This window comes from Dendrobates tinctorius, unplaced genomic scaffold, assembly GCF_039654945.1.
Source record: "Dendrobates tinctorius isolate UK_male_01 unplaced genomic scaffold, ASM3965494v1 ptg000202l, whole genome shotgun sequence".
Classification (NCBI taxonomy): Eukaryota; Metazoa; Chordata; class Amphibia; order Anura; family Dendrobatidae; genus Dendrobates; species Dendrobates tinctorius.
In genome coordinates, this window is record NW_027361869.1 from 3,061,049 (window position 1) to 3,322,500 (window position 261,452).

Consider the following 261,452-nt stretch of genomic DNA (forward strand, 5'->3'; position numbering starts at 1 on the left):
TCACCGTTCTTGTGATCATTCTGACCCCACGGGGTGGGATTTTGCGTGGAGCACCAGATCGAGGGAGATTATCAGTGGTCTTGTATGTCTTCCATTTTCTATTTATTGCTCCCACAGTTGATTTCTTCACTCCAAGCTGGTTGGCTATTGCAGATTCAGTCTTCCCAGCCTGGTGCAGGGCTACAATTTTGTTTCTGGTGTCCTTTGACAGCTCTTTGGTCTTCACCATAGTGGAGTTTGGAGTCAGACTGTTTGAGGGTGTGCACAGGTGTCTTTTTATACTGATAACAAGTTTAAACAGGTGCCATTACTACAGGTAATGAGTGGAGGAAAGAGGAGACTCTTAAAGAAGAAGTTACAGGTCTGTGAGAGCCAGAAATCTTGATTGCTTGTTTCTGACCAAATACTTATTTTCCACCATAATATGCAAATAAAATGAAAAAAAACCAGACAATGTGATTTTCTGGATTTTTTTTTCTCAGTTTGTCTCCCATAGTTGAGGTCTACCTATGATGTAAATTACAGACGCCTCTCATCTTTTTAAGTGGTGGAACTTGCACTATTGCTGACTGACCAAATACTTTTTTGCCCCACTGTAAGTGCCACCACCTCATCCCTGCAGAGCTGTATGATCAGTGCCAGCATCTCATCCCTGCAGAGCTGTGTGATTAGTGCCACTACCTCATCCCTGCAGAGCTGTATGATCAGTGCCACCACCTCATCCTTGCAGAGCTGTATGATCAGTGCCATCGCCTCATCCCTGCAGAGCTGTATGATCAGTACCACCATCTCATCCCTGCAGAGCCGTATAATCATTTCCACCACCTCATCCCTCCAGAGCTGTATGAAAAGAATATGCCTAGGTCTATGAAGATGCCGAAGTAAACAACTCTAGCCTGCCTTCTTTTCTGGGTCGTTGGCTCTTGAAAATTGACAGAGCAGACTAATGTCTTGTCTGCACCACTGGTCTAAACTGTGCGCTCTATTTGGCTGCAGAGGAGAGAGGAAATGAGGCTGATCAGATCTAGTCAGATGGAAAACAGTTTGTAAAGTACAGAGAGAGCTCGCACATCTTCTTTGTATTTGGCCATGAAGGGACTGCAGTGGTGGCCGGTAACCCAGGCAATATTTGTGCTATAAAAATCCCTTCGTTGTGGAGAATGCAAAAATTTTTAATAGGGAGTAGAGTTGAGCGAATTTGTTCGGATTCGGTCGCCGAATCTGAATTTGCCATATTCGTGCCAAATGTATGTTTGTTGATCGGTTCCGAACATATTCAGTAATTTCTACTCCCATTGACTGTAATGACGTTCGGCTGTGTTGGACAAATATTGCAAAAATTTTCTTCAAAAATAATATTCGTTGTCGATCATATTCTAAACCGAATATGAACAAATTCGGTCAACTTTAAGGCTATGTGCCCACGTTGTAGAAATGCTGCGGAATTGTCGGCATATCCTCAACTCCCCGCAGCGGGTAAAACGCATGCGGAATTCGCTTGCATTTTCCCGCAAAAGACAAGTGTTTTTAGCTTGCAGAATGCTAGCGCTTTTCCAAATGATTTGAAGCATCGCTTGGAAAAGTGATTGACAGGTTGGTCACACTTGTCAAGAATAGTGCTTGACAAGTGTGACCAACTTTTTACTATTGATGCTGCCTATGCAGCATCAATAGTAAAAGATAGAATGTAAAAAATAATAATAAAAAAACAAAAAAATATACGGATATACTCACCTCCTGTCGGCTCCTGATCTCCTCAGCGGCGGTCCCGGTCCTCAATGGCTCTGCCGGCAAGTTGCGTTCCCAGGTATGCTTTGCGAGAATTACCTTTGTGACGTTGCGGTCGCGTGACCGCTACGTCATCAGAGGTCATAGGGCCTTATAGGGAGTAAATTTCAAAGTTGTTTTTTACAAGAAGTTTGCAATTTTTCCCCATTTATGAACTTGTAACAACATATTGAAAAACAATGAATTGGAAATAAGCAGTTCATAAATTATGCAACCTGGCATCTCAGTATAAGAATATAAATGGAGTTTATTACAGATCAGTAAATATGACTGACCTGTGCTTTAACCCCCGATAACCAATAAGTGCCTGGTGCCACTTAAGACAAACAGAATTCCAGTAGCTCCAACAAGTGCACATCCAGTTGTACAAGGTAACAGGTACAATGCCCCCTACACACTCACAGGACTACATAGATCACAGTCTATGGATTTCCACGTGATCCAGACATATGATGCTAGACCTGTGGCACAACATTATACCCCAAGTGTTCATTATACAGGCCGGATTCTGAACACAGCCAAGTCATTATCACACCGGTGTCCCCAGACTGGCCTTCCGTTCCTCTTCAAACTTCTCTCTAGAGAAGATGCGTTTTCTCTGGAGATCCAGTAGAGGCTCCGTTATTTGTTTTCCTTCCTTCTGCAGTTGGGCCAACAATATGGCTCTCAAGAGAGGTGGGTACAGCACATGGGTCAAGGCCTCCGGCTCGGGCACAGGGGTAAAGGTTTTAAAGTCGTCCTCTTCATGCCGAGGTACAACACGCCAGTCATGGTACATAACTTTGTTTATCTCAGTCTCCACAGACTCTTGTTTACCTGGTTAGAAGAAAGAACAGGGAAGAAAGTGCAAGGGAGAATATGATCAGAATTGCCACACAGCTATACTTATACCCAATAATCGAAGAAGCGTTTCTACTAGTGATGCGCAAACATGCTCGAATAAAGTGTTATCTGATCATGTTCAGGGGCTGAGTGTCTTCGGTGTACTTGAAAAATATGTTCAAGTCCCTGCAGCTGCATGTCTCATGGCTGTTAGCCGCAATACATACAGGGATTGCTGTTATGATTGGGTCACCGAGGAGGAGAGCAGGCCAAGGCTAAGCCACAGAAAACCAGAGAGGTTGGTAAGGCCGGTTTCACACTAGCGCATTTTCAGCGCGCGCACGGCCGGGGGTAGCTCCGCCCCCGATCCGGCTCTCTGCCCGGCGTGCCCGCCCCTTCCTTGTAGCGCCGCCTCCTAGCGGACGGCGGCACCTGCGATCGGTGCACCCTATCTTTAGCATAGGGTGCGCCGATCGTGCGCAGGCCGTGCGCTAGTTGCGCTTTGACCTGCGCTGCGCACTTTTGACGGTGCGCCGTGCGCGCCAAAATCAAACTTTTCGGATTTTGGCGCGCACGGCGCACCGTCAAAAGTGCGCAGCGCAGGTCAAAGCGCAACTAGCGCACGGCCTGCGCACGATCGGCGCACCCTATGCTAAAGATAGGGTGCGCCGATCGCAGGCGCCGCCGTCCGCTAGGAGGCGGCGCTACAGGCAAGGGGCGGGCACGCCGGGCAGAGAGCCGGCTCGGGGGCGGAGCTACCCCCGGCCGTGCGCGCGTTGAAAATGCGCTAGTGTGAAACCGGCCTAACTAAGGCCCGTTTCACACTTCCGTTTTTGTGTCCGCCAAACGGATCCGTTTCCGTTTTTTTGACGGAAACGGATGCAAACGGATCCGTTTTTAAAAAACGGATCCTTTTTTTTACGGATCCGCGGTAACCGCTAATGGAAGTCTATGGGACAAAAAAAACGGATCCTGCAAAAAATGGCGGATCCGTTTTTTAACGGAAAACAACGGATTTTGACGGATTTGAAAAAACGGAAGTGTGAAACAGGCCTAAGCGGATTGCAGACCCCTGATCCTGTCCACAAAACTAGCAGTAGCCGTGGAGCATACCTACGATGATCCTAGACGCCTCGGCACAGCCGGACAACTAAATAAGCCTAAAGCAAGAAAAGGGAAATCTAAACTGCCCCAGAGCAGACCCCAAAGGAATAGATAGCCCCCAAACATATATTGTCGGTGAGACAAGATGAAAACACAAACGCAGGCAGGAAAATAGACTGAGCAAACGATGGGGCCCACACTGACTAGACAGGAAAGTAAAGACACTGTCTGCAATCACGAAAAAAACCCTGCAAAAAGTCCAACACGTCTGATGCACAAAAACACTGAAGTCGCACGACTTCGCCCCCTTCTATATCAGCACTCTGGTATATTCTGAAAGCAGAGCAAAAAGAGACCAATCTAACAGAGGACAAAAAAACTGGCACAAGCAGTAACATATGGGCGGTGATTCAGCACAGCACCAGCCGGAGCTGGCTGACCCGCACAAAGCAGAGATAGACAAAACCAGATCAAATGCAAACAGAATCGCAAATGAACCACTTAGCTGAACATGCAGGGATAGAGCTGGAGACATCAGACCGCAGGAGGCACAGGAAGAAAATTACCAGCAATGATAGAGGTAGTCAGCTGTCTTAAATACCAATCAGAAACACCCAGATCTGCAATCGTCATCCTCATTATCAGGTGGCAAGCCTCTGTCAATGAGATCAGCTCCATTGCCTCCAGAGGGAGCCCAGAAAGAGAACTCGCAACCCCTCTGTCAATCAGACCAGCTCCACTACCTTCAGTAATAACCAGAGGGAAGCCAGAAAGCGAATTCACAAGAGATTGCCTCGAAAACGAGCACGCCGAATACACTCGGGTTAGTACGCAAGCATGCACAGATAACACCTTATTTGAGCATGGTCACTAGTTTCTAAACTTAATATGTTTTTGGGTAATAGCCGAATTCAGAAAAGGTTCATTGTGAATCATTGCTGGGATGGAGAGATGCATTATGTAAACACTTACCTCTAAATGTTAAGTAACCCCAAGCCTGACCAAAGTCCATATTCTATAAGAGAAGAAAATGAGATTTATATGCACCCATATATAAAGTCGCCTTAACATATAAGGTCCGTTATCGCACAGTAAGGTATAACTAAACTTTTATGAGTTTTTTAGAATTCCTCACACTCTGTAGTTTGGGGGGGTGCAAGCCCTGTGTTTCCCACTGATTGCCAACATCGCAGGTCAGAAGTGCTCAGTTATATACAGGCACAACAGAAAATCTACAAACACTACAAACAAAAACAAAGCTGTGCGTGCTAACGCAGGAGCTGACAAATGTCTGGTGTGCCAACTACTTCTGCAGAGTGGTTTCAAGGGATGCTGCTTTAGGAAGCAGCCAAGTGTTTCTAATCCTGAACGATACCTTTAGGTTTAGCCGTGGTGTGGCCAAAATCTTGGTGCACTGTTCCATACCTGTTAGCCGTGTATACAGCCGCTGACACTAAGTTTTAAGTGCAGACAGTGTTCATTCTGGGCAAGTGAACACTGCCAATCAATAAAGAGGGGTGGAATGGTGCACAGAACGTTGGGCCATACCAAGGGTGCCCTGAGCACATTGAGATGCCTAAGGGTACGTGCACACGGTGCAAATTCTGCTGCGGAACCGCAGCGTTTCTGCAGCTACGGGTCCACAGCAGATTCTGCTGCGTTGTACAGTACCTTTATTTCCTATGGAAATAAAAACGCAGTGCACATGCTGCGGAATTTTCCGCGCGGTTTACAATCCGCAGCATGTCAATTCTTTAGTGCAGAAACGCTGCAGTTTCACACCTCACCCATTATGAGGTGTAAAACCGCAGGCAAAACCGCAGGATTTATCTGTGGTTTTCACTACAAAATCCGTAGCGGCAAAAAACTTCCTGTGCACATAGCCTAATAATCATAGTTAATTTTTTGGATAATAACAGTTGAAAGTTAAACAGCAAACATGTTTTCTATAGAAACTGGGACCCCTTATAAGACTTACATAACTGAGTTTGGGGTTAAAAGACTTCCTTCAAAGGGGCCTGCATAAACCCAAAAACATATAGCTCCCCGTAGTGGCTTCAGCAGACAGATTTTCATTATACGGTGGGTCATTTAAAAAAAAAATAAAAACTTACATATACAATCTCACGCTGCTTCCTAGTCAATGCTTCAATAAAAGTACATACAGATGTCCTATGCTGCCAAATACTAGCTGTAGCAGAATATATTATATATATATACTTTTAGCTCAATATTTAAGAATTGGTAAAGACTGCTTGAACTATTCAGTTGTGGAGAAGTAAGCAATGTGTAAATCTGCAACAAAAAATTGTGCAACACATTGACAGAGAACCCAATGCCAGTGTTAGGTCACTAATGACAAAGTGGGTGATTTTTGCGGCAGACATCATAAAATCCCACTTTATTAGCCACAGCAGAAGATGAGCACCAAATTCCCATATTCAGGAGCTGCGGTTGACAAGTTTCTTCTATACTATAAACAGGAGGAAAGCTGCGAATCAGCAACGGCAGATGGCGCTGGCAGCTCATGGATATTAATAATCCAGGAGTATGCTTACATAATGGAGAGCACTACATTATGTTATGTGCAAATGCAAGCTCTGGTATAAAAAAAAAAATAATGCACCCCTGTCGAAGTGAATGAACCACTTCTCCAAGTCAGCACATAATACCTTTACCTTATAAATAAGTTATGCCAAACCTGCTGTGCATTTTCCTTAGAAGGCGAAAGCTGTGAGGATGGAATAAAAGTAGAAGATGAATTAAAGCCAATCACCGAAACCAGTGACACGATCCAACCATCAGAACTAGTGATCAATTTATCTAAAAAGGTATTGACTGACTCACAATTGTCACTTCTGAATAAGGGTCCCTCTTTCTGTATGAATACACATGTCGACTGGTTTGACTTTAAAGTTGACTTGAATAGGTTTTTTAGAGCAATTAAGTTGAAGGAATGGTTTCATAATAAGAGTAAATATATGATAAGTCAGTAGGCTGAATTATGTATAGCAAAAATGGGTTTGAAAAAGAAAAGTCTATTTGTACCTCCAAATAGCTCTGCAGCAATAGAAACATTTGTTGAGGCAGTTACACGAGATATTGAATCACTGCGGTCAAAAAAAATGGAGTGTTTCACTAGACCAAATTTGAGAACAGAGGAAGTTAAAGCAATGAATGAATTAATCCATGATGAAACAATTATTATAAAAAGGGCAGATAAGGGCGGAGCCCTGGTGATCATGGATAAAGAAAATTATGTGGCTGAAATAATGAGACAGATAAGTGATCAAGATGTATACAGGAAATTATCTCAGGATCCTAAGTTCCAGATCATTAGAAATATTGGGAATATTGTGAAACCTGCTTTAGAGCAAGGATTGATTGACAAAGAAACATTTGATTTTCTGTTACATATTACTCCAACGACACCTGTACTTTATACTCTGCCGAAAGTGCACAAGTCCATGCGAGACCCTCCAGGGCGCCCCATTGTGGCAGGGACTGATTCAGTGCTCAGTCACATTGGGGTGTTCCTGGACAAGATTTTGAATCCATTAGCACAAAGAGCCACTTCTTATGTTAAAGATACTACTGATTTTCTTTTGAAGATCAAGGAGTTAAAAGTGGGAGAAAGTGATTGGCTAGTATCATTTGATGTAACATCTCTGTATACATCTATTGTCCATAAAGAAGGTCTGGAGGCAGTAAAAGAAGCCTTATCCATAACCAATTTTACTAATCAAGCCATAGTGATGATAATGTCCCTGTTGGAATTGGTATGAACAAAAAATTATTTTAAGTTTGGTGATGAGTATTATGAACAAATAAGAGGTACAGCTATGGGGGCAAATATGGCCCCCTTATATGCAAACCTCATGATGGCCGCCCTGGAGCAGAGGTTCATCTATGTGTCGCCCCATTTCCCCAAAGTAGGGGGATGGTGGCGATACATTGATTATTGATGATATTTTTCTCTACATCAACACTAGCTGGTGCTGTGATGTTAACATACTGGGAAAAGGTTGCTCTCCAGATCTAGAGTACCTTGCACTCAATTGTAGACCTTTTTACTCTCCAAGAGAGTTTTCACCTATGGTTCTGGTTACAGTATATATTCCCCCTCAAGCATCTGTTAAAGCTGCAATTGGTGAATTAGAATGGGAGAAAGGATCTCCAGAAGCATTTGTGATCGTAATGGGGGACTTTAACAAAGGAAAACTCAACCTGGATCTCCCCAAATTTACTCAACATATAAACTGCTTCACGAGAGAGAACAATACGCTTGATCACTGCTATACTGTCTTAAAAGGGGCCTACAGGGCAGTGAGGAGAGCAGCAGTGGTCTTTTCAGATCATTGTCTAATTCATTTAATTCCAGCCTACAGGCAGAGGTTGAAAACATCCAAACCTACAGTTTATACAAAGAAGACATGGTCTGAGGAGGCAAAATTGTAACTACAAGCATGCTTTGAATGCACGGACTGGGAGGTATTCCAGGAAACATGCTCGGGTCTGGATGAATGGGTTGATGCAGTGTCCTCATATATCCGTTTTTGTGAAGACACATTTATTCCATCCAAATCTGTCCACTTTCGGGGAAACAACAAGCCGTGGTTTACAAATAAAGTCAGGTTGATCCGTAAGAGAAAAGAGGAGGCTTATAAAGCAGGCGATATTACTGAATTCAAGAAACTTAGGAACTCGCTATCTAAAGAGATCAAGTTAGCCAAACACGAGTATGCAAAGATTCTGGAGGAAAGGTTCTCATCAAAAGATACTAGATCTGCATGGAAAGGATTAAGAGAGGTCACCAATTATAAAAGCCACCCCACTATAGTGAACCCCAGCAGAAGTCTGGCAGCAGAGTTAAATGAATTCTACTACAGATTTGAGGCAAGCTCTACACACAGTGGCTATTCATCTCTAAGCTCCTCAGTCTGTTCATATAAAGATCATTCATTGTGCAACACCCAAGTAGTGATCTCTGAGGCAGGGGTGATACGCATCCTGAAGGGACTTAAGGTCAAAAAGGCACCTGGCCCTGATGGTGTATCTCCAATGTGTCTGAAAGTATGTGCTACCCAGCTTGCCCCTATACTGATAAATATATACAATGTGTCACTGAAAGAGTGCGTTGTACCTCAGTGTTGGAAAAATTCCACAATTATCCCTGTCCCCAAGAAAGTGGGATCCTCTGAGTTGAACGACTATAGACCAGTAGCACTCACATCTGTAGCTATGAAAGTCTTCGAAAGAATTATGATGTCCCACCTGATAAAATTCACGCAGAAGCTATGGGACCCGCTTCAGTTTGCCTATAAGGAGAATCGTTCGGCAAACGACACTGTCAATCTGGCACTGAAGTACATTTTGGATCATACAGATGAACTGCACTCATATGTCCGGATTCTTTTCATGGACTTTAGCTCAGCGTTCAATACCATTGATCCAAATTTACTTCATAAGAAAATGGTAGCTCTTGGAGTCCCTCTCAACTTATGCTTGTGGATTTATAACTTCCTGACAGCCAGGATACAGAGTGTAAAAGTTGGACCATTCACTTCGGACACCTTGGTCACAAACATCGGGGCACCTCAGGGTGTATTTTGTCCCCGTTACTGTTTTCTCTCTATACGAATGATTGCATCTCTTCAGCAGACTCAGTAAAAATCTTGAAATTTGCCGATGATATGACACTGATTGGTCTCATCAGGGGAAATGCTGAAGACTTGTATCGGAGTGAGGTGGAAAGAATATGTGACTGGTGTAAAGCCAATAATCTTGTACTCAACACTAAAAAAACTGCTGAGATGGTTGTGGATTTTAGGAAAGATCAACATGAGATACTTCCAATCTACATCCATGACGAAGTGGTTCTTAGGCCTCTTTTACACATCAGGTTTTCGCCGTCAGGCGCGATCCGGCGCTTTTGACAGAAACCGGATCCGGCGAAATGCAATGCCGGATCCGGTTTCCCCCCCATTGACTTGCATTTGCGCCGGATGGCCATGCGTTTCATCCGGTTTTCGCCGGATCCGGCAATGTGTCGCAATGTGTCGCGATCCGGCGTCTGGAAAAAACGTCTACTGTAACGTTTTTTGTTTCCGGCGAAAAAGCCGGACACGTCGGATCCGGCGCGTCCGGCTTTTTCACACAATGAAAGCCTATGAGCGCCGCAATGCGCCGGATCCGGCGAAAGCCTGATCCGGCGGCCGGATCCGGTTTTTTGGTCTGAGCATGCTCAGTAGCTCTGCCCACAAGACATATATAAAAGCAAGACAGTGGGACCCACAGCCACACCCAACATGCCACCCAAGACAGCAACCAGGCGCAGGAGAAGTCAGGAGACATCTGCAGCAGCACCATCAGCACCACCCCAATTGGAGCAGCATGCTGAACAACGGGAGGGGAGTCCAGCAGCAGATGAGAGACGGTAATTATCAAATCACCCATTCCTCCAAACTAGGGCTATTGAATATCAAGATATTCATTGGCCCTTTGTTTCTCTTTATTCAACAGCCGCCCAATAGATGCAGCAGCAGCAGCAGCAGCAGCAATGGCAGCAGCTGGAACACCACCCACAGGCATGGAGTGTGGCCACCAGGAAGACAGCACATCATCTTCTGGGAGCCCTCCCTCGCATCGTCAGCATTTGACGGTAAGTTTTTATTTCCAAAATCCATCTTCTCTGTAATATATGTCTATTCATGGCCTTTTATTTCAAAACAGGAATCACAAGATGAAGAGGAGCTCCCAGAAGAAGAAGGAAGGGGTGGACAGACACCTGGAGTGGGCTCACAATTGGTAAGTTTTTTGCATCAAACGCAGAAACACAACATCACACTACACACAATACATAGAAAACAATGTTCTGCAGACCACACACAGCAAACAAATGCCTACATCCAAAGACATAACTTTTTTTGTTTTCTTCTCTAGTCTTCCCAATCTGGTGCTTGGCCAAGAGGTGCTCGCAGTGCCTCCCAGGGTCGTCGGCGACAGCAACGCGGCGGTCACCAGCGTGTAAGTATAAATATTTTTGCTTTGTTTTTTTGCACTTTTTATTTCATTTCTTTTGTGGAGGCTAATTATGTTATTTTTGTCTTTTTCTTTAACAGCCTTCACAGCGTGCTCCCGACTCTGACGTTGAGGATGGAGGGATTGATGTGGACCGCCTCATCGATCTCGTCAGAGAAAGGGAGCCGCTCTGGAAAATGGCTGACCGCCGCCACGCTGACCTGATCGTTACCCGACGACTCTGGGAGGAAATCTGTTCGCTCCTTGTGGGCCGCTGGGAGGACCTCGATGTTCGGGCCCAGATTACAGAGCGTAAGTATATACAGTACCGGTTGCTTGATTTAAACCAGTGTTTCCCGAACTCCAGTCCTCGTGGTCCCGACGGATCATATGTTCAGGATTTCTATTTACTATGGAAATCCTGAAAACATGACCCCTGGGGACCATGAGGACTGGAGTTTGGGAAACACTGATGTTGTATACTAACCACTCCTTTCTCGTTTCAGGGAACAGAATTGTGAATCGGTGGCGGTCTGTGAGAGATCGTTTCAAGGAGTTCAATAAAGAGATGCGGGCCCCGAGTGGATCTGGAGGACGCAGGAGCAAGTACAAGTACGCAGAAGCCCTGTCGTTCCTCCGGGAAACAATGGTCACCAGAAGGTAAATATTACACACCACATGTGAAAAAAAATGTTAGATGTAAATTTTTTTTTCAGCCAGGGCCATACCATGTCAGTATTTTAATTGTTTTTTTTTTCTCTTTATTCCACAGCACGGTGAGCAGCACTCGGGAGCCGGCACGATTGGACCCTTCTGAGGCGATCCCTGAGACCGGCACCGAGGGACACTTCGACCGCCCCGGTACATCTGCACCTTCCCAGCCTTCCCACACATTCGACCCATCTGTCCCATCCACCAGCACAGGAGCATCGTGGCCGCCTACATTACATGAAGCTGCTGGTGAGGAGATCGCTTTCCCTTTACCCCACCCTTCTGCCCCTGCCGCCTCTAGTACACCTGCGGGTACTGGGCGGCAGCGGCAGAGGGGTCAGGAAAAGACTTATGCGCCAGAGTTCTTGCATCTGAATGCATCTTTCCAGAACTGTCTAAAAGTCTTGTCAGAGCAAATCTCCGCAGGCTTTCAGCAGATCAACTCCAGCATTCTGGAGGTGAAGACACTTCTGCAAACCATGCATTCAGAAGCAAGATCTTCGCCAAACCACACCTTTTTCAGGTCTGTTGTGGAGCGCATGGAAACGCTCTCTCCTGCCCAGCAGATGCATGTAATGCATTCATGCCACGCTGCTCTCCAGCAAGTTACCTCCCAACCTCCTCCTCCTACCACAGTAGTTCCTCCACCTGCACCCCCTCCAGCCACTTTCCATCCTCCCCCTCCTATTACATCTACACCCCCTCCAGCCACTTTCCATCCTCCCCCTCCTATTACATCTACACCCCCTCCAGCCACTTTCCATCCTCCCCCTCCTATTACATCTACACCCCCTCCAGCCACTTTCCATCCTCCCCCTCCTATTACATACCATCCACCTCCAGCCACTTTCCATCCTCCCCCTCCTATTACATACCATCCACCTCCCCAGCACCAGCCACCTCCCCAGCACCAGCCACCTCCCCAGCACCAGCCACCTCCCCAGCACCAGCAACCTCCCCAGCACCAGCAACCTCCCCAGCACCAGCAACCTCACCAGTACCAGCAACCTCCACAGTACCTGCAAACTCCCCAGTACCAGCAACCTCCCCAGTACCAGACATCTCCCCACTTCCAGCAACCTGCCCCGTACCAGACATCTCCCCACTTCCAGCAACCTGCCCCGTACCAGACATCTCCCCACTTCCAGCAACCTGCCCCGTACCAGACATCTCCCCACTTCCAGCAACCTGCCCCGTACCAAACTCCTTCCCCATACAACTTGCCATCAACATCATCTGCTCCTACAGTCCCTGCCCAACCCTCCACCACCCACCACCTCTTCTGCTTCCCACATGTCCACCCATTCAGTAGTTTTTTCCACACCTTCACCTCTAACTGTTCCTTCCCCACAACGATCCCAGTCCTCTCTCCACACTCCCAGTGTCGAAGTGTCCCGCAGCCCCTACAGCAGTATTTCCACCACACACTACACAGAATTATAATGTGTGTATTTAAATAAAAATGACCAGTTTTATGGTTTCAGTTTTATAGTTTCAAATTTTTATTAAACATGTTTATTAAAATTTTAAAAAAGTTTACTAAAAAAAACATTTTTCAATAAAAGTTAAATTATTTTACACTGGTTGTCTGTCATTTCTTTCTGCGGCGAAAAAGGTTAAATACAGGGTATTTAAAAGGTGAAATGGTATTCAAAACTAGGTATATAACTGTGGGTAAATTTTAGCTTTTTGCCACAGTTGTGTTCCTGGTTGTGTTTGAAGCAAAGTATTTCACCTAAAAAGTTGTGTTTATTGTTGGTGATTTCCGAACAATGTACACAACTTTTGTTAAAAGGTGAAATACTTTGCATAAAACACAACCAGGTACACAACTGTGGCCTAAAGCTAAAAATAGAGACCATGACAAGATAGCCAACTTTGGTTGGCAAAGGTATATACTGTTGGTACAGAAGGTACACAAGTAAGGCACAAATCTTTCACACTCTGTCATCCTGCCAGTGTACTCTGCCTTGAGGTGACATAAAGTATAGTGCAAAATTGTCCCTCATTACTGAAACCGTCACAGAACTTCTAGTGGTAATGTCATGGTAATCTTGCAAGGTGGTTTCTTCAGAGGTGTCCTCAATGGAAATGGGTTCCTTGCATATAACAAAATTGTGGAGTACCACGCACGCTTTGATCACCTCGTCCACAGTTTCTGTCTCGAGGTTGATCGCAGTCAATAGGACCCACCATTTGGCTGTCAGAATACCAAAGGTACATTCAACCATTCTTCTTGCTCTTGTGAGGCGGTAATTAAAAATGCGTTTTGGTCTTGTCAATCCTCTGCTAGAGTACGGTTTCAAAAGGTGTTCTGACAGCTGGAAGGCTTCATCCCCTACACAGACAAATGGCATAGGTGGACCAGATGTTTGCGGCAGCGGTCTAGGTGGTGGGAACTGGAAGGTGTTTCCATACAGTTTACGCCCCATGGCAGACAGTTTGAAAACTTGAGAGTCATTGGAGCGGCCATAGGCCCCAATATCAACCGCAATAAATTTGTATTCTGCGTCAGCGATGGCCATGAGGACAATTGAAAAATATTTCTTGTAATTGAAATATTCCGATCCAGATCCAGCTGGCTTTACAATGCGGATATGTTTCCCGTCCACAGCGCCCAAGCAGTTTGGAAACTGACATATCTGTTGAAACTTGTCAGCAATTTCAATCCACCTCTCTGTTGTGGGCTCTGGTAAAAACTCTTCAGCTAAGGAGTCCCACAGTGCACGGCATGTGTACTTCACAATTCCAGATATGGTGGAAATCCCGAGTCTGTACTGGAAATGCAGTGACGAAAGGGATTCTCCAGTTGCAAGAAATCTGTGGGGAATTAACAAACAATAAATTAGTTTTAAATCACAGCTTTACATACCAAAACTGACCTAACACTTGGAGATACAAATTACCACCAACAAGATTGCAGTGAAAGTGTGCTCTGATGCGATCATATCCAATAAATGTGGCTTACCTTAAAGTCACCATCAGACGCTCTGCGGGTGAAACGGAGAAGCGGCAATAGGTGTCCGCTTTTCTTATGAGGTGTGCAATGCGCTCCACCAAGTAATCAAAATTCTCCATTTTCATCCTAACATATCCAAAAAATGTATCCGGGTTTCGTCGAAGGTCCATGCATAGTGTAGAATAGACCCCACGCGTCATTCTCTTGGCTGTGATGGGGTGGATCCACAAACGTCGTCTACGATGCCTGATGCGCTGCTGTCTCGCTCTCTCCTTCTCCAGAACAATCACCCTCAAACGATTTGCCTCCGCTGTAAAATCCGCCAAATTCTTCAAAATATTTCCAATGACAACATCCATCTTCGCCAGTAAACTTGCTCTTCTCTCCAACCTGCACTTTCTCCTCTACAACCTGTCAAAGAAGGGCTGTAGGAACACGCTATATATAGTTTTCCAGTAGCCAATCCCGTTCGGAAGGCCACAAGGGTCAATTTTAAAAACCGGATCCGGCGTAATCCGTCGAAAAACGGATAGAAAAACGGATGAACCGGATGAGACGGATCCGGTTTTGTCTGTCAAGAAAAAGACGGATCCGGCAGAAAACCGGATCTGTCACATCCGGTTTTACTAAACATTTGCCGGATCCGGCGTTCCGGCACGACGCCGGATCGCGCCTGACGCCGAAAACCTGATGTGTGAAAGTAGCCTTAGGGTCACAGAGACCAAATTCCTTGGTGTTATCATCTCTCATGATCTTAAATGGGGGAAAAACGTGGATGCTGTTATAAGAAAAGCACAACAGAGGATGTTCTTCCTGCGTCAGCTGAAAAGATATGGTTTGTCTAAGAATCTGCTGATCTTATTCTTTAATGCTGTCATCAGATCTGTGATTTGTTCCTCTCTGATAGTCTGGTATGGGGGAGCCACTGCACATGACAAACTCTGCTTACAAAGGACTTTCAGAACAGCAGAGAGAATTATAGGCTCCCCCCTGCCTAAAATCCAGGATCTTTATGATAAGAGTATTCGATCCCACGCATTGAAAATTTCATCCGATCCCTCTCACCCGGGACACTCCTCATTCCAACTACTCCCTTCAGGACGTCGCTTCAGAGTCCCCAAATGCAGCACCAACCGCCATATGAACAGCTTCTATCCACTCTCTGTTCAGCAATTAAATCGTCATGTGTAGACTATATACTGTATCTGTCTTGTTAGATGTTACTTGTTGTATCTGTTGTTATATATTATGTTGCCTCTTTGCCACAAAGAATTCCTTGTATATATGTAATATGTACTTGGCGATAATAAATTTGATTGATTGATTGATTTTTCTGATTTGGACTGGATCACGTGAAGAGCTTCAGGAGTTTTTTGACTATTTGAACTCTATTAATGATACCATAAAATTTACAATGGAATGCTCCACAGTAGAGTTGAACTTTTTGGATGTATTGATAAGGAAGGATGGAGAGAGGTTGGATACTGAACTTTTTTGTAAGAAGACCGATCTTAACAACTTCCTCCATTATTCCAGTCATCACCCACAGAGAATGCTGGACACAATTCCATATAGTCAATATCTACGTGCCAAAAGAATAGTTAGTAAAGATGAAAAACTAATGGAGACAATCGATAATATGAGCAAAAAATTCATACAGAGGGGGTACCCCAAAAGTATATTAGCTAAACAGAAAAGGAGACTGGATGAGGTGGAATGGAGGGATTTGTTTGAGGAGAAAAAAAGGGATAATAAAAGTAGAATTCCTTTTGTAAGTAATTTCTGTGAGGAAAGTCCACAAATATCTAAGATCATAATGAACCATTGGCCGATTCTGAGTAAGGGATGTCCACAAATAGAAGTTTTTTAAAAAAAAACAATTTTTGCATATAAAAAGAGTAGGAGTCTGGGTGACAGATTGATGAAAGCAGACATTGGGTCCTTTAAGCAAACTAAGCAGCTGACCTTAACAAATACTCAGCGGAAGGGTTGTTTCCCCTGCTTATCATGTGTGAACTGCTCATTAATGCTTAAAGGCTCTACATTTCAAAATCCTCGTACTGGACAAATATTAAACATCAGATATTTTTTAACGTGTAATACCGATTACGTAATATACATGTTACAATGTCCATGTCCACTTTATTATATTGGAGAAACAACATGTGATTTAAAAACACGGATAAATCAACATAGATGTGATATACGGAAAAAACGTAAAGATCTACCTGTCCCTAAGCACTTTAATGAACAAGGACATACAGAGAAAGATTTGAGATTTAGAATTATAGATTATGTACCGGTACATAGACGAGGGGGGAACCGTACGGAAGTTTTAAAAAAATTAGAAATGAGATGGATATATGAGCTGGGGACATTAAAACCAGCAGGATTAAAATGTTGATTTTAAGGTACATATGTTTTGAGAAACTCCTTTTGACTATAACCTTCCATGTAGCCTGACTTCTGTGTGTTGTATGTGCTACTGATGTTTTTATATATATGGATATGTTTATAACTATATCCTTTTTATTTTCTCTCCAGATATATGATGCTGTGACGAGAGTGACTACAAGATTATGAAGGGTACTTAATAAGAGGCATTAAGATAAGATGTATATTTTTCATTTTTCTATAGAATGAGTTTTTATGGTGATTTCACTGCAGTATAATGCCTGGTAGGTGTGTAATAGAGTGAATGGGAACTGCATAAAGAGTGACCTCTGGTGGTGAAGGGTATTCAGGATTGGTTAATGCTGTAAAGAGAGACTGTGTGATGTTGTCATCTCTTGCTAAAATAGCAACACAGCCACATTGTCACCCTGACGGGTGCCTCTAAGGTTTGTCACCATTCCAGGTGTAAAAACCGCAACCCCAGGCACCAATATATGCATTTTAGCATAAGGGCTGTAATTCCCTGAAGCAAAATGGCAGTTCTGAACAGTATGTCTAGTGAGTATGCTCAGGCACCCTGCAATGATCGGCCATGCAGTGATGAGTCACTTGTTGGAGCTGGGCGGTAATGAACAACACTGACCACAGCTAGTAGCCAGCATTGACAGAGAGCTGCAAAGATATAAGTAAAGTATACTAACTTTTTTTTCTCTATATAAGCCTTAGTACCCTCATAGGTTGTGTCATGATCAGTTTTATAGGCAAGTTGAGTCTTTTTAAAGCACTGTATATGCACTGTTGCACTTTGTATTCTAGATCTTTGGTCTTATGCACATGTTTAATGGAGCACTTGTAAACGTTACTATGACAATGGCTATTTTGAATATGTAAAACGGATTAATCATTGGAATTTATACACGTGTTACTACTATTTAAGTCTGTATTGACTATGAGCACATTGCTTGACAAAGACGGGTCACCGTTGAAACGTTGCCATCTGAGGATCAGTAAAGTATCCACTTTTTTCACATTTAATTTGAGTTCTGCCTATTTTTTTCCATATGTGTGTGTATGTATATATATATATATATATATATATATATATATATATATGTGTATATATATTTTGCTTTTAGCTCAATATTTAAGAATTGGTAAAGACTGCTTGAACTATTCAGTTGTGGAGAAGTAAGCAATGTGTAAATCTGCAACAAAAAATTGTGCAACGCATTGACAGAGAACCCAATGCCAGTGTTAGGTCACTAATGACAAAGTGGGTGATTTTTGCGGCAGATATCATAAAATCCCACTTTATTAGCCACAGCAGAAGATGAGCACCAAATTCCCATATTCAGGAGCTGCGGTTGATTGACAAGTTTCTTCTATACTATAAACAGGAGGAAAGTTGCGAATCAGCAACGGCAGATGGCGCTGGCAGCTTATGGATATTAATAATCCAGGAGTATGCTTACATAATGGAGAGCACTACATTATGTTATGTGCAAATGCAGGCTCTGGTATAAAAAAAAAAAAATAATGCACCCCTGTCGAAGTGAATGAACCACTTCTCCAAGTCGGCACATAATATCTTTACCTTATAAATAAGTTATGCCAAACCTGCTGTGCATTTTCCTTAGAAGGCGAAAGCTGTGAGGATGGAATAGAAGTTATGCCCACTGGCTGGTATATCAATTCTGCCTGATTTATTAAAGGGAATCTGTCACCGGAAATTTGCGGGCTATGTAAATGCCTTGTGTCCGGTCCAATGCTTCTTCTTCTTTTCTCCACCCCATCCGTGGCCGCCGTCCGCAATATTTTCTGGAATTAGAGTAGTTCTCCATATTTAGCGTGTGAGCAAAGCAATCTTGCCTCTCGCACGAGCAGTATGCTTTGCCCAACTGTGGGCAAAGCCGAAAATCATTACTGTGCATGCGCAGGTACACTATGTCCGGAAGTATTTTGCTGTGTTTCGGGACATAGTGCACCGGCACATGCGCAGTAATGATTTTCAGCTTTGCCCGCAGTTGGGCCACGGATGGGGTGGAGAAAAGAAACACCACCCATCGGACCGGACACAGGGCATTTACATACCCCGCAAATTTCCGGTGACAGATTCCCTTTAAAGCAACACTCCAGTGATTTTCTTCTTTTAATTTTATAGCTGGAATGGTGTCTCAAATCTAAGCTCCCTGCTTCTAGTATTATACTTACCACTCACCATTATTCATATGTTCTCGGTGCTGCTCCGGTTGCCTTCTACAGGCTGTGACCTGCCAGATCGCTCCAGGTATTGCTGGAGGATATGGAAGTCACTACTCAATGAATTATTAGTGGCACAACTTCTGCATTCAAATTACAAATGCTGGAGTGTTACTTACAATCGCACGGTGATACAATGCCAGACACTGCTCAAGAACTAAACAAAAGCTGATTCTAGTGGAAAATACTAATATATTCCTGTTCTGTTTCTTTATAAAAATGTCAAATCAGAATAGCTTCAGGAAGAAAACAACCTCACAGTTGTAGTATTCGAATCAGTGGTGTGGGCAGGGTAATACACAGCTCAGCATTCTGAGCTCTGCTGGATGGTCAGCAGGGAAAATTGTGATTCTATCATTACTACTGCACCCAGTAAAGCTCATGACACATCATATTATACAGCAAAAACCTGCTGAAAGATTGCTTTAAAGGGGCATTTTCACACGACAGGAGATCATTTCTAGATCGGTGAGGTTCTGACCGCTGGGTCCTCGACTTCTGGAACAGGAGACTTTTGGCCCAGTTACAATGGAGTGGAGCTGCGCGTGCTCAACCACTGCCTGTTTATTCCCTATGAGACTGCTGGGGAAAGCCAATTACACAGGGCTTTGACAGCCCCAGAAACAATGAATGGAGTGGGTGTGAGGAGGGGGTGGTCAGACCCCACTAATCTAAAAATGTTTTCACCTAACCTGTGGATAAGTACCCTAATAATTTCTTTGCTCTGGAATGCCTCTTTAAAGGATATTTCAGCCTTAAATATAGAAATTCCAGAAGCCTAAATGATCACTGCAGGGCGGGCCATTTATATGGATACACCAAAATAAAATGGGAATGGTTAGTTATATGAACTTCCTGTTTGTGGCACATTAATATATGGGAGGGGGGAAACTTTTCAAGATGGGTGGTGACCATTTTGAAGTCGGCCCACCCAGGTATATCCACATAAATGGCCCACCCTGTACAAGAGACACCAAAGGAAGAGAGTTCAGTCTTGCCCGCATCTGCTAAACACAAACTTTATGGAAAGCAGTGTCTAGCAGGCAGGGGGCTACGGTGGTCTGTCTGTCTCCTGCAGATCTAACATTAATCCCATGGATAGAAAATAAATCTTAGAGCCTGAAATACCCCAATGAACCCCATCGTCCTCACCTCTGCTGTGTAATCCACTTTGACCTTAGTTACGGTCCAGTAACAGGGCTCACTATATTCCTCCAGCCACGATTTCCTCGTCACCATTCGTCCCACTCCAAACGCCCGCATCCCAGAGAGCAGAGTGAAAAGTCTCTTCTCGCTCTTTACATCTTCCCAGGCGAGAACAGGCAGACGTTTTCCACTGAAGGGTCGGGTCATGGTCTGAAAAAAAGAAATGGTGAGATTCAGGAGGCGATCAGAAACTTGGAATAGAGACGCAACGCTCTGGGATTATGGTAATAATAATTCACAAGTCTCACCGCCATGAATGGAATACGTTGTGTCACATTAAAGCAGCAACACTAGTGCATTCAGCAGCTGGATAAATTGTGACATATTACTTATTAACGGGGGGGGAATCGCATGCGACTTATTTTCTGCACGGACGGCAGAACACGCACTAACCTCATAATCCAAAGCATAGCGCTGGGAGTCCTGCGGCCGGTTCTTCAGCTCCCTGTAAGCCCGGATCTTTCGGGCCATCTCGGCAATGAGCCTTAACTTCTTTTTCTTGGCCATGATCCCGCACTGCAGAAATGCAAACACGCGAGGGTGACCCCCAGAATCTCCGGCAAATGTCGCGGAGTGATGACGTCAGAGCGCTGGGAACAGAGTCACGTGATCCGAGCGACGCGCATTCCTACAAAGAATCTTTTTTTTTTTCAACGAACTTTATTTACAATGAGTTAACTTATAGCAGCAGATACGTTTCGAATTTATCATTGGCGTCTGAATTGAGTTTATACTAAGCCGTTTCCGGAATATAAAAGAATAACAATGATTTTATTTGTCGTAATAGGAAAAAAAAACGATCTGCCCGAAAGAAAAATGGACGCTGACAGCCCCTCCATGTGACGTTTCCTGTCTGGTCACGTGACCGTGTGTTTAGGGGACGAGAATGAAGTTGTCTTTATGAAGGAGACATTTTGACGGAGCCAGGTTTTGGCAGAGGGGCTAATCTAGAATCTACACTCTGCCAGTGCCTTGCACATTGGGGGGGACATCGTTAGGGTGATGGGGGTTGTCCAAGAAGAGAAAGTGCAGAATCTGTCTGGTGCTTGATTGCAGGTGTCAGGTAAGTAGCTGCTGATAAATGTGTAGTTTTTCTCTACCATAAACTGCCAAACACCAGTCCACTGTGTGTCTGATATTACAGTTCTATTTCATTGGAATGGATTCTCAGGAGATCCAATACCAGGCACAACCTGTGGCAAGGGTGGCGCTGTTCAATAAAAAGAAAAAAAAACAGCTTTATTTTCCTAATTATGAACAGTCTACTTCAAATGGTCATAAAAGGATGTCACTGATCACATGGTTTCCACAACTTAATCCTTTCTTAGAGAACATTTATCATGCTAGCCAACTTTTAGGGGCGGACTTGACCACCTTAGACTGCCTTCACATGCCCTCATTGTCCGGACTGACCGTGGATGGGATTGTGTGAAACTGGTTACATTTAGTTGACCATTATTTTTCTGGGGTCTGATTCGCCATTTCTTATTTATTTTAAATCACTTTTTTTTTTGTTTGTCTTGTATTTTTTTTATGTTTGAGCCATAATCTTGAAAATGATGGAAACATAGTTAAAAAATGCTGTTTATTTCTGTCTTTAGCCCGTTTAGCAATTTTTTAGCCCAAACAATTGTGTGTTCTGCTAAATGTCGGTGCCGGCGGCGGGAAGTACTTACCTGGCCGTCTATTATTTGTAGTGTCCGTTGTGGGGTACGACACATCTGCCTTTTATTTCATTCAATAGGAGGTGGATGTGCAGTAACAAGCCCCGGACACTACAAGTAGACGGTCAAGATCCGCAAGTAAGTAACACCGGACGGCAGCCGCCACCACCGATTACAGCTTATCGGACCCTGATGCCCTATCCTAAGAATAGGGCATCAGTGTAAAAGTAGTGGACAACTTCTTTAAATCTGCTAAATACCTTGTCAGAGATAGAGAGGATTTGGACACTTGCGCCACCTATAGAAAGTAACAATCCCACAAGTCAATATCGACCACATAACTTAGGATAAAAGCCAAACCAGATACTCTATTTGCAGACACGTGTTTCGGGGCGTTTGCTCTTCCTAAGTGCAAAGCAAGAGATTTGATTTGGTTGTGCGAGATGCCTTAAAATCATTTTGGGAAGGGGAACTGAAGTACATGTGTGCAAAAATATTCGGTAAATCGGCCAAAAATATCTGGAAACCCCAAACCATGCCCACAATTATAAACAACAATAAAAAAAAAAAAATCAGGCACAAATTAAAAGGAGGAAATCCTCAAATGAAAACCGTGCTAAAAATGTACAAATAAAATAATGAATTGGGCCTTATGCTCACAAATAAACACAAAAATGTCAACAGTCCCAGACTAAATATGGACGTCTGAATATGTCGGCACTAAAGGATGATACTAATAATATTCTGCATCTTTAATGTATATTTTATGTCTGTTCTCTGCGTTGTCCTTTTATATCCTCTTTTTCTTATTCTGATAGGAAGACTATCTTCTAGCCATCCTGGATCTGTGACAACAGACCCCCCTAATTTAAGGAAGATGATACAATTAATGGAGAAATAGTAAATCTGATGTCTCATATCCGCATTTTGTGATGGGAACTGAACAAGACAAAGGATTTATTTCAAGATCCCCAATCAAAATAATAAAAAGGGCTAAAACCTGGGAGATATCCGACTCCGAGACGGAGGAAGAGTCTGCTAATGTTGAGACGGATGATGAACAGACTGCAGAATTGCCAAGAAAGGAAAGTCTTCATGAAGAACTTGAAGCCTCTGAGATATCTCAGAATAGACTGGAGGATCTAGATCTGAATACTAAAGTTCAACTTTCCACTGAGGTCCCTATATCTACGTTACCTGTGCCCTTATCTGATTCCACAACTCCCAGTCCAACTAAAAGAACCAGGAGGAGAAAAAACCCTGATGAACTGGAAGCTCACAGGTTACGGACAGACAAACAAAGGAAGGAAAAAGAGTCCAAAAGGCAGGAGAAAGAGAAGATCCGGAATCAGGAGAAGGATGAGAAGGTGAAACGAAAAGAATCTGCACTAGCGCTGAAGCTCCTGAGACCAGATCAGTGTGGGAAATACATGATGGTCCAGCTGGATGCCGGTAGGATGTTTTGTGACATTACGATCAATGGATGAGAACTACTGTAGACATAAACTGGAAGTTTCTATAGGTCACTATCAGAATGAGTTCTAGGTGGGGTCTTTAATGGTTCTTTTGATTTCTCTTTTTATGGGGTTCTTTAAAACAGAGACAGAGGTTTCACCACCACCAAATTCAAGAAAAGGCGTTCTCCCTCCACATTGGAGCCAGACAAAATAGAAATATTGCATAAGTATTAGAATTGAGAGAATCGACCAAGACAGGGTATTAAACTTGGGATTTATTCAGTTTGGAAAGACAAAGGCTTAAAGGGAACCTGTCACCCCCCCCCCAGGGCATTTTTAAGTAAAAGAGCCACCTTTAGCAGCACTAAGGCTAGTTTCACACTTACGTTGCTTGGAGCTGCGTTGGGCTGCGCACGGCCGCCGCTAACCTCCGCCCACAGCCACGCCTCCGGTCAGCTCCACCTATGGGCGCATGCGTCTTTTTGACGGTGCGCCGACCTGCGCCAAACTCACCGTGTTGCATTACTTTCTAGCATGTCTGTTTACTGCACTATGCATCTAGTTGGTATATACTCACTCCTGAATGCTATCTATGTGTTTTCAACTCTGCAAGCTTATATCTGGTAACCAGCTTTTCCAATCTCTGCTCTGAATCCACTCCTGTGTCTCCATTCAATGTCAGCAAGCAGTTAATCCTGAATGCTATCTATGTGTTTTCAACTATGCAAGCTTATATCTGGTAACCAGCTTTTCCAATCTCTGCTCTGAATCCACTCCTGTGTCTCCATTCAATGTCAGCAAGCAGTTAATCCTGAATGCTATCTATGTGTTTTCAACTCTGCAAGCTTATATCTGGTATATAGTTTTTTCAACTTACTCTGCTTGTCCCCTTATGTTGTGAGGTCAAGAAACTTTTCAAAGTGCTTTATGATCCATGTAGTGCTGGACATGTGTTTATTTGACCACAACATTTTATTGGGTCCTGGTGTCTCAATTTAGTGTGATTAACGAGCAGAGAGAGCCTAAAAAAAAAAACAAAAAAAAAACTTGGCCTTAACCTCCTATATATTCAGACCTAGCTAGGGGGAGCATTTATGCAGGGGTGGCATTTCTGCACATGTAATCGAAGTACATATATCAAAGTACTTCTGGCAGTTATAACATGGCAGTTAAACAGGACAGGAGACAGGTAAGACATTTATATACATCTACTCCCTGTACATTTGGAATACAACAAATATATACCATATGCATTTGTGTAATTTTTATCCTGGCCGCTGCATTCACACACATCCACCGCCCTGGCATTAACTCTCCACACTCCATCCATATTGGCCCCTCGCTTCTTTCCTCTCCTATGTATAGCACTCATGTTCTTTTCACATTGTTAAATTGCACAGATCCAGCCAGTCCCACCATTCAACACCAGAGACGCTCTCACAAATCACTTAACCATCTGCTCACTCTTTCTATCCTCCTTCTCCTAGTTGCAGGAGACATTGCTCCCAACCCTGGTCCCCCATGTTATAGAAAGTCAAACCCCCCCACTGCTACACTCAGAAACCCCTCTAATCTTATTAATATTCCCTGCATGCCATCTGTCTCTCTTAATTGTGCACTTTGGAATTCTCGCTCAGTGTGTAACAAACTCTCCTTCATTCATGACTTCTTCCTTTCTAATTCTCTTAACCTCCTGGCTCTTACTGAAACCTGGATCCAGCAGTCAGATACTACCGCTGCTGCTGCTCTTTCATACGGGGGGCTACACTTCTCTCATACCCCAAGATCAGACAATAGAGCTGGTGGAGGCGTTGGTCTGCTCCTATCACCAAAATGTACCTTTCAGGTTATCCCTCAAGTACCCTCACTTGTCTTCCCTTCTTTTGAGGTCCATGCCGTCAGACTCTACACCCCCTTCTCCATGCGAGTGGCGGTGGTGTATCGTCCTCCCGGCCCCTCCCATCAGTTCCTGGATCATTTTGCCACTTGGCTTCCACATTTTCTCTCCTGTGACATCCCTACCCTCATCATGGGAGATTTCAACATCCCCATTGCTCTTCCCCTCTCCCCATCTGCTACTCACCTTTTATCTCTAACCTCCTCATTTGGCCTTTCGCAGCTTACTAATTCTCCAACGCATGAAGACGGAAACTCCCTCGACTTGGTCTTCTCTCGGCTTTGTGCAGTGGATGATTTTGCAAACTCCCCTCTCCCGCTCTCTGACCACAATCTTCTTTCATTCTCTATAAAGAACTGCCAGGCTGCTCAGGTCACCCCCACTGTCCAGACTTATAGAAACATACAGGCCATTAACACCCAGAAACTTATGAAGAACTTGCAGTCTTCATTGGCCCCTATCTCCTCCCTCTCATGTCCTGATTCTGCATTGAAGCATTACAATGAAACACTTCAAACTGCCCTGGATGAATTTGCACCCCCTATAAATAGAACACCACAACGCAGACGGCGACAACCCTGGCACACGGTGCAAACACGTTTCCTGCAGCGGTGCTCCAGGTGCGCCGAACGTCTGTGGAGAAAATTCAATCTACACGAAGATTTCATCCATTTTAAGTTTATGCTTAGAACATACAACACTGCCCTTCACCTCTCCAAACAAACCTATTTCAACACCCTCATCATCTCACTGTCCAATAACCCGAAACGTCTCTTTGACACTTTTCATTCTCTACTCAACCCAAGAGTACAGGACCCAACCACGGAGCTCCGAGCTGACGATCTGGCCAATTACTTCAAAGAAAAAATTGACCAGATCCGACAGGAAATTATCTCCAAATCCCCTCATACCATGCACTGTCCTCCCTCCCCCACTGCATCTAACTCACTCTCTGATTTTGAACCAGTCACAGAAGAAGAAGTAAGCAGGCTCCTTGCATCTTCTCACCCAACTACTTGCACCAGTGACCCATTTCCGTCACATCTCCTCCAGTCCCTTTCCCCTGCTGTCACCCCTCACCTAACTAAAATATTTAACCTCTCTCTCTCTTCTGGTATTTTTCCCTCCTCATTTAAGCATGCCATCATACATCCACTACTTAAAAAACCATCCCTCGACCAAAACTGTGCCGCTAACTATAGACCTGTCTCTAATCTTCCCTTCATCTCTAAACTCCTGGAACGCCTGGTCCACTCCCGTCTTATCCGCTATCTCTCAGAAAACTCTGTTCTTGACCCTCTCCAATCCGGTTTCCGCTCTTTACACTCCACTGAAACTGCCCTCACTAAAGTCTCTAATGATCTGCTAACAGCTAAATCAAATGGTCATTACTCCATGCTAATTCTCTTGGATCTCTCTGCAGCATTCGACACTGTGGATCATCAGCTCCTCCTCACTATGCTCCATTCCATTGGCCTCAAGGACACCGTTCTCTCCTGGTTCTCCTCCTATCTCTCCGACCGCTCCTTTACTGTTTCTTTTGCCGGTTCCTCCTCCTCTCACCTTCCCCTTACTGTTGGGGTTCCTCAAGGATCGGTTCTAGGCCCCCTCCTCTTCTCCTTGTACACTGCCCCTATTGGTCAAACAATCAGTAGATTTGGTTTCCAGTACCATCTCTATGCTGATGACACCCAATTATACGCTTCTTCTCCTGACATCACGCCAGCCTTTCTAGAAAACACTGGCGATTGTCTAAACGCTGTGTCTAATATCATGTCCTCACTATATCTGAAACTGAACCTGTCAAAGACTGAACTCCTTGTGTTTCCTCCCGCTACTAATGTACCTACACCCGACATTGCCATTTCCGTCTGTGGTTCCACTATTACTCCCCAGCAACATGCCCGCTGTCTTGGGGTCATACTTGATTCTGAGCTTTCCTTTGCCCCCCACATTCGATCACTGGCTCGCTCTTGTCATCTGCACCTCAAAAACATTTCTAGAATTCGACCTTTTCTTACTTTTGACGCTGCAAAAACTCTTACTGTTTCTCTTATTCATTCTCGTCTCGACTATTGTAACTCTCTTCTAATCGGTCTCCCTCTTACAAAACTCTCCCCTCTCCAATCTGTCTTGAATGCTGCAGCCAGGATCATATTCCTCACCAATCGTTACACCGATGCCTCTACCTTGTGCCAGTCATTACACTGGCTACCTATCCACTCCAGAATTCAGTATAAACTTATTACCCTCACCCACAAAGCCCTCCATGGCTCAGCACCACCCTACATCTCCTCCCTTGTTTCAGTATACCACCCTACCCGCGCCCTCCGTTCTGCTGATGACCTGAGGTTGGTATCCTCAATAGTCAGAACCTCCCACTCCCGTCTCCAAGACTTTACACGTGCCGCGCCAATTCTTTGGAATGCACTTCCCAGGTCAATACGATTAGTCCCCAATCCCCACAATTTTAAGCGTGCCCTGAAAACGCATTTATTCAGACTGGCCTATCGCCTCAACACATTAACCTAACCTATCCCTGTGTGGCAGAGCCAAAAGTTTTACCATAACCAGGTTCCCAGCATCATGTTCCCACATGCTTTATGCATCCATTAGCCCTCTGTGTCCGTACTGTCACACACCTAACATTATGGCTGGTCCATACAATCAGGGCAACTGTTACCACCCACCTTTCGTGTCTCCCCTTTTTTCCTCATAGACTGTAAGCTTGCGAGCAGGGCCCTCACTCCTCTTGGTATTTGTTATAATCTACTGTATGTGATTATTGTTATGCTGTAATGTCTATTGTCTGTACAAATCCCCTCTGAAATGTAAAGTGCTGCGGAATATGTCGGCGCTATAAAAATAAAATTTATTATTATTATTATTATTCTGCCATTTAGAGACTTAGGATTGTGTTACTGTATGTCGTATCCTATGTAGGTATTTTTCATGCTCTTACATTTTTGCACTATGCATTTTTTAGCATGCTTTTTTTGCATTTTGCACTATGCATCCATTTAGTATATACTGTACACACTAATGCCACTTAGGGATTAAGGCTTTTGCTGGATTTTTATGTAATGGGGTTTTGAATAGAATTTCTGTCATTTATCTTGGAGATACATATTTGTTCAGGTAATTCTTTCCTGGAAGCTCTTATGCTTTGAGCGCCATTAATTATTTTGGTTTACCATTATTATATACTTGATAAATTGACCAAATGAATCACAGATATATACTTTTTTCTGGACCCTATTGTACCCGGTCGATTGGCCTTCTTCTTTTGCATTTATTGCTCCCATATGTATAACATTGTACTGCAATTTTAAATTGTTCATAATAAAAATTCATTGATTTTATGGCACATGGTTTCCAACCCCCTTTTTTGTATGATTTATGTATAATTGGAAATGCCGGTTTTCCTAGGCAAATATAATATTGTGATGCTCTGCATTCTGTGAAGGTGGCTCTTTTGTTTCTGATCCCTAGTAACACCGAAATATTGACTTTTATAACCAGGTCCCCATACCTGTAATGCGTCCCATAGGTATGTTGTGTCCCCCTGTATCATCCGCCTCCCAGCCGTCCATCATGCCCCTGTCTTGCATCTGGGCGCCACCTCCCATCCGTCCATCATGCACCTGTGCGCCGCCACCTCCTCCTGTGTAGTATGCCGGCGCCTGCGCTGTGACAACAGTTCTCGGGCTTGCGAAATGCGTGCTGCCCGTGAACCGGCATCAGGCTATCGCGCCTGCATGTTGCGGAGGCCCCAGATCCCGTCCCGCAGTGTGTTATCAGGCGATAGCCCGATGTCGGTTCTCAGGCAGCGCGCACTGCGCATGCCCGAGAGCTGTTGTCACAGTGCAGGCGCCGGCATACTACACAGGAGGAGGCGGCGCACAGGGGCATGATGGACGGATGGGAGGTGGTGCCCAGTCGCAAGACGGGCATGATGGACGGATGGGAGGCGGTGCCCAGTCGCAAGACGGGCATGATGGACGGATGGGAGGCGGTGCCCACACGCAAGACGGGCATAATGGACGAATGGGAGGCGGCACCCAGACGCATGATTGGGGCATGATGGACGGCTGGGAGGTTGCGCCCAGACACAACAGAGGCATGATGGACGGCTGGGAGGCGGCTGATACAGGGGGACGCGACATACCTATGGGAGCATTAAGGTATTGGGACCTAGTTATAAAAGTTAATATTTTGTCGTTACTAGGGGTCAGAAACAGAAGAGCCACCTTCACAGAGGGCAGCCTTAGTGCTACTGAAGGTGGCTCTTTTACTTAAAACCGCCCTGGGGGGTGACAGGTTCCCTTTAAGGGCGATCTTATTACAATGTATAAACATAATGAGGGGACAGTAAAGAGATATTTGTAATGATCTTTATAAACTTATGCCTGTGACAGTGGTAAAGGGGCATCCTCTACATCTAGCGGTAAGATGGTTCATTCATAATAACAGACCAGGAAATGTGTAGTTTTTCACCTGTAGTTCAGCTATGCTAGGAATGACAGTTCTCCCACAGCTGTACAGACATATTGTCCCTTCACCATGCTTTATACTTGGTCTCTGCTTTTTCTGGTCGACCCTAATTTATGGCATAAGGCCACCAGGGAGCCAATTTATGGCAAGTCTCTCTCCATTCCAACAAGGACAATTTATGCTCTTTTTGTTACTTATTTGTTATCTACAGAAAAAAAATGAACCGAATATGTCTCAATGGGAGAAATCCTGTTTAACTCTATGGTATCTTATTGCATTTTCTGCAGGTCTCCTACAGGATGTTGGATGTGAAGATCTATTGGAATCCTTAAGCACAGCCGGTTATAATTACGCTATAGAGCCGCACTCTGCTCCCTGTAGTGTCACTTGGCGGAGAGAGATGCCCGGAGACTGGACGTGTGTAGTAAGATGGGATTTATAACATTTGCACATTTACGAAAATGAATCTATGGAAACTTCAGGACCGCTATTAGGGCATTACTACCCTTACTGTTGTATGGTGCCCAGTGAGCAGAAGCATAGAGACTGTGTTATGAGTGGCAGAAGACACTAAATAAAAAATAAATAAAGTGCCTTCGCCACTCGGGGTCCACAGTGCGGTGGATGGAATAACCGCTGCTAAAAGAGGCAGAGCACTAAGGCGGTAATGTGCACAGGGTTTTAGCTGCACCCAGTGCACTGAAGCAGACTCTGTTATATGCACAGAGCTGCAAACAAAAGCATAAATAACACTGAGTCTGCACAGGGTCACAGACTTCCAGCGATGCAGATACGGTATTAAAGGTCACAGAAGTAGCCTTAAACACCAGGACTACTCCTTCTAGACCTACCGTAAAAATAGGATGCGGAACGTCACAACTGCGAACGCCCGACAGGCTGCAACCGCAGCGCGGCGTGAACTGAGTCGCAGAGAAAGCACCGCTCTGCTGCAAGCGCAATGCAGGACGCTAGCTGCTGGCAAAGATGAAGCTTGAGCGAGCTGGCGCTAATACTGGCTGATGCCCAAACACTCACACAGACGTATTATCAGAGGGAAGGGGTTCTTAATAAGTCAGTCACCAGTCCAAGCATCCATCACCATACATACAGCAGCCGTATGAAAATGCTAGCGCATGGCGGAACGACCATGCGCACTTTTTATAGCGTACGGGACCTGCCGGAAATCTCCAGGTCTCCAAAAGGAGCCAATAGGATCCGGAGCAGGTCCTGAGCACCGGACTCCTGAACTCCAATGGGAGCTCGTCCCGTGAGCATGCTCAGAAGATGGCACAAAGGACTTAACCTCTGAAGATAAATGTGAGAATCTGGATCCTGCATAGGCATGGTAGAAACCAGATTCCTAACAGACTGGGTCTGTGCCCCCCCTTCTTTGCTTCTGCTCTCCGGGTTCCAGGCAGTGGCCTAATGACCGCGGTGCACAGACGATGACCCATCGGGCCCCCGGCCCATGCACGGACAGCAATGCAAGCTGTCTGACAATCATGTACACATGGTACACTTTGGATAAAGAAGTGGTATCAATTCATAGAATCATAGAATGGTCGAGTTGGAAGGGACCTCCTGTTAGGAGTCAGATTTCTGCCTCTCCCTTGCTGAAATCTAGATCCTCACATACTGCAGTCTCCTGCGCCATTCCTGCTGTAAAGGAGATTGCAGAGGAGATTGCCCTGCGGCAACTCTCTCCAGAGGCTAAGTCCTTTGTTCCCTCATCTGAGCATGCTCATGGGACGAACTCCCATTGGAGTTCGGGAGTCAGGTGCTCAGGTCCTGTGTCGAATCCCATTGGCTCTTCCTGGAGCCTTGGAGATTTCCGGAAGGTCCCGTTCGCTATAAAAAGCATGCATGGCTGTTCCGCCATGAGCTAGTATAGTTATAATGCTGCTGCTGTATGTTTGTTGATGGATGCATGGACTGGTGAATGACTCATTGGAAACCCCTACCCTGTGATACTACGTTTGTGAGAGTGGTTGAGTTAGTGCCAGTATCAGCGCCAACGCACTATGCTCCTATATTACAGCAGCTAAGCGTCAGCATTGCACCTGCTAATTAGCGGTGTCTTCTCAGCGGCTCTGTCCTCGCCGCGCTGCAGTAGAAGCTCTGTTGGCGTTCGCGGTTGCGAACGCTCTGCACCCGATTCCTCCGGTAGGTCTAGACGGAGTAAGTACCGCCATATAGTGCTACTCCTGTCACGTATACCGCGGGTGTAGTGCTGACGTTCTGTGCTCTTAACAGACTCAGCGTTTTTGTATTTTGGTGTTTTGTGTTCTTTGACTCTGTGAGTTTAACAGAGTCTGTGCTGTGCACATTACCGCCTGATACCTCTGTCATCACCTAGCTGCGGCTTTTCCATCCTCCGCACGGTGGACTCCGAGTGGCAAAGGCACTTTATTTATATTTTTTATTTAGTGCCTTCCGCCACTCCTAACATTACACTAGCGCCAGGGCCTGGCTAGTGATGGAAGATCAGCAGCAACTTATGCAGTGCATACGGCAGCTGGAGAACTGGCTGGTTACTCTTGAGAAGGCTCTCACCGCTGCACAAGCTACTGATGCTGCTGTACAGGCTCTAACTGATGCGGTAGGCCGTATGTCCGTGTCCACCCTTGCACCGACAGTCACCCGCCTCCCGTTACCCGATAAGTTCTCCGGGGATGGCGCCTCCTGTAGGGGTTTCATCAGCCAGTGCTCAATCCACCTGGAGCTGCTGGCTGCGCAATTCCCCACAGAACGGGCCAAGGTGGCATTTGTTATATCCCTACTGCTGGGCAAAGCTCTGGAATGGGCTACGCCTTTATGGGGGTGCGGTGATCCTGAGATACGGACCGCAGGGCACCTGTTAATGGCCATCAAGCAGGTTTTCCTCTGCCCACGGGTCACGCATGACACGTATCTGCAGTTATTCGCACTGACTCATGGGTCGCTCTCGGTTAGCCAGTATGCCGTCCGTTTTCGGACACTGGCGTCCGAGCTGGAGTGGTCCGACAAGGCCCCTATCCCCGTTTTTTGACGTGGACTAGCGGAGCATGTCAAGGATGCTCTCTCCACTAGAGAGATCCCCCCCAGCCTGGAGGAGCTAATTTCTGTCTCCTCGCGTATCGACCTCGGTTTTTCGGAGCGCGGTATGGAGCGTGCTCACTCCAAGCGGAGAGCTAGCTCGGCTCCCAAATTTTTTGAACCTCTTGAGTTGCCTGAGCCAGAGGTTCTACCCCCAGAGCCCATGGAGGTGTCTCGCACCGGTTTTGATACAGGTCCGACCCAAGAGCCCTTTTGCAGTTGTTACCATGTGTGTGCTGCTTCTCAGGAAGCCAGCTCCCCGCAATGCTAGGAATCTGAACTGGTCGTCGAGATCTTTGTCCCTCCTCGTCTTAGGACTCAGGTTCTCGCCTAGGCACACGCGTCCAATGCGCACAACCATCGGGGCTATATGCAAACCACGAAGCTATTGGCCGGTGCGTATTGGTGGCCCCACAGGGCTCAGGCCATCAAAATATTTATTCAGGCATGCACCTCATGTGCTCAGGATAGCCTTCCTAGGCAGAGGGTGGCGACGGCCGCCGATTCACGGCGACGCTCTGTTGCATCGGCCGCTCCCGCCATTTCCCAGGTGTCTCTTCTGAAACCTGGTGACCTTGCCTCCACTGATGCCGTCCAGGTGTCCCGGTTTACCGTCTCACCTACCAGGACACCAAGCTCGCCTTCGGACGAGTTTGTGCCCTATGCCACCACAGGGCACAGCTTGATGGTCCGGAGGGCTCAGGGAGGAGGGGGCCCTAGGATGGGGGGGTAATGTTTGGAGTCAGATTTCTGCCTCTCCCTTGCTGAAATCTAGATCCTCACATGCTGCAGTCTCCTGCGCCTTTCCTGCTGTAAAGGAGATTGCAGAGGAGATTGCCCTGAGGCAACTCTCTCCAGAGGCTAAGTCCTTTGTTCCCTCATCTGAGCATGCTCATGGGACGAACTCCCATTGGAGTTCGGGAGTCAGGTGCTCAGGTCCTGTGTCGAATCCCATTGGCTCTTCCTGGAGCCTTGGAGATTTCCGGAAGGTACCGTTCGCTATAAAAAGCGTGCATGGCCGTTCTGCCATGAGCTAGTATAGTTATAATGCTGCTGTATGTTTGTTGATGGATGCATGGACTGGTGAATGACTCATTGGAAACCCCTACCCTTTGATACTACGTTTGTGAGAGTGGTTGAGTTAGTGCCAGTATACAGCGCCAGAGCGCTATGCCCCTATACTACAGCAGCTAAGCGTCAGCATTGCGCCTGCTAATTAGCGGTGTCTTCTCAGCGGCTCTGTCCTCGCCGCGCTGCAGTAGCAGCTCTGTTGGCGTTCCTGGTTGCGAACGCTCTGCACCCAATTCCTCCGGTAGGTCTAGACGGAGTAAGTACCGCCATATAGTGCTACTCCTGTGACCGTATACCGCGGGTATAGCACTGACGTTCTGTGCTCTTAACAGACTCAGCGTTTTTGTATTTTGGTGTTTTGTGTTCTTTGACTCTGTGAGTTTAACAGAGTCTGTGCTGTGCACTTTGGGTGCAGTTAAACCCTGTGCACATTACCGCCTGATACCTCTGTTATCACCTAGCTGCGGCTTTTCCATCCTCCGCACGGTGGACCCCGAGTGGCGAAGGCACTTTATTTATATTTTTTATTTAGTGCCTTCTGCCACTCCTAACACCTCCTGGCCCATCTGGTCCAACCCCCTGCTCAAAGCAGGATTCTCTAAATCATCCCAGACAGATGTATGTCCAGCCTCTGTTTGAAGACTTCTATTGAAGGAGAACTCACTACCTCTCGTGGCAGCCTGTTCCACTCATTGATCACTCTAACTGTCAAGAAGTTTTTTCTAATATCTAATCTGTGTCTCCTCCCATTCAGTTTCATCCCATTGCTTCCAGTCTTTCCTTGTGCAAATGAGAATAAAGATGATCCTTCTACACTGTGACAGCCCTTGAGATATTTGTAGACAGCTATTAAGTCTCCTCTCAGTCTTCTCTTCTGCAAGCTAAACATTCCCAAATCCTGCAACCTTTCCTCATAAGACAGGGTTTGCAGACCAGTCACCATTCTGGTCACTCTTCTCTGAACTTGCTCCAGTTTGTTGATGTCTTTTTTAAAATGTGGTGCCCAAAACTGGACACAATATTCCAGGTGAGGTCTGACCAAAGAGGAGTAGAGGGCAATAATGAATTCACGTGATCTAGACTGTATGCTTCTGTTAATACATCCTAGAATTGTATTTGCCTTTTTTGCTGCTGCATCACACTGTTGACTCATGTTCAGCCTGTGATCTTTTAGTATACCCAAGTCTTTTTCACATGTGCTGTTGCTCAGCCCTATTCCTCCCATTCTGTATATGCATTTTTCCTTTTTATTGACCAGATGTTGTACTTTGCATTTTTCCCTGTTAAAAACCATTCTGTTAGTTGCTGCCCACTTCTCCATTTTATTTATATCTTTTTGAATCCTCTCTCTCTTCTCTAGTATTAGCTATCCCTCCTAGCTTTGTGTCAATCAGTTTACCCTCAATTCCTTCATCTAAATCATTGATAAAGATGTTGAACAATACAGGGCCCAGGACAGAGCCCTGTGGTACCTCACTTGAGACATTCTTCCAACTGGAAGTGCAGCCATTTACGACCACCCTTTGGGTCCTATCACTAAGCCAGTTATGAATTCACCTAACAGTTGCCTTGTCCATTCCAACTTAGTCATTTTGTCAATAAGGATTGTGTGAGATGCTTTGGTGAAGTCAAGATACACTATAGCTACAGCATTTCCCTGATCCACCCAGTCAGTGATTTTGTCATAGAAGGAAATTTTCAAAGTTAGTCTGACATGAGTTATTATTATTACAAACCCATGCTGACTCTGGTTAATCACTTCATTTTTATCCAGGTACTTACGTAAATGTTGTTTAGTAATTTGTTCAAAGATCTTTCCTGGTAAAGATGTCACACTCACCGGCCTATAATTCCCTGGGTCCACGTTCTTCCCTTTTTTCAAGATGGGAACAACATTTGCTCTTCTCCAGTCTTCTGGGACTTCTCCTGTTCTCCAAGAATTTTCAAAGATTATGGAGAGTGGTTCAAAAATTTCTTCTGCTATCTCCTTCAGTACTCTGGGGTGTAATTCATCTGGACCTGGAGACTTGAATTCATTTAGGTTAGCTAAGTGTTTCCTCACTATCTTTCGGTTTATAGATATCCTGCATTCTTCTATTCCCTTAATATTACACTGAAGCACAGTTGATGTTACATTTCCTTTCTAAGAGAAAACAGATGCAAAACAGGAATTTAAAAGTTCGGCCTTCTCAACATCCTGTCTTACCAGTTCATCATTTTCATCCTGTAAAAATCCTATAGCATCTATGACTTTTCTTTTACTTTTGACATATCCCCAAAATCCTTTATTATTGCTTTTGACATCTCTTGCAAGCCTTAATTCATTGTCAGCTTTATTAATCTGATTTGTGCCCTGCAGGTTCTGCAGACAGCATTATATTCTTCTTTAGATATGCCTCCATCTTTCCATTTGATAAACATTTCTTTCTTCATTTTTAGCATGTGCTTAAATTCTGTGTTCATCCATCCTGGTTTCCTTAAATGCTTCCCATTCTTGCCTCTTTTCGGAATTGTTAATGATTGTGCTTTGAGAATCTAATTTTTCAAGATTCAAGGACATTTTTGTCCTTCATGATATCCAGCCATTGGATCCCTCTGATTCTCTTTCTGAATCCCTTAAAATCTGCCTTTCTGAAATCTAACCTTGATGTCTGAGTCTTCACAGGTCTTCCTCCTCTGGTTATCCAAAATTCTAAAATAGCATGGTCACTACCTCCTAGGGTCCCAGCCACTTTTACCTCCTAAACCATTTCCTCCCTGTTTATAAGGATTAGATCCAAGGTAGCAGTTCCTCTTGTTTTCTCCCCTACCTTTTGGAAGATAAAGTTGTCAGCAAGAGAGGATAAGAATTTCCTTGACCTGTTAGTTTTGCCTGAGAGAAATTCCCAACAAATGTCTGGATAGTTGAAATCTCCCATGACCACTATGTCATATTTTTTGGAGAACTCGGCCATTTGGTGCATAAAGAGTTCATCCATTCTTCAGCTTAGGCGGCCTGTAGTAAATGCCTACAATGGTGTCCTTTCCATTGGTCTGTCCTTGTATTCTTACAGGAGCAATAAATCAAGGACAATTTTTGTCAAAAATTGACACAGAAAAATCTCACCAAAAAAGAATATAAATATACAGCAATAGGTGGAATTAAAACATAACTTTTAATCTGTTGAATAAAAAGCCTAATATGTGTGTGTCACCCAATTGAAAAAACACATAAAATGCCGATTTAATTAGTGAAGGGTCCCTAAAAAGAAGGGAAAACCCACCTCGGCACACTATTGAGGATGTAAATTATCACCTAAATAATCATTAGAATAGGTAATAGTATATCTCCAGGATACAGCAATTGATAAATCACAATTGAACATATATATGCCATAACCTAGATTGCACATATATAACAAAAATGGAAGCCACAAGGTAACGGCTACACATATTAACAAGAATGTGAGAAATAAACAAGGAACAATCTCACCGCCAAAATGAAGCAGAGCCGGGAGTCTTCAGAGATCCTGTATGTATGCAAGGGTCCCTGGTAAATAACAATGGTAAGACAATAACCTGTCAGTCCCTATGGAGCTAACAGTCATCTATCCCCCAAACTCCCGCTCTGACAAGGGCAGTCCACAGCTAACCCTATATTGCACATGCCCTGCACTTTCCCTAAACAGGTGTACCAACGCGTTTCATTCAAGCAAATTCCTCAGGGCACTAGCTTGTCATAAAGTGCCATAGTGCTATAGCTAGAGAGACATAAATCCTTCTACTCTCAATGCTGCCTACAAGGATTTATGTCTCTCTAGCTATAGCACTTTATGTTTCAGTGATTCCAATGACGTCATATTTCTTTTCCTGTGTTAGTAGTTCCAGTTCTCCTTGTTTGTTGCCCATGCTTTGTGCATTAGTATAGAAACATTTTAGTTTGTGATTGGTTTCTCTTTCTCCAATATTTTTATTATTTAGATTTTTTTTGTCTTTGTTCTTTCCTCCCACTTCTAATAGCAGAGTTCTCAATAGCATTTGTCAGGTGTATGGCTTTTTCTGGCCTTTTGCTTCCCTTCCCACATTGTTCTAGTTTAAAGCTCTCCTTACAAGTGTAGCAAGGCGACTTCCAAATACCTGCTTTCCAGTCTTCGTAAGGTGCACCCCATCTCTAGCGAGTAGTCCATCGTATAGGTAATTCACTCCATGATCCAGAAATCCAAATCCTTGCTGATGGCACCATCAACGAAGCCAGTTGTTCACCTGCAGAATCTTATTCCGCCTCCTTGTTCCATGGCCATCCAAGAGATAATTCTGCTCTAAGAACTCTTCACCTTCCTTAATGATGTTCAACGTAGCTGACCTCTCTTCGAGATTTTGCAACTTTTCCTCCAACAGGGACACAAGCTTGCATTTGTGGCATGTGAAGTTTGGCTTTTCCACTGGTAAGTCTGTGAACATGTAGCAAGAAATGCAGCTCACCAAATGGCTCCTGGCCTCTTCCATGTTCTTATTGTTAAATAGATTCCAAAGCGGTGAAAAATGTGCCAAAATTAACCGGCGCGCGATTTACCGATGTCCTCCTTTCAGCTGCAGCAGACAAAATCCAGTGTTCTTTGGGCTCGCAGAGACTCTTTGCTTATCCCAGAAGGCACTGGGAATATACAAATTCTCTCCTCAGGACTCTTACCCTGGTTTCTTACATATATTTCATATAATAGTAGATTTTATTATGTTATATAGACAATAAATACTGTTTGTAAAAAAAACTCAGTCTTTAAATCGTGGAACTTCAAAACATGGTGTGGCGGGATTTGTTCCTTTTATGTGATCTTACTTGGTCATTATGTGGTGGTAATATATGGTCCGGCCATGGTATGACTGAATAGTACCACATACAAGGGATAAATCCAGTATCTAGTGGTTGTAATATGTGATCTTTTCATGGTGTTACGGTATTTGTCCCTTGTATGTGGTGTTAGTTGTCTTTTGTAAAAAATTTGTGACACATTCTCTTAAAGAAAATTAAATACAAATATTCCTAAAATAGTATTGGATATTTTAACAAATGTTTAATGGGGTAAGGTAGAGTAGGGTCCGGTCAAAGAGTCGTGGCGGCAGCTGAAAAAATCTCTTGGCCAAAAGGTGACGACTATGTATGTGATCTGATGTTGGATGGAAACTGTTAAAGGGAATCTGTCATCCTTTTTTTGGCCTATAAGATGCCGGCACCGACATCAGGGGCTTAGCTACAGCATTCTATAATGCTGTAGCTAAGCCCCCGATGTAACCTGAAAGATAAGAAAAAAGAGTTTATATACTCACCCCAGCGTCCGGTCCGGTCCGATGGGTGTCGCGGTTCGGTCTGGCGCCTCCCATCTTCATACGATGCTGTCCTCTTCTTCCCTTCCTGTCGTGGCTCCGGCGCAGGCGCACTGCTCTGCCCTATTGAGGGCAGAGCAGAGTCCTGCAGTGCGCAGGCGCTGGGAGAGGTCCGGCGCCTGCCACTGCAGTATTCTGCTCTGCCCTCAACAGGGCAGAGCAGTGCGCCTGCGCCAGAGCCACGACAGGAAGGGAAGAAGAGGACAGCATCGTATGAAGATGGGAGGCGCCCGACTGCAACACCCATCGGACCAAGAACGGACCGCCCCTGGGTGAGTATAATCTAACTCATTTATCTTCTCTTTCAGGTTACACCGGAGGCTTATCTACAGCATTACAGAATGCTGTAGCTAAGCCCCTGATGTCGGTGCCGGCAGCTTATAGGCCAAAAAAAGGATGACAGGTTCCCTTTAATGTGTGATTGGCGAGGAAATGTTGCAGAAGGTGAGGGCAGTGAGACTGTGGAGGGTTCGAGGGGTGGAGGAAGAGGCTGCAGTGGAGCATTTGCTGAGCTTTTAAGGGGGCCTGGAAATGTTGCCAGTATGTGGCCCTGACGTTCCTGGTGGCAGCCTTGGGAAACTTTATAGATATTTGAAAACTAGCTCCAAAGAAAGGTGGAAAAGTGGACCGAGCAACCAATAGAAGTCCTCATTTTTGGGCATTTTCTTCTTTTTTTTTGTTGCATTATTTTTTCACTTGTGGTCTGGGTCCATATTGGTGCTGCTCTCATTTTCTGCCTCTCGTGTTATTTTGCAGGAGGGTCTAGAGCTTTGCATAGGAGAAGAACATGAAATGCTGATACTTGTGGAGCCCAAAGACTTTCTCTTAAATGTTCGTTGCTGCAATCAGGTAACGAGGATGAGCGAGAAGTGTGTGAAAAGGAGTCCATGATCCACTACTATTTTCAAGTTCTCGGTTTGCAGATAGGGAATGGTAAAATTCTCCTGCAGATCTATCTTGTAACCGTGGTGCTCAAATTCAGATTTTGTTAAAATTATATGAAGTCTATGCAATCATCTGTAATCTGCATATATTATCAACATTTCTCATGTCCTAGTGCGCTACAATGTATCAGCGCAGGTGAAATGTATCAGGATTGAGTTAAGGCTAAATTTTCATTCGTTCATTCTCAATTTATGAGCAAAATCTGTATTCAGTCACAACACATTTCCTATTAATGAGATGAGATGATAGTTGGTGCTTTTAAAATTCTATGTAGAGAGTAGCTAGAGGCAAACAGACATTCTTCTGCAAATTATCCACAGAAGTTTATGAGCACCAACTGTTACCTCCTATCTTAGTAATGGGAAATCTGTATTCACTAAAGACACACTGTACCGAGCGTGAAAGATCAGATCAGGAGGCAAAATAAGCCAATTTCTCAATAAGCTATATTACAAAGTTTCTTATTTACATGTGCACCATTCATTTATTAGAAAAAAAAAACAATAATTATTCATGAATAAAAATTACATTAAAGTTGCAAATCATTAATTATGCAAAAATCATAGGTGTGGTCTGGAACTGTTAGAGTAAAGAATGAAATAATTTACAGAAGTAACCTGCTGAATTTCCCGCAGATCCAGCACCGCCACTCCGGTGCACCTATAGTGAGGATATCCTGTCTGTCAAGTGATGTCACGTGAATGATAGATGCGACATGAATGATCACTGTATGGTCTGACAGAGACCACCACAGTGGTGGCGCTAGAAAAGAGGGATATATATAAACATTTTATAAATGTTTGTCTTCTTGTTTTTTGTTTTTTTTTTTAACCCCAGTGTAAATGCCGCTTATCTCTTGAATTTGACTTTATTTTTCTTTTATTCCTGCTCCTCTCCGTTCCTGAGATGTGACCCTTTTTCCCCCCTGTATGTAATTCTAATCTTTGTATCCAAGTGGGCGTGGTCAACAATTTACTGTGGGAGTTTTCTTAAGAACCACGCCCAGCTGGTCTTTCTGTATGATTACATTATTGCTCTGTACACCGCAGGCTCCAATAACCTCCAGTAATGAAGAGACCCCGGGTTCTGTGTTTGGATTTGCCAAGAAGTATCCTGATAAGAAGATCACATTGGTCATTTTGGGACTTCGAGACTATTGTAGGCAAGTATTGTTATTTTCATAGGTCCTTTGTTAGAACTGTAATTCATTTAATGGGGTTATGCGGGACTTTAGCGATTGATGACAGATCTGTAGGGTAGGTCATCAGTATGAGGGCAACGGGGGTCTGACACCTGGCACTCTCGCTCACCAGCTGTGTTAGCTGTGGCCCGATGTAAATGGTGCACAAAGCAGAACAGCACAGCTGAGTATATCGTCAGAGGCTTCCTCGGTACTACAGCTCAGCCCCTATTCACTTCAATAAGAGTTGAGCTGCAGTATCTGAGAGTGGCCACTACAGAGTCTGTTCACTGTTTTAAAGAGATCCTGTGTAAAGGTACGGCCATAATGGCCCCGATGTACTGATTTAATGGATACCTGTAGTGAAAAAATCTGTAACCCTGGTACTTGTTTAATTCACCTTAGAAGTTTTGGTGCAATAGCCTCTTCATGCATAGGGGCAGGACTATGGCTAGTGTCTTCAGCTCTGCTGTAGCACCTCAACATTTGTATTGGCCTCCTTCTTTAAAGTTTGTGCTAGCGTCTCTCTTGCCATGGGCGGCATTTGTGCACATTCATGTTCCAACATTCTCTAGCAAAATGGCGCCGGAGGCAGAGCTTGCTCAGGTTAACCTTTGGCAGTCTCCAGCAAAAAGGCACTGGTGGCTGTGTATGCACAGATTGAGATCTCAGGTCAGTGACAAGCTGAGATCTCGATCTGTGCATGCGCTGCCGGTGGCGCCATTTTGCTGGAGACCGTATGGACATGAATGTGTGCAAGCACCACCAGTGCCAATTGCAGCGCCAGCGCAGAATGAAAAGTAGGAGGCTCATACAAATTCGGAGGGGCCACGGCAGCTCCAAAGACCCTACGTAGTCCCTCCCCGATGCACAAACAGGTTATTGCACTAAGGGTATGTGCACACTGCGGATTTTGATGCGTTTACGCAGCATTTTTGGACGCGCGGAATTACCTCAAATCCGCAGTGCAAAGTGCACACAATGTTAACAAATGGGAAATGCAAAAACGCTGTGCACATGCTGTGGAAAATTCCATGCGGAATCGCAATAGTTTATTTTACACAGCATGTCAATTCTTTTTGCAGTTTTCTCCGCAGCGTCTTACCCTGCATTTTCTGCCAAGAGAAGCGGATTCTCTGCAGAAAATGCCACAGGCTAATCCGCAACGTGTGCACACACCCTAAAACTCCTAAGATAAATTAAACAAGAACCAGGCCGCATATTTTTTAATTACAGGCATCCATTAAATCAGTATAATGGGGCCATTATGGCCTTACCTTTACTTCAACAGGTTAAATCATCATCACAGGCTGTCTTTAAATCCAGCTGAAGCTGGAAATAACTGAATAGTGATGGTGCCGGTTGTCGCACCCCCACCGGCCTGATATCGATGACCTCTCAAAAGGATACACCATCAATTTCACAGTCCGGGAAAACCCCTTTAAGTTGTCGTATCACAGCCAAGAAGAAAAATATCATTGTGATGTTGATAATTTTGGGGGAAGGTCTCTAAATAAAACCGCGTACAGTGAGTGTCTAGACTCTTCCATTAGATGTTTATTCACACTCGTAGATGTCAAAGGTTGTCTCACAAAATGGAGAGACATTCGCTGGAGGTGAAAACAAGGCCTGACGTGGAAGATGGTTGGGTAACCTGGAGACAAATAGATGAGGTGAGGTAACTGGTTGTTTTCTATATTTCAGTATAAGTAATATAATATTTAGTCAACCCTATCTTTGAAGTTATAGTGACACAGGATGAGTAGGAGACCTTAGGCCTCATTTATCAAAATAGTAAAGACTAGCCATTTCCCCTAGCAACCAATCACAGTGCTGCTTTCTTTTCCAAAGCAGTTTAAAAAATGAAAGCCGAGTTCAGATTGGTGGCTATGGGCAACACTGACAGTTTTAATTCACGAGGGCTATTAGGTTCAGCTTTTGGGGTCTTTATTATGCTCAATTAAGGACCACAGGTTCTCTAGAAATACGGCAGAAGTGAATCAATGGCGTCAGTGACCGCTCAGCTCTCTGGGTTCAGTGCTTGAGGGACTTGCAGTTCAGCGCTGCTTCTCAAATTTTCTGAGTATTACTTATAGGGACTTCTTAAGAGGTGACATATACTAGGCTGTATGAAGGCTAATTTTATAATGTATTTGTATTATTCTTGTTGCGCTCTGTGGGAGGTCAGGCCCTTGTGTATCTACAGCTGTATTACAACATGGAGGTGTTAAGCCTAGACACTTGGAAGCAGCTCGGGCAGCATGTATGTGCCGTGACGAAGAGCGTGGCTCAGCGCCCATTTCGGTGAGTGTTAAGATATACATACCTATTATATATATATATATATATATATATATATATATATATATATATATACACACACATACAGTGGGTACGGAAGTATTCAGACCCCTTTAAATTTTTCTCTTTGTTTCATTGCAGCCATTTGGTAAATTCAAAAAAAGTTCATTTTTCTCTTATTAATGTACACTACGCCCCATCTTGACTGAAAAAACAGAAATGTAGAAATTGTTGCGAATTTATTAAAAAAGAAAAACAAATATCACATGGTCATAAGTATTCAGACCCTTTGCTCAGACACTCATATTTAAGTCATATGCTGTCCATTTTCTTGTGTTCCTCCTTGAGATGGTTCTACTCCTTCATTGGAGTCCAGCTGTGTTTAATTAAACTGATAGGCCTTGATTTGTAAAGGCGCACACCTGTCTATATAAGACCTCACAGTGCATGTCAGACCAAATGAGAATCATGAGGTCAAAAGGAACTGTCCAAGGAGCTCAGAGACAGAATTGTGGCAAGGCGCAGATCTGGCCAAGGTTACAAAAGAATTTCTGCAGTACTCAAGGTTCCTAAGAGCACATTGGTTTCCATCATCCTTAAATGGAAGAAGTTTTGGACCACCAGAAGTCTTCCTAGACCTGGCCGTCCAGCCAAACTGAGCAATCGTGGGAGAAGAGCCTTGGTGAGAGAGGTAAAGAAAAACCCCAAGATCACTGTGGCTGAGCTCCATAGATGCAGTAGGGAGATGGGATAAAGCTCCACAAAGTCATCTATCACTGCAGCCCTCCACCAGTCGGGCCTTTATGGCAGAGTGGCCCAACAGAAGCCTCTCCTCAGTGCAAGACATATGAAAGGCCGCATAGTTTGCTAAAAAACACATGAAGGACTCCCAGACTATGAGAAATAAGATTCTCTGATGAGATGAAGGGAGAACTTATTTTTGGTGATCATTATAAGTGGTATGTGTGGAGAAAACCAGGCACTGCTCATCACCTGCCCAATACAATCCCAACAGTGAAATATGGTGGTGGCATCATGGGGGTGTTTTTCAGCTGCAGGGACAGGTTGACTGGTTGCAATTGAAGGAAATGTGAATGCAAACAAGTACAGAGATATCCTGGATGAAATCCTCTTCCAGAGTGCTCTGGACCTCAGACTTGGCCAGAAGTTCACCTTCCAACAAGACAATGACCCTAAGCACACAGCTAAAATAACAAAGAAGTGGCTTCAGAACAACTCTGTGACCATTCTTGACTGGCCCAGCCAAAGCCCTGACCTAAACCCAATTGAGCATCTCTGGAGAGACCTGAAAATGGCTGTCCACCAACGTCCACCATCCAACCTGACGGAACTGGAGAGGATCTGCAAGGAAGAATGGCAGAGGATCCCCAAATCCAGGGGTGAAAAACTTGTGGCATCATTCCCAAGAAGACTCATGGCTGTACTAGCTCAAAAGGTGCGTCTACTCAATACTGAGCAAAGGGGCTGAAGACTTATGACCGTGTGATATTTCAACTTTTATTTTTTTAATACATTTGCAAAAATTTCTACATTTGTTTTTTTTCAGGCAAGATGGGGTGCAGTGTACATTAATGAGGAAAAAAAAATGAACTTTTTTTAAATTTACCAAATGGAATGGCTGCAATGAAACAGAGTGAAAAATGTAAAGGGGTATGAATACTTTCCGTGACAAATTTGCTGTAGTGGGATTTCTTATGGATTGTTTAGTCCCTCTTCAATCTGTTTGACACCTTTCTTTTGTATGTGGATTCTTATGTTAAAAAAAGGATATAAGTTTTAATCTATATACCATTGTGTGGTACCAAATTTCTTTTTTACATTTTGGTTGCCATAAAAGTGATGTAACTATTTTAAAATGGCCATTAATGAGTCCTGACCTTATTCCCATTGGAAATCTTTGGGCTGATCTGAAATCTGCCATTGGGAAAAAGAACCCTGCAAACATTCAAGAGCTTGAACAATCTGCAAAGGAAGAGTGGGAGAAAATACCAGCTGAGAAGTGCAAGAAGCTTATAGATGGCTACAAGAAATGTTTGGAGGTTGTCATCAATGCCAAAGGGTGTGCAACCAAGTATTAATTAGGGGCGCCTTTATTACTACACATGCAATTAATTCTGTTCCTTCTTTGTTTTTCAACTTACATGTTGCAAATTCAATGTTTTATTACTTTGGCGCACTAATTAAAAAATCCTGAGGATATAACTTTTGTACATTTACATTTATTTCTGAATATATTGTAGTCTATAAAAATATGAAGGAGTGCCAATAACCGTGACCAGCATAAAATCTTAAATCTCTCATTTTTAAAAGAAAAAAAATCGTATTCCATATCCCTGCCTCCATAAAAGAAACAAATATCTTATTTATCCTGTACAGTAAAAGCCTTAAAGGGAAAAAAAAAATGTCAGATGTATGCCAAAATGTTACTACTAAGAACTGCAGCTCATAATGCCAAAAACTTACACAGTTCGACAGAAAAATAAAAATGTGTGCCTTGGACAAGGGTGACCTAAACCAAATATTTTTTCACAAAATTCATAATTTCTTTTAGTCAAAGCTATACAAATAATAATTGTACTCACCCACAAAAATACTTAATAGTGTTCACATTGGGGGGTACCCTGCTCTTACATCACATAATTTATTTGTCCGTAGGAAACATTGGGAAGCTCAGTCGTACTCATTCTGCACCTCGGTGGGCAGCTGGCGTGGGTGGGGTCCTCGAGGATCACTCACAGGTTTACCCCTGGTTTGGAGTAGGCAAATTCAACAGTTAAACAGAGTTAGTCCGGCAATGGCTGCAGCCATAACCGAAGCTTATCCTTCCCCGCAGCTCCTCATGCAGGTTAGTTGTAGCATGCAAAGTAGCTCTCTACAATATGTACTACAACTCCCATAATGTATTGGTTTCCACGATCGCTTTATCGTCTCTCTCTGTCCCTCTCCAGGCTTACGCCGCGTGCAATACTGAGCGGGAAAAACTCACTCTCCTCTCTGATCTACGGGTACCACGTAAGGCGGGTGACACAGAGGAGGGTGATGACCCAGATGATGATCCTAGCAACACACAAGGTGATGAACCAGCTCGGAGGAGAGAAAGACGAATCGGTCCAGATTTATCACGACGGATCTGGCTTTTCATGACTGCGTCTAGTCCGGAACTAGTGTTGGATCTGAATTCATAGCATGTGTCTGTAGCAGCTGCTGTCATTAGTTCCTAACAGACCTGACCAGTAAGAACTAGGAAATTCTTTTTCTAGGCTGGATTTAAATTAAACATAAACCGTCTGTAATAATGAAATTACCTTGTGTCGGCTGGTCAAGTGTATAAGAATATATTAGTACTGCAGTGACAGGGGAACTTGCCATTACGGCATATTAATACTTGTGTCTTCCTTATTTCTTGAAGGGTTTGTACACTTTTGCAATTTTTTTTATTGCTCAATATATAATAAAATCAAATTTAAACCATTACCATTTTGAGTGTACAGCTCCTGTTCTCTTATGTGTTATATATAAGTATATACTACGAAGAAGTCCTATTTGTAATCTGGTACTACAGTTATGATTGCAGTTCTACATAGGAGCTGTTCACACTGAATGGTAGCAGTTTTTAAATGTATAAAAATATATATATCTATATTTTAGATTAACTAATCAGTTAATCTATAAATAAAAGAAATACAAAACTGCTACCGTTTAGTGTATACAGGTCCTCCATGGAACTACAATCATAGACCATCAAGTATAAACATGACTGTAGTATCAGATTATACATAGGATATGTTTGTGGTCTAAAAGTTGTAGACATATATTTTCTCCTATTTTGGAGTATGCAAATATATTCATTTCTTCCACGACTGCCATTTTGGCTATTCCGTTCCTATTAAGACCTGTGTGTGTAACAAGCTTAAAAATCATTTCACCTGACAAATAAGCGGTTTTAATTTGAGACAAGTCATGTCACTGGTCTATGATCATAGGGCTGTATACACTACACAATGGGATATTTGTAATTCAGATTATTAGTTTCAAAAGTGTAAATGCCAAAAAGGAGATTTTTGTGTACTCACCGTAAAATCTCTTTCTCTTAGCCTTTAATTGGGGGACACAGAACCGTGGGTGTTATGCTGCTGTCCACTAGGAGGCGACACTATGCATAATCTGAAAAAGATTAACTTTGGCTCCTCCTCTGCAGTATACACCCCTGGACGGCGTCAGCCTTCTCCAGTTTTGTGCAAAAGCATTAGGAGGAATATACCAGAAACATAACCATGCCTGTAAAAAAGGCTACTATAAACAGGCTCAAACAACAATATGAGAACCCAACCGTAACAACGGCCCGCAAGGGCAACAGGGTGGGAGCTGTGTCCCCCAATTAAAGGCTAAGAGAAAGAGATTTTACGGTGAGTACACAAAAATCTCCTTTACTCTGTCGCCTTATTGGGGGACACAGAACCGTGGGACGTCCTAAGGCAGTCCCTGGGTGGGAAGCAGTGGACGAATATTGTGCTGACAGTCCCCTAGACTTGGGGTACTGCCGCCTGCAGGACCCATCTACCCTGGCTCGCATCCGCTGAGGACTGGGTATGCACTCTGTAGTGTTTTGTAAATGTGTGCAGGCTAGTCCAAGTGGCTGCCTTACACACTTGATGTGCTGAGGCTTGATGCCGAATGGCCCAAGAGGCCCCTACCGCCCGCGTAGAGTGTGCCGTGATACCGGCCGGAAGGGGAGAATTGTTGAGGCGGTAAGCCTCTTGAATGGTGGACTTGATCCACCTAGCAAGGGTGGCTTTGGAAGCCGGTAGGCCCTTGCGAACGCCTTCTGGAAGAAGGAAAAGTGAATCAGACTTCCGGAAGGGAGCAGTCCTAGACACGTAAATACGCAATGCCCTGACAAGGTCAAGCGTATGCAGAGCCTTCTCTACCCTATGAACGGGAGCCGGTAGTGATATTTCCTCATTGAGGTGGAAGCTGTACACGACCTTCGGAAGGAAGGATGGTACTGTACGGAGAACCACCTTGTCCTGATGAAAAACCAGGAAGGGTTGTCTGCAGCAAAGAGCTGAAAGTTCAGACACCCTGCGTAGCGAGGTGATTGCCACCAGGAAAACCACTTTCTGTGATAGAAAGCGGAGTGAGACCATCCTAAGGGGTTCAAAAGGAGGTGACTGTAGTGCTGTCAAGACCAGGTTGAGGTCCCACGTCTCCAACGGACGTTTGTAGGGGGGAACCAATCGGGAAACCCCTTGGAGAAAAGTCTTCACTTGCGGCTTGTTAGCAATACGCCTCTGAAAGAGCACTGAAAGCGCTGACACCTGGCTCTTCAGCGAGCCCAGGGATAGCCCGGCGTCCAGGCCTGCCTGAAGGAACCCGAGGACCTTTGGAAGAGAATAGGAAAGTGGAATCTGTCCACGAGAGTCGCACCATGTGAAGAAAACCTTCCAGGTACGATAGTAAATCCTGGCTGAAGTTGGCTTTCGAGCCCTGATCATGGTTTTAACAACGTCCGGTGAAAAACCTGCTTGGGTCAAAACCCAGGTCTCAATGGCCACGCCGTCAAATTGAGAGCCCCTGAGTTCTGGTGGAAGAACGGGCCTTGTGACAGGAGGTCGGGACGTGTGGGGAGACGCCAGGGAGCGTCTGCTGTGAGTTGCACGACGTCGGCGTACCATGTACGCCTGGGCCAGTCTGGAGCGATCAGAATGGTGGGAACACCCTCTTGTTTGATCTTCCTCAGGACTCTGGAGATCAGGGGGAGGGGTGGAAAAATGTACAGAAGCTGGAACTGGGTCCAGTCCTGAACCAGGGCATCTGCTCCGAGCGACTGCGAATCGCGCGTCCTGGCCATGAAATTGGGAACCTTGGCATTGAGATGGGATGCCATCAGATCCACGTCCGGGGTCCCCCAACAATGACAGATCTGACCGAAGACTTCGGGATGGAGAGACCATTCCCCCGAGTCCATTCCTTGTCGGCTGAGATAGTCGGCTTCCCAGTTGTCCACACCCGGAATGTGGACCGCGGAGAGTACCGACCTTGCAGCCTCCGCCCATTGTAGGATACGCGTTACTTCGGTCATCGCCTGGATGCTGCGGGTGCCGCCTTGATGGTTCACGTATGCCACTGCCGTGGCATTGTCCGACTGTACTCTGATATGAGAGTCTGCCAGCAAGTGATGGAAGGCTTTCAACGCCAGGAAGATGGCCCGAATTTCCAGGATGTTGATGGGCATGGTCGATTCCCTTGGTGACCACCTGCCTTGCGCTCTGTGATGTAGGTGCACCGTGCCCCAACCCATAAGGCTTGCGTCGGTGGTCAAAACCTTCCATTGACCGGAGAGAAAGGATTTTCCCCTTGCAAGCGAGGTTGGCTTGAGCCACCAGTGCAGGGACCTCCTGGTGTTTTCCGATAACCGGAATTCCCTGTCGAGGGAGAACGGATTCCTGTCCCAGGACTTGAGGATGGCCAGTTGAAGGGGTCTGAGGTGAAACTGGGCAAATGGTACCGCCTCCATTGCTGCTGCCATCCTGCCAAGTACTCTCATGGCATACCGGAGAGATCTGGGGGACTTGCGGAGGAGTGTGTGAACTCCCAGACGGAGAGCCAGTGCCTTGTCCCTGGGGAGGATCACCAAACCCTTGGAGGTGTCGAATAGCATCCCCAGGAAGGTCAGAGACTGACTCGGGGTAGTCGAGGACTTCCGTAAATTGACTAACCATCCCAGGCGCGTCAGAGTGTCGATCGTGATCGAGACGTTGACCTCGCAGTCCTTGAGGGTGGGGGCCTTGATGAGAAGGTCGTCCAGGTATGGAACGACTACTATGCCTCTGGAGTGCAGAACATCCAAGGTAGCTGCCATGACCTTTGTAAATGTTCTGGGAGCCGTGGCCAGACCGAACGGGAGGGCCACAAACTGGTAATGGTCTTGGTTGATTGCGAATCTGAGAAACCTCTGATGGGCGGGAGCAATCGGTATATGCAGGTATGCGTCCTGTATGTCTATGGAGGCAAGATATTCTCCTTTTTCCATAGACGCAACGATTGACCGGAGGGATTCCATGCGGAAGTGACGAACTCGAACGTACTTGTTGAGTTGCTTGAGGTCTAGTATGGGTCGGACGCTGCCTCCCTTCTTGGGCACCACGAACAGGTTGGAGTAGAACCCTCAGAAGCGCTCTTCTGCTGGGACTGGCACTATGAGGGAAGAAACCGCTTGACGGAAGGCCTGAGCTTTGAGCGGGGATTTTGGAGGGACAGAGGGAAAAAACCTGTGCGGTGGGCTGGTAGTAAACTCGATTTTGTATCCTGAAGACACTATTTCCTTGACCCACTTGTCTTCTGTAATAGGCAGCCAGACCTGCTGAAAGAGTAGCAGTCGTCCGCCTACAAGTGGGGTGTCTTCCAGAGGGCATGAGTCAGGATGAGGGAAAAGTCTGAGGTTTTCCTCCTTTAGGTTTTGCCTGGCTTGCCTTTGATTGCCAGTTCCTGTCCGGCCTCTGTGCCGCACGTGTGTTGTCCCTGCGGGGGGAACGATTACGGTTTTGTGCTGGGCGTGAGACGGACCAGCCCGAAGAATTCCGAAAGGATCAGAAACGAGATTGATTACGCCTTTTAAACGTGCGTTTTGGTCTTAGTTGAGGGAGGGAAGTACTTTTGCCCCCGGTAGCATTGGATATCATTGCATCCAGCTTTTCACCGAAAAGACGGCCACTGAAGCACGGGAGATTTGTTAGGGACTTTTTTGAGGCCGCATCCGCTTTCCATTCTCTTAGCCAGAGAATACGCCGGATTGTAATGGCGTTTGATGCTATTCCCGCTATTCCTCTTGCAGAGTCCAACGCTGCATGGACCATGTAATCTGCCACCACTGCAATTTGCACCGCCTGGTCCGCCAGCTGAGGATTTGAAGCTTGAAGGCCCTTTTGCAATAGATCAGCCCAAGCCATGATGGCCTTGGCTGCCCAAACTGAAGCAAATGCGGGAGCCAAAGAGGCACCTGCCGCTTCAAAGATTGAACGAGCCATGCGTTCGACTTGTCTGTCTGCTGTGTCCTTGAGGGTTGAACTGTCCGGCAGCGAGAGAAGCGTTTGTGCTGCCAGCCTAGAGACTGGAGGGTCCACTTCAGGCGAATCTGTCCAATCCTTGGTGTCTTTCTGTGAGGGGTATTTTGCTTCCAAATACTTGCGATTGGCGAATTTTTTCTCAGGCTGCGAAAAATGCTTAGAAAGGATTTTTTGAAATTCCGGGTGATTAGGGAAGAACTTCGATGGTTTCTGAACACTTTCAAAGGAAATCTTGTGTTCTGGTGCTTCCTGGGTTGGATCTGAAATGTCCAGCACCCGAAGGATGGAAGAGACGATATCCTCAACTATCGCAGTATTGCTAGGGGGACAAGGGAGCAAAGCGTTCTCTGTTTCGTTATCTGAATTGGAGTCACATATGCCCTCTGAGTCCTGCGCATCGCTAAGGAGCTCCCTAGCGGGCGAACTAGAGCGGAGGTTTCCCGTGGTCTGGGATCGTTGTGGAGATCCGCATTGTCCTTCTCTATCAGGGGACGGCCTCGGTGACCTGAGGCCACTGTGTCTTTCCCTGGAGGGGGAAGACCTATTGCTATGTGAGGACGCAGCTGAACGCGACCTGTGGGTCCGCTTACGCCTCGAACTGTCGGAAGCGCCCTGATCATGAGACCGGACGTCCCTTTGCTGGGTAACGTTCATAGCCGAGACATGACCCTGCAGAGCCTGCAGTAATGTGGAGGTCAGGTTATCTATAGACTGTGTCATAGACTGCGACACCTGAGTCGCCCATTCCGGCGCAGTAGCGGTCGCAGAAGCATTGGTAGGGACTTCTTGGGGTTCTGATCCTGTTTTTTGGGTACAGTCCCGGCAGTGCGGGTACATGCTGCCGCTGGGGAGAGTGGCCTTGCAGGCTGTGCAGACTGCATAAAAGCAGTCTTGCCTGGTTCTTTTCCTTGAGCCCGACATAGTACCTAGGCTGATTAGTGGAGGCCCTACAGGGGTATCTACGCAGAGGAAAGGAGGAGAGCGCTATATGGTATAGCAATTCACAGCTGAGTACCAAGGACCCAGCTGTGATCTTACCCCACCGGTGCTCCCCCTTAGGTCCAGCGCTAATAAATCCCATGTCCTGTGCCCCCCGGAGACTGCTGTGCTGCATTCTGCCAGGTGCAGCAAGATGGCCACCGGATTCTGAGGTGGAGAGGGAAGGGGGCGGAGAGCTGGAAAAGGGCGCGCTGGGCCATGTAAAAGCGCGCCCCTCCTGCCTCGATCCGCCCCTTCTATGACACTGCAGTGTCATTTTCGTCATCCGGGGGGGGGGGGGAATGGGGCGGCGACTTCGGCTAGGCCGAAGCCACGGCCTAAATTTGAGGTCTCCTGCCCAGCAGGGCTCCAGGACGGCGCGGTCATCCGCGGGGGGGTCGGATTTAAACCAGACCCCCCCCAGAATGAAAGGAGGGCTGGCGGTGGGGCCATATATGTGACTGGGGCCCTGTGGAGGGTCCCTTGTGGCGCCAGTGCTGCAGAGACCGGGGCGCAGGGAGCCCGGTCTCTGAAAAGTGCCGGCCTCGCTGCACCTCCCCCGGTCCCAAAAGGAGCCCACAGGTGGACTGGGGTCCCTGGTGCCTGGTACAGGCCCTACCTGCGGTGTCTCAACCTAATACCCCCAGAGGGGGATTAGGGAGGGTGCTGCTGTCACCGTCAGGGGGCTTCGTCGCCTCGACCTCGACCCAGAGCCGGACGGAACTGAGGAAGGAGGGGGGTCTCGACCTCGAACCAGTACCCGAGGGACTGGTGAGGGAGCGACATGGGGAATAGCCACCTCGACCTCAACCGGGTACCCCTAATAGGGGACCAAGGAGGGAGCCATGCCGGGAGTCTCGCTGGAGACCCTCTTTTCTTCATCTGTAGTCCTTTGGAAAAAAAAAAAAATCCAGGAAAAAGACGGAGTGTAAAAAAAAAAAACTTAGGTGTGCCTCCTGCGACACTAAGCAAAAACTGGAGAAGGCTGACGCCGTCCAGGGGTGTATACTGCAGAGGAGGAGCCAAAGTTAATCTTTTTCAGATTATGCATAGTGTCGCCTCCTAGTGGACAGCAGCATAACACCCACGGTTCTGTGTCCCCCAATAAGGCGACAGAGTAAGTACTGTATATACTCGAGTATAAGTCGACCCAAGGATAAGCCGAGGCACCTAATTTTGCCACGGAAAATTGGGTAAGCTTATTGTCGCGAGTATAAGCCGGGTATGCATTGTCCCCTCATCCCTGTCCTGGTAAGCATGGTTCCCCGGTCCCAGTCCTGCAATGCATGGCTCCTTATCCCCTCACCCACCAGCGTGCCCTCGAAGCATCTAGGTGATCCCGGCATCTTCGCAGCATCTCCAAGGTTCCTGCGCAATCACGTGGCGCCGCTCATTAAGTTAATGAATATGCACTCCACGCCTATGGGAGTGGAGACGTGCATATTGATTACCTTAATGAACGCGCTGGAAGCCAGAACCATGGAGATGCTGTGAAGACGCCGGGACTACCGAGATGCTTCGAGGGAACGCTGGTGGGTGAGTAGGATGTCTTCTGAAAGCCGGCGGCTGTCACTGTGCGCTGCTATAAGAGAAATGAATATTCATTTCTCTTTAGCAGCGGGCAGTGACAGCCGCCGACTCCGACCTCTGTGACCCTCTGCTCCGCCGCTCCCCCTCCCCTGCCGGCTTTCTTGTCAATTGACTCGTATATAAGATGAGGGGGGCGTTTTCAGCACAAAAAAACGTGGTGAAAAACTCTGCTTATACACGAGTATATACGTAATAAAAAAACACATCTTGTGCAGGGACTAAAGTTGTGGAGTTCTGAACTCAGTTAAATTGAGCACAATTTGAATATATGGGAGTACGTCATTTTTTGGGTACAGATGTAAGGACAGGAAAAGAATGGGGCAGGTAAGGTTTCCACATGCCTGATCCTCTGTTCACATGGGAGATGAGCACAAGGGTCTGAAACAAGCTTATTACCATTTCCCCATTGGGTACACATGGCCCTTCAGGTGAGCCAAGCATGCACGTCAATGAAGGTGGGCCAAGAGGAAGGTTTGTCTGCCAGTAGTCACCTCAAGTGTTCGAGATTGGATCCAGTCATGGGAAGGCAGAACATTTTTTCATTGGGAAAGGCTGTGGTCTAGTCCTGCCTTCGGTGCAGACAATATCACAAGGCAACAAAACGGCTAGGTTAAAAATATAAAGTAATCCAAGCTGTATTCCATTGATATATCGGTGTTAAACAGGAAGCCTACATGATTCTAGCAGTAACATATTAAGCAGACTACACCACAACCCAAACCCTTCCAACTCAGTGTCCTAATGGAGCAGGAAAAAATAAAAGCAGCTGCAAATATGATGTTGGTAGGAAGGGGACAAACAGTACAATGAACAGTTACTCTGATAACAGTATATGGATGTGGTCTCTACAGATCCTGGATGGATATTGTTCATACAGAAACCCATTAATGTCACCATGATGTTAACCAACAGTTTGATGAGCCTTGAGGGGGGTTCTGCAGGCCCCAGGTAACTTTTACTTAGCCCTAAGTATTACAAGTCATTGAAATGTCTATAGAACTGTTAAATGCTAGTTTCTAAGAGTCACTCAGGTCCAAGCAGTAGCCATTCAACGATCACTGGGTCTGATTCATTATACAGTCTGTAGTAGCAAAAAAAACCCCAGTTAACAGATCCTATTAAAGTGCTGGTAGAAAATAGACCGCTTCATTTTTAAGGATACGAATATTACAGGAGGGTTCCATGATTAGAATAAGAGGGCCAGCGCCACTCTGGTATTGCAGCATTCACTTTATTAGTTATACACTGCAATAAAAGACACAGGTAAGAGTGGCGCTGTTCCTGTGTTGGAGAGCATTTTATCCCCCCCTCCCTCACCTTTGATTCTTGACAAACCAATTAAATGGCATGTCTTATGTGTTGGTCGGATGTTACAAATTTTGCCCCACCTAAGGCAGAAAGACAGCCATACCAAACCGAAAACTAAGCTTCAGCTGTCTCAATCTAGCACCATCATTCTGATATTTCAAGGTCACCAAATGTCAAGATCAGAGCACGGCTCCAGTTTCCATTTATCCCTTTAAGATCTATGATCAGCTTGGAGGTCATTGCATTTTTATATTCAGTCCTTGGAAAAGTTCACAGTGGGATGTTACGGCAGACAGTGGGCACCATGGTGGCACCTCTTACTGCTAAACCCTGCGGCACCGTTTCCGTTGACAGTCTTCCGGTCCTAGTGGGCAGCTGCTATCCGAGTCGCTCCCGCAGGAGGCGGTGGCTGCAGTGTCACTTTTGCGCTGTCTGGAGGGGCTGACTCCCATCTGTAAGACCCAGCCCAGCTTGTTACTCAGAACTTGTTTGAGACCTGGAGGGAGAGGTAAAGCCTCCAGAGAGTCCAAACAGTCAGGAAGCAGCTGGCGCAATCGGGCACAACACAGGTATTGGAGAGAGGTGCGGCAGGAGCACGAGCGGATTACTTTCATGCTGCTCTTTGCGGCTGTAGAACAGACCATGGGGAATAACTTCTTGTTCCGTAACTGAGTGGCTGCAACACCTGGAAAGTAAGAAGAACATGTAAGGCAACCCAACTCTGTTCTGCCGAATAATTTGTGACCAACCCAATATGTTCAATCTCCTACCGATACACTTCCTGTTCTTGTAGAACGTCAGCACTCCATGCCAGGTATCCAGGTGCACTCCAATAATTGACCCTTGGCCAAAGCGCGTGGAGAAGCTGCTTTTGTCACCTTTGTGATGAAGCAAACCTAGAAAACGAAGAAGATAGATTACTATAGATTAGTAGTATACACAAAGTCACACACAAGGGATCCGAGGCCACCAGACTAAAGGATCAATACGACTCAGAGTAAAGATTAATATATATTTTTATATTAATTGGGAGTATGTCCTAGAGAGACATACAGTGAAGGAGTGTCACTAATGACATTCCATTGACAGATTACTAGATACAGCCAAGTGTTGGACTAGGCTGCAAAGGGCCCACCAGTAACATTGATGTTGGCGGGAGCACTTTTTACCTGCATAAAAATATTACACTACTCTCGATCACAAATTTATCTATATCTCTATATAATAATAAACTGGGTAGTTTGGTTAATGAATGAGATGCTGCTTTATTTTTCTGTACAGAGTAAATCAAGCGAATTATGCTAAGTGTTACCCATACGGTGGGGTTGGGAGCCCACCGGGGCATTCCCCTATTACCCTATTGGCCAGTCCGAGCCTGGATACAACAGAAGCCATTAATCTCATATTATAACCCCACTTACCTGTGTATGAGAGACCCCAACTCTCAGCATCCTTCCCAAGCAGACTACAGAAGGAGTGCCGATACTTATCCAGGTTCACGTCTGACGTTCCAATGCCAACCATCTAAGAAATGAAAAACATTGTCCATTTTACTCTCTGGGACATCTGTGGGTATACATACAGCTAGAATATATATTTATATATATTTTCAAAAAAGCCGAAGATAAAGCAAAAAAAGTGTGAAAAATAAAAATAAAATATTAAAAATAATTATGGACAAAATATGGTTTTACACCACAATACACATAAGCATATAAAGATACGATGTAAATAAAACCAGGATAATAATAATTATATGAAAATATATATCTTTATTAAAGCAAAAAGTTTTTTGAATATTAGTAAAAACAGATACAATAAATACCAAAGTTAGCCATAAGGTGGCGCTGCGGATAGACCTCTGGCGCTGCTGAACATTGCACTTTGTAGATATAAGCCTAGCTATTTGCGTTTTTGCACATTTCTTTGTGTGTTGTATATTTTTACTTGCACATGGCCCTTTTTTATTTTTTACCTCTATTTAATTATATTTTATAGCATTTGTACTGGTTTCACTTTCACATGCTGTTCACTAGTTTCAGTCACATGTGCTAGATATCTATCCGCAGCGCCACCTGAAGGCTAACTTTGGTATTTATTGTATCTGTTTTTAATAATATCCAAAAAAAACTTTTTGCTTTAATCTAATATATAAAGCTCAAGTGTGTGTGTGTGTGTGTGTGTGTATGTCCGGGATAGGCATCCGCACCGTCGCAGCTACAGCCACAAAATTTGGCACAGTCACACGTCTGGACCCCGAGAGCGTCCTAAGCTATGTTGTGAGGCGAAATTTTAACCCCGCGCGTTCCAATTCACCAAACAATTTTGCCCCTGTCTACATACTGGGGGGAAAAGTGTGTGCGCGTCAAGCCCCGCCCCTCATTATGATATCACAATGGTTGCCATGGCGACGCTGATGTCATCATAGGCTGCAAGCCCCGCCACTCATTATGATGTCATAATGGTTGACTATGGGATGGAGGATATGTATGATGGGTATATGGGCACGGGACTATGGGATGGAGGATATGTATGATGGGTATATGGGCACGGGACTATGGGATGGAGGAGATGTATGATGGGTATATGGGCACGGGACTATGGGATGGAGGATATGTATGATAGGTATATGGGCACGGGACTATGGGATGGAGGAGATGTATGATGGGTATATGGGCACGGGACTATGGGATGGAGGATATGTATGATGGGTATATGGGCATGGGACTATGAGATGAAGGATGTGTGATGGGTATATGGGCACGGGACTATGGGATGGCGAATATGTATGATGGGTATATGGGCATGGGACTATGAGATGAAGGATGTGTGATGGGTATATGGGCACGGGACTATGGGATGGAGGATATGTATGATGGGTATATGGGCATGGGACTATGAGATGAAGGATGTGTGATGGGTATATGGGCACCGGACTATGGGATGGAGGATATGTATGATGGGTATATGGGCACGGGACTATGGGATGGAGGAGATGTATGATGGGTATATGGGCACGGGACTATGGGATGGAGGATATGTATGATAGGTATATGGGCACGGGACTATGGGATGGAGGAGATGTATGATGGGTATATGGGCACGGGACTATGGGATGGAGGATATGTATGATGGGTATATGGGCATGGGACTATGAGATGAAGGATGTGTGATGGGTATATGGGCACGGGACTATGGGATGGCGAATATGTATGATGGGTATATGGGCATGGGACTATGAGATGGAGAATATGTATGATGGGTATATGGGCATGGGACTATGGGATGGAGGATATGTATGATGGGTATATGGGCACGGGACTATGGGATGGAGGATATGTATGATGGGTATATGGGCACGGGACTATGGGATGGAGGATGTGTGATGGGTATATGGGCACTGGACTATGGGATGGAGGATGTGTGATGGGTATATGGGCACCGGACTATGGGATGGAGGATATGTATGATGGGTATATGGGCACGGGACTATGGGATGGAGGATGTGTGATGGGTATATGGGCACTGGACTATGGGATGGAGGATGTGTGATGGGTATATGGGCACCGGACTATGGGATGGAGGATGTGTGATGGGTATATGGGCACTGGACTATGGGATGGAGGATGTGTGATGGGTATATGGGCACTGGACTATGGGATGGAGGATGTGTGATGGGTATATGGGCACTGGACTATGGGATGGAGGATGTGTGATGGGTATATGGGCACCGGACTATGGGATGGAGGATATGTATGATGGGTATATGGGCACCGGACTATGGGATGGAGGATGTGTGATGGGTATATGGGCACCGGACTATGGGATGGAGGATGTGTGATGGGTATATGGGCACCGGACTATGGGATCGTGGATATGTATGATGGGTATATGGGCACTCGACTATGGGATGGCGAATATGTATGATGGGTATATGGGCATGGGACTATGAGATGGAGAATATGTATGATGGGTATATGGGCATGGGACTATGGGATGGAGGATGTGTGATGGGTATATGGGCACTGGACTATGGGATGGAGGATGTGTGATGGGTATATGGGCACCGGACTATGGGATGGAGGATGTGTGATGGGTATATGGGCACGGGACTATGGGATGGAGGATATGTATGATGGGTATATGGGCACGGGACTATGGGATGGAGGATGTGTGATGGGTATATGGGCACTGGACTATGGGATGGAGGATGTGTGATGGGTATATGGGCACTGGACTATGGGATGGAGGATGTATGATGGGTATATGGGCACTCGACTATGGGATGGCGAATATGTATGATGGGCATGGGACTATGAGATGGAGAATATGTATGATGGGTATATGGGCATGGGACTATGGGATGGAGGATGTGTGATGGGTATATGGGCACTGGACTATGGGATGGAGGATGTGTGATGGGTATATGGGCACCGGACTATGGGATGGAGGATGTGTGATGGGTATATGGGCACGGGACTATGGGATGGAGGATATGTATGATGGGTATATGGGCACGGGACTATGGGATGGAGGATGTGTGATGGGTATATGGGCACTGGACTATGGGATGGAGGATGTGTGATGGGTATATGGGCACCGGACTATGGGATGGAGGATATGTATGATGGGTATATGGGCACGGGACTATGGGATGGAGGATGTGTGATGGGTATATGGGCACTGGACTATGGGATGGAGGATGTGTGATGGGTATATGGGCACCGGACTATGGGATGGAGGATATGTATGATGGGTATATGGGCACCGGACTATGGGATGGAGGATGTGTGATGGGTATATGGGCACCGGACTATGGGATGGAGGATGTGTGATGGGTATATGGGCACCGGACTATGGGATCGTGGATATGTATGATGGGTATATGGGCACTGGACTATGGGATGGAGGATATGTATGATGGGTATATGGGCACGGGACTATGGGATGGAGGATATGTATGATGGGTATATGGGCACGGGACTATGGGATGGAGGATGTGTGATGGGTATATGGGCACGGGACTATGGGATGGAGGATGTGTGACGGGTATATGGGCACCGGACTATGGGATGGAGGATATGTATGATGGGTATATGGGCACCGGACTATGGGATGGAGGATATGTATGATGGGTATATGGGCACCGGACTATGGGATGGAGGATATGTATGATGGGTATATGGGCACTGGACTATGGGATGGAGGATATGTATGATAGGTATATAGGCACGGGACTATGGGATGGAGGATATGTATGATGGGTATATGGGCACGGGACTATGGGATGGAGGATGTGTGACGGGTATATGGGCACGGGACTATGGGATGGAGGATGTGTGACGGGTATATGGGCACCGGACTATGGGATGGAGGATATGTATGATGGGTATATGGGCACCGGACTATGGGATGGAGGATATGTATGATGGGTATATGGGCACCGGACTATGGGATGGAGGATATGTATGATGGGTATATGGGCACGGGACTATGGGATGGAGGATATGTATGATGGGTATATGGGCACTGGACTATGGGATGGAGGATATGTATGATAGGTATATGGGCACGGGACTATGGGATGGAGGATATGTATGATAGGTATATGGGCACGGGACTATGGGATGGAGGATATGTATGATGGGTATATGGGCACCGGACTATGGGATGGAGGATATGTATGATGGGTATATGGGCACGGGACTATGGGATGGAGGATATGTATGATGGGTATATGGGCACCGGACTATGGGATGGAGGATATGTATGATGGGTATATGGGCAGGGGACTATGGGATGGAGGATATGTATGATGGGTATATGGGCACTGGACTATGGGATGGAGGATATGTATGATAGGTATATGGGCACGGGACTATGGGATGGAGGATATGTATGATGGGTATATGGGCACGGGACTATGGGATGGAGGATGTGTGATGGGTATATGGGCACGGGACTATGGGATGGAGGATGTGTGACGGGTATATGGGCACCGGACTATGGGATGGAGGATATGTATGATGGGTATATGGGCACCGGACTATGGGATGGAGGATATGTATGATGGGTATATGGGCACCGGACTATGGGATGGAGGATATGTATGATGGGTATATGGGCACGGGACTATGGGATGGAGGATATGTATGATGGGTATATGGGCACTGGACTATGGGATGGAGGATATGTATGATAGGTATATGGGCACGGGACTATGGGATGGAGGATATGTATGATGGGTATATGGGCACCGGACTATGGGATGGAGGATATGTATGATGGGTATATGGGCACGGGACTATGGGATGGAGGATATGTATGATGGGTATATGGGCACGGGACTATGGGATGGAGGATATGTATGATGGGTATATGGGCACGGGACTATGGGATGGAGGATGTGTGATGGGTATATGGGCACGGGACTATGAGATGGAGGATATGTATGATGGGTATATGGGCACCGGACTATGGGATGGAGGATATGTATGATGGGTATATGGGCACTGGACTATGGGATGGAGGATATGTATGATAGGTATATGGGCACGGGACTATGGGATGGAGGATATGTATGATGGGTATATGGGCACGGGACTATGGGATGGAGGATATGTATGATGGGTATATGGGCACCGGACTATGGGATGGAGGATATGTATGATGGGTATATGGGCACCGGACTATGGGATGGAGGATATGTATGATGGGTATATGGGCACGGGACTATGGGATGGCGGATATGTATGATGGGTATATGGGCACTGGACTATGGGATGGAGGATAAGTATGACGGATATATGGGCACGGGACTATGGGATGGCGGATATGTATGATGGGTATATGGGCATGGGACTATGAGATGAAGGATGTGTGATGGGTATATGGGCACTGGACTATGGGATGGAGGATATGTATGACGGATATATGGGCACGGGACTATGGGATGGAGGATATGTATGATAGGTATATGGGCATTGGACTATGAGATGAAGGATGTGTGAAACGGAGAGTGGTGGTCATGGGGGATTCCCTGTTGAGAGGAACTGAGGCCGCTATCTGCAGACCGGATATAACTTCAAGAGAAATGTGTTGTCTTCCAGGTGCAAAAATTAAAGATGTGTCTGACAGGATATCAGGACTCTTCAGACCTACAGATGACTACCCATTCCTGCTACTACATGTGGGGACAAATGACACCGCAAGAAACGACCTGGAAACCATCTGCAGAGACTTTGAAGACTTAGGCAAGAAAGTGAAAGAACTGGGAGCGCAGGTGGTCTTCTCTTCCATCCTCCCAGTGGATGGCCATGGAACAAGGAGGTGCAATAAGATTCTGCAGGTGAACAACTGGCTACGTCGATGGTGCCGTCAGCAACGATTTGGATTTCTGGATCACGGAGTGAACTACTTATACGATGGACTACTTGCTAGAGATGGGGTGCACCTTACGAAGACTGGTAAGCATGTATTTGGAAGTCGCCTTGCTACACTTGTAAGGAGAGCTTTAAACTAGAACAACATGGGAAGGGAAGCAAAAGACCAGAAAAAGCCATACACCTGACAAATGCTATTGAGAACTCTGCTATTAGAAGTGGAAAGGAAGAACAAAGACGAAAGAATCTAATTAATAAAAATATTGGAGAAAGAGAAACCAATCACAAACTAAAATGTTTCTATACTAATGCACAAAGCATGGGCAACAAACAAGGAGAATTGGAACTACTAACACAGGAAAAGAAATATGATGTCATTGGAATCACTGAAACTTGGTGGGACAATACACATGATTGGAATACAAGACTAGAAGGATACAACTTATTTGCAAGAAACAGACTTGATAAACGAGGAGGGGGTGTCGCATTGTATGTTAGAAACGCGTATATCTGCACAGAGATTGAAGCTTCAGAGACTGGGAGTTCTGTGGAAACTGTTTGGGTAAGAATACAAGGACAGAACAATGGAAAGGACACCATTGTAGGCATTTACTACAGGCCGCCTGTGCAAGCTGAAGCTATGGATGAACTCTTTATGCATCAAATGGCCAAGTTCTCCAAAAAATATGACATAGTTGTCATGGGAGATTTCAACTATCCAGACATTTGTTGGGAATCTCTCTCAGGCAAAACTAACAGGTCAAGGAAATTCTTATCCTCTCTTGCTGACAACTTTATCTTCCAAAAGGTAAGGGAGAAAACAAGGGGAACTGCTACCTTGGATCTAATCCTTATAAACAGGGAGGAAATGGTTGAGGAGGTAAAAGTGGCTGGGACCCTAGGAGGTAGCGACCATGCTATTTTAGAATTTTGGATAACTAGAGGCGGAAGACCTGTGAAGACTCAGACGTCAAGGTTAGATTTCAGAAAGGCAGATTTTAAGGGATTCAGAAAGAGAATTGGAGGGATCCAATGGCTGGATATCCTTAAAGACAAAAATGTCCAGGAAGGATGGGAAATCTTGAAAAATGAAATTCTCAAAGCACAGTTGTTAACAATTCCGAAAAGAGGGAAGAATAGGAAGCAGTTAAGGAAACCAGGATGGATGAACACAGAACTTAAGCACATGCTAAAAAGGAAGAAAAAAATGTTTATAAAATGGAAAGAGGGAGGCATATCTAAAGAAGAATATAATGCTGTCTGCAGAACCTGCAGGGCACAAATCAGATTAGCTAAAGCTGAAAATGAATTGAGGCTTGCAAGAGATGTCAAAAGCAATAATAAAGGATTTTGGGGATATGTCAAAAGTAAAAGAAAAGTCAAAGATGCTATAGGATTTTTACAGGATGAAAATGATGAAATGGTAAGACAGGATGTTGAGAAGGCTGAACTTTTAAATTCCTATTTTGCATCTGTTTTCTCTCAGAAAGGAAATGTAACATCAACTGTTATTCACTGTCCTATTAAGGGAATAGAAGAATCCAGGATATCTATAAACAGAAAGATAGTGAGGAAACACTTAGCTAGCCTAAATGAATTCAAGTCTCCAGGTCCAGATGAATTACACCCCAGAGTACTGAAGGAGATAGCAGAAGAAATTTTTGAACCCCTCTCTATAATCTTTGAAAATTCTTGGAGAACAGGAGAAGTGCCAGAAGACTGGAGAAGAGCAAATGTTGTTCCTATCTTCAAAAAAGGGAAGAAGGTGGACCCAGGCAACTATAGGCCGGTGAGTCTGACTTCTATACCAGGAAAGATCTTTGAACAAATTATTAAACAACATGTATGTCAATACCTGGATAAGAATGAAGTGATTAAACAGAGTCAGCATGGGTTTGTAACTAATAAGTCATGTCAGACTAACTTAATTTCCTTCTATGACGGTATCACTGATTGGGTGGATCAAGGAAATGCTGTAGATATAGTATATCTTGACTTCAGCAAAGCATTTGACCAAGTCTCTCATACAATCCTTATTGAAAAAATAATTAAGTATGGAATGGACAAGGCAACTGTTAGGTGGATTCATAACTGGCTTAGTGATCGGACCCAAAGAGTGGTCGTAAATGGCTGCACATCCAGTTGGAAGAATGTCTCAAGTGGGGTACCACAGGGCTCTGTCCTGGGCCCTGTATTGTTCAACATCTTTATCAACGATTTAGATGAAGGAATTGAGGGTAAACTGATTAAATTTGCTGATGACACAAAGCTAGGAGGGATAGCTAATACTAGAGAAGAGAGAGAGAGGATTCAAAAAGATATAAATAAACTGGAGAAGTGGGCAGCAACTAACAGAATGGTTTTTAACAGGGAGAAATGCAAAGTACTACATCTGGGCAATAAAAATGGAAAAAGCATATATAGAATGGGAGGAATAGGGCTAAGTGACAGCACATGTGAAAAAGACTTGGGTATACTAATAGATCACAGACTGAATATGAGTCAACAGTGTGATGCAGCAGCAAAAAAGGCAAATGCAATTCTAGGATGTATTAACAGAAGCATACAGTCTAGATCACGTGAAGTCATTATTTCCCTCTACTCCTCTTTGGTCAGACCTCATCTGGAATATTGTGTCCAGTTTTGGGCACCACATTTTAAAAAAGATATCAACAAACTGGAGCAAGTTCAGAAAAGAGCGACCAGAATGGTGACCGGTCTGCAAACCCTGTCTTATGAGGAAAGGTTGCAGGATTTGGGAATGTTTAGTTTGCAAAAGAGAAGACTGAGAGGAGACTTAATAGCTGTCTACAAATATCTAAAGGGCTGTCACATTGTAGAAGGATCAACTTTATTCTCATTTGCACAAGGAAAGACTAGAAGCAATGGGATGAAACTGAATGGGAGGAGACACAGATTAGATATTAGAAAAAACTTTTTGACAGTTAGAGTGATCAATGAGTGGAACAGGCTGCCACGAGAAGTGATGAGTTCTCCTTCAATGGAAGTCTTCAAACAGAGGCTGGACAGACATCTGACTGGGATGATTTAGCGAATCCTGCTTTGAGCAGGGGGTTGGACCAGATGGCCCAGGAGGTCCCTTCCAACTCTACGATTCTATGATTCTATGATGGGTATATGGGCATGGGACTATGGGATGGAGGAGATGTATGATGGGTATATGGGCACGGGACTATGGGATGGAGGAGATGTATAATGGGTATATGGGCACGGGCCTATGGGATCGTGGATATGTATGATGGGTATATGGGCACGGGACTATGGGATGGAGGATATGTATGATGGGTATATGGGCATTGGACTATGAGATGAAGGATGTGTGATGGGTATATGGGCACGGGACTATGGGATGGAGGATATGTATGATGGGTATATGGGCACGGGACTATGGGATGGAGGAGATGTATGATGGGTATATGGGCACGGGACTATGGGATGGAGGAGATGTATGATGGGTATATGGGCACGGGCCTATGGGATCGTGGATATGTATGATGGGTATATGGGCACGGGACTATGGGATGGAGGATAATTATAATTTGCTATAACTAACCACAGTTAGTTACTATGCCCGGGCAGCGCCGGGCTCTTCAGCTAGTAAAGATATACAGTGGGGAAAAAAAGTATTTAGTCAGTCAGCAATAGTGCAAGTTCCACCACTTAAAAAGATGAGAGGCGTCTGTAATTTACATCATAGGAAGACCTCAACTATGGGAGACAAACTGAGAAAAAAAAATCCAGAAAATCACATTGTCTGTTTTTTTTTTTTCATTTTATTTGCATATTATGGTGGAAAATAAGTATTTGGTCAGAAACAAAATTTCATCTCAATACTTTGTGATATATCCTTTGTTGGCAATGACAGAGGTCAAACGTTTTCTGTAAGTCTTCACAAGGTTGCCACACACTGTTGTTGGTATGTTGGCCCATTCCTCCATGCAGATCTCCTCTAGAGCAGTGATGTTTTTGGCTTTTCGCTTGGCAACACGGACTTTCAACTCCCTCCAAAGGTTTTCTATAGGGTTGAGATCTGGAGACTGGCTAGGCCACTCCAGGACCTTGAAATGCTTCTTACGAAGCCACTCCTTCGTTGCCCTGGCGGTGTGCTTTGGATCATTGTCATGTTGAAAGACCCAGCCACGTTTCATCTTCAATGCCCTTGCTGATGGAAGGAGGTTTGCACTCAAAATCTCACGATACATGGCCCCATTCATTCTTTCATGTACCCGGATCAGTCGTCCTGGCCCCTTTGCAGAGAAACAGCCCCAAAGCATGATGTTTCCACCACCATGCTTTACAGTAGGTATGGTGTTTGATGGATGCAACTCAGTATTCTTTTTCCTCCAAACACGACAAGTTGTGTTTCTACCAAACAGTTCCAGTTTGGTTTCATCAGACCATAGGACATTCTCCCAAAACTCCTCTGGATCATCCAAATGCTCTCTAGCAAACTTCAGATGGGCCCGGACATGTACAGGCTTAAGCAGTGGGACACGTCTGGCACTGCAGGATCTGAGTCCATGGTGGCGTAGTGTGTTACTTATGGTAGGCCTTGTTACATTGGTCCCAGCTCTCTGCAGTTCATTCACTAGGTCCCCCCGCGTGGTTCTGGGATTTTTGCTCACCGTTCTTGTGATCATTCTGACCCCACGGGGTGGGATTTTGCGTGGAGCACCAGATCGAGGGAGATTATCAGTGGTCTTGTATGTCTTCCATTTTCTAATTATTGCTCCCACAGTTGATTTCTTCACTCCAAGCTGGTTGGCTATTGCAGATTCAGTCTTCCCAGCCTGGTGCAGGGCTACAATTTTGTTTCTGGTGTCCTTTGACAGCTCTTTGGTCTTCACCATAGTGGAGTTTGGAGTCAGACTGTTTGAGGGTGTGCACAGGTGTCTTTTTATACTGATAACAAGTTTAAACAGGTGCCATTACTACAGGTAATGAGTGGAGGAAAGAGGAGACTCTTAAAGAAGAAGTTACAGGTCTGTGAGAGCCAGAAATCTTGATTGCTTGTTTCTGACCAAATACTTATTTTCCACCATAATATGCAAATAAAATGAAAAAAAAAACAGACAATGTGATTTTCTGGATTTTTTTTTCTCAGTTTGTCTCCCATAGTTGAGGTCTACCTATGATGTAAATTACAGACGCCTCTCATCTTTTTAAGTGGTGGAACTTGCACTATTGCTGACTGACTAAATACTTTTTTTCCCCACTGTATATTTACATATAATTATTATCCTGGTTTTATTCACATCGTATCTTTATATGCTTATATATATTTTCAAAGAAAATGCCAGACCAAATATCTTTAGAATGAGAGTTTCCCAGCTATTCGCTTTCTTCTAATACGAAGGTAAAACGCTTGGTCTGTATCGGGAGCTGTGACGTAAACTGCGATGATCCTAAAAATCCCTATTCACCAAAAGGAGGTCAAAAGTGTGTGTGTGTGTTTTGGCCTTCGTCTAGCTGGCAAGTGTTTGCATACTGTTTTTTACTGTATCGGCAAATACAAAAAGTCTGTGCTTTCCTATACAGAGTGCTATCACAAAGAGACGTATACTATGTTGCAGACAGGGTGTTTTTTTGTGTTGTTTTTTACAATTGGTACTTATATGGGTGTAAACCATGGCATTTACCTTTATTGTGGCCACTCTCTGGCACATAGCTTCTGTGTGCGTTTGTCCAACAGCGGCCACAGATATTATCATAGTTGACAAGCAAAATACAATTCCATTTTAAGATGTTTAAACAGTTAGCAAACCAAAAAGTTTATGAATCATTATAAATTTCTTTATGTATAAAAAAAAAGTCACAAGGGACCTAATCTGTATAGGATCCTTTAGACTTAGTTTATTAAAATACTTTTTTATTGACCTGAATAAGCTCACAAATTATATAATTGCTCAGAATTTTGCATGGAAGAAACTAGCAGCATTGTACGTTGCAAGTCAATTAAGTTTTACAAAACCCAATTCACATACAGCATATTATGTACTAGGTATGTTCAGTAAGTTTGTTTGTAACTTGCACTTGTATGTAAATTGGAACAATTTACATACAAATGCAGTAACAAAAAACAAACAAACTGAATACTCACCTTATGGGTGAGCTCCAGCCGCCCTGCTGCCAGCCATTCAGTCTTCTACTATCTGCTGAGGTCTGGATGTGGCTGTAAGTCCTGGCCTATAGGGATGTAGCACACAACAGCGGAAAGAAGAGCTCCGGATGGCGGGCAGTGAGGCGGCTAGATAGGTGAGAAGTTATTTTATTTTCAACCAATATTCATCTCTCCAGCCGCCTCGCTGTCCACCATCTGGTTCACACCTTTCTGCAGTTGCCCACTGCATCGCCAGCCTTGGATTTTTCTCCAGACCTTGGAGGTCACTGCACATCAGAAAGTCGAGGCGCATGTCACAACCTTACAATACACAGCGACCTCTGAGGCCTGAATGTAGCTGAAAATCCATAGTGAAGAGGGCGGAGATGCGGCGCGTGATGGCAGAAGGAAGAGGACTGACCAACGACTGGAGAGGTCAGCAATAGTTTACGTTCACTACTAGGAGGCATACACAAGTTGGATGCTAGTAAAGCTGGAGTCACACATAGCGACTCACCAGCGATCCCGACAACGATATCAACGTGTCAGGATCGCTGGTGAGTCGCTATGTGATCGTTGGTGAGCTGTCACACAGACAGCTTCACCAGCGATCAGCACAGCGACGCCGAGCGCGCGGCGTCGCTGTGCTCGTTAGTTACCAGCGGCTGATGCAGGGAGCTGGTAACTAATGTACACATCGGGTATCCAAGGGATGCACGTCCCTTGGATACCCGATGTGTACGTTAGTTACCAGCAGATCGCTGGTCTCCCGCCTGTCACACGCAGCGATGCGTGCTGGCCAGTGGGAGACCAGCGACCAAAGAAAAGTCCAGGGCTTTGCTACAGCGATCCCGGCAGGGAGGCCGGTCGCTGATCGCTGTCACACACGGCGATCTCGCAGGTGAGATCGCTGTTGTGACACAAAACTTGTGACTCAGCAGCGATCTCGCTAGCGAGATCGCTATGTGTGACGGGGCCTTAAGTCAGAGACTGCCTTTACAATATAGGGGCCGATTACCAGCATGCCCTGTGTATGGTGTATTTCTGATAGGGTGAACACTTCAGGTAACACACATTTTAGTAATTCTTTAGTAACATACCATGTCTGTGCCATATACAGGGGAGGTCATCTTAATCTCCCAGAAGTGCTGACCGTCACCGAGCACCTTGTTGCCTCGGATCGCAGCCGTGCCACAGCTGTACTCCATGTGGAAGCTGACTTTCCGGTTGTCGCAACTCAGCACCGTGGCAGTGGATTTACTGCAGTCGTCCCACACCCAGTCAAAATCTGCAACAGAAAGGAGAGAAAAGAAAAGTGAGAACTGGGTCTGTAGGTTTCATTACCGAGCTGTGGACTTTCCCACATCTTACAGTCATCTTCCTCTCCGCACTGGCAGCTCTTTATCTGGTGGAACGTGTGCAGGCTGGAACAGTAGGCATCATTCTGGCTGTCGCAGCTACAGTAGGATTCACCCGTCACGGGCACAGCGCTGGGTATGGAGGGAGGCATGTGGAGGAGCTCGATCTCAGAGTCGCTGTTACTGTGCTGTGAATTAAATGGAAATCACACAAATCACTGAAAAGTTTGGAAACTTTTTAACATACAAGGTTTGATTTCTTACCATTTTTTTCCCCAAAATCTTTGTTTGCTGCCAGTTAATGGAAACATTCATATTTACATCCAAAGGGCGACAAGTGCTAACACATTATAGCAAACCAGTAAGACAGGAGACTGGTGCTACTGGTGGACTGAAGGGGTTTCCAGGAGTGCAGTGGGAGGGTGGAAGATTATAATGCTTACTAGCCTGCTGCTCTCCTTACTGCTGAGTCAGCTCATTGTCCAGTGGGTGGTCACTGTGGTTTTCCCTATCAGGTCTTGGCTTTTTTAACCCCTTAGTGACCAGACCAATTTTTTTTTTTTTTTTTAAATCTGGCCACTGTCATTTTATGCGGTAATAACTCTTAGAATTCTTCAACATATCCCATTAATTTTGAGACTGTTTTTTCGTGAGGCATCATATTTTATGTTAATGCTAAATTTAGGTTGCTATATTTTGCACCGATTTACAAAAATATCAGAAATTTGACCAAAAAAAAAAAAAATGTTAAAACAAAATTTGCAATTTTTCAAACTTTGAATGATTATCCCTTTAATCCAGTTAGTCATACCACCCAAAAACTTTAATACATGACATTTCCCTCATGTCTTCTTTACATCTGCACCGTTTGTAAAATGTTGTTTAATTTGGTTAGAATTTTAGAAGGTTTAAAAAACGGAGCAGCAATTCATCATTTTTTCAAGGAAATTTACAAAACTTATTTTTTTTTTTAGGGACTTGTTCAGTTTTGCAGCGACTTAGGGGGTCCTATATATTGGAACCCCCCAAAAGTAATACCATTTTAAAAACTGCACCCCTCAACGTATTCAAAATTGCTTTTGGGTAGTTCATTAAGCCTTCAGGTGCTTTTCAGGATTTAATGCAAAGTGACATAACAGGAATGAAAAAGTTTTATGTTTCCCACCTAAATGTCACTAACTTCCGAACAGGCCGCTGTAGTCGGCAGACTCTAAGGCCGCTATTTGGCCATGAAATGCCAGGGCAAACATCAGGACCACACGATCAAGATCTCAAGGTGCCGATGGTGATGAGCAGGGAGCCCCACACTGTTAACCATCTAGATACCACAGTCACCATTGACAGCAGCACTTAAGGGGTTAAACGACCAAAGTCAATGACAACACTGACTGTGGCTGATGCAGCAAGTTGTCAGCTGCTGGATTGTCACCCATCGGGGGATGCTAGTCTCTTATATCACTGTTCAGTAAGAAGACGTATTGGTGGTCACTAAGGGGTTAAAACCTCCACAGTGGCCATTGGAAGCAGGTTATACCTGTATCCTTGGATTCTTTTTTGCTAGGGAATTAGCATTAGTGGAGGCAGAAGTAACCTGTCCTCAGCATCTACTGTACCTACGCCACAGCAATGGATAGGCCATCAATATCAAGTCGAAAGGGGTCTGTGACTCTTGGTACTCCCAGAGATCAGAAGTTGGCGAGTGCAGCGCCTCCTTTGCAGTGGCCTGGTTCTGCATGTCGGTCCTAATTCAAGTGATTAGTACTGAGCTTCCATACCAGGCACGGCCACTCCGTACTGTGCAGTGCCATGCTTGGTAAATGAAAGATGTAGCACTCGTCTAAATAGGCTGATTGTTGGGAAAGCAAGGAGTCCGACTCCTGCCGAGCAGACAGACGAATTCCAAGGACGCGTCATCAATATCAAAGTCCCAGAAAGGTGAGCCGAATATTGCCTGGACTGTATACAACCACGGTAGACAAACTGTATTAGGACGGTGCACACTCTGCAGGAGCTGGATGTAGACAAGAATGTTTTTAATTTTTAGATGTACGAAAGTTTCAATCCAGCAGTTCTGGGGGTTAAAAATAAAATCTTTATTTAAAACATTATTTAAAAATGTAAAAAAAAAAAAAGGGAAAAGGAGAGACGATAATATAACTACATAAACAGGTGACGTGTTTCGAACTCATTAAGAAACCACGTGGTTAAGTTTAAGATGAAAAACCCATGTGGTTTGAAACGTGTCTGCAATTTTACTTTTTATCTTCCCCCCCCCCCATTTTTAGTTCCTTTTACTATCATTATTTTTAAATAATGTCATTTAATTTATTTATTATTTATTTTTAACACCGAGACTGCTGGATTGAAACTTTGTTCATATAGATGAGTGAATAAGGCAAAATTCAAATTCGCTTGTTTGCGCGTTTTTCCCCAGGAAATTCAACATGCGGAGAAGTTATACTCCATTATTGTAATGTCCTCTATTACATCTCCCCAGACCCTAGAACATAATAAACGGAATATGTATTAAAAAAAAAAAAAAATCCTCAGAAAGCCGCTCATCTCACCAGCCTCTCGCCCCCCAGCTGGTCCTAGCCTGTCTTCGAATCGCAGATGGCTGTGCTGAAATCACCGGATCTCGCTCACTAGACCCGGGAGGGTTCTGTGCATGTCAACGGAAATCTGAAGCCGCGACGAGGATCAGATGGGTGGCGGTGAGAATCGGAGGGGCTGGTGAGGAGAGTATAAGGATTTTTTTTCCCCTTTTACATTTTGATCTCCGTTCAGAAAAATGGCGACCAGCATCTGTCATCTTACTAAATCTGTACAGTAGTAAATAGCAAGAAATCTGTATTTTTGGTGAATGTAGATTGGTGTAAAATTCTAATACCGCTCCTCATCCGTACATCCCTCTGACTTTTAACTATTGGATCCGTAACCAGTGAAGTCATAGGTGAGCTGATAATTTTCGGTAATTTTGTCTTTTTGTTTTTATGCGTCATGTTTTTAATTTCCCGACAGCAAAGAGTTTAACGATGGCGAGAAAGTTGACATGAATAATAAAATCGGGAGGGTTAACCCCGATAAAAGAAAACTTAGAATCTGCACTGTGGTCAGGTGGAAAACACTTATCAATGCTTTTTGGTGGAATCCCCTCCATCAAATAAAAAGGCAACAGCAGGAATTATACACAAAGCCGGTTCAGATGAAGCCAATGGTACAATGAAGAAAACTCAGAACATGGAGAAAACAGAAATACAGGCGAGTGGATTACTTGGCCATCAGAATCATAGCCCCAGGCTTCATCTCCTGCTGGCAGAGCGGGGGCTCGCGTGTCCTGGTCTCTGCGGACCCCACTTAATACAAAGTGCCAGGCACGGCTGCTGCGTGGGCGACGAGCCATATTACGCATTGAGGACTGCAAGAAAAAAAAAAATACATATGTAAATGTAGCAAAGTGACCTGCTGATAGAATTGTACAAAACCATCACTTTCAGCCCAATCCACTACTGTATTCTGTAGCTAAGGAGCAACTGACAGAATATTAGAGTTTTCCCGTCTGATAAAATGATTGTAAATCACCATTATATAATATCACTTTATGATGGGTCCATGTCTGACTTATGAGACCCCCAGCAATCCTGACAATGAAAGGTTTCCTGCTTTCCTGTAGAGCCGCATCTTCTTTTAATCCATTCCCGTTACGGTCAATTTTTCCTTTTTGCCCTTTTGTTTTTTACTAACCCTCTTCCAAGAGTCATAACCTTTTTTTTGTTGTTCTCTGCCCACATCGCCATGTTAGGGCTCCTATGTTGTGGGATGAGTTGTAGTTTTGAAGGTCCTCACTCAACTTAACCATATAATGTACTGAAAAACAAAATGTCTGTGAAATGGTAAAAAATAACAATAAAACAGCAATTCAGCTTTTAATTTTTGTTTTATGGAGTTTGTTGTGCTTTAAAAATGATCACTTTCTAGGTCATGATTACAGTGATGCCAAACTTTCAGCTTGTTTTTATTATCAAATTTATCAAAATTATTATTATTTATCAAAGCAGGGATTTTTTTTTATATAAATTTGTACGGTAAGTAAAATATTGGTTTGTATCGCCGTCTTGAGACGTGTCAATTATTTCTTTTTGGACTGATGAAGCAGTGTGAGCGCCTGGTACCAATTAAAACTGCATCTCTGCAGACAAAAAAACAATTAAAACTACAGGTAGTTTGGTACCAATATTTTGATCGCTTTTCATTCTAATTTTTTTGAGGGAATAACCATGATTGATAAAAAAAATGTCGGATTTTCTATTTATTTTTTCACTTTATGACTTTTACCATTGGGTTTAAATTAAGCTTATTTTTCGATACAGCTCAGGGGAAAGAGAGGTGGTTTGAATTTTTATGTACTTTTTTTAGATTTTTAAAGACACTTTTTTAATTTATTCATTGTTTTGGTCTTTTAAGGCGACTAGGGCCTGGGATCCTTTGAATGCTAGTCCTGTATACTGCAATACCACAGTAATTCAGTATATAGGTAAAATGAAGCTCTTATGAAGCCAATTCAGCAGTTATTAGACCTGCATTTGCCATGGCAATCTATCGGCCCCCATAAAATTACAGGGTTAACTGGCAACTGAAATGGAATGACACCGCAATCAAGACCCTAAAACGTCACTGGCAGTGAGTGTCATGGCATTTTTTTTATTCTTATTTATTTTTCTTACTTATATAGCACCAAGAACATGCAATTGTCTTGCAGATGTTGTTCTTGGTGGATTTTGAATCCAGGACCCCAGCGCTGCAAAGCAACTGTGCTAACCACTGAGCCAGGGAAAATAACTCCGATTGTGGCATGTTGGGCACGTCAGAAAAAAAGTTACGGCTCCTCTGCACAGCGGCACCTTTGCCATCCAGGCTGTGCAGCAGCCCCATTCTCTTGCTTAGGACTGGACAACAAAAGGCGGGTGCATCAGTGATCAGAGGTTAGCATTAAAAGAGCTGCGTCCCAGTCAGTCCTCGGATTGTCAGGGGTCCCAGAGAACAGACCCCCCCCCCCCACTGATTATAAAGAGACAAGAAAAAACAGCTGTGCCACTCAGGGAAACACAGAGCCATCTAGTGGCCAAGCAAAACCTTGCAGATATTCACCCGCTGGAACCTGTTGATATTTTTGTACCCCACCATTTAGATGACGGGTGCACCACCTTTATCTGGTCACACTGACTCGATCCCAATAGCAAATTTACTTATGAGACATTGATGGATGTCCTACATATAATAGATGCAGATCTCACCCCTATCTGGAGAATGGGGGTCTCAGTTTGCCCCCCAATCAGCAGATCGTGTATACATTTGGCTCCGTCCATTGAAGTCGACGGGTGCTGTGGATGCAGCCGAGCATTTCACGACTCCCATAACCTACAATAGGAAGCGACAAGTGTAGCCGGAGGGCGATTAACCTAATTCAGGGGTGCCAGCACTCTACGGGGGGCGCAGAGATGGCATCTGCTCTGAGAAGCCCCCTCATCTGGAGCAAAGGAGCTAGGATCCTTTACACCTCAGATAAGCGGCAGCATCGGCGCCCCTCATCTCAGGGAGGAATACAGGATCGGAGCTCGGGGAGCGTCCTACTGGATTCTTGTTTTCCACCATAGAAGATAAGGGAAAAAAAAGCCGCTGTGTTTTAGGACTACGACCCCCTCAGAGAAGCTGTGTAACATGTCAGATGTGCCTGGGTGATGAACCAGCGCTGTGCCACAGACAGAAAACCCATATCCCTATGACAACACTCCCTGACCCCTATGACAACCCTTTCTACCTATGCTCAAACAGCTGTGTCCAAATGGCCTCCTCCCCTCTGCTCTGCCTGCATCGCCCCTTCCTATCACACCCCCCCAAGGACGCCCCCTGAGCCCATGACGCTGAGTAACTAGCGAGCAGCGCCGCCCCAGCTCACCCTCACACCTACCTGCCCTCCTGCCCGGAGCCAAAGCCGCACAGACGTCAACAATAACCCCTGAACTCCTTCGGCCCCATCGACGATCAGCAACACCGCTGATTGGGCAGCCTAACAAGTCAATCACTCAATAGTTACCAACTATTGGCTGCCGGCTCTGCCAAACAAGCTGAATAGGCGGGACAAGGTCGCCGGTTCTTGATACCGATTGGATGTCTTCTTTAAGCCCTTTTACAGCACAAGACCGCCTCCTGTCTAGCGTTTACTGTATCTAAAGCATGTGACTATAATCGTAAATCTGATTGGTTCAAGTAGTTTACACCAATAGAATGCTGCATTCTTCAACTCGTTAGTGGAACCAGCCAATGGCGTGGTAATAGAATTGTGTACTTGATGCTGATTGGAGGGCGCTGATGCCCGTCTACTTGTATCCGGAAGTGAGTGTCCAGCATGGATCCCGCACCCGGTGAGCTCCTCTCGGTCTTGGGTCGCTTCTCGTCCTCATGTTATTGTGGCTTCTGCATGCAGTAGGTGGTCTCTGGGGTCAGATTCTGTCTACATAAGGGGCACTCTGCCCATACATTGTAGAATCCCCGGTGACTGCGAGTTACTGATCTGTCCCTTTAAGCTGCTGTAATACTGTTCCATTGTATTTAATTATTTTAAAGGAACAGCGCCACTCTTAGCGTTATAATGAGTCCACATGCATTTAAAGGGGCTTTCCGCTTTTAGAAAAGTGCACCCAAAGTGATTCCAGCAACCCTTCCAGAGAATCCTCACCCTCCCATCAGGATCTAACCTATTGTGGCAAAGCACCGCTGCAGCCAATCACTGAGCTCAGTGGCTCCATCTACACTGGAATCCTCCCACTGAGAGCTGCTGAGCTGTTGTGACAGGAGCCAGCACCTGTCACCTGGAGCAGCAGCGGAGCCTTGCCGGTGGACCTGGGGAAGGTGAACAGGCGTATGTTTTTGTTTTTAATACAAGATGCAACAAATTATTAGTGAAATGGAACAACCCCTTTAAGGACATAGCTAATTTTTTTTTTCCAAGAGACTTAAAAAGGGTGGGTGAAATTATGAAAGAGTTCAATTCCTCCATTATGTTTTACATTTTTTTTTTTTTTATGGTGTGAAAATTCTGTTTATTTTTGGATAGAAAAAAAAGAGGGTGATTCAGATTTTTACGTATTTTGTAGTTATTTTTTTTTCTAACTTTGCAAGTCAGTTGTATGACTCAGGCCTTAGCAAAATAGCAATTCTATAGGGCCAGTCGTAATTTAATCAAATTCCTGGACCCGTCAATGTGTCATTGAAGGGATTTTAAGTTTTAGGCCACGTTCGGTATTTGGTCAGTATTTTACATCAGTATTTGTAAGCCAAAATCAGGAGTGGAACTCAGAGGAGAAATATAATAGAAACTCGTCACCACTTCTGTATTTATCACCCACTCCTGATTTTGGAATTCAAATGCTGATGTAAAATACTGACCAAATACTGAGCGTGTGAACGGGGCGTATCTGCAATTATTTATTATCATTATATATGTATATAATATTTTTTTTTAAAATATATATTTATTTTTATTTTTTTTTCTTTGAGTAAAATTAGGTTTTAATATTCAACTTTGGGGGATTAATATCTTAAATCTCTAATATACTTGTTTACATATGTCTCCTTACAGATGGCAGTAATCTTGCAGGTGTGCAGCATATTATCCTGGTATTGTCAGGAAAAGGAGGTGTTGGCAAAAGTACCATCTCCACTCAGATTGCATTGGCATTGCGTCAAGCTGGGAAGAAGGCGAGTGTCGCATAGTAACGTCTGCAGTTTTGTATACATGGCTGTTACCAGATTCAGTACGGCTTTGACCCACGTCTGGTTGCAATGAGTACTCTTGTGTATCATTATTTTATCACCACCATAGTCTTTTTGATGGGACTGCCAGGCAGGCAATACCTAGAAACCAGCTTGTTTTATATCTCTCATATATCACAAGCAGATTGGTGGCAGACTGTCCTGGCCTGGCCGCGGGATCAGTGACCTGAAATTACACAACTATAGAAATCTGTGATGTTGTCACTTCAGGCCATTAAACCTGCAGTTGGATCAGGACACTTGGCTGAAATATGGGGTCAAGAATGAAACTGGCCCAAGGCAGAATTTTCACTAAAGTGAGATTAAGGAAGGATCGAACATATATTTAGCTACAGCACCTCTTTAAAAAGGTGAGATAATCTGGGCAATCAGATTGTATCTGACTCTTTTGAGCATGGCAGATGAGTAGCTAAGGCTTTTGGTCCGGGGCGGGGGGGGGGACTTCTGAGTGGCCCCTAACCAGGTAACCCTGATTACAACTATGGTGGCGCTTCCGAATAGTTGATGCAGGACGATTTGAGCAGATGACTGCGCTATTACTGAAAATCTCTATTTAAAGACCAACACTGATATCGCCATACAGTTACCATATAGCGGTGGATACCAGTCCTGCTGAACATATAAGAGATTACATTACAGTTACATGTAGTAACTCTCAGCTGACGTTCTTTCTGATGGAGTCGCTCACTTTTCACGTCTTTTCCATCTGGCCCAGAGCGACATGACAACTTCTCTGGCCAGGACTCATCTGCAAAGATCACAACAAAGAGATATTTGACTTTTCACATTTCAGACGCCGCCGTCGTCGTCTATCCCAAACCTTCACAAACTGTTTTTCCTGCTGCACCTATGGTGTGATACTGTGTGCCCTCTAGAAGGTAAAACAAACCTTAAGAATCTATTAATGTCTTGTGCAAATAACAAGAATGGCACCAAATATTTAGTAATGGTTCGAGTCTCTCTCTTTTAAAGCTCCCCGTTACATAGAATGATGCTCTGCTGGAAACTATACTGACCACTTAATAGCCCTCAAACTGTTTGTAAAGTGTGGGAGCCATCAAAGACCCCACATTAGCTCTCACACTGCATGATGGTCCACTCACTGTAATCCCCACATTGTATGATGACCCCCTAAATAGCCTCTATATAGTATAATGCACTCCCATAGTGTTCCATACAGTGTAATGCTCTCCCCATAGGCCCCACCATACAGTGTAGTGCTCTCCCCATAGGCCCCACCATACAGTGTAATGCTCTCCCCATAGGCCTGCAATACAGTATAATGCACTCCCCATAGGCACCCATACAGTATAATGCAGTCATCATACACCTCCATACGGTATGATGCTCTCCCCATAGGCCCCCATACAGTGTAGTGCTTTCCCCATATGCCTGTAACACAGTTTAATGCACTCATCATAGGCCTACATACAGTATGATGTTCTCCCCATAGGCTCCCTATACATGTATAATGCACTCCCCATAGGCCTCCATACAGTGTAATGCGCTACTCATAAGCCTCTATTTTCCTTCTATGATGGAATCACTGACTGGGTGGGTCAGGGAAATGCGGTACATATAGTATATCTCAACTTCAGCAAAGCACTTCATAAAGTATGTTATACTATACTTATTGATAAAATGATCAAGTATGGGATTGACAAGGCTATGGTTAGGTGGATTCATAACTGTTTCAAGGTCGTACTCAAAGAGTGGTAATGGCTGCACGTCCAATTGGAAGAGTGTTTCAAGTGGGGTACCACAAGGCTCTGTCCTGGCCCCAGTGTTGTTCCACATTTGTATAATTGATCTAGATAAAGGAACTGAAGATAAACTAATCAAATTTGCAGACCATGCAAAGCCAGGAGGGATAGCCAACACTAGAGAAAACAGAAAAGGATTCAGAAGGATCTAGATAAGCTTGAACAATGGGCAGCAACTAATTCAATGGTATTTAACAAGGACAAATGTAGGATTCTACGTCTGGGCAAGAAAAACAGACTGCCACAAGAGGTGGTGAGTTCTCCTTATATGGAAGTGTTCAAACAGAGACTGGACATACGTCGGAGATAGTTTAGTGAAACCTGTATTGAGCAGGGGATTAAACACAATGACACTGGAGGTCCCTTACGATGCTATTTTACAATAAAATACACTCCACATAGGCTTCCATATAGTATACTGCACTCCCCATAGGCCTCTATACAGTATAATGCACTCCCTCCTTTTTCCTCTGCTGCTCATGTCTCTGCAGCAAGCTCTCTGAGCACCCAAACAAATCAGCACAGAGGGTGCCATGTAGTGACTTCTGATATGTTAGACGCAGAGGAGGAATGATGGGAGAGGGAATGTCAGCTGAAGCTTGTGCTGGCAACGTGCCTCCCCTGACTCACGGGTCCGATAGTGTCCGTGTGGCAATGCAGAGAGGTCATGTCTCACTGCTCTGCCGGAGGGTTTAACTGTATCCACACGCTGTGTGCACCAATACAGTTAAAAGTAGCGTACTTACGAGTGTGCCCCTCAGAGAGTGATGCCCGGAGCAACAGCACCCTCTGCCTCCTTTGGTAGCTATATGCTACCGGTGCTTAGACATTACTATGAATGGTTGAATCTCACCAGATCTTTCGCAGTCTCATGTGTAAATGAAAAAATGGAGTACGTCCTTACACTGTGATATCTTATGGCTGATGTATTGGTTTATTTGTAGGTTGGCTTACTGGATGTAGATCTGTGTGGGCCCAGTATACCTCGCATGCTGAATGCTCATGGTCAGGACGTCCATCAATGTGACAGTGGCTGGGTACCGGTGTACGTGGACCAGGAGAAGAGTGTATCACTCATGTCTATTGGTTTTCTGCTGGAGCGCCCTGACGATGCTGTAGTGTGGAGGGGACCTAAGAAGAACGGTATGGAGGTTCCTATACTTCCTCATTGTAGATAATTACGCTAGATTTCACTGTGTAGATAAATCCGCTTTCTCTTTAGTATAAGCAGCAGGAGATCTGACATTCATAGACATAAGACTGCTCACATGGGACAGGTGCACCCGGGACAGAAAGGCCACAGATTTTACCTACATGTTTGTGCATGGAAAATTTGTAGGTGGATAGAGATTATCTGCCTGGAAATGGACCCTGCTTTTCCATTTCTGTTACAGATTTTCTCCACTGGCAATACTGGGAGAAATTTATGTTAAATCCACAGCAAAATTCACATAATTAGCACCATATAGGGACTTACCCATATAGTATTCTTGTGACTTACTCATATTAGTCACCTGTTAAAGGGAGTCTCACCCCATTTTTGGACTATCAGCTGCCGGCACCGCCATCATGGGCTTGTCTACATCATTCTGTAATGCTGTAGATAAGCCCCCTATGAAACCTGAAAGATAAGAAAAACGAGTTATATTATACTCGCCCGGGGGCGGTCCGGGTCTGGAGGGTGTCACGGTCCGGCACCTACCATCTTCTAGCGGCGACGTCCACTTCTTTGCTTCTCGTCGTGGATCCCGCGCAGGTGCACTGCTCTGCCCTGAATTGGCGGAACTGGGGCAGGGTGGAGCGCGTCGGGGTGTGTGACGCAACAGCTCGTCTAATTGATAACGAGCACTGGCACTCCATATGTCAAAAATCTCACGCCAGTCCCTGACTGGAGTGATATTTCTGCTAAAGCACACCACTTGTCAGGCACTCCAGATTCATTAAGAATAATGTCTTATCCCAGCACACGTCCCCATCGAGACCAACGTGAACAACGCCCAACTTGGCTGAATCAGGCCCTCGGTGTGTACATACCCTATGCAAATTGTTTATCTTTTTTTTTTTTTTTCCCCCTGGCCAAAATGCCTCCATAATTGACATGTTGTTTTATTTCCATTTTGGGTCAAAACAAGAGAAACAGCACTGTCGGCACTAAAGTTGTGTTTTTTCACAGAAATTTTGAATGAGCTTTTTATTAGAGTCCTTGAAGGGTATTTGTACTACAGATTTGAGTGTAATCTGCTTGAAAATCCACTTGGGAACAAAAAAATGTACACGGAACGATCTGTTACCGACCGCTCTGTGCTCCTCAGAAGCGAGGTCTCCCTGTATTAACAGTCAAGTAAATGATTGCCGACTGGCAAAAATGTTGCCGATTGCTGGTGGTTTAACAGCGCACACGGTCGCATGTGAATGCTTCCTTATATTTTGGAACACACCACTTGATAATGTCATTTATATTCAAAGCATATGTAGAAATCTTTGCTTAGGGCTGTGCCAGATGTTTTAAGATGTTCCGAAATCTAATCTAGATGTCTACAATAGCCAATTCTGTCCTAATCTGCACCATATGCTGCATGTCTTGCATCTCATAGCTATCTCACAATGATATCAAGGATGATTGTCTCTATTCATCATCTAGCACTGATAAAACAGTTTGTGTGTGACGTGGCCTGGGGGGATTTGGATTTTCTTATTGTCGACACTCCACCGGGAACCTCCGATGAACACATCTCCACTGTGGACGCACTAAGGCCTTTCAACCCAATGGGAGCTATTTTAGTTACCACTCCTCAGGTACTTCTTTTCTTTATGATCTGAGCTAGCATCTTTTTCTACCATAGTGCGAACAAAAAAAAAAAGCATTCTATGCAGAGAAAAGCTGTGCATCTATGAACAATCAGCAGTGGCTGATGGGCTGCAGCACTCTCGTGATCTAAATTATCAGCGGTCGCAGGAGGCGAGAAATCCTATTGTCCAACTAACTCAAGTTACGACATGCAGTAAATGTGGCCGGGGTCTGGTCAAGTGTGTGAGGTCACTCCTCTACTTCCCTTCTGGGTGTTTGCAACAGGATAAGAGGATGAAGTTTAGGATCACAGAGCGGAGCCATTTTGTTGGTGACTGCAAAGTGATACGGACAAGTACAATGGAAGGATGGCAGCACCAATTCTGTTAGTTGGTGCTGCTCCCTGTATCATAAGCTGGGGTTAGATACGTGGAGTGTATCACTTGCTGCAATTAGATACAGGGCTAAGTGAAGTTTATCATATGATGGAATTACATATTGAACTCGTCTGAGTGTATCACATTGGATGGGATTAGATACGCAATATGTAGTGTGGGGTGTCACTCTGTCCACTATATTACTACTCCCATTGATATATAGTGAGTGGGGTCACACATTACACCACTGCTCCCATAGAAGTGGACAGAGCGGGGGTAACACATTTCTAAGTGAGCAATCCGTGTAATGTGTGACCCCGCTCCATCCACTACATTACTTCTCCCATAGACGTGGATAGAGCAGGGTCACACAATAATTGCCACAATTGAGCCCTACCCCCAAAAAAAAAAATATGTTTAGTGGGTTCACGGAATAGCATATCTCTATAACTTTCATGCTCTTACAAAGTATTTTTTGACCTATTGAACCCGCCAGATTCCCCATATAGTCCAATAAGCCCTACTTAGTGCATCATTCAGTATAATGGCCCCACTTTGATGAATAGATAGACATCATGTAGACATATAATTTCACAAGCCCGGTACATATAATAAACTTGCACCCTTTAGTGCCTTTCATGTGGCCCACCTCTTCCTCTTCCTAAGTACCCTGGTGCAGTGGTAGTTGGATTGATGACAGCTGTGAATTGTCAAAAATCACAGCTGGCATCCAGCCTTGGGGTTAGTAATGGAAAGGTGTCTATCAGACACCCCCTTTACTAACCCAGTAATGGAAAAAAGCACAGACAGAAAAATAAATTTTATTTGACAAAAACACTTCCCCTGGTTTACCAATTTATTTTTCAATGAAATAACCCATGCAGGTCCGCCGTAGTCCATATATTGAAACCTGAAAAATATAGAAAGAAATAAAGACAAGACACTGTCCCTCGTTCACCAATTTGATTAGAAAACAAGAAGTTCCCATTGCAGGTCCAAAATAGTCCATGGCGTACCGACCATGATCCCCGAATCCAACGTCCAAAGGCTTTGGAGCCATGTTCTGAGAAGGTAGCTCTGTAGACTGTAGCAGCAGGCACTGTGGGTCCTGCTGTGCTCCGCGAGACCCAGCGGCTCTGAACAGAGGTGACGTCAGTAACTACAGCGCTCCTCAGAGTCGCTGAGTCACGCTGCCCTCTGAATAGTGGCTCCACAGTATAATGGCCTCATATAGTTCCCCACAGTATAATGGCCTCATATAGTACACCACAGCATATAGTTCCCCACAGTGTAATGGCCCCATATAGTGGATCCTGGTGTATGGTTTCCCCATCCTGGTATATGTTCCCCATATATTCAATGCATAGAAACAAAACAAACGCTTCTACACACCTTCCCTGTGTTCCCACCCACAGCACCTTCCTATCAGTGTGTTCTGAGCAGCGTAAAGACTTCCCTGCTGTGCCCTGAACAGGACACTGGTGAACGGTAATCGCAATCTGTAGTGTAATACTGATGACAGGCTGTGATGGCCTCAACCCAGACGTCCTATCCCCAGCAGCTCCAGTCATCGCACACACTGAGCAGTGTCGCCAACGACAGGTGAAAAGTGGAGCCGGCGTCATATACTGCGGGTTACACCAAGATGGCCGTGATCTCCTCTCACACCTGTAGACAGCACAGCGGCTGTGCCCGAATCACAGCAGGAGAAGCAGTCTCAATACAAGAGATGTGGTCGGACGGCCCATGGGCTGTCGTATTGGAGGTGTGTTACGCTCAGACACTTACACACACCCAAATGCAAATGGCAGCCCCCAGTGGTTGAAGTAAAAATTGATAAATAAAAACTGTTAAAGTGATACGTTTAATGTTGTATTAAAAAATAATTGATTTCTATAATTATTAATTATGAACACAAAATTAAAAATTGTGGCACCTTCCCCTTAAAATCTGACTTTCCACCTATAGAAGGCACTATAGTAAGTTTTCTCTGTTTCTGGCGGACATATAATTTGCCCGTATTAGAAGAAGATATCACAATTAATTGAAGATCTCATACAGTTAGGTCCATATATATTTGGACAGAGACAACATTTTTCTAATTTTGGTTCTAGACATTACCACAATGAATTTTAAACAAAACAATTCGATGCAGTTGAAGTTCAGACTTTCAGCTTTCATTTGAGGGTATCCACATTAAAATTGGATGAAGGGTTTAGGAGTTTCAGCTCCTTAACATGTGCCACCCTGTTTTTAAAGGGACCAAAAGTAATTGGACAATTGACTCCAAGGCTATTTCATGGACAGGTGTGGGCAATCCCTTCGTTATGTCATTCTCAATTAAGCAGATAAAAGGCCTGGAGTTGATTTGAGGTGTGGTGCTTGCATTTGGAAGGTTTGCAGTGAAGGAAACAGTCGGTCAAAGGAGCTCTCCATGCAGGTGAAACAAGCCATCCTTAAGCTGCAAAAACAGAAAAAACCCATCCAAGAAATTGCTACAACATTAGGAGTGGCAAAATCTACAGTTTGGTACATCCTGAGAAAGAAAGAAAGCACTGGTGAACTCATCAATGTAAAAAGACCTGGGCGCCCACGGAAGACAACAGTGGTGGATGATCGCAGAATAATATCCATGGTGAAGAGAAACCCCTTCACAACAGCCAACCAAGTGAACAACACTCTCCAGGAGGTAGGCGTATCAATATCCAAATCTACCATAAAGAGAAGACTGCATGAAAGTAAATACAGAGGGTTCACTGCACGGTGCAAGCCACTCATAAGCATCAAGAATAAAAAGGCTAGGCTGGACTTTGCTAAAAAACATCTAAAAAAGCCAGCACAGTTCTGGAAGAACATTCTGTGGACAGATGAAACCAAGATCAACCTCTGCCAGAATGATGGAAAGAGAAAAGTATGGCGAAGGCGTGGTACAGCTCATGATCCAAAGCATACCACATCATCTGTAAAACACGGCGGAGGCAGTGTGATGGCTTGGGCATGCTTGGCTGCCAGTGGCACTGGGTCACTAGTGTTTATTGATGATGTGACACAGGACAGAAGCAGCCGAATGAATTTTGAGGTGTTCAGAGCCATACTGTGTGCTCAGATCCAGCCAAATGCAGCCAAACTGATTGGTCGTCGTTTCATACTACAGATGGACCCAAAACATAACGCCAAAGCCACCCAGGAGTTTATTAAAGCAAAGAAGTGGAATATTCTTGAATGGCCAAGTCAGTCTCCTGATCTCAACCCAATTGAGCATGAATTTCACTTGTTAAAGACTCAACTTCAGACAGAAAGGCCCACAAACAAACAGCAACTGAAAACCACCACAGTGAAGGCCTGGCAGAGCATCAAAAAGGAGGAAACAAAGCGTCTGGTGATGTCCATGAGTTCAAGACTTCAGGCAGTCATTGCCAACAAAGGGTTTTCAACCAAGTACTAGAAATGAACATTTTATTTACAATTATTTAATCTGTCCAATTACTTTTGGTCCCTTTAAAAAAAGGTTGGCACATGTTAAGGAGCTGAAACTCCTAAACCCTTCATCCAATTTTAATGCAGATACCCTCAAATGAAAGCTGAAAGTCTGAACTTCACCTGCATCTGAATTGTTTTGTTTAAAATTCATTGTGGTAATGTCTAGAACCAAAATTAGAAAAATGTTGTCTCTGTCCAAATATATATGGACCTAACTGTAAGTATTGATCTGTTTCCACGAAAGTGCCTGCCACCATACCTCCTTCCAACCTTCCAGAGTTTTACACAGATTCCTAATTATCCTTTGACTTCTCCATTCTGTATTTGATATTCTCTGTGTTGGGATTTTCTCTTGACATCTGTGTTATTTCAGGCAGTATCTATTGGAGATGTGAGACGTGAATTGACATTTTGCAAAAAGATGGCACTTCCGGTGGTTGGGATAGTGGAGAACATGAGTGGATTCATTTGTCCCCACTGTACGGTGAGCTGAAGAGCGGGTATATGTAGATAAATGTACCTGGCTGCCCCTCTGTATGGCTGATGTGGTGGCCACTAGAGATGGGCGAACCCAAGCACTAAAGTTCTGCGTCTGTACCGAACACCTACTGTTCGGGGACGGATAACGAACATGGACTTCACCAGGAATTCTGTGTTATTGTTGGGGTTTGGCTGCCCGAACATTGGGTGTATGTGTGTTTTTCTCACGCTGCTAGCGGGGATCTCACCAAGGTCACTGCAGTTCAGCCCTTCTGGGAACACCGCTTCAGTGACCAAAATCCATGGCCCCTTACCAGCCTGAGAAAACCAGCCCCCAGCTGTCTGCTTTAGCAAAGTTGGTTGTCAAAAATGGGGGACCCCACACTGTTTTGTTAAATTATTTATTTAAATAATTAATTAAAAAACAGCGTGGGGACCCCTCTATTCTTGATAACCAGCTTTGTTGAAGCTCACAGCTGAGGGTTGCAGCCCCCAGCTGTGAGTTTTGCCTGGATGATTAGCAAAAATACAGGTGAACCCATGTCATTTTTTTAAATTATTTATTTACAGCGCAGGATGAATGAAAGAATACTTCCATCCGCCGCTCCTGCTCTCACTTATTAGCGGCTGCAGGTGTCAGAGGATGGGAGCTGTAGTCCCATCAGCGGACACCGGTGACCGGAGGTAAACTGTATACCTCCAATCACAGCTGAGGGCTCACGCTGTATTTTGACAGCGTGGGAACCGCGGCTCTCTGACCGGCGGGGATGATTTCACCGCTGATCAGAAGCAGTGTTTGCTGCACTGTTATGCACATGACAGCATGGCAAACACTGGATGCTCGGGCCCCCCATTCAAGTGAATGTGGTCCGGGTACTGTTCTGGTACCCAAACCCGAACTTTTTGTAGCTTTTCGGCCGGACCCGAACATCCAGGTGTCCGCCCATCTCTAGCGGCCACCACATTGGGCAGATGGGTTGGGGACTCCTGTTCTTAGCATAGTTACTGATGTTCTGACATTTCTGCCATATTCTGTAATTATGTTATAACTATTAGAGCTTTGAGTAACTGGTCTTATACAAGGTGTGTCTGTGTCACCCTAGGAATGTACCAATGTTTTTTCCAAAGGAGGCGGTGAGGAGTTAGCAAGACACGCCGGAGTGCCATTTCTGGGTAAATAAAAAATCCCTGAAAATTACTAGTTTATATTTCATTCTTTTGTGCAGATATGTAGGAAATCTCCGCGTAACCTGGGGATATATGGGGGGAAAATACACTATACACACACAGTGCTGTGCAAACGTTTTAAGCAGGTACGGAAAAAGTTCTAGACGGTAAGAAGCTTTCACAAATAGAAGTGTTAATAGTTTATTTTTATCAATTAACAAAATGCAAAGGGAATGAACATAAGAGAAATCTAAATCTCGGCAGTATTTGGTGACCACTTCTTGTTCTCATCAATCCTTCCACGTACCTGTACTTACAATTCATTTTTGAAGGAACTCAGCAGGGATATATATACGTGCACACACTGAGGCGCAAAAATGTATGGCAGGAGTGTATATATAATGTGTGGGTCTGTCTGTCTAGCTAGCTAGAAAAAAAATCACGCCGCACTCCAGTTCAAGGAAAAATCGTTTCGACTTCCGCATTACGCAGGAATTATTGCACCCAAAATCTGCTCAAGTTTGTGTTGCCATCTGTCTTTTCTATCTATCTATCATAAATATTTTGTCATGTACTTAGAGGGAATCTGTTTATCAAAATTACGACAAGCAGTCCACTGTGTTGCTCACTCTACAAATAATCTGTTTCTAATAATACATCTTCTCTCCTTCCAGGTTGTGTCCCGCTTGATCCCATTCTGACCCAAAGTCTAGAAGAGGGGAAAGACTTTATGCAGGAGTTCCCCAAGAGTGCAGCATATGCCTCCATCACAAGCATTGCTCAGCAGATCCTGGCCAGTGTTACACAGGGGTCCTGACCATGAAGATTTCTGAGATCTGAGGACTTGTCATATATATTTTCATACCTAAAGGGAACCTGTCACCAGGAGTAAGGCTGTTAATCTGCAGGTTGACAAGGTTATGATGCTGCCCGGTGCCTGCACGCAGCCAAATGCATCGAGGAGAAAATTCTCTTTATTCTCCCCTCCAGCCTTCAGTCATGGGGGGGTTGTGGCGCTGGTTCAGTCATCGAGCATACAGAGCAGTGGCTGTACCCATGAAACCAGCCCTGACTGACCCTGGCTCTACATTGCGGCCGGCTGTCAGTCAGTGCCGGGGGGGGCGGTTACAGCGGCCGCTATGTATACTCAGCGGCAGTGGTGGCGCTGGTTCAGTCATCGAGCATACAGAGCAGTGGCTGTACCCATGAAACCAGCCCTGACTGACCCTGGCTCTACATTGCGGCCGGCTGTCAGTCAGTGCCGGGGGGGGGCGGTTACAGCGGCCGCTATGTATACTCAGCGGCAGTGGTGGCGCTGGTTCAGTCATCGAGCATACAGAGCAGTGGCTGTACCCATGAAACCAGCCCTGACTGACCCTGGCTCTACATTGCGGCCGGCTGTCAGTCAGTGCCGGGGGGGCGGTTACAGCGGCCGCTATGTATACTCAGCGGCAGTGGTGGCGCTGGTTCAGTCACGCTCTATGACTGAATACCGAATGCTTGTATAGACAATAAAGATGCTTTTCTCCCCTGTGCATTTGGCTGCGTGCAGACGCCGGACAGCATCATAACTCTGTTAACCTGCAGATATGGGGTTAATCTGCAGGTTAACAGCGTTATTCTTGGTGACAGCTTCCCTTTAAGTCCTGATGTCCTGACACTGAAGGTGGGAATGATGCTGTCTTCACTACTGTCTTGTCACACAGGAAGTTGTCTGCCTGGCATTAGATTAACCTGCTGCAAACATGCATTCAGAGTGTTTATACTGTGCTGAGCTGTTGTGATTTTTCTGGAGGAATGTGATCTTCTTAGTCGCCTTTATTATATTAAACCCTTCCAAGCCTGCACCATACATGTCCGATGCCTTTTATACAGCCAACTCCTGCTGTTATTACCAGCATCTCTTCCCCCATATTGGTAGGAGGCTAGTCACTAATGTCCAGGGTCGTTATCGCACCTTATGCTATTCTCATTATCTCTTACTCAGCAATCTTTCATAGTCCTGATGGATAAAGCCGGTCACTTCCCTGCACTCAGCCGGACATAAGATAAATTGGAAGAAGCCGCTTCTTCGTAGCCCAGGTTTTACTAAGGAAATGTACGATCACATTCTATCACGAACCTCCTGGCTGACTCTGTGGAATTAATCTCTACATAGATTTCAGGAATAAACTACTGGGGAGATGATCAGCAAAATATGGAGGGATCTGCTCGGTAAAGTAGATGAATTCATCTGCCCAAAAATGTCGCTTTTAGGATATTTCCCGGGCCAGTACATCGCCCAAAATTCTGATTGTGATGAAATCTGCCAAAAAAATGTAATGTAACCGTCTCCAGGTCAGACACACGGGACACATCCCAGTATTTGGATAATGGGGTACTCTCACTATCCAGTGATCAGAGTCGCTGGGCCTTGTAGTGCAGATAGCGGATACTGCTCCCCCTAATCAGAGAAACGCAGAAGCTTCTGTATGGAAGGAAGACAAGCAACCTTTAATCACTCATCATGCTGAGACGACGTTTTGCATGAAGATTAAGAACGGAAGCAGCTCCGTTAGCCAATCAGCAGTAAGTTACCGAATAATAGCATCGCCCACATACAGCAGATTATATTAACCACAACATCTGATGAAGGGTTATCTCTTTAGTGTCGCTGCTCTTGGCCTCTGGTCTCCACAGCTTTAGTGAACTTTTCTTGCCTCTCCAGTAATATCCTGTGTACTGTATTGTGTGATAAGTGTAACAGCTGCACCGCCTGCTTTATTACACTGCTAGAACCTGCCTTACCAGATCACAGCTGTATGTTACCTCCGTTTATGGATGGTAGTAGTGTGAAAATAAGGTCTCGCTCACACTGGCATATAACACTGCTGAGTGCTATGGGATAAAACATTACATAGCACTCAGATCTGTGTTATTCTAGCTTATTCAGCTCAGATCTGCAATTTTTTTCTAAGGTTATGTTTCCATGGGCCGTATTACATCCGGATTTGCTGCGGATTGAACGCTGCGTACAGCCGCAGCATTTAATCCGCAGCGTCCAAATGTTATAGCATAGTGGAGGGGATTTTATGAAATCTCGTCTCCATTATGCATCCTAATACACGGGTGACATACCCACAAAACCGGACATGCAGCGCGTCTTTTTAGAACGCAGCATGTCTGTTTACCTTGCAGAGACGCTCAGTCTCCGCGAGGTAAATAACCCGGTCTAGGTATGCGATGCGGTGATACCGCATGTGTTCAATGAGCACATCTGGAATCAACGCGCGTACAGAAGGGGGTGGCGCTTTCCAAAGTGCAGGCAATGCGCTTAGTGGGAAACACACCCTAATTTCCGATTGGGCATGAGAGAACAATTGCAGCATGCTACCAGCATATCTGAGAATTGGACTACAGCCAAACAAGTCTATGGGCGCGTGCGAAACATGGGACCGTACTTGGAAGTCATCCGAGTGCAGTGCGATTATGCACCGATGATGGCAATGGAGAAGATAAAGAAATTACTTTCTCTGTCTTCTCCGCACCTATGCTACCTTTATATGAGAGGATTGAAGCACAGTAGCATGACACTTGGCTCACGCACAGCAGAGTTTGGGCCTAGTGTCATTAGCATATCGCATCCGATACTATATGCTTATGTGACTTCAGCCTAAGAGTCCCTGGGATTGCACATTCCGGACCTATAAGTTTACTCTCTGAGCAAATAGTGATGGTAGTGAGAGAACTGATGTGGGTCAAAAGGCTTGTAAGGGTCAGAGGTTGCTTATTTCAATGCTCAGCAGCATTTTCAGCAGCGACCTGATTGATTGAAGCAAACTGCAGTCAGCGGATTTCTTTGATCATAGACCCTTGCTCCTCGGATCGGTGATGGTGTCTGATTCTGTGTGGTCTCATTTATATTATAAATATCGATTTCATTACTTCGCTGTGATCTGGAAAGGAGATGACTTAAGACATTTGTGATCCGTGGATTTTTTCTATAGACTGTATTAGGGATACTTCTCTTCACCGGAGAAGTTACAGAATTACATTAGGAGCTGGAAAGAGCTGCAAAACCTGCACAAAAAGCAAGAAAACAAACTTCCCAACAGTTCTGTGCTCAGCCAATCAGCAGAGGAAGGGAGGAGCTAATGCAGATTCTGTAAGCCCCGCCCTGGGGCGCGTCATCTCTGCAGTTCTCTCTCTGGTCCATCTCTCCTGTATATAAAAGAGGAGTCGCTGCTGTTTAGTCATCACTTTCTACTAAAGTATAAAGAAGCTCCCAGCAGACCTGAAATACAGCGGATGCTCCACCACTTCTACAACTACGAGTACCAGCCTAACCCAAAGGGAGTGAGTCAAGCTGCAAGACCTCAACAATGTATTCTATGCAATGGCCAGACTGACCTTAACAAAGTCAACTACAAGACACTAGGGATTCAACTCGCTCAGGTGCAACGGGAGTCAATCAGGAGGCACGTTCCTTTTAAAAGTTCACAGGGTTTATTGCTTCATAACCCATAAAGCAACACATAACACAAGGAATAGCCTTTAGCTCAGGTGAAAACAAGCATAAGTGTCCATTATTTCAGATAGGGGACACTAGCTTGGCAGACAATAAATCACATCCGGCACAGGTTTCTTAACATAACTCCAACAGTCCATGCGGTTTATTAGGCATCATAAACCAGGAACAGCAACAGAAAGTTCATATAAACATCATAGCGTCCATGACAGAGCTTCACTCTGCTTATCCTGTGGTCACACAGGTTGTGCAATGTCCAGTACACAGGCTCTCTAGCCTCAGAGTTATATCCCCTGTCTGGGTTTACCTCATGGCTGCTTCTTAGTGCAGACATTCATTCCCTCCAGGGAACTCTTACACACACGTCTCACGTGTACAGGAAGGCAGACCCATTTTCCTTCAGTCGGTCTCACGTCAGCCCAGACGAGACCGTTCATACGGACCAACCGGGTCCCAGCAGTCACTCATGTGCCCTACCCTGGCCACCTTATATGGTCCATAGCCACGCCCACCGGGTCACATGGCTATGACCTCATCACAGGTCCTTCACACTCACATAGTCTTTTACTACCAGCGTTTTCAGACACACCCCTGAGTGGATTTGTAGGTAGCTCTCCCTAACACATTGGCACGAAAGATCAGCTCTTCTGATTAGCACATAATCAAGCCTTCATCCCGAGGCCACCCACCTTGAGATACATTACGATCATTCAGCATCCCTACTCCTATCAGGACACTGGTAATGCTTATACGCCTGTCCTGGGACACCCATACAGCGCCCCCTAGCGGATGCAGTGGTCACTACACCACAGGACCAAAAGAAAAACATCACTGGATGGTTTGACAGAGAATATAAAGCCGTATGGAAGACCCTGAGAACAGCCTCAAACAAGAAAGACAGACCCCCAACCACCCGGGTCTGAGAGAAGCCTATGAAACCATACAAAGGCAGTACAAAACCATCCTCAGGAGGAAGAAGCAGAGTTACATCTCTACCAAGCTTAACCAACTCTAAGACACCCTCCAAGACAACTCCTTCTGGGAACTATGGAAACACATGGGCACAAAGACAAGAAAAACAACATCCATATCCAAAATGGCAACATCTGTCTCCAGTACTTCAGAGACCTCTATAAAGACATCCTGAAGGAAGAACTAAGCCAAGAACAGGAAAGCATAATGGCAAAACTAAAAGCAATGGAGGAAAAAGTAAAAAATTTCCAAAATCCCATGGATACACCTACTACATTGCAGGACGTAGCAGAAAGAATCTCTTCCATAAGGTGTAGAAAAGCCGGTGGCCTGGATGGAATCCTACCAGAAATGCTGAAGTACAGCCCACCAGAAATACAGGCTGCAATGGTTAAACTCTTCAATATTATGCTAAGTGCCGGCTACTTACCTCGTACCTGGCACCAAGGCCTCATCAAACCCATCCACAAGAATGGGGACAGGTACGACCCTGCCAACTACAGAGGAATATGTGTCAGCAGCAATCTGGGAAAACTGTTCAACAGCATCCTGAACAAGAGGATCCTCAGTTTCCTCACCGAGCACAACGTCCTCAGCAAGAGCCAAGCTGGCTTCATGCCAAACCACCGCACTACTGACCACATCTACACCCTGCACAGCCTCATTCAGAGCCACGTCCACAATACAAAGAACGGGAAGATATATGCCTGTTTCGTGGACTTTAAAAAGGCCTTTGATTCTGTGTGGCACCCAGGCTTATTCCTGAAACTGCTGGAGAGCGGAATAGGAGGAAAGACGATGTTATCAAAAGCTCCTACACCGAGAACCTCTGCAGCGTGAGTGTGAACGGCAGAAGTACGGCCTATTTCCAGCAGAGTCGGGCTGCAGCCTAAAGCTCCCGTCACACCTAGCAACGCTACAATGATCCCGACAGCGATACGACAAGACAGTGATCGTTGCCGCATCGTTATGTGATCGCTATTGAGATGTCAAACAGTCCGATCTATCCAACGACCTGGCGTGTCACGTGTCATAATAGCGACCTTTGTAACGATGTCGGTGGTCGTTGGGACCCTGTCACATTGCGTGTTCCATTGACGATTCACACCTCGATGAGGGATGTACTATGTGACGCAGTATTTACACAGGCGTGGATTGCGCTCCCTTTTTTCACGCCCTCTCTGCTCTGATTGGTGGACGCTACCGCGTCCTGATTGGCGACCTTGCATTTAAAAGAAGTTGACACACTAGCGCTTCATTTCATTGTTTTTTCTGAACACGTAGTGTTTTGTCTAGCAGAACCTAATTGCGATCAGCGGTGTCCTATTAGCGTTCACCGGCTGTCCAAATAGCGTTCACGGGTTGATTCCAGATAGTCTTTTGGCTAGCAGAACCTAGTAGCAATCAGCTGTGTCCTATTTGCGTTCACCGGCTGTCCTAGTTGAGTTCACCGGCTGTGCAAATTGCGTTCATGGGCTGGGATTCCAGGATCCAGACGCCTACTCAGTGTTGACGGTATGTATATTTGGGGTCTATATTGCGCTACTTGAGGGAGGGCTTTGGTTATTCGCCTTTCATATGGTCAGCCATTTTAGTTGGTGGATATGTAACAGGCATGCCCATATGCAATTGAATAGTCAGCCATATTGGTCAAAAGCACGTTACTGACACGCCCGCGATGGTATGCAATTGCATGGGCAGCCATTTTAGTTTGAGAAAGAACGTTATAGCCATGCCAGGTTAATAGGGCGGTATGCAATATCACATTACACATAGCTTGTATTGATTTCTTTATTTTCTAACTTTTTATAATATTTCAACTTCATTTTTTGCAGTTTGCTCCATCATGAACAAGGCGCAGTGTTCGGTTGTGGTGGCTGCCTTGTTGGCTGAGGAAGCTCGCCGTCGTGATGAAGCCCAGGTCCCTGGCGAGGCGTGCCAAAAGAAAACGTCGGATGTGGACGAAAGAGTGGCTGCAGAGGAGATCCGATTTGTCACACATGCAGCTAGTCAGAGAGTTGCAGGACAAAAATCCACACGATTTCCGTAACTACCTGCGGATGTCCGAGGAATCATTTATCTATATATTGGAGCTAATAACTCCACTTATTGAAAGGAGGGATACAAGAATACGTGCTGCCATCCCCGTCGATGAAAGATTGGCAGTCACGCTGAGATTCCTGGCCACCGGGCGCTCATTTCAGGACCTGCATTTCTCTGCCGCTATTTCAAGGCCTCTCCTCAGTGTTCTTATTCCGGAGACTTGCAGAGCGATTTTCCAGTGTCTAAGCAGCTTCATGGATTTTCCAACCACAGACAAGGATTGGAAACAGATTGACTCCGATTTTGAGGAACTCTGGCAGTTTCCTAATTGCGGTGGGGCCTTGGACGGTAAACATGTCTGCATCACACAACCGCCCAACAGCGGGTTCTATTTCTACAATTACAAGGGCTATTTTAGTATGATCCTGATAGCCCTTGTAAACGCAAAGTATGAATTTATGTGGACGTCGGGATGAACGGAAGGGTTTCCAATGGGGGGGTTTTGGAACATATCCATTTTGGAGAACGCTTATTTGGCTCTGACCTTCAGTTGTCTCAAAACTCCGACACCCGAGGAAACATGAACTTTGTTTTTGTCGGCGACAAGGCCTTCCCGCTTCATCCGCATTTGCGTAAACCGTTTCCCCAAAAACCTCTAACGGCTGAAAGACGCATTTTCAATTACCGCTTGTTAAGGGCACGTTGAGTGGTTGAAAATGCCTTTGGGATCAATCGGTTCCGAGTATTGCACACGCCAATTAACATGAAACTGGACTCAATTGACTCGGTGGTGTTGGCCTACTGTGTGCTCCATAACTTTCTCCGACGGCGGGATTCCAGTTCGTACTGCCCGCCCGGGTTTATGGACTCAGTGGACACAACAAATGCGAAGTTCAGCTAGGGGAATGGCGTTCGACCGCACCCGCAATAGCAGGCCTTCGACCTCTAGGACCCGGCAGATAAATCGAGGATGCCAAGACCTGCCGTGAACAGTATTGCCATTATTTTAATGGTCCTGGCGCAGTTGCTTGGCAGCATCAGCAGTGACTTTATTTTTTTTTTTGTACCGAGCTTAAAAATTGTGTTACTTTATTGTTTTATAAGTGTTTTAATAATGATTTTTTTTTCTTCGAAACAAATTGTTTGGTGTTTTAATTTATTTACAAAACATATTAAGGTACATAATAATGCATTAAACACACATTGAAACACTAAACCACAAATGTGTACCTAATAATACACATACTAGACAATCATAAACAGAAGCGCACACACAAATATTCTATACACAATATAAATATATGACCGTGTGAACAGTGGTTCGGTTTCGGGACGCTAAAGCGCCCCCCACCCGCGGACAGTTACTATATCGCGGTCCTTTAAGACGCTATAGCGTCCGAGAAGCCGCCGCATGTCAATGATAAATGTGGGTGGTGCTGTAGCGTTGTGGGCGTGTGTTATGACCCTACTGCGACCTAGCATATTTTAAAATGGCGACCAGGCGGCGTTCAAGTCACTGGGGAGATGCAGAGGTGCGGTTTCTCATCAAGGAAGTAGATGAGCACGATTATGCCTGCACCCTGCCACACCAACACCCTGTCCTCCATAAGCAGCAAGTGCTGCAGAGGATTAGGCGTGGCTTGGCCAGGCATTTTGGTTTGGATCTCTCCACACGTCAAATCAGAAAGAAGCTGGCAAATCTGCGCTACCGCTCTAGCAGCCGTATCGCCCGTGTCTGTGCCCAGATGGTCTCCCATCGTGGTAAGTACACATTGTACAGACACACGGACCCCAATATAGTCCCTGAAAAGTCCCACCCAGGACCTGCAGACACCCGCATAGTACCTGCACAGACACACGGACCCCAATATAGTCCCTGAAAAGTCCCACCCAGGACCTGCAGACACCCGCATAGTACCTGCACAGACACACGGACCCCAATATAGTCCCTGAAAAGTCCCACCCAGGACCTGCAGACACCTGCACAGAACCTGCACAGACACACGGACCCCAAATATAGTCCCTGAAAAGTCACACCCAGGACATGCAGCCACCCGCATAGTACCTGCACAAACACACGGACCCCAAATATAGCCCCTGAAAAGTCCCACCCAGGACCTGCAGACACCCACATAGAACCTGCACAGACACACGGACCCCAAATATAGTCCCTGAAAAGTCACACCCAGGACATGCAGCCACCCGCATAGTACCTGCACAGACACACGGACCCCAATATAGTCCCTGAAAAGTCCCACCCATGACCTGCAGACAACCGCATAGTACCTGCACAGACACACGGACCCCAATATAGTCCCTGAAAAGTCACACCCAGGACATGCAGCCACCCACATAGTACCTGCACAGACATACGGACCCCAATATAGTCCCTGAAAAGTCCCACCCAGGACCTGCAGACAACCGCATAGTACCTGCACAGACACACGGACCCCAATATAGTCCCTGAAAAGTCCCACCCTGTTCCCACCTTCAACCACCCTCATAGTACCCGCACAGACACACGGACCCCAATGTTATCCCTGAAAAGCAATTGATAATTGTGTTTTTTGTCCTCCTGATACTGAGAGCCAAGTTGGCACTGAAGAAGAGCCGGAGCCACTGCCAGACACCATGGAAAACAACGAAGAGGATGCACGGGGATCGGGGTGGAACATAAGCCCCTCATCCTCTGAAGAAGCGGAGGGAGTGAGAAACCGTAAGAGTTTATAAAAAAAAAAAATACCGATAATATGTTGCATGTTTAGAATTGTTAATTTTTAACATTTCACACCATAGGAATCCCAACACCTGAAGAGCTCCTGGAGTCACTGAGGAGAGTGACACAAGCAGTAGAGACACATAAACAGTTGTTGTTAAGGGCGGCGGCGGCCCAACAACGTGGCGGAAGACGCTAAATTTTTTATTTTAATGTAAGTCGTTGTTTTATTTGTTAAATTGCCAAAATCCAGGCGATAAAAAAGTTAAACATCAACAGTTGTTGCGTTTTCTCTATTTAAAAATAAAAAAAACCTTGCTCATAAAGCTTTTCATTCCTAATAAGCTCCACATATTTGTACAAAATAGACAAAGTAAAATAAAGAATTAAGTCTGTTACAGTTGAAAAACAGGTAAAGTTTTATTACAATACTAAGAAGAAAAAAAAGGGTTTAATTATCTAGTATATTTACAAAGCATCCACTGGTGTGCTCCGCAGTGGCTCTTGAGTTTGTGTCCATGCAGGTGGCCAAGAAAGCTCACGGGCGCTCAATCTTTTTACGGTAGAATTTTCATCCAGCTGACCGGAATCTGCTTCACTCAAAGTTTAAAAAATGAGGCGTTCGGCATGTTTCCTCTGGTTAGCATCCAACTTTGCAAGGCGATCAGCTGTGAAGTTGGCAAAGCTGTCCATGGCCGAGCTTGCCATTATTTGGTTGGCCAAACACATAAGGTCTGAGGACGGGGGCAAAGTTTCCTTCCTTTTGCGCGCATTATTTTGTCGTTGACATACAGCAAGGGGAGCAGGTTGTTGACTCGACCCCTCAACTGCGTCCTCCATACAACGTTCAATCTCAGTAATGCCGTCACTCCCTTGCGTCGCCTGTTCTTCTAGACGCTGCTGTTGCGTGAACAAAGAAAACAAAACAAATTACGTCAAACAAAGAATGGAAAATAAGTTGCAAATTTCAATGACTGGTGGGTAATATGCAAATGTTTTAGATTACATATTTTTAAATAAAAAAAGTCATGTACATGCAAAATAATAATTAACTTATTTTAGGAAAAAAGAAGATGCTTACTTCTCCTACAGGGGAGTCTGGATCATTCTCTATCTGTGTGTCAGGTTGCACATTCGGCCGCATGGAAGACACTGTTTTCCTTGGAAGTTCTTGGTCGCGGGTGAAGCCGAGGAGGTCGTAGTACCACAGCATGGGCACATAAACTTCATCTGTGCCGGCACCCGACTTCCTCGACTTCTCCACCTTGTTCAACTCCTTTTTAAAAACAGTGCGGAGAGACTGTATTTTTTTCCTAACAATAGTTTCGTCCACCTTCTCGCTAGGGTTATGACGCTGAAAGAGGCTAATCATCTTCTCATAAGCCTCCCTTTTTTTCATCCTGTTACTGTACTCGGCGGACTTTATTTTCCATAGACATGGAAGAGACCGATACAGCCCGATCATCTCCCGAACAAATTCTTCACTATTGTAAGACATCTGTAAAGAGAAAAAAAAGTTTAGCAAACTATGAACATGAATGGAACTTTGTTTAAGGTATACGACGAAAAAAAAAAAAAAAAAATTTTAATGAAAAATACAGGGTGTTGGGTGTGTTCACTTCATACAGCCTAAAATGGCTGCCCATACATGGCTCTTTGTACTCACAAAGAAAAAAAAAAAAAAACCTCCCACCAAAACAACTGGAGCAAAAATTCTAAAGAGTTTAAAACAAAAAATAAATTAAAAAAAAAAAATATATATATATATATATATAAATATATATGTGGTATCGCTGTTGAGACCACAAAAATATACCTACCTTAAACTGGCTATAGAAGCAACGTAGATGGAAAAGCAGATGAGCCTGGAGTCGCAGCCGTTGGACGCAAACAGGATCTCAACTAGGACAAACCCAGGTCAGGAACAAAGAGCTGAAGCGCTACTATGTGTAGCTTCTTTAAAAGGAAGCCCGCCAATCAGGACGCTGTAGTGACCACCAATCGGAGCAGAGGGAGGCGTGGAAATGGGAACGCAAATCCACGCCTTTATCTTGATTGTGAGTCGCTAACGAGGTCTTTGGACTAGGTGTCAAACGTGACGATACAAGCGACGCTGCGGGACATGAGCGACCAAAAAAATGTCCAGACATTTCGGGCACGATCAGCGATACCTGGCAGGGGGGCTGGTCGCTGCTCACTGTCAAACATAGCGATCTCGCCTGTGAGATCGCTATAACGTCATAAAACTAATGACTCAGCAGTGATCTCGCTAGCGATCTCACTTAGTGTGACAGGGTCTTAAGCCCAACGCTTTTCAACATTTACAACGAGCTAGCTACCGCTCTGGAATCTTCCACAGCACCAGGTCTCACCCAACACGATGCGCACGTGAAATTCCTGCTGCATGCAGATGACCTGCTGCTTCTGTCACCAACCGAGAAAGGCCTCCAAGACAACCTGAAAATCTTAGAGAAATTCAGCTCCACCTGGGCACTACCGGTCAACCTAAAGAAAACCAACATCATGGTGTTCCAGAAGAGAAAGAGAAAATCAGACCAGCACCCTTCATTTATCCTCAACAACTGTGCCCTTACAGGAACGGACAAATATACCTACCTGGGCCTAGAGATTCACTGGTCAGGGAGCTTCAAACAAGCCATAGAAACCCTGAAAGACAAGGCCTGCAAAACCTTCTATGCCATCCGAAGGAAACTCCACCATCTAAAGCCACCAGTGAGGGTCTGGTTAAAAATCTTCGACTCTATCATCACCCCAATCCTCCTGTATGGCAGCGAAGTCTGGGGTCCTCACACCTACCCAGACTGGTCAAGGTGGGATTCCAGCAACAGAAATATTCCACCTAGAATTCTGCAAGCACCTTCTCCAAGTCCATCGGAGTCCAGTGCTTGCCAGGCCGAGCTGGGCAGATTTCCTCTACACCTAACGGTTCTAAAGAGGGCACTGTCATTCCGGGCTCACCTACATAGGAGCAATCCAAGCTCCCATCACCATAAAGCCCTGACACATGTAGGTGAAACAGAAAAAACAGGATCCTCGGAGCAGCCCACCCAAACCCAACCTGACCAGAACACCAATCACAGTAACCTGACAAAAGCCGGAATCAGGAAAATGGTAGATGAAGGCCAGGAGAGGTATGTCAGTGACTGGAAGAACGACATCATCAGCTCACAGAAACTGACCATGTACCGAAGTCTACAGAGAGACTACAGACTGGCCCCATACCTGGAGAAACTCCCGCACCCCAGAGACCGCAAGATCCTGAGCTGATATAGACTCAGTGCAGACAGTCTGGCCATCGAATCCGGCCGACACAGGCAGAGCTACAAGCCCAGGGAGGAAAGACTGTGCCAACACTGTGACCTGGAGGCCCTGGAGGACGAAACCCATTTCCTGCTACACTGCCCCAAATACTCAGCAGTGAGGGACACTCACTTCAGGAGACTCTCACATCTCTCACCGGATTTCATCACCATGAAGGAGGAAGAGAAAACATACATCCTGCTGGGGGAAGAAGAGAGAGCAGTGGAGATAGCAGCGCAATATGTGAGCGAATGTCATAGACTGCGAGAAAGAGAAGTATAATATGCCGTGGACTTCTATGTCCCCCACCCTGGATCTGCCCCATCCACCTTCCCTATGCCATGGACTTCTATGTCCCCCACCCTGGATCTGCTCCCATCCCCCCCAATCCACCTTCCTATGCCATGGACTTCTAGAGCCTCATCCTTGATATGCCCCCATCCATTGCTCTTACAGCCCTCATCCTGGATCTGCCCCCATCCCCCCCATCCTCCTTTCCTACAACCCCTACCCAACATCCCTACAGTCCCTATCCCTATTCCCTTTTGTGCACTTGCTTTGGCAAAACTAAAGTGTATTTAGTCCTGCCAATAAAGCTTATTTGAATTTGAGTGGAAGATGTCTGGTCTAGTGATGCAAATTGCCTCTTCAGAAAGAAAGAGGACTTTTACTCTACAGCGCCACCTATTGGTAGTAGCGATCCTACTGGTCTAGTGATGGGAAGTCCGGCTCATTCGGCTACTTAAACGGCTCTTTTTTTAAATAGAAGTACGTTTTCCACAGTCATCGTTCTAGGTCTTTGCCTGTAATGTGAGGCCCTCGTTATACTCCTGTATAAGGATCTAGTTACGCAGTGTAGACCGTTATCCAGCATTGTTTCCTCAGATTGTCAGCTCTTCTGATCAGGCCCCGGCTCCTCCTCGGTTGTAGTCTTAGCATGTATTGTGGCATTTTTTGTTAATGTCCTTTGTGAATTAGTAAGTGCTTTGATATGTGTTGGTGCACATGATGCATCCTGATGCAAACGCATGTCCGTGCATCCCTATGTTAAGTATAGGGATGTAATCTGGATTAGGATGCATCAGGATTGCTACACATCATAACGCACCGTACCACAACGCTAGTGTGAGAGCAGCCCCACTCGTGCAGCCCCTAGCCAGGTGCCCCCATGTTACATACATGCTCCCAATACATTTTATTAACATTAACACACTATAACATAGGGCACAAGCCCTTCCTTCACTGTATGATAGAGCAGCACGCACACATAGTCTATATTATATCTGCATACTGTTCCCATACAGTTTCATCACTTTCCCATACAGCACATCCCTTCTTCCGAGCATGCTCAGAGCCGCAAAACGGATCCCTACACCCGGAAGCACATGGATCCGTGTTGTCCTGGATCCGTGCTCCATAGAGCTCCATTTTAATTCCAGACGTGTAGCCGCGGATCCGCGCGTCTCCCTGTGCCTGCGTGTTTTTCAGATGACACAAAACTGCAACGAGTTGCATTTTTGTGCATCTGATAAAATATGCAGACACAGCGATCCGTGGGAAAACGGTGACAACTGGACGCACACGCAAGTCCCATCCGTCACCAATGGAAGTCAATGGAGACGAAAACGGATCCGTGTGCAGCCAAAATATGCAAGTGTGAAACCAGCTGAACTCTATATAATGATTGGAGCTGGGCCTAGATCTCTCCACAGGTTTTGTCTAAAATCACTTTATATTACATACCCTTAGGGCTCATACTCACTTGCGAGAGACTCATGTGATTCTCGTGCGAGTCTCTCTCATGAAAACCTGGCACTGCCACCGGCACTCGGACCGGAGGGGGCGGCTGCATAGAAGTACATGTAACCACACGCTCCGGTCCCAGTGCCGGCGGCAGTGCCAGGTTTTCATGCGAAAGACTTGCACAAGAATCATGCGAGTCTCTCACAAGTGAGTATGAGCCCTTAGCAGCAACAACTGATGTCGTCTATCCTCCTCCCTGTAGTGTTGTCCTGAATCCTCCTCAGTCCTGACTTATACTAGGTTCACATTTCGTTAATGGCCCTGCATTCAACGGGATCTGTTACATAGTGGCACTAACGCTATGTAACAGATGCGTTAACGCACCCATTGGCTGCAATGATACTAACGCATCCAAACACGTCAAAATCGGCATGATGCGTTACTTCATGGCGCACCCTCGAACGTGGTCTGCAGCATTTGGGGGTGCGTCATGAAGTAACGCATCATGCCGATTTTGGCATGTGTTTGGACAGTTATCCATAGCAGTTAATCAGGGCAGGAATCAGGTAACCCACACTTTGCATTCCCTTTTAGCCATATGCTTTATTTCTACCCTCCTGTTTCCTTGCCATCCACATTCACCACCCCATCCCTCCTCCATCACGACTCATACACATCATCCCCTCTATACTTCCTTCTCCCATGTACAGCTCCCATGCACTCCCTCACCTTCCTGAGAAACCGCAGCCCATCTTGCCCAAACACATCACAGAAAAAACTACTTACAATTCCAACAACTATTTGCTCTTTATCTTCCTACTCCTACTGATTTCAGGGGTCATCTCCCCCAACCCTGGTCCACCATCCCCCAACCTCAACCCCTACCCTACCTCATATCAACACCATAATAATCTAATTAATATTACTTGCACTCCCTCATCTCCATCTTTTAATTGTGCCCTCTGAAATCCACGGTCTGCTTGTAACAAGCTTACTTTCCTGCACAACTACTTTATGAACAACTCTCTTATTCTGTTGGCCCTCACTGAAACCTGGATTCAGGATTCTGACACTGTCTCTCCTGCTGCCATTTCCTATGGTGGCTTACAATTCTCTCATTCCCCGAGACTCACAAACAGACATGGTGGTGGAGTTGGCATACTCCTGTCCCCACAATGGACTTTCCAGGTCATCCCCCCAGTTCCATCACTCTTATTCCCTTCTTTTGAGGACCACACCATCGGGCTCTTTCATCCCCTCTCCCTCAGAGTAGCGCTCATATACCGGCCCCCGGCTCACCCACCCACTTCCTTGACCACTTTTCTGCCTGGCTGCCGCACTTCATGTCCTCAGAGCTACCAACGCTTATCCTGGGAGACTTCAACATCCCCATTAACAGCCCCACTTCCACATCTGCATCCCAGCTTCTATCACTAACCACCTCTCTAGGCCTCTCACAGCTTTTAATCTCTGAGACACACAAGGATGGTAACACCCTTGATCTAGTCTTTGTCTGGCTCTGTTCAATCTCCCACCTAAATAACTCACTGCTTCCACTCTCTGACCACAACATTCTCTCCTTCACGCTCACAAATCCTCGCCCACCCCAGCTCACTCCTACCAGTCAAAAATCTACAAGCCATTAACCCTCAGACACTTTCAGGCTCCCTACACTCATCACTGTCCCCAATCTCTTCTTTTTCCTGTCCTGATCTGGCTGTTCATTACTACAACACTCTTAGAAGCACCACTGACCAAGTAGCTCCGATCACCCTCAGAACCTCCAAGCACAGAGTAAAGGGGGCTTTACACATAGCGATATCGCTAGCAATATCTCTAAGGCGTCACCGATTTTGTGAAGCAGCAGCGATATTGCTAGCGATATCGCTACATGTGATACTTACCTCCGACCGGCTGCCCCGCTGGCTATCGCTGATCACACGAGACCGTCCTGGGCCATTTCTCGCCGGTGGCTTCCTGCTGGCGCAGACGAGCAACGCGGAGGACATCATCATTGCTGCGTCTGACAGGTAAGTAACGACCGCTGCTCCGTCGCTGCTGAGATCTGCCTGTTTGGCAGCTCACTAGCAACCATTTAGCGATGCAACAGCGATCCTGACTGTGTCATATCGTGGTCGGGATCGCTGGTGCATCGCTAAATTTAACGGGGTCCTAAAACAGCCCTGGCTCACATTGTAAACTCGACTCCTCCAGCGATGCTCTAGGAGTGCTGAATGCCTATGGAGAAAAACCCACACACCAGAAGACTTCATCCACTTCAAATTTATGTTAAGAACCTATAAGGCTGCCCTTCACCTCACCAAACAGACCTACTTCACCACCCTGATCTCACTAGTCAACAACCCCAAGAAACTTTTCAACACTTTTCACTCCCTCTTCAGGCCAAAAGCACAAGCCCCTGTCACAGACATTTTAGCGGATGACCTGGCCTCCCACTTCACAGAAAAAATAGATAAATATCTGTCAGGAAATCTGCTCCCAACCACCAAGTGCTGTGACTCCCATCCCTTTCTGCATCTCCCCTGGCTCACTTTCCACATTTGATCCCATCACAAAAGAAGTCTCCAGACTCCTCTAGTCTTCTCGTCCGACTACATGCACTACCGACCCCATTCCCTCACATCTCCTCCAGTCGTCACAACTCACCTAACTGCAATCTTTAATCTCTCCCTCTCCTCGGGCATTTTCCCATTCTCCTTCAAACACACCATCGTTACTCCATTACTAAAGAAACCCACTCTCGACCCATCCTGCACAAACTACAGACCAGTCTCCAATCTCCCCTTCATCTCTAAACTTTTGGAGTGCCTAGTTTACTCCCGCCTTACCCATTACCTCTCCACTCACTCCCTTCTATACCCTACACAGTCCAGCTTCCGCCCCCTACATTCAACTGAAACTGCACTCAAAGTGACCAATGACCTTCTGACAGCAAAATGTAACGGTGACCACTCTCTGCTCATTCTTCTTAACCTATCTGCAGCTTTCGACACTGTTGACCACGATCTCCTACTCTCTAGACTCCAGTCACTAGGCATTAAGGACACTGCTCTCTCCTGGTTCTCTTCCTATCTTTCTGACCGCTCCTTCAGTGTTTTGTTCTCTGGCTCCACTTCATCTCCTCTTCCTCTCGCTGTCGGGGTACCTCAGGGCTCAGTCCTTGCCCTTCTCTTCTTTCTCTACACAGCCTCAATTGGACAGACCATCAGCAGATTTGGCTTTCGGTACCATCTTTATGCTGATGACACACAACTATACACGTCATTCCCCGACCTTACCCCCGATGTACCACAGAACGCCATTGACTGTCTGCAGTCTCCAACATCATGTCTGCTCTCTATCTGAAACTCAACCTCTCCAAAACTGAACTACTTCTGCTCCCACCGTCTACTAACCTCCCTAAATCTGACATTTCCCTCTCCGTGGGTGGCACTATAACACCCCGGCAGCAGGCGCGCTGTCTGGGTGTTATGTTTGACACCAATCTCTCCTTCACATCCCATATACAATCTCTGGCCCGCTCTTGCCGCTTACACCTAAAGAACATCTCTAGAATCCGCCCTTTTCTCACCATGGAAACAACAAAAACCCTCACTGTAGCATTCATCCACTCCCACCTGGATTACTGCAATGCTCTATTAATTGGCCTCCCTGTTACTCAACTATCCCCTCTCCAGTCCATACTTAATGCAGCAGCCAGGGTCATCTATCTGGCTAATCGGTACTCGGACGCATCCGCTCTTCGCCAGTCCTTACACTGGCTGCCCATTCATTATAGGATCCAATTCAAAGTACTTGTTCTCACCCACAAAGCTCTCCACAATGCAGCACCCCCCTACATCTCCTCCCTCATTTCTGTATCGGCATAACCAACCGCTGCACTCTGCAAACGACATTCGACTAACCTCCGCACTAATGCGCACCTCCCACTCCTGACTCCAAGACTTCTCCCGCCCTGCGCCAATCCTCTGGAATGCTCTACCCCCAAGAAATGAGGTCTATCCACAATTTGCATAGTTTTAGGCGCTCCCTCAAAACACATTTGTTCAGAGCGGCCTATCACGTTCACTAATCAAAGTCATTCTATGTGTAAGTGTGCTTGTGTAGCCCATTCACTAAATCCATCCATCCCTCACTCCCTCAAGATGGCTGGACCATTATTGTAAATACACCATTGTAAATTAAATACACACCTGTACTCTGTATCTCCCCCACCTCATTGTAGATTGTAAGCTCTCACGAGCAGGGGTGGCTTATTTTGCTTTAATTATTGCATTGTTAAAGTTGCTACTTATGACTTACGTTTTGAAACTGTTAAACTGTAAAGCGCTGCGGAATATGTTGGCGCTATATAAAGATTATTATTATTATCAGTGGATGAGTGAGGAGCCTCCTGCATGTGTAGATGGAAGGAGAAGCCCTGGCGGAGTAATGGATGGCAGGAGAGGGGGTTGGGTGTCACCGGCAGAACCAGTGTCAGAATCATCGGCAGATAGCTGGAAATTATCCCTCAGTGAAGTAGGACTCTGTGCAGTGATCGGGACAGATAATGGTTCTCTCCCCATAGATCCAGTAAACGGCTGCTCAGCGTTGCCAGGAGTGTAAACCATGCAGCGTAGAAGGCTGTGAGGTTATTGCTATGGCTGGTAGTGGCTGCACCAAGTGTTGTATGAATAGCCGGCTCCCTGTATAGACTGTACAGATCCCTCCTGTGTGTGATATCAGTAACATGGGGCAGGATCACTCATTTCTCGCCATGAATCTCTGCTCCGTGGTGACCGCAGTACAGTGGAGCACGGATCGTGTATAGAATGACCTCTATATACCGCCTGGTGCAGACACCAGTGTGACACATCCCCTGATCTCAGCGGTGTCGGCTCTTATGAGGAGGATGTGGGCGGCTCTTAGAAGAGCCTTTGGTTGTGTGGACAGATGTGAGCGCCGCTCCTTCACTTGCTCTTGCTCGCCTTGCTGCTCTCGGTCTTTTTGGGCAGCAGCATGACCTGGATGTTGGGCAGGACGCCCCCTGGGCAATGGTCACCCCACCCAGCAGCCTGTTGAGCTCCTCGTCATTGCGCACCGCCAGCTGCAGGTGACGGGGGATGATTCTTGTTGTCGCGGGCTGCACTGCCATCCAATTCCAGGATCTCAGCAGTCAGATACTCCAGCACATCGGCCAGAGAGACCGGAGCACCGGCGCCGAGTCTCTCAGCATAACTGCCCTTGCGGAGAAGCTTGTGCACACGGCCGACTGGGAACTGGAGTCCTGCCCGGGATGAGCGGGTCTTGGCCTTCGCTCGGACTTTGCCTCCTTGTTTGCCACGTCCAGACATTGCTCTGATATTCTATTGCAGAAAGTGAAGAACAATTCTCCAGTGATGACGGTTCTGTCTCCACATTTGTCTTTTATCAGCGGCTGCACCGCCCTCCAACCTTCTGATTGGATGGATCTGAAGCCGCCAATGGAGAGCAGACTTGTGGAAACACCAATGAGGCGCAGCTGACAAATGTCACGACTTTCTCACCCAGTAGAAGAGCAGCAGACAGCAGTGCGCATATGTGGTGCGGCTATAAATTCCGCTGCGCTGGAGGAGCAGGAATATTGTTCTCTCTTCTCCTTGTTGCCATCTCTCACCATGCCTGATCCCGCCAAGTCTGCACCGGCGCCCAAGAAGGGCTCCAAGAAAGCCCTCAGGTCCACCCCGACACTGGCATCTCCTCCAAGGCCATGGGCATCATGAACTCCTTCGTCAACGACATCTTCGAGCGCATAGCAGGGGAAGCCTCCCGCCTGGCTCACTACAACAAGCGCTCCACCATCACCTCCCGGAAGATCCAGACCGCCGTGCGCCTGCTGCTGCCCGGAGAGCTGGCCAAGCACGCCGTGTCCGAGGGCACCAAGGCCGTCACCAAGTACACCAGCGCCAAGTGATCTGCTTAGTCTGCTGCTCCGCCATCACCCCAAAGGCTCTTCTAAGAGCCACCACCCCATCTCCATCAGAGCTGTGGCTGCTCCTGTGTGCTCTCCCATCTCCCCGAGGTGTCTGCTCCACCGCCCGGGTCTCTGCGTCTAGTGACGGGAAATAGCAGGTGATGAATCGAGGTGATTAATGCTAATGAGGGAGATGGTGAGAACTGAGAACCTTTTAAGTAATAATCTGGTCATTTCTCAGTAAGTTGCTCTGTTGGTTTTTATTTAACCCTAGTTCCACAGATTCTGATTTGGGGTTTCATTTATTTGGTAGAACATAATTCGGTGTTTCCCGATTCTCAGCTAACGAGACATTTGTGATCGGTGCAGTTTATCTAGAGATTAATCTGGATTCTTCCGATCATCACTTTAGAAGCAGCGGGAAATTCAAACTCCGTAACAGTCCTGTCTTCAGCCAATCAGCAGAGGGAGGGGAGGAGCTAATGTTGCCAAAGGTAAACACATTTGCAGTTCCCTTTTTTTCTGTTCTTGGTCTTCATACAGGGCTGCCACTAGGAATTTTCAGGCCCCCCTTGATACTCCACCCAGGCTCCACCCTAGCCCCGCTCTCCACCCCTCAAAATGTCCACAGTCCGTTCGCTCTCTCTTGGAAAAACCACTTCTCACCAATCACTTATTAACAGTTCCCATCACCAGATCACACATATAGCCAGCAGCTTTTGTTTTGGCCTCTTTTTACCCCCTCCACCCCTCTTTTCCCTCATTTTCCATTTTTTCACCCCCCCTCTTTGCGCCAACTAAACTACAACCCTAACTGATCCCTGCCCGATCTCTTTTCATCCACCCCAATCCTCCCTTCCCCCTTCCCTCTCTTGTTACCCCCCTCCACCCCCCTTTGCGCAGCCGCCAAGCGTTGATTGGTGATGCATTTCACCGATCAACACTTGTGCTTGCTTTTCTTTCTCCGCCCCCTTTGCGCCAACTCCGCACACACATCCAGCAGCCGCAAAACTTTGATAAGGGACGCAATTCACTTATCAGTTTATGCCTGCCATTTTCTTTTTTTTTTCCACCCCCCCTTTGTGCAACCCCCATGCACACATACAGCTGCTGCCGAACTTTGACAAGTAGAACAGTTCACTTATCAGAGCTCATGCCAGCTGTTTTAGACACTTTTATTTTTGCCACACCCATGCGCACATCCAGCAGCCGAATTTTGATAAGTGACACGCAGTTCACTTATCAGAGCAAGGTCCTGCTGTTTTAGATTTTTTTATCCACAGCTTTTTCTTATTAGAATAGTTTACACCAATCACTATCCTCCCTCCACACATAACACATACAGTTATCAATTAAGTTACACCCAAGCACCATATTCACACAAAAAATGTCCTCATCAATTTCGTCCCAACAGCGCTATTCAATGGAGGAGGCATATTCTTTCCGTGCCTCCGACACGGATAGCGAGGATCCCACTTTTCTTTATTTTTCTGATTCTTCATCCTCTTCCCCCTCGGGTCCTGGGGAACCGCCATGCAGACACTCCAGGACAGAAGATGAGGTCGCACCCACCATGACCGCAGCTGAACCAGCGCTCCGCGAAAATTACGAGCCACTGATTCCTGATTTTATGGCAGAATCAGGAATCAAGTTTGACACCACCGGCCCCACAGAAATTGACTTATTCAAAGTATTTTTCTCTGAGGTTTCTGTTATCCTCATGGTGGAGCAAACTAATTTGTACGCTCGTTAAGTTTTGGAACAAAACCTGCGTTCATTATTTTCTAACTGGTCTCCTGTAGACGCAGTTGAAATGATGCAGTTTTGGGGTCTGGTCCTCCATATGGGGATCCTGAAGAACACTCCAGTGTTCCGAATGGTCATGGCCCGAACGCGTTTTGAGGCCATCCACAAACTTTTGCATTATACTGATAATGCACAGTGTCCCGCACGAGATGATACCAAATTTGACCGTCTGTTCAAAGTTCGGCCGGTCATCGAACACTTCAACAAAAAGTTTTCTGAAGTGTACGTGCCCAAAAGGGACATCTGCATGGATGAGTCCTTGGTTCATTTCAAGGGAAGGCTGTGATTCCATTAATACCTGCCCAGTAAGAGGGCCAGGTACAGAATCAAACTCTATAAGCTGTGTGAGAGTACCTCAGGGAACACCCACAGGTTTAGAGTTTACAAAGGGAAGGACACCAGGATTGAACCCCTTAAATGTCCTCCTTTCCTGGGAGTGAGTGGGAAAATTGTGTGGGATTTGTTGCACCCACTGCTGGATAAATGTACCTCTACACTGATAACTTTTATACCAGAATCCCACTCTACAAATCCCTCTCTGCGCGAGGTAACGCAGCCTGCGGTACTGTCCACGAAAATCTGAGTGGTCTCCTGAAGACGCTACTTGGGCAGATGCTCAGAAAAGGTGAGCGCAGAGTCCAATGTACCGACCACCTGCTGGTGGTCAAGTACAAGAGGGATGTCCTTCTCTTGACCACCTTACACAGTGATGGCACTGCCCTCTGCACTGTACGGGGTACCGCAACACAGGTCAGCAAATCTGACTGTGTACTGGGGTACAATAAAAACATGGGGGGGCGTTGATCTCTCCGATCAACTCCTCCAACCATACAATGCATTGAGGAAAGCCAAGGTATGGTATAAAAAACTGGCCGTGCACATCGTCCAAAAGGCAATGCTCAACGCATTCCTGCTGTCATGATGTGCACGCCACACCGATAGGTCGTACCTTCAGTTCCAGGAGGTAGTGGTTAAGGCCCTGATGTTTGGCACTCAGGAAGGAGCGGGACCCAGTACTTCTGGAACTGATGGTGCTCGTATTGTACCAGGTCAGCATTTCCCGGGGGAGGTCCCGCCAACCGAAAGAAAAGGTAAGCCGCAAATAAGGTGTAGTATTGAGTGTGTTACAAAAAGGGAATACGCAGGGACACCATTTATCAATGCGACACCTGCCCCAAAAAACCTGGCCTGTGTATGAAAGATTGCTTCAAATTGTACCACACCTCCATGCACTACTAATTTACTTTACTGGAAACATTAGATTAGTTGAGGCACATCTAGATTAGTTCTTTGGGGGTTTAGTATCCAAAATGATGTCACTTTTTTTTTCCTGTTTAGGCACATCAGGGGCTCTGCAAATGGAACATGACGCCCGCAGACCATCAAAGTCTGCACGCCAAAACGTCACTACTTCCCTTTCAAGCCCTGACGTGTGCCTAAATAGTTTTTTCCCACATGTGGGGTACCAGCGTACTCAGGACAAATTGGACAACTTTTAGGGTCCAATTTCTCCTGTTTTCCTAGGGAAAATTAAAAATTGGGGACTAAATGATCATGTTTGTGGAAAAAATATGATTTTTTATTTTCACACCCGGGCGTTATAAACTTCTGTGAAGCCCTTGGGGGTTCAAAGTGCTCACCACACATCTAGATAAGTTCCTTAGGGGGTCTAGTTTCCAAAATGGGGTCACTTGTGGGGGTTTTCTACTTTTTAGGTACATCAGGTGCTCTGCAAACGGAACATGATGCCCGCAGACCATTCCATCAAAGTCTGCATTCCAAAACGTTACTTCCCTTTCAAGCCCCAACGTGTGCCCAAACAGTAGTTTTCTCCCACATGTGGGGTATCAGCATACTCAGGACAAATTGGACAACAAATTTTGGGGTCCAATTTCTCCTGTTACCCTTGGGAAAATTAAAAATTGGGGACTAAGAAATCATTTTTGTGGAAAAAAATTTTTTTTCACGCCCGGGCATTATAAACTTTAGCGAAACACTTGGGAGTTCAAAGTGCTCACCACACATCTAGATAAGCTCCTTAGGGGGGTCTAGTTTCCAAAATGGGGTCACTTGTGGGGGAGGTTTACACTGTTTAGGCACATCAGGGGCTCGTCAAACGCGACATGGCGTCCGATCTCAATTCCAGCCAATTTTAGGTTGAAAAAGTCAAACAGCGCTCCTTCCCTTCTGAGCCCTGCCATGTGCCCAAACAGTGGTCCCCCCCCCTCACACACTGGGTATCAGCGTACTCAGGACAAATTGGACAACAACTTTTGGGGTCCAATTTCTCCTGTTACCCTTGGGAAAATAAATACATTTTTGTTTAAAGATCATTTTTGTGACTAAAAAGTGAAATGTTCATTTTTTCCTTCCACGTTGCTTCTGCTCGTCAGAAGCACCTGAAGCTTTAATAATCTTCTTGAACGCAATTTTGAGTAGCTTGAGGGGTACAGTTTTTACAATGGTGTCACTTTTGGGTATTTTCTGCCATATTGACCCCTCAAATTGACTTCAAATGTGAGGTGGTCCATAAAAAAATTTTTTTTTTGTAAATTTTGTTGTAAAAATGAGAAATCGCTGGTCAACTTTTAACCCTTATAACTTCCTAACAAAAAAAAAATAAAATTGTTTCCAAAATTGTGCTGAAGAAAAAGTCATGTGGGAAATGTTATTTAGTAACTATTTTGTGTGACATATTTCTCTATTTTAAGGGCATAAAAATTCAAAGTTTGAAAATTGCAAAATTTTTGCCATATTTCCATTTTTTTCATAAATAAACATAAGTTATATCGAAGAAATTTTACCACTAACATGAAGTACAATATGTCACAAGAAAACATTCTCAGAATCGCTAGGATCTGTTGAAGCGTTCCAGAGTTATGACCTCATAAAGGGACAGTGGTCAGAATTGTAAACATTGGCCCGGTCAATAACGTGCAAACCACCCTTGGGGATAAAGGGGTTAAGAAGATCCAATTTTGGTTAAAACGATTCCAACATTCTGAATATAAAAAAGGTTTCTCCCCTATGTGATGTCTCAGATGTTTATTAACTCTTTATTTTCAAGTAAAGTATTTCCCACATTAAGAAAATAAAGGCTTCTCCTCTGTGTGACTGCTCTGATGTCTAACAAGAAGCTCTTTCCGGTTAAAATATTTCCCACATTCTGAACAGGATAAAGGCTTCTCCTGTGTGTGAGTTCTCTGATGTCTAACAAGATGCGCTTTCCGATTAAAACATTTCCCACATTCTGAACAGGAAAAAGGTTTCTCCCCTGTGTGACTTCTCTGATGTCTAACAAGATACGCTTTCTGATTAAAACATTTCTTACATTCTGAACAGGAAAAAGGCTTCTCCCCTGTGTGACTGCTCTGATGTCTAACAAGATGCGCTTTTCGGTTAAAACATTTACCACATTCTGAACAGGAAAAAGCCTTCTCTCCTATGTGGGTTCTCTGGTGTAAAACAAGAGTCCATTTCTTGTTAAAACATTTCCCACATTCTGAACAGGAAAAATCCATCTTCCCTATGTGGACACTTTGGTGTTCAACAAGATGGCATTTCAGTCTAAAACATTTCCCACATTCTGAACAGGAAAATGGCTTCTCCCCTGTGTGGGGTCTCTGGTGTCTATCAAGTTCTATTTTCCATGTAAAACATTTCCCACATTCTGAACAGGAAAAAGGCTTCTCCCCTGTATGGGTTCTCTGGTGTAAAACAAGACTATGTTTATAGATAAAACATTTCCTACATTCTGAACAGGAAAAAGGCTTCTCCCCTGTGTGGATTCTCTGGTGTAAAACAAGACTTTCTTTATTGTTATAACATTTCCTACATTCTGAACAGGAAAAAGGCTTCTCCCCTGTGTGGGATCTTTGGTGTACAACAAGATTCCATTTCCGGCTAAAACATTTCCCACATTCTGAACAGGAAAAAGGCTTCTCCCCTGTGTGGGTTCTCCAATGGCTATCAAAAAACGATTTCTTCTTAAAACATTTCCCACATTCTGAACAGGAAAAAGGCTTCTCCCTTGTGTGAGTTCTCTGGTGGGTAACAAAATGTGATTTCTTTCTAAAATATTTCACACATTCGGAACATGAAAATGAATTCTTTGCTTTAGGAGCAGTTTGTTTTTTAATGTCTCTTTTGTGACTTTGATTTCCCTTAGTAGTCGGTAATGAAACAGAAGATGGGACTTGCTTCATAGGATCAGCTGACAGATATTTGCTGTGAATGGATGATGGTATATCTGGAGTAATACCAATCACTTCAGTTGTATCTTGCAGGTTCTCAAGAGCATCAGATTTAAAAATTGATGTCAGCTGTCCCTCTGATCTCCTGGTAAAGTCATCTGCTAAGATAAAAAACTATTAGTATTTTTAATAAAATATCCTTGAGTTTTATATTTTTGAACATTTTTACTAAAACGGTCATTAAAAATTGCAAGCTTTATAAAAAAAATTAATTATTTACCAAGACAATGACAGTTCACAGTCTAATAGAAAACCTTGTTGGATGAACCAGTACTGTGTGGTGTACAACTGTTTGGTTTCTTTTTATTCGATATTTGGGAGGCAGAATGAACAATCAATGTTATGTAGGTGAAAAGAATACCAATTCTCACTCAGACCCCACTCAGGTCCATCATCTGTCAATGGAAAAACAGAGGTTCTTACACTCTTAGTGGCTCAAAGGCTGTTGAAAAGCAACAGGGTTTCTACAAACCAATCCAGCAAAATCCACTCTCACTTCTGAGTCTTGCAGTGTGCTCAAACAACATTTAGGATCCCTGCATTTAACAATACTATAGTGAGAAGAATCCACTTAATTTACGGTGCTTGTCTCCTGGAGCACACTCTGGGCATTATGTGTTGAGTAATAAAATGGCAAATGTGTAATTTTCAATCACCAACATTGTGTCATGATCCAGGTTGGATCTGACAGATTAAATGCACAAAGTAACCTTTTTTTTCCTTTGGCTGTGTGCCAAAGGTGGTTTTACCCCCGGTGGCCATTAGGGTCATTGCACTGTGGTTATTTCAATTAGTTTTCCCCCCGGTGGCCATTAGGGTCATTGCACTCTGGTTACCTTAGTTTGTGCACGTGATTATGCAACAGGTGTGAGGCTCTATAAAAGAGTATCAGGTGTGTTAATCACTGTTGGTGATATTGTAAGGTCTTCATTTGCAAGCAAGCGTGGGTGAAGGATGGAGCTGAAGGAGAGTTACGGGCAGCTCAGAGAGAGTCCTGGAGTGGCAGCGATGGTGTCTGCAAGGAGGGCTGGCATGGATTGGTGGAGTCGCAGCGTTGGTGTCAGCAAGGAGTGCCTGCATGGCTTGGTGGAGTGGCAGTTGCGGTGTAGAACTGCACTCACTATGCTGGACATGGTTGCTGAAAGCTGGACTCAAAATGCTGGACTCATTGGCAGAAAAGCTGGACTCACGGTGCTGGACTTGTATCTGGACAGCTGCATGGAGGTGGTGGACTCTGGTTGCTCCAAGGCTGCACTATGGTGTTGGACCCGGTCGGAGGAAAAGATGCACGCAGGTGGTGGGCTCTGTTGCTAGGAGCGTAAGCAACAGAGCAAAGCTAAGTGGTGTTTCCCCTGTTTTGTCACTTTTCCTTATGTGTGTTTAGTGCAGTGGTGGGATTAGTTTCCGCACCGACCAATTCCCTAGTGAGGATTTAGGTGCAGGGCGAGCTAGGGTTAAAACGTATCCTGATCGTCGCCCGGTGCGGAACCGGCATAGGGAACGTTAGGAGTGTAGAGACACTGACTCAGGGGAGTGCAGGAGGTCTCCAACACCCCGTTCCCTACCGCAGGGCCCACCGTTATTGTTACCCAGGCTTCCCTTATTGTTTAAATTCGCCTTACTGGAGGCGGGATTTCCAGATTTACATGTTACTTGTATTCCCTAAATTCGCCTGTTGGAGGCGGCGTATCCAGCTGCACGTATTATTATTTAAATTTGCCCAACTGGAGGCGGTGTATCCAGGGTCACGCGTGTCGCATAAACCGTGACACATCGGCTGTGTGTTGATTTCCGGAAAGTGGATGTGGCGTCAAAATAGTCACTCCTCCTATAGATTATAACCCTCAGTGAATTAATTTATAAAATAGAATCACTTTATGGGGATTTAGAATAATCTGATTTTCTGTCATTTAGTTATATTAGGGCTTCTGCATATGGTGTGTCCAATCTCATCTGGGATCTGTTACTGCTGTCCAGCTGGAGTAATCTGCTCCCTACTTCAGCCAATTGGAAATTACCACACCCTACTAAAGCTCAAAGGTTATGGACAGAATCTGCCAGAAACAACATTGTTCTCAGCTTGCGGCTCGTGTATTTGTTTTCTGTTGTGACCGTGGTCCGTTTACTGACTACTCGTGCCTTCTGACTCTGTCCTTCTGGTTCTGACCCAACTACCTCACTATTCTTCTTGCCATCTAACACCACAGAACAGCAGGTAACACCATACTCCAAGCCTAGGAGTCCCTGTGTAAGTCCAGATCCATGTAAGGGTGTTAAAGGACGATGAGAAGGCAATCCTTGGGATATGGAAAGCAGAGAAGATAGTGCCAAGCATGTTCATGGTGGACATCTTTTGAGCTACCAGGTGACCCAATATATTTTGTCTGCAAACTTTTCCAGCTAGATCTGCATACAAATAGCTAATGGCGCTCCTTCCCTTCTGAACACTGCCATGTGCCCAGACAGTAGTGTACAACCGTATATAGGGTATTGTGCCGTGCGGGAAAATAATTAGCAAGATCCATTTGTTTTCCATTATCCTTTGTGAATAATTCCAAAGTTATCACCACTTAAAGTGACACACGTAAGATTTTAAAAATGGGGCCTGATCAGGAACACAAAACTAGCTGCGGGAAGAGGTTAAATCAGAGGATTTTGGACACTAACTACTGTAGTCGAAAACTGTGACTATAGACAATAACATCTACTGAAATGATCAAACTCGACAGTCTTCATTAGTAAAAAGTGAGTAACTAGTGAAATCTCTCAGGTGTAATTAGCGTATGGGTCTCGGTGACTTCACAATCTAAACTACTGTAAGGTCCAATATTTTCTGTCAGATGAGTTTCAAGAAGAAACATTACACATTTAGAGTGGAGATGGCTTAAAGGGAACCTGTCAGCAGGATTGTGCACAGTAACCTACAGACACTGTCAGGTCAGCACCGTTGCACTGATTGCAATGATACCTTGGTTGATGAAATCAGTCTTGTGGTTGTTGTTTAATCTTTATTTGCAGTTTTCAGTTAATGAGATTCTCATGCTCTGGGGCGGGGCTTTCTGTGGTGCTCTGATTACATATTCATCTGCACTGGCTTATGACAGGTCACTGACCTTTCACTGACCTGCCCCCATTGGTACATAATGCATATAATAGCATTGATATTATTGTTGATAATGCCTATAATATTGTGGCTATTTTGAGGCTTAGAAAAAAAATTATTCAGAAAAATGTCACCGGCGGTGGCGGTGCCTGCACAGTAGCATTTATAAGTAAGAGATAGATGTTACTGGACAGGCGCCGCCGGTGTCATTTTGCTGGATGGATTTTTTTTTTTTTCAAAGCCTCACAATATACACAATATTATAGGCATTATCAACACTATTACATGCATTATGTAAAAATGGGAGGCAGGTCACTGAGGGGTCAGTGACCTGTCATAAGCCAATACAGATGAATATGTAAGCAGAGCACCACATAAAGCCCCACCCACAGCCCCGCCCCAGAGCATGAGATTCTCATTAACTGAATACTACAAATAAAGATTAAACAATAACCACAAGACAGATTTCATCAATCCAAGTATGAATAATGTAATCAGTATAATGGTGCTGAGCTGGCACTGTGTGTAGATTACTGTGCACAATCCTGCTGACAGGTTCACTTTAAATTTAGATCTTAGACATTTGGAAGAGGCAATGGAGCGCTTTTTTAAGACTAACAGGGATGTAACAGACACACATATAAGTGAGGCAGGACAATCCCATCAATCTATCATACAGAATGAACAGGTAAAAAAAAAGACATAGAATAAAAAAAATATGTTACATCTCCAACAACAACGTTATGTACGAGGGGAGAACTCCAACAGTAAACCGGAGTTGCACTCATTTATGGTGGACAATTAGAGCTACTATGAATCTTGACCAGAAGATTAGAGAAAATAATTTTGCTCCCCATTTCAGGAGAGATTGTGCAGTAATCTGAATTCCTTAGGATTGAAAACAATGTCATTTATGACGTGGAGTGAATCCATGAAACCAGGGCTTCAGCCATGCCAACACATCTCCTGCAGGGGTGAATAAATGTATATTACAGCCATCAACCACGTACAACTTAGAGATATATCATGGCACATGTGTAATGTTTTTCCTGTAGTTTATCCCAATCCTCCTTGAAATTACTTGGCTTTAATACAAATTGAAAAGTCAGGATAAAGGGAAACTCTGTTGCTATTGTACAGAAATTCACACTTGGACCTCGCTGCACATTTAATGTTGTCGATCATAGAAGCAAAGTTTGGCCAGAAAGACTGGACCTGGTCTTGTAGGAACCATATCAGCACATTCAGCAGCACAGAAGGGAGAGAAGGTAGATTCATCCAATAAGATAACAGGGATCTAGGAAGCCATCAGCATCATTACCCTCCGCTTTCTCTTACCAGCCCATCATAATACTTTTCTTCAAGTGATTTTCTATCTTGTCAGCACATTCTACATGCGCGGTCATTTGGCTTTGTAGTTTACAGACCTGGGCAGGTAACGGTCAGCGTCTCCTAATCCCAGGGGGTAGGTGGATCCTCCAGGCTGTAAGTTCTATATAAAAGGGCTTTCATTGTCCAAAATCATTTGAACAGTTTTGGGTGGAGGAGAATGTTGTGGTCTAGAGGCAAAAAGGCGATCATGGTAATACGGCCGGACTACACCACCGATAAAGCAGCCACAGCCGGTGACTGAGAAGAATCTGTGACTTCTCTGCATTTAGTGGTTACTACTCACCTGGGTAGTCATATATGGGAATCTCCTCTTTACACCGCTCATCACCCGTCACATATGTCTCTGTAGTATTAATATGGGACAGATCTTCACCCTGAAACAAATATTGTAAAAATGACAGACAGATGGAGAAGTCACATTTATGATCAGCTCTAATCCTGCCATCTCCACCGTTGTCATTACATAAGCATAAAACATATAATTCTGGTGAATAAAACAAGACTGAACACAAGACCTTCACAGCCGTCTACACATCATAGGGGAGATCTGACACCTTCTCTCCATCTACCTGATGATCCTGAGGAGCACTGGGATCTTCTTGTTTACAGTCCTTTGGAAGAAGAGGACGGGGACATCTCTCTGGTGTTGTCCTCTTACTGGATAGAACTGGAGGAAACACATACAGGGACTGAATTCATTCTCTACATACAGATAATTATAGGCCGTGTGTATTTAGTCCTGTCTATTACCTGGTGATGTGAGGGGCTGGGGAACCTCCATTACAATGTTCTTGTACAGATCTTTGTGTCGTTCTAAATATTCCCACTCCTCCATGGAGAAATAGACAGCGACATCCTGACACCTTATAGGAACCTGACACATACAATGATACCGTCATCCCCCCGATCCTTTCATAGTGTTACTCTGTAATGTCCCAGCATTCCCAGCACTGTCACCTCTCCAGTCAGCAGCTCAATCATCTTGTAGATGAGTTTTAAGATCTTCTGGTCATTGATGTCCTCTTGTATCAGGGGGTGAGGTGGAGGCCCTGTGATTGGGCTCAGGGGTCTTCCCCATCCCTTAGACACAGGGCCCTGACAGCGATCACTAGAGGTCGTCTTCACTACTGTGTAATCCTGGTAATGGAGTGACACAATAATAAATCTCAATACAGACATTTCGAGAGTCCTCGCCTCTCCAGTTCTGTCCATCTGTTATTCCCATAGATAAGAATGATGTAATGTGAAGTCATCAGAATCTCTCACCTCTCCAGTGAGACGGAAGAGGATCTCTACGGTGAGGTGTAATATTTTTTCTTCCATCTTTTCTCTGGCCATATCCATCTTTAATGGGTAAATCAGGAAAATTTTCTTATGTAGAAGATCTTCACTGGGAGGATCCGATATTGTAGAGACCTGAATGAGAAGAAGATGAGCTGATGTAACATCATAAAAATTCTGTGTAATAATACAATTACTGGAGATAAGAAGGGGAACATATGAGATTTATTATTTTACATTATTTAGTTTTCTTCTTTGCATCTACTAATAAAACCTATATATTTAGGCCACAGACAACAAGCAGTTTCTTCCTCGGAGTCGGCAGCTGAATACGTTTTTCATGGACTCATCTTCCATAACGCTAATTCTCGTCTCATTTACCGACACTGGAATCGGCATTAGCAATACTGCAGGAGATATTTATTACACGTGACATGAGAAATAACTACTTCATGATGAGGACGACATCTTCATCTTCTACTACAGGAACCGCGTGATGGGCCCTGGATCAGCCGGTCTTCACAGAGGCGGCCCGGAGACACTGTGGCATAACAGAGGCACCGCATCTGGGTCGAGAGCCCCCAGATAGAGGGAAGCGACCTGTTCCTCAGGAGCAGCGCTGCACTGAGGTAGGCTGAGGGACCCTAGAACGGGGTGTCAGCCGCAGATTTCTTGAGGCGGGAAGGGAAAGGCTGGGCCCCCCGATCCTCACCATCTGCCTGGAACGGTCAGGGATTGGTTCTCTCGTCGTTCCTATCCCCAGTGGGACAGGAAGAACACTGAAGGGTGGTTGGGGGGGGTCCTTTTAAACTCTGTTGTTTCGTGTGCCACTGAGGATAAGAAGTCATGAATCCAAAGGGAGTTTGTAGCTATATTCCGCGCTGCCGCTTTAGACAAATTCCAGGAGAGTGCTGTATGATTGCAGTGGTTTTATTCTATGCGTTTCAGGGGTCTCATGCCCCCTTCATCAGGAAATACCACAAATACATACAGGTATCACAGACATAAATAGTTTTGAAAGGATGCTGGATTTCAAAAAAATGAGTGCCAACAAGTCAGATGGTGCAGTGTCAAAGTTCAATGACACCACATGATTAACAGTTAACCTAAGATATATTACAAAAGAATACGTATTTTAAAAGATTTTTTGATTAAATTTTCGTTTACAAAACAGATAATAAAGTCAAATTTACGATTTAAACAAAAAAAAAAAAAGCGGTTTGCTGTTTCCATACGATAGTTCACTTGTAAGGTATCCACCTCTAAACAGGAATAAACTCTCCCCTTCCCCCTTTTTTTTTTTTTTTTTTTTGTTTAAATCGTAAATTTGACTTTATTATCTGTTTTGTAAACGAAAATGTAAAGTCAAATTTACGATTTAAACAAAAAAAAAAAAAAAAAAAAGGGGGAAGGGGAGAGTTTATTCCTGTTTAGAGGTGGATACCTTACAAGTGAACTATCGTATGGAAACAGCAAACCGCTTTTTTTTTTTTTGTTTAAATCGTAAATTTGACTTTATTATCTGTTTTGTAAACGAAAATTTAATCAAAAAATCTTTTAAAATACGTATTCTTTTGTAATATATCTTAGGTTAACTGTTAATCATGTGGTGTCATTGAACTTTGACACTGCATCATCTGACTTGTTGGCACTCATTTTTTTTAAATCCAGCATCCTTTCAAACCTATTTATGTCTGTGATACCTGTATGTATTTGTGGTATTTCCTGATGAAGGGGGCATGAGACCCCTGAAACGCGTAGAATAAAACCACTGCAATCATACAGCATTCTCCTGGAATTTGTCTAAAGCGGCAGCGCGGAATATAGCTACAAACTCCCTTTGGATTCATGATTTCTTTGGTCGCTGAAGACCTGTGGATCTGCAGCAGCCGCTACCTACACGCTCTTATCTCATCCTAACCAGGTGAGCAGATTTCATGATATACTGTCTCTTGTAACGTGGATAAGACCCTATTGCGCTTTTTTGTCTCCCCCTTTTTTTTGCAATACTGAGGATAAGAAGGACATCCTCCATGGTGCTGTCAGGTGGTGAACTGGAAATATATTTTTCCTGTCTCTATGATTATTGTGTGTTATTAAATTTGAGTATGAATAGACAAGGGAAATTTTACATTTTGGAGGGAGAATCTGCTCTGAACTAGTCTGGGCAATGACCAGCTGCTGGAGGAAGGGAGGGGAAAGGGTGGATAGAATTACACAGTGTAGAGGGAGAGATGGGAAGTTTTGCATCGGTGTCTCTGCAGGTTCACATACAGAAGTACAATGCACAAACCAACTGGGTGTAGGGGACTTAGAACATTATGAAATAACTCATATTTCCTGACATGCGCCGCACCCGTCAGCCATTTTCCCGGAGTCTACCGCATAGGAAACCATGGAACTGCGGGGGCTCTGGCCTTTCACAAAATGTCAGCAGAGCCCCCGTAGCAGCGGACAACCGCAGCGGTGCGCTGCACATACGAACACCCCTGCAGCACCACTCCACTCTTTACTCATCCAGCCGTGACCCTGCTGCACTGCAGCCGGTAAAGTATAACCGCATTACAAGACGCTGCCCCATTTTCCCCCCAAACTTGGGGGGAAAAAGTGCGTCTAATAATATGAAAAATACGGTAATACTGGTGAATAAAACAAGACTGAACACAAGACCTTCACAGCCATCTACACATCATAGGGGAGATCTCCTGACACCTTCTCTCCATCTACCTGATGATCCTGAGGAACATTGGGATCTTCTTGTTTACAGTCTTGTAAAAGAAGAGGATGGGGACATCTCTCTGGTGTTGTCCTCCTACTGGATAGAACTGGAGGAAACACATACAGGGACTGAATTCATTCTCTACATACAGATAATTATAGGCCGTGTGTATTTAGTCCTGTCTATTACCTGGTGATGTGAGGGGCTGGGGAACCTCCATTACAATGTTCTTGTACAGATCTTTGTGTCGTTCTAAATACTCCCACTCCTCCATGGAGAAATAGACAGCGACATCCTGACACCTTATAGGAACCTGACACATACAATGATACCGTCATCCCCCCCGATCCTTTCATAGTGTTACTGTGTATTGTCCCAGCATTCCCAGCAGTGTCACCTCTCCAGTCAGCAGCTCAATCATCTTGTAGATGAATTTTAGGATCTTCTGGTGATTGATGTCCTCATGTATCAGGGAGAGAGGTGGAGGTCCTGTGATTGGGCTCAGGGGTCTTCCGCATCCCTCAGACACAGGGTTCTGACAGCGATCACTAGAGGTCGTCTTCACTACTGTGTAATCCTGGTAATGGAGAGACACAATAATAAATCTCAATACAGACATTTTGAGAATCCTCACCTCTCCAGTTCTGTCCATCTGTTATTCCCATAGATAAGAATGAATCTCTCACCTCTCCAGTAAGCTGGAAGAGGATCTCTAGGGTGAGGTGTAATATCCTCTCTGCTATCTTGTCTCTGTCCAAATCCATCTATGATGGGTAAATCAGGAACATTTTCTTTTGAAAAGAAGATCTTCATGGAGAGGATCCGATATTGTAGAGACCTGAAAGAGAAGATGAGCCAATGAAGGGGAACATATGAGATTTATTATTCCACAGTATTTAGTTTTCTTCCCTGATACCCACTAATAAACCCTATATATTTAGGCCACAAACAACAAGCAGTTTCTTCCTCGGAGTCGGCAATTTACCGACACTGAAATCGGCATTAGCAATACTGCAGGAGATATTCATTACACGTGACAGGAGAAATAACTACTTCATGATGAGGACGACATCTTCATCTTCTACTACAGCTCTAGAAACATATTTGGCCAGAGTCGGTCACTGACTCCATCCCCACCAGCTATCACGTTAGATCTCATGTCTGATTCACACACAGAAGTTTGAGACTTTTATAAAAGCTTTTTTCTTTCCACAAATACCGCAGACAGAAATGATCCAAAGTCTCCATGTACAGTGATTTATGGGGTTTATTTCTGGCCTTAGGCTTTCCTATATTACAAGAAAAACACCAGAAAAACAAAAAAAAAACACATACTAAAATGTTTCTAAAGAAAAATGGCTCCAACAATTCTTGTAAAAAGAAAAAAAACATGGAAAAAGCAGAAGACACATTTTATTTTTTCACACAGTAAACAATTATTTTAAAAAAATTAACTCTTTTGGGCCCCAGAACATAGATATACACTGCAAGGACGGCACAGATGCGGCAGCAACAAAAACCCTGGCAGTTTAACCACTTCATACAATATGGCATCTAAGGGTATGTGCACACATTGTTCTTTCCATTATGCAGGGTTGCCATACTTTAGTACACCTGGACTCATATTGAAGAGCTCTATGTTTAGGGTTCATTATGTATTGCACTATCAATTCATGTCTGTATTTTAGTATTTTGTACTATATTAAAAAAAAAACGTTATGCTGTGAAATTTAGCATTATGGTGTTTTTGCTCCAATTTTCTGGTGCTGCATATATGATAGTAGCTCCATAGGGTATTTACCCAAAGCTATCCTGGTTGGGATAAACATTATGCTATTATGGAATATGTATTCTGTGCTAGAAATTTCATCTCTCATCGCCTAGATGTAGCAGAGCTGATCAAGTAATGGATGCTTCTAGCCTCCCATGGAGGCTATTGAAGCATGCCAAAATTTTTTTAAAAAGTTTTAAAAAATATGAAAAAAATAAAAAAATTTAAAAGTTTAAATCACCCCCCTTCAAAATAAAAAATAATAAAAAACAAAATCACAGATACACATATTAGGTATCGCCGCATTCAGGATCGCCCAATCAATAAAAAAGGATTAACCCCATCGCTAAACGGCGTAGCGGCCAAAAAATAGAAACGCCAGAATTACCTTCTTTTGGCGCGACATGGCATTAAAATGCAATAACGGGCGATCAAAAGATCGTATCTGCAAATAAATGGCATCATTAAAAACGTCAGCTTGGCGCTAGAGATGAGCGACTTTGCCTTTTTTCGGGTCGAGTCGGGTTTCACGAAACCCGACTTTCGCAAAAGTCGGGTCGAACGAAATCGGCCGATTATTGTGAAAAGTTGAAGTCCGACTGAAACACGAAACCCAATGCAAGTCAATGGGGAAGAAAAGTCGGCCGTGAGTGGGGGAGGACAGGAAACACACCTACAGTGCCCATTTTAATGCCAAAAACATCAATTCATAGTCCTTAAGCTTGTCAACCTTAATTTACTTTATAATAATAGTCAGGCATTGAAAACTGGGGGTTATTTGTCTAAAGTTGTGGGGGGGGGGGTAGTGCTGGCTCCAGATTTTTGCGGCCAGTGTCACTGGGCTCCTTTAACACATGCCACAATTCATGATCCTTTGATACGGCAGAGAAATAGCGGTACAGTACAATGAAAAATACAGTGGGGAAAAAAAGTATTTAGTCAGTCAGCAATAGTGCAAGTTCCACCACTTAAAAAGATGAGAGGCGTCTGTAATTTACATCATAGGTAGACCTCAACTATGGGAGACAAACTGAGAAAAAAAAATCCAGAAAATCACATTGTCTGTTTTTTTTTCATTTTATTTGCATATTATGGTGGAAAATAAGTATTTGGTCAGAAACAAGCAATCAAGATTTCTGGCTCTCACAGACCTGTAACTTCTTCTTTAAGAGTCTCCTCTTTCCTCCACTCATTACCTGTAGTAATGGCACCTGTTTAAACTTGTTATCAGTATAAAAAGACACCTGTGCACACCCTCAAACAGTCTGACTCCAAACTCCACTATGGTGAAGACCAAAGAGATGTCAAAGGACACCAGAAACAAAATTGTAGCCCTGCACCAGGCTGGGAAGACTGAATCTGCAATAGCCAACCAGCTTGGAGTGAAGAAATCAACTGTGGGAGCAATAATTAGAAAATGGAAGACATACAAGACCACTGATAATCTCCCTCGATCTGGTGCTCCACGCAAAATCCCACCCCGTGGGGTCAGAATGATCACAAGAACGGTGAGCAAAAATCCCAGAACCACGCGGGGGGACCTAGTGAATGAACTGCAGAGAGCTGGGACCAATGTAACAAGGCCTACCATAAGTAACACACTACGCCACCATGGACTCAGATCCTGCAGTGCCAGACGTGTCCCACTGCTTAAGCCTGTACATGTCCGGGCCCGTCTGAAGTTTGCTAGAGAGCATTTGGATGATCCAGAGGAGTTTTGGGAGAATGTCCTATGGTCTGATGAAACCAAACTGGAACTGTTTGGTAGAAACACAACTTGTCGTGTTTGGAGGAAAAAGAATACTGAGTTGCATCCATCAAACACCATACCTACTGTAAAGCATGGTGGTGGAAACATCATGCTTTGGGGCTGTTTCTCTGCAAAGGGGCCAGGACGACTGATCCGGGTACATGAAAGAATGAATGGGGCCATGTATCGTGAGATTTTGAGTGCAAACCTCCTTCCATCAGCAAGGGCATTGAAGATGAAACGTGGCTGGGTCTTTCAACATGACAATGATCCAAAGCACACCGCCAGGGCAACGAAGGAGTGGCTTCGTAAGAAGCATTTCAAGGTCCTGAAGTGGCCTAGCCAGTCTCCAGATCTCAACCCTATAGAAAACCTTTGGAGGGAGTTGAAAGTCTGTGTTGCCAAGCGAAAAGCCAAAAACATCACTGATCTAGAGGAGATCTGCATGGAGGAATGGGCCAACATACCAACAACAGTGTGTGGCAACCTTGTGAAGACTTACAGAAAACGTTTGACCTCTGTCATTGCCATCAAAGGATATATCACAAAGTATTGAGATGAAATTTTGTTTCTGACCAAATACTTATTTTTCACCATAATATGCAAATAAAATGAAAAAAAAAAAAACAGACAATGTGATTTTCTGGATTTTTTTTTTCTCAGTTTGTCTCCCATAGTTGAGGTCTACCTATGATGTAAATTACAGACGCCTCTCATCTTTTTAAGTGGTGGAACTTGCACTATTGCTGACTGACTAAATACTTTTTTTCCCCACTGTACTTCAATTTTTACATCACATGACTGATATCCATTTTAAATTCTCCAATAGCTCCAAAAACGGACAGTATATTCCTCCATACAGTATTATGGCCAGCGCTTAGTGCGCTATACAGAGTAATGAGGCCCATATATTTCTCCATACAGAATCATTGGTCCCATATAATGTTCCATACAGTATATGATGAGCTCCATATAATGCTACAGTATATGTTGTTCACCATGGATGAAGCTCCACTGTCTTATGGGCCCAAATAATGCTCCATGTATAATGGTCCCCATTTCTAATGCTCCAGTGTATAATGGGCCCTGTATATGCTGCTCCAGTGTCTGATGTCCACCTTTGGAATGCTCCAGTGTATGGTGGGCCCCAAATATTCTCCAGAGTATCGTGCTCCCCACAAATTGCTCCCAACCTTTAAAACAATTAAATAAGTCTCCTCGCTAGGGATTCCCTGTACTCTGCACTCCTTGTCATCCCTATCTTCCATCTCTCTGCACTTGGACGGTTTAGGCAGAGGGCGTACAGACGTGATGTCATCGCGCTCTTTGACCAGAATGTCACTGTCAGGAAAAGTGTTTAGTTTCCGGGGGCAGTATGGTTGCAAAGCTGAACCTTAAAGGAATGTCCAGAAGGGCACCACCAGGAGTGGAGCCTGCGGCTTAATTGGACTCAACACGGGCAACCTCAACCATGCCATCCACAAAGAAGCTGCACAGTTTGCAAGCTTAATTCCGTTAACGAACAAGACTCAGGCATGCCCCCGCGGTCCGCGTCCAGCTTACTAGAGGCACACGCGAGGCTCTGGCACGCGAGATCGGCCAATAACAGGTCTGTCATGCCCTTACAAGTCCGGGGCTGCACGCGTGCTACAATGAAAGGACCAGCGTGTATCGCTTACAGGTGCGGATAACACGCTGAAACCCGTTAGTGATGGGGATCTGGGATTACAATTCTTCCCCGCGAGCAAGCATTTCCCAGTAAGTGCAGGTCAACCGTAATTCCAGAATTAGGCCTAAACGGCATTCCAGAAAGAATGTGAAAAAATTAAGTGTCCAAACCACAGGTGCTGTAGCTTGCTTAACAGCTGGGCTCCTCTGCTGAGTAGCACACAGTTCTTACATAAACAGGCGGCATAGCTTGGTTCACGGGTGGCCAACTCTGCTGAGTAGCATACACAGTTACTAGGCCCAAAGTATTAAGTGGTGTAAATGCAGTCAAAAAAATGGTTCTTTCATAAACAGGCGGCATAGCTTGGTTCACGGGTGGGCTTCTCTTCTGAGTAGCAGACACAGCTGCTAGGCCCAAAAGGATTTTCAGGACAATATGCGGTAAAAAATTATTAGAAACACACACGGTGTAGCTCCTTCACAGGTGTACTACACCGCTGGCTACCAGACACCACTACTATGCCCTAAAACTGTCTATTATCATTGAAAACCATTATTAATGTGAAAAAAAAAGATACGCTTTTGTTTAACGAAACGTTCTCGAATGGAAACTCGAACAGCCGAATTTTAATCAAAGTGTTGTAGTTTGACGAACGGATCTAACACCGCCCGAAACAGCTAGAATTTGAACTTGGCCAACAGTTTCACTCAAACAGCACTCATCTGTAATCAGGAGGCAGACTCAGACGGTCTCAGGCACAGTATGGATTCGACAAGATTGCAGAAAGTTGAGAAAGGGTACAGTATCACCGGATAACAGGTATATATAGCATAGTTTAAACATTTAAAATCTCCATGTTTATTTCCGAAGTACGACAAAGACACTCGCAGCCTCAGTATGGATTAGACAACAATCTACAAAGTAGAAAAAAGGAAATGTTTTTGAAGCGTACACCAGTATACACTGTTGGGGTATTTTTAAATCTTCATATATATTTCTCTCGCAGTAAGACAGTCCAGACTCCGCAAGAGGAAACGAGATGGATAAAAGTACAGACATAAAGTCGAGTGATTGCAGAAATTTAGGAATTACTAATCACGGGAAAAACTTCCGGGAGAATTCTCAGAGGCGATGCTGACCCTCAATTACTTTGTGTGTGGAGACAGCGAAAACAGTTCTTAAAGTGTTGCTGTATCGCAGTACCGTTGATCCCATCACCGTTACTCATCTCCATCAAATTTTGATCACAGGGAGAGATGTAGACATGGTCCTCACTGCCTATCATGATCTGTCAGGTAACTTTGGAGTGCAAAAGACAGAAGCCACAGGCCGTAGGCGATTCTATTGGATTGGCATGAGAGGGCACATTTAAAAATGAGGGCAGGAATGTCACACGTCTGTGAGTAGGAAAACTGTGAAAGCTGATGATAAACCACCACTGTGTCTCATTGTGAGTCGACCTCCATAACAAATGGAAGCCATTGATCATCTGAAGCTAGAGCCCGGCCAGCAGCACAGGGCATAGCTACGTCTTAACCATCATCTATCAGTTCACCAAATTTGTAGTGGCAGTCCCAGTGAAGGATTTGACAGCCCAGACTACACAGCGGAGGAGCAGGGAGAGGTAAATATTGCAAATGCTGGGGCCCTGCCCAAGCAAGGGGGGCCCACTCGTGGGCGTCGGTACTGGCACTGGGCCCCTCATAGTACGCCTGTGTGTCTGACGGCGGGTGTGCACCCCCACCGTCAGAGACACTTGATTGCACTATGAGGGACCCTGTGCCAGTGCCCAAGAGTCGACCCACCCACCTGTCCAGGGCAATGGCACTCGCACTGTTGCGTGTGCTAGGTGGTGACCCGGGGGGGGGGGAGGCAACCCAGTTAGGGAGGTTTAAAAAATGGCATATGTTGATGTTGGACATTCAGCAGCTGCAAATGGAGGAATTGGAGAAGTCCGAGGAAGAGGATGACAAAATCGAGCCATTTTTCTCGCAACCTAGGCGTCATCAGGGGAAGGTGGGACAAATTCCTTTGAAACCCATGCATGGTTCATTTTAATGAAGGTTAGATCATCCACATTTTGGGTAAACAGACGGGTCCTTTTTTCTGTCAGGATTGATCCAGCTGCACTGAAGACTCTTTCCGATAGCACACTTGCAGCTGAGCAAGCGAGCTCCTGTAAGGCATATTGTGCCAATTCAGGCCAGGCGTCCAGTTTAGAGGCCCAATAGTCAAAGGGGAATGACCTGTGAGGGAGAACATCGATATGGGACGAGAAGTAGTGTGTAACCATAGTTGACAACTGCTGTCTCCTGTCACTTTCAATCGATGCAGTATTACCAGTCGTGTAAGCGGGACTTGAGAAATCAGTCCACAACATGGTCATGAAACCCCTGTCTCCAACGCCACTTCTGATGTGTGCACCACGAACACCTCTTCCATGTTGCCCCTACGGCTCGTTGGAGAACAATCACCGCTGCTGTGTGCTGGGAATGCCTCAAACAAACGGTTTACCAGAGTTGCTTGTTTGTTAGCCAATATTAGGTCAAGGTTCTCCTGTGGCATGATGTTTTGAAATTTGCCTTTATAGCGTGGATCCAGGATGCTGGCCAAAAAAGTGCCACACTGCACTCTTCCTACTATGGAAGACATTTTGAGGCCTTGCACACTGTGCTAATTTGACCGTCTGGCCTAGCTGTCCTGCAACTCTTTTGGTTTTTGTAACCCGTTTTTGGACTGCTCCGGGCCTGCCAGATAACAGCTGTTGCGATGTCGATGCCCGCTGCGGATGCTCCTCCTCCTCTTCTGAGATACTGGCAGAGGCACCCTCTTCCCCCAATGGATGCCAATCTGGGTCAACAACTGGGTCATCCATCACCTCCTCTTCAATGTCATGTGCACCTTCCTCTGTGTCACCGTGTATGGTGGTATAGTATGCGGGAAGGGGCACCTGAGTTTCATCAGGGTCAGATTCTGGCTCAGTACACTGCGAGGACAATGTAGTGCTCTGAGTGAATGAACCAGCAGATAAATCCAGCAGTGGCTGTGCATCAGTGCACTCCTTGTCAGATTCTTCTTGGACTGGGTAATTCACGATTTGACTTGATAACCCAGGCATGGTATGTGAAAGAGCTCCATGGAGTAATCTGTAGTGTGGCCTGCCGCATCCTTTACTTTTGGTAGGGGTGAAGGACACAAGGAAATGTGTGGTTCCTGACCATGAGCCTCCAAAGACGACTCAGTGCTTTTATTTTTTGAAAGTTAAGAAGAGGAGGCGATAGAGCTGGAGGCTGTGTCAGCAATGTAAGCCAAAACTTGCTCCTGAAGCTCTGGGTTTAAAAGCGGTTTACTTACTCCCAGAAAAGGGAGCCTTCGAGGCCTTGTGGAGCCAGACGATGACGCAGGCTCAACACCTCCTGCATTAGGTGCTATTGTGCTTTTGCCACTACCAGCAGATCCACCACCACCACCAACACCATCATTACCAGCTGGCAACCCCCGCCTACTTCCACGGCCTCTTCCAACACACTTCCTCATTTTTGGGAAAATGTACCCAAAAAAACCACCAGCAATATGGTACTGTAAAACAAGGTACAAGGTGTATATAGTATTGGGGAAAATTTCAATCTCCCTACAGACTTGAGGACACTGAACTATTATCTCAGGCCCAGTGTAGATTACACCTCAATATAACAGGCTGAAATTGGATGGTGTATAAAATGTCTATATAGGACTGGGGAGAATTTGAATCTCCGTAGAGATTTTAGCAAGCTGACAATGATGCTCTCAGTCCCAAGTATGGCAGCAGGCAGCCTAATAAGCAGGACTGCTGCACACAAAAGTGTGGAAAAATGAACGCTTGGTAACTGGGCAAAAAAGAGGATGAAAAGTATTTTTGCTTTTAAAACAGCATTTTGCACAGCAGTGTGCAAACAGCAATGCAGCTATCAGGGAGCCTTATAAGGCAGCCTAAAAACCAACAGAGCTGATGCACCAAAATATAGCCTCCCCTTGCACTGCACACTAACTGGTGTGTTGAACAGGCAAAATCGCTAGCAGCAGAAGTAGTTTTTTTGCATCTTCTTCCCTGCCTAACGCTCTCCCTACAGAATCAGCAGCAGCAGCTCTCCCTATTCTGAGATCAGCAGAAGATGGCGGTCGGCGTGCACGCCGTTTTATAGACCCTGTGACGCCACACAAAGCAAGCCAATCAGATGCATGCCCTTCTCAAAGATGGTGGTGACCGCTGCCTATGTCATCGCGTTGCCCACAGTGTGCGTCCTCCATCATTGGCTGAAAAAGGGCGCTGAAGCATCATTTGAAACGCGACTTTGGCGCCATGGTCGCCGACCTCGTGGCCGACCTCACGCTATGGTCGGGTTTCGTTTCATGAAACCTGACTTTTGCAATTGACCGACCAGTTTTGCTCAACTCTACTTGGCACACAAAAAATAAGCCCTCACCCAACCACAGATCACGAAAAATGGAGACGCTACGGGTATCGGAAAATTGCGCATTTTTTTATCAAAGTTTGGAATTTTTTTTCACTAATATGATAAAAAAGAACCTAGACATGTTTGGTGTCTATGAACTCATAATGACCAGGAGAATCATAATGGCAGGTCAGTTTTAGCATCTAGTGAACCTAGCAAAAAAGCCAAACCAAAAACAAGTGTGGGATTGCACTTTGTTTTGCAATTTCACTGCACTTGGAATTTTTTTCCCCGTTTTCGAGTACATGACATGCTAAAACCAATGATGTTGTTCAAAAGTACAACTCGTCCCGCAAAAAATAAGCCCTGACATGGCCATATTGACGGAAAAATAAAAAGGTTATGGCTCTGAGAAGAAGGGGAGCGAAAAACGAAAACGTAAAAATGAAAATACCTCGGCGGCTTTAGGGGTTAAAAAAAGTTTAAAGGTGAAAAAAAGAAATCATAGTTTTAACAACCAGAAATAACCATCACTATAGGGAAAACAGAGTCAATGAACAATGTTAGTCAAGTCACGTCCATAACAACTTTATTATACTCTATTATCCTATACACAGTGGAGTAGACAAATCACAGATCCCACAGCAATAGCTGGAATTGGGCACCAACTTCAAGAGGAAAAAAAAATTAAATAAAAAATATTTTTGTAATGTCACCTATGTGCCGCTACACATTAGTAACGTCACCTACAGGTGCTTCTCACAAAATCAGAATATCATCAAAAGGTTAATTTATTTCAGTTCTTCAATACAAAAAGTGAATCTCCTATATTCTATAGAGTCATTACACACAGAGTGATCTATTTCACGTGTTTATTTCTGTTACTGTTGATTATGGCTTACAGCCAATGAAAACCCAAAAGTCATTATCTCAGTAAATTAGAATAGTTAACAAAAACCACCTGCAAAGGCTTCCTAAGCGTTTAAAGGGAATCTGTCACCCCTTTTTTCGCATATGAGCTGCCAGCACCACCATCAGGGGCTTATCTACAGCATTCTGTAATGCTGTAGATAAGCCTCCGATGTAACCTGAAAGATAAGAAAAAGGGAATTAGACCTACCGGTAATTCTGCTTCCAGAAGTCCCTCAGGACAGCACCATGGAGGTAGTCCTTCCTTGACCTATAGCGTGACAGGATCACAGAGCGGTTAAAAGGCCCCTTCCACCTCCACCCTCCGTTGTTTTTTCAAAGTACCACCGAGGATGGATGGAAATGGTCTAAACGCACCCTTACTAACGCATATGTAAGACCCTTTAACGGCTCCATCCCAATCTCGAGCAATGATGACCTGATGGATGAACAATCTGCCGGATCGATCCCATGCAAGCCTAAAGACAAACATAAGGGAGGGTACTAAGGGTGCTGTCCTGAGGGACTTCTGGAAACAGAATTACCGGTAGGTCTAATTCTCTTTTTCCCTTACGTCCCTCCAGACAGCACCATGAAGAATACCAAAGGAAAGGTCCCAGGATGGGTACAGAAGCCCAAGGCTCAAAGTCCTAGGTAAGAACCAGGCTAGATATAATCTGAAAGATGAGTAGAAATATAGATATCGAAAGAGATCCACAAAGGTGATCCCCATAGTGAGTGCCTGATCTATGTCTATAATGGCCAATTTCAGTATGAATGTGGCAAACAAGATCTGCAGTGGAAACAAACCCGTTGTTCTCCAATACCAATAATGAACCGCAGAGAATTAGTTATTAGTTAAGATAGATACTTATGAACACCGCAGTCACAGAATAGGTTTAAAACATTGCCCAGCGAAAGTATGGTGATAACCACAGCCATAATACAATGAGGACTGTGCCGACCGGTAATCCGCTGCATGTGCTTATAATACAGGACTGTTCCTTCGTCGGTCCTCCTGGGCTCGGATTAAACCCTGGTTAGAGACCCGTTTACCATACTACGAGGAAACCTGCAGGACAGAGAAACTTGGAATGCTGGAGGATCAAAGCAATAACAGTACATGGAAAATGGGCAGAGCCTTGGGACGTGTGTACCCTACTCTCATCCAGGAGATCATGTCTGTTCTGAATCCTTTAGATGTCATCTTCTTAGAGATATTTATACCCCTGACTGCCATGGAGGGAGGAACCACACTCTATAACAAGAGGGAAGTAGGTTTCCTCCCATCACAGAGGGTACTGTCTACTGTGAGGCGGAAGGACTATCGGTTCTCGACTGTAAGAGTCCTGGATACAGCTTCTTTACCTTAGGAGCCCTGACTGCTGTAAGAGCAATGGGTATGGGATCCTCTGCCACATGACGCAGAGCTGCTGATTCGCCACAAGGTACAAAGAGCAGTGATGTCATCCCTAGTAAACATAATACAACGGATTTATGGGACAAGAATCTGTCTACCGGGTGTCGATCAAGGAAACTAGTCTGACTGCTCTATGTGGAGTCGGGAAGAATTATTTTCTTACACCTCGTGGGATTTCCTGCACCCAGAATAGTATGTCCACTTAAAGGGTGAACCCCAAAGACGTATGTCTCCCTTTAAAAGCTAACTATGAAAGCGACCTACCTTTAGTACTCAAGGCAGTAACTCACTTGAGAGTTCTGTTCCAAACAGAAGAAAGGCTAAGTTACTAGGCCAATTCACGCATAACTGTTCATCTGGCTAAGCCCAGTTGCAAAGAATGAAGCAACAGAAGCTGGATCTGTGTCCCAAAACACGAGGACCGGAGTTGGGGCCTGAGACAAAATGTGAAGTGGTAGGCCGACCATACAAGGTGCGGCCTGCAACAAGGCACAAGTCAGAAGGTCTAAGCCAGAGGCCCACAGCCAGAGGCACAAAGCCACAACGCCCGAGGTACTATGACACAAATGACACCTTGAGGCCCAGAGGTAGCAAAGCCACATGACGCCATATGATGCACTACGCTGTACAGTACAGAAGCTCTATGACGCAATATGATGGCAAAGACACTGTGGGGCACTATGAAGCAATATGATGCCTAGAGGCACTATGAAGCCTTATGATGCAATATGATGCACAAAGGAACTATGAAGCCATATGATGCACAGAGACACTATAAAGTGCTATGATGCAATACGATGCCCAAAGGAACTATGAAGCCATATGATACAATACGATGCAGAGGCACTATGAAGCCATACGATGCAGTATGATGCACAGAGGCACTATAAAGCCATATGATGCACAGAGGCACTATGAAGCTATATTATGCAGTATGATGTACAAAGGTTCTATGAAGCCATATGATGCAGTATGATGCACAGAGGTACTATGAAGCACAATAATGCAATCTGTAGCACAATGATGCAATCTAAAGCACAATGATGCAATCTGATGCCCAGCGGCAATCTGATGCTCGGCGGCGATATGATGCACAGTGGCGATATGATGCGCAGCGGCGATATGATGCGCAGCGGCGATATGATGCGCAGCGGCGATATGATGCGCAGCGGCGATATGATGCGCAGAGGCGATATGATGCGCAGAGGCGATATGATGCGCAGAGGCGATATGATGCACAGAGGCACTAAGATGAAATATGATGCATACAGGCACTAAGATGCAATATGATGCAATAAGCTGCCCAGAGGCACAATGATGTAATATGATGCTTGAAGGTGCCAAACGAGAGACCAGGCCCAGTTACATCCAAGAGAGCAATCAGAGATCCGGATAAACCTCCGCTCTGAATAGTACATCTCAATCTCAATTGTCAGACCGGCTCCACCTGAAGGAGCTAATTAATGAGCGGCAGCTGGAGGGCAGTCTTCCTGGAGACCATGTGCTGCATTCCACCATGTGTCCAGCCATAAGGCTCTGTGCAGACATGGCCTGCAACAGAGGTCACATTATGAGATGTAGCTTGGACATAAGGCCTTACTATAGCCTAGAAGTCCAAGGCCTAGCTGCTTATATGTGAAAACACATCTGAGCACATGAGGCTCTAGGCCTGGCTTTTGGCACAAAGGCATGAGCTAGTATCAGCTCAGAGGCCTAGGCCATCAACACAACATTCCAATGTGCACTCACCTGTGCTGGCTCCACACCTGCTAGAAAGACAGGGGGAGCTGATAACGCCCAGAGCCTACCATGGAGGGAAGCAGCGTACGGTCAGGAATGTTGTATTACTGCCAGCGATTTCCTCTCCTGTGCCCCACGAGATCCAGGAAACTGGCCTGTTGCCTGTCTCGTTCTGCACTTCCGCGTTCTGCCGTGGATTGCACGCCGACCTTATGCTGACGTTACCGGAGGCGCGATGGCCTTCTCCACCGCGTGTTTTCCGGAAGTAGTGGTGTTTTGCCGGCCAACGTCTGAGCCGAGAGCCTCCCACCGGGAGGAGCGGCTCAACCCAGGAGCACGTCCGCTCGACTGGTCTTTGGGGCAGAGGTACTCACCACCGGGGATTGTCGGCCCTGGGCCCCTTGACAGGGGGAAGGATTGGACGCGCCGCACGATCCCCCTGAGCCCATCATGCAGGCTAGCTGCTGGCTGAGGAACTTCTCCAAGAGGTGTCAGCCACGGTCCACTTGACAGGGGGGGGGAGAGAGGGCTGAGACCCCCAATCCCCGAGACCATATGGTACAGCGATTGATGGCTGAGGGACCTCTACCCAGAGAGGAATCAGCCACGGACTGCCAGCCAGGGGGAATGAAAAGCCATAAAAGTCTGCAGGCTATCTTCACTCTAGGAGCAACCTCTCATACAACCGTCCCTTGCTGGGACAGGAAAAACACTGCAGGGTGGAGGTGGGAGGGGCCTTTTAACATCTCTGTGATCCTGTCCCGCTATAGGTCAAGGAAGGATTACCTCCATGGTGCTGTCCGGAGGGACGTAATGGAAAAACAAGTTAGATTATACTCACCAGGGGGGCGGTTCGGTCCGATGGGTGTCACGGTCCGGTGCCTCCCATCTTCATACGATGCCCTCCTCTTCTTTGCTGCCTGTCGTGGCTCCCGAGCAGAATCCTGCAATGCACAGGCGCCAGTAAAGGTCAGAGAGGTCCGGCGCCTGCACACTGCAGTATTCTGCTCTGCCCTCAACAGGGCAGAGCAGTGCGCCTGCGCCGGAGCCACGACAGGCAGCAAAGAAGAGGACGGCATTGTATGAAGATGGGAGGCACCGGACAGCAACACCCATTGCACCGCCCCCGGGTCAGTATAATCTAACTTGTTTTTCTTCTCATCCAGGTTACATCGGGGGCTTATCTACAGCATTACAGAATGCTGTCGATAAGCCCCTGATGTTGGTGCCGGCCGCTAATAGTCGAAAAAAGGGTGACAGATTCCCTTTAAAACAGGTCCCTTAGTCTGTTTCAGTAGCTCCACAATCATGGGGAAGACTGCTGACTTGACAGATGTCCTGAAGGCAGTCACTAACACACTCCACAAGGAGGGTGAGCCACAAAAGGTCATTGCTAAAGAAGATGGCTGTTCACAGAGAGCTGTATCCAAGCATATTAATGGAAAGTTGAGTGGAAGGAAAAAGTGTGGTAGAAAAAAGTGCACAAGCAACCGGGATAACCGCAGCCATGAAAGGATTAATAAGAAAAGGCCATTCAAGAATGTGGGGGAGATTCACAAGGAGTGGACTGCTGGAGTCATTGCTTCAAGAGCCACCACACACAGAGGTATCCAGGACATGGGCTACAAGTGTCACATTTCTTGAGTCAAGCCACTCATGACCAATAGACAACTCCAGAAGCGTCTTACCTGGGCCAAGGAGAAAAAGAACTGGACTGTTGTCAGTGGTCCAAGGTGTTTTCAGATGAAAGTAAATATTGCATTTCATTTGGAAATCGCGGTTCCAGAGTCTGGAGGAAGAGTGGAGAGGCCACAGTCCAAGCTGCTGGAGGTCTAGTGTGAAGTTTCCACAATCAGTGATGGTTTGGGGAGCCATGTCATCTGCTGGTGTAGGTCCACTGTGTTTTATCAAGACCAAAGTCAGCGCAGCCATCTACCAGGACATTTTAGAGCACTTCATGATTTCCTCTGCCAACAAACTATTTGGAGATAGAAATTTCATTCTCCAGCAGGACTTGGCCCCTGTCCACACTGCCAAAAGTACCAATACCTGGTTTACACACAACAGTATCACTGTGCTTGATTGGCAGCAAACTCGCCTGATCTTAACCCCATAGAGAATCTATGGAGTATTGTCAAGAGGAAGATGAGAGACACCAGACCCAACAATGCAGGCGAGCTGAAGGCTGCTATCAAAGCAACCTGGGCTTCCATAACCCCTCAGCAGTGCCACAGGCTGATCGCCTTCATGCCACGCCGCATTGATGCAGTAATTGATGCAAAAGGAGCCCAACCAAGTACTGAGTGCATTTACTGAACATACATTTCAGGAGGCCAACATTTCGAGTTTTAAAATAATTTTTCAAGCTGGTGTTATAAAGTATTCTAATTTACTGAGATAATGACTTTTGGGTTTTCATTGGCTGTAAGCCATAATCATCAACTTTACCAGAAATAAACACGTGAAATAGATCACTCTGTGTGTAATGACTCTATAGAATATATGAATTTCACTTTTAGTATTGAAGAACTGAAATAAATTCACTTTTTGATGATATTCTAATTTTGTGAGAAGCATCTGTAGGTGACTTTACTAATATATTGGGGCACACAGGTGACATTACTGTTATATGGGGGCACACAGGTGACATTACTGTTATATGGGGGCACACAGGTGACATTACTGTTATATGGGGGCACACAGGTGACATTAGTAATATATGGGGGCACATAGGTGACATTACTGTTATATGGGGGCACACAGGTGACATTACTGTTATATGGGGGCACACAGGTGACATTACTGTTATATGGGGGCACACAGGTGACATTACTGTTATATGGGGGCACACAGGTGACATTACTGTTATATGGGGGCACACAGGTGACATTACTGTTATATGGGGGCACACAGGTGACATTACTAATATATGGGGGCACATAGGTGACATCTATATATATAGTGAAAGCGTTTTGCGCTTGCGGAATGCTTGTGCTTTCCGAGCGATTTGTAGCATCGCTTGGAAAGGTGATTGACAGGTTGGTCACACTTCAATCAAAAATTATAAGTTAAACCGCACCTCATATAGCCAGAGACCTACAGGACACTAAGTAAGATGCACGTCACATCCAGGGAGTTCATCCCGGAAAAAGTCCATACCAAATAGTAGAAAAGACAGCGCCTCAATCGTTGGTGAAAAGCAATTCACATTTTATTCTGCCTCCTGTGCCACAGTGCTTGACAAGTGTGACCAACTTTTTACTACTGATGCTGCCTATGCTATCCTCTTTGGTCAGACCTCATCTTTTTTTAAAAAGACATCAACAAACTGGAGCACGTTCAGAAAAGAGCGACCAGAATGGTGACCGGTCTGCAAACCCTGTCTTATGAGGAAAGGTTGCAGGATTTGGGAATTTTTAGTTTGCAAAAGAGAAGACTGAGAGGAGACTTAATAGCTGTCTACAAATATCTAAAGGGCTGTCACATTGCAGAAGGATCAACTTTATTCTCATTTGCACAAGGAAAGACTAGAAGCAATGGGATGAAACTGAATGGGAGGAGACACATATTAGATATGAGAAAAAACTTTTTGACAGTTAGAGTGATCAATGAGTGTAACAGGCTGCCACGAGAAGTGGTGAGTTCTCCTCCAATGGAAGTCTTCAAACAGAGGCTGGACAGACATCTGACTGAGATGATTTAGCGAATCCTGCTTTGAGCAGGGGGTTGGACCAGATGGCCCAGGAAGTCCCTTCCAACTCTACGATTCTATGATTCTATGCAGCATCAATAGTAAAAGATAGAATGTTAAAAATAATAATAAAAAAAAAAAAATAATAGGAATATACTTGCATTCTGTCGGCAAGTTCCGTTCCCAGGGATGTATTGCGAGAATCACCTCAGATGACGTAGCAGTCACGCGACTGTGACGTCACCTCAGGTGATTCGCACAAGGCATCCCTAGGACCGGAAGATGCTGGCAACGTGGCTGAGAGGCGGGGAGGGCTCCAAGAAGGTGAGTATACCCCTATTTTTTATTTTAATTCTATTTTTTTACAGGAATCTGGTACCCAGGGCATGGGGGACAGTCTCCTCTCCTCCAGACCCTGGGTACCAAACGCACATGAAACGCTCACTTTACGCATGGTGGGCATAGCCACATACATAAAGTGAGCGTTTCAATGCAATCCTATGGCGGTGGAATTGCCGCCATTCTGCAGTAAGAATGGACATGCTGAGGATTTTACCGCTATGCGATTCCGCAGCGGTAAAATCCGCAGCATTAGCACAGCAACTGCAGAATCCCATAGGATTGCATGGGATGCGTTTTGTTAGCGTTTCCGCTGCGGAAAAAAAAGCGGCAAAACCGCTTAAAAAACACATAGTGGGCACACAGCCTGATGCATATTGGGGACTCTCGCACACCAGTCTGAGCCTGAGGTAAAAGTGGAGGTCCACCAATCTGGGCACTGGCGAGGCTGCAGTGACGGCCACCGGGGAGGCTGCAGTGACGGCCACCGGCGAGGCTGCAGTGACGGCCACCGGGGAGGCTGCAGTGACGGCCACAGGCGAGGCTGCAGTGACGGCCACAGGCGAGGCTGCAGTGACGGCCACAGGCGAGGCTGCAGTGACGGCCACCGGCGAGGCTGCAGTGACGGCCACAGGCGAGGCTGCAGTGACGGCCACCGGCGAGGCTGCAGTGACGGCCACCGGCGAGGCTGCAGTGACGGCCACCGGCGAGGCTGCAGTGACGGCCACAGGCGAGGCTGCAGTGACGGCCACCGGCGAGGCTGCAGTGACGGCCACCGGGGAGGCTGCAGTGAAGGCCACAGGCGAGGCTGCAGTGACGGCCACAGGCGAGGCTGCAGTGACGGCCACCGGCGAGGCTGCAGTGACGGCCACCGGCGAGGCTGCAGTGACGGCCACCGGGGAGGCTGCAGTGACGGCCACAGGCGAGGCTGCAGTGACGGCCACAGGCGAGGCTGCAGTGACGGCCACAGGCGAGGCTGCAGTGACGGCCACAGGCGAGGCTGCAGTGACGGCCACCGGCGAGGCTGCATGGACGGCCACAGGCGAGGCTGCAGTGACGGCCACAGGCGAGGCTGCAGTGACGGCCACCGGCGAGGCTGCAGTGACGGCCACCGGCGAGGCTGCAGTGACGGCCACAGGCGAGGCTGCAGTGACGGCCACCGGCGAGGCTGCAGTGACGGCCACCGGCGAGGCTGCAGTGACGGCCACCGGGGAGGCTGCAGTGAAGGCCACCGGCGAGGCTGCAGTGACGGCCACAGGCGAGGCTGCAGTGACGGCCACCGGCGAGGCTGCAGTGACGGCCACCGGGGAGGCTGCAGTGACGGCCACCGGCGAGGCTGCAGTGACGGCCACAGGCGAGGCTGCAGTGACGGCCACTGGGGAGGCTGCAGTGACGGCCACCGGGGAGGCTGCAGTGATGGCCACAGGCGAGGCTGCAGTGACGGCCACCGGCGAGGCTGCAGTGACGGCCACCGGCGAGGCTGCAGTGATGGGCAGTGTAGTCTGTATGTCTCTGTGTGGGAAATTTTATTGCTGGTATATAGTTTTTGTAGAGCTGTATATATATTGGAATTTTATGAAAAGCAATCTGGAATCCCTAGGAAACAACGATATCAAGAAAGAAAAAAATTGACTCGTAGTGCAGGATATTCAGAGAACCCATTGAAAAATCGGTACTTTTTTCATTTAACTTTACTTCATTTTAAATATTGCATTTTTTGTTTTCTTACTTCATAATAAGATCTGTGCAGGAATCGGTTCATCGCTCTTTTATAAGCTATATTCCGGCCCCCCAATAGTCTGAGGGACCGATCTGGACCCTGTTTAAAAAGTCTGAGGCCCCTGATTTAGGGGCACAAAGAAGGAATTATGGCCGCCTGCAGGTGAATAGGGGAGTATTATCAGGTGGGGGAAGAAGGGAGAATTATTACAGGGGAGGACAATACTGTCTGGAGGCAAAGAGGAAACCGCGATCACTGCACAGGGAGGAATCACAGGTGTGAATGTGACTACAGTGAGTGTGCTCATACTGTGTGTACAGCGCTGCGGAGTATGGAGGCGACATAGGAGGGAGAAACAACCCACATAGAGGATGACGGACTCTGTACAGACCTCCCACCCGCAGAGCCGCGTATCGGACACAGGAAATCCACGGGAGAGGAAGGAGGAGCGTCCAGCTCGGCGGTTCCTGTGAGGAGATGACGTCACCAGAAGGGGCGGGGCCCAGCTTAGTCCTCTGGCGCTCTGCCGGCTGAAGGCAGGAAGCAGGGCTCGCGTGTGTCTGGTTTGAGGGAGATGCTTTGAGGACCTCTGCTGACGTCATGCCCATGTGACCATGTGTGGGGAAGATGTCACAGGGAGGGGCGGCGCCTCTTCCTCTATAGAGCAGAGCAGAACGCCTGGAATTTATTTTTCTTTTTTGTATAGGGGGAAAGAAATGTGAACAGCAGAGGCCACGCCCCCTCGTGTAGAGGGCGGGGTTCCTGAGAATCAGGGTGATCATTGAACAGCGATTGGTCGCGGACGTCACACGCTATTGGCTGCTGCCATTCCATAAAATAACCAATGGAATGCAGGGGGCGTGTCCACATGAAGCGTGGATATCGGCAGAGGAGTATAAATAGCCGCTCACTCTGCTCCTCTCATCACTTCTGTTCTCTTCTATACGGAGCTATGGCCAGAACTAAGCAGACCGCTCGGAAATCCACCGGAGGGAAAGCGCCCCGCAAGCAGCTGGCCACTAAGGCCGCCAGGAAAAGCGCTCCCGCCACTGGCGGAGTGAAGAAGCCGCACAGATACCGGCCAGGGACAGTTGCTCTCCGTGAGATCCGCCGCTACCAGAAGTCCACCGAGCTGCTGATCCGTAAGCTTCCCTTCCAGCGCCTGGTGAGAGAAATCGCCCAGGACTTCAAGACCGATCTCCGCTTCCAGAGCTCCGCTGTCATGGCCCTGCAGGAGGCCAGCGAGGCTTATCTGGTGGGGCTGTTTGAGGACACAAATCTGTGCGCGATCCACGCTAAGAGGGTCACCATCATGCCCAAAGATATCCAGCTGGCCCGCCGGATCCGTGGGGAGAGAGCTTAGATCTGTCCTGCCCACCTGACTGCAACACAAAGGCTCTTTTCAGAGCCCCCAAATCCTCCCTCAAGACGAGCGAATGCCTGACCTTTAATACTTATTGTGCTCTGAGTATTCCTGTGTACACTCGCCAACTCCTATAGGCCACACAGGTCTGATCCTGGAAATCTTACGTGTTAAAGGGAATCTGTCACCTTTTTTTTATGCTTGCAGCTGCTGGCATAGACATCAGGGGCTTATCTACAACGTTCTGTAATGCTGTATATAAGCCTCTGATGTAACCTGAAAGATAAGAAAAACACGTTATATTATAGTCACAGGGGTGGGCGGTCCGGTGGGCGTTGCGGTCCGGTCTGACGCCTCCCTTCATGCGATGACGTCCTCTTCTCCCGTTCTGTAATGGCTGCGGCGCAGGCGCACTGCTCTGCCCTGTTGAGGGCAGAGCAGAACTCTGCAGTGCACAGGCGCCAAACCTCTCCCGACGCCTGCGCACTGCAGGACTCTGCTCTGCCCTCAATAGGGCAGAGCAGTGCGCCTGTGCCGCAGCCATTACAGAACGGGAGAAGAGGACGTCATCGCATGAAGAAGGGAGGTGTCAGACCGGACCGCAACACCCACCGGACCGCCCACCCCGGTGAGTATAATATAATGTGTTTTTCTTCTCTTTCAGATTACATCGGAGGCTTATATACAGCATTACAGAACGCTGTAGATAAGCCCCCGATGTCTATGCCGGCAGCTGCAAGCATAAAAGAAGGATGACAGATTCCTTTTAAGTTTAGAGTGACTCCACTCCACTGGTTGTCTCCAAACTGCAGGACCTTGCGTCTGTATATTCCCGGCACTTGGAATATTGCTGGTATGATGGAGTCACAAATGAAAGAAGAAAAGTTATGATTCTGAGAATATATAAACAGTATAGAACAGAAGCGACCATTGATCGCTGGACACAAACACATTCCCGCTATCTGTCCGTCCTGTTACAGAAAGACAGAGAACAGGAAAGTCCTCCGCAGACAGCCACTGAGCGGGAACTTCACATTCGTTAATGGTGAACGTTAGCTCCTCCCCCTTCCTCTGCTTATATGTGTCATTTGGATACAGGGGTGTGCTATTGGGACATTGATTGTCTTATTTTAAATGGTTTTAATTGTGTGTTCTGTTTTTCCAAATAAAGCATTTTTTACATATCTATTTCTCATAGATTTATTAGGTGTGCATACCATTTTTTTTGCTTGGTCTGTTCTCTTATTTTCATCACAACATGGCCGGACCACAAATTACCTCCACATAGTGACTGAATAATACTGCAAGTAAGGCATAAATACATCCACACCATCACCAGACCACATATCACCACTACACAGTGACTAAATACTACAATAGTGATCATTAATTAACCCTTTAATGTACAATGACGGACACAGCCCGTCATCAGACATCTCCCCTGCTTTGATGAGGGCTCCGGCGCTGAGCCCGCATCTAAGCCGGGACATGTCAGCTGTTATGAACGGCTGACGTGCCCGCAATAGGCGCGAGCGGAATCGCCGTCCGCCCGCGCCTATTAACTAGTTAAATCCCGCTGTCAAAGCTGACAGCGGGTATTTAAATAGCATTTCCGGCCGCCGGGCCGGAAGTGACCTCATCGCCGACCCCTGTCACGTGACCTGGTGGTCGGCGCTGAAAGCACAGCAGTAAATCTGCTACATATAGGCGATCTGCTCATCGCCCATATGTAGCAGAGCCAATCGGGTTGCACATGCTTCCCATGGAGGCTATTGAAGCATGCCAAAAGTAAAAAAAAATGTTTAAAAATAAAAAAAAAAATAAAAAAACCTAAGTTCAAATCACCCTCCTTTCGCCCCAATCAAAATTAAACAGTAAAAAAAAAATCCCACATACACATATTAAATATCGACGCCTTCAGAATCGCCCGATCTATCAATAAAAAAAAGCATTAACCCGATCGCTAAACGGCGTAGCGAGAAAAAAATTCAAAACGCCAGAATTGTTTTTTTGGTCGCCAAGACATTGCATTAAAATGCAATAACGGGCGATCAAAAGAGCGTATCTGCACAAAAGTGGTATCGTTAAAAATGTCAGCCCAGCATGGAAAAAATAAGCCCTCACCCGACCCCAGATCATGAAAATTGTAGACGCTACGGGTCTCGGAAAATTGCACAATTTTTTTTTTTTTTTTTTTAGCAAACTTTGGAATTTTTTTTCACCACTTAGATAAAAGAGGACATAGACATGTTTGGTGTCTATGAACTCGTAATGACCTGGAGAATCATAATGGCAAATCAGGTTTAGCATCTAGTGAACCTAGCAAAAAAGCCAAGCAATAAACAAGTGTGGGGTTGAACTTATTTTGCAATTTCACCGCTCTTGGAATTTTTTTCCTGTTTTTGAGTACACGACATGATAAAACCAATGGTGTCATTTAAAAGTACAACTCGTCCCGCAAAAAAAAGCCCTCACATAGCCATATAAACAGAAAAATAAAAAGTTATGGCTCTGGAAACAAGGGGAGGGAAAAATGAAATTGCAAAACCAAAAATACCCCTGGTCGTTAAGGGGTTAAGAAAAAATTGCAATACTAATATTAACATAAATGACATTACACACAGGAGCTCTGTACATAGTATACAGTGTATACAGTGTGTAGTGTCAACAAAAAGAGAGAACAGCCAGCACTGCCAGTGGTCAGAACGCATAACATGAGGTGCACATGCACATATCTTACTGCATTCAAAATGAGACATTTAGCAAAATATTGATCAATATATTGAGCCACCCCGCCACGCCAAGGCAATCTCATATGGGGGGTCCTACTCTACATTTTTATTTATTCACTGTGCCATTGCGGCCTCCTAAATGTTTTAAACGCAAGACCATATCAAATGCAATCCATACCTGAAGCATATCTGCATCACTCCCGTGCAGCCAGATGGAGCAGGTGCAGATGAAGGCCAACCAGGTCTGACATGGATGCAAAAATAAATAAAGCCTGGGGCAGGGCGGGGCTGCCGTGAGTGTGCACAGCAGCCTAGATCAATCACAATAAACACACAAAAGATGGCGAACATGACCCAGCGTGCACGGCAACAGTGGTGGTCAGCCACAAAACCAATTTGCAACAAAAAGAGAGAAGAGCCAGCACTGCCAGTGGTCAGAACGCATAACATGAGGTGCACATGCACATATCTTACTGCATTCAAAATGAGACATTTAGCAAAATATTGATTAATATATTGAGCCACAATATATTTTTGCATCCATGTCTGAGCCTGCATTGCCCTTCATCTGTGTTTGCTGGTCAGGCAGTGTGTGGAGGTCAAACCTGAGATGTCTGTGTTCAGACCTGGTTGGCCTTCATCTGCATCTGCTCCATCTGGCTGCACGGGAGTGATGCAGATATGCTTCAGGTATGGATTGCATTTGATATGGTCTTGCTTTTAAAACATTTAGGAGGCCGCAATGGCACAGTGAATAAATAAAAATGTAGAGTAGGACCTCCCATATGAGATTGCCTTGGCGTGGCGGGGTGGCTCAATATATTGATCAATATTTTGCTAAATGTCTCATTTTGAATGCAGTAAGATATGTGCATATGCACCTCATGTTATGCGTTCTGACCACTGGCAGTGCTGGCTCTTCTCTCTTTTTATTGCAAATTGGTTTTGTGGCTGACCACCACTGTCGCCGTGCATGCTGGGTCATGTTCGCCATCTTTTCTGTGTTTATTGTGATTGATCTAGGCTGCTGTGCACACTCACGGCAGCCCCGCCCTGCCCCAGGCTTTATTTATTTTTGCATCCATGTCTGAGCCTGCATTGCCCTTCATCTGTGTTTGCTGGTCAGGCAGTATGTGGAGGTCAAACCTGAGATGTCTGTGTTCAGACCTGGTTGGCCTTCATCTGCACCTGCTCCATCTGGCTGCACGGGAGTGATGCAGATATGCTTCAGGTATGGATTGCATTTGACATGGTCTTGCTTTTAAAACATTTAGGAGGCCGCAATGGCACAGTGAATAAATAAAAATGTAGAGTAGGACCTCCCATATGAGATTGCCTTGGCGTGGCGGGGTGGCTCAATATATTGATCAATATTTTGCTAAATGTCTCATTTTGAATGCAGTAAGATATGTGCATGTGCACCTCATGTTATGCGTTCTGACCACTGGCAGTGCTGGCTCTTCTCTCTTTTTATTGCAAAGTGTGTAGTGTCAGTGTACAGGTAATACAGGGATCACCAGTGCCATTATACACCGGAGCTTTAAAGTTGTGGCCAAAAGTATTGACACCCCTGCAATTCTGTCAGATAATACTCAGTTTCTTCCTGAAAATGATTGCAAACACAAATTCTTTGGTATTATTATCTTCATTTAATTTGTCTTAAATGAAAAAACACAAAAGAGAATGAAGCAAAAAGCAAAACATTGATCATTTCACACAAAACTCCAAAAATGGGCCAGGCAAAAGTATTGGCACCCTCAGCCTAATACTTGGTTGCACAACCTTTAGCCACAATAACTGCGACCAACCGCTTCCGGTAACCATCAATGAGTTTCTTACAATGCTCTGCTGGAATTTTAGACCATTCTTCTTTGGCAAACTGCTCCAGGTCCCTGATATTAGAAGGGTGCCTTCTCCAAACTGCCATTTTTAGATCTCTCCACAGGTGTTCTATGGGATTCAGGTCTGGACTCATTGCTGGCCACCTTAGAAGTCTCCAGTGCTTTCTCTCAAACCATTTTCTAGTGCTTTTTGAAGTGTGTTTTGGGTCATTGTCCTGCTGGAAGACCCATGACCTCTGACGGAGACCCAGCTTTCTCACACTGGGCCCTACATTATGCTGCAAAATTTGTTGGTAGTCTTCAGACTTCAAAATGCCATGCACACGGTCAAGCAGTCCAGTGCCAGAGGCAGCAAAGCAACCCCAAAACATCAGGGAACCTCCGCCATGTTTGACTGTAGGGACCGTGTTTTTTTTTTTTTCTTTTCTTTGAATGCCTCTTATTTTCTCCTGTAAACTCTATGTTGATGCCTTTGCCCAAAAAGCTCTACTTTTGTCTCATCTGACCAGAGAATATTCTTTCAAAACGTTTTAGGCTTTTTCAGGTAAGTTTTGGCAAACTCCAGCCTAGCTTGTTTATGTCTCGGGGTAAGAAGTGGGGTCTTCCTGGGTCTCCTACCATACAGTCCCTTTTCATTCAGATGCCGACGGATAGTACGGGTTGACACCGTTGTACCCTCGGACTGCAGGGCAGCTTGAACTTGTTTGGATGTTAGTCGAGGTTCTTTAGCCAACATCCGCACAATCTTGCTTTGAAATCTTTTGTCAATTTTTCTTTTCCGTCCACATCTAGGGAGGTTAGCCACAGTGCCATGGGCTTTAATCTTCTTGATGACACTGCGCACGGTAGACACAGGAACATTCAGGTCTTTGGAGATGGACTTGTAGCCTTGAGATTGCTCATGCTTCCTCACAATTTGGTTTCTCAAGTCCTCAGACAGTTCTTTGGTCTTCTTTTTTTTTCCATGCTCAATGTGGTACACACAAGGACACAGGACAGAGGTTGAGTCAACTTTAATCCATGTCAGCTGGCTGCAAGTGTGATTTAGTTATTGCCAACACCTGTTAGGTGCCACAGGTAAGTTACAGGTGCTGTTAATTACACAAGTTAGAGAAGCATCACATGATTTTTCGAACAGTGTCAATACTTTTGTCCACCCTCTTTTTTATGTTTGGTGTGGAATTATATCCAATTTGGCTTTAGGACAATTCTTTTTGTGTTTTTTCATTTAAGACAAATTAAATGAAGATAATAATACCAAAGAATTTGTGTTTCCAATCATTTTCAGGAAGAAACTGAGTATTATCTGACAGAATTGCAGGGGTGTCAATACTTTTGGCCACAATTGTATATATAATAAAGAGTGTATAATTCTGTTCTGTATGTAGTGTCAGTTAATACAGGGATCACTGGTGGTAATATATACAGGAGTTCTGTATATACTGTCAGTGTACAGATAACACAGTGATCACCAGTGACATTATACACAGGAGCTCTGTATATAATGTCTGTTTACAGGTAATACAGTGATCACCACTGACAGTACATGCAGGAGCTCTGTATATAATATACAGTGTATAGTGTAAGTGAACAGGTAAAACACTGAATCACTCATCACTTGTCTAGTTGAAGTCTTTCATCTTCATACAGCACAGACCGCCCTCACTTTTTCTAGACTTGTTTCTACAGAAAATAACACAGCTATCTAGAGAACATTCCACAATTTTTCCTCAACTTCTAAAGTACGTCTGATGGAAATAAAAGCGACAATGTCCCTGTTAGGGTTGCGGATTGCATTAAATATAAAATATGAAAAAGTGCGATCGCAACCGTGCAGAGGTGGTATACTGCTGCTAGGTAATGGCGGACGCTATATGGCGGTATAAAGGAAGAAGACACGCAGGTTAACGTCACCCGGTGTGTAAAGGGTGAACTCTGTTACCTCACAGAGCCGCACTACCACAGAACATAAATGTCGGAGCCTGTTTAGCTCACAGAATGAGGTCACAGATCTCTGCCCCAAGGACACGGGGTCAGAGTCTCTCTTGGCCATCTGAGCGCATGGCGTCGCACCTGCAGACGCCACAATAGACACTGACTATGGTGGAGTGTCGAGCACATGCACTGTGGCGTGCAGAGCCATCGGTGTACAATGATGCCAGTCTCAGACTCTGCCTCTACCTAAGCCTGGGTACTTAACAGGCTAGGCTGCACACCACATGCGTACCAAGGGTAGGGGCTTCTTAGTGAGTCATTCAAACAACACTCACTCCTCATACTCTGGTAATGCAGTCTATACTAGCGCATGGCCGAGCGGCCATGCGACCCTTTTATAGCAGCGTCCTTCCGGGACCTTCCTGATGGTCCAATCCAAGCTGGTGAAGGACCTGAGCACGTGACCTCTGATCTCCAATGGGAAATCGTCCCACAGGCATGCTCAGTGGACCTAATGGAGGAATAAGTGTTGAGCGTCGGGTTCCTGTCGCTGCACAGCGGGAATCCCGAGCCTTGCTTCTGGTCGTCTCCCATCCTCTCCAGCTGCAGAGGAGGTTGCTCAGCAAACTCGTCGGTCCTAGCGCTCTGCCCAGACCAGCTCCGTGGGTTTGCTTGCTGCTGCCACCTCTGGCACAGCTATGGCAGTACATGCTGCTCAGCAGCGAGATTCTCCAGGGACTAAGTCCCCATGTCGGGCCACTGAGCATGCCCGTGGCGTGATCTCCCATTGGAGATCAAGGGTCACGTGCTCAGGTCCTGCTCCTGTTCGGATTGACCCATCCGAGAAGCCAGGAAGGTGCCGGACGCTCGCGGCTATAAAAGGTTCGCATGGCCGCGCGCTAGGATAGACTGTATTTTCAGACTATATGGAGTGAGTGATGTATCCACGTATGAATGTCTCTTGTGACTGACTCATTATGAAACCCCTACCCTTGGTACACATGTGTTGTGCAGCCTAGCCTGCTAGCGCCCAGGCGTAGGCGTAGGTAGGCCAGAGTTTGAGTCAGTCTTTAGTCTTCATCAGTGACTCGGCACGCCTCAGTGCAAGTGCTCCACACTGCATAGTCAGCGTCTATAGCGGCATTCGTGGTAGCGACGCCGCACGCTCAGTGGCCTAGAGGGACTCTAACCCCGTGTCCTTGGGGTAGAGTTCTGTGGCTATTTGCTGTGCGCTCTTTGGACGAGCTCTGTGAACTAAACAGGCTCTGGCATGCACGTTCAGCGGCTGTGCGGTTCTGTGAATTAATAGAGTCCGCTCCTGTTCACACTGGGTGACGTAACCCATGTGTGACTGTTTTCAAGCCGCTCTATTCTTCCACCATTGTCTAGCAGCAGTGTACCACCTCTGCACGGTGGACCCCGGGCTGCGAGCGCACCTACTACTACTTTATAAGTCGGTGCATTCCGCCAGCCGTAACACTTAGTCCCTGGAGTAGCTCGCTGCTGACCAGCATGCGTTGCTATAGCTGGACCAGAGGTGGTGGCAGCAGCAACCAAACCCACAGAGCTAGTCTGGGCAGAGCGCTGGGACCGAAGAGTCTGCTGAGCAGCTTCCTCTGCGGCTGAAGAGGAATGGGAGACCACCGGAAGCAAGGCTTGGGATTCCCGCTGTGCGGCAACAGGAACCTGATGCCTAACATTACCCCATCTCCTAGGGCCCCCCCTCTGAGCCTCGCTAAGCTCAAATGCCACAATGAGAAGTGGAGTGCGGATGTTCTCCACTGGCTCTCAGGTCCAAGCCTCTGTGTTAGGCATTGGGTTCCTGCAGCTGCACAGCGGGAGTCAAGAGCCTTGCATTCAGCGGTCTCTCATTCTCCAATGACTGCAGAGGAGCCTGCTTGGCAGTCCTATCATTCCCAATGCTCTGCTCAGACCAGCTCTGTGGGTCTGGCTGTTGCTGCCACCTGTTGGCTAGCAATAGCAACACACGCTGATCAGCAGCAAGCCACTCCAGAGGCTAAGTCCTTCCCTCTCTCCACTGAGCATGCTCAGGAGACGACCTCCCTTTGCTACCTGTGTGAATGATGACAGATGCATGGACTTGCAAATGACTCATTAAGATTCCCCTCCCTCTGATATTATGTGTGTGGATAGGGAACTAGTGATAGAGTCAGCGCCAGTCAGTGGCAAGCTACAGTGCATATCATCCACAGTATAGCGTCCGACAGTGTGCCTGCTACCAGGCATTGTTGTACAGTGTCTGTCGCTGCGCTGCAGTCAGCAGTACTTCTTGGCGTCCGTGGTTGCGGCGCCGCATGCACGGTAGGTCTAGAGGGAAGCTGACCCTGTGTCTTGGGCCCGAGTCCTGTGACCATATACCGTGCGGGCAATCCGCTGAGACCTGTGAGTCCAACAGGCTCGACATTTGTGTTTAACGCTTCGGCGCCTCTGTGAAGTAACAGAGTCCGCCCAGTGCACACCGGGTGACGTTCAACCCGCGTGCGTTATAACGCCATATTGGGCATCTGCCATTACGTAGCAGCAGTGTAACACTGCACGGTGGACCCCGGGCGGCGAACGCACTTACTATTATTATTTAGTGCATTCCACCGTCCCTAACATTATACTAGCGCTGTTAGGCGTCAGGTTTCTGCGTCTGCTCTGCAGGAATCTAGAGCCTCACATTCTGTGGTCTCCTGCTGTCTTTCTACTGCAGAGGAGATTACTTTGCAGCAGACCACTCCAGAGACTAAGTTCCTCTGTGCTCCTACTGGGCATGCTCACGAGACGATCTCCCATTGGAGATCGGGAGTCATGTGCCCAGGTCCTGTTCCAGATCTCATTGGTCCATCTTGGAGATCTGGAAGGTCCCGCACGGCTATAAAAAGTGCGCATGGCCATTCCGCTATGCGCTAGTAAAGACTATACTTGCTATGTGTGAAAGGTGACGGATGTATGATTCTGGTGACTGACTCATAAAACCCCTTCCCTCTGATATTACGTATGTGGATAGGGAATTAGTTTAGCAGTCAGCGCCAGTCAGTGGCAAGCCTTAGGCCACTGTGCTCACCACACCTCTACGCTAGCGTCCGACATTGCGCATGCTTTCTAGCTTTGTCATCGAGCGGCAGTGTCCTATGCTGCGCTGCAGTTGCAGCCCTTCTTGGCGCTCGGAGCAGCGATGCCGCACACACGGTAGGTCTAGATGGAAGCAGCTCCTCTGTCTTAGGTCCTGCTCCTGTGACCAGATACCGTGTGTGCATTTTCCTGAGGCCTGTGATACTAACAGGCTCAGTGTTTTTTTATGTTTATGTTGCGGCACCTCTGTGTGTGAACAGAGCCCGCTCTGCGCACTTCCGGTGAAGTTAAACCTGTGCGCTTTATACTGCCATATTGCTCGTCTGTCATTACCTAGCTGCGGTGTAACACCTACTGCACGGTGGACCCTGAGTGGCGAATGCACTTTATTATTTATTTTTATTTAGTGCGTTCCGCCGTTCCTAACATTATACTAGCGCCAGGGTCTGGCTAGTAATGGCAGATCAGCAGCAACTCCTACAATGCATTCGCCAGCTAGAGGGCCGGTTGGCTACTCTTGAGAGTGTTATCTCAGCGGCAAAGTCTTCGGAGGCTGCTGTACAGGCGATCGCAGAGGCGGTTTCACGTATGTCCTCGTCCTCCCACGTGCCGACAATTACCCGCCTCCCTTTGCCCGATAAATTTTCTGGCGATGGCGCCTTCTGTATGGGTTTCGTCAGTCAGTGCTCAATCCAGCTGGAGTTACTGGCTGCGCGATTCCCTATGGAACGGGCCAAGGTGGGGTTTATTGTTTCCCTTCTGTCGGGCAAGGCGTTGGAGTGGGCTACGCCACTATGGGAGCGTGGAGACCCAGAGGTTCGGACCGCTGCTCAGTTTTTAACAGCTATTAAGCAGGTCTTCCTGGGACCACGGGTCATGCACAACACCTCTCTACAGCTATTTGCTTTGACTCAGGGATCCCTCTCGGTTAGTCTGTATGCCGTTCGTTTTCGGACACTGGCTTCCGAGCTGGAGTGGTCTGACAAAACCCTCATCCCTGTGTTTTGGAGAGGTTTAGCTGAGCATGTTAAGGATGCTCTTTCTACCAGAGAGGTTCCTACAAGCCTGGAGGAGCTGATTGCCATTGCCACCCGTACAGATCTCCGTTTTTCGGAGAGCGGGCTGGAGCGCGCTCAATCAAGACGGAAGGTTACTCCGGCTCCCAACCTCTTTGAACCTCTGGAATCACCCGAGCCAGAGTGTTCACTCCCAGAGCCCATGGAGGTGTCTCGTGCCAGTCTCGGGGCACGTCCGGCACTAAGCTCCTCTTGCGGCTGCCACTGTCAGCACTCTGTTTCCCAGGATAACGGGGCCCAGCAATGGCCAAACTCTGTGCCGCCGGGTCAAGACCTTTGTCCGCTCTTGCCTTCGGCCGAAGGTTCTCACGTGGGCACACGCGTCCAGGGCAGGTGGTCACTGTGGCTACATGCAGACCACAAAACTCCTGGCAGGGTCGTATTGGTGGCAGCACAGGGCTCGGGACATTAAAAAAACATTCAGGCATGTGTCTCGTGTGCTCGGGTAAGCTTCCTTAAACAGAGAGTAGAGACATCCACCAACACACCGCAGCGTCCCACTTCAACTTATGCTCCGGGCGGTTTTTCCGCTTCCGTGGTCTCCCACGTGTCCCTTCTTAAACTTGGCGATCTTGCCGCCTCTGATACCTTCCACATGTCCCGGTGGTTAGGGACGGTGGAACGCACCAAATATAAACTATAGGAGGTGTGTTCGCCGCTCGGGGTCCACCGTGCGGTAGGTGTAAAGACCGCTGCTGGATAATGGCAGATTCGCCAGAGGGCGGAGTACAGCGCTCGGGTTAGCGTCACCCGAGGTGCTAGGAGCAGCTCTGTTTAAGGCACAGAGACGCCCTAGAGTAATTTAGAAATAAACGCTGGGCCTGTTCACATCACAGGGCCAGCCAGCGTGTGGCGTCGCAGCCGCAAACGCCAATAGGTGCTGCTGACTGCAGCGCGACGTAAACAGAAGTCTCTTAACGACAGTGCCGGAGGTGCCGGACACTGTCGGACGCTAGTGCTAGGTGCGGAAAGCACAGTGGCGTAGAGCCTGCCACTACCTGGCGTTGACTAGAACCATCACTCTGTCCCCATTCGTATTATCAGAGGGAAGGGGTTTCTTAATAAGTCAGTCACCAGAACATGCATCCATCACCATTCACACTCAGCATAATATGCTACACTAGCGCAAGGCCGAGCCGCCATGCGGGCTTTTTATAGCCATGTGCTTCCGGGACCTTCCAGTACCCTGGAAGGAACCAATCAGATCCGACGCAGGACCTGAGCACGTGATCTCTGCTCTCCAGTTAGAGGTCAAGTTGCGGGCATGCCCAGTAGCACGGCACGAGGACTTGGCCTCTGGAGCGGTTCCCTGCTGAGCAGGTTGCGCTACCTTTGCATCACCAGAGGTGGCAGCAACATCCAGGCTCACAGTACAAGTCTGAGCAGCACGCCTGGCTTGCCATGATTGCTGAGCAGGGCCCTGAGTGGTCGGAGCAGAATGGGAGACTGCTGAATATACAGCTCTGGATTCCTGCTGTGCAGAGCCAGAAATCCGACGCCTAACATTACCCCCCCTCCTAGGGCCCGCCTCACTGCGCTCAAAGGCTGCAATCAGGAGTGGTGCGTGGATGTTTTCCACCGGCTCCCAGGTTCGAGCCTCGGGCCCATGACCCTTCCAATCCACTAAATAAAATTTTTTGCCACGGACAAACCTGCGCCCTACAATCGCATTAACCTCAAACTCATCAGACGATAAGTCTGACAACCCGGCCGATGACTCAGAAAACCGGGCCATGTGAATTGATTTGAGGAGGGACACATGAAACACGTCCGAAATGGCTAAATGTGGAGGAAGAGCCAGGCGATAGACCACTGAGCTAATTCGCTCAAGGACCTTAGGTCCAATGTAACGCGGCGCGAACTTGGGGGACTCGACCAGCAGTTTGATATTTCGGGTGGAGAGCCACACCATGTCGCCAGGGGAGAAACTTGGAGCGGGTCGCCGATGTGTGTCGGCGGACGCCCTCATCCTTTCCTTAGAAGCACAGATAGCATCCTGAGTGCAATCCCAAATGTCCCCGGCCTCCACTGCCCAGTCTGCCACCCTGGAGTCAGTGGAGGACACTGGCATCGGGACAGGGACGCGTGGATGTTGGCCGTAGTTTAGGAGAAAGGGTGTCTGACCAGTGGAATCAGCCACCGCATTGTTTAGGGCAAATTCGGCCCATGGTAGCAAGGATGCCCAGTCATCCTGCCTGGCAGAAACAAAATGCCGTAGGTAGGTGACCAAGGTCTGATTGGCTCTCTCGACCAATCCGTTCGTCTCGGGATGGTAAGCGGAGGACAGATTTAGCTCGATGCTGAGTAAGCTGCAGAGCTCCCTCCAAAACCGAGACGCGAACTGGTGACCTCGATCACTAACGATTTTGTCCGGCATGCCATGTAGGCAGAATACGTACTTGATGAACAAAGTGGTAAGACCACGAGCGGACGGCAAACGTGCGAGTGGCACCAAATGTACCATTTTGGAAAAATGGTCGGTGACCACCCAGATGACCGTACTGCCACCAGACTTGGGCAGGCCAACCACGAAATCCATGCCAACATTCTCCCAAGGTCTATCCGCCACTGGCAGGGGATACAGCAGCCCCGCCGGCCTCTATCTAGAGGGTCTGTTCCGAGCACACAAGATGCATGCTTGCACGTATTCCTTAACATCTCGAGCCATATGTGGCCACCAATATGACCTTGCCAGGAGTTCGGTGGTCCGTTTATTACCAAAATGACCACCCACCCTGGAGGCTTGTGCCCAGACGAGAACCTCAGGCCGTAGCTGAGGAGGCACCAAGGTCTTGCCTGGTGGCACTGACTCGAGAGCCACTGGAGCCACGGTCGTAAAACTCTACGGCGGGAGGATTAACCGAGGCTCAGCCTCCCCTTCCTCCGCCAAAACCACCGAGCGCGAGAGAGCATCCGCACGGACATTCTTCTCTCCTGATAGATAATGCAAGGTGAAGCGGAAGCGGGAGAAGAAAAGCGACCACCTGGCATGACGAGAGTTCAGTTGTTGGGCCGTCTGTAGGTAGACCAGGTTTTTATGGTCTGTATAGACCTGGAAGGGAAACCGAGCTCCCTCCAGGAGGTGTCTCCACTCTGAAAAGGCCAACTTCATGGCTAGCAGCTCCCTGTCCCTGATGGAGTAATTCTTCTCCGCCGGTGCGAAGGTCTTTGAGAAGAAGCAGGGATGCTTCCAACCTTGAGCATCCTTTTGGAAAAGGACTGCTCCTGCACCGACAGAAGAGGCATCTACCTCCAGTATAAATGATTTGTTCACATTGGGACGATGTAAAATGGGAGCGCCAGCAAAATGAGATTTTATAGCCTAGAAGGCCTTGGAGACCTGTTCGGTCCAAGCATTAGGGTTAGCTCCTTTCTTCGTGAGAGCAACCAAAGGAGCAACCAGTGTGGAAAAGTGAGGTATAAACTGGCGGTAATAATTGACGAACCCTAAAAAGCGCTGCACCGCTTTGAGTGAATGGGGTTCTTACCAATCCATTACCGCTTGCAGTTTGGCCGGATCCATAGCCAACCCCTGGGCCGAGATGATGTAGCCCAGGAACGGCAAGGACTCCTGCTCAAACTGGCAGTTTTCCAGCTTGGCGAAAAGGGAGTTCGCCCGTAGACGGTTGAAGACCCTGCTGACGTCTCTCCGGTGAGTGGCCAAATCTGGCGAAAAGATGAGAATGTCATCCAGATAGACCACCACCGAGGTAGAGAGCATGTCGCGGAAGACGTCGTTGACAAAATCCTGGAAGACAGCAGGCGCATTACAAAGGCCGAAGGGCATGACCAGATATTCGTAGTGGCCATCCCTGGTATTAAAGGCTGTCTTCCACTCGTCTCCTTCGCGAATGCGGATCAGGTTGTATGCCCCCCATAGATCTAGTTTCGTAAAGATCCGGGCCCCTCGCAACCTGTCAAACAGTTCAGAGATCAGCGGAAGAGGGTATTTATTTTTTACAGTTATGGCATTGAGACCTCTGTAGTCAATGCAGGGACGTAACTCTCCGCTCTTCTGAACGAAGAAGAACCCTGCACCAGCCGGCGACACCGACTTTCTAATAAAACCCCTAGCCAGGTTCTCCCGGATATACTGTGACATAGCTTCTGTCTCGGGGAGTGATAGTGGATACACACAGCCTCTAGGAGGTTCTGTGCCTGGCATGAGGTCTATCCGGCAATCGTATGGACGGTGCGGCGGGAGCGTCTCCGCAGATTTTTTTGGAGAAGACGTCCGCATACTGATGGTAGGGTTTAGGAAGTGCGGAGAGATCCGCAGGCACTTCAGTGGAAGCCATCTGAAGACTGCCCTTCAGACACATTCCCTCACAATCTTTGCTCCAGGCCAGTATTTTCCCTGATGCCCACTCAATATGAGGAGATTGGCAACGGAGCCAGGGAACCCCGAGAAGCACCTGATCGATGCCATCTGGTAAGACGAGCAGGGACAGAGTCTCATGATGAGAGGGTGAGATAGAGAGCCCAAGTGGAGCTGTCTGATGGGTTACCTGAGAAGGTAACGGTGCTCCGTTAACCACCCTGATGGTCAGAGGCTGTGGTAATAGTACCAGGGGAATGGCGTGTTTCTGGGTGAAGGTAGAAGACATAAAGTTCCCCTCTGGCCCGGAATCCACGGTAACCTCTGCCTCCCAGGTGGAGGACTCACTGTCTAAGATGCCCCGGAATACCGGTTTGGGTGAGAAGGGTTTCATATTGGACTGCCCACCACCTACGGCCACTGGACGTGGACGCTTTTTCGCCCGCAGTGGACACCTGCTAGCCGGGTGACCAAACTGTCGGCACTGATAGCAACGTACAGAGCTTTGCATCGGCCGTGGCTTTGAGCCGGTGCGAGACACCTCCATAGGTTCGGAGGGCGAAAGCTCCTGTGCGGGGTATGTTAGCGGCTCGGAGAATGTGGGAGCCAAGTGAACCCTGCGTCTGGATTGTGCCCGTTCCAGCCCACGCTCCGTAAACCGGAGGTCTATGCGGGTGGAAATAGCAATCAATTCCTCCAGACTTGAGGGAACCTCTCTGGTAGCTAGAGCGTCTTTAACGTGCTCAGCTAACCCTCTCCAAAACACCGGGGCTAAAGCTTTGTCCGGCCACTCTAATTCGGACGCCAATGTCCGGAACCGGATGGCATAATGGCTAACCGAGAGTGACCCCTGTGTTAGGGATAGTAATAGGAGAGAGGTATCGTGCGTGATCCGTGGTCCCAAAAAGACCTGCTTCAGGGCCGCGAGGAACTGAGCAGCACCCTGAACCACTGGATCATCACGTTCCCACAACGGTGTAGCCCACTGTAATGCCCGGCCAGACAAGAGTGACACAATAAAGCCCACCTTAGCCTGCTCTGTAGGAAACCGTGCAGCCAGTAACTCGAGCTGAATTGAGCACTGGCTCACGAATCCCCTACAGGTGGCGCTGTCACCCGAAAACTTGTCGGGAAGCGGGAGCCGAGTAATAGTCGGCGTGGGCAAAACTGCGGGCACACGTGAGACAGCCTCAGCGACTGTCTGAGCGGCAGCTAGCACAGTATTCGCAGCTGAGTTGGCGCTCTCAATAGCCGCCAACCTGCTCTCCAGCTGCCGAACATAGGGCTGCAACTGCTGCACGTCTGCCATTACCAGCCACACCCTGACACTAGTGTAATGTTAGGGACGGCGGAACGCACCAAATATAAATAATAGGAGGTGCGTTCGCCGCCCGGGGTCCACCGTGCGGTAGGTGTAAAGACCGCTGCTGGATAATGGCAGATTCGCCAGAGGGCGGAGCACAGCGCTCGGGTTAGCGTCACGCGAGGTGCTAGGAGCGGCTCTGTTTAAGGCACGGAGACGCCCTAGAGTAATTTAGAAATAAACGATGGGCCTGTTCACATCACAGGGCCAGCCAGTGTGTGGCGTCGCAGCCGCAAACGCCAAGAGGTGCTGCTGACTGCAGTACGACGTAAACAGAAGTAGCTTAACGACAGTGCCGGAGGAGCCGGACACTGTCAGACGCTAGTGCTAGGTGCGGAAAGCACAGTGGCGTATAGCCTGCCACTACCTGGCGCTGACTAGAACCAACACTCTGTCACCATTCGTGTTATCAGAGGGAAGGGGTTTCTTAATAAGTCAGTCACCAGAACATGCATCCATCACTATTCACACTCAGCATAATATGCTACACTAGCGCATGGCCGAGCCGCCATGCGGGCTTTTTATAGCCATGCGCTTCCGGGACCTTCCAGTACCCTGGAAGGAACCAATCAGATCCGTCGCAGGACCTGAGCACGTGACCTCTGCTCTCCAGTTAGAGGTCAAGTTGCGGGCATGCCCAGTAGCACGGCACGAGGACTTAGCCTCTGGAGCGGTTCCCTGCTGAGCAGGTTGCGCTACCATTGCTGCACCAGAGGTGGCAGCAACATTCAGGCTCACAGAACAAGTCTGAGCAGCACGCCTGGCTCACCATGATTGCTGAGCAGGGCCCTGAGTGGTTGGAGTGGAATGGGAGACTGCTGAATGTACAGCTTCCTATGGATTCCTGTATGTATGGATTCCTGCTGTGCAGAGCCAGAAATCCGATGCCTAACAGCGGGTTTCCGTGTCACCTACCGGGACACCAGACTTGCCTTTGGACGAGTCTGAGGCCTATGCCTGTGATGGGCACAGGGTGGTGGATTGGAAGGCTCAGAGAGGAGGGGGGTAATGTTAGATGTCAGATGTCTGCTCTGCAGGAATCCAGAGCCTCACGTTCTGTGGTCTCCTGCTGTCTTTCTACTGCAGAGGAGATTACTTTGCAGCAGACCGCTCCAGAGACTAAGTCCTTCTGTGCTCCTACTGGGCATGCTCACGAGATGATCTCCCATTGGAGATCGGGAGTCATGTGCCCAGGTCCTGTTCCAGATCTCATTGGTCCATCTCGGAGATCTGGAAGGTCCGGCACGGCTATAAAAAGTGCGCATGGCCATTCCACCATGCGCTAGTATAGACTATACTTGCTATGTGTGAATGGTGACGGATGTATGATTCTGGTGACTGGCTCATTATAAAACCTTTTCCCTCTGATATTACGCATGTGGGTAGGGAATTAGTTTAGCAGTCAGTGGCAAGCCTTAGGCCACTGTGCACACCGCACCTCTACGCTAGCATCCGACATTGCCCATGCTGTCGAGCGGCAGTGTCCTGCGCCGCGCTGCAGTTGCAGCCCTTCTTGGCGCTCGCGGCTGCGACGCCGCACACACGGTAGGTCTAGATGGACGCAGCTCCTCTGTCTTAGGTCCTGCTCCTGTGACCAGATACCGTGTGTGCATTTTCCTGAGGCCTGTGACACTAACAGGCTCAGCGTTTTTGTATGTTTATGTTGCGGCACCTCTGTGTGTGAACAGAGCCCGCTCTGCGCACTTTGGGTGAAGTTGAACCCGTGCGCATTATACTGCCATATTGCTCCTCTGTCATTACCTAGCAGCGGTGTAACATCTACTGTACGGTGGAGCCCGAGCTGCGAACGCACTTTATTATTTATTTTTATTTAGTGTGTTCCGCCGTTCCTAACAAGCGCCAGGGTCTGGCTAGTAATGGCGGACCAGCAGCAGCTACTGCAGTACATTCGGCAGGTGGAGGGCAGGTTGGCGGCTCTTGAGAGTCCCACCTCAGCTGCCAAGGTTACTGCGGCCGCTGCCCAGGCAGTCGCCGAGGCTGTCTCTCGTGTGTCCACGTCCACGCCTACACCGATATTATCCTGTCTCCCGTTGCCCGATAAATTTTCGGATGACAGCGCCACCTGAAGGGGTTTCGTGAGCCAGTGCTCTATCCAGCTTGAGTGTTGTGAATTCACTTTCTGGCCTACCTCTGGTTGCTAGTGAAGGTAGTGGAGCTGGTTGTATTGACAGAGGAGTCGCGAGTTCTCTTTCCGGGCTCCCTCTAGTGGTTACAGGAGGTAATGGAGCTGATCTAATTGACAGAGGCCTGCCACCTGATAATGAGGACGACGATTGGACATCTGGAGTCTCTGAATGGATTTAAGACAGCCAACTCCCTCTATCCCTGCTGGTGATTTTTCCTGCCTCCTGAGGTCTTCGTTTTCAGTTCAGTCCCTGCATGCTCAAGCTAAGTGTTCCTTGCTATTGTTCACATTTGATTTGGTTCACATTTGATTTAATTTTGTCTATTCAGTTTTGTGTGGTCAGCCAGCCCCGGCTGGGGCTGTGCTGAATTTCCATCCTTATGTTACTATTTGTGCCAGTTTGTTTTTTGTCCTTATTAGATTGGCCTCTTTTTGCTCTGCTTTCAGAAAATGCCAGAGTGCTGATATAGTGGGTGAAGTCTAGTGACTTCAGAGTTTTTTGCAATCAGAAGTGTTGGACATTTTTGCAGGGTTTTTTGCGTGATTGCAGACAGTGTCTTACCTTTCTAGTTAGTGTGGGCCACATCGTTTGCTCAGCCTATTTTCCTACCTGTGTTTGTGTTTTCATCTTGTCTCACCGACAATATATGTTTGGGGGCTATCTATTTCTTTGGGGTCTGCTATGGGGCAGTTTAGATTTCCCCTTTTCTTGCTTTAGGCTTATTTAGTTCTCCGGCTGTGTCGAGGCATCTAGAATCATTGTAGGTATGCTCCACGGCTACTGTTAGTTGTGTGGATAGGATCAGGGGTCTGGAATCCGTTACCAACCTCTCTGGTTTTCTGTGGCTTAGCTTGGTCTTGTTTTCCTCCTCGGTGACCCAATCATAACACTTGAGTTACTGGCCGCGCGATTCCCTACAGAGCGGGCTAAGGTGAGGTTTATCGTTTCCTTCCTGTCGGGCAGGGCGTTGGAATGGGCCACACCACTGTGGGAGCGTGGTGACCCTGTGGTTCTGAGCACTGCTCAGTTTCTAAAGTCCCTAAAGCAGGTCTTTTTGGGGCCACGGGTCACTCACGACACCTCTCTCCAGTTACTAGCATTAACACAGGGGTCCCGCTCAGTCAGCCATTATGCCGTCCGTTTCCGGGCACTGGCTTCCGAGCTTGAGTGGCCTGATAAGACACTCATCCCTGTGTTCTGGAGAGGTTTGGCTTAGAATGTCAAAGATGCTCTAGCTACCAGGGAGGTCCCCATAAGTCTGGAGGAGCTAAGCTGCGCCCGGTACGAAGCTCCGCACGATGTTACCAGTGTCGACAGTCTGGTCTCCCGGCTAACAGGTGTCCGCAGCGGTCGAAAGAATGATCACGCCCAGTGGTGGTTGGTGGGGGTCTATCTGATATGTAAACTTTCTCCCCCAAACCGGTATTCCGAGGGACTTTAGATAGCGGTGCTCCCACCTGGGAGGTAGAGGTCACGGTGGACTCCGGGGCAGAAGGAAACTTTATGTCCTCGGACTTTGCCCAAAAGCATGCAATTCCGGTGGTGCTACTTCCTCACCCCGTGACCATCAGGGTGGTCAACGGTTCGGCCTTACCATCCCAGATTACCCAACAGACAGCACCCCTTGGGCTCTCAATCCCACAATCTCACCACGAGACGTTGTCCCTGTTTATTATGCCAGAGGGCATCGACCAGGTGCTTCTCAGAGTTCCCTGGCTCCGTTGCCATTCCCCTCATATAGAGTGGTCCTCGGGGAGTATTCTGGGTTGGAGCAAGGACTGTGAGGGAAGGTGCATGAGGGGCAGCGTTCAAGTAGTCGCCACGTGAGTGCCCATGGATCTCCCCGCGCTTCCCAGACACTACCGGCAGTACGCAGATGTCTTTTCTAAAAAATCGGCAGAGACGCTTCCGCCGCATCGCCCCTACGACTGTCCGATAGACCTTTTGCCAGGCACGGAACCTCCTAGAGGCCGCTTGTATCCTCTATCTCTCCCGGAGATGGAGGCCATGTCACAATATATCCAGGAGAACCTGGCAAGAGGGTTTATTAGGAAGTCGGTGTCGCCAGCAGGGGCAGGGTTCTTCTTCATACAGAAGAAGAGTGGAGAGCTGCGTCTCTGCACTGACTACAGAGGTCTCAATGCTATTACCGTGAAAAACAAGTACCCTCTTCCTTTGATCTCTGAGTTGTTTGACAGGTTGCGAGGGGCCCGGATCGTCACTAAGTTAGATCTACGGGGGGCTTACAACCTGATCCGCATATGCGAAGTAGACGAGTGGAAGACAGCCTTTAATACCAGAGATGGCCACTACGAGTATCTGGTCATGCCCTTTGGCCTCTGTAATGCACCTGCTGTCTTCCAAGACTTCGTAAATGACATCTTTCGCAATATGCTCTCCACCTCGGTGGTGGTCTATCTGGATGACATCTTCATCTTTTCTCCAGATTTGGCCTCTCACCGGAGAGACATCTGCAAGGTCTTCGACCGATTGTGGGCGAATTCTCTCTTTGCCAAGTTGGAGAAGTGCCAATTTGAGCAGGAGTCCTTGCCGTTCCTGGGCTATATCATCTCGGCCCAGGGGTTGGCTATGGATCCTGCCAAACTGCAGGCGGTAATGGACTGGCAGGAGCCCCATTCTCTTAAAGCGGTGCAGCGTTATTTGGGGTTCGTTAATTATTACTGTCAATTCATTCCCCACTTCTCCACACTGGTAGCTCCTTTGGTCGCTCTCACCAAAAAAGGAGCCAATCCAAAGGTTTGGCAGGAACAGGTCTCTGCGGCCTTCCCATCTCTTAAAACCCATTTTGCTGGTGTTCCTATCCTCCACCATCCCGATGTGGATAAACCCTTTATCCTAGAGGTGGATGCCTCGTCCGTCGGTGCAGAAGCAGTCCTTTTCCAGAAGGATGCTCAAGGTCGGAAGCATCCCTGCTTCTTCTCAAAGACCTTCTCACCAGTGGAGAGGAACTACTCCATCGGGGACAGGGAGTTGCTGGCAATGAAGTTGGCCTTTTCCGAGTGGAGACATCTCCTGGAGGGAGACCGGTTCCCCTTTCAGGTGTACACTGACCATAAAAACCTGGTCTATTTACAAACAGCCCAGCGCTTGAATTCTCGTCAAGCTAGGTGGTCGCTCGTCTTCTCCCGCTTCCGCTTCACCTTGCACTATTTGTCCGGTGAGAAGAACGTCTGGGCTGATGCTCTCTCTCGCTCGGTGGTCTCGTCGGAGGAGGAGGAGGCTGAGCCTCAGTTAATCATCCCCACGGAGAGTTTGAGGACCGTGGCTCTGGTCGCTCTTGAGTCAGTACCACCGGGCAAGACCTTTGTCCCTCTTCGCCTGCGGCCAGAGGTTCTCGCGTGGGCACACGGGTCCAGGGTGGGTGATCACTTTGGCAATAAGCGGACCACAGAACTCCTGGCAAGGTCTTATTGGTGGCACATGGCTCGGTACACGAAAGAATACATTCAGGTATGCGTCTCTTGTGCTCAGAACAGGTTCTCTAGGCAGAGGCCGGCTGGGTTACTGTATCCCCTACCGGTGGCAGACAGACCCTGGGAGATGGTTGGCATGGATTTTGTGATTGGCCTGCCCAAATCCGGTGGCAGCACGGTCATCTGGGTGGTCACCGATCATTTTTCTAAAATGGTGCATCTGGTGCCACTCGCCACACTGTTCATAAAGCACGTATTTCGTTTGCACGGTATGCCGGACAAAATAGTTAGTGACCGAGGTCCCCAATTTGCGTCTCGGTTTTGGAGCGAGCTCTGCAATCTACTCAGTATCGCGCTAAACTTGTCCTCCGCCTATCATCCCGAGACGAACGGGTTGGTTGAGAGAGCCAACCAAACTCTGGTCACGTACTTGTGACATTTTGTCTCGGCCAGGCAGGTTGACTGGGCATCCTTACTACCGTGGGCCGAATTTGCCCTGAATAATGCAGTGGCTGATTCTACTGGTCAGACGCCGTTCCTTCTTCCGCGCGTCCCCGTCCCGATGCCAGTGTCTTCCACTAATTCCAGGGTGGCAGACTGGGCAGTGGAGGCTCATGACATTGGGATCGCACACAGGATGCCATTCGAGCCTCTAAGGAGTGAAAGAGGGCGTCCGCCGACACACATCGGCACCCCGCTCCAACTTTTGCCCCTGTCCACTTGGTGTGGTTCTCTGCCCGAAATATCATGCTGCGGGCCGAGTCCACCAAGTTCGCTCCGCAATACATTGGTCCCTTCAAAATCCTCGAGCGGATCAGCACGGTGGTCTACTGTCTGGCGCTTCCACAACACTTGGCCATCTCTGACGTCTTCCACATGTCCCTTCTCAAACCTGTTCACATGTCCCGGTTTTCCGAGTCTTCTGCCGGGACATCAGACTTGTCTTCGGACGAGTTTGAGGTCAACGCCATTGTGGGACGCAGGGTGGTGCGTGGCAAAAAGTTTTATTTGGTGGATTAGAAGGGTCATGGTCCAGAGGCCCGGACCTGGTAACCAGTGGAGAACATCCACGCCCCGCTCCTTATCGTGGCATTTGAGCATAGCGAGGCTCAGAGGAGAGGGGGCCCTAGGAGAGGGGGTAATGTTAGGCGTCGGTTTCCTGCAGCTGCACAGCGGGAATCCAGAGCCTTGTATTCAGCGGTCTCCCATTCTCCATCGACCGCAGAGGAGCCTGCTCAGCAGTCCCGTCGTTCCCGACGCTCTGCTTAGACCAGCTCCGTGTGACAATAGTTAGCAGCCACCAGTCAATTACAGGCCAGGAACGTTGGAGTGCACGTACCAGGCTTATAATGTCACTGTCATGTGCCGGTGCATTTGCACCTCAAATGGATGTGTGAGGACACCACTGGACCGCGACCAGGTACGTCAAAACGTTTTTTTTCCTACTAAAAACAGTAATATGAGGACAGGATGGGGACACATGGGGCAGGACTGGATATCATAGAGCGCATGATGGACACATATGGGGGCAAGATGGGAGAATATATGGGCAGGATGGAGACACATGGGGGCAGGATAGACGAACATATGGTGGCAGAGAGCAGACACATGGTGTCACAAACAGTGTGGGAAGACTAAGTGCAACATGAAGGGATGAGGGAAAGGGAGCCCAACACTAGGGAAGGGGGGGAGTGGGGACACCTAGGCAGATCTAAAGTCACCCTGTCTGCCCTAAATGTCCCTATATAGATTCTGCACCTATAGCCGAGTAGGAAACTAATCCCTGCCTGACCCTGGCAATAAGCTCTGCTTGGGGGAAGGACAGGGTTTCAGTAGTCAATCCCAACTAAAACTAAAGACTGCTGGGATAGACAAACAAGGGGAACATTTATTTTAAGCAGACTCAGAGAGGTAACACAGATGTCCTCCAACAGCACCAAAAAAGAAGATAGCCGACTGCTATAGCTCCAGATTCAACAGGGGAAAATGGAAATATCCTTGACGATTCCCAGAAGCAGACAGGAAATCTATAAACACCCAGTCCAGGTGCGTCAATTAGAGCCGGGGGGAGGTTGCCACTGGGTCCAAGAGTCAGAAGAATTAGGAAGGCATCTGCAAAGCCAACCGCAGAGACCTTCTGCAGCCAGATGCTGTGCAACTGTCTACATGCTCTGACACACCCATGACACATGGGGGCAGGATGTGAGACTATATTGGGCCAGGAATAAGACACAAGGGGGAAATGATGAGGGACACTATAACTAAAGGGGCTAATTAAGGGATATTAATACTGCTGTGATGTTTTAATGTTTGAGCATACTGTTTTCACTGGGAGGGGGCTGTTACTGCGCAGGGCAACACTATGTTGCTTTTTTCTTCATCTGGCGCAGTGTAAAAGTTGGGGAAAAATTGGGGACTGTGCTTTGGAAATCGTGCTCTAGATTGTTGTGTGTTATTTTCTGCAGAGATGAGTCCTAGCTGGAAGAAGTGATGGAATGAATGAAGGAAAGCAGAGAGTCAGTGTGTTACTTGTACACTTACACTACATAGTACAGTATATACAGAGCTCCTATACATAATGTCACTGGTAATCCCAGTATTACCTGTATACCATACTCGATATACAGTGCTCCTGTTTATAATATCATTAGTGAGTCAGTGTGTTACCTGTACACTGACACTATATACTGTATACTATGTACAGAGTTCCTGTGTATAATGTCACTGGTGATCCCTGTATTATGTGTACACTGACACTATATACAGAGCTCCTGTGTATAATGTCACTGGTGATCACTGTATTAGCTGTACACTGACACTATATACAGAGCTCCTGTGTATAATGTCACTGGTGATCACTATATTACCTGTACACTGACACTATAACACTATATACAGCACTCCTGTGTATAATGTCACCAGTGATCCCTGTATTATCTGTACACTGACACTATACACAAAGCTCCTGTGTATAATGTCACTGATGATCACTGCATTACCTGTACACTGACACTATATATACAGAGCTCCTGTGTATAATGTCACTTGTGATCACTGTATTAGCTGTACACTGACACTATATACAGAGCTCATGTGTATAATGTCACTGGTGATCACTGTATTAGCTGTACACTGACACTATATACAGAGCTCATGTGTATAATGTCACTGGTGATCACTGTATTACCTGTACACTGACACTATATATACAGAGCTCCTGTGTATAATGTCACTTGTGATCACTGTATTAGCTGTACACTGACACTATATACAGAGCTCATGTGTATAATGTCACTGGTGATCACTGTATTACCTGTACACTGACACTATATACAGAGCTCCTATGTATATTGTCACAGGTGATCACTGTATTACCTGTACATTGACACTATATACAGAGCTCCTATGTATGATGTCACTGGTGATCACTATGTTACCTGTACACTGACACTATATACAGAGCTCCTCTGTATGTCACTGGTGATCACTGCATTACCTGTACACTGACACTATATACAGAGCTCCTGTGTATAATGTCACCAGTGATCGCTGTATTATCTGTACACTGACACTATATACAGAGCTTATGTGTATAATGTCACAGCTGATCACTGTATTACCTGCACATTGAGACTATATACAGACCTCCTATGTATAATGTCACAGGTGATCACTGTATTACCTGTACACTGACACTGTTAAGGCTGGCGGAACGCACCAAATTATAAAGTAGTAGTAGGTGCGTTCGCAGCCAGGGGTCCATTGTGCAGAGGTGGTACCCTGCTGCTAGACAATGGCGGAAGAATAGAGCGGCGTGAAAACAGTCACACGTGGGTTACGTCACCTAGTGTGAACAGGAGCGGACACTGTTAATTCACAGAACTGCACAGCCGTTGAACGTGGATGCCAGAGCCTGTTTAGTTCACAGAGCCCGGCCCCAGAGGCGCACAGCAAACGGCCACAGAACTCTACCCCAAGACACGGGGTTATAGTCCCTCTAGGCGCGCGGTGTCACTGCCACGAACACCGCTATAGACGCTGGCTATGGAGTATGGAGCACTTGCTCTGAGGCGTGCTGAGTCACTGATGATGGCTAAAGCCTGACTCAGACTCAGACCTACCTACGCCTAAGCCTGGGCGCTAGCAGGCTAGGCTGCACAACACATGCGTACCAAGGGTAGGGGTTTCATAATGAGTCAGTCACCAGAGACATTCATACGTGCATTCATCACTCACTCCTTATAGTCTGAAAATACAGTTTATCCTAGTGCATGACCGAGCAGCCATGCGAACCTTTTATAGCCGCGAGCGTCCGGGACCTTCCTGGCTTCTCGGATGGGCCAATCCGAACAGGAGCAGGACCTGAGCACGTGACTTTCAATCTCCAATGGGAGATCACTCCACGGGCATGCTCAGTGGCCCGACATGAGGACTTAGTCCCTGGAGAATCTCGCTGCTGAACAGCATGTATTGCCGTAGCTGTGCCAGAGGTGGCAGCAGCAAGCAAACCCACGGAGCTGGTCTGGGTAGAGCACTGAGACCGACGAGTTTGCTGAGCAACCTCCTCTGTGGCTGGAGAGAAATGGGAGACCGCCGGAAGTAAGGCTCGAGATTCCCGCTGTACAGCGACTGGAACGCGACGCCTAACAGACACTTTATACAGAGCTCCTATGTATATTGTCACAGGTGATCACTGTATTACCTGTAGACTGAGACTATATACAGAGCTCCTGTGTATAATGTCACTCGGGATCACTGTATTACCTGTACACTGACACTATATACAGAGCTCCTATGTATAATGTCACAGATGATCACTTTATTACCTTGACACTATACACTGTATATTACATACAGAGTTGCTGTGTGTAATACCTCTTATGGTAATATTAGTATTGTGGGTCCCCTTTGTAAAAAAAAAAAACCTTATGCTTGCCTCTCACTGGCACATTTCCAGTGATGTTGGTGCTGGGTCTCCTGAGGCTCATTATTATTATTATTGTGCCATTTATTCCATGGCGCTTTACATGTGAAAAGTGGTATACATAATAGAAACGAGTAAAGTAATCTTAAACAATACAAGTCATACAAGGCTCATGTGGCATTATGTTACGTGAGCCCTGCAGCCAATCGGCTGCTACTATTAGCGATGTCCATCAGAAATCAAGCCCTGGGGTTAGTAATGGGGAGTGGTGTCAATCAGACATTAAGCCCTGGGGTTAGTAATGGAGCGATGTCAATCAGACATCAAGTACTGGGGTTAGTAATGGAGCAGTGTCTATCAGACATCAAGGACTGGGGTTAGTAATGGAGCGGTGTATATCAGACATAAATCCTTGGGGTTAGTAATGGAGTGGTGTCTATCAAACATCAAGGACTGAGATTAGTAAAGGAGCAACGTCTATAAGACATCAAGGACTGGCGTTAGTAATGGAGTGATGTCAATCAGACATCAAGGACTGGTGTTAGTAATGGAGTGGTGTCTATCAGAAATCAAGTCCTGGGATTAGTAATGGAGCAGTGTATATCAGACATAAATCCTTGGGGTTAGTAATGGAGTGGTGTCTATCAGACTGTTAGGCGTCAGATTTCTGCGTTTACTCCGCAGGGATCCAGACCCTCACATTCTGCAGTATCCTGCTGTGTATCTACTGCAGAGCAGATTGCCTTGCAGCAAATCTCTCCTGAGGCTAAGTCCTTCTGTCCTCCTGCTCCCATTGGAGATCGGGAGTCATGTGCTCAGGTCCTGCTCCAGATCTCATTGGTCCATCTCAGAGATCTGGAAGCCTGCGGAAGTTCCCGGCTGCTATAAAAGACGCCCATGGCCGTTCCGCCATGCGCTAGTATAGACTTACTTGCTGCTGTGTGAATGAGGGCGGATGCATGATTCTGGTGAATGACTCATTATAAAACCCCTTCCCTCTGATATTACGTATGTGGTTAGGCACTGAGTTAGAATCAGCACCAGCGCTCCTCTGCTGCAACATCCACAGCTGCTAGCGTCCGATATTGTGCTTGCGCCTTAGCCTTGTCGTTTAGCGGCAGTGTCCATGCCGCACTGCAGTAGCAGCCCTTTTGCGTCCACAGTTGCGACGCTCCGCACACGGTAGGTCTAGATGAACTTAGTGCCGCCGTCTTGGGCTACTCCTGTGACCTGATACCGTGTGTGCGTTTTTACTGAGTACTGTGCTGTGACCTCAACAGGCTCAATATTTTGTGTTTCTACTTATTTGGCATCTCTGTGAATTAACTGAGATTGCTCTGGGTGGAGTTTAACCCTGTGCGCATTACCGCCATATTGCTCCTGCCACCACTTAGCAGCAGTTATATCACCTACTGCACGGTGGACCCCGAGCGGCGAACGCCCTTTATTATTTATTTTTATTTAGTGCGTTCCGCCGTTCCTAACACAGACATCAAGGACTGGGGTTAGTAAAGGAGCAACGTCTATCAGACATCAAGCCCTGGGGTTAGTAATGTGGCGGTGTCTATCAGACATCAAGACACCGCTCCATTACTAACTCCAGTCTTGATGTCTGATAGACACCGCCACATTACTAACCCCAGGGCTTGATGTCTGATTGACATCACTCCATTACTAACCCCAGTCCTTGATGTCTGATAGACACCACTCATTACTAACCCCCGTCCTTGATGTCTGATAGACACCACTCCATTACTAACCCCAGTCCTTGAGGTCTGATAGACACCGCTCCATTACTAACTCCAGTCTATCAGACATCAAGGACTGGGGTTAGTAATGGAGTGGTGTCTATCAGACATCAAGGACGGGGGTTAGTAATGGAGTGGTGTCTATCAGACATCAAGGACTGGGGTTAGTAATGGAGTGATGTCAATCAGACATCAAGGACTGGGGTTAGTAATGTGGTGGTGTCTATCAGACATCAAGGACTGGGGTTAGTAATAGAGCAGTGTCTATCAGACATCAAAGACGGGTTAGAAATGGAACGATGTCAATCAGACATCAAGCCCTGGGGTTAGTAATGCAGCGATGTCAATCAGACATCAAGGACTGGGGTTAGTAATGGAGTAGTGTCTATCAGAAATCAAGTCCTGGGATTAGTAATGAAGCTGTGTCTTTCAGACATCAAGGACTGGGGTTAGTAATGGAGTGGTGTCTATCAGACATCAAGGACTGGGGTTAGTAATGAAGCTGTGTCTTTCAGACATCACGGACTGGGGTTAGTAATGTGGCGGTGTCTATCAGATGTCAAGCCCTCGGGTTAGTAATGAAGCCGTGTCTATCCAGACATCAAGTCCTGGGATTAGTAATGGAGCAGTGTCTATCAGACATCAAGGACTGGGGTTAGTAATGGAGTGGTGTCTATCAGACATCAAGGACTGGGGTTAGAAATGGAGTGGTGTCTATCAGACATCAAGCCCTGGGGTAATGTGGCGGTGTCTATCAGACATCAAGGACTTGGGTTAGTAATGGAGTGGTGTCTATCAGACATCAAGGACTTGGGTTAGTAATGGAGTGATGTCAATCAGACATCAAGGACTGGGGTTAGTAATGGAGTGGTGTCTATCAGACATCAAGGACTGGGGTTAGTAATGGAGTGGTGTCTATCAGACATCAAGGACTGGGGTTAGTAATGGAGTGGTGTCTATCAGACATCACGGACTGGGGTTAGTAATGAAGCCGTGTCTATCAGACATCAAGTCCTGGGATTAGTAATGGAGCAGTGTCTATCAGACATCAAGAACTGGGGTTAGTAATGTGGCCGTGTCTATCAGACATCAAGGACTGGGGTTAGTAATGTGGCCGTGTCTATCAGACATCAAGCCCTGGGGTAAGAAATGTGGAGGTGTCTATCAGACATCAAGGACTGGGGTTAGTAATGGAGTGGTGTCTATCAGACATCAAGGACTGGGGTTAGTAATGGAGTGATGTCAATCAGACATCAAGGACTGGGGTTAGTAATGTGGTGGTGTCTATCAGACATCAAGGACTGGGGTTAGTAATAGAGCAGTTGTTTTGCATGTTTTACATATTTCCCATAAGGGATGGGGGCAGTGCTCTAGAATCACTGCGTTGAGAAACACGTGATGGTGTCTCCGCAGTGTCGGATGTTGATCTCCATGAGTTCATTCATCCTCCTCTTCATAGTCTTTTTACTAGGCATTGCTCCTACCAGCCAGTTTCCTACTCCACACTGATGAGGGGCAATACCCCGAAACAGCTGTATGTGGATGGATACCATGTTTTGGCATAGGTGGTTTCCTTCATTGGTGACTGCCCTTCCCGTGGTTGTTCCTTCCCGGGCAAAGACCTGGCTGGTCATTGCTTGCGTTGAGAAACACGTAATGGTGTCTCCGCGGCTTCTGTTTTGCATGTTTTACATATTTCCCATAAGGGATGGGGGCAGTGCTCTAGAATCACTGCGTTGAGAAACACGTGATGGTGTCTCCGCAGTGTCGGATGTTGATCTCCATGAGTTCATTCATCCTCCTCTTCATAGTCTTTTTACTAGGCATTGCTCCTACCAGCCAGTTTCCTACTCCACACTGATGAGGGGCAATACCCCGAAACAGCTGTATGTGGATGGATACCATGTTTTGGCATAGGTGGTTTCCTTCATTGGAGACTGCCCTTCCCGTGGTTGTTCCTTCCCGGGCAAAGACCTGGCTGGTCATTGCTTGCGTTGAGAAACACGTGATGGTGTCTCCGCGGCTTCTGTTTTGCATGTTTTACATATTTCCCATAAGGGATGGGGGCAGTGCTCTAGAATCACTGCGTTGAGAAACACGTGATGGTGTCTCCGCAGTGTCGGATGTTGATCTCCATGAGTTCATTCATCCTCCTCTTCATAGTCTTTTTACTAGGCATTGCTCCTACCAGCCAGTTTCCTACTCCACACTGATGAGGGGCAATACCCCGAAACAGCTGTATGTGGATGGATACCATGTTTTGGCATAGGTGGTTTCCTTCATTGGAGACTGCCCTTCCCGTGGTTGTTCCTTCCCGGGCAAAGACCTGGCTGGTCATTGCTTGCGTTGAGAAACACGTGATGGTGTCTCCGCGGCTTCTGTTTTGCATGTTTTACATATTTCCCATAAGGGATGGGGGCAGTGCTCTAGAATCACTGCGTTGAGAAACACGTGATGGTGTCTCCGCAGTGTCGGATGTTGATCTCCATGAGTTCATTCATCCTCCTCTTCATAGTCTTTTTACTAGGCATTGCTCCTACCAGCCAGTTTCCTACTCCACACTGATGAGGGGCAATACCCCGAAACAGCTGTATGTGGATGGATACCATGTTTTGGCATAGGTGGTTTCCTTCATTGGAGACTGCCCTTCCCGTGGTTGTTCCTTCCCGGGCAAAGACCTGGCTGGTCATTGCTTGCTTTGAGAAACACGTGATGGTGTCTCCGCGGCTTCTGTTTTGCATGTTTTACATATTTCCCAAAAGGGACGGGGGCAGTGCTCTAGAATCACTGCGTTGAGAAACACGTGATGGTGTCTCCGCAGTGTCAGATGTTGATCTCCATGAGTTCATTCATCCTCCTCTTCATAGTCTTTTTACTAGGCATTGCTCCTACCAGCCAGTTTCCTACTCCACACTGATGAGGGGCAATACCCCGAAACAGCTGTATGTAGATGGATACCATGTTTTGGCATAGGTGGTTTCCTTCATTGGAGACTGCCCTTCCCGTGGTTGTTCCTTCCCGGGCAAAGACCTGGCTGGTCATTGCTTGCGTTGAGAAACACGTGATGGTGTCTCCGCGGCTTCTGTTTTGCATGTTTTACATATTTCCCATAAGGGATGGGGGCAGTGCTCTAGAATCACTGCGTTGAGAAACACGTGATGGTGTCTCCGCAGTGTCAGATGTTGATCTCCATGAGTTCATTCATCCTCCTCTTCATAGTCTTTTTACTAGGCATTGCTCCTACCAGCCAGTTTCCTACTCCACACTGATGAGGGGCAATACCCCGAAACAGCTTTATGTGGATGGATACCATGTTTTGTCATAGGTGGCTTCCTTCATTGGAGACTGCCCTTCCCGTGGTTGTTCCTTCCCGGGCAAAGACCTGGCTGGTCATTGCTTGCGTTGAGAAACACGTGATGGTGTCTCCGCGGCTTCTGTTTTGCATGTTTTACATATTTCCCATAAGGGATGGGGGCAGTGCTCTAGAATCACTGCGTTGAGAAACACGTGATGGTGTCTCCGCAGTGTCGGATGTTGATCTCCATGAGTTCATTCATCCTCCTCTTCATAGTCTTTTTACTAGGCATTGCTCCTACCAGCCAGTTTCCTACTCCACACTGATGAGGGGCAATACCCCGAAACAGCTGTATGTGGATGGATACCATGTTTTGGCATAGGTGGTTTCCTTCATTGGAGACTGCCCTTCCCGTGGTTGTTCCTTCCCGGGCAAAGACCTGGCTGGTCATTGCTTGCGTTGAGAAACACGTGATGGTGTCTCCTCGGCTTCTGTTTTGCATGTTTTACATATTTCCCATAAGGGATGGGGGCAGTGCTCTAGAATCACTGCGTTGAGAAACACGTGATGGTGTCTCCGCAGTGTCGGATGTTGATCTCCATGAGTTCATTCATCCTCCTCTTCATAGTAATAGAGCAGTGTCTATCAGACATCAAAGACCGGTTAGAAATGGAGCGATGTCAATCAGACATCAAGGACTGGGGTTAGTAATGGAGTAGTGTCTATCAGAAATCAAGTCCTGGGATTAGTAATGAAGCGGTGTCTTTCAGACATCAAGGACTGGGGTTAGTAATGGAGTAGTGTCTATCAGATATCAAGTCCTGGGATTAGTAATGGAGCAGTGTCTATCAGACATCAAGGACTGGGGTTAGTAATGGAGTGGTGTCTATCAGATATCAAGCCCTGGGGTTAGTAATGAAGCCGTGTCTATCAGATATCAAGCCCTCGGGTTAGTAATGAAGCCGTGTCTATCAGACATCAAGTCCTGGGATTAGTAATGGAGCAGTGTCTATCAGACATCAAGGACTGGGGTTAGTAATGGAGTGGTGTCTATCAGACATCAAGCCCTGGGGTAATGTGGCGGTGTCTATCAGACATCAAGGCCTGGGGTTAGTAATGGAGTGGTGTCTATCAGACATCAAGGACTGGGGTTAGTAATGGAGTGGTGTCTATCAGACATCAAGGACTGGGGTTAGTAATGGAGTGGTGTCTATCAGACATCACGGACTGGGGTTAGTAATGAAGCCGTGTCTATCAGACATCAAGTCTTGGGATTAGTAATGGAGCAGTGTCTATCAGACATCAAGGACTGGGGTTAGTAATGGAGTGGTGTCTATCAGACATCAAGCCCTGGGGTTAGTAATGGAGTGGTGTCTATCAGACATCAAGGACTGGGGTTAGTAATGGAGTGGTGTCTATCAGACATCAAGGACTGGGGTTAGTAATGGAGTGATGTCTATCAGACATCAAGGACTGGGGTTAGTAATGTGGCGGTGTCTATCAGACATCAAGCCCTGGGGTAAGTAATGTGGAGGTGTCTATCAGACATCAAGGACTGGGGTTAGTAATGGAGTGGTGTCTATCAGACATCAAGGACTGGGGTTAGTAATGAAGCTGTGTCTTTCAGACATCACGGACTGGGGTTAGTAATGTGGCGGTGTCTATCAGATATCAAGCCCTCGGGTTAGTAATGAAGCCGTGTCTATCAGATATCAAGCCCTCGGGTTAGTAATGAAGCCGTGTCTATCAGATATCAAGCCCTCGGGTTAGTAATGAAGCCGTGTCTATCAGATATCAAGCCCTCGGGTTAGTAATGAAGCCGTGTCTATCAGATATCAAGTCCTGGGATTAGTAATGGAGCAGTGTCTATCAGACATCAAGGACTGGGGTTAGTAATGGAGTGGTGTCTATCAGATATCAAGCCCTCGGGTTAGTAATGAAGCCGTGTCTATCAGATATCAAGCCCTCGGGTTAGTAATGAAGCCGTGTCTATCAGACATCAAGTCCTGGGATTAGTAATGGAGCAGTGTCTATCAGACATCAAGGACTGGGGATAGTAATGGAGTGGTGTCTATCAGACATCAAGCCCTGGGGTAATGTGGCGGTGTCTATCAGACATCAAGGCCTGGGGTTAGTAATGGAGTGGTGTCTATCAGACATCAAGGACTGGGGTTAGTAATGGAGTGGTGTCTATCAGACATCAAGGACTGGGGTTAGTAATGGAGTGGTGTCTATCAGACATCACGGACTGGGGTTAGTAATGAAGCCGTGTCTATCAGACATCAAGTCTTGGGATTAGTAATGGAGCAGTGTCTATCAGACATCAAGGACTGGGGTTAGTAATGTGGCGGTGTCTATCAGACATCAAGCCCTGGGGTAAGTAATGTGGAGGTGTCTATCAGACATCAAGGACTGGGGTTAGTAATGGAGTGGTGTCTATCAGACATCAAGGACTGGGGTTAGTAATGGAGTGATGTCTATCAGACATCAAGGACTGGGGTTAGTAACGAAGCTGTGTCTTTCAGACATCACGGACTGGGGTTAGTAATGTGGCGGTGTCTATCAGATATCAAGGACTGGGATTAGTAATGGAGTGGTGTCTATCAGACATCAAGGACTGGGGTTAGTAATGGAGCAGTGTCTATCAGACATCAAGGACTGGGGTTAGTAATGGAGTGATGTCTATCAGACATCAAGGACTGGGGTTAGTAATGTGGCGGTGTCTATCAGACATCAAGCCGTGGGGTAAGTAATGTGGCGGTGTCTATCAGACATCAAGGACTGGGGATAGTAATGGAGTGGTGTCTATCAGACATCAAGGACTGGGGTTAGTAATGGAGTGATGTCTATCAGACATCAAGGACTGGGGTTAGTAACCAAGCTGTGTCTTTCAGACATCACGGACTAGGGTTAGTAATGTGGCGGTGTCTATCAGATATCAAGGACTGGGATTAGTAATGGAGCAGTGTCTATCAGACATCAAGGACTGGGGTTAGTAATGGAGCGGTGTCTATCAGACATCAAGGACTGGGATTAATCATAGAATCATAGAATCGTAGAGTTGGAAGGGACCTCCTGGGCCATCTGGTCCAACCCCCTGCTCAAAGCAGGATTCGCTAAATCATCCCAGTCAGATGTCTGTCCAGCGTCTGTTTGAAGACTTCCATTGAAGGAGAACTCACCACTTCTCGTGGCAGCCTGTTCCACTCATTGATCAATCTAACTGTCAAAAAGTTTTTTCTAATATCTAATCTGTGTCTCCTCCCATTCAGTTTCATCCCATTGCTTCTAGTCTTTCCTTGTGCAAATGAGAATAAAGTTGATCCTTCTACAATGTGACAGCCCTTTAGATATTTGTAGACAGCTATTAAGTCTCCTCTCAGTCTTCTCTTTTGCAAACTAAACATTCCCAAATCCTGCAACCTTTCCTCATAAGACAGGGTTTGCAGACCGGTCACCATTCTGGTCGCTCTTTTCTGAACTTGCTCCAGTTTGTTGATGTCTTTTTTAAAATGTGGTGCCCAAAACTGGACACAATATTCCAGATGAGGTCTGACCAAAGAGGAGTATAGGGAAATAATGACTTCACGTGATCTAGACTGTATGCTTCTGTTAATACATCCTAGAATTGCATTTGCCTTTCTTGCTGCTGCATCACACTGTTGACTCATATTCAGTCTGTGATCTATTAATATACCCAAGTCTTTTTCACATGAGCTGTTGCTTAGCCCTATTCCTCCCATTCTATATATGCTTTTTTCATTTTTATTGCCCAGATGTAGTACTTTGCATTTCTCCCTGTTAAAAACCATTCTGTTAGTTGCTGCCCACTTCTCCAGTTTATTTAAATCTTTTTGAATCCTCTCTCTCTTCTCTAGTATTAGCTATCCCTCCTAGCTTTGTGTCATCAGCAAATTTAATCAGTTTACCCACAATTCCTTCATCTAAATCGTTGATAAAGATGTTGAACAATACAGGGCCCAGGACAGAGCCCTGTGGTACCCCACTTGAGACATTCTTCCAACTGGATGTGCAGCCATTTACGACCACTCTTTGGGTCCGATCACTAAGCCAGTTATGAATCCACCTAACAGTTGCCTTGTCCATTCCATACTTAGTCATTTTTTCAATAAGGATTGTATGAGAGACTTTGTCAAATGCTTTGCTGAAGTCAAGATATACTATATCTACAGCATTTCCTTGATCCACCCAATCAGTGATACCGTCATAGAAGGAAATTAAGTTAGTCTGACATGACTTATTAGTTACAAACCCATGCTGACTCTGTTTGATCACTTCATTCTTATCCAGGTATTGACATACATGTTGTTTAATAATTTGTTCAAAGATCTTTCCTGGTATAGAAGTCAGACTTACCGGCCTATAGTTGCCTGGGTCCACCTTCTTCCCCTTTTTGAAGATAGGAACAACATTTGCTCTTCTCCAGTCTTCTGGCACTTCTCCTGTTCTCCAAGAATTTTCAAAGATTATGGAGAGGGGTTCAAAAATTTCTTCTGCTATCTCCTTCAGTACTCTGGGGTGTAATTCATCTGGACCTGGAGACTTGAATTCATTTAGGTTAGCTAAGTGTTTCCTCTCTATCTTTCTGTTTATAGATATCCTGGATTCTTCTATTCCCTTAATAGGACAGTGAAGAACAGTTGGTGTTACATTTCCTTTCTGAGAGAAAACAGATGCAAAATAGGAATTTAAAAGTTCAGCCTTCTCAACATCCTGTCTTACCATTTCATCATTTTCATCCTGTAAAAATCCTATAGCATCTTTGATTTTTCTTTTACTTTTGACATATCCCCAAAATCCTTTATTATTGCTTTTGACATCTCTTGCAAGCCTCAATTCATTGTCAGCTTTATTAATCTGATTTGTGCCCTGCAGGTTCTGCAGACAGCATTATATTCTTCTTTAGATATGCCTCCCTCTTTCCATTTTATAAACATTTTTTTCTTCCTTTTTAGCATGTGCTTAAGTTCTGTGTTCACCCATCCTGGTTTCCTTAAATGCTTCCTATTCTTCCCTCTTTTCGGAATTGTTAACAACTGTGCTTTGAGAATTTCATTTTTCAAGATTTCCCATCCTTCCTGGACATTTTTGTCTTTAAGGATATCCAGCCATTGGATCCCTCCAATTATCTTTCTGAATCCCTTAAAATCTGCCTTTCTGAAATCTAACCTTGACGTCTGAGTCTTCACAGGTCTTCCACCTCTAGTTATCCAAAATTCTAAAATAGCATGGTCGCTACCTCCTAGGGTTCCAGCCACTTTTACCTCCTCAACCATTTCCTCCCTGTTTATAAGGATTAGATCCAAGGTAGCAGTTCCCCTTGTTTTCTCCCCTACCTTTTGGAAGATAAAGTTGTCAGCAAGAGAGGATAAGAATTTCCTTGACCTGTTAGTTTTGCCTGAGAGAGATTCCCAACAAATGTCTGGATAGTTGAAATCTCCCATGACAACTATGTCATATTTTTTGGAGAACTTGGCCATTTGATGCATAAAGAGTTCATCCATATCTTCAGCTTGCACAGGCGGCCTGTAGTAAATGCCTACAATGGTGTCCTTTCCATTGTTCTGTCCTTGTATTCTTACCCAAACAGTTTCCACAGAACTCCCAGTCTCTGAAGCTTCAATCTCTGTGCAGATATACGCGTTTCTAACATACAATGCGACACCTCTTCCTCGTTTATCAAGTCTGTTTCTTGCAAATAAGTTGTATCCTTCTAGTCTTGTATTCCAATCATGTGTATTGTCCCACCAAGTTTCAGTGATTCCAATGACATCATATTTCCTTTCCTGCGTTAGTAGTTCCAATTCTCCTTGTTTGTTGCCCATGCTTTGTGCATTAGTATAGAAACATTTTAGTTTGTGATTGGTTTCTCTTTCTCCAATATTTTTATTAATTAGATTCTTTCGTCTTTGTTCTTCCTTTCCACTTCTAATAGCAGAGTTCTCAATAGCATTTGTCAGGTGTATGGCTTTTTCTGGTCTTTTGCTTCCCTTCCCATGTTGTTCTAGTTTAAAGCTCTCCTTACAAGTGTAGCAAGATGACTTCCAAATACATGCTTTCCAGTCTTCGTAAGGTGCACCCCATCTCTAGCAAGTAGTCCATCGTATAAGTAGTTCACTCCGTGATCCAGAAATCCAAATCGTTGCTGACGGCACCATCGACGTAGCCAGTTGTTCACCTGCAGAATCTTATTCCACCTCCTTGTTCCATGGCCATCCACTGGGAGGATGGAAGAGAAGACCACCTGCGCTCCCAGTTCTTTCACTTTCTTGCCTAAGTCTTCAAAGTCTCTGCAGATGGTTTCCAGGTCGTTTCTTGCGGTGTCATTTGTCCCCACATGTAGTAGCAGGAATGGGTAGTCATCTGTAGGTCTGAAGAGTCCTGATATCCTGTCAGACACATCTTTAATTTTTGCACCTGGAAGACAGCACATTTCTCTTGATTAGTAATGAAGCCGTGTTTATCAGACACCCCCATTACTAACCCAGTAGTAAAACACACAATAAAATAATTTATTCAAATAAACCCTCCCCCACACTTTCTCTGATTCACTACTTAGTTAAAAAAAAATTCCCTCTCAGGTCTTCCGTAGTACAAACGAATCCAGTGAAGTCCACTAAATCCTCTGTGCAAAGATTATGGATCCTTGTTCTTGTTTTAAAGCTCTGTGGTGTTGGTGAACAGCCACTGCCGGATCTCGCTGCGCTGCTGAGACCTGGCGGCTCTGAAGAGCGGTGACATCAGTAACGTTACTGCTCATCAGTGGCCGGGTCACGCAGAGGGCATGGGTTGTCATGGCAAAAAATGTCTCCTGAAAAATTTTGGAGCAATGGCCGCACCACTTGTTCCGTAACAAATCTATTAATTGGCAAATAGTTACCAAAACATGTCACTCTTATAAACACTTTACACTCCCTGGATGTTTATCCCAAAAATGATTACATAAAAAACAGTAATGGAAAGTAAAGTGTGTGTATCTAGATGTCCTCCTCTGCACCCCACAGTGAAGACAACACAGGGCTCATGTCTCCGGACTGAACACAGGCGCTTTCCTCTGTTCACACCCGCAGGCCACGAGGTGAAAGACATTTTGGAGTAAAAAGAGAGAACTGAAGCAAAAATAGCAGTGAGAAGAGCGGAACAAATGTCAGCGGTTCAAGTTCCGAGGGACGCATAAACTAAATGGACACGGAAGTGACGTCACGCGTCGTGTCACCATGGTTCCCTTCGTGGCCAACCCGGAAGTGCAGCGCTGGCAGTGTGCACGGAAACCGAAGGATTGAGCAAAGTGGCAGTCTGGATTAGGCATCTTGCTCTGCTCGTAAGTATCCACAGGTGGCGCTGTGGGGCTATTTGTTTTATATAAAATTACGTCTTTATGTGTTGTCACTTCCTGGAGAACCACAAGTCCCAGGAATAACAGAGTAGGCTGAAACGATCATGGTGTGCAATATATTGCATTGTGGGTGTTCCTTTTAAGCTTTTCTGCAGTTTGGCCGCTGACATTGAGTGTCCAGCATACGTTGTCCCCCTTATACAGGGTCAGACTTGCACAGTTCCAGTGTAGCTGCCCAAAGGGATCGCGTGCATGGCTCCTGTTCTGATTATAGAGTTATTCCCTCATATGTTGTCCCCTATATGCACAGGATATGGTATAACCTGCTGATCGCTGGGGGTCTGAGCCGCTGGGACCCCCAGCTATCCTGAGATCGCTGCTCTGGAGCCCCGAGAATGAGCGCTCCAGCCTTTCCTATGTGCACAGGTGATATTTATCAGAATAGTCCCTATGAATGAATTGCTGTCAGATCAGCGTGTCGCATGCTGTTTTGTCTCTCCGCGCTCAATCTGAAGATCGGACTGTAGAGTAACACTGGAGCGACATTTTAAAGGGAATCTGTCACCTCATTTTTGCGGTCTATGTAAATGATTTCGGTCCGGTCCGGTGGGCGGAGTTTTGAGCCCTTTCCTCCACCCCTCTTTGGCCTCTGTCCGCAATATTTCTGGGAATTTCTGTAGCTGTTGTCCATATTACGTGCATGCGCATTGCAATCTTGACTCGCGCTCGCACAGTATGCTTTGCCCAACTGCGGGCAAAGCTGAAAAGCGATAGTGCCCATGTGCCGGTGAACTATGTCATGGAAGTATTTCGCTGTGTTCCAGGACATAGTTCACCGGCACATGGGCAATAATGCTTTTCGGTTTTGCCCGCAGTTGGGCAAAGCATACTGCGTGAGCGCGAGTAAAGATTGCAGTGCGCACGCGCGTAATATGGAGGACAGCTACTGAAATTCACAGAAATATTGCGGACAGTGGCCAAAGAGGGGTGGAGGAAAGGGCTCAAAACTCCGCCCACCGGACCGGACCGAAATCATTTACATAGACCGCAAAAATGATGTGACAGATTCCCTTTAATCCTCCATATTGTTAGTTCTTGTGGGCATCAAATAGCTTGTGTCAGTAATGAGAGCGGATCCCATCAGTGGAGAATAGGGCAGCATTTTAATGCAAGCCATTGCCCTTTGTGTAAGGGTTATTTCCATCTTCCTGGATGGGTATTGTCAGATAGGAGTTGCAAAAACAAGCACTTGCGCAATTTACTGTTTATTTTGTTTTGCAGCCGTTCTTGAGATATTATTGTTTTTCTTTTGTGTACTGCTCGTTGTATAGGAGACCGACCACTGCTTTAGCTTGTGATCAGTGTGCTGCAGCTGGGTGACATTAGGCCGTAACATTATTTTCTAGGGATTAGTGATGAGCGAACGTGTTTGGGTAAGGTGTTATCTGAGTGGCATTGGCATGCTCGAATAATATGCTTGATTCTCTGCGCCTTCATGTCTAGCAGCTTTTCGGCAGCTGCAACACATGCATGGTTTGCCTAACAAACAGGCAATCTTCGTATGTGCTGCGGCTCTCTAAAAGCTTTAAAACTTGCAGCTGTAGGAACTCGAATATATTGTTCAAGTACGCCCAAGATACTCAGATAATATGTTAACCCCTTCACGACCTTTGACACCACATAGGCGTCATGAAAAGTCGTGCCAAAACGACCAATGACGCCTATGTGGCGTCATGACTTTAAAGCCCCCCTGCGGGTCGGGTGACCTAGGTTACTGAAAGGTCACCCAACCCGCAGATACAGGGGGCTTTGTTCTTCACCACAGGCTACGATCGCTGTGATTGGCTGTTAAAAGTGAAACAGCCAATCAGCGATAGTAATATTTCATCAATGAAAATTGATGAAATATTACAATCCAGCCATGGCCGATACTGCAGTAGCATCGGACATGGCTGGAGACCGTGATCTGACCCCCCCCCCCCCCTCCATCGACTCACGGGGCCGATCGGCCCCCGATACAATGTGCCGCCGCCGCCGCCATCATCAGCTCCCTTCCCTCTTCTCTGGGATCCCCCCACCTTCCGGCCCCCCCCCCTCACCCCCCCCCCAGTACCTCCGATGTCCCTCTGCGCCTCCCGGTGTCCCACGGTCCTGCTTCATGGGCGCCGCCATCTTGGAAAATGGCGGGCGCAGTGCGCCCGCTGGCTGCAATTTCCCTTCATTCATTTTGATCACTGTGATAAACTCTCACCGTGATCAAAATAGAATGAAAAGTAAATAAACCCCCGTTTATCACCCCCATAGGCAGTATCAACTGATAAAATAAATTATTTTTATTTTTCCATTAGGGTTAGGGTTGGAATTAGGGTTAGGGTTGGAATTAGGGTTAGGGTTGGAATTAGGGTTAGGGGTTTGTTGGTTAGGGTTATGGTTAGGGTTGGGATTAGGGTTAGGGGTGTGTTGGGGTTAGGGTTGGAGTTAGAATTGAGGGGTTTCCACTGTTTAGGCACATCAGGGGGTCTCCAAACACGACATGGTGCAACCATTGATACCAGCCAATTTTGTGTTCAAAAAGTCAAACGGTGCTCCCTCCTTTCCAAGCCCCGACGTGTGCCCAAACAGTGGTTCACCCCAACATATGGGGTATCAGCGTACTCAGGAAAAATTGCACAACAACTTTGGTGGTCTAATTTCTCCTGTTACCCTTGGGAAAATGAAAAAATTGGGGGCTAAAAAATGATTTTTTTTGAAAAAAAATGATTTTTTTTATTTTCACGTCTCTGCGTTATAAACGTCTGTGAAGCACTTTCAAAGTGCTCACCAGACATCTAGATAAGTTCCTTGGAAGGTCTAGTTTCCAAAATGGGGTCACTTGTCGGGGGTTTCTACTGTTTAGGCACATCAGGAGCTCTGCAAACGTAACGACGACCGCAGACCTTTCCATCAAAGTCTGCATTTCAAAACGTCACTACTTCCATTCTCAGCCCTTACGTGCACCCAAACAATGGTTCCCCCCCCACATATGGGGTACCAGCGTACTCCGGACAAGCTGGACAACAACTTTTGGGGTCCAATTTATCCTGTTACCCTTGTGAAAAAAAAATTGTGAGCTAAAAATCTTTTTTTCTTGAGGAAAAAAAAGATTTTTTATTTTCACGGCTCTGTGTTATAAACTTCTGTGAAGCACTTGGGGGTTCAAGGTCCTCGCCATACATCTAGATAAGTTCCTTAGGGGGTCTAGTTTCCAAAATGGGGTTATTTGTGGGGAGTTTCCACAGTTTAGGTACATCAGGGGCTCTGCAAATGTAACATGATGCCCGCAGACCATTCCATCAAAGTCAGCATTTCAAAATGTCACTACTTCTCTTCCGAGCCCCGACGTGTACCCAAACAGTGGTCCCCCCCACATATGGGGTACCAGCGTACTCAGGACAAACTGGACAACAACTTTTGGGGTCCAGTTTCTCCTGGTACCCTTGTGAAAATAAAAAATTGCGCACTAAAAAATATTTGAGGAAAAAAAATATCTTTTATTTTCACGGCACTGCGTTATAAACTTTTGTGAAGCACTTGGGGGTTTAAAGTGCTCACCACACATCTAGATAAGTTCCATAAGGGGTCTAGTTTCCAAAATGGTGTCACTTGTCGGGAGTTTTCACTGTTTAGACACACAGGGGCTCTCCAAACGTGACATGGTGTCCGATAACGATTGGAGCTAATTTTCCATTCAAAAAGTCAAATAGCGCACCTTCCCTTCCGGACCCTGCCGTGCGCCCAAACAGTGGTTTATGACCACATATGAGGTATCTGTGCACTCAGGAGAAATTGCCCAACAAATTTTAGGATCCATTTTTTCCTGTTGCCCATGTGAAAATGAAAAAACTGAGGCTAAAAGAAAATTTTTGTGAAAAAAAAGTACTTTTTTTTTTTTTTTTTACCGATCAATTTGTGAAGCACCTGGGGGGTTCAAAGTGATCACTATGCATGTAGATAAGTTCCTTGGGGGGTCTAGTTTCCAAAATGGGGTCACTTGTGGGGAAGCTCCAAAGTTTAGGCACACAGGGGCTCTCCAAACGTGACATGGCAACCGCTAAATATTCCAGCATATTTTCCATTCAAAAAGTCAAATGGCGCGCCTTCCCTTCTGAGCCTTGCCATGCACCCAAACAGTGGTTTATGGCCACATATGAGGTATTGGTGTACTCAGGAGATATTGCCCAACAAATTTTATCCTGTTGCCCATGTGAAAATGAAAAAATTGATGCTAAAAGAAAATTTTTGTTGTAAAAATTAAAATGTCCATTTTTTCTTTCCACGTTGCTTTAGTTCCTGCAAAACACCTCAAGGGTTAATAATCTTCTTGAATGTAGTTTTGAGTAGCTTGATGGGTGCAGTTTTTAGAATGGTGTCACTTTTGGGTATTTTATGCCATATAGACCCCTCAAAGTGACTTCTAATGTGAGGTGGTCCCTAAAAAAAAAAATAGTTTTGTAAATTTGGTGGTAAAAATGAGAAATCGCTGGTCAACTTTTAACCCTTATAACTTCCTAACAAAAAAAAAATTGTTTCCAAAATTGTGCTGATGTAAAGTAGACATGTGGGAAATGTTATTTAGTTACCACTTTGTGTCACGTAACTCTCTGGTTTAACAGAATAAAAATTAAAAATTTGAAAATTGCGAAAATTTTCTACATTTTTACCAAATGTCTGATTTTTTTCACAAATAAACGCAAAAATGATCGACCTAAATTTACCTCTAACATGAAGCCCAATATGTCACGAAAAAACAGTCTCAGAATCGCTAGGATCCGTTGAAGCGTTCCTGAGTTATTGTCTCATAAAGGGACACTGGTCAGAATTGCAAAAAATGGCCAGGTCATTAAGGTCAAAATAGGCTGGGTCATGAAAGGGTTAACCGAGCATGTTCACTCATCACTATTCGAGATCCTAACCAGCATCAAAGCACTGGTCACAAGCTCAATAGGTAAGAGCTTGTGAGCACAGCGCATGTTCTGTTGTCTAGCAGTGGTGGTCGGTCTCCAAGGCAACAAGATGTATACAAAAGTGTTAATATCTCAAGAATGGCTGAGACTATTAATAAGCAGTAAATAGCAAAATTGATTGTATTTACAAGTGCCCGTTTAACTACTATTTCAAGCTAGGAAGTAGATAAATATAATGCTATCAATGGAATGTCTGCCAACATTTCCAATAACTTCCACCTCTCCTTGATCACTGCTATCTGCACAGGTATGAACTTTATATTTTAAATGTAAAAGGGTTGTCAACTTACTGAATATTTTGTTCAATAAGGCAGGCTCTAACACCCTTGACTCCAGCGATGTTCTTTTTTTTTAGTCAACTGACTGCTGAAGGCAATCAAAGGCCTCAACAGTCAGGTGGCTGAGGATTGGGACATCATCATTCCCTGTTCTGGAGTTGACCACCTATACCTCCTGCTTTGGAGCAAAAGGGGGTTAGTGAAGGTGCCTTTACCTCATTTTTGTCATTTTAGAACACTCCTTGCCATTTTTACCAAGTCACTTGTGCATTTTACTATATAAATGCCATTCCTATTTTTCTCAGCTGGCCTTTCCTGCAGGATGGATTTCTCAAGGTTCCTCGCCGATGACTTTGAGGTGAAGGATTGGGTGAATGCTGCTTTTAAGTCCGTACAGAAAGATGCTCCAGGGAAGGTGGATGCACACGCGGCAACACTGGTTATGAAACTGCAGCTCTTCATACAGGAGGTCAACAACTCAGTTGAAGGTATGTAAGACAGCAGCTTGTCAGGCTAAATGTTCCTAAACATATTAGAGTGAAGTCAGCCAAACAAACCGATTTCAGAGGGACAGGTCAATTATCTAATGAACGTTTTTTAGTTCGTGGGCCACATTGTCACATTGAATGACTTCCAAGGATGACAGTATCATTCCGTAATTACACATTTCCTTCTTGGAAGTTTAATTTGAATATTGAGGCGTGTAGACAGATATATTTTTTTATTTCAAGTTTTCATAATTGTCTATCATTTAAATTAAAATGACTTGAAAACCCGATTTAAACAGTAGGTTTTACATTGCAAATACAATCCTTTTTTTCTCCCTGGAGGCAAGCTGGTACCAACAATATCTTGACAGCCGTACATTTCAGTCGCATCATACAGAGTGCATGCATGCTTGGCAAAACTGATGGTGCATGTTTTTGGAGGTGGATCTGGAAAAATGTGCCACCTTAGTGATGTACAACTTGTAGTTCTCCAGCTGTTATATGATAACTCGCATTACACTTTGCGCTGTTGTCCTGATCAAGATGATAATTTTTGTCTTAGTTTAATTGTTCCATGGTGGTAAGTAGATGAGACGCCTTTAACCTCCTGCTTTTCTTTGTAAAATCAATAAAAGTACAGGTTCTTCTCACAAAATTAGAATATCATCAAAAAGTTAATTTATTTCAGTTCTTCAATACAAAAAGTGAAACATATTAGATAGTCATTACACACAGAGTGATCTATCTCACGTGTTTATTTCTGGTAATGTTGATGATTATGGCTTACAGCCAATGAAAACCCAAAAGTCATTATCTCAGTAAATTAGAATAATTAACAAAAAACACCTGCAAAGGCTTCCTAAGCGTTTAAAAAGGTCCCTTAGTCTGTTTCAGTAGCTCCACAATCATGAGGAAGACTGCTGACTTGACAGATGTCAAGAAGGCAGTCATTGACACTCCATAAGGAAAGCAAATTTTGCATTTCCTTTTAAAATCAAGGTCCCAGAGTCTGGAGGAAGAGTGGAGAGGCCACAATCCAAGCTGCTGGAGGTCTAGTGTTAAGTCTCCACAATCGGTGATGGTTTGGGGAGCCATGTCATCTGCTGGTGTAGGTTCACTGTGGGAGAAGGGATTTCTATGTCTCCACAGGTAGAGCTCAGGAGGAGCTTTTGCCTAGGTACCTAGGATTGGGAGAAATAAAACAAGAGACACAGGTAGCTTGTCTATCAAGTAAATCTGCTTTATTAGGGGGGTCAGGTTAGATCCTTTATAGCCCATCAGAAGAGGAAATGAACAAATATGGACAATTCCGTAACATTGTGTAACAATTGGCAAAATGAAGAAGAGTTTACACAATAATTGGCAGAGAAGATAAGTTATATAACGATATGTCAACTATATCCTAGGATATGAGATAACTTTAATTAGATGTGGCAGGAACGTGGGGGGGGGGGGGTTGGCATTTCCTTTAGGTCAATTTAACAATTCGTGGAACCATATCCTGTTAGTGCATTTGGCCAAGAAGATATTTGGCCTCGACATATTTAGACATCATTCAAATATAGAAGAGGGGAATTTGGAGCTGACCACTGGCAAAAGTATTCAACCACATAGACAGATGATAACAATTAAAATGGTGTCATGGGTTACAACTTGTTTTTCTGATATTTTTCTAGACTTTAGAGAACTAAGATTAACCATTTCTTTGTGTTTTATCAAGACCAAAGTCAGCACAGCCATCTAACAGGAAATTTTAAGGCACTTCATGCTTCCCTCTGCCGACAAGCTTTTTGGAGATGGAAATATCATTCTCCAGCAGGACTTGGCCCCTGTCCACAGTGCCAAAAGTACCAATACCTGGTTTACAAACAACAGTATTACTGTGCTTGAATGGCAGCAAACTCGCCTGACCTTAACCCCAGAGAGAATCTATGGAGTATTGTCAAGAGGAAGATGAGAGACACCAGACCCCACAATGCAGACGAGCTGAAGGCTGATATCAAAGCAACCTGGGCTTCCATAACCCCTCAGCAGTGCCACAGTCTGATTGCCTCCATGCCACGCCGCATTGATGCAGTAATAGGAGCCCCAACCAAGTATTGAGTGCATTTACTGAACATACATTTCAGTAGGCCAACATTTCAGATTTTAAAATAATTTTTCAAGCTGGTGTTATAAAGTATTCTAATTTACTGAGATAATGACTTTTGGGTTTTCATTGGCTGTAAGCCATAATCATCAACAGAAATAAACACGTGACATAGATCACTCTGTGTGTAATGACTCTATAGAATATAGGAGATTCACTTTTTGTATTGAAGAACTGAAATTAACTTTTTGATTACACTCTAACTAGATGGAGGCCTGATGCGAGGGCGATACTGTCGCGATGGGGGAAGGCTTTGCAGCGTTGAGAATCTCCCCCCCCCCATGTGCTGACCCACCTCTCTGCTCTCTCTTTCCCCATGTGCTGACTTTTCCCGTGTATGCTTTCTTCTTTGACCTGTCTACCCCATGTGCTATCCCCCTTGTCTGCTGTCTCTCTCCTTCCTGTGCTGTGTTCTCCCCTCACGGGTTGTCCCGTTTGAGCTGTCTCCCCCCTGTGCTCTGTCCCTCTCACCCCTCTGTCTGACCGTGTACGGAGCATACCACATCTCCTGGGCAGGGGAGGAAGCAAAAGACAATACTGACATTACAGCAGGGGATCACAGAGGCTTCATTTTGTGAGGTAAAATATTTCACTGACGGTCAGACACAGACAATTTTTAAAATGAATTTTCGTTCGTGGGAAAACCCCTTTAATGTGACCGGCTTCCTCTGCCTGTAGACACCTCGCGCATCTGCCGCCGGGATCAGCTGAATGATTCACTGCGCAGGCGCAGTACGATGGTGTTCCGCTGGTGGTACCATGCAAGAAGCTGTGTGAGTGTGTGTGTGGTGCAATCCGTGCAGGCGCAGTACCACCGTGTTCCGCTGGTGGTACCGCGCAAGAAGCTGTGTGTGTGGTGCGTACGGCGTATAGAGTGTGTGTGGTGTGACAGTGTTCCGCTGGTGGTACCGTGCAATAGGTTGGTACGAGCTACAGTTTCCATAATGAGACACCCATCACTTGGGTGTCCCAATATGGCGGTCGGTGAACTTCCTCCGTTTGTAATTCTAGGATGCGGTGACATCTGGACAGAACAGGAAATGAAAACATTACAAGACAATTATATCAATAGATTTTGTGAGAAGCACCTGTATGTAGCATGATAGTTATGTCCGAAAAAACACATGTTCTTACATGTGGTTGGGATTGTGAGAACTCTATTCCTTTACATAGCTTATGAATTGTTTTAAGATGTGATGCAGATTTTGGTTAGGAATTCATGTGTAAATCAATGTCAAATCTGCGTTGTGTGAACACAGCCTCCTAGTAGAAGGAGGAGAAAAGCTGTGACATTTTTCTCTAAGGTTGTGCTCACATCTTTGCCGTGATGCCTGATTCATAACACAGTGGACACCAGTGACTTGTAACGATGGCCGCTACGATCATCCGAGATGTCTTCATTCTGCCAGGAACTGCAATAAAAAAGAACGCAACAAAAACTACATTAATCACTTGAAGATTTGTCAAAGAGTTTTAATGGTTTTGAACGTGATACAAACTAAGAAATCAATTTGGATTTAAACTCCACAGTGTAAGTCTGTTTCCACTGCTGACTTTGGTAAAATCTCATCCCATTTTCTTCTATACTGCATGATTTTCCATCTATAAATTTAGTGAAAAAAACGCAGCATATCTGCCTAGTGTAAACATGTTCCGTGCTGCGATTTATTTATTTTTTCTTCTACAGCCATGTACAGTGTAATTCTATAAAGTATGATTTTAGCAAGCCGAGTAGCTGAGTCTCTGGCACATCGATACCTTACACCCCATGATATCACTGCCAGTAACAATCATGTTCTCCACAGAGAGCAGCCATCAGGCCCTGCAGAACATGCCACGAGTCTTACGGGATGTGGAGGCTCTCCGACAGGAAGCAGCTTTCTTAAAGGAGCAGATGATTCTTGTAAAGGAAGATATTAAGAAGTTCGAGCAGGACACCGCACAGTCTATGCAGGTGAGAGATCTCCTTTTATACAGTGTCATTTGGAAATTATTTAGCCCCTTCTTCTTACTGCTGTTTCTACCTGTAGGTCCTAGTGGAGATGGACAAAGTCAAGTCACGAATGCAGTTAGCTGCAGAATCCCTTCAAGAAGCCGACAAATGGAGTACACTCAGTGCTGACATCGAGGAGACCTTTAAAACTCAGGTAGTTTTATAAAGAAATGTTATTTTACCCCCTAATTCCACCTATCTAGGCTGTGTACTGTATTATGTCTAAGCTCTGATGACTTGAGCAAGCCTGGAGGCAATTTTTAGAGAGAAGCAATAATTTTTCCCAACCCCTTTTAGTGACCTTCTGGGCCTGTTTTAATTTTTTTTCCAGGTGCCGTGTCCTCCTCCTAGGAAGACCACCCCACCCATTTCCAAGGCACCTCCAGCACTTTGGGCACCTATTTTGATTGTGCCGTGACCAGCTAGGCTCCTTCTGTGCCTTAAACCGCCACCCACTGAGGACCCTTTGGATCCACCTCAGGAACTAAGTTCCCCCCAATATAGGTCCAGTTTTTGAACCAGGTCATAGGTAACCCAACAACTCTCCTTATCTATGGTCAATTTTTTGAATGCTTGCCACTTCAGCTTGCCTATCAATGCTTTCTTTCCCATAGTGATCCTGTGAGATTCACTGACATAGAGCTTTACAAAGTCTCTTTTCCCTCCCTACACAGATGCTCTCACTAGAGACCTGTTATTTCATCCCAGAGTTCCTCATAGACTTCTTCAGAACACTTCTGGGACCGAGCCTCTGTGAATTAGACCCCTTCTTCCCCTGCATCATCCGAATTCCCAGACAACACCTCTGACTCAGTCTCTGAATTCTCTATGATTCTATAATACCAAGCTGGCATCAGCCTTGCAGGAAATTATTTAGACAGTGACAAACACCCTTCAGATTAAGGACGAGTTTTCCACCACATCTCCGGAAGTGTATGGAGGGAGGACTTGGAGCTGCCACGAGATGAATCCAAATTAGACGAGCCAATTCACATATGGAGGGTGCACGTCCAAGCTAGTTAGCATAGCAGAATCAGGAAAAAAGGAGATTGACGGCACTCCAGGAATAAAGAAACTCCTGGAGTGATGTCAATCTCCTTTTTTCCTGATCCCCGGAAGTGGCTTCTTTTTGTCAACGCCGCCGGCAACAAATCGCCTCACTCATTCATGAAAACTTTGACATTTTTTCAAAAAAGTGAAAACTCCCAGATAGGTGCATGCCTTCCTTTAGGTGGTTTGAGGCCATCTTTCCCATTGCGAAGAATTGGTTACTAAGTTCTCCATATCTCTATTCATGCACTTCCCATTAGCTTGTGTCTTTAGAGCCACCACATTGCTCTTTTCTGATGCAATATTCCCCAGTAAATCGCTGGATAAGGAGGTTGACTCCGTCTCTATAGCCTCCTTTTCAGCAGCTTGCTCTGCTATACATCCTGATTTTATGGTGTACTGAGTCAGCATGGATTATACAACCTGGGCTAAGCAGATTCATTAGAGTTGCTAGTGCCCTTTAGAAGGATTTTCTTGACCACTCTTGTACTGCATGCCTCAGAGTTTTTGCAAGGCTTCTTTTATGTCCGTACAACTTTGCTCAGATCTTGGTTCACAGACTTGGAGTCTAAATATGCCCATTCTGTGCTCCCTTTAAACAGAAGACCGACTCTTTTGGTTTTCCTATCACCATTGGACAAGCTCTTTTTGTCGAGTCCGAGTATATCGTATGCAAATGAAGTCCTCGTGCTCCATCTGTTTTGGCATTAGGGTTCATTGCAGGATGGTCTGTTTTTTCAAGGCGGTGCTGTACCCCAATTCCACCTCCTACAACAGTCCATTTTGTCTCTTTGGAACAAGTCAGTAGACTCCAAGGATCATCGTGTTGCTTCCACAGAGACCTTCTTTTGTGGTTGACATGTCTGGATCTGCTTCTGGCAGGTCCTTCCCCTTAGATGGCAGGTTGTGGTGAGCAATGTCGGTCTCTCGCATTCTGGAGTGATGTTCAACCATCACTCCACTAAGTGTCTGTGTTCACTGGAGGAATCCTGCATCCAGATCAACCTTCTGGAACTGAAAGACCTGCTTCTGGCTCTTTCCTAATGGCATTCTGTTCCCAGGGCTGCCCGCTTTGAGTGCAGACAGACAACTCGACTGCAGTGGCCTACCTGAAACCATCAAGGGGCAATGGGTCAAGGTGGAAACTGTCAGGATTCTTCATTGGACGGAACTTTATGATTCAGTTATTCTCGGTCTATGTTCCTGTTGTGGAAAAGTGGGCTGCAGACTTTCTTGGCCAAGAAACAACCAAGAGATTTGGCTTTCCTCCTAGAGGTCTTTAGTCTGCTCTGCTGTCACTTGGGCACCCTTGTCATGGACCTGTTTGCCTCCAATCGGACTCGGAAGGTCCCAATTTTCTTGCCAGGTGCCGAGACCTAAAGACCATAGCCATAGATGCTCTGGTCATTCCATATACAGAGTTCTTTTCCGCTCTCTTCCCTCCTATTTCTTTTCTTCCTTACATTCTCAAGAAGGTCAAGACTGAGGGTGTTTCCGTGATGATGATAGCTCTTAACGGACTTTGCTGGGCATGGTACTCTGACTTTATTCAAATTGGTCGACGACCCAACATGGTCTTTTCAGCCTCATCACAACCTTCTTACTGAAATTCATGTGTTTTTTTCTATCAAGTGACGTTGCCACGGTCCTCTGCCCCCACCCCACCCCCCAATGTACTCAACGAGAAAGGGATTTCTTTTTTGGCATCGGGTGATGCCCTTTAAAAACTAAATACAATTACATTCTTGAAATCTTCCATTTCTGCCGACTTCTGTATGACCCATGGCCGATCCTTCAGTTAGTGGCGTCTTCTCTATTGAGACATCCTGACCCTAGCAGCCAGTCGTGTAAATGGCTTGCGAGTTTTGGTCACAGAATATACTGTCTCCGTGGATTTGACTTTACTGCCTGGAGGTAAGGCGGTGCTGCGTGCAGCGAATGACGCACAGGAAATAGCCATTTTTAAAATGGTGAGTATTTTAAAGGCCCTTTGGTTCATTGGGTTATTCCTATAGGTGAGCAATAAGACCATGTCCTTCTCTGTTACAGAACATAACTGTGATCTCCGAGAAGCTGACCAGTATGCAGGTGAGCCTTGCTATGCTCGTGGATACTCCAGATTACTCTGAAAAATGCGTATACCTGGAGGCTCTGAAGAATCGATTGGAAGCTATGTGCAGCCCCCAGATAGTCGCAGCTTTTAACAGCCAGTCTACAGGTGAGAAGAGTGGGTGCGTCATAGCAACTGCCTATTGTAATCTCCAATATGGCCTGAAAATCTTCGAATCGGCACACAAGATACACAGTTTGTACTCTAGACCCCATAGGGAACACAATGTGCATACTCTGCATGTTCAGATAATACCGTAACAGCATTGCATTTCACAATTCTGCACTCCAAAAAGTCTACTTCAGAGTCAGAGAGACCTCCATATACTAATCTATTGATTGGTAAACCCTTTTATTGTACATGGAAAGTACATTTGAACTATTACTTGCATACGAGCAAGGTTAGGGGCACGGAATGGACTAAGTGGCTACAGATCGTGCACCCCTGATTTGTACAAATGTGTATATACCTTCAGTTGGAGTAATAACTGGTTTCAACAGCAGGTGGCGCTGTTGGCCTTAAAAACACATGTTTGCAAGTACAACGAAAATTCTAGTTGGCCCTGGCCAATTTTCGTTTTTGGACTACCATTCTTTTCTTCCGAGAACCATAACTCATAGCTGTCCGAGGGTTTAATTATTGCAGTCGTGGCTTTGAATGACACTATTAATTTTATATAATTTACTGAAAAATGTGCAAAAAAAAATTCAACTGCACTGAAGCTGTTAACAAACAATGTAATTCTGCCACTATTGTCGCGGTTTTGGGATTATAACGTGCATTATGAGGTAAAAACGACCTTGTGGGATGATTCTCCAGGTTTTTACCTACAGTGTTAGCAAACTTAATGTTTGGGGTTTTTTTCAAAATTTAATTTGTTAAAAAAAAATATTCAGGACTTTATTAAAATAAAAAAAATGTGGTGTATCACTATCCATCTTGAGACCCGTAACTTCACCTTTCTGTCTAAGGGTTGTTTTGTGGCAAGACGAGCTGTCATTTTACTGGTATTGTTTTGTGAGTAAATAAACATGATAAACATGCTTTTCATCCCTTTTTTTTTTCTTTTTTTTATAAAGGACGTCTTGTGACCAAAAAACAGCAACCCTGGCGTATTATATATATATATATATATATATATATATATATATATATATATATATATATATATAATATTATAATTTATTTTTTGGCATGTACTGTACAGGTTAAATTAGTCTTACATCTTGATGGTTTAGATTTCTCTAGACGGAGCAAAGTTGAATGCGTTTTTTTTTTTTGTTAGAAGATGGTTAAAACTTTTTTTTTTAAATATTTATGTTTTTAAAAACTGTCTAAGTTCCTTTTACTTTATTTTGTAGGCCCTCAGGTGACTTGAAGCTGTGATTATTTGATCTCTTGTACTTCTCTCCCTCCATCTCTGAATGGGCATTTAGACGGGGGGATAAATAATAGATAGCGCTGGCTCGACTTTTATTCGACTATCTCACATCTATGGCCAAATTATAAACCTTACACATGGTGATGCTAGTAACTTTCCTGGTATAACGCCATCTTGATTCTTCGTGTATCATTAAGAAATAATTTGACTGCGGGGTTGGGATGGGGAATATCACCAGTACTAGAGGCTTTCATCATATTTTTATGTACTTGGAGATGGATATACCCCTTTAAGATCCTATCCCAATATGTAGTAGGTGGAATAATAATAGCAAATACCTCCAATTAAAAATGTAGCATAGTTCTTCTGCTTTGCTACGTCGCTAACCCCATGTGCAGGGCACTGCAGCTGCTTAGGTATCCATGGTTACAACCACTCACATACTGACAGTTAGTTGTTAGTGGTTGTAACCATGGATATCTAAGCTATTATAATGCCTGCACATGGGGAAAGCGACATAGCGAATCAGAAGAACTATGCTACATTTCTAATTGGTGGTATTTGTTAAAATTATTATTATTAATATTATTATTACAACTACCAGATATTGGGATAGGATTTTGGAGATGGGAATACCCCTTTTAATTTTCTTCTAGCTGACGTGAATCATTAATCTTTTCCTCATTTCTATTTCTGATTTATACTATTTATACTCACAGACCAGGCAAAAATGTTTGTGAAGGTGTTTAGCGAGATTGACCGAATGCCACAGTTGCTGGCTTATTACTACAAGTGTCACAAGGTATGTGTGTTAGCCTAGCTAGAATTCAAGCACATCAAAAGCTACACTCATCCTGCACCCTCTGTATTGTCAATTATTGAGGTATAATATCTGGAGAGTCAGAATAATGATCTCTAGTCATTCCCAAGGTACAAGCTGGGACACTACAAATAAAGGTTAGCAAAATGAGGATGATCTTTATCAGAAAATGTCCACTAATTCTGTCCCAGCGGCTCCATTGACTTATAGGGGTGCTGCCATCAGGGACATTCATGGCATTTTGGCAGGATGTTCAATAAATGTTCAATAGATGCAGTAACAACCACATGTATGAGACATATATGGCACATCCATCCGTATTCTTCTCACTATAGGGCAAGTAATGTTATGTATATAAACAGTGACTGTACCAGCAGAATAGTGAGTGCAGCTCTGGAGTATAATACAGGATGTAACTCAGGATCAGTAATGTAATGTATGTACACAGTGACTGCACCAGCAGAATAGTGAGTGCAGCTCTGGAGTATAATACAGGATGTAACTGAGGATCAGTAATGTAATGTATGTACACAGTGACTGCACCAGCAGAATAGTGAGTGCAGCTCTGGGGTATAATACATGATGTAACTCAGGATCAGTAATGTAATGTGTGTACACAGTGACTGCACCAGCAGAATAGTGAGTGCAGCTCTGGAGTATAATACAGGATGTAACTCAGGATCAGAAATGTAATGTATGTACACAGTGACTGCACCAGCAGACTAGTGAGTGCAGCTCTGGAGTATAGGACAGGATGTAACTCAGGATCAGTGCAGGATCAGTAATTTAATGTATGTACACAGTGACTGCACCAGCAGAATAGTGAGTGCAGCTCTGGAGTATAATACAGGATGTAACTCAGGATCAGTAATGTAATGTATGTACACAGTGACTGCACCAGCAGAATAGTGAGTGCAGCTCTGGGGTTTAATGCAGGGTGTAACTCCGGGTCAATACAAGAATACTAAGAAAAAAAAAAATGTTCTCTTTTTACGTATATTACCTACAGGTTATACAATATTTTCCGGCAAAGCTCCACTTAAAAAAAAAATTAGAAAAATGTCATACAGGCATTAAAAAAAACTGGATATCTGAAACCATATTTAAAGAACCAACATCTAATACACTATTGGGGTACCTATCAATGCAATTATTACAAAATATAGTTTAATATCCTACACACTGAATTTTCCAGCTGCTTTTTCTGTGACTACTGAAGAGTAATAGAATCATTTTGCAAAAAATTCTAATTCTCCGTAGTAATGTTATTTTCTCTCTCACCCATGACAGCACCACGGAAAGGGGGTCCGCCCATCAAGGACAGGAACCTACAGATAAAAAGGTGGCACCTCTCCTCCGCACCCAGTTGGGTTCCTGTCCTTGACGGGTGACCCGTGGATCCTGCAGCAGCGGCGGCAGCAGCTTACCTGAAGAAAGGACCAGGGCCATCCCGTTTGCGGTTCTGGCAGCAGGGGGGCCCCTGCAGCGGCAGGGTCGGTGCCTGAAGCCGCCACCGCTGTAGCCGAGGGGCTGTACAGGGTGAGTGTGCGGGGGAGCACCGAGCCGCCGCTCCGGAAAGGAGAATGGGGCTGGGGGTCGCCGTCACACGTGGGGGCAGCGCAGCGGTACAGAGGTGTACCAAGATGGAGCTGCCCCGGAAATGAAACAACGACTTCCGGGTCCCTGCGGTCGGCGCATGCGCAGTGCGCGCTCCCCGGGGCTCAGCGGTGCAGGCTGGAGAAGGAAGGTGATGTCATGGCGGGAGATTTAAAAGAAGAACGCAGGAGCTGCTCCTTGCTGGAAGCGTCCTGTAAACATGGAGGACAGCGACTAAGCAGCAGCAGCAACACAGGCAACACCACCATCGCCGGCAAAAAGAAAAGGACGGGCGCGAGAACCGGTCCAGTAGTCACTCCACGCAGCGGAGCAAGTCGACTGCGAGGAGCAAGTCACCTTTCGTGGATCAGCCCGTGAGGGATCCGAATCCACCTCCCGAACCGTTACCTGCATCCGCGCACATCGGGGTAAGTGATCTACGTGAATGTCCCCCATTATAATAGACTTCTTTCCCTTAGGGAAAGAAGAAAGAAAAAACAAAGAACAGGGAATGCCCCACCTGTAGCAAACCGCTACCACCAGCTTGGGATAAAAAGCTCTGCGATTCCTGCATACAGGAAGTTCTTTGTGATGAAACCCCGGATTACCCCTCCGATCTAAGAGCGATAATCCGTTCGGCGTTTCAAAGTGCCCTTTTATCCCTAAAACACAAAGGAAGGGGAAGGAAAAGGGACACAATAGTAGCCTCCCAGTCAGAGGCCTTGACGTCAGGGGAAGTTACATCACATACCTCAGGCATCGACGCGTCATCAGATGAGGAAACAGAAGGGTGTCATTGCTTTCCCCTGGACGAGGTAGACATGCTAGTAAAGGCGGTAAGGTCTACCATGGGGGTAGCAGACCCTTGGCCAGATAGATCAGTCCAGGACATAATGTTCGGGGGACTAGGCCAAAAGAGACGCAGAGTGTTTCCACTGAACGAGAAGGTACAGGGCCTGATGAAAAAAGAATGCGAGAGACCAAATAGGAAGAACTCCACGGTTCCCTCTCTTAAAAGAAAATACCCATTCGATGAGTAGGCGTCCACGTCTTGGGACAAATCCCCGAAGTTAGACGTGGCGGTCGCCATAGCCTCCAAAAAATTTGCACTCCCCTTCGAGGATATGGGTACTTTAAGGGACCCATTAGACAAAAAAGCTGATACTTTCCTCAAGGGCACTTGGGAATCAGCAGGAGGAAATCTTAGGCCAGCAATAGCGGCAACTTGTACCTCCAGAGCCCTCATGGTGTGGGTGGACCGATTAAAGAAACAGCTAAGGGAAGGTACACCCAGGGAGAAGATCCTGGAATCCATTCCAGTGATAAGGGGAGCGGCGGCGGCCTTCTTAGCCGACTCATCGGCTGATTCAGTAAGGCTGTCATCTAAAGCGGCAGCCCTGTCAAACGCAGCCCGAAGAACACTGTGGCTTAAATGTTGGCCTGGGGACCTACAAACTAAGATGAAACTATGTGCCATCCCTTGTGAAGGGAAATTCCTATTCGGAGAGACATTGGATGTTATCCTCCAAAAGGCGGGGGATAAAAAGAAGGGATTCCCAAATTTAGGTCCTACAGGTTTTAAAAGTTCCTTTCGGAACAAAAAGTTTTTTCCAAGGAGACCCCCGAGAGAACACAAATGGGACGACAGAAGGAGAGATAGGGGGTTCTTCTTTGGTGACTCGTCCCGGGACAAAAAGCCCTCCAAGTGATTGTTTGCCCAGGGTGAGAGGGAGGCTAAGCTTTTTTTCTCCCAGCCTGGAGGAAAATATCGAACAACCCGTGGTTACTAAATCTGATAGGATCAGGGTTAAGAATAGACTTTCTCTCTCCCCCACCTCAAAAATATATAGTGACCCCACTAAGATCATCAGCGTCAGAACAGGAAGCTCTCGAAAAAGAGGTCCTAAGCCTGTTGAACAAAAGAGTCCTCCAGGAGGTTCCCCCACAGGAGAAAGGCAGAGGGTTCTATTCGCCTCTCTTTCTAGTAACCAAACCGGACGGTACCTTCCGGACAATTATAAATCTAAAGAGGCTAAACGATTATGTCAAAAACGAGAAATTCAAAATGGAGTCGATCAAGTCGACCATCAAAATTCTCTGCAATTTTACAAAGCTTTATTGGACAACTTAAAAATATGTTGGTTCTTTAAAAATCTCTTATATCAAACACCAAGCACACCAGTGCGGAGGATCAACGCGTTTCAACTAAAAAAAGTCTTTTTTTTTAGTTGAAACACGTTGATCCTCCTCACTGGTGTGCTTGGTGTTTGCTATAAGAGATTTTTAAAGAACCAACATATTTTTAAGTTGTCCAATAAAGCTTTGTAAAATTGCAGCCTCCTCCGTCTCAAGCTGGATCAATTTTTTTTTCCTCTTGTTCTTAATTGATGTGGATGCTCACCATAGTCCGTGCTGGGCGTTGGCAGGCTTGGGGACTGCATTGCAGACGGGTAAGCGGACTACACTTTCTTTACTTATCAAAATTCTCTTTCCACATTGCTTCATGGTAGTATTAGATCTCAGCGACGCGTACGATCACGTCCCCATCCACAAAGACTCCCGAGAATACCTCAGACTGGCGGTCTCCATAGGAGACAAAGTAAGGGAGTTTCAGTACAGGGCCTTGCAATTTGGGATTTCGATAGCCCCGCGAACCTTCACGAAATTGGTGGCAGAGATGATGGCTCACCTAAGAGAACAAGATGTTCTAATAGTTCCATATCTGGATGACTTTTTAATAGCGAGCAACTCGGCGCAAACATGCAGGGAACAGAGGGACAGAGTGATGGCCACTCTACAAAACCTCGGCTGGCTCCTGAACCTGAAAAAATCAAGGCTGGAGCCCAGTAAAGTCCAGGAGTTCCTAGGCCTGACTCTGGACTCAAACACCCAGGAGTATTACCTACCAGACCACAAAAAAGAGAGGATCGCTCAGATAGTAGCAAGAGCGACACAGAACCCTTCCATGACGCTAAGAAAAGCAATGTCACTACTAGGGTCCCTCTCCACCTGCCTGCCAGCGGTCCAGTGGGCACAGCTACATACGAGAGATCTCCAATGGGATGTTTTAGCTAACCAGTCGGCATTAGGAGGTCACTTGGAAGGTTACGTTACACTAGACTCCAAAACTATTCGATCCCTAGCTTGGTGGGGGAACAGAGACAACCTATCCAAAGGGATTCCCTGGGTGATAAATATCACACACATAATCACCACGGAGGCCAGTCCCAAGGGATGGGGAGCACACATGAGCAACAGGGTGGCTCAGGGGGAATGGGGAGGTCAGGAACTAAAAGTCTCCTTGAACCAAAAGGAACTGTTGGCAGAAGGCTACGCCCTAACACACTTTCTACCGATATTAAGGGGCCATCATGTCCGCATATTTTCGGACAATCGAGTGACGGTGGCTTACATAAATCATCAGGGGGGAACAAGGTCCCGAACACTAATGAACACATCCTCCGAAATATTCACGCTAGCCGAGAAAAACCTACTATCCCTATCGGCACTACACATATACAGGGAGCAGAGAACCAGACAGCAGACTTTCTTAGTCGCACCCAACTACATCAAGGGGAGTGGGTTCTAAAACAGTTCATTTTTCAGAAGATTGTGAAAATGTGGGGGACCCCGGACATAGATTTGTTTGCCGACCACAAAAACAAAAAAGTGGAAGCATTTTGTTCCCTAGACCCCAGGGGGAATCCCCGGACCCTGGATGCGTTTATGCTTCCGTGGACACAGGTCCTAATGTATGCCTTCCCGCCGCCCATTCTCATCCCGGCAGTAATAAGGAAAGTCAGAGAAGACAGGGCACGAATAATATTGATAGCCCCGTTTTGGCCAAAAAGAACTTGGTTTTCCTGGCTGAGAATACTGTCAATAACCGACCCCTGGGTTCTACCAGATCTCCCGGACCTTCTGTCCCAAGGTCCCGTGTTACACCCTCGGGCAGTGAACCTCCATTTAACAGCATGGAATTTGAAAGGACACTGCTGAGGGGGAAGGGGTTCTCAGAAAGCCTGGTTTCCACGCTACAAAAGAGTAGGAAACCGATCACAACCAGGGCCTATGGTAGAACTTGGAGGAAATTTCTATCCAGATCCGGGGTAAGGGTTCAGGATGGAGTACAAATTGACAAAATTCTCGAATTCTTGCAAAAGGGGTTAGAACAGGGGCTGGCGACTAATACGTTGAAGGTACAGGTAGCAGTTCTAGGCGCCCTTTATAACCAGGATGTGGCGGGCAACCCTTGGGTAGCACGGTTTATGAGGGCCGCAGCCAGATCCAGACCAATAACTACCCAGAAGATATCATCATGGGATCTAAACCTAGTGTTGTCTGCCCTAACAGGGCCCCCATTCGAGTCCATCCAGTCAGCACCCCTGAAAACCTTATCATTAAAGACTATAGTCTTAGTGGCCCTAACACCCGCTCGCAGAGTGAGCGATATTCAAGCCTTGTCAGCGAAACCCCTGTTCACTAAAATCCTGGACGATAGAGTCATATTAAAACCTGACCCAGCATACCTACCGAAGGTGTCAACACACTTCCATAGGTCACAAGAAGTAGTCCTTCCTTCTGCCCAAACCCTAGGAATAGGGGAGAGAAAAAATTTCACACCCTAGATGTGAAGAGGTGCCTAGTTCAGTACTTAGAGGCCACCAAGGGATGTAGGAAGGAAGGGTCTCTCTTTGTGTGTTTCCAGGGACCTCGGAAGGGGCTCAAGGCATCCAAGAGTACCTTAGCAAGGTGGATAAGGGATGCGATTGCCCTGGCGTACTCATCCAGTGGGAATACCATCCCGGAGGGTTTAAATCCCACTCTACAAGAGCAATGGCGACCTCATGGGCAGAAAGATCAGAGGTATCAATAGAGCAGATCTGTAAGGCGGCCTCCTGGTCAACACCTTCTACCTTTTTCAGGCACTATCGCTTAGATCTAGCCTCTACGTCTGACCTGACCTTCGGGAGAAGGGTCCTTCAGGCGGTGGTCCCTCCCTAAGTTACCAATCTCTGAAATTCTCTCCGTCGTGCTGTCATGGGTGAGAGAGAATAGCTTAGTTACTCACCGATAACGGTATTTCTCGGAACCCATGACAGCACCCGCTTATTCCCCCCCTTCACGTGTGCGGTGAGCATGAGTTAATATGTATAGAGTGGTTTGTTCGACACAGTGCTTCTCTATAATATGCGATATTATAATGTTATGTATATACTTTTGTTGTTAACTAACCTGGAGACCCTCTGATGCTCTGTAACCAACTGGGGGCGGAGGAGAGGTGCCGCCTTTTTATCTGTAGGTTCCTGTCCTTGATGGGCGCACCCCCTCTCCATGGTGCTGTCATGGGTTCCGAGAAACACCGTTATCGGTGAGTAAGCTAATCTTGGGAAACCTTTGTGGTTGCAGTAGTGAGCCCGGGGTGGGGGATGGCACATTGCTTTTATTCCTGGGGACAGTACCTGCTTATTAAGTGTCCTTGCTGTGTAACGGGTCTGTGTGAATGCCCTGTATAAGCCGTGCCAGGCTGTAGGAGGTTTGCTGTGCCCTGTAATATCCCTGTACATTACATTCTGTAGCACCGGGCACTGTCTGTGACGCGCCTTTGCTCGGTGCTAGCTTTTCATGATCCTTCTTTGCCCACACAGGCAGAGATTATTTAAAATAGGTCATTGCCGATAACTTGTAAAAGCTTCTTATCTTCATAAGCTGACGTTCCCTATAAAACATTGGGTACATTGCATCCGCTGTGTGGTAAGATCGCGACCGTTCCCTCTGGACACCTGTGCAATGCTGTGCCACAGCACTTAGTCATTGCAGTGTAAATCTGAAACTCGTCCATGTCATTAGTTACTTTAAAGATTTAATTGACCTCCTTAAGGCGTTGTGTGGTCAGAGGATGTCCTATGAAGCCATTCAGAGTCATTGGTGGGGTGTCCTCCATTCAGGATCCCTCTCAATGAGTCATAGCACTCAGCTGCTACCAGCACACTGAGTGTTAATTACTTGGAAAGCCCTTTGATTCTTTTGTGCCCTTTGTAATACCTTACAAAGCACCCCAAAATAAAACCTCAGTTCTGATACTGTTTTTTGGGTTTTGTTGGGCTGACGTTTATTGTGACCTGGCGTCATGATTCTCCATGTCACTATGATTCCGGTGATACTACTGAGTTACCCTATTAACTTATTGGATACGTCTGATACCACAATATTAATTTGCAGCGCTGGGGTCTTGGCTCTGTACCTGACCCATAGGGACACCTACATGGGGTTTGCTTGTATGTTCTCCCCTTATTTGGGTGGGTTTCCTCCTACAAACTGCTAGGTATGAGATGAGAGGACTGATGTGTATGATGACAAGCTCTGTACAGCGCTGCAGAATATGTTGGTGCTTTGATTACATGGCCTTTATTCCTGATGATTACAATCTACTGTAAATCGTCTTTCACCGTTGTCTTTGCTCTTACGTATTACTGACTATGTCCTACCCAATAGGTTCAGCTGATTTCCGTGTGGCAGGAAGTTTGTCAGAACGAGATGTCCCTGGATCGACAGCTGACAGATTTCTATGACAACTTGCTAAGCTCATGGCACACTCAGCTGCAGTGGGTCTCTCAGGTATGCCGCATCTCAAGAAGTCGAAAATAACATTTACTGCATTTTTCACCCTACAGAGTGTTACTAGAAATTGGCCATTTTTCATGTTACAGCCAGGCGCAGGGACTGGTAAGCATTGCTATAACATGAGGACCCCACTTATCTGCAGTCCTTCCCATCATGCGTGTGTGGATGAGCTGTGGCTCCCCCCTTCACCATTGCTGTTGATCAGCAGGAGGAGTCTCCGCTCAGGAGTGGACACATCACTGGGGCAATATATGTGTGTGTGTGTGCACAGGGGCCCAAGGGACAATCCTATTTCCACCTCCAAAGCAGGTGGAATTATGCATTATGATGAGCTGTTGGACTACAAAGGGCCCAAATACTGTTCTTGCACAGGGGCCCTTTTACATCTATGTCCGCCACTGCCTCAGCTTATGAAGACAAGTACTCCTACAAATATTACTAAGTGAGTAATCCGTCACCAGATACCGGGCCTCTATCACTACCATATTTAAACAGAATCTGTCACCAGATTTTATGCTGTTTTATCAGCAGTCAGCAACCAATTCTATTTAAATCGTAAAACTGGTGCTTCCCTTAGCCACCCCTAGGGGGCGTCAAGTGGCAGACCGCATGCAGATATATTATTTTCTAGTAAATATATTTGTATTTTAAGCCCTTGATCATTTTTTTATCTTTTATTGCATTGGGACCTCAGCATAAAGTGTGATCTCGCTCTTCCTCTTGATCTCTGGGAAGCGTGTAGGATCACCCATGATTGGCTTGTTTTTGGCAGACCCACTTCATGAGACAGGGTTTTTGTGAATAAGCTTTGTGAGAAATCAGATGTTTCTGATTTTAGATGATGCATTCATATCAGAGACTGAGCATTTCAACCATCTTCACACTTACCTCCCTCCTGCGTGAGGTCACAGCTTGTCTGACATTGGGCAAAAGCCATTCAAAGAAAAAAGTGCCAAAAAGTCATTACAGCCAATAAGCATAATTGAAAATGTCACCAGTGCAGAAGTTTAAAGCGAGTCCCTGGGGAGTGGAAAAAGGTGGATTGTGATGCAAATTGGTCCGGACCATGTCCTGATCTCCGCTTCACTGCTCCATCTGATGTAAGCACTTGATAAGTTTTATGACCAGTCCGCTGGGCACCTGAGGTCTGAACCTGATGTTCTAATTGACCCTTTCTTATCTGATGTAAATGCAAGTTCCCACAGTCTCAGTATCCCGCATCCCATAATATCACTCAGCCCCTGAAAGGATCTGGGTCATTTTATAACTCCACCCCATAGTTTAGGAATACTGTAAAGCAGAAAACCCTTTTCCTCATTCTCCATACTCTTCAGGTTTTATGACAATGCTCTTTCATGTGATTTTTTTTTTTTCCATTTAATGAGTCTCGACCTAAAAGATTGTGATCTGACGTGTAGTAATGTAAGGTAGATAAGCATCGATTTTGTCTTTGTCTCCAATAGTCATGCTGCCACTTTATAGCCTTATGCAAATCTACACCTGTCACACTGCTATAATGGGATCCTGGTGACCTTGTCTTACTTTTGTATGGGGTATTCCCAGCTTGGGTATTAATGCCTTAAGGAACCTGTCACCATGAACATAGCTGACAATAAAAATCTGATTGCAGATTATTAAAGGGGATGATTTAGGAAATTAATGTATTTCTTCAGTGCACACATCACAGGATTTGTCTTGTCGTCACAGATATTTAAGAAGCCTCATGAAGTGGTGACCGTTCTGCTGATACAGACTCTGGCCGCCATGGTGCCATCCATCCCTGTGTGTCTGAGCACGGCCATGGAGCGGACGAGCCCCGAGCTTACGCTTAGTAGTTTACTGGAGCTTTTTAAGGCCACCGGTCACTTTGCTAAGGCTCTAGAAGCCGCCATTATGCCCCATATCGGTAAGGTGGCTATTTTTTTCACCTGGATATGTTCATTATTCCATCTTTGTGTGTGTTTTTTTTTTTTTCTTTTTTATACATTTTAGGTGATTGATGAATATTATGCCTGTTCCTTTAAATCACTTGTCACATTAGTACAACCCCTGTGTGTGTCCTTTGAGGATATATGGAGGACGTAGAAGTGGGCACCCCTATTCCTGTATTAACCTTAACAAAGGACCACTCTGAATTTGGAGGACCCATTAAGGTTTTGCGTTACGAGAAAAAACAAAGGGAGAAATTCATGCTGAGAAATAGGGATCAGCAGAAATAAAGATAAAAAGCAATGCTTTTTTTAATAATCAAAAAATGCAGACAGAAGACAACATTAAAAAATAAAACATGATAAATATACATGTCATGCCCATAATATGGCATTGACACAGAAAACCATTCCTGAGTATGCAAGACCCCCAAATATGACTATATACAAACTCAGCAATGTTAAACACTTGATTGGATTGCTATGCCAAGCTGAAAAAAATAAGCATAAATTAGTAAGCCCAATATGTGATGGCTCTAAATTCACAGCACCAAGTAGAGAAAATAAACAGCGTCTGTAATAAAGCCGCTATATAAACAGGAGCCGAAAACCATATATAGATACAAAAACACATAATAATGCGGTGAAGACAAAAAGGATCAGGCCCTGTAATGTGGAAAGTGCATAGCCGCTAATGAGAAGTAGACAAAACCATAATAAGAAGTTTCAATGGGGCACATTGGAAAATTCCATAAAGTCTGCACCCTGAGAAATCAGACAGTCAAACCTGCACGTATGAAGGTAAAGACATAGCAGGTGAGGCCATGCCGGGAAAAAAGGGTGAAGGAGGAGGAAGCGACCCTAACGCTTTGCGTTACGAGGACACGCATTCATTTGTTGTAAGCATTTTGGGGTCTTAACTACTTAGATGCTCTGCATAATTCCCCTGACCTCCATTCTTGCCAGTGACTTTCATGTCCTGGGCAAGAAGTAGTCTATGGGAGTTAAAGGGGTTGTCTCTTATCCACAGGATAGGTGATTCAAATATAGCCTGAAACAGATGATGCACATATCACTTTTTCTGTGAATAGTTGATAGTTGTTGCTTGTTGAATAACCACATTACGTAAATACCCTTATAAAGTTTCTCAGGGGCCCTAAAGTCTCTATTTCCACAATTGCTAGGTAAGAGAAGTGTCGCCGTTTAGTTAAAGGAGTTGTCCAGCCTTATAAGCGATAAGTCGTGACTGCAGACTTGTGACTCTTCACATTGTGTGTACTGCGCTCTTTCAGGATTCTCCAGGGCCAGCACTGTGAGTGGGCAGACATGTGACCATAAGTTTGTGAATTGCATACTCCCGGACACTTTCCAACTAGACGTGTCCTTCCTCGCTCAGTACACTTGTACTGATTGAGACTGCACCCTTCTAGGTGGCACATCAGTGCACATCGGCAAATCACGTACTTTATGCGCTCGTCACCTTAGAAGCCGTACAAGGCACATTGTGCACGATGTAAGGATTGACAAGTCTACAGTCACATAGAGTGCCTGCAGACACATAGCCTAAGGCTGGACAAACCCTTTAACTGTCCTGGAAATGGCAACGTAGTGGATGGCACGGACGACAGCTGGTCCATACTGTTTTTAAGGGCATGGTCGCTAATGCAAGGCCTTTAGTAAGGGCGTTATTGTGCACTCTCCGGCACCATAATCATTTTTTTTCCCTGCAAAACTGAAGGTTCACTTTAAATAATAATGTCTGGAATGGTAAAAACGTTCTGTTGCGTAATCTCAGGAGGGGAATGTTCCCTTACTACAGAAGTACTGTCTGGCCTTGTTCAGATGGTGTCATGCTCTGTTTCTCCTTAAAGCTCCTTGTTCTTGGCTCTCAGACGATCACATAGCCGATAGTGTTGGCAGATATCCACGGTAAAAGTTGTAAGAACAATACGGCTCCGCTTCCGGAATTAACTCTGAAGCTGCTGAGCTTTGCTGACTTGTGAAGTCCTCCCTTATGTAGAAACAATGAAGGTAGATTCATGTGTGCTCTTTAGGTTATGCTAAACTATATAAGCCAAAGCGTCCCACCTGTCCCCTAAAATAGAATTTTATGAGACGTTTTTGTATTTCAAGCTCGCATCTTTTGGATACACTGCTCTAAATCCCCAGCAGCATTTCTTTTGCCACCACTAGAGGGAGCTCTGGGGCTTACTGCAGACTGTTGATATATGTGAGCTCTTAAGCGCCCTCTGGTGGTGGCTGCAGGGATAATTTTATATTTTCTGTATGGGCTCCAAAATTCTTTTAAAGATCTATTTACACCACAGAATAAAGAATGGTGGTTTTAAAGTCCGTGTCAAATACAGAAGTTGAAGACTGAGTGTAAAGAACCATGCCAAGTGTTAAATGGATGTTTAAGTTCTAATGTTAATTTACTATCCTTGAGATAGTGTATCAATATCCCATCTGAACAGGCAACGGGACTCCGATTAGCACATTGACCTCTAGCGCTGGTAGTGGCACTGCCTGGTATTGCAGCTCATCCCATTTACTGTATTCGCCAGTAACGTGAATACCTTTACAAATCAATGATACAATGGCCTCTTTTCTAGCAGTAGCATATTAGAGTTATAACCAAGGCTTATGAGCTTTACAAGAAAGCAATGTGTTTGATAACGAGCTGTGTACACAGTGAGTTATGTGCTATGTAAGTCTCCGAGACCTCCAACCTAAAATATTAATACAGGGGACACGCTGGAAACATGTCATACTGCCAACGTGGATGTCTAAAATATATAATTAAGCCTTATTAATGTTATCAAACAATCAGGGTTGATTTTGCAGGAGCTTTCCATGTGCATTTGTGGACGCTCCCAGTGCCCATCCCTTACACAGGATCTAGTTAATGGCACCTTGTATTGTCTACTTGGTACCTATGGGTCTTGCAAGGGGTCCTTTCATGAAGAAACTTCCAGTTGTAAAGTCTGTGCTAATGTTTGTGTCTGGGCACATACAGCTGACCTCTCCTCCTTGGTGCCAACTTCCTAATATCTGAAGTGCCATCTGTAGTGGCATTTACGTGGGGCACTAAACAGATGCCCGAATTGGATGCAGGCCAGAGAGCATTGCGTAAAAAAGCACTCCCCCCTCCTCCCATCAGAGTTTTTATCCTCCTAATATATTGCAAACATCATATTTTACAGAAGTGTATACTGACAATTGCTCATTTTCCCCTTCTTCCCAGTTAATTCTTCTGTTTTCTCTTAGGTTTATGACATCATGTGATTAAAAACAAACTAGCTGAATCCTGCTAAGATCTATGTAGAAACAGTATCATGCAAAAGGAGGGAGAAGGGAGAGGCTGGGCCAGGAGATAAAGAGGGGAATGATAAACGCAGGGACAAGAGACATCCTGTTTCTACATAAAGCAGAGAAAAGAGCAACTGTAAGAACACAATGCTATATAATATGATGATTGCAATATATTAAGAGGAAAAAAAAATTGAAGGGAGGAGGAGGTAAGCTTGTAAGCTTCTTTAAGAAGAAAATGTTTTAAGAACTCGGGGGGGGGGGGGGGGGGGCACAGGCTATACCACACAGATCTCTCGACAAGGATTGTAGACTAGACGCTCATTCCTTTCTGTTTGATGCCACGTAAGTCATTTTGTTGCCCAGTACCATCTGCATTGTTTCCTTAATAAATTTCGTGACCAGAACAGTTGATTTGCCTGTTTTTCTTTTTCCCCATATATACATATTCATTACAATTTATGGGTTTCTGTGTCAGGGGAGCACAACGTTGTGAAGGTGACGGAGCTAGTGGAGGCCGTGTATGGCGCGTACAAGCCATTCCAGCTGAAGTATGGGAGCCTGGAGGAGTCACATCTGTTAATACAGCTGAGCGCAATTCCTCTGGTAAGACGGATGGTTCTTAATGATCCTGATCGGAGGTTAATCGGCATACACAGTGTTTCAGCACACCCGAGAATTAACCTGTTGTCAATGGTAGGCCTGCTGCCTTATCTTGCATGCGGTGATGACTTACATATTCCTATAGATTGATGCTTGTAGCCATCTTAGGCTCCTAGTGGATCTGCAAAATGGAGTTGAACAGTTTCTGAGTGAAAGGTGACATTTCACACACTGCCGAATTGCCATACCGCAGTAGAATTGACTGGCTTACATAATTCTGTTCGTCCGGCTTACTGTGTTTTGGGAGATGCGTTATTCCTTATTAGCCATGAGGAGCCCTTAATCAAAGAAGCATGGTGTGCAATAAATGATTCTCCTAGAAGCTCCATTCAAGATGATCCCTGGGGGTCTGACCTTCTGTAACCGCTCTCACCGTGAGGATGGAGATCCCTTATCCCCCATTTGAATGAGCTGGTGTTCTCCAGTCAATGTGTATGAGCTGCGGTGCTCACACATGGGCATTGTCGCTCCCGTACACCTATAGAAGTGAACAGATTGGTGATCAATTCTCACAGAACTTTGGGGCCCCCATTCTTCAGAGCATACGGAATCAAAGCTGGTCGTACATTAATCAGCTATCCTGTGCATATGTCACATAACCCCGTTAAAACAGTGCAAAGAGTGACCAGAGCTAGTGACAAAAATGCCCCCCCCCCATACCATTGTGCCCTCCAGCTATAATATGTAAGAAATAATACAATACACAAGGGAAGCAGTCACATAATTTTTAGCATCTAAACTGTCCTGAGTGCGTTGTGACGCATTGTGCATCACTAACACTTTTTTTTCCATTAAAACGGTGCTGAAATCGTGCAAAAAGCACTTTATATTGTTAGATCGTACCTGCTCATTTAGTCATAGGGGTGTGCATCATTTCGGTCAGTCACAGTTGTCGCCGCCCTAGCAATTTGAATGATGTTCCTGGGGTTGTGCTGACGCCGTTCGAATCCGCTTTGAAATCCCGCGCTTGCACAGTGTCGAGCAGGGAGCAGCGCATCTGCCGTGATGGGCACCTCCCTGCAGGTGCGCACTGCAGCTGTATGTAGTATGTCAGCGCATGTGCACACAGTCAGTGAAGCTCAGTACTACACACAACTTCTGTGCGCATGCGCGGGGAGGTGTACATCTCAACACATGCGCGCCTCCCCTCTCGACACTGTGCAACTGCAGCTCCGCGATACACACTGCTCCAGCTTGGGATTTCAAAGTAGATTCCAGTGATGACCGCCGTGACTTAACCCAATGAAGCACAGCCCTTCGACTAAATGAGCAGGTAAAATCTAACTACATAAAGAGATTTTTGCACATGATTAGACCGCTGTTTGTAATGAAAAAAATGTGTTAATGATGCACATTGCATCACTAGCAACGCACTGGGGACAGTTTCTAGACAGTTTTTAGATGCTAAAAATGATGTGACAGGCTCCCTTTAATTCTAGATTGCCAGTCATTGCAACTCAGCCAATTAAAAAAGCACACCCCTAACATTTTTTATTAAATGCGTGGAGAAATCGGCACTCTGTTACATGCATGGCCACACACATTTAATGAATATAATAGTTAGTGGGAGCGCTTCGTGTGATATCCGGCAATATGGATAGACCCCCAGTGATCTCTGTTATGTGCAGGATTAGATCCAGCGCTTTTATCATCAAGCTTTGTCCATGTCACACAGGAACACGGCGAGGCTCTCGACTGCGTCCAGGAGCTCTCACACTCCGTGTCTCGGCTCTACAGTCTGGCGTCGGGCGCAGTGGAGCGATGCATCAAATTGACAGATGGACTGGGGGTGTGCGGCCTGCTACAAGCACTGCATTCTCTATTTAAGAAGTGAGTATGGTTCTCCAGTACTGACCTATAGAGGCAGAACATAGTAATGACTTCATGACTCAAGACTGCTGGGAGACAGTTCATGGGGGGGGGCATTCTTTGAGTTATTGAATGAATTGGGCCTTTGCTTTGTATTATCAGGCATGCAGGCACGTTGGAAGATGTAGAGTGATCAGGTTAGCGATATTTGGAGTTTGGGGATCTTTTAACCGTAGTCATTTACAGCATTTGGTAAAACGTGTATTAACCCCTTAATGACCAGGAGTTTCAGTTTTTGAATTTCTGTTTTTCAATCCCCTTCTAACCAGAGTCTTAGCTTTTTTATTTTGCCATCAATATGGCTATGTGAGGGCTTATTTTTTGCGGGACAAGTTGTACTTTTGAACAACACCACTGGTTTTAACATATTGTGTACTGGAAAACTGAAAAAAAAATTCTAAGTGTGGTGAAATTGCAAAAAAAAGTGCAATTCCAAAGTTGTTGTTATTTAAACCATGTTCACTAAATGCTAAAACTGACCTGCCATTATGATTCTCCAGGTTGTTACGAGTACATAGACACTAAACATGTCTAGGTTCTTTTTTATTTGTGGTGAAAAAAAATTCCAACATTTGTTAAAAAGGGTAAAAAAAAGGCCATTTTCTGAGACCCTGTAGCATTTCAATTTTTCTCCTTCGCCTCATTGGGGGACACAGGTACTGTGGTTGTATGCTACTGCCACCTGGAGGCTGACACGAAGTGAAAAAAAGAGGTTAGCTCCTCTGCCGTATACACCCTCGCTCCTGATTGCGGGCGGAAACCAGTTTTTTTCTTAGTGTCTGTTGGAGGCACACGTCTGTCTGTTTCCAGACTGACTGTTTTTTTTTTTTTCCTTTTCTTTTTCCCCATGAAGATAAGACAGGGGCGACGGACCCTATTGAAAGGGTCCAATCTCCCCAAACCAACAACGGGCGACCACGTGCGAGTGTCACCTCCACGTTTCCTCTCCCGCAACAGGGATTTTTTCCGGACGTTCCTTTTCTACATGAAGATGAGATAGGGACGACGGATTCTATTGAAAGGGTCCGATCTCCCCAAACCAACAACGGGCGAGCACGTGCGAGTGTCACCTCCACGTATCCTCTCCCGAAACGTGGGATTTTTTTTCCATGGACAGGGGCGACGGACCCTATTGAAACGGTCCAATCTCCCCAAACCAACAACGGGCAAGCACGTGCTAGTGTCGCCTCCACGTATCCTCTTCCGCACCGTGGGAATGATGCCGGACTTAGCCCTGAACACCCTAAGGTATTGAAACCCTAGGCTGCAGAGGCACAAGTGCAGTCCGTGCGGCCCCCACTGTGCCACCAATGCTAAGACTGCGGTGCGGCAGGGGGGTGGGTGGTCCCTCTCCTCACCCCTTGAAGGGGTTAGATGGAGCCACGGTGCCTGCACCGTCCTTTTTTAGTCATATGGCCCCCCCTTCCCCTCTACCTGAGCTGGAGCCGAAGCATGGAGGAGGGTGGCCTGGGAGGGCTCCTGCAGCGACACAGCGTCCAGGCGCCACAAACGCGCTCCCTGGCGTCGGGCAGTGGCGGACCCGGTTCCAGCCTTGGCTGAGGCTCGCTAGGCCGCGGCCGGAAGTCCCCACCCCCCGGCGTCGCGTCACGCCAGCCCCGACCCCCGTGGCCTGGGTGGACACAGAAGAAATTTAGGCCCCGGCTTCGGGCCTAAGCTAGGACGAGACGGAAGTACTGCCCCCAGGAGTTCTTTCTTCCGGGGGCCTGCCTGCAGTTGTGGCGCGCAGAACGGAGCTTCACCTGCATTTCCAGGACACAGGGGACGCAGGAGTGGGGTAAGTGCTGCCGCCTAGCTCCCTGAGAGGCCACGCTACAAAAACAAGGAGCGCCCTCCCACAGCGTTTTTTGCGGCACGGATGCCTGGCAGGTACAGCATAATAAACAAAACTTGGACAGCTGACCAACAGTGGATTCTGGGTCGCTGATGTCTGCATGGCACCCCCACCCACCCAGGTACTATTTGATTCAGGCTCCATGCCCAGCGCCTAGTGCATGACCAGGCACATTTAAAGTGACTATGGTGTCACTTCTATTATCACACTGAATGCGATTAACTACTATACTACAGTCTGTTACTGATGAAGGCCAGTGAGGCCGAAACGTCTGTTATTTTCTGGCTGCATTAAAAAATCCCAAAAAATATTCTAGATGTTGAGTGCCAAGTTTTGTTCATTATTCATGTATGGTGTGGGGCCCTACTTGAGCACCTTCTGAAGTTGTGCATATGCTGTTTTTCCTTGGCAGGTACAGCATGTCAGGAAAACCTAAGACGCACACGTTTCTTTACGCTGCATGCATCTCCTGTCTGTCCGTTTTTCCGCATGCGCAGACCAAGCGAGTTTGCGAAGCCTGCGAGTCCGAACACGCCCAGGAGCCCTCCCCTGCTACCGAGCCCAGTGTACCAAGTCCCCCGGAATGGCCGTTATCGCTGTCGCAATCCATGGCGTCACTTACGACAGCAATTGATTCCCTTCACACCCCAGATAGGGGCAGGGACAGTGGCTCGCCTGTCTTCGAGGGGTCTTTTACCTCACAGGAGCCTCCGGCCTGCAGGGGCCGCTCTCACTCCAGGCAGACCCGGGAGAAACTAACCCACACGTCTCCCGGTCCATCCGGTGCCTCGGCATCCGTGAGCTCTGCTTCTCGCTCCCCATCACCAGCAGTCGATAGCGAGCAGTGCTCGGACTACAACTCGGACGAACCCCTTGACCTAGATACACCGGGTGGTTAGGAAACGGTTGACAGTCTCATAGAAACCGTCAACCAGACTCTAGGGATTGAGGATGATTCCACCCTGGCTTTGGGCCGTAAGGTGTCATTTAAGCGAGTTAAGCGTCCCCATAGAGTATTTTGCACTCACCCTGAAATTGAGGATAGTGCAACGACACGGAGAACGGCCGGACAGGCGTTTCTCGGGCCAGAAGGCACTCGAGGCAAGGTATCCGTTTGCCCCGGATCTCCGTAAAAAGTGGACGGAATCCCCAACGTTGGATCCACCTGTGTCGTGCTTGGCTACAAAAATTCTACTATCCGTACCTAGTGGTTCCTCTATTAAGGATCCCACTGATCGTCTCATAGAGAACTTGGCCCGCTCACTGTTTGGGGTATCGGGATCAGCACTCTCTCCCTCGTTCGCAGCAACGTGGGTAGCCAAGGCCATGATTTCTTGGTCAGAAACATTGAATAAAGCCTTGCAAGACATAGACCTACCAGCTGAAGTATCAGAAATCGCAAATCAGATAGCTATGGCGGGGGGACTACTTGATCAATGCATCTTTAGATGCGGCCAACTGCGCGGCACTTGCGGCTGCAAATGCCATCTCCATTAGGAGAGCTCTATGGTTAAGGACATGGCGGGACGATTCAGCCTCAAAAAAGTCCTTGACAGCGCTACCATAGCAGTGTGGCCGCCTGTTCGGAAAGAAGTTAGATCATCTCATCTCCGACTCCACAGGAGGCAAGAGCGGTGTTCTTCCTCAACTAAAGGTCAAACCGCCGTTTCGTCACCAGTTTCAGGCGCGTTTTTGGGCCTTTCGCAACCCCGGGTGAACGACAGCGGCTAATTCCGCCGCTTCAGGGCGCCCCAACCAGAATAGGGACTGACAGGTCTCATATAGAGCCAACCCATTGGGCAGGATGCGTGCTAGCCAGTCCAGGTCGAGGGGATCCAGGTCCCAAAGATCTGCAGCCAAATGACTTGGGGCATCTGCCAGGCGACACCAACAAGGTAGGCGGCCGCCTTCTCTGGTTTCACCACGTCTCGCTCAATGTCGCACATGACACATGGGTGAGAGAGCTGGTGTCCATAGGGTACAAGATAGAATTTGTCAGGTACCCCCCCAAGATGATTTTTTTCTTTCCCGTCTTTTCAAAGTGGATACCCGGGCAAAGGCTCTACTAGGAGCCATCGATTCGCTCAGCCACAACGGAGTCATCATTCCAGTACCGGAAAACGAGAAGACTCAGGGCTTCTATTCCAACCTGTTTGCAGTCCCCAAAAAGGACGGGACAGTCAGGCCCATTTGGGAACTAAAGCTAAACAAATTTATCAGGAGCTGACATTTCTGGATGGAGTCTCTCCGTTCAGTCATATCGGCAATGGGGCAGGGAGAGTACTGGGCCTCTATCGATATCCAGGACGCCTATCTATACATCCCCATTTGCCTTCCGCTTCAAAGGTTTCTACGCTTCGCCATCAGCGGTCTGCATTTTCAGTTTGCAGCTCTACCCTTCGGGCTAGCCACTGCCCCCAGAGTGTTCACAAAGGTCATGGCAGTCCCCATGGCCATCCTGCACTCCAGGGGCATAGTCGTATTTCCCTACTTAGACGACCTCTTGGTCAAGGGCCCTTCAAGGCGGGCATGCAAGGAAAGTGTCAGCATCACGCTAAATACTCTTGCCCGCTTAGGGTGGTTGGTTGTCAACGTAAAGAAGTCATCCCTTGTTCCAGCTCAGAGGATTTCCTTTTTAGGGATGATCTTCCACACTTTCCGAGGGTTGGTAACTCTCCCTTGAGACAAGGCCCTAGCCCTCCGAAAGGGAGTGCGAATACTGCGCCAACCAGTCCCTCACACCATCCGTTTCTGCATGAGGATTCTAGGAAAAATGGTGGCGGCGATAGAAGCGATCTCGTGTGCCCAGTTCCATCTTCGCCCCCTGCAGCACGCCCTCTTGTCATCCTGGGACAAGAACCCGTTCACGCTCGATCACCGATGCCGGTTGTCCTCTCAGGGCAGACAGTCACTAGAGTGGTGGACAATCAGTTCCTCACTTCAGGGGAAACCCTTTCCCCCAGATCAGTGGCTGGTGGTCACAACCGAGAGGAACCGCACAGGCGGTCCACATCCTGGGTGTAGAAAACTGGGCTGCAGACTTCCTCAGCCGACAGGGGCTTGCGTCCGGGGAATGGTCATTACACCCCGAGGTCTTTCAGCAGATTTGCCAACGGTGAGGAACACCGGATGTGGATCTGATGGCTTCCAGGGTGAACGCCAAGGTGTCCGTACTTGTCGCCCGGTCCCGGGACCCGCAGGCAATCGCTGTGGATGCGCTGATTCTGCCATGGAACCAGTTTCGCCTCCCATTCCTATTTTCCCCCACTGCCACTTTTGTTCCGAGGGTCATCAAGAAGATCAAGGCAGAAGGGGGCGCCAGCGATTCTGTTGGCCCCAGACTGGCCTTGTCGGGCGTGGTACGCAGATCTAGTGCAGCTGCTTGCCGACGTGCCATGTTGACTACCAGAGCGCCCAGATCTGCTTTCTCAGGGGCCAATCTGCCACCTGAACTCAGGGGCCCTGTGTTTGACGCCTTGACCGTTGAATCTTGGATTCTGACTCAGGCGGGGTTTGGGCGCAAAGTGGTTGCTACAATGGTTAGCGACCGGAAGCGTGCCTTGGCATGAATTTACCACCACACGTGGAAGGTTTTCTTTGCATGGTGTCGAGGCCGCAGTTGTTCTCCACTGAGATTCTCTGTCCCTAACATCTTGGCTTTTCTCCAGTCTAGCCTAGACTCAGGCTTGGCCCCCCGTTCTCTCAGGAGACCGGCTTTATCCGTCCTTTTTCAGTGCAGGATTGCTACCAACTTGCAGGTAAAGACTTTCGTTCAGGGTGTCTCCCACGTGGTACCTCCCTATAAGGCGCCTATGGACACCTGGGACCTTAACGTGGTCCTAAGCGTTCTGCAGGAAGCTCCTTTTGAGCCGCTACAGGATGTCGCTCTGTCATACCTTTTCTGGAAGGTGGTGTTCCTTGTAGCTATAACATCAATCAGGCGGATCTCTGAGCTGGCAGCCCTATCTTGTCGAACCCCGTTTCTGGCTTTTCACAAAGACAAGGTGGTTCTTAGACCAGCGCCTCCCTTTTTGCCAAAAGTCGTTTCCTCGTTTCACATTAATGAGGATATTGTCTTGCCCTCTTTTTGTCCAGCGCCGGTACACCGTGTGGAAAAGGCCCTGCATACGCTAGACCTGGTGAGAGCACTCAGGAGGTACGTGTCGCGAACGACACCTTTTCATCAGTCAGACACGCTGTTTGTACTCCCTGAAGGTCGCAGGAAGGGACTCGCTGTCTCAAAATCCACCATAGCCAGATGGATTCGTTTGGATATTCAGGGGCGTGCCGATTCCAGCATGGATCAGAGCACACTCTACTCGGGCAGTGGGCTCCTCTTGGGCGCTTTGGCACCAGGCTTTGACGGAACAGGTTTGCAAGGCAGCAACCTGGTCCAGCCTGCACATGTTTACTAAACATTACAATATCCATGCTCGGGCTTCAGCGGATGCGAGACTGGGTAGAAGGATTCTCCAAGCAGCGGTGGTGCACCTTTAGACAAGAGATGCATGTAGCTGGATCGGAGAGTCAACTTCCCACCCAGGGACTGCTTTAGGACGTCCCACAGTACCTGTGTCCCCCAATGAGGCGAAGGAGAAACATGGGTTTTTGTGATAACTCACCGTAAAATCCTTTTCTCCGAGACGCTCATTGGGGGACACAGCACCCACCCTGATAGCCAAGTTGGCTTCTGTTTGTTTAATTAATATGCTCTCTGTATAATATTAGGGTGGTTATTTTCTAGACATGTTGTTACCTGCATTAAGGTTGATGTCTGATTTTTGTTTGATCTCCTACTGCTTTTGCACCAAACTGGTTTCCACCCGCAATCGGGGCGAGGGTGTATACAGCGGAGGAGGAGCTAACCTTTTTTTCTCTATCGCTTCACTAGGGGACACAGGAAACCATGGGTGTATGCTGCTGCCACTAGGAGGCTGACACTGCAGAAAAAAAGTTTGCTCCTCCTCCGCAGTGTACACCCTACCGACAGGAAGTAGGATGTTCAGTTTAGCTTAGTGTCAGTAGGAGGTGGACACAGGTTTTTCATTAGACCCTTATCTACCTCAATGTGCGTCGTTCCTTTTCAGGTACCAGGAGGGATACAGTGTGAAAGGTCACAACTGTACTCCCACAAAGAGACTGAGTACGGCGTGTACTGCCACCCCGTATCCTCCATATGTCTAGCCGGCAGGACCCAAACCCCAAGCACAGAAGCGTGCTTAGGTGATCCAGACCTGGTCCTGGCCCTTCGTCTCCCAACTACTCCCCCACCAGAGCCTGTTAGTTGGATGAGATGTGATGTCCTGCAACATGTTTCCGGACGTCTGACACCACAGGGAGAAGAGGTAAACACGCATAAGAAGATAGGTAAAGAAGAGGAAATCCCCTAGGTTCCAGCAGTCTAGGCCCGGCTTATATCGGGCCGAGTCCTCCCCTCTCCCTGGCCGCTCTCCTGCCGCACATGTGGGGAGCTCATTCCCTGCCGAGGTCTGCAAAGCCCTCACCACCGCTCGCCGAGTGCTGTGTGTTTCAGGCTTCCCCCAGCTGGTACCCTATTCAGCAGAATAGGCGAAGGTGGGCAGCACCCTGTTCTCCTCAGCGCGGGTCTCCCGCCCCACCGCTTCCCCCCGCACCGGACTACCTTTCTGGTAGGATCCAGGTGATATCGCCAGAATTTTTCGGTCCTCCGCGCCGCCCCCCCTTCGTCGGCGGTCTCCTGGGTCTAATCTAGGCCCCGGCTTCAATTGCGGCCTAGTCCTCGGTAGCCCCGCCCCCGTCCTCTCGTTTCGGGCGGGCTTTTTTCCCTCGCGTCTTCCCTCAGCCGCTCCCTGCACCCAGCGCAAGCTCCGCCCTCCGTCCGGCCTCCCTTGCGGCACAGAGAGAATATCCTTCGCCGCCATCTTTTTGTCCCCAGAGCTGACGGTTGGCTCCGCCCCCGTTCGGGCTGTGCAGAGTGGAGTTGTGCACAGCGCGCCCTTGTCTAAGGCGGGTAGGTGAGGGCCCTGAGCGGCTATATTGGTGTGAGCACACCGGTAATGACTCTGTCCTGCCTGCGGGCAGCACGGTCCTCGTCACCGCTCAATTCTGCTCCTCTTCTCTCACTTGCAAAATGAGATATGTCTTCCTGGACCTCGGCATCCTCCCTGCGTTGGCATCCACCACAGTGGTCGTATTCTCCCAGCGTGGGACACGGTTAGTGCCTTCACCAGACAGGACCAGCTGTTTCCTGCCTATCTGCCCTCAGCCGAATCAGATACAATGCGGAGTATAAGCCCCTCATAGTAAAATTAAGCAGGGCCACACTTTCCGCAGGTCCAGTGATGGAGCCGAGGATCCATCTTAGCTATTGTGTCTGATGTCAAATGCGCTATAGTCGTACAGTCACTAACGTAATGGTTTTTTGGAGCCGTAAAGTCTCTGAAGTAATTGTACTCTTGAACTGTACAGTCACTGACGTAATAGTACTCTAGAATCGTGTATTTTCCTGGCGCAATTGTAATCTTCTGCCGCACGGTCTCTAGTCCATCAGTATGTCTGGCATAGCACACAGAGGCTTGGAGAGCCACGCTGCTGTTTTCTGTATTTGCCGCATGGCGTTGGCCTGGTAGGGGGTTTCACTCGCACGTTTTTTTCATCGGAGATCTGATTTTGTCACACGGCTGTTGTGTTCGGCCATTGCAGATATGTGCCTTGATTTCAGCAGAGCAACAAGCAACCATTGCTTCACACATAAAGGTGCTGGAGCCCTGGCATAGCATCTGCTCCCATATCTACTGCTCACAGGCACTCGCGTTTCCTTTTTTCTGCAGCCCCCTCCGGACGCTGGCTTCATACTGCTCTAAGCAGAATAACGTGCGGCTTCTAACTCTTCACATCTGCAGTGTTTGGGCCTGCCTTCCAGCTGGATAGAAGTTCGTGCTACCTGGCAATTGTCTACTGTGGTTCAGTGGATAAAGAATCTGACCACAACTCGCTGGTCCAGAGGTTGGAACCATAGCACACCATAGGAACCATAGGCCTGATCCCAGGCCTTCTGTTCTACCGTCAGAAGAATTGACTGGTCAGAATCTACTTTAGTACAGTCTTCGTAGTACGGCTTACTACACATGAAGCCGTTATTCTACCTAATGTCGTCAGGTATCCAGACCTAGACCGCAACACAGAAGCCGTTATTCTGCCTAATGCCGTCAGGTATTCAGACGTAGACCTCTACACAGAAGCCGTTATTCTGCCTAATGCTGTCAGGTACCCAGTCCTTGATCGCAACACAGAAGCCGTTATTCTACCTAATGTCATCAGGTATCCAGACCTAGACTGCACCGCAACACAGAAATAGCTGTCTCCAATTCCCTTCTCCAGGTTCTCTCCACGCTGATTTGTTCACAGGATACTTGGAGCCGATGGCAGCTGTGCTATATCCGCTATACAGGCTTCAGAAGCACCACCTTCCAGGTACAGTAGTTCAAACGGCCGTATTACTGTGGAGACGTGTCTGGGGTTGACAGCTTCAGTGGTACTGGTGTTCTGTACCGTATTCAGGTGAGTTAGACGTTCTCGCCTTCAGGTTCCTCGCGCTCTATTGCAGCAGTATTATATCTCTTATCGAGCACTTGGATAGACCTCTACCAGACATGTTTAGTCAATACATGCCATCTTTCTGGTGACTCAAACGTACCCGAGGTCCATCTACTACATCGGTCCGGCTCTACTGTCCCATTTCAGGGGAGTCGGGAGCGTCCTCTGTCGCGTTCATCTGGGTCTTTTTCAGCTTTTGCCTAAACTCCCGTCTAATCACCACTCGTGGTGAGGTGCCGGCATTTATTGCTCCTGACGGGCTGCAGCTGCGGTTACAAGCCGTGTCCATGTGAGTCAAACACACCTTTCAGATGCATATTTCATTGTTAATAACATCTGTGGTTTGTTAACAGTTAAACATACGCACTACCATGTCCAAACGGAGCGGATCTCTGTACCACAGAGCGGATCTCGGTGGAAACATAACTTGATTCTCCACCCTCAGGTGGGTCAGACACTCTCGTGTCAGGTACGGATGATCGCGGTTTTACTGCGGCATGCTCTGGACCCTATGTGCGGGTTGCCCCACAGGAGTTTTTGCCACACCTTCTGATCAGTTTACAGTACTGTCCGCAGGCTATCTTTACTGCAGGTGTTACTTCTATCTTTAATGTTTGGCCAATAAGTTCTAGTCTGTCCTAAGGGCCTTCGAGCTACCACAATGCCTAAGCTCCTTATCTATCGGAACTTACTTATTCATTCTTACAGACGCTGGGTAAAGCCTCCAGCAGCTCAGACAGGTAACTTCTGACCGTAACTGGAAAATGTATCCCACCTCAGACAAGAGTGGAATCTGACTCTGCGCAAGCATCGACGAGGGTAGAAAGCTTCTCCAGTCTGGGATCCAAGAATAAGTCTGGTGATAACACGTTTCTTCCTTCAGCTAGAATTGTATCATTTCCCTGTTATCCTCGGGCGTGTTGTCTTAGACTTAGGTAAGCGGTGTCTTTCTGGACACCAGTCGGAAAATTTGACCGTCCTCACTGTTCAAAAAATTTTTCCTGCATGGAGACATGGGTTTTCGCCTATCGTTCCTATCTAAGGTTCCATTTGGCTTTCGGCTTCACGAGCGAAATTATCCCCAAAGAAGTCCCTAACCAACTTTCCGTTCTTTCCATGTGGCTCCAATTGGCCAAATCATGGATGAGATCACCGGAAGGACAAGCGCTCTCCTTCCTCAGTCTAAACCTCGTCATTTTTCAGCGCTTTTTTCCTCAGCGTGACTTTGGTGATCTAGGTTTGAGTCCATACTTGTTTTTCTCAGGAAGAAATTTTCTTCGTTCAGCATTTGCCTCCTGTGAATCGTATGATTTTCCCTTGTTCCATGAAGCTCTTATCCAGGTCCTGACTTCAACGGACGGGTTCCTTTTCCTTCCAGTTGGTAGCCTGTCCTTTCAGACTCTCAACCACCCTTGTGGTCTCACAGAGCCTGTAGCAGCCATGGTGCACTTCCTGTGGGTCAAGGGTCCACTCTCCATCATTCTGAATTCCCTTTCTTTCGTCCGCCTCGAAATTTTACTTTGTGACGCTCTCACATCAGGCTACCTTGCCACCGCAACGGTACTTATCAAGCTCCGGCTTGAAGTGTACAGGTCCTCTGGCCTCCAGGTCAGCGTCTGCTCACGGAATCTGGTCGGCATTAGTAGGGTTGCCGGTTCAGAAAGGACTGCATTCTTTTGAGTATGATGCACTCTGCCCGGGCAGTGTGTTTCCTCCTGGCGGTACTGTTTGGGCCTTCGTCTGGCACCTCTGCAGTGCGATGATATGTCCTCCACAGGTCCAAGAGGTTTTCTTCAGAGTCCATGCCTAGCTTCGGCAAGTGCCGGTCTGGGTAAAAGACCTCGCAGGTGACCTTGCTGGTGACGAGGGTGACTTCCTCGTCCTGATTGGAGTTGTTTGCTGTTCCCTCCCCTTGGGGACTGCTTTGGGACGTCCCATGGTTTCCTGTGCCCCCTAATGAAGAGATAGAGAAAACAGGATTTTTAGTTGCTTACCGTAAAATCTGTTTCTCTGAGCCTTCATTGGGGGACACAGCACCCTCCCAAGTTGAACAGCTTGGTTACTGCATAATATTGTTACAACGTGGATTTGTGTTTTCTGTGTTTTTATCTAGTCTACAGATTACTTCTACTGCTTTCTCACTAACTGAACATCCTACTTCCTGTCGGTGGGGTGTACACTGCGGAGGAGGAGCTAAATTTTTCTGCATAGTGTCAGCCTCCTAGTGGCAGCAGCATACACCCATGGTTTCCTGTGTCCCCCAATGAAGGCTCAGAGAAACAGATTTTACGGTAAGCAACTAAAAATCCTATTTTTTCACTTAGTGTCAGCCTCCAGGCGGCAGTAGCCTACACCCACAGTATCTGTGTCCCCCAATGAGCGTCTCGGAGAAAAGGATTTTACGGTGAGTTATCACAAAAATCCATGTTTCGTGATCTGGTCCTTGGTGAGGGCTTATTTTTTGTGCACCGAGCTGACGTTTTTATTGATATGATTTTGGTAAAGATCCAATCTTTTGATTTCCTGGTATTGCACTTTATTGCAATGTTGCGGCAACCAAAAAAATGTACTGTATTTCTGGCATTTTTAATTTTTTTATTGTTATGCCGTTTAGCGATCGGGTTAATTCTTTTTTTATATTGATCGGGCAATTCTGAACTCGGCAATACCAAATATGTGTATACTTTTTTTTTTATTTCTTTTTTAATTTTATTTTGAATAGGGGAAAGGGGGAGAATTTATAATTTTTTTTTTATTTTAATGTTAAAAAAAAAATTGTACATTTGCATGCTTCAATAGTGTCCTTGAGAGACTAGAAGCTGCACTACTTCAATCGCCCCTGCTACACACAGGCGATGATCAGATCGCCTGTATGTAGCAGAAATGATAACTTGCTATGAGCACCAACCACTGGGCCGCGCTCTTACCAATCTGGCTATGACAACCATAGAAGTCTCCTTCAGACCTTTGGTTGTCATGCCAACCCATTGGTGACCCGCTATCATGTGATGAGGTCGCAGATGGGCGGGATTAGTTAAGCGCTTCCGGTAAGCGCAAGTTAAATGTTAGATGTTAACAAATTGGCATGCAATTTTACCATTAAATGTCATTTTTCTGATGATGTTACAAAGTTATATGATGATATTCCTATTATAGATGAAGATATCATGTTGTCCTATGAAGAACAAAAAACACTTTTGTCTGCAAAAAAACTACAATGCGAAAGCACAGATAGCTATATAGATCTGAATTCAACCTTTCATACAAAAAATCCTCAATTTTATCCCCTGAAGTCACGTCCACCAGTCCTGGATTCTTTCCAAGAGCTGGTGGAAAGTGAACTTATAGAGCTGGATAAAGAAATTAGAAATAATCCTATAAATAGAAATAATTTATCTACAAAAGAAAGAATGGCTTTAAAGGATTTAATAAGTAATAAAGATCTGTTAGTACGTGAGGCTGACAAAGGGGGAGGAGTAGTTATTCTTAATGCAGGATTGTATGAAAGGTTGAATTTATTAGACCTCGAGAATTCTAATGCTTATCAAGAAATATTCTATGATCCTACTATTGAATTTAATGGGGAGCTTAAAGCATTGCTAGAGGAGGGCTTATTCAATGGGGCTCTAACACAGAGGTTATTTGACTATTTACATGTCACCTGTCCAATTGTTCCTATTTACCATTCCCTCCCTAAGGTCCATAAGGATGTATTTCCACCTCCACTACGTCCTATAGTGGCAGGTATTGGATCTTTGGGAGAGAGGTTAGGAGAATGGGTGGATCATTACTTACAGCCTCTGGTGAAAGAAATCCCTAGTTACATTAGAGATACCAAAGCTTTAGTTACCATGGTGGAAAATTTTGTATGGGAGGATCAATACTCCTGGATTACAAGTGATGTAGTTTCATTATATCCTTCGATCCCTCATGGGGTGGCCATAGATTCCTTCATTTATTACTTAGAAACATTTAGTAATTATGCTATAGAAATCAAGGATTTTTTGGTAATGGCAGTAAGGTTTTTACTTAGGCACAATTATTTTTCTTTTAATAGCAGATTTTTTCTGCAGAAGACTGGAGTCAGCATGGGGGCCAAGTTCTCCCTGTCTCTGGCAAATTTAGATATGGCCAGATGGGAGGAATTGGTCCTTATATGCTGACTCCAACCTTTTTTCCAAAAGCCTGGTGTGGACAGGGCGTTATATAGATGACCTAGTCATTATATGGAATGGAACACAGGAGGAAGCCTCCAGTTTTATAAACAGCATTAATGTGAATGATTTCAACTTAGCCTTTACACATTTTTGTCACATTAACAGCAGGTCTAGATGAAAATGATAATAAAAGTCTTTATTAGCCCCTACCGCAAAAGCACTGACAAAAATACATTACTGGCAGCTGATTCTTGCCATCCTCAACATGTGATAAAAAACATCCCCATAGGAGAGCTTATAAGGTATAAACGAAATTCGACTGATCCAAAAACATCTAAAAATGCACAGGAATCAGTCAATATGAGACTAAAAAATAGAGGATATCCAAATTGGATGTTGCAGAGAGCAACCAAAATAGTCAAGGATATTAATAGAAAGGATTTAATAATAAATAAAAAAAAAACAACAAAAAAAACACAATTTCCAAATAATAAAAAAAATTTCTTCTCTACTCCATATAGTCTTCAGTATAACAACATAGTCTCTATTATAAAGAAATATATTCCAGTGTTAAGCCAGGATCCAAAACTAAAACAAATTATTGCAGAAAACCAAATTACTTATGTAGCAAAAAAAGCCCCCACTTTGCAGGATAAACTATCGCCGAGTCTGTATTTGAATTCCTCGCTGGAAACCAGTGACACCTGGCTGAAATTAAAGGGGTTTTTTAAATGTGGAAATAAGAGATGTACTTGTTGTCAATATGCACATAAAATCAACAAATTTTCCTCATTCCATAGCAACAAAGAATATTCTATTAACAGTTTTTTGAACTGTAATTCCACCTACGTAGTATATCTGATTGACTGTACATCATGTTGTAAACAGTATATAGGTTGTACAACGGGAAAACTGAGGAAAAGAATTAGAAGACACATTTCTGATGCTATTAACCCCTCCAGCTTTAATCCATCAGCGGTCTCCAGGCATTTTTCACAATATCATTCTGGCAACTTTGATAGCTTCAGGTTTAAAGCAATAGAGTTAGTAACACGGTCTACCAGAGGGGGCGATAGAAAACGTAAACTACTTAACAGAGAATCTGCTTGGATTTTTACTTTGGAAACTAGGATGCCAATTGGCTTAAACAATAGACAAGATCGAATTAGAATTTATTAAAAATACTAAAATTATGATTCTTATGTTAATAATTACAACCTGCTTTGCTTTAAGTTTATAAATATACTTTTTTGAGCAAAAATTATATTATAGAAGTATTGTGGAGGACAACAGGAGAATAAAATCTCTGTACATATGTTCTGTTATATCATGTATTGTAAAATATTTGCCAATATATGGAAAAATTACTGCTAGCGTATTAGCTTTTGTTAGGGTTAACATTTGTTTTTAAATAGTTAATCTTATAGCTGGATGCCCACAAGTGTGATCTATTAACGCTTAATCAACTATAGCACCACCTATCTTAGGATCTTTTCCTTCTTATATCCCAGAAAAATAGCAATGTGTATTATGGCAATGATAAAGGTCTAGCCGAAACGCGTCTTGCCGTGCGCTTTACAGCAGTAATTTTTCCTATTTCTGCCTACATCTATAATATGCTGCTATGGATAAATATTTTTAATCTAAGTTTGAAAAAAAGAAGAAGATTTTTTATGTACTTCAAACTTGGCTCGCTGGATTTATCTCCTTTTCGCAATTATTGTTGGCAAGAGCTCCTGTCATTTATCCGTTGCTGAGAGCCTATACAGTATAGCAGCTTATCTTTTGAACCAACCGGGTAAGCTGGCATTTTTTCTTTTTTAATATTCCAGATGAGGTCTGACCAAAGAGGAGTCGAGGGCAGTATTGACTTCACGTGATCTAGACTGTATGCTTCTGTTTATACATCCTAGAATTGCATTTGCCTTTTTTGCTGCTGCATCACACTGTTGACTCATGATCAGTATGTGATCTATTGGTATACCCAAGTCTTTTTCACATGTGCTGTTGCTTAGCCCTATTCCTCCCATTTTGTATATTTTTTTTCATTTTTATTGCCAAGATGTAGTACTTTGCATTTTTCCCTGTTAAAAAACATTCTGTTAGTTGCTGCCCACTGCACTGCTCCAGTTTATTTGTCTTTTTGAATCCTCTCTCTCTCTTCTCTAGTATTAGCTATCCCTCCTAGCTTTGTGTCATCAGCAAATTCAGTTTACCCTCAATTCCTTCATCTAAATCGTTTATAAAGATTTAACAATACAGGGCCCAGGACAGAGCCTTGTGGTACCCCACTTGAGACATTCTTCCAACTGGGTGTGCAGCCATTTAAAACCACTCTTTGGGTCCGATCACTAAGCCAGTTATGAATCCACCTAACAGTTGCCTTGTCCATTCCATACTTAGCCATTTTTTCAATAAGGATTGTGTGAGATACTGTCAAATGCTTTGCTGAAGTCAAGATATACTATATCTACAGCATTTCCCTGATCCACCCAATCAGTGATTCTGTCATAGAAGGAAATTAAGTTAGTCTGACATGACTTATTAGTTACAAACCCATGCTGACTCTGTTTAATCACTTCATTCTTGTCCAGGTACTGACATACATGTTGTTTAATAATTTGTTCAAAGATCTTTCCTGGTATAGAAGTCAAACTCACCGGCCTATAGTTGCCTGGGTCCACCTTCTTCCCCTTTTTGAAGATAGGAACAACATTTGCTCTTCTCCAGTCTTCTGGGACTTCTCCTGTTCTCCAAGAATTTTCAAAGATTATGGAGAGGGATTCAAAAATTTCTTCTGCTATCTCCTTCAGTACTCTGGGGTGTAATTCATCTGGACCTGGAGACTTGAATTCATTTAGGTTAGCTAAAGGCCCCTTTGCATTTAGCGATGCACCAGCGATTCCGACCACGATACGACCCGGTCAGGATCGCTGGTGCATCGCTAAATGGTCACTAGTGAGCTGCCAAACAGGCAGATCTCACCAGCGACGTAGCAGCGGTCAGCGGTCGCACTTACCTTTCAGACGCGGCGATGAAGACGTCCTCCCGCCTGCGTCCATGGCTTGCTCGTCGGCACCAGCAGGAAGCCGACGACGAGAAATGGACCAGGCTGATCTCTCGCGATCAGCGATAGACCAGCGGGGGAGCCGGTCGGAGGTAAGTATCACATGTAGCGATATTGCTAGTAATTTCGCTGCTGCGTCACAAAATCGGTGATGCTTTAGCGATATTGCTAGCGATATCACTATGTGTAAAGCCCCCTTTAGTGTTTCCTCACTATCTTTCTGTTTATAGATATCCTGGATTCTTCTATTCCCTTAATAGGACAGTGAAGAACCGTTGATGTTACATTTCCTTTCTGAGAGAAAACAGATGTAAAATAGGAATTTAAAAGTTCGGCCTTCTCAACATCCTGTCTTACCATTTCATCATTTTCATCCCGTAAAAATCTTATGGCATCTTTGACTTTTCTTTTACTTTTGACATCCCCAATATCCTTTATTATTGCTTTTGACATCTGATTACAGATTTATTAGTTGGATTATTACGAATGGTAACCAAAGAGCTGAGGACAATTTCCAAAGAGAGTAGAGGTGAACTCCTAAGGGCAAGGTCCATCAGTGTCAAATGGCACCATCCGGCATGTCTTGGTCAAAAAGGCCTTCATTGGAAGACGAGCAAGGAGAAAACCACTGTTGGAGTCAAATCATAAAAAAGTGAGACTGGAATTTGCCAAAATGCATATTGACAAGCCTTAAAGCATCTTGGAGTATATCGTTTGGACAAATGAGAAAACTGGTGCTTTTTGGCTTCACATCAGCTCCATGTTCACTGACGTAAAAATGAAGCAAAAAACATTGTACCTACTGTGACACATGGGGAAGGCTTGGTGATGTTTTGGGGCTGCATTGTGCCCAGGGGGTCTTGAATCTATGCAAGGCACAATGAAACCTCAAGATTATCAAGACATTCTGGAATGTAAAGTGCTGCGTAATATGTCGGTGCTATGGAAATAAAATGTATTATTATTATTCTGGAGAGAAATGTGCTTTCCGGTGTCGGAACTTGATCTGAGTCGCAGGTTATGGCTCCTTCCACATAATAATGACTCAAAACACACAGCTAAAAATATGCAAGAATGACTGAGAAATATTCGTTCATCTCTAACTTTGAAATTAGAATAGGTCATCACTATCAAATCTCTCAGGACGACTGACAAACCGCTCACCTCAGGCTCAGCTCTGTCCATTGCATTGTGGCTGTGAATGATTCAGCAAGCTTTCTCCCATACAAACTAAGGGGAACGTCTGGAGTACCATTTGCAGCTACTGACCCTGAAGGTATCGGGAGTTGGGCCCCCCACAGATCTGATATAAGAAATCACTGTTAAAGCCCCTGAAAACGCCTTTATGGCGGATGCACATGATGAGCATTTGACATATATTCCACATGCTTTTGCATACACAAAATCCACCTACATATTGTGGAAATTTCTCACAAGTAAATTCACCTGCAGTGCCGATTTTAAAATCTGAATCATGTCAATTATTTGCGGTATTCACTCTTGCAATGCATAGCGTGAAGGTCTGCCCAAAATCCGCAACAAAATCTGCACGTGATAAATGCAAATTGTGAGATGGAAAATCCAGATCAAATCTACAATGTATACATTGAGCCTTAAAATGGCCTTTACTTCAGTAGAGAATGGCCAGTTTTTTGCTCTTATTTTATTCCGTCTCCTCCCCTGAGTATTTTGCTTTTGTTTGTTTTTTAATTCCGCCTTAGGGTATGTGCACACGGTGCGGATTCTGCTGCGTTGTACAGTACCTTTATTTCTTATGGAAATAAAAAACGCAGTGCACATGCTGCGGATTTTTCCACGCGGTTTTGCTGCGGGTTACAATCCGCAGCATGTCAATTCTTTAGTGCAGAAATGCTGCAGTTTCACACCTCATCCATTATGAGGTGTAAAACCGCAGATAAACCGCAGGACTTTAGTCCTGCGGATTTATCTGCGGTTTTCACTACAAAATCCGCAGAGGCAAAAAGCTGTGTGTGCATAGCCTTACTGTTCCCGATATATAGGCATTTTTTTGTTTAGTGATAGTTTTTAGACTCTTTACTGAGGGGGCGTATTTGACGGGGTTCTATGTTAGGCGTGTCTTTTGACTGCTTACCTAATTACACTGTGAGCACCTCCCCCTTAATAATGATATTGGCTCATAGATATGTCTTATAGTGTGGGATATGCAAATTGCCTCTTTGGAGTGGAAGAGGACTTGAACTCTAGTGCGACCTTTTGGAAGTGGCAATTCTAGAGTTCTAGTCCTCGTCCTCTCTGAAGAGGCAGTTTGCAATTTGGAATTACAATGAAACCTCAAGGTTTCATTGCAATTTGGAATTTGCAGTTTGGAATTTAATTTTCCAGGAGGAGCATGCATGGCTTATATTTCTCCTCAGGCTGACATGCCAGGCCTGGCTTGTCACTCTCCACAAGGACAGCCCCTTAGATCAGGGATCCCCAACCTGTAGCTCAGGAGCCACGTGGCTCGCGATCTCTTGAATTGTGACTCGCAGCTGTCTGCCAGCTTGTTGCATTAGCTTCAGGTCTAGCAAAGAGCTATGAAGAGCACATCTCAAAATGGTGAATTTTGTGAGTAGTCAGGCACAGAAGAGCAGATCTCAATGCACATATACTGGTCTTGTGGGTTTAGAGATAATTTAAGGATGGTACGCTGGAGACAGGATGATACTACCGGTCAGAGGTGGTGCTTGAAGCAGGATACGAAAGTGTGGTGGGAGTGCTTGATGGGAGAATACTGAAGGGGGGATTGTGGAAACTCTTGCATCTTGGTATACAGCTTCTGTGGAAAAGCTTTGGCTGTCATTATACCCATAATAGGGGCTTTGGTTGCCACTAATGTGAGGGAGTGTGGGAGCGGGATGTGGCTCGCGACCATCTCAAAGCTGAACATGGCTCGCGACCCTCTCTCTGAGCTGGATGTGGCTCGCGACCCTCTCTGAGCTGGATGTGGCTCGCGACATTCTCTCAGAGCTGGATGTGGCTCGTGACCCTCTCTCAGCTGGATGTGGCTCGCGACATTCTCTCAGAGCTGGATGTGGCTCGCGACCCTCTCTCAGAGCTGGATGTGGCTCGCGACCCTCTCTGAGCTGGATGTGGCTCGCGACCCTCTCTGAGCTGGATGTGGCTCGCGACCCTCTCTGAGCTGGATGTGGCTCGCGACATTCTCTCAGCTGGATGTGGCTCGTGACCCTCTCAGCTGGATGTGGCTCGCGACATTCTCTCAGAGCTGGATGTGGCTCGCGACCCTCTCTCAGAGCTGGATGTGGCTCGCGACCCTCTCTCAGAGCTGGATGTGGCTCGCGACCCTCTCTCAGAGCTGGATGTGGCTCGCGACCCTCTCTCAGAGCTGGATGTGGCTCGCGACCCTCTCTCAGAGCTGGATGTGGCTCGCGACCCTCTCTCAGAGCTGGATGTGGCTCGCGACCCTCTCTCAGAGCTGGATGTGGCTCGCGACCCTCTCTCAGAGCTGGATGTGGCTCGCGACCCTCTCTCAGAGCTGGATGTGGCTCGCGACCCTCTCTCAGAGCTGGATGTGGCTCGCGACCCTCTCTCAGAGCTGGATGTGGCTCGCGACCCTCTCTCAGAGCTGGATGTGGCTCGCGACCCTCTCTCAGAGCTGGATGTGGCTCGCGACCCTCTCTCAGAGCTGGATGTGGCTCGCGACCCTCTCTCAGAGCTGGATGTGGCTCGCGACCCTCTCTCAGAGCTGGATGTGGCTCGCGACCCTCTCTCAGAGCTGGATGTGGCTCGCGACCCTCTCTCAGAGCTGGATGTGGCTCGCGACCCTCTCTCAGAGCTGGATGTGGCTCGCGACCCTCTCTCAGAGCTGGATGTGGCTCGCGACCCTCTCTCAGAGCTGGATGTGGCTCGCGACCCTCTCTCAGAGCTGGATGTGGCTCGCGACCCTCTCTCAGAGCTGGATGTGGCTCGCGACCCTCTCTCAGAGCTGGATGTGGCTCGCGACCCTCTCTCAGAGCTGGATGTGGCTCGCGACCCTCTCTCAGAGCTGGATGTGGCTCGCGACCCTCTCTCAGAGCTGGATGTGGCTCGCGACCCTCTCTCAGAGCTGGATGTGGCTCGCGACCCTCTCTCAGAGCTGGATGTGGCTCGCGACCCTCTCTCAGAGCTGGATGTGGCTCGCGACCCTCTCTCAGAGCTGGATGTGGCTCGCGACCCTCTCTCAGAGCTGGATGTGGCTCGCGACCCTCTCTCAGAGCTGGATGTGGCTCGCGACCCTCTCTCAGAGCTGGATGTGGCTCGCGACCCTCTCTCAGAGCTGGATGTGGCTCGCGACCCTCTCTCAGAGCTGGATGTGGCTCGCGACCCTCTCTCAGAGCTGGATGTGGCTCGCGACCCTCTCTCAGAGCTGGATGTGGCTCGCGACCCTCTCTCAGAGCTGGATGTGGCTCGCGACCCTCTCTCAGAGCTGGATGTGGCTCGCGACCCTCTCTCAGAGCTGGATGTGGCTCGCGACCCTCTCTCAGAGCTGGATGTGGCTCGCGACCCTCTCTCAGAGCTGGATGTGGCTCGCGACCCTCTCTCAGAGCTGGATGTGGCTCGCGACCCTCTCTCAGAGCTGGATGTGGCTCTCAAGGTTAGAAAGGTTTGGGACCACTGCCTTAGATTATAGTGTGGGACTCGCATATATGAAGAGATTTTAATAAGACGAGTGAGTGAAGGAATTCTTTGGTGACTCGCGTCCTCATTCTGACTCGTCAGCAGCATCAATCAATTAATGTCACTGCTGTTGCATTAGCACCCGTGTCCCAGACTTTGTAGTAACTGGCAACATTACAAAATGGGCATTACGCCAGGAACGTTCAGCTGCGACTGATTTATCGGGGGAAAGTTTGTGGATATCATTAGCATTTACTGGCAGGGCTGTTGTCAAATAAAGGCAAAGCCCAGTTTTGCTTACTTGCCGCTCACAATCTGGCAGCGTCGGTGCGTCCTGACATGCAGGTGTGAAAAAGCTGTCACGTCACCACTCCGCTCCAACGCCTTTTACTTGTTGTCCTTTATTTCCCAGATATGTATCGGATTTCACAAACACACTGCAGTCAATAAGGAAGAAGTACAAACTGGACAATGTCCCTGTGGACGCCTTGTTCTTGGAAGATTGGACGGCGTTCCAGCACTCAGTCAGGTAGAGGGCCTGGGAGCTGTCGTCTCTGTACTTGATTTGTAGACGAGGATTAACTATGTACAATAGATGGTTGTCGGTATCGCTACAGGTCATAAGACTTACCTGTAGGGACTCATGGGGTCACAAGTTTTTGTCGTTGTTAAAGGAGCACTCCGATGAAAGCTAGAACTTGCCAAAAAAAAGCAAAAACTCCAGACTACCTCTTTTGCCTTTCTTCAAAATTAAATGTCTATTGAAATGTGCCTGGCCATGCATTTTGTGTGCCGGGTTTATCTCCATCCCATAAGACACATTATTTCTGCTTCCTGTTTTTTTTTTTTTTTTTTTTTTGTTTTTTGTTTTTTTGGCAGATATGACTCTGAAAAGAAAAATAGTTGAAGGATATACAGAATTTTGAAACCATTTTTTTTTTTTTTATACTCTGCCCAATCCATCTAAAAAATGAAGCAAAAAAGTTAAATCAATAAAAACTAAAATTAGTATGTAAAAAATAAAGTAAAATTATAAATAACAATTAAATATAGATTTCCTACCATTTCGTTTCTACAGCTTGCATGCAGCTCTAAATGTCTCAATGATGGCAAACGTTGGTGTCACGTATCTTTATTGTTGCAGAGGTATATTTGGTAGGATAGCCGGAAGTAGAGAACAGGCAAAAGGGAGGAGGGTGGGAGGATCAGACTACACAAAGTTGGTTTGCGGTCTGTTACCATGGAGACACACATAGTCTGCTTAGGAGATGTAGGCACGTAACAATAGGACATTTCTAATCAAGGGGGAGATATGTTGGGGAAAACAACTTTTTGATATGATTTTCATGTAGAAAAGGGGTCAGCACACTGCCAGAGTGAGCCGCAATTTGGACCTGAAGGCATTGCTTCATTACGTATTTTTCCCAGGCAGTTATGTCATCCAGGGCCCCGATAAATACCGCCATCATTTCAAGCGTGATGTAAGACTAAGCCAGTACACGCACCACCTTCTTTTGTCCACGAACGGATGGGACACAGTGTAATGTGTACTGTCCCGGAGAACTTGCAGAGTCAATGTCTTGGACTGTAAGAGCTTCAGTGACTAATAAGATAAAACTGTGTGATTTGGCAGCTTAACAATTCTGGGTTCTAACAAAATGTGTGGCCTTTATACCACTTTTTATTGTAGCTTCTGACGTATCCATATAGTTTTATCATTGTGGGGGTCTATGGGCTGAGACCACCACCATTGCTCGGGTGAACACTCCTAATAGGGAGTGCATTGTGTATGGTCCCTACAGCCCTATTAACCTAAATGGCTTCTTTTGACTTTAAAGATTTTCAGGCATTGTCTGAATTAAAAGGCGAAGTAGCAGATTGATAGGGGTCTTCCCAATTACAAATGGTGGGCTCATTGACTTTAGTAGAGCTGTAGTCTGCATGCTCAGTACAGGCCTAATAAGAATACTGGTGCCCCTTCGCTCAAGCACAAGAATACATCCGCACCAAGCTGATTTTGGAAAAGAGATTTTCTGGCTCTAGAAAGAGTTTTGGGGTTCCCCCATAGTGATCAGTGCATTGATGGGGTTATCTTCCTTTGTCTGTCATCTCTAGGATCATTGCCACTTGTGGAGAATTGTTACGGCAGTGTGGCGACTTCGAGCAACAGCTGGCGAGCCGGTAAGGAGAATTATTCGAGTTTTCCCAGTTCCGTCATTTGTAAAGTATTTTTTAAGTTATGTCTATTAGAGTGGATATATCATTCCTACCAGTTACTCCCATATGGCCACACTTTCTGTTGTCACTTTTTTTTCAATGGCCGTCCTAAGAGGAATGATGTCACTAGTGGAGAGGAAACACGTCTTCTCTAATGTGTCATTGCCATTTTACAAAGCGATGCCATTTTGCTTAACTATACTGGTATGGTATCTTCTACTTTAAGATTTAGATACATATTTGGAAACGAATCCTAATTCTTTGCAAAGTCAACCATCTTACTGTATTTATTTATATATGTATGTAAATATCTTTTTTGGGACTTTTTTTACCATCAGTTTACCATGCTTTATACCGCTATGGTGCGGCCTTTTTTGTTGTAGTGTCCTCACTTTCTTTTGAAAAAACTCTTTTCACATTTAATGAAAAAATTCTTTTAACTGAATTATAATAAAAATTGGTATATTTTAGACTTGGCTTCTATTTTGTTCTTTTTTGCATGATCCATTTTGCTTAACTATGCTGTCACTTTATGATTGGTGGTATTTGTTATTTTTATGCCACTACCTAAATTTAGTCAATTACTCAGAAATTCACTTTACTGTTAGAAAATTCACTCTGTAAAACTGTGATGCTTTTCCCCTGTAAGGCTATGTGCACAAGTTCAGTATTTGCAGAAAAAAACTGCTGCAAATACTAATGCATTGGCTGGAAAAATGGTGCGTAAAATCCACGTGTTTTTGCCGCGCTTTTACATGTCTTTTTGATGTGGGTTTTTTCCCCCCTCATTCATTGGAATAGGTGAAAAACGCTGAAGGAATTGACGTGCCTTGTAGATATGAAACTGCCAAATCTACAAAGAAAAAAATAAGCAACGTGTGTACGAGAAATCAGAAATCTCATTCATTTTGTATGTACTAGGAGATCCTTTTGTGCCAAAACTGCGCAGAAAAAAACAAGACAAACACGCAGCAACTACTTTTCAGGCGCATCTTGATTCTACAGCAAATTCACTGCAAAATCTGCATGTGCTGCATCCAGATTGTGTTGCAGATTTACCCCCCACATTTCACTTTTTGCACAGCATAGGGTGAAAGTACAGTAGCAGGAAATGGCAGCACTGCTGCCCTTACGTGGTGTTTACAGCGGGTCTGAAGTGCGATCAGAGCAGGGACCGTATATAGGTGCCACCGCCTAAATCATTGTCTATGGGACTACTGGAGATGGTTGAGAGCCCCACAACTTACTCTAATGGGGCATCGTTGGGAGTCCCAGTGCTGGGTCCCCCAACGATCAGCAAGTTGTCACCTCTCCTGTATAAGTGATAACTTTCTGACTTAGAAATGCCCCTTTAAAAGTATTTGATCTTGGTGGCGTGGGATCACAAACAATCCGATTCTCCCACATCCACCTATGACCATTCATTTGATCATCTTGAAGTGATCCCCTTAGGTTCTCTCTCATTAGTTAGAAATGTGAAGGGTTACAAGCCTCAACACCCAGCTCCTTGTTTCCCGTCATATCAATGTCAGATGTCAATATTTCCTCTGCTGTTTGGGAACGGACGTGGCGCCCTCGTGGTATTGTGCCAGCCTTGTGTGTACCCGTTCTGTTTGTTTCTACCTTACTTTCCTGTTTGTCACAAATCAGACACCATTGTCAGCCTTAATCCGCCACTTCGGAAAGGTGTGATGCGGTTTGGTATTTTTAGACCTTCATAATCTTGAACTGCAGATTTTTTTTATGCTTCAAACCCCCACTTAAAAAAAAAAAAATGACAGGTAAGTGTCGCCCCAGTATATACTGGAGAGCAGGATCATTCCAGTGGTATAATCCAGATGCAGATTGAGGCTGTGTGCCCACGTTGCGTTTTTTAAGCGTTTCCGCAGCACTTTTAGACACGCGTTTCTGCTGCGGAAACGCGAAGCGGAAAAAAACGCAGCATGTTCATTAATTTTGCGGAAACGCACACGTTTCCACATGCATTCAATTATATAGCAAAAACGCATAGGAAAACGCTTAACAAAAGCGTCAAAAATGCTTACAAAAGCGCTTCATAAAACGCATGCGTTTTCCCGGGAAGAGGATGTGCGTTTCTTATCAGGAATATTCTGCATTAAAAACGCTACGTGGGCACATAGCCTGAAGGTTTTCGAAGGAACGACGCCGCTCCATATCTCATCCGGTTTTGTAAATTAGTCCTAGTCACTTGAATAGGGAGGAGCTGCAATACCAGACACATCCCATTAAACAAGAGTGGTGCTGTTCTGACAACCCAAAGTGTGCCCAAATTATCAGACTGTCTGGATTATTGGATGCCAGATTAAAAGATTTTTACCATATTCCATTATTATTGTTGGTGGGTGTTAGAGACTTCTCTGTTCTCCTATTTCCTGACCAAATTATAGTTGTGAAGCGCCTTTTCTTAGAACCCTGCAATGTGCTGTTCTTCTTTTATTCCTCCTGGAAATGTATAATACATTGACAAACGAGCGTTCCCATTCCCGCTGTCAGTCCCTATGTAATCTTGCACAGTCTGCTCTGATTGGATAATGTCAGACTCTGGAGGAATACATCCCTTTGACAAGAAACAGAACACTTTTCTAATCTTTTTTATAATTTTCCAGGAGGAATTACAGAGGAACAGCAAAAAGCCAAGTTTTAAAAAGTGAAAGTGGTATTCCCGTCTACAAGCTGTTATCCCAATATGTAGTAAGTGTAATAATATTATTAGCAAATACCTCCATTTAGAAATGTAGTATAGTTCTTCTTATTAGCCCATATGCAGGGCACTACAGTAGCTTAGGTATCCATGGTTACAACCAATAACAACTTACTGTCGCTATGAGAGGTCGTAACCATGGATACAGAAGTTACCACATGGGATAATCAGAAGAACTGTACTGCATTTCTGATTGGAGGTATTTTATAATGTTATTATTACACCCACTACATAGTGGGATAAGATCCTAGAGATGGGAATACCCCCTTAAGGTACAGTTCTGATGCGGGCAGGGGGGGAATTCAGTGCTGGGCTACCGTTACTTCTATATTGGACAGTCTTGCGTTGGATTATCAGGCGTTCTGGATTTTTGGGTGCTGGATTATTGATTGTTTACCTGTCAAATTCTAATTATTATTACACTTCTTTCAGGATTCTATCCACAGCCGGAAAGTACCTGTGCGAGTCTTACAGCCCCCGTAGCCTCACCGGCATGCAGGAGGCAACCACCGAGCGCAAGGGTTGCAAAAACCCCTGGCAGGAATACAACTACCTCCTGAAGGGGGGCCCAGCAGAATATGCCAGTCTGATGGAGACCTTGTACATGTTGAAGGTGAGTTTCCCACCTTGTGAACACAGCGTTTGATTGCTCTTTACGCACCACTGGGATGAAAGTTGATACTCGCTGAGGACAATATTTCCCTCATCAGCGATGTTATGTAATAAGTGTTATCATGGCCTTCGCTCCGCCAGTGTTTGCTCTCCTGAAATCCATCTTTGTTCAACAATCAGACTGATTACATTTCTCCTTCTGCAGATTCTGCATATCTCCTTGTCTCTTTTTTTTCTCCTTTGCTGTCAGTCATATCAGTTTTTGTCTTTAAGGGTACCGTTACACCTAGCGATGCACCAGCGATCCCGACTAGCGATATGACGCGGTCAGGATCGCTGGTACATCGCTAGGTGGTCGCTAGTGAGCTGCCACTCAGGCAGATCTCACCAGCGACATCGCTGGGGACGGGGATCGCTACTTACCTGTCAGACGTGGCGATCCTGACGTCCTCCCGCCCGCGTCCACGCGTCGCTCGTCGGCGCCACAGGAAGCCCAGCAGGAAGTGGCCGACGAGGAATGGTCCAGGAGCTTCTTGCGTGATCAGCGATAACCAGCGGGGGAGCGGGTCGGAGGTAAGTATCACATGCAGCGATATCGCTAGCAATATCGCTATAACGTCACAAAATCGATGACTTTACAGCGATATTGCTAGCGATATCGCAGTGTGTAACTGGGGCTTTAAAAAAAAGCATTAAAACTAAAGGCAGAGTTTATCTTTTTGTCTCCTACACTAGATTTATGGTCTCAAAAAAGATGCAAATTATAATTCATGCCATTTTTTTTGGTGTAAGTAAACCGCTGTCTGACAGCTTTCGCAGTGGCTTAGTTCTAGAGGAAAGAATCTTATATTTTAGGTGAACATGCCCGATCCTTCTCTCCCCTGTCATCACTTGTCAGGGGCCCCATTCACAAGACATATTGACGAGCTTGCCTGACTTCTATCCAATGTGTATGAAGGTCTTTAGACCCCAAGGCTTTCCCTAGAAAACTGTCTCTATATTGCCCGGAGCTGCGTACACCATTCTGCTTTTGGAACTCGTTCATGGTCCACCCTCATTGCAACCAGTGCTTTTTGTATAATCTTATGTAATAATAGTTTACAGTCATTTGGGGATTTTTTTTTAAATGAATGCAAATCGTGTGTTCATGATCTGTACAGAAATGAACCAGCAGTGCATGCAGAAAACGGGGCGCTCAGAATTGGGGTTGCGGCTTTAGATGAGAATATACCATATATGAAATAATGCAACTCAGGATCAGTACAAGATAAAGAAAGCAAAGTATTGAAAAATAGCTTGGAACCCCACCACTCTATGTGTCGGCATGTAGAGGGAGCACTGACATATAAAACTGGCGCCCACTATGGCAGTCCAGCTAGTAATTGCATTAAGTGGTCACACACTTAATGAGGTATTCCCAACTCCAGAATCCTATCCCAATGTGAAATATGTGTTTATAATATTAACAAATACCTCCAATTAGAAATGCAGTATAGTTCTTCTGATAAGCTAAGCTACTGCAATGCCCTGCATTCGGGGTAAACAACATAGCTTATCAGAAGAAATATACTACATTTCTTATTGGAGGTATTTGCTAATATTATTATTACATCTGCTACATATTGGGATAGGATCTTGGAGATGGGAATACCACTTTAACCCTTTATTTTCCAGCCCCTTTATTATGCACTCTATTATGCATCCTTTGCCTTGGTTTGGCCCCATAATGACATAGCCATTACCATATACCCCAGAAGATCAGCATCTTAATTGGCGGTTGTAAGTCAGTAACGCTCTCATAAACAGTGACTACCACTGGCTTTACCAGGTGAATCAGCCCCACATGGAATAAAAACAAAGAGATTTGTGCAATCGTTCCTGCGCTTTCTGCCAGCCTCAAGTTTAGGAACTGATTGTTCTGTTCAGGGCCGTTACACTTGTGGCTGTCATCCATAGCAGCACCGCCACTGATCTGCCTGGCACCGTCCCCGTTGGTTCCGCTCTTGCCATACTTCAGCTGCCTGTACTTGACATTCAATAGGGCTACGTTCCCAGGGTGTCGTCTTCTTCAATCAGCAGTGTCTTTACAACAGCTTTGTTTTGTGTACTTGCAAGATTAAGGGGAAAAAAAAGTAGCAACAGCAGATGAACACGTAAAGCCCATCTCTGGTACATGAGAACCAGCCATGCCCAACTATGATGGAAATCCTCTGATGATCTGATGGATACTTAGAGTGACTTATTACTTTCCTCCATTGATGTGAACAGCTGTAAAAGAGGGAACAAAAAAAAAGCAAATGCCTTTTTTCTCATTTTGGATTACCCCTTTAAATGGATGATTGTCGCTTTTCCAATGTCCTTTACTGGTATTTGTTCCAACAGGGAGGATCTAGAGCCTCCATCAGTATTTGATTGTTGGGGGCTAACCGCTGAAACCCCCATAGCACTTAATGAGGTTCACTGGGACCCAACGACACAAGCAGATTTTTTTCATTTTTCAGTTACCAACCCAACGGTATGTTACATTGGCATTCTGAACACAATGCCAGATCAATGTTGACTCTGATTTGGAGAAACAAAAAACTTCATCCCTTCAATTTAGGCATCATTGGTGGTCCCAGTGGAGAAACTCCCACGATCTACTGAGCCTCGTCCCACCTGGTTGAGCGGGAGAATGAATGGTTGGATCAACTTGATTGCAGAACAGACTCCATAGTTGCCTCTCTCCAGCGCACCCCACGGTGCAACATCTCCCTGATAAGGCAGAATTGGGTATGACTGTTCCCCCGATGAGTTTCGATCCCAACAGTGGGAGACGCAACTTTTAGGAACATATTAATTTTCCTGCAGATATAGACTGACTGCCTTATTCGGTTTATGCTTCATGTAGATGTGTCACTTTACTCTGTTGCCTAATTGGGGGGACACAGAACCTTGGGTGTTATGCTGCTGTCCACTAGGAGGCGACACTATGCATAATCTGAAAAAGATTAACTTTGGCTCCTCCTCTGCAGTATACACCCCTGGACGGCGTCAGCCTTCTCCAGTTTTTGCTTAGTGTCGCAAGGAGGCACACCTTTTTTCTTCCGTTTTTTTCCTTTTTTTCACCGGAAATACAGAGGAAGAAAATTGGGTCTCCAGCGAGACTCCCGGCATGGCTCCCTCCTCGGTCCCCTATTAGGGGTACCCGGTTGAGGTCGAGGTGGTTTTTCCCCATGTCGCTCCCTCCCCAGTCCCTTGGGTCCTGGTTCGAGGTCGAGACCCCCCTCCTTCCCCAACCCCTTTAAGGGGTCTGGGTTGAGGTTGAGGCGAGGATGAAGACCCCCCTGACGGTGACAGACCCACCCTCCCTAATCCCCCGCATGGGGGTATTAGGTTGAGACGCCTCAGGTAGGGTCGGAGATCAGGCAGCATTTCGCAGCTTCCAGGGACCCCAGGCTGGCTGAGGGATCCTGTTGGGGCCGGGGGAGGGTGCGGACTGGATGGCACAGCAGAGACAGGGCTTTTCTGCGTCCCTGTCTCTGCAACAGCAGCGGCTCCATAGCGCTTCAGGGGCCCCCATACAAAAACCGCTACCCCTGCTACCCCCACCGCTATCCAGTCGACCATTCTTGGGGGGTCTGGTACAAATCTGCCCCCCCCCCCCGGACTACCGCGCCGCTCTGGAGCCCTCCTGGGCATCAGGCTTCTAATTTAGGCTGCGGCTTCGGCCTAGCTGAAGCCGCCGCCTTTTCCCCGCCCCCCGGCCCGCCCCCCGGATGACCAAAATGACACGCTGGAGTGTCATAGAAGGGGCGGATTGAGGCAGAAAGGGCGCGTTTTTTACACAGCCCAGCGCGCCCTTTTCAGCTCTCCGCCCCCTCCTCCCTCTCCTCAGAGCCCTGGTGGCCATTTTTTCTGGATGAGATCCAGGAGAGGAGCATCACAGCGGTCTCCGGGGGGCACAGAACTGGGATCTGTCGGCGCTGGACCTAGGGGCACACCGGTGGGGTAAGCTCACAGCTGGGTTCTCATTACTCAGCTGTGAATCTATACTTCCTATAAGGCATTCTGTGGGTTCCCTCTGCGTAGCCACCCCTGTACGATCCCTTATAGCCAGCCTCTGTGCACTATGCCGGGCTCAAGGAAGAGAACCAGGCAGGAATGTTTCTATGCATTCTGTACAGCCTGCAAAGCCACGCTCCCTAGTGGCAGCACGTATCCGCACTGCCGGGACTGCATCCAGAACTCTGGGTCAGAACCCCAGGGAGTCCCTACTGACGCTTCAGTGTCACAGGCCACGCCGGAATGGGCAACTCAGATGTCTCAGTCTATGTCACAGTCCATAGACAACCTAACTGCTACATTACTGCAAGCTCTGCAGAGTCGGACCCCGGCTATGGACGGTACACAGCAAACGGACAGCTTGTCTCAGGAACATGCTGCTTCCGACTCTCACAGACGTAAGCGGACCCACAGGTCTCGATCACCTGAGTCGCACTATAGCACAAGGTCGTCCCCCTCTAGGGAGAGACAGCGTCATTCCAGGTCTCCTGGGCAGTCCCCTGCCACAGACAGACAGTGCAATTTACCACAGGGATCCCCCACCACAGAAGACCCCCGCCCCAGGTCGCCCTCCAGGGATCACCTTAGCGAGGCACAGGATTCGGAGGGCATCTGTGACTCCGACTCAGATAATGAAACGGTCAGGTCCGTGGTACCTTCTCCCCCTAGCAATACAGCGCTAGTTGAGGACATAATTTCTGCCATTCATCGGGTGCTAAAAATTCCAGAGTCGCCCCCGGAAGTCCCAGAACATAGGATTTGCTTCGAAAGTGTTAAAAAACCACCTAAGGTCTTCCCTAATCACGATGAGTTTGAGAAAATACTTACCAAACAGTTTGCGCAGCCTGACAAAAAATTCGCTAATCGCAAATATTTGGAAGCGAAGTACCCCTTCCCACAGAAAGACAGCAAACAATGGACAGATCCACCTGAAGTGGACCCTCCGGTTTCTAGGCTAGCAGCGCAGACTTTACTCTCTCTGCCGGATAGCTCAACCCTCAGGGACGCAGCAGACCGGCAAGTAGAACGCATGGCTCGTTCTATTTTCGAAGCGGCAGGCGCCTCGCTGGGCCCTGCGTTTGCTTCAGTTTGGGCAGCCAAGGCCATCCTGGCTTGGGCCAAAAAACTACAGGAGGGTCTTCAGGCTTCAAATCCTGAACTCTCAGACCAAGCGGTCCAGATGGCAGTGGTAGCAGACTTCATGATTCATGCAGCCCTGGATTCCGCCAGAGGTGTAGCGGGAATAGCATCAAACGCCATCACGATCCGACGCATCCTCTGGCTGCGAGAATGGAAAGAGGATGCGGCCTCAAAGAAGTCCCTCACGCGACTTCCGTATTTTACTGGAAGACTTTTCGGCGAAAAGTTGGACACCATGATAGCCAATGCCACTGGGGGTAAGAATACCTCTCTCCCTCAACTAAAACCGAAATGCACGTTTAAACGAAGAAACCAGGCGCGATTCCGATCCTTTCGGAATTCCTCGGGCTGGTCCGTTTCGCGCCCAGTGCAACCGTTCTCCACGCAGAGACAACCCACGGACGCAGCAGCGACCGGACAGGGCTTGGCAGTCGAAAGCAGGCCAAGCGAAACCCAAGGGAGGAAAACCTCATAACTTCACTTCATCATGAATCGAGACCTCCGGAAGACACCCCACCAGTAGGCGGCCGACTTTTACTCTTTCAGCAAGTCTGGCTGCCTATTACAGAAGACAGGTGGGTCAGGGAAATAGTGTCTTCCGGATACAAGATAGAGTTCACTTCCGTTCCACCGAACCGGTTCTTCCTTTCTGTTCCTCCAACACCACCAGAAAAGGCTCGTGTTTTCCACCAAGCGGTTTCCTCTCTCCTTCAATCAGGAGTTGTGGTGCCGGTTCCCGCGAACGAGAGATTCCGAGGATTCTACTCAAATTTGTTCGTAGTCCCCAAGAAAGGAGGCGGCGTCCGACCCATACTGGACCTAAAACAGCTCAACAATTACGTACGGGTCCGTCATTTCCGCATGGAGTCCCTCCGGTCCATCATTGCATCCATGGAGCAGGGAGAATACCTCGCCTCCATAGACATACAGGATGCGTATCTCCACATACCAATTGCTCCCGCCCACCAAAGGTTTCTCAGGTTCGCGGTCAACCAAAACCACTACCAGTTTGTCGCCCTTCCGATCGGACTCGCCACGGCTCCAAGAACGTTCACCAAAGTCATGTCGGCCACCATGGACGTCCTGCACTCAAGAGGCATCCTAGTCGTCCCGTACCTGGACGACCTCCTCGTCAAGTCTCCCACTTTCAAAGACTGCGAGGTCAGTGTCTCAATCACTCTAGACACTCTGAGTCGCCTGGGATGGCTAGTCAACCTACAGAAATCGTCGACCATCCCAACTCGGACTCTAACATTCCTGGGAATGGTATCCGACACCGCCAGGGGCCTGGTGCTCCTTCCCAAGGAAAAGACACTGGCCATCCGTCTGGGAGTTCGCACACTCCTTCGCAGTCCTCCTCGATCTCTCCGGTTTGCCATGAGAATCCTCGGCAGGATGGCAGCAGCAATAGAGGCAGTGCCATTTGCCCAGTTTCACCTCAGGGTCCTTCAACTAGCCATACTCAGATCTTGGGACAGGAACCCTCTCTCCCTCGACAGGGAGTTCAGGTTGACGTCATCAACCAGGAGGTCCCTGCATTGGTGGCTCAAACCAAACTCGCTTACACGAGGGAAGCCATTCCTCTCAGGACAATGGAAGATCCTGACTACCGATGCAAGCCTGACAGGGTGGGGGGCGGTGCACCTACATCACAGGGCACAGGGCAAGTGGTCACCGAGGGAAGTGACATTGCCTATCAATGTTCTGGAAATCAGGGCCATTCTCTTGGCACTGAGAGCATTTCATCACTTGCTTTCAGCCTCGCACATACGGATACAGTCGGACAATGCCACGGCTGTGGCATACGTGAACCACCAAGGCGGGACCCGCAGCGCCCAGGCGATGAGAGAAGTGGCTCATATCCTCCGCTGGGCGGAAGACACAAGGTCGGTACTTTCTGCGGTACACATTCCGGGTGTAGAAAACTGGGAAGCCGACTTCCTCAGCATGCAAGGAATGGACTCGGGGGAGTGGTCTCTCCATCCCGAGATTTTTTACCAGATCTGTCAACGCTGGGGAACCCCGGATGTGGACCTAAAAGGCATCCCATCTCAATACCAAGGTTCCCAATTTCATGGCCAGGACACACGACCCGCGGTCGCTCGGAGCGGATGCCCTGGTCCAGGACTGGTCCCAGTTCCGACTCCTGTACATTTTTCCACCCCTCCCCCTAAATGCCAGGGTCGTGAGGAAGATCAAGCAAGAGGGAGTTCCGACCATCCTCATCGCGCCAGACTGGCCCAGACGTACTTGGTACGCCGACATCGTCCAACTTACGGCAGACGCCCCCTGGCGTCTACCCGACCGTCACGACCTTCTGTCTCAAGGTCCGTTCTTCCACCAGAATTCAGGGGCTCTCAATTTGACGGCATGGCCCTTGAAACCTGGATTCTAACCCAGGCAGGTTTTTCACCGGCAGTCATTGCAACTATGATCAGGGCAAGGAAGCCTGCCTCCGCCAAGCTCTATTATCGTACCTGGAGAGCTTTCTTTTCTTGGTGCGAATCTCATGGACAAGTCCCACTCCCTTATTCCCTCCCGAAGGTACTAGGTTTTCTTCAATCGGGCCTAGATGCCAAGCTATCCTTAAGTTCGCTTAAGAGTCAGGTGTCGGCGCTTTCAGTCCTTTTTCAAAAGCGCATTGCTATTAAACCGCAAGTAAGGACTTTCATCCAGGGAGTTTCCCGATTGGTTCCTCCCTACAAACGTCCGCTGGATACGTGGGACCTCAATCTGGTCCTGACAGCATTGCAAGCTCCACCCTTCGAACCTCTTAGAGGAGTTCCACTCTCCATTCTGTCTCAGAAAGTGGTTTTTCTAGTGGCGATCACCTCGTTACGCAGAGTGTCGAAATTGTCAGCACTTTCCTGCAGACGGCCTTTCCTAGCCTTTCACCAGGACAAGGTGGTTCTCCGCACGGTACCATCCTTCCTTCCGAAGGTTGTGTCCAACTTTCACCTTAATGAAGAGATTTCACTGCCTTCCCTTTGCCCGGTTCCGGTTCATAGAGTGGAGAAGGCTCTGCATACGCTTGACCTCGTCAGAGCATTGCGGATTTACGTGTCCAGGACTGCACCTTTCCGGAAATCTGATTCCCTCTTCATTCTTCCGGAAGGTAGTCGCAAAGGGTTGCCGGCTTCCAAGTCCACCATACATGAGGCCTACTGACTTAACAGTTCCCCTCTTCCGGCCGGTATCACGGCACACTCTACACGGGCAATAGGGGCCTCCTGGGCCATTCGGCATCAGGCTTCGGCACAACAAGTGTGCAAGGCGGCCACTTGGACTAGCCTACACACGTTTACGAAACACTACAGTGTTCATACCCAGTCCTCAGCGGATGCGAGCCTGGGTAGACTGGTTCTGCAGGCGGCAGTACCCCAAGTCTAGGGGACTGTCAGCACAATATTCGTCCACTGCTTCCCACCCAGGGACTGCTTTGGGACGTCCCAAGGTTCTGTGTCCCCCAATTAGGCGACAGAGTAAAGGAGATTTTTGTGTACTCACCGTAAAATCTCTTTCTCTTAGCCTTTAATTGGGGGACACAGCTCCCACCCTGTTGCCCTTACGGGCCGTTGTTTCCTGTTGAGTTCTCATATTGTTCTTTGAGCTCGTACATAGTAGCCTTCTTACAGGCATGGTTATGTTATTTGGTTACGTTCCTCCTTATGCTTTGGCACAAAACTGGAGAAGGCTGACGCCGTCCAGGGGTGTATACTGCAGAGGAGGAGCCAAAGTTAATCTTTTTCAGATTATGCATAGTGTCGCCTCCTAGTGGACAGCAGCATAACACCCAAGGTTCTGTGTCCCCCAATTAAAGGCTAAGAGAAAGAGATTTTACGGTGAGTACACAAAAATCTCCTTTTTATTGAAATTAGTACCTTTTCTCGCTGTGTCATTTATTCAGTGGTCGTGTGTTTGTGTATTTTTTATATATTCTGTATTTTGTGTCCTCATAGTTTTGATCTCCGTTGTGATAACTTTGTTTCGTGTATCCAGGAGAAAGGAGCCGTCAATGCTAACCTTCTGGCTGCTGCCCGCTCTGACCTCACACGCCAGAACCAGGTAGCTCATCAACTCGCCTTTGACTCTGTCTTCCTAAGGATAAAACAGCAACTTCTCCTGGTGCCCAAAATGGAGGTGAGTTGCCTGTTCTAACTTTACTTCACTTAAAGAGGTAAATTTAACAGTGGAAGGTCATCATGATAAAAGAACAACGGAAGGCATTATCAACCCCCTTCCACACTCCAACGCTGCTGCTACACTGATCTCTGTCAGAGCGGAAACGATAATAGAAAACTAAGGAGCAGAAAACAGCGCAACAACGTCTTAGCCTATAGACAATGATATATTAAAAAGGGTTATGCTAACCTGGTCTGGTTGTGTTCACACAACCTTGTTATGACATTAAAATTCAGCTGCTGCAGGTCCAGCGGGTCCTCAGACTGAAGAAATCCCAGGAAAGGAAAATTGTGCATAATCCACGCTTCTTTTAATCAAAATGGTAAAGCCAAGTTCACCGAAGTGGGTTTTTGGGTTTTTAGTTTGTCAATGCGTTTTGAAGTACTACACACTTGTTCATCAGGTTTTTTTTTTCCTGATGAAGTGTGCAATACTTCGAAACGCATTGACAAGATAAAAAAACGCAAACCCACTTGGGTGGACTTGAATTTACCATTTCGATTAACAACACCAAAGAAAATCCATCAAAGCAAAAAATAGAAAATGTGAAATGTACTTTATTAGGTAATAAAAACAAGTACAGTTAATAATATAAAAGGTAAAAGATATGTATTTGTAAAAATTACCAGAGAAATACCACAAATGAAAACCAAGGATGGATAACCTGGATACAATGTAAATATATATGTATATACATAAGGGTCAGAGTAGTCCAGGGACTACGCATTTCAATGCGAAACGTGCGTCGGGTGTGGTGGGTGCCTGGACTACTCTGACCCTTAAAGATAATATGTATGGCTTTCTTGTTTTTTGTGTTGGGGATATGCACTTTTATGGATTACATTGACACTAGTGGGCATGAAGTGTGTACATACTGGCAATTAAATGGATTTAACTAATACTATTAGCCATGAGTAACCCTGGTGTCATATTGTTAACTATACAGTTGTGGCCAAAAGTATTGACACCCCTGCAATTCTGTCAGATAATACTCCGTTTCTTCCTGAAAATGATTGCAAACACAAATTCTTTGGTATTATTATCTTCATTTAATTTGTCTTAAATGAAAAAACACAAAAAGAATTGTCCTAAAGCCAAATTGGATATAATTCCACACCAAACATAAAAAAGAGGGTGGACAAAAGTATTGGCACTGTTCGAAAAATCATGTGATCCTTCTCTAATTTGTGTAATTAACAGCACCTGTAACTTACCTGTGGCACCTAACAGGTGTTGGCAATAACTAAATCACACTTGCAGCCAGATGACATGGATTAAAGTTGACTCAACCTCTGTCCTGTGTCCTTGTGTGTACCACATTGAGCATGGAGAAAAGAAAGAAGACCAAAGAACTGTCTGAGGACTTGAGAAACCAAATTGTGAGGAAGCATGAGCAATCTCAAAGCTACAAGTCCATCTCCAAAGACCTGAATGTTCCTGTGTCTACCGTGCGCAGTGTCATCAAGAAGTTTAAAGCCCATGGCACTGTGGATAACCTCCCTAGATGTGGACGGAAAAGAAAAATTGACAAGAGATTTCAACGCAAGATTGTGCGGATGTTGGATAAAGAACCTCGACTAACATCCAAACAAGTTCAAGCTGCCCTGCAGTCCGAGGGTACAACAGTGTCAAACCGTACTATCCATTGGCGTCTGAATGAAAAGGGACTGTATGGTAGGAGACCCAGGAAGACCCCACTTCTTACCCCGAGACATAAAAAAGCCAGGCTGGAGTTTGCCAAAACTTACCTGAAAAAGCCTAAAACGTTTTGGAAGAATGTTGTCTGGTCAGATGAGACAAAAGTAGAGCTTTTTGGGCAAAGGCATCAACATAGAGTTTACAGGAGAAAAAAAGAGGCATTCAAAGAAAAGAACACGGCCCCTACAGTCAAACATGGCAGAGGTTCCATGATGTTTTGGGGTTGCTTTGCTGCCACTGGCACTGGACTGCTTGACCGTGTGCATGGCATTATGAAGTCTGAAGACTACCAACAAATTTTGCAGCATAATGTAGTGCCCAGTGTGAGAAAGCTGGGTCTCCCTCAGAGGTCATGGGTCTTCCAGCAGGACAATGACCCAAAACAAACGTCAAAAAGCACTAGAAAATGGTTTGAGAGAAAGCACTGGAGACTTCTAAGGTGGCCAGCAAAGAGTCCAGACCTGAATCCCATAGAACACCTGTGGAGAGATCTAAAAATGGCAGTTTGGAGAAGGCACCCTTCTAATATCAGGGACCTGGAGCAGTTTGCCAAAGAAGAATGGTCTAAAATTCCAGCAGAGCATTGTAAGAAACTCATTGATGGTTACCGGAAGCGGTTGGTCGCAGTTATTTTGGCTAAAGGTTGTGCAACCAAGTATTAGGCTGAGGGTGCCAATACTTTTGTCTGGCCCATTTTTGGAGTTTTGTGTGAAATGATCAATGTTTTGCTTTTTGCTTCATTCTCTTTTGTGTTTTTTCATTTAAGACAAATTAAATGAAGAAAATAATACCAAAGAATTTGTGTTTGCAATCATTTTCAGGAAGAAACTGAGTATTATCTGACAGAATTGCAGGGGTGTCAATACTTTTGGCCACAACTGTACGTGACATATATTCTATTGAAGAGATCATGATATTTTGAAAGCCATACTCCTATTAGTATCCACATATATATTTACATTGTATCCAGGTTATCCACCCTTGGTTTTTATTTGTGTTGTTTCTCTGGTAATTTTTACAAATACATATCTTTTATGTTTCATATTATTGACTGCACATGTTTTCATTATCTAATAAAGTACATTTGGCCTTTTCGATTTTTTGCTTTGTTGGCTTTTCTTTGGTGTTTATTCATTGATATCTTATTGTATAGGTGTATTTACATTTCGATTAACAGCAGTGCGGATTAGCCATAATTTTACTTCCCTGAGATCGGAAGCGATGACATCCAGACCACCTGTTACCTGACCCTCCTACCAATCAGTGGCCTCTGCGTTAAAGTTTCTGATGTTCATGAAGTCATAATTTCTAGTCTAGAAAAGACCTTTGGAGTGGGGGGTGAATTCCGGTGGTAAGTGTGACTTTTTTTTTTTCTTCTGTAAAGGTGATTTCCCACTGTTAGGTTGAAAAATACATTTAAGTGCCTCCACTCCTTCCTGGCTGCTAGATGCATTGTCTACATGGCCGCTGGGAGCTGTATAGCCCGGTTTCTGGACTACTTTGTAAAGTTCCTGTATATGAGAACCCCATCTGTGAGGACCACTTATCACCTTTTACTTTTTACTGCTCTCTCGAGGATTGGCAGCCATTTTACTAGGAGAGATCATCCCAGTTGTCCCTTCTTTATACGTGATCTTTTGCATTGCATTTTATTATCAGAGCTGGGGATACGAAGACCATGGTAAAACATTGACTGAAGAGTTGCCGACATTCAGCCTCACTCCTCTCGAGTACATCAGTAATGTAAGTGTGTGAAACAGCCAACCGCCTGATGCATCCTCTTCTCTCAGGTTCTTACAGAGATGTTCAGAAGGCCATCTGACAACCAATAGTGCTACAATTGCTGCTTCCTTAAAAGTTGTCACCCACCTCTTTCTGACCCTGAATAGCCCCATAGCAATATTTTCCACTCTTTCATATTTGTGTAACCATCAAAATGTCATCTTTGCATTTTTAGATTGGTCAGTACCTCATGTCTCTTCCTCTGCATCTCGAGCCCTTTGTAACCCCTGAAGATTCAGCGCTGGAACTGGCTTTGCATGCTGGGAAGTTGCCCTATCCTCCCGAACAAGGTGGGTCTACAGTCATCTGCCTGTGGGACTTTAGCTACGCTGGAAGCATTGATCACTTGGTTGATTTATAGGTCAACTCCACCTCCGCCTATTCACCTGTTAATTCCAGTTTACTGCCAACTTTATTATGTTGATGTTTATAAAGGCTTCCATTTATTTATACACCCAGAAAACATGCAATCACCGCCAAATATTAACACTTCTCAGACCTACAAGAATGGCCATCAATCTAGGGTCATTATGTTTGCCCATAATCTATAGCAGCAGTGGCCAATCTATTTCACTTTTTGTGTATTTTACAGGGGAAGAGACTCCAGAACTGGATAACATGGCTGATTACTGGCTGGGATCACTAGCCAGAGCCACCATGCAGACGTACTGCGATGTCATCCTACAGATTCCAGTTGTCACATCACACTCCAGCAAGCAGCTTGCAACTGATATTGGTGAGAGATGGCGCTTTATTATATTTTATAGAGGACAGGTATTGTATGCGATGACTGCAGGATGTTGTCTTAGATATAATTGATTGTGATGGACCACCATTGATCATGAGACCTCTTCCTCTTGATCAGTTGTGATCGGTCCTGATCCAACAACACTGTCCATCTACTTTAATATGCCCTACATTCTACAATCCAAAAAATGGCTACTTGTAGAGTATGTGACTATGTAATATGGCTTCATCTAATAGCGTTGGTCAAAAAGATTCGCTGGACCAGAGCCCTGTAAACCTCCTCCTACCTGCTGCCATCCCAGGAGCCTTTTTCGATTAGTAGACTGTAACAACATCATTATTGCAGCATAATGCATGAGATAATGCAGGAGATACTAATCGGAAAAGATCTCTGTGATGCCGTCAGGTAGGAGAAGTAGAAAAAGTCTGAAGAAACAATGTAAAGTGCAATAGTGTCTTATCCGATGATGGATAAAAGTAAGGTGCAAGAATGTGCTTACGTTATAGGGTTGTGTAAAACACAACCACTGTTATAGCTCAATAGTGTCAGCTGCTGCAAGTCCACAGAGGAGATCTGATAAAAACAAGAATGGGAATGAGTGGGTTAACTGCGCTGCTGATAATCAATGGAAGAATTTAGGAGACCAAAGAATATTCTATCCGGTTTATTATCAACAAATTTCAAAGTCATCAGACTTCTTCATCAGGACAAACCACAAGTACCTTCATCAGGACAAACTATAAATACTTGTGGTTTGTCCTGATGAAGAAGCCGGATGACTTCAAAATGTGTTGATAATAAACCACATACAATATTCTTCGGGCTCCTGGATTCTTCCTTCGGTTATCATATGCAGCGCAGTTAACTCACTACTTTCCATTCCTGTTTTTGTCAGGTAGGAGGAGAAGGTTCACAGGGCACTGGTCCAGCTGCCACAGACTCCTGACGTGGTTGTTGGACCAGGGTCCAGTGAGACTCTTTGATAATATCTGTAATCTATCCTCGTTTTATGTTGTGTTCCTAGATTATTTGATCAATGTCATGGATGCACTTGGTCTGCAGCCCACCCGCACTTTACATACCATTGTCTCGCTGATGAAGACCAAACCTGAAGACTTCAGACAAGCAGCAAAACCCTTACCCAGGAAAATCTCCTCCTCCATTGCAGCAATGAGAAGCATTGAGTACTAGTCTACCTGTGGTATTGCCATTCATCACCTTGTGCTTTCTGATGTCAGATCAGAACCTTCTTATGAGCTTTTCAAATAGGCTCTAACAAGGTCTGTATTCAGGACAGATACTCATAGAGTTAATGGTCTGCGGGGGCGTAACATGTCCTTGTAATATGTGAAATCCTGTAAACTTTACTGCCAAATATAAAGAAAAATGAGTATATTTATTAGAATCCGTCTGGAGTTATATTCTTTTTATAGAAACGTTTAATATGTTTTGAAAGTGATTTACGAAAGGCACTTGGATGACTGTCTAACTTATGTAACAGCCGCACACATTACACCTCTGTAGCCTCGTCAACTTCTGTGCGGCTGTAAAATAAAGTTGGCTGCACCATTTGTAGGATGTTCTGGTGACTTGATGGTAACTGTAATCGCATCATATAAGATGTTTGTTTCCATCTATTTTTTTTCTTTAAAGTCAGTCTTAAGATTTGTATCCCAAGGTACTGCCGTCACCTTGTACCATCAGGGTTGCCTGTTTTTTAGGCAATCCTTGCATGTGTTGCTGCTGTCAAACAGCCGAAGACACTCGGTTAGCACCCGAGCATGCTCGGATACCACCTTATCCCAGCACGCTCGCTCATCTCTAGTAACCACTCTTTTAGTACATGTATCTAAGTGGTCACAGGAAATTGTGGGTACTCTGCAATAGACTACCTATCCATATTCACTCCAACAAGGGCAACAGGAAAAAGTGCAGTATGCTACTTGTTTACATGGGGAATGGGACGTTATACAGCAAATGGAGTTGGGATTAAACGTTTCCAGTTAAATGCGGCAAAAACTGAGGGTTTATGAAGTGGACAGCGAGGTAATGGAGGCTTCTGGATTATTTATGGGAGCCGACTCCTCCAGTGCTTTTTCACTACGAGTGGGTAACGTTTATCGAGGGTTAAACTTTAACCATCTGTTTGTAAGTGAAGTGTTCGCTCTGGATTTCGCTAAGCAAACACGGAGACATGAGATTTACTTATAAAGGCGCTGTTACACATTCTTCTTCCCTTTACAAGCTTGTTAGGATATACCATTAAATCAGACGCTTGGACTAATGAATAAACTCTCAGCAACCTGTATACGAAGATTGAGACGTGGCCGTGTGTTCAGTCCCAGAGATGGACATTTCTAGAGGAGGTCCTCATGCCTGATGAAAGGGGTTTGGCCCACCAGGAACATTCATCAGCTATGCACAGCATAGGTAATAAATGCCTGATGGCTGGAGGGAGCCAATTACAGGGGTCATGAAGAGGAGATTGAATGGAGCAGTGCTCTCGCACAAGTCCTGCCGATCTATTCGATGTCTATGGAGATGTTATTCAGTGGACTTGGCACCCCCGTTTTAGGCTATGTGCCCACGTTGTGGAAATTTTTGCATGGTTTCTGCATCTCTTGGCAGCAAACGCAGTGGAAATTCCGCACATTTTTGATGCAGATTTACATTTAGATTTCTATGAGGATTTACATTCGGATTTGTTAGCTAAATATATAATATTTAACAAAAAATGTGATGTAACTTCCTTGTCCAACCTCCATTGTTGATGTGCTTCAACCAAGATGGGCACTGTTCTATATTCTCCGCCCATACACTCTTCCATCTTCTGACATCATTTCCTTTGACAGATCTGCTGCGTTTTTGGCACCAAATCCGCAGCTTATCCGCAGTAAATCCGCAAACCTTTTTACACCTGCGTTTTTGCTGCAGATTTGACTGTCTCAATGGAAATCAATGGGTGAAAAACGCTGCAGATCCGCAAAAAGAATTGCCATGCTGCGGAAAATAAAACGCTGCGAATCAGGATGGAATTTTCCGCATCATGCGCACAACAATTCAGGATTGTCATTGATTAACCTTGCTTTAGTAATCCTTTGCGTTTTTGATGCATTTCTGCGCAGAAAAAAATGCTGCAGAAATGCAACAAATCCGCATCGTGTGCGCATAGCCTGTTTGGTGATCACACACTTCTGTGGATAGGTGATAAATGTGCTTAGTGGGATAACCTCTTTAACGCTGCCTAAGGGATGTTAGAGGGGAAATCCTACATTTTACCTTGCTTAAATGTGTTGTCAGCGATAAAAAAAACAACCTTTTTTTTTTTTCCTAGAAACTGCGCCACCTTTGTCCATAGGCTGTGACTGGTATTACAGTTGAGTTCCATGTACTGCAATACTATACACAACCTATATACAATCATGGTGCAATTTCTTTAAAAAAATAAATCCCTTCAGATCCACTTACTGATCTGTGATGGGTCCCGGTCACTGAAATCTCCACGATCGCTAAATTGAAGGGTGCAATGTTATAACTGATGCTGCAGCTCTGCTTAATTGGGGCACACAGGCATATGACACTATTCAGAGAGAATGCAGAGGCGGACATAGGTCACTGTAGGGATCAGTCAGGGGTAGCCTGTGTTCGTACCCAGCGATCAGTAAGTTTTGGGAATCCCAGCATGAAATATATTGCTGGAGCCTTGGAAGGGATTTGGGTGAACAGCAGATGAACACACTTGCTGAAGTCTTTGGATAAAACACTAGTAAAATCCAGTCTATTTTGTAATATTTGAGGAATGGATAAATTGTTTTTTTAATTTGCTTTGATTCACTTTTTTTTTTTTTTTTACTGCCTGGCGGCCAATACATGTGGGTCTGTTGGTTGTCACTATTTTAAGTATTTTCATTTTTAATCACACATCTGTCTATTGGGAAAAATGCTCATAGCCGCACCTTGACTTACCCATAATTACCAGCAAGTGTTAAGCATGGGTTATAGGATCAGTAAACAGGCCAGGCTACCCGCCATCTGCTCAATGACATCCCTCCCTTCTTCTGAATCTGGGAAAGGACTCCGTCAGATGACGATGATGTATCTGGAACAGTCCTAGTCAACCCAACTTCAAATGTAGGGTCTTGATCACAATGGGTCTGGACTTGGGCAGAAACAACAAAGTATCTGTCATCCTTCTCCATGATTTTAATGTAGAAAAGCGCATCCACGTAGACAATGAAAAATCTTCCTGAAATGATAGAAGGGTTCCTCTGCTGGACCCCCAGCAACTCCTTTATTGCCTTTCTGTAATACCAAGCCTAGAATAAGTTACTACAGGTTTATGAGAATCATCATTTTAGATTTCTTTTGCATTACTCAGCATTTTGTCACGTAGGTCTTGACCTTGACAATCACGGGACTCTACATTTGAACTGTATGTAATACATTGGGTAAAACAACTATAAAACTGGTTTTCCTTATAATGAATACTTTAAAGTTACAATGTTCCAACATTTACAAGTGATTGTTTAACCTGGTATGGGATGGTCTCCGGTCTCCACCCGGTCTTATAAGGCTTCTAGAAGCTAGAGTGATCGCCGTTTTAATTTTTCTTTCATAAATCAATAGTACACATGAAAATAAGCAAATGTGTAATAAATCTTATCAGAGAAATCTGCTTCATTCTCCTCCTGGACTGATCTTTCATTCTTAATTCATGGGCAAAAATACCTAAAAACAACAAATTCAGCAAGTACTCGCCCTACCTGGGTCTAGAGCCAGCTTCCCTCTGCTTCTCCGGTCTTGATGTTTTCACTAAATCAGTGATGTCACGTGAACAGTGCATGTTACCGCTGCAGCCAGTCACTGACTGCAGTCCTCATGCACTGAGGTTGACAGTACGCGACACTGACTTCAGTGCTATGGACAAGAGTTGCGCTGGTTCTGATAGTACGGTAGCCATGTTTTGCTAATTTCCTTCAACCCCTTAAGGTGGATGAGAAGAGTCACTGTATTTTGTGGCTAAATTGGTTAGTTACATTGTCAGCATGTAGTGAAGTTGCCATATTGCGCCAAATTGTATTAACTTTTTGACATGCACTAGTGTAGATAGAATCCTTTAATCCGGCATTAATGGCAGCAGTCAGTGCTGGATTTAATGATTTTTTTTTTTTTAATTAAGGATTTTGAAATATGGTCAAGAATACATTTACAAAGACAATGAAATATAAAAAGAAAATGACTCCATCCAAGAAGTGTTGAGAATGCTGGTTTATCACATATTCTGGATTATCAAATGGCCAAACAAAAAAATTGTAGAAAATGTACTTGTAATAGAAAGTAGAAAATTGGAGAAAAAAACAAACAAAGAAAAACGAACACTTTGTATAATATACGCTATCACTATTTATTACCTCAGTCTATGGGTACCGTTACACTTAGCGATGCACCAGCGATCCCGACAACGATATGGATCGC

General features: G+C 45.9%; 7 protein-coding genes and 1 pseudogene across 19 annotated transcripts; 4 read left to right on the plus strand and 4 right to left on the minus strand.

Annotated features, from left to right (window-relative positions):
* Positions 1 to 2,017: 2,017 nt before the first annotated feature.
* MRPS34 (mitochondrial ribosomal protein S34) lies at positions 2,018 to 20,899 on the minus strand. The gene is made up of 4 exons (XM_073553640.1): positions 20,657 to 20,899; positions 20,210 to 20,413; positions 4,687 to 4,729; positions 2,018 to 2,604 (listed from the first exon to the last, which is right to left on the minus strand). The coding sequence occupies exons 1-4, from the start codon at positions 20,768 to 20,770 to the stop codon at positions 2,318 to 2,320; spliced, it is 648 nt and encodes a 215-aa protein (XP_073409741.1). The 5' UTR covers positions 20,771 to 20,899; the 3' UTR covers positions 2,018 to 2,317.
* A 223-nt stretch (positions 20,900 to 21,122) lies between these two features.
* EME2 (essential meiotic structure-specific endonuclease subunit 2) lies at positions 21,123 to 47,203 on the plus strand. Of its 2 annotated transcripts, none has more exons than XM_073553633.1 (9): positions 21,123 to 21,326; positions 22,746 to 23,379; positions 30,063 to 30,199; positions 40,039 to 40,131; positions 41,277 to 41,389; positions 42,981 to 43,080; positions 43,596 to 43,711; positions 46,385 to 46,574; positions 46,678 to 47,203. In XM_073553633.1, exons 2-9 carry the CDS (start codon positions 22,860 to 22,862, stop codon positions 46,912 to 46,914), a joined length of 1,506 nt encoding a protein of 501 aa, XP_073409734.1. In that variant the 5' UTR covers positions 21,123 to 21,326; positions 22,746 to 22,859; the 3' UTR covers positions 46,915 to 47,203. The 2 variants fall into 2 exon arrangements, with proteins under 2 accessions (XP_073409734.1, XP_073409735.1); XM_073553634.1 differs by lacking the exon at positions 21,123 to 21,326 and adding an exon at positions 22,037 to 22,065.
* A 7,779-nt stretch (positions 47,204 to 54,982) lies between these two features.
* On the minus strand, positions 54,983 to 76,770 carry SPSB3 (splA/ryanodine receptor domain and SOCS box containing 3). Of its 2 annotated transcripts, none has more exons than XM_073553636.1 (7): positions 76,627 to 76,770; positions 73,807 to 73,950; positions 70,546 to 70,720; positions 70,275 to 70,462; positions 57,093 to 57,195; positions 56,442 to 56,567; positions 54,983 to 56,356 (listed from the first exon to the last, which is right to left on the minus strand). In XM_073553636.1, exons 2-7 carry the CDS (start codon positions 73,942 to 73,944, stop codon positions 55,995 to 55,997), a joined length of 1,092 nt encoding a protein of 363 aa, XP_073409737.1. In that variant the 5' UTR covers positions 73,945 to 73,950; positions 76,627 to 76,770; the 3' UTR covers positions 54,983 to 55,994. The 2 variants fall into 2 exon arrangements, with proteins under 2 accessions (XP_073409737.1, XP_073409736.1); XM_073553635.1 differs by having other exon boundaries at positions 76,501 to 76,639.
* A 26-nt stretch (positions 76,771 to 76,796) lies between these two features.
* On the plus strand, positions 76,797 to 90,267 carry NUBP2 (NUBP iron-sulfur cluster assembly factor 2, cytosolic). Of its 3 annotated transcripts, none has more exons than XM_073553637.1 (7): positions 76,797 to 76,954; positions 78,172 to 78,290; positions 81,073 to 81,271; positions 82,770 to 82,924; positions 87,147 to 87,257; positions 88,357 to 88,426; positions 89,095 to 90,267. In XM_073553637.1, the coding sequence occupies exons 1-7, from the start codon at positions 76,939 to 76,941 to the stop codon at positions 89,235 to 89,237; spliced, it is 813 nt and encodes a 270-aa protein (XP_073409738.1). In that variant the 5' UTR covers positions 76,797 to 76,938; the 3' UTR covers positions 89,238 to 90,267. The 3 variants fall into 3 exon arrangements, with proteins under 3 accessions (XP_073409738.1, XP_073409740.1, XP_073409739.1); XM_073553639.1 differs by having other exon boundaries at positions 76,927 to 77,015; XM_073553638.1 differs by lacking the exon at positions 76,797 to 76,954 and adding an exon at positions 77,536 to 77,554.
* A 17,592-nt stretch (positions 90,268 to 107,859) lies between these two features.
* LOC141056979 (histone H2A type 1-like) lies at positions 107,860 to 109,133 on the minus strand (annotated as a pseudogene).
* A 5,378-nt stretch (positions 109,134 to 114,511) lies between these two features.
* LOC141057102 (uncharacterized) lies at positions 114,512 to 148,014 on the minus strand. Of its 5 annotated transcripts, none has more exons than XM_073553642.1 (11): positions 147,945 to 148,014; positions 124,916 to 125,067; positions 124,627 to 124,806; positions 124,419 to 124,542; positions 124,238 to 124,335; positions 121,496 to 121,645; positions 121,187 to 121,366; positions 120,980 to 121,103; positions 120,799 to 120,896; positions 120,513 to 120,603; positions 114,512 to 115,835 (listed from the first exon to the last, which is right to left on the minus strand). In XM_073553642.1, the coding sequence occupies exons 2-11, from the start codon at positions 124,991 to 124,993 to the stop codon at positions 114,565 to 114,567; spliced, it is 2,394 nt and encodes a 797-aa protein (XP_073409743.1). In that variant the 5' UTR covers positions 124,994 to 125,067; positions 147,945 to 148,014; the 3' UTR covers positions 114,512 to 114,564. The 5 variants fall into 5 exon arrangements, with proteins under 5 accessions (XP_073409743.1, XP_073409742.1, XP_073409744.1 ...); XM_073553641.1 differs by lacking the exon at positions 147,945 to 148,014 and adding an exon at positions 144,063 to 144,356; XM_073553643.1 differs by lacking the exon at positions 147,945 to 148,014 and adding an exon at positions 144,036 to 144,356.
* Positions 144,539 to 145,087, plus strand: LOC141057103 (histone H3-like). Its single transcript, XM_073553646.1, has one exon. It carries the CDS (start codon positions 144,540 to 144,542, stop codon positions 145,032 to 145,034), a length of 495 nt encoding a protein of 164 aa, XP_073409747.1. The 5' UTR covers position 144,539; the 3' UTR covers positions 145,035 to 145,087.
* A 36,102-nt stretch (positions 148,015 to 184,116) lies between the features above and the next one.
* COG7 (component of oligomeric golgi complex 7) lies at positions 184,117 to 257,382 on the plus strand. 5 transcript variants are annotated; one of them, XM_073553649.1, is made up of 18 exons: positions 184,117 to 184,267; positions 189,869 to 190,051; positions 194,006 to 194,154; positions 194,231 to 194,347; positions 197,293 to 197,461; positions 199,454 to 199,536; positions 207,646 to 207,768; positions 209,482 to 209,680; positions 213,490 to 213,617; positions 215,350 to 215,504; positions 237,245 to 237,361; positions 238,948 to 239,013; positions 242,204 to 242,384; positions 251,567 to 251,707; positions 255,107 to 255,190; positions 255,405 to 255,519; positions 255,822 to 255,965; positions 257,002 to 257,382. In XM_073553649.1, the coding sequence occupies exons 2-18, from the start codon at positions 189,886 to 189,888 to the stop codon at positions 257,166 to 257,168; spliced, it is 2,304 nt and encodes a 767-aa protein (XP_073409750.1). In that variant the 5' UTR covers positions 184,117 to 184,267; positions 189,869 to 189,885; the 3' UTR covers positions 257,169 to 257,382. The 5 variants fall into 5 exon arrangements, with proteins under 5 accessions (XP_073409750.1, XP_073409752.1, XP_073409751.1 ...); XM_073553651.1 differs by lacking the exon at positions 184,117 to 184,267 and adding an exon at positions 184,291 to 184,370; XM_073553650.1 differs by lacking the exon at positions 184,117 to 184,267 and adding an exon at positions 184,302 to 184,389.
* Positions 257,383 to 261,452: the final 4,070 nt, after the last annotated feature.

Bases quoted from the DNA above. Each gene is read 5' to 3' on its own strand.
- MRPS34 (XM_073553640.1), bottom strand. From the start codon at position 20,770: ATGGCCAAGAAAAAGAAGTTAAGGCTCATTGCCGAGATGGCCCGAAAG. The intron at 4,730-20,209 runs GTGAGGACGATG...CTTCTCTTATAG, and splicing joins AAGTGGATTACACAGCAGAG to AATATGGACTTTGGTCAGGC. The intron at 2,605-4,686 runs GTAAGTGTTTAC...TCTTCTAACCAG, and splicing joins GGGTTACTTAACATTTAGAG to GTAAACAAGAGTCTGTGGAG.
- EME2 (XM_073553633.1), top strand. From the start codon at position 22,860: ATGGGAACTGAACAAGACAAAGGATTTATTTCAAGATCCCCAATCAAA. The intron at 43,712-46,384 runs GTGAGTGTTAAG...ATTTGTCCGTAG, and splicing joins GTGGCTCAGCGCCCATTTCG to GAAACATTGGGAAGCTCAGT. The intron at 46,575-46,677 runs GTTAGTTGTAGC...GTCCCTCTCCAG, and splicing joins CCCCGCAGCTCCTCATGCAG to GCTTACGCCGCGTGCAATAC.
- SPSB3 (XM_073553636.1), bottom strand. From the start codon at position 73,944: ATGCGTAATATGGCTCGTCGCCCACGCAGCAGCCGTGCCTGGCACTTT. The intron at 57,196-70,274 runs GTATGTTACTAA...TTCATTTCTTAG, and splicing joins CTGTATATGGCACAGACATG to ATGGTTGGCATTGGAACGTC. The intron at 56,568-57,092 runs GTAAGTGGGGTT...TTCGTTTTCTAG, and splicing joins TTGGGGTCTCTCATACACAG to GTTTGCTTCATCACAAAGGT.
- NUBP2 (XM_073553637.1), top strand. The intron at 82,925-87,146 runs GTACTTCTTTTC...GTGTTATTTCAG, and splicing joins TTTTAGTTACCACTCCTCAG to GCAGTATCTATTGGAGATGT. The intron at 87,258-88,356 runs GTGAGCTGAAGA...GTGTCACCCTAG, and splicing joins TCATTTGTCCCCACTGTACG to GAATGTACCAATGTTTTTTC.
- LOC141057102 (XM_073553642.1), bottom strand. From the start codon at position 124,993: ATGGATTTGGACAGAGACAAGATAGCAGAGAGGATATTACACCTCACC. The intron at 124,807-124,915 runs GTGAGAGATTCA...CTCCATTACCAG, and splicing joins TCTTCCAGCTTACTGGAGAG to GATTACACAGTAGTGAAGAC. The intron at 115,836-120,512 runs GTGAGTAGTAAC...TTTTTATCTTAG, and splicing joins TCCCATATATGACTACCCAG to CAGATGACTTTACCAGGAGA.
- LOC141057103 (XM_073553646.1), top strand. From the start codon at position 144,540: ATGAAGCGTGGATATCGGCAGAGGAGTATAAATAGCCGCTCACTCTGC.
- COG7 (XM_073553647.1), top strand. From the start codon at position 184,678: ATGAGCGCTCCAGCCTTTCCTATGTGCACAG. The intron at 239,014-242,203 runs GTAAGGAGAATT...CACTTCTTTCAG, and splicing joins GAGCAACAGCTGGCGAGCCG to GATTCTATCCACAGCCGGAA. The intron at 251,708-255,106 runs GTGAGTTGCCTG...TTTTATTATCAG, and splicing joins TCCTGGTGCCCAAAATGGAG to AGCTGGGGATACGAAGACCA.